The 227,615-nt window shown below is 47.6% G+C and overlaps 10 protein-coding genes across 35 annotated transcripts; 6 read left to right on the top strand and 4 right to left on the bottom strand.

The window, feature by feature from the left end:
- Positions 1–28,287: 28,287 nt before the first annotated feature.
- LOC118075939 (dual specificity protein phosphatase 10) lies at positions 28,288–47,224 on the top strand. 2 transcript variants are annotated; one of them, XM_035098357.3, is made up of 4 exons: positions 28,288–28,615; positions 39,808–41,039; positions 43,452–43,751; positions 44,177–47,224. In XM_035098357.3, exons 2-4 carry the CDS (start codon positions 39,821–39,823, stop codon positions 44,440–44,442), a joined length of 1,785 nt encoding a protein of 594 aa, XP_034954248.1. In that variant the 5' UTR covers positions 28,288–28,615; positions 39,808–39,820; the 3' UTR covers positions 44,443–47,224. The 2 variants fall into 2 exon arrangements, with proteins under 2 accessions (XP_034954248.1, XP_034954249.1); XM_035098358.3 differs by lacking the exon at positions 28,288–28,615 and adding an exon at positions 29,231–32,387.
- Positions 47,225–48,942: 1,718 nt separating this feature from the next.
- On the bottom strand, positions 48,943–62,874 carry SPINDOC (spindlin interactor and repressor of chromatin binding). 16 transcript variants are annotated; one of them, XM_035098362.3, is made up of 9 exons: positions 62,733–62,781; positions 59,771–59,867; positions 58,065–58,286; positions 56,703–56,987; positions 54,517–54,621; positions 53,623–53,709; positions 52,412–52,531; positions 51,585–51,635; positions 48,943–50,165 (listed from the first exon to the last, which is right to left on the bottom strand). In XM_035098362.3, the coding sequence occupies exons 3-9, from the start codon at positions 58,213–58,215 to the stop codon at positions 49,741–49,743; spliced, it is 1,224 nt and encodes a 407-aa protein (XP_034954253.2). In that variant the 5' UTR covers positions 58,216–58,286; positions 59,771–59,867; positions 62,733–62,781; the 3' UTR covers positions 48,943–49,740. The 16 variants fall into 16 exon arrangements, with proteins under 16 accessions (XP_034954253.2, XP_034954250.2, XP_034954251.2 ...); XM_035098359.3 differs by having other exon boundaries at positions 62,522–62,774; XM_035098360.3 differs by having other exon boundaries at positions 62,497–62,768.
- A 4,627-nt stretch (positions 62,875–67,501) lies between these two features.
- Positions 67,502–78,683, top strand: ZFTA (zinc finger translocation associated). Of its 3 annotated transcripts, none has more exons than XM_088660012.1 (5): positions 67,502–67,679; positions 68,714–69,205; positions 71,141–71,530; positions 72,778–73,200; positions 74,298–78,683. In XM_088660012.1, the coding sequence occupies exons 1-5, from the start codon at positions 67,631–67,633 to the stop codon at positions 74,822–74,824; spliced, it is 1,881 nt and encodes a 626-aa protein (XP_088516138.1). In that variant the 5' UTR covers positions 67,502–67,630; the 3' UTR covers positions 74,825–78,683. The 3 variants fall into 3 exon arrangements, with proteins under 3 accessions (XP_088516138.1, XP_088516137.1, XP_034954750.2); XM_088660011.1 differs by having other exon boundaries at positions 71,141–71,542; positions 72,775–73,200; XM_035098859.3 differs by having other exon boundaries at positions 67,503–67,679; positions 72,775–73,200.
- Positions 78,684–80,368: 1,685 nt separating this feature from the next.
- RTN3 (reticulon 3) lies at positions 80,369–121,914 on the bottom strand. Of its 3 annotated transcripts, XM_035097771.3 has the most exons (9): positions 121,698–121,914; positions 107,790–107,840; positions 96,691–98,664; positions 89,504–89,711; positions 87,298–87,436; positions 86,038–86,107; positions 84,657–84,703; positions 83,997–84,055; positions 80,369–82,898 (listed from the first exon to the last, which is right to left on the bottom strand). In XM_035097771.3, exons 1-9 carry the CDS (start codon positions 121,807–121,809, stop codon positions 82,853–82,855), a joined length of 2,706 nt encoding a protein of 901 aa, XP_034953662.3. In that variant the 5' UTR covers positions 121,810–121,914; the 3' UTR covers positions 80,369–82,852. The 3 variants fall into 3 exon arrangements, with proteins under 3 accessions (XP_034953662.3, XP_034953663.2, XP_034953664.2); XM_035097772.3 differs by lacking the exon at positions 96,691–98,664; XM_035097773.3 differs by lacking the exons at positions 96,691–98,664; positions 107,790–107,840.
- A 4,349-nt stretch (positions 121,915–126,263) lies between these two features.
- Positions 126,264–150,680, top strand: ATL3 (atlastin GTPase 3). Of its 2 annotated transcripts, XM_088660002.1 has the most exons (14): positions 126,264–126,296; positions 131,038–131,657; positions 133,252–133,469; positions 134,542–134,685; positions 135,588–135,692; positions 136,972–137,022; positions 137,915–137,971; positions 139,398–139,490; positions 140,483–140,621; positions 141,938–142,065; positions 143,720–143,776; positions 145,089–145,160; positions 145,831–146,262; positions 147,500–150,680. In XM_088660002.1, the coding sequence occupies exons 2-14, from the start codon at positions 131,408–131,410 to the stop codon at positions 147,593–147,595; spliced, it is 1,842 nt and encodes a 613-aa protein (XP_088516128.1). In that variant the 5' UTR covers positions 126,264–126,296; positions 131,038–131,407; the 3' UTR covers positions 147,596–150,680. The 2 variants fall into 2 exon arrangements, with proteins under 2 accessions (XP_088516128.1, XP_034953666.1); XM_035097775.3 differs by lacking the exon at positions 131,038–131,657.
- Positions 150,681–153,299: 2,619 nt separating this feature from the next.
- On the top strand, positions 153,300–174,962 carry LOC118075661 (phospholipase A and acyltransferase 3). Of its 2 annotated transcripts, XM_035097778.3 has the most exons (5): positions 153,300–153,352; positions 163,207–163,292; positions 170,110–170,212; positions 171,553–171,821; positions 173,102–174,962. In XM_035097778.3, exons 2-5 carry the CDS (start codon positions 163,236–163,238, stop codon positions 173,204–173,206), a joined length of 534 nt encoding a protein of 177 aa, XP_034953669.1. In that variant the 5' UTR covers positions 153,300–153,352; positions 163,207–163,235; the 3' UTR covers positions 173,207–174,962. The 2 variants fall into 2 exon arrangements, with proteins under 2 accessions (XP_034953669.1, XP_034953670.1); XM_035097779.3 differs by lacking the exons at positions 153,300–153,352; positions 163,207–163,292 and adding an exon at positions 163,600–163,943.
- A 1,559-nt stretch (positions 174,963–176,521) lies between these two features.
- LOC148683143 (phospholipase A and acyltransferase 3-like) lies at positions 176,522–183,052 on the top strand. Of its 4 annotated transcripts, none has more exons than XM_088660005.1 (5): positions 176,522–176,656; positions 177,675–177,777; positions 179,342–179,610; positions 181,095–181,213; positions 181,831–183,052. In XM_088660005.1, the coding sequence occupies exons 1-4, from the start codon at positions 176,645–176,647 to the stop codon at positions 181,206–181,208; spliced, it is 498 nt and encodes a 165-aa protein (XP_088516131.1). In that variant the 5' UTR covers positions 176,522–176,644; the 3' UTR covers positions 181,209–181,213; positions 181,831–183,052. The 4 variants fall into 4 exon arrangements, with proteins under 4 accessions (XP_088516131.1, XP_088516130.1, XP_088516133.1 ...); XM_088660004.1 differs by having other exon boundaries at positions 181,095–181,211; positions 181,835–181,972; XM_088660007.1 differs by having other exon boundaries at positions 176,549–176,963.
- Positions 183,053–190,576: 7,524 nt separating this feature from the next.
- LOC118075660 (uncharacterized) lies at positions 190,577–200,317 on the top strand. Its single transcript, XM_035097777.3, has 6 exons — positions 190,577–190,651; positions 192,721–192,826; positions 195,025–195,293; positions 196,175–196,277; positions 197,520–197,788; positions 200,024–200,317. The coding sequence occupies exons 1-6, from the start codon at positions 190,589–190,591 to the stop codon at positions 200,120–200,122; spliced, it is 909 nt and encodes a 302-aa protein (XP_034953668.2). The 5' UTR covers positions 190,577–190,588; the 3' UTR covers positions 200,123–200,317.
- A 4,071-nt stretch (positions 200,318–204,388) lies between these two features.
- LOC118076232 (olfactory receptor 6N1-like) lies at positions 204,389–213,202 on the bottom strand. The gene is made up of 2 exons (XM_035098858.2): positions 212,234–213,202; positions 204,389–204,457 (listed from the first exon to the last, which is right to left on the bottom strand). The coding sequence occupies exons 1-2, from the start codon at positions 213,200–213,202 to the stop codon at positions 204,389–204,391; spliced, it is 1,038 nt and encodes a 345-aa protein (XP_034954749.2).
- A 6,380-nt stretch (positions 213,203–219,582) lies between these two features.
- Positions 219,583–220,563, bottom strand: LOC118076230 (olfactory receptor 6N2-like). Its single transcript, XM_035098857.2, has one exon. The coding sequence runs from the start codon at positions 220,561–220,563 to the stop codon at positions 219,583–219,585; it is 981 nt and encodes a 326-aa protein (XP_034954748.2).
- Between the last annotated feature and the right edge of the window lie 7,052 nt (positions 220,564–227,615).

Genomic DNA, 227,615 nt, shown 5'->3' with positions numbered 1-227,615 from the left:
TTTCTCCTCCATCCTCTGGTCTAAAAGTGAGAAGCCAGATGGGCAGAAAAATAAATATATATTGTGTGTGTCTGTGTCTCTCTATTAATTTCAAAAAAATTATACACCGCTTGACTGTAAAAAACAACAACCAACAACCTCAATGTGGTTTACAAGAATTTGAAAATGAGAAAACGGAGAAAAGTCAACAACCCTGCTTTAAAACATACAGAAGTTAAAATACTAAAACAGATCAAAATTCATACCCTCCCAACATTTCTCCGATGAAAATAGAGACGTCCTAAGGAAAAATGGGACATTTCTGGGATCAAATAAGAAACCAGGGTGGCTTCCGTAAATCTGGAACTGTACCCGGAAAAATAGGGACACTTGGAGGGTCTGAAAATTATCTCAGATTTCTAAGCACCTGGGGAGGCTTCTCTAAACAGGGATGTTTTTAGCAGGTGCTGCAAAGAGTACAACGAAGTCTCCTGCTTGATCTCAATAGGCAAGGAGTTCCAAAGAGTAGGTTCTGCCAAACTAAACAACCAAGTTTTTACAAACACAGGATAGTACGTAGGTATTAAGTGGCACCTGTAAGGAGCACCAAATATTTTAACTAATTAAGCAGATGTCTAAAGTTGCTGCCTTATGAAACCCTAAACCCTTGACAGGCTGCCAAATCCCAGAAGGGGTGCCCCATTAGCCCAGGGTCCCCAAAGTAAGGCCCGGGGGCCGGATGCGGCCCAATCGCCTCCTAAATCCGGCCCTCGGACGGTTCGGGAATCAGCATGTTTTTACATGAGTAGAATGTGTCCTTTTATTTAAAATGCACCTCTGGGTTCTTTGTGGGGCATAGGAATTCGTTCATATTTCCCCCCCCCCCCAAAAAAAAATATAGTCCGCCCCCCCCCCAAGGTCTGAGGGACAGTGGACCGGCCCCCTGCTGAAAAAGTTTGCTGACCCCTGCATTAGCCTCTTGGATAATGACAGCAAAATTTATTTGGGACTAAACCAAGACTGTGGTAAAATAAAAAAAATCCTTCAGTAGCACCTTAAAGACCAACTAAGTTTTTATTTTGGTATGAGCTTTCGTGTGCATGCTAAACTGATGTTGCAAAGCTAAAGGCTAAAGCTAAATAAGTGACCTTGGGGTCAGTCACTACCTCTTAGCCTAACGGTCCTACCTCACAAAGTTGTTGTGGGGATTAAATGAGGAGCAAGAGAACCATATTGTAAAACTCTGAGCTCCCTGCGGCGGGGGGGGGGGGAGGCTGGATATGAATGCAATAAATAAATAAAGGGATAGAAGCAAACTCAGGCACTATTTATTAGTTAACAAATATATTTCCTCTTTCCCTTGCCTTTTTTTTTTAAATAATGAGAGGTGTTTAAAAGCTTCCCCAGCTGTTCACCCACCCCCCACCTCCACACCTTATCCTTTCGCTTCCTGAAGAAGGATCTCTCACATAAGAACTGCTAACAAGGTGGGTGGGAAATTATGCAGCGAAAATCTTGCATGTGGCTGATGCTGCTGTTGAAAGGATGAAGACTGTGCACACTTCTCTGTGGAGTCAGAGCGGAATGGAAAATGCGCCAGTTGTTAGCGTTTATGTGTGTGTTTAAAACCATGCCTGCCCTGCAGTGGTACTGTTCGGTTAATTTTAGGGCCCTTCCAGACAGTTGCTATTTTCAGGTGGGATTCAATCCCAAATTTAATTGGTGCAATTAGAGTTCATTTGAGGCTCTCTCACAACAAACCAGCTCCCTCACTGGCCCATTGGATGTCTGTGCAGTAAACAAAAGCAACAAGGAAACACGCTGGAATAACACCTGCATGACACAATGGGGTCTAACCTCCCTGTGAGCAAATCAAAATGAATGCTCATAGCCGGCGTTGTCTAAAAATGTAGGAATACAGGAAAATGCCTTCTGCTGAGTCTCTCTGGATTTCTGGTGGTACTTTCTGATGGGAAGAGCTGTTTGACAGTGAAATGGACTCACCTTCATTGGAGGTTTTTAATCAGAGGTTGGGTGACCACCCACCAGCGATTCCTTAGCTGATTTCTGCATGGGGGGGGGGGGTTGAACTAGTTGACCACTGGGAATCCCGTCCAACTCCAACATTCTGTGAATATATGAGTCAGGTCATTCGCTACACTGACTGGCAGTGGCTCTCTGCAAATTCAGACAGGGAGTTTCTTCCAGGTCTACCCGGAGATGCCGGGGATTGAACCTGGGACCTTCTGCATGCAAAGCAGATTCCCTGTCCACGGAGCTACGGCCCTTCCACTAACTTCCTTGCAAACAAGCCAGGATGAATGCTCAACAAACAAGACGGTCAGGAACAGATATGCATTTTCCTTCACTTTAAAATGTGTTGAGCCAGCCTGGAGCTCTTATTGAGGACCCTCCTGCTCACTCTGCTCAGCGGAATCCCAGGATTCTGACCCCCCTGCGCCTGCTTCCAACACTCATCCTAAACTGGCTGCACTGGGGCCCAAACATTGAATGGGGAAAATATGCAGTTGTGCTCTGCTCCCTGGTGGTATTAGTGAGGCATTGCAGCTAATTTAGCGCCGTTAGCCCCAGCGCATTCCTAGGCATAATTCATAGAATTCTAGAGTTGGAAGAGACCGCGAGGGTCATCTAAGTCCAGCCCCCTGCAATGCAGGAATCTTTTGCCTAATGCGGGACTCGAACCCATGACCCTAAGATTAAGAGTCTCATGCTATACCAGCTGAGCTATACCAGCTAAGTTCTGCTGAGTTGAACAGTTCTTACTCCCAAATGGATCTCACCCTGTAGGATGGTATCCTTGGCCCACTACCCAACTAAAGAAATCTTAGCTAATTGATTTAATAAATTTGTGTATGAACAAAACCGTGGTTCTGTAGGAACACAGGAATCTGCTGCATACCAGACTATGCCTATGTACGCATTGCTGGTTTAAAACACAGAACAGTAGTTTTCCCCATCCACCCCCACCGTCATGTTTCAAATTGCTTTTTAATGTTGCTGTACACACCAGGGACTGTGTGGGGTTGTCTTCACCCAATGCACATTACTGTACTTGATTTATTTTCCTGGGGCTGATATCTGATCTGGTGGTGCTTTCATCTGAGCATGTGCAGAAACACATCTCAAATGTACACACCTTGGCTTAACCGCGGCTTCTGCTTTCAAGTCAGATGGAAGCTGTTTTGACAGAAAGTGCATCAAACGGGAGCATTTCTCGAGAAACTATGGGATGCCTAAGGATTGGGCTAAAGACATGTGCACTCAGCTTCAGACGCCAGCGGTGGGAAGACGGAGAAGACAGTAATGTGTGCACAGCTTAGAGGACATAATCATCAAATAGTTGCTTAAGCTCTGACAGGTTAAATGCCTGACAGAGCGGCTGGTGTCTCTCTTGGGACTGGTGGGGTGGAAGGCAGGGAGGAAGCCAAGGAGAGTCCACAAGCTATAGTTTTGCCCTCTATCCTTCTCCTCCACCCGGCTGAATTTTCATAGAATCATCAGAAGGGACCCCGAGGGTCATCTAGCAATGCAGAAACCTCAACTAGACCATACATGGCAATATTGAGACTAAGGAGGAGGGAGAACCTGGCAGGCAGAACCTAGCATCTCAACAAGATGCTAGTAAGAAGTGGGGCAGGGAGGAAAGCAATGATTCTTCAACATCAACTGGTCATGTTGTGCTGATGCCTGATGATCGTCTTCCAAAGCAACTACTCTATTCCAAACTTAATGGAATGGAAAGCATAATGCTGGTGGTCAACAAAGAAGGTTTAAATACTGTCTCAAGGCAAATTTTTAAAAATGTAGTACAAACACCGGCAACTGGGAAGCACTGGCTTGCGAGCGCTCCAGTTGGAGAACAGCCTTTACCAAAGGTGTCATGGGCTTTGAAGGCACTCGAACTCAGGACACAAGGGAGAAATGTGCTAAGAGGAAGGCACGCTTGGCAAATCCACACCATGATCAACTCCTGCCTGGAAACCTATGTCCCCACTGTGGAAGGACATGTGGATCCAGAATTGGCCGCCACAGTCACTTATTGTCTGATTATGGAAGACACTCTTACTCAGCCATCAGGGCTGCTAGTTATTTGGAGGGCAGGCAAGGCAGAGTGGGGAGAGACGATCCCCAAATATCATTACCAACAGGAAACAGGGCAGTCAAATGTCAAAAAGATTGTTAATAGTTAAGTAGAAATGGCATTTCAGCAGGTATTGCTTGCCATGCATAGGAAAGTAAGATGAGACTGCTGGATCAGGCCAATGGCTCTTCTAATTCAGCATCCTGTTCTCGCAGTGGCCACCCAGATGCCTCTGGGAAACCCGCAAGCAGGACCTCTGAGCACAAACAGCCGTTTCCCGGTTTCCAGAAACTGGTATTCAGAAGCGTTACTATAACTGTCTACTGTAGCCGGTAGCCATCAATAGCCTGTTCCTCCACCAGTTTGCCCAGTCACTGCCATCACTGCATCCTATGGGAGCATATTCCATAGTTTAGCTATGTGCTCCTGAAATCCTCTCTTATTTAGCAGCTATGGGAGGCCCGGAGCCCTGTCCTCTTTCAGCGCCTTTTCTTAGCAGCGGTGGGGAAATCTGCAGCTGTCCACATGTGGCCAGACCACAATGCCTGCCCACCTTGGCCATGCTTGCTGTGGCTGACGGGATTCGTCGCTCAGCAACACCTGGAAAGCCCACACCTGCCGTTAGGAAAAGGATCCCTCTCCCAACATGGCAAAGGTTAAGTACAAATCTGTGCCATCACCTGTCTCTAACTGTGGCAGGTGGCTGTATGACGAGCAAACAGACACAGATGGAAACAGCTTCCAGGTCATGTGCTCTACAAAATCAGAACTATGGCACATGTGTGTAACTCCTGCACATTGTAAATGGTGCCTTGCCTTGGCATCAATCTGATTTGCAAATCGAAGACTTTGGCAGAAGCTGTACTGGGAGTTCAAGTTCTTCATTCAACAGCGAGGGCCAAGGCAGCCCTTGCATGCCCTCCAACATTTCTCTGATGAAAATAGGGACATCCCATTCCATGATGATAATTTTGCTATTTATACCCCACGCATCTTACTGGGCTGCCCCAGCCACTCTGGGTGGCTTTCAACATATATGAAAACATAATAAAACATTAAACATTAGGGAAAAAACCCACTTCCCTATACAGGATTGCCTTCAGACGGCTTGGGAGTCAGAGAACTCCACACCCTCCAACATTTCTCCAATGGAAATAGGGACATCCTAAGCAGGACATTCCGAGATCAAATCAGAAACCGGGACAAATCAGAAATCAGGAACGTCCCTGAAAATTAGGGACACTTCAAAGGTCCGCCCTTGGGTCTTTTAAATCAAAGGTGGGGGACCTTTGGGGACCTCCAAGTGTAGGTGGACTCCAAATCCCATCAGAAGCAGACAGGATGGCCCATGGTCAGAGAGGATGGAAGTTGCAGTCTAGCAACAGTGAGAGACAGGGCCGGCCAATCCCATGAGGTAGACTGAGGCAGCTGCCTCAGGTGGCAGAATCCAAGGGGGCCATGCTCTTTCCACCACCACAGAAGCAAGGAAAGGCGGCTGTGGCAACTTCTGGGTTCTGGAGATTTCTGTCTCCAATCTACCCTTGTTTGGGATCCTGGCCATACTGCACAACCATTGCCAAGCGAATCCCAGAATCTGTCTCTTGTTGCATAACTTTTTTGCATCTAGAATTCAACAACTGGAGAAAACCACTTTTTAAGTTTAAAGGAAGGACCAAAAGCTAAAGTTTAAAGAGGACCAAGGACTGTTGTGATGGGTGAGGAAACTTTTCTTTTGTCTGGACTTGCAGTCCTAATCTGTAATCTTCCTATGTGTGTTTTGTTGTTGGTATTTGATAATGTGAGGGGTTTTTTTTGGGGGGGGTGCTTTATATTTTTTGTGTTGTTGTTTTTTCTTTTAATAAATTGCTTTGTATTTTATTATGTTGCTCATAAAAAGGCAAAGGGGACCCCTCACCATTAGGTCCAGTCATGACCAACTCTGGGGTTGCGGCGCTCATCTCGCGTTATTGGCCGAGGGAGCCAACGTACAGCTTCCAGCTCATGTGGCCAGCATGACTAAGCCGCTTCTGGCTAACCAGAGCAGCGCATGGAAATGCCGTTTACCTTCCCTCTGGAACGGTACCTATTTATCTACTTGCACTTTGACGTGCTTTCGAACTGCTACCGGTAGGTTGGCAGGAGATATCGCTCATACAAACTGGCTAATACAGTAATACTGTAGTAAGAAAGATTAAAGTGTGCAATGCCACATGCTGACCACCAGGTGGCAGCGCTTTTTCTGAATAGGTTATCCATCTCCAAAAAATAAACGAAAAATATTGCAATGTTTTCACGTGTTCCAAGAAAGATCTGTGTGTCCACACACAAACACACATCCTTATTGGAACACGTGAAATAATAATAATAATAATAATAATAATAATAATAATAATAATAATAATAATAATAATAATAATTTATACCCCGTCCATCTGGCTGGGTTTCCCCAGCCACGCTGGGCGGCTTCCAAAAGGATATTAAAATACAATAATCTATTAAACCTTAAAAGCCTCCCTAAACAGGGCTGCCTTCAGATGTCTTCTAAAAATCTGGTAGTTGTTTTTCTCTTTGACATTTGGTGGGAGGGCGTTCCACAGGGCGGATGCCACTACCGAGAAGGCCCTCTGTCTGGTTCCCTGTAGCTTTGCTTCTCACAGTGAGGGAACCGCCAGAAGGCCCTCAGCACTGGAACTCAGTGTCCGGGCAGAACGATGGAGGTGGAGACGCTCCTTCAGCGGAGGAGTCCCTAGATCTCTCAAAAGATGGCTTGCTCCTGTAATTCCCCTTACATTGTTCAGCTCCAGAGGAGTCCTTTGAAGTGTGTGTGTGTGTGTGTGTGTGTGTGTGTGTGTGTGTGTGTGTGTTTAAGCCAATGCAGGACCTGCAGGGCTGAGCACAGAGGCAGCCCATGTGCCCCAGGACAAGGGATGTGGAATCTGTGGCCCACACATGGCGTTGTTTTGTTGTGTGGGGTGTAATGCTTAGGCTGTCAGACTAGGGCCTGGGAGAAAAGGGTTCATATCCTCCCTTGGCCATTAAGCTCACTGGGTGACCTTGGGTCAGTCCCTGCCTCTCAGCCCACCCCAAGACGCAGGGTGGCTTTGAGCATAAAATGGGGAGGTGAAGTTCGTACACCGCCTTGAGCTTGCTGGAGGAAAGGTGGGATATAAATGGAATAAATAAACATGCCCAAGGAACCAAGGGAGATGGGAGCTGCAGTCCAGCTAACATCTGAAGAGCCCCACTGTAAGAATCATAAAGGTAAAGGGACCCCTGACCATTAGGTCCAGTCGTGACCGACTCTGGGGTTGCGCGCTCATCTCGTATTATTGGCCGAGGGAGGCGGCGTACAGCTTCTGGGTCATGTGGCCAGCATGACAAACCAGAGCAGCACACGGAAACGCCGTTTACCTTCCCGCCGGAGCCGTACCTATTTATCTATTTGCACTTTGACGTGCTTTTGAACTGCTAGGTTGGCAGGAGCTGGGACTGAGCAACGGGAGCTCACCCCGTTGCGGGGATTCGAACCGCCGGCCTTCTGATCGGCAAGCCCTAGGCTCTGTGGTTTAACCCACAGCACCACCCACGTCCCTTTGTAAGAATCATAGAATTTTAGAGCTGGAAGGGACCCCAAGGGTCATCAGGTCCTACCCTCTGTCAGGCAGGAATCTTTTGCCCAACATGGGGCTCAAACCCTTGACTCTTGAGATAAAGAGTCTCGTGCTCTATTGACTGAGCTATCCAAGGACTCCCCCCACATCCCCCAAAGCTTCACAGTGGACTGGGTTTGCGCAGGAGAGGCAGGAGATTCGTTTCCTAAAGGGAAATCGCTGAGAAGCTGCTGTCTTACTTGGGTGCGGCAGCAGCATAACAGAAATGCTAAAAGAGACAGAATCGAAACTCAGCAGCAGTGCAAAATTCATACCAAGGGATCCAATTTGGGTTTCAGGCAGGGGGTGCCAGGGGAGGAGCCTTCTGAGTGCCAGTAAGATGCTCTGGCAGAAAACAGGCCTTTCGCCATGATTTTTCGCTGCCCAATCTCCCCTCACCCACACACATTTTTGGGGTAGCAATGGAGGATATTCCAGATCACTTGACACCATTTGTACAAATGTGCCAAGACCTTTGCGGCTGAGCAGAGGTTTGAATCTGGGTTCCCTAGCCCACAGCTCTAACCAGTACGCTACACTGCCTCCCGAGGAAGCGCAGATCAACTGAAAGTGCCAGGTAGCTGCCCTGGCTTGCCTGCTCTGCATCTGTCTGTCTGTCTCTTTCTCCCTCTCCCTCTCCCTCCCTCAAACCAGCTTGCTTTTGCTAATGGACTGAGCAGGCAAGCAGCCTGAAAGGCCCCCCTGGGGGAAGGTCAGGTGTCCGCTCCCTGGCCTCCCCCTCCCTCGCCTTGTCGATACCCATTAGAGGATAGAGGGTGGCAGCAGCGGGGGGCAGCTGGGCACACGGCTTCTCCAGAGCAGTCCATGTTGGGCACCTGAAGCAAAGTCAGCCTGTGTGTGTTCAAAGGAGGCAGGACACTGGCTGCAGAAACGCAGAGGGGGCTCCCCAAACACTTTGGCTGGCTGGATTGGCGATTGGGACTTCTCTGCTGGGCAGCTGCACCCATTTTTATCCTTCACTTTCATGTGCCTCAGACGGAAGAATGCAAGGTAGGCAGCATTCAGCCTTTGCTATGATGCTGGTAAAGGTGTGTGTCTGTCTGCATGTGCGTCTAAAGTCGAGAAGCAAAGTCAGGAGCCAGGACGGTGCGCAGAGTCGCCTAGGCTTCGTTCACGACTGCTAGCACTCAGCGTTGCTCTCTGCAAAGTGCTTTGCTGCCTTTATTGCACAACAGTCCTAGAAGGCGGGTTGTTTTTTTACCAACCGGTGACATTGGGACTCGTAGGGCGGAAGGCAGGGAGCCCAACAGTAGGTGGCGCCAGAGAAAGATTTACAGTGGTACCTCGGTTTACGAACAGTCCTGTTTACAAACTATTCATTCTACGAACTCCGCAAAATCAGAAGTAGTGTTTCGGTTTGCGAACTTTACCTCCGTCTACGAACCGAAGCCGAACGGTGGAAGGGCACTGACGGCGGGAGGCCTCATTAGGGAAAGCGCACCTCGGTTTAAGAACAGATTTGATTTAAGAACGGACTTCAGGAATGGATTAAGTTCGTAAACCAAGGTATCACTGTGTCTATCTTTCTATCTATCTGTCTTAGGGTTGCCATATTTCAAAAAGTGAAATTCCGGACAGAAAAGTTGCTGAGCTTCTCTTTTTCTTTTTGCCAGTTTTGGAAAGCCCTGCCATCAGACGTCAAGGAGATAAAAAATCTATCTCTTCAGAAGACACCTGAAGTTTTTAATGCTTGATATTTCATTATGTTTTCCTATATGCTGGAAGCTGCCCAGAGCAGCTGAGTCAACCCAGTCAGATGGGTCAGATTATTGTGGTCTACAGTATAAGGGCAGGTTGTTGGGGTAGGGAGAGCGCTGCTAAAGTTATAGCATCACAGCTTTAAAAGGTAACGTTCTGTGGGTCATATCTGATGATAGTCCTACTCAGAAAAGACCCATCGGAACCAGTGGACTTAAGTTGGATGATTTCAGCGCCCTCCATTATCTGAGCTTTCCTTTTCTTCCTTTACGCAGTCGGCCATTGCATCAACACTTCTGGTTTGGCCTAGAAAGCTGGAATTGGTGCATATATATACACCAATCAGTGGAGATAACAGGGGAGGGGGGGGTGGAGAAAATAGGACATATCTACATTTCCAGCTCAGGTCTCAGGATAGAACGCCTACGTCATAAAAGCAATCAAAGCATTCAAAGAGAGAGGGGGGGGAGAGAGAGAGAGATCAAACCAAATCTGCCACAGGAGGCAAAGAGTCTTCAACTCAGCAACTTCAACCAGCTTCAGGTTGGTGGGTGGGAATTGCAGGAGCACCCAAAGAGCCAATTTTATTTCAAGCATTTCTAAGGTGCTTTTACAAAACAGGTATGGTATCACACACACAAAAGATACAGGAAACCTTTTTCAGCTGGAGGGCCGCATTTCCTTCCTGGCAACATTCTGAGGGCCACATATCAGCGATAAGAAGGGCCAGAGGTGAATTTTTTACCTTTGCACACTTGGCTGGTATATCTTCCTTTTCTCTCCCCCCGCCCCTTTTCTTACTGTCTTGTTTTTATTACTGTATATTCCGGCGTATAAGACGACTGGGTGTATAAGACGACCCCCAACTTTTCCAGTTAAAATATAGAGTTTGGGATATGCTCGCCGTATAAGAAATACGACCCAGTGTATAAGACGACCCCCGACTTTTGAGAAGATTTTCCTGGGTTAAAAAGTAGTCTTATACCGCAGGAATATACAGTAAATTTCCAGAATTTCACAAATTGACTTCAAATCAAATACTTACATGACAGCTTTGACTTCCCAGCCACACTTCCACAGTGTTTCTGTTTGAACCCTTTTCTACTGTGTTGTATATCAGACTCCCATCTATTACAAAAAAAATCCCCCCAATGCAATTATTCTTATCATTTTTCTTCCGCTGCTCATATCTCGAATCCTGCCAGCGATTTCATTTGACTCTGCTTTCCTCTTCTATAAAAAGTTTATCATTTGGGTCTCCTGGTTTTGCTGTCAGCTTTGCCATTTCCACATAGTGCGTTGCTTTTGAAAGCCGTTCCTCCTGCATTCGAACCACCTCTTCTTTCCCTTTCTGTGCAGTTGGCTGGTTTCTTCACACACTCAGACACTCATTCTATTCATAGAATCGTAGAGTTGGAAGAGACCACAAGGGCCATCCAGTCCAACTCCCTGCCGAGCAGGAAACACCATCAAAGCATTATTGACATATGCCTGTCAAGCCTCTGCTTAAAGACCTCCAAAGAAGGAGACTCCACCACACTCCTTGGTAGCAAATTCCACTGCCGAACAGCTCTTACTGTCAGGAAGTTCTTCCTAATGTTTAGGTGGAATCTTCTTTCTTGTAGCTTGAATCCATTGCTCCGTGTCCGCTTCTCTGGAGCAGCAGAAAACAACCTTTCTCCCTCCTCTATATGACATCCTTTTATATATTTGAACATGGCTATCATATCACCCCTTAACCTTCTCTTCTCCAGGCTAAACATACCCAGCTCCCTAAGCCGTTCCTCATAAGGCATCGTTTCCAGGCCTTCAAGCAAGCAAGTGGCAAGATCCGAGGTTTAAGGATGCATTCCAGCCAGGCAGACACATTCCAGGAAGGTGCAGATTATGTACAGTAAATATCCCATGCGTGCAAGTCTCCAGCACGTACTGGCTCTGTAAATCTGCTTGGAGAAGAGAGCAAGCTGTTGCACAGTGGTTCACAGGCTGAACTAGGACTTGGGGGATCAGGGTTCAAATCTCCACTCAGCCCTCAAGCTCCGTGAGTGACTCTCTTTGCGAGGAGGGGGAGAAGCACACACGCTTCCTGAGATATGAACGCAAACGTAAAAATGAATTGGGGGTCACAAAAGGGATGCGTTCAGAACTGAAGCTACGTCGGCAGGCAGAGCGATGTCAGAATATAATAGCGAGTGTTATAAGAAAAAACTGCTCCTTTATCCCTTATGGGTATCCAAGAGCTGCATAAAGTCCTTATGTAGGTTCTCTGTCGGTAGGAGAAAATAACAGAGGCCCACGCCACCAGAGAATATTGAGAAGCAAAGCAGCTACTAAGCATGATCTTTATTAAACTGTTGCAACAGGGTCCCCCACTCCCCCCAGGGAGGAGAGGAATACTGAACAATTGTGTGCAAGCTCTTCGTATCCGAAGAAGTGTGCATGCACACGAAAGCTTATACCCAGAACAAACTTAGTTGGTCTCTAAGGTGCTACTGGACAATTTTTTAACTTTTTATTTCTTTATTTCGACTGCATCAGACCAACATGACTACCTACCTGAATCTAAGCTCTTATACAGTATAGACATTTGAAAATTGCCTCCCCCGTAGCTCAAGACCCCCCCCCCAAAAAAAAACATCATACCGGTACATACATCACTGAAGGGGCTGTCTACAGAAGAAAATCTGTCTGCCAGGATACCTGATAATGGTCACGGATTGCTTTTACCTGGGCATCATGGCCATTATTTTGTGATGGTAAATACTCAGTTCCTGAATCCAGGTCACAGGCTCATCCCATTCATACACAGACACACCCTTAAGACAGGATTTGTGAGCAAAGAGACAATGGGAAGGCTTTAGGGTTGCCAGACCCAATAGAGGACAGGACTTCTGTGCCTTTAATTGCCCTGCTCTCTTTTGAGTCTGGAAACCTTAAAGAGAAACCAGCAAGACCCTGTGTTTAATTTCCAAGCAAAGGGTCTGCTGGTTTCTCTTTTAAGGTTTCCAGACTCAAAAGAGAGCAGGGCAATTAAAGGCACAGAAGTCCTGTCCTCTATTGAGTCTGGCAACCCTAAACTTATTAGGCCCAGATAGGGACTGTTCCCATCCCAGCTAGAGACAATGGGGACTAATCAAATTCTAGCAATAACCTAGGCCTGGCCTGAGGAAGAGAGGTACAGACCTCAGGCGAAGGAGTCTTGATTTAAGCCAAGATCTAAACCAGGAATCTGGTGGTTGTATTTTTAATGGCCTGAGGACAAGAAGGAAAGGACAGGCTGTCTCTGGGAGTAATGCAACATTACTTTCCCTCACCGACTAGGGTTGCCAGACTCAATAGAGGACAGGACTTCTGTGCCTTTAATTGCCCTGCTCTCTTTTGAGTCTGGAAACCTTAAAGAGAAACCAGCAAGACCCTGTGTTTAATTTCCAAGCAAAGGGTCTGCTGGTTTCTCTTTAAGGCTTCCAGACTCAAAAGAGAGCAGGGCAATTAAAGGCACAGAAGTCCTGGCCTCTACTGAGTCTGGAGGCTTTCCCATTTCCTTCCTCCTTGCAGAGAAACATTTGAGGTCAATTTGGGAGAGTCAAAATGGTTTCAGGATTGCTCTCCTGTACTATTTCAGACACGTAGTTTATAAACTTATGTATGTGTTTGCCTTGTAAATTTATGAACATATATATATATATATATATATATATATATATATATATATATATATATATGACCTTAGAATTCCTATAACACAAGCGTGACCAAAAGGTTGGTGGTGCCATAACTATAACCAGCCTCAACTTGGCTGAACAACCCAGGGCATAGTATAGATTTTCCTCTTAGGCCTAGTCAGCTGCAGGGCGATCGGTGGCGTCAGACATCGACCAAGCCTATTGAGCTCCTGCCTGATACAACAAACCTTCTGATTCCCCTCCCTGCAGTGGCCTGAGACACGGTAAATGTTATAGAGAGAAAGATGACTATGTCAGCATATTGCATTCCCTCCAACATTTATCCAGTGAGAATAGGGACGTATTATTATTATTATTATTATTATTATTTTGTGCCCCAGCCATCGGACTGGGTTGTCCCATCCACTCTGGGTGGCTTCCAACATATACAAAAACATAATAAAACATTGGACATTTAAAACACTTCCCTGCCTTCAGTTGTCTTCTAAAGATTGTACATATAAGTACATATAGGGAAGTACTTATCTCCTTAGCTCGGGGGTCATATAACTCCATACCCTCCAACATATTTCTCTGATGAAAATAGGGACAACCTAAGGAAAAGTGGGACATTCCGGGATCAAATCAGAAACCGGGACAGCTTCTGTAAGTCTGGGACTGTCCCTGCAAAATAGGGACACTTGCCAAGAGCCTGTGTGTGTGTGTGTGTGTGTGTGTGTGTGTGTGTGTGTGTGTCTTTCTTTTTACTTCCCACCCCGTTTCCCAATGTTTTTTTATTTCTGTCATTTCTTCTGTTGCTCATAATTCAAATCCTGCTTGCGAGTTCATCATATTGTAGCATTCCCTTAAGTAGTTCGAAAAGGGCTTCCATTCTACCTGAAGTATACCTGAAGGAGCATCTCCACCCCCATCGTTCTGCCCGGACACTGAGGTCCAGTGCCAAGGGCCTTCTGGCAGTTCCCTCACTGCGAGAAGCCAAGCTACAGGGAACCAGGCAGAGGGCCTTCTCGGTAGTGGCGCCCGTCCTGTGGTACGCCCTCCCACCAGATGTCAGAGAAAAACAACTACCAGACTTTTAGAAGACATCTGAAGGCAGCCCTGTTTAGGGAAGCTTTTAATGTTTAATAGAGTGGCTGGGGAAACCCAGCCAGATGGGCGGGGTATAAATAATAAATTATTCTTATTCTTATTCCACAAAACAGTCATCGTTAGGTTCTCTTATTTTAGCTGTTAACTTTGCCATTTCAGCATAGTCCATCACCTTATTTATCCATCCTTCTTTAAGTGGGAACATCTTCTTCCTTCCATTTTTGTGCATAAAGAATCCTAGCTGCTGTTGTTACATAGTTAGACAGCATGTGTATCTCTGTATATATCAGGACTTAGCAGTACAGACAACCACGATTTTAATTTTACTCTTCCGCCTTGGCGTAAGGAAGTGACAACATGGTTTTGTTTCTAGTTTGTTGTTTGTTGTTGTTGTTTTTAAAGCATGGGACTCAGTTACACAGCTGCAAATAGAGTGTTTTAAATGTGTTGTAAAGTGCAATATATAAATGTGAGCTATGCAACATTCAATGTATTTTTCAAAACTTTTTTTAAAGAATATCTGTGTAGATCTCACCATGGATTCCCCCACAACCTGAGCTGCACAAATGCAGGTATTAAAAACGCCAGAGTCAGCTTTCATTGAAGCTTTCAACATGAGGACTAGAATCTTACTTTAGTTTTAAATGAAGGACTGTAGCTCAGTAGCAAAGCACCTGTTCAGTGGCATCTACAGGTGGGACCAGGAAAGAACCCCCTGCCTGCCTGAAACTCTGGAGAGCTAATGCTAGTACATGTGCCCATTACTGAGCTGGATAGACTGAATCAGTATAAGGCAGCTTCCAATGTTCCTAAAACAAAAAGGGGGGGTTGGGTACCTGCCTGGTTTCCAGCCCCTTCCAGCCGCCTTCTTCCTACTGAGTTGGGTCATGTGTCTTACTTTACGGAAGACAGGCCTCCTCTATCTAAAGCAGGCATCCTCAAACTCAGCCCTCCATATGTTTCGGGACTACAACTCCCATCATCCCTAGCTAACAGGACCAGTGGTCAGGGATGATGGGAATTGTAGTCCCAAAACATCTGGAGGGCCGAGTTTGGGGATGCCTGATCTAAAGACATCATCTGCTTGAAAAGCTGGGGAGATGCCTCGTGATGCAGAGCTCAGTCAATGAAGCCTCAGACTCCATCTTAGGGTCATGGGTTCGAGCCCCATGTTGGGGAAAAGATTCCTGCATTTCAGGGCGTTGGGCTAGAGATGACCCGGGGGGGGGGTCCCTTCCAACTCTACAATTCTATGATTGTATGATTTATGTTTAGAAGGGGTGTTGGTGTTGAAATCATCCATCAGCAGTGAGTTTTTATTTCTAAACCTGCAGATCCATACGTTGAATTAGTAAATGCAAATTTTGCGCAGCTCTCTAATCTTTCTAGCTATCTATCTCTCGCCTCCCCGAGCACTGCTGAAATCTTAAGCTGACTGCCGGGGCTCGTGCTTCCCTTACTTCTGTACCGATTGCCTGTTTTGTTTATGCCCGTCAACATTACTCAGATGAAAAACTGGGTCGCTTCCCGGCTTGAGTGTTTTTAATATATACCCCTCTTGCAGGAAGCATTGCTGCCTTAGCGCCTTCCTGCCTCCCATCTGCAGACTGACATATGGCAGGGAAAGAGTTGGAGGGAGGCTGGTCCAGTAGGACAAATGGGGTGCTGCCCCACCAACCTCAGTTTACCCTCCGCCAGGCCCCTCTTTCCCACCTTCTTATTCAACACTGCTCCAATAGTGGCCCAGGCTGCCATCTTTCTGCCCCTTAGACTCTCTGTTGCACTGAGAACCCATTAAAATCAGTTGACTTGAAAGATAATCGTGGCTACAGATTTCAATGGGTCTTCTCTGAGTACGACTTATTTTATGCAAGCTCAGAGCCTCCAAGGGTCCCTCTTTTCCAGGGACTGTCCCAGATTTACAGAAGCCACCTCGGTTTCTCATTTGATCCCAGAATGCCACGCTTTTCCTTAGGACGTCCCTATTCTCATCGAAGAAATATTGGAAGGTATGGGGTTACGTGACCACCGAACCAAGGGGATATGCAGTGCTATTTTTCGGGGGGGGGGGTTGCATACCCCTAAACATTTTGTGAATCTTTGTACTTTTGTCCATTTACTGTATTTATAACTATAAAATGGTGATTTTCTTGAGTCAAAATGAGAGTACCCCTAAACATTTTTTAAAGAAAAAAAGCACTGGAGATAAGTAACTATACAACCTTTAGAAGACATGTGAAGTTTAGGGAAGTTTTTATTATTATTTTTTTATATATGTTGGAAGCCACCGAGAGTGGCTGGGGCAACCCAGTCAAATGAGCGGGGTATAAATAAAAAAATTACGATGATGATGGGGATGTTGCTGCTGCTGCTGAAATAGGATGTCCCTATTTTCATCTTAAAAAGCAGAGACATCACCTTGCCGACAAAGGTCCATATAGTTAAAGCTATGGTTTTCCCAGTAGTGATGTATGGAAGTAAGAGCTGGACCATCAAGAAGGCTGATCGCCAAAGAATTGATGCTTTTGAATTATGGTGCTGGAGGAGACTCTTGAGAGTCCCATGGACTGCAAGGAGATCAAACCTATCCATTCTGAAGGAAATCAGCCCTGAGTGCCCACTGGAAGGACAGATCGTGAAGCTGAGGCTCCAATACTTTGGCCAGCTCATGAGAAGAGAAGACTCCCTGGAAACGACCCTGATGTTGGGAAAGATGGAGGGCACAAGGAGGAGGGGACGACAGAGGACGAGATGGTTGGACAGTGTTCTCAAAGCTACCAACATGAGTCTGACCAAACTGCGGGAGGCAGTGGAAGACAGGAGTGCCTGGCGTGCTCTGGTCCATGGGGTCACGAAGAGTTGGACACGACTAAACGACTAAACAACAACAACAACAAATTTTCATTGGAGAAATTTTGTAGGGTATGCAAGCTAAAGGAATCGGACAAGGATGGGGCTACACATGTCTTCCTTAGCAGGAAATAAATCAGATTATTTCAGGTGTTTTGGACAATGAGAAAGGAGGCAATGGGGTGATTTGACTCCCCGTAGTAACTTGTAGTAACCCAGAGCAGGGCTTTTGGTGTGTCTGCCTCTGTTCTGTGGGAGACATCTCCTATGACAGGTGAGCTATAGCCTGCGCTTTCCAGAAACACCTGAAGACATTTGGGTTAAGACAAGCTTCCCCAGCTGAGTGAATGGGCCTCTACCCATTCTCCATTGTTGTGTTGTGCTTCTTTCAAAGGAATATCGTGTGTGTGTGTGTGTGTGTGTGTGTGTGTGTGTTCAGCTGCTTTTTGCTGTTTTTACATCGCCTTGAGATGTGTAAGGCGACTGAGGAAGCTTTAAAAAAAATCACAATAAAACAAATGCAACTAAGCAGCTCTATAATAGCACCCAATCACCCAATTGCCACCCGATTTTCAAAAGTAAAATGTAATTAATCATTATCATCCTAATAGTCATAAGGATGATGATTCCTAAGGATTCCCCAGCACTATTAAAAAAACCAAACTATAATCTATCTGCCGCTCCATTGTGGTTAACAATGAAACAAGCGGAGAGCTTTTATTTGCTACACACACACACACACACACACACACACACACACACACCGCCGTCCTTTTATCCTTCTGCCCAATTAAAATAAATAAATAGGAAGATTTACAATCTGGGGTAAGCGGGATGCGTTCTGATTGGCCAGCAGTGACATCATGCCTTGAGTCCCTAGGGAAAATAGGTGGGGCAGCAGAGGGGGTGTGGGTGTGCTCCTTATTGTATATGAGCACAAGCTGCCAGCTGGGGTTGGAAGTCTCAAGGGAATAAAAACACACAAACACACCACGGCTGCTTCTAACCCCCCCCCCCCCGATAAGGCTTTGTCATCAGACTTTGAGAGTGCCAGAATATGGGTTATACAAAATGCACGTGCGACTTTCGCCAGCAAGGCGGGATTTTATGATACGTGGGTAGAATGAAATATTACATTGCTTTGACTCCTTGCTTTATTTACCAAAAAAAGAATATTGTATATTGATTAAGTACAGTGGTTCCTCGGTTTACAAACACAATTGGTTCCGGAAGTCTGTACTTAACCTGAAGCGTACTTAACCTGAAGCAAACTTTCCCATTGAAAGTAATGGATTAATCAATTCCAGACAGGTCCGCGGAGTACTTAAACTGAAAATACTCAAACCGAGGCGTACTTAAACGGAGGTATGACTGTAAATGTGACGATGATGATGGTGATGATTCTAGCTGCACGATGGTGATCTACTCAATTGCCCACTTTAAAAGAATGATTTTTGCAAGGTGTAGTAGTATGTTGTATATATGGAAGAACTTACACAGAGTTAGTGAAATTTAGAGACAGAAGACAGGGGGGGGAAAGCAATTTGAAAACGCACGGGTCCCCACTGTCAGTAATGGGAAGCAAATGTTTACATTGGAACTATTTGGCACATGTTTTCGTTGCGGAGATAGTCGATTATTAATATAAATGATATTTATATAGATTCTATCAAAGCGTTTGAGTAGGAACATAATTATAGTTTTGTGTTTGAATTTGAATATTCAAAACCAAAATTATACACATACTTGGATGAGGTCCCTTTCAGATGACCTGCTGAAAGAGCATTCAGCTCAGTTTGTTTGCAGAAATATTAGATGATATTTAGTGAGCATTTGGCCTGATTGGCTTGCGGGGAGATTAGACTGAAAGTTGTGTCAAGCAAGTGCTATGGCACACTCTCTTCTAGCAGAATCTTCCCATCACTTTCCTTACTGCAAAAGTCTGATATTTTCGGGAAAGCGGGTTCGTAGTGCAAGAGCTCCAAATCAGCTGTAATTGTGCAGCCTAAATGTGCAGGGATGTGTCTGAGCCACACTTGCAAAATGGTGACAGTCTGGAAGTGACATTGGTGTACAAGTAACACACACACCATTTGCCACCTACTCTCATCCTGACCAACGAAAATTTGCGCATTCTCTGCAAACTGCACACCCAACAGCAAACTTGTCTGCCTCATTGCCATCTTTATGTCCAGCTTTTCTTTAGTGTAGTGGTTAAAGAGGTCGTTCCCAAATAAAATCTCACCTGTGCCACAACCGCAGTCAGTGGGCTAGGTGCCCTAGTCACTACAAGCCCTTCAGTTTAATGAGCTGGTTCACATATAATTCTAAGCCATGGTGAGCTTAGCCAAAGCATGGTTTGCTTGAACATGTGAACCCAGTGCAGCAAAAACTAACCATGGTCTGTTTTCCATCCACAAACCACAATGGAAAGACATGGTTTGTTGTTGGCTTATAAACCATGGCTTGCTTAACTGTGGTTTGTTATATCGTTTTTGTTTTATTTGATTGAATAATAAAACAGACAATACAAGCAACATTACAGACATTAACAATAAAAATTATAATATAAGTTAAGTTCCAATTCAAAGAAATTCAGCTTTAGTCTTCTCACAGTAATAATAATTTTATTATTTATATGTCACCCATCTGACTAGGTGACCCCCTCTGGGCGTCTCCCAACAAAATATTAAAAACACAATGAAACCTCAACCATTAAAAACTTCCCTGTACAGGGCTGCCTTCATATATCTTCTAAAAGGCACGTACTGTAGTTATTTATCTGTTTGACACATACTGGGAGCCAATGTAGATCCTTTAGGACCGGTGTTCTATGGTCTCAGAGCATAGCTGCCAAGTTTTCCCTTTTCTCGCGAGGAAGCCTATTCAGCATAAGGGAAAATCCCTTTAAAAAAGGGATAACTTGGCAGCTATGTCTCAGCGGCTGCTCCCAGTCACCATTCTGGCCGCTGCATTCTGGATTAGTTGTCATTTCCGAGTCACCTTCAAAGGGTGGCCCCACACAGAAGCGCATTGCAGTAGTCCAAGCAAGCGGACTTCCATGGCTAGGCAGTGACTTTGCTCCTGCCAGGACACAGTAAACTAGGCCTCCTTGGGAGGACTTTGGAGCAGGTGTTTGCTGTAATTGCACCGAGTCAGTGTGCTGGGTGCGTCATCACCAGCTAACGCCCTTGTGTTTGGTTCAACCGGCTCATCTGGAACGAGGAAAAATTAAGCCACAAAATCAACTGCTCCCATTTCCTTCGCCTTGAAGTGTGTGTGTGTGTGTGTGTGAGAGAGAGAGAGAGAGAGAGAGAGAACTGTGTTCACCTATCATAGTAACCCAGCTGTAGGGAACCTCAGGTCTACAAGCCAATTGTGGCCCTCCAGACTTCTCTAAATGGCCCTCATAGCTCTCCCCACCCACACCCCTCACTGGCCCTACTTTGTGTGCTTCTGGCTGGCTGGGATGAGTCGCTGAACTCCGAATAATGCCTCTCATTTGCCCGGATGGAAGACAAGGGAGGAGCAGGTCTGGCCCAAGGCATTTTGGCGCATGAGGCAGACCCCAAAATGGCGCACACACCCCGCCAGGGAAGAAGGCGTGAGGGAAGATCTACATCGGGGACAAGGGGTGTGGGGAGAGAAAGATCAACATTGGGGTTTGCTGCCACGGTGAATCCTGCCACCTGAGGCATTCTCCTCGCCTTGCCTCATGGAGCAAGCGGCAACAGCAAACCATGGTTTGGTGTTCCGTCTAAACCAAAAACGGGGGTTTGTTTCACTCAAAACAGGTAATTCTATGATAAGGTTCGTGGGTTGGCTTGAGTGAAACAGTCCATGATCCCTGGTTCAGTTTGTAGCACTTATCCAGAGAAGCGGAAGCTATTAACTATGGTTTGCCGCAGGGAGTGGGCTGAATGTGGCCCTCAAAGTGTCTCTGTCTGGCCCTCAGAACTCTTCCAAGGCGACACCCTTGCTTCACACCCTGGTTGGAATATGGAATACCGAGGACCTTCTCGGTAGTGGCGTCTGCCGTGTAGAACGCCCTCCCATCAGATGTCAAGAAAATAAACAACTATCTGACTTTTAGAAGACATCTGAAGGCAGCCCAGTTTAGGGAAGTTTTAATGTCTGATGTTTTATTGTGTTTTTAACATTCTATTGGGAGCCACCCGGAGTAGCTAGGGAAACTCAGCCAGATGGGCGGGGTTAATAATAATAATAATAATAATAATAATAATAATAATAATATATTTATACCCCACCCATCTGGCTGGGTTTCCCCAGCCAGCCACTCTGGGTGGTTTCCAGGCAAATATTAAAATACAATAATAATAAAATTATTATTGTTATTGTTATTGTTATTATGATTATTATTTGCTTAAACTCTGAAAATGCCTTCTGACTGTTTTGATGGTTGATAGAGGGTTGGTGGGTTGGTTGGTTTGGGTGTGTAGAATCCACTCCACTCTACTAAAAGGTAATTTTTAATTTTTTAATCCATTATTCTTGGTAGTAGTGGTAGTATTTACCCATCCTTCAACCTACGGTCCCAGAGCAGGTTACACCCATTTAGAATAATAGAATCATAGAGTTGGAAGAGACCACAAGGGCCATCCAGTCCAACCCCCTGCCAAGCAGGAAACACCATCAAAGCATTCTTGACATATGGCTGTCAAGCCTCTGCTTAAAGACCTCCAAAGAAGGAGACTCCACCACACTTCTTGGCAGCAAATTCCACTGTTGAACAGCTCTTACTGTCAGGAAGTTCTTCCTAATGTTCAGGTGGAATCTTCTTTCTTGTAGTTTGAATCCATTGCTCCGTGTCCGCTTCTCTGGAGCAGCAGAAAACAACCTTTCTCCCTCCTCTATATGATATCCTTTTATATATTTGAACATGGCTATCATATCACCCCTTAACCTTCTCTTCTCTAGGCTAAACATACCCAGCTCCCTAAGCCGTTCCTCATAAGGCATCGTTTCCAGGCCTTTGACCATTTTGGTTGCCCTCTTCTGGACACGTTCCAGCTTGTCAGCATCCCTCCCGAACTGTGGTGCCCAGAACTGGACACAGTACTCCAGGTGAGGTCTGACCAGAGCAGAATACAGTGGTACTATTACTTCCCTTGATCTAGACGCTATACTCCTATTGATGAAGCCCAGAATTGCATTGGCTTTTTTAGCTGCTGCATCACACTGTTGACTCATGTCAAGTTTGTGGTCTACCAGAAATTTAAACAGCGATTGACATGTTGCTCTGCCTACCACTGGCCTGCCGCCCTCAGAAAGTTGCCCAGGAGGGGGACTAGATTTACTCGACGACGTGCAAACTAGGGCAGATAGATGTGGACAGAGCCCTGAAATCTGGGACCATCCTAGTCCAACACAGCCTTTGCTGACTTGGTGCCCTTTTGAACTACAACTCCCATGAGCTCCAGCCAGCACATGGGAACTGTAGTCCAAAACACCAGGAGGGTGAATGTAGGCTGCTCCGGCGTATCTGACTCATGCCGAGGCTGGGCTGAGATTTGCCGGTGACTTGTCAGCGTGGGAAAAGGGATCCAGGCTGGATTTTCCCTTCGCCCACACAAGGAAGGTTGCCTGGCTGTTGATGATAATCCGGCAGCTGGGACAGCGGGGTAGCGATGCAGCAGTGAGCAAGAGGGGATTTTGCATGTGTCAAACAAAAGAAAATACACCCCTAGGTGACAGCGGGGAGAGTATGAGTAAGGAAGGGGGGGGGGAGAAAGGGTTGCAAAGGCAAATTTCCACACTAGAGATGATTAGGAAAGAGATTGAAGAGAAAGACTGAAGACATCGTCCAGCAAATATGAGCTGCGTCCCGGCTGAAATTGTGCCTGCAGTTCTGGTCCTTGCATCTCACAAGAGATAAAACAGGAAAGGGGGAAGAGGAGGGCAAGTAAAATGACCCAGGGGCTGGGGCCAGTCTGCATCCGAAGGTGGAAGAACGGTGCCTACAAAGTTCACTTGACAAAGTTCACTTGTCTTTTTTACAGGTAGAATCACAGTTGGAATGTACTCCAAGGTCATCTAGCCCAACCCACTGAGATGCAGGAATCACTGCTAAAGAATCCCTGACACTTGCCCCACCCCCCAAAAAACCCTCTATTTAAAAGCCTCCAGTGAAGGAGAGCCCCACCCACTTCTGAGGTGCTCTGAGCACCAGGAACTGCTTCCTGGTGTTTAGTCAGAATCTCCTTTCTTGTCATTTGAATCCGTTGAACCCAAACGGATGGTGATGATTAATCAATTGCCGCTACATTTATATCCAGCCCAGAAACTCGGGAACTGCTGTATGCGGTTCCGCACGGGCCAATTTCGTCAGGTGGGTGGGGCCACCCACCTGTCAATCACCTCAGTCGCAATGACATCCAGGGAGCAGTGTTCGGCCTGCACAGTCAGCTGATCCTCGGAGGCCTCCATGAACAGGGGATGCGCGCAGGAATTTGCAGGGAGCAGCAATCAGCTTATTGGGGGGTGGGGTGGTTGCAAACCCTCCTTCGCTCAGCCATATATTTACCTCCCCCACATCTGCAACGTCAGGCATAGGAACCAACTCCTAGGTGCTGAGCTCCCTTTGGCTCCCGCCAATAAAATATTTGAGGGGGCTGGGACCCCCACAAAGCTGATGGGCATTGCCTGGGACCCCTGGTGTCAAGTGCTGGGCAGGATGGGAAAGGTCTGATCAAAGCGGCCTTCCAGGATCCTTCCCCTCCATGGGAGGAGGAGGAGACGGAGCCACAGCCATTGAGGCTCAGCTACGTGCCTGGCCTCCTTGGGGGGGGGTATTATTATTATTATTATTATTATTATTAATAATATACCACTGTTCAAGATAAAAAATGCAAGATATAAATACTTTTATAAATCAAAACATATTCATTACATTAATTGATTACATTTTTGCCCACTTTTCTTTCAAGGAGCTCAGAGCAGCCTATGTCCTCCGCATTTTATGCACGCAAGAACCCTGTGAGATAAGTTAGGCTGAGTCTCATGACTTTGAACCCTGGTCTCCCAGGCCCCAGCCCAACTCTCTAACCATTACACCACCGCTGTCTCATGCGCATGGCGTGCGGAGAGGTCAGGGGGAGGAGATTTCCTTCCTCTCTTCCATAATACTAGGCCTCAAGTTCACAAACGGACTGGCAGTAAGTTCAGGACAGACCAGAGGAACAACTTCTTGACACAACACATAATTAACTTATTTGTCACCACAGGATGAGGTGATGAGAGCTACACAACTGACCTCAGGTGTGGATCAGACACATTCGTGGAGGGCAGAGGGAAGTCAATGGCCACTAGCCATAGTGGTTATGTGGAGCAGCCACATCTAGAGGCAGTCTACCTTCAAATGCCAGTCACTGAGGGAGCAACAGCAGGTGGGGGCTGTTGTTTCATGACATGATGGTGGGCTTCCCAGAGGTATCTAGATGGCCAGAGGATACTTAAGATGGACCACTGAGCTGAACTAGCAGGGGGAATTTATAAGAAAGGGAGCTGACAGGACAGAAAGTTTATTTCCTGGCCTGGGATCCTCAACATGGCGGTTGTGGGCACCACAACCCCTCAGATGCCCCACTGCCCTTCACATTAGTTAACAGTTGTTTTTAGAAGGCTTCTATTGGGGGGCTTCCTGCTTTTGGGGGGGGGCAGCCCTACTTAAAGACACTGAGAATTGAACCAGGGGCCTTCTGCATGAGAAGCAGATACTCTCTCACTGACCTACAGTCCTGAGTGGTGGGGCCCTGGATATCTGCCCAAAGTCCTATCTTCATGGCATCATTGCCCAAGACCTTTTTCTGCTCAGGGGCCCCACTAGAGACCCACCTTGTGCAAGAAAATCAAATGATGCAGAGAATACACACTCCTAACAATAGACAAAACACCTCCACCTGGGAGGAGAGAGCCAGCAGTAAATCACACTGAGCGAGTCAGAGTTAACTCTTTATTAGCAAGAACAAGATCTGCACAGGAGTGTCAGGCCTAATGAGCACAGCAACTCATATCTGGCAGGTCTTGCCCCCCTTGAAGCAGTTGCAGAGACTGAAGGTTCCTGCCTCCCCACAGCTGCCTAAGTCCCCTCCTCTCCAGGGTTTTTTCCCTAAGCAATCAGAGACTGTTCCTGTGTGTGGCCAATCTATACTCTGTCCTTTTCATGCCTCTTTTGGTTCTGGAAGACCAGCGGGGAAGCGAGCTTGTCGCAGCAGGAGGGGGAGACTCCCTGGCTTCTGCACCAGCCAGATGTATCCCTGCCTCTTGGCCTCCCCGTCCCCTGCTTCAGCTTCTGCCTCTGATTCTGGACTTCTCTCTGCCACAGGCTCCCCCTGCTAACTAAACCCTGTGACCCTGTCAGCTTCCGACACCTCCTTTTCTCAATCTTCTCCCTCTGACCACTCATCATTGTCCTACCACCAACCCCGGGCTCTGAGCCTTCTTCCTAGCTGGTCCCTCCCACCATTCCTCTATGCCCAACCAGTCCGTGACAACACCCTTAAAAAACTACAGGTCTTAGGATTCTTGGTGTGTGTGTGTGTGTGTGTGTGTGAGAGAGAGAGAGAGAGAGAGAGAGAGAGAGAGAGAGTGTTTACCTTAAATCAGGCAATCCCAATCTCAGCCCTCCAGATGTTTTGGGACTACAGTCCCTATCATCCCTGACCACTGGTCCTGTTAGCTACGGATGATGGGAGTTGTAGTCCCAAAACATCTGGAGGGCCAAGTTTGGGGATGCCTGCCTTAAATGTATAATGTGGGTATGCCTCCCTAAATGAAGTTAGTGCATTTTACCCCTGAAAGGCAGGGGTGGGGGCATGGGGAGGGCAGGATAAGACCATTACGTACATCCATGAGCTCAAATGGCTTAACAAGGTATCAGCAAGGATCAGCTAGATACTCTCTGGAGGGAGTACACAGGCACCAGAACAATGGGCAGCTTGACAACTGAATGACACACGCCTTAGATGACACACGCAATCCCAATGACCAACACACATACTCATCCCTGATTGCGGGCGGCTGCAGAGGAGCCTGTTCCTTGACTCAGCCCTCAAGTGACGTCTGTTGCATCACCAGGCAAGAGGCACCCAAACAACCAGCAAAGGAAGTGTTCAGGAAAGGAGCAAAAAGCACTGTGGTTCATCCAACCCTCCCCCCCCCATCACGGTTTTCAACTTTGAAAAGTGTATATTTAAATTTCTTTGGGGAAGAAAACCAGTTCGGTCTCACCATTTTGCACATTTTGCACCATTTCTTCACATGGCAGCATAGCTAAACTATGGAATTTGATCCCACAAATGTAACTGGAACATAGCTGCCAAGTTATCCCTTTTTTATAGGGATTTTCCCTTATGCTGAATAGGCTTCCTCGCGAGAAAAGCGAAAACTTGGCAGCTATGAACTGGAGCTATCCAGCTTGGAGGGCTTCAAAAGAGAATTAAACAAATTCAAGGTAGTTGCCTTGGACATCCTGGGAGGTCAGGGTTCAGATCCCACCCCCACCCCAGCTCTGAAGCTCACTGGGGGACCTTGCACCAGTTACCATCTCTCAGCCTTACTACCTCACAGGGTTGTTGTGAGGATAAAGTGGCAAGCAGGAGAAGCATGTCACCAGCTGGAGCTCCTTGGAGGAAAGGTGGGTAATTAAAGTAATAATAAAAGAATCCGAATAGGTGTCTGTCTGGATTGTACCATTTCAGACTGCAGGGGAGCAGGGTGAACCATGCAACACTGCCCTGTGAAAATACCCATTGCCCCTAGAAAACAGCATTCCAAAGAGGCTACGCTGTACCCTTCTCCCTGACTTGCTAGCTTTCTACATGCAAGGGCATTTTCCCCACATGGACACATGCATTCAGACATGCAAAACTTTCCTTGAAGGGGCACAGTCCAGGTGCTAGACACAGCACGATATGTACTACTTCACTTACTTCAGAATGTGCTGTGCCCATCATGCAGCAACCCTGCTGGAAAAAGTAGGTATAATGCATATTGTATTGCTATTTTTATCATGGGAGGCTGCTGAAATAGGGGTGGGGAGATAGATGCTTTTCACACATCATCATTCCTCAGGATCTGTGAATTGAAGGAGAGCTCTGCAGGATGGACCAATGGGGGTCCACCTAGGCCAGGGTCCCATTTCCCACAGTGGCCAGTCAGATGCCCTCTGGAAGCCCACCAGGAGGGCACAAAAAGCCCTCCCTCCATGGGAAAGTTGTTAATAAAGATACACTCGCTCTGCATCTGGAGGTTCAACCAGAGCTGCTGTGGGGGTGTCACGACTCTCTCCTCTCTCTTCAATGTTTCTGCCTCATTCTCCAAAGAGGAACATTTCCTCACGCTGTTGGGTGGTTGCAATCGAGTTGCTGCAACCACAAGCTCTTATTTATTGAATTGCAATTTAACTCCGAACAGGCCTTATAAGACCTGCTTGGCTTCCTCTCTCCCTGACTTCTCTCTCCTTGGGTGAACTGTCCCTCTGCACAAGGTTGGTTTTCCTGGCATGGAAATAGAAGGAAAAGCTAGCAAGCTGCTTAAAAATCTGATGGAGAAGGTGCTCGGCTGTTTTCGCAGCAGAAAACAATGCAATGATCTCTTTCTCTTTCTCAACGATGGGCAAGTGAGGAAAATTAGTTGCTTACATCCCCCCTCCCCCCGCAAAACAGGCACATTTAATTCTGATTGCTATTAAATGATAATAATGCGTTCGGACATATGACATTTGCACTGTTTATACTAATGTTTTAAGTTTAAAACAAGATGGGCAATGCAAAGTAGTCTTATTGCTAGCTAGCAAGGGAATTCTTATTAGCATTATTTCATTTCCCTCTTTTTTGTGTGAACATTGCAAATAAATTAATACTGATGGTGATAATCAATTATAATTAATAATGTCAGGTGATGTTTAAAATGCATAGGAAGGCCCGCAGCCAAGCTTCCCTCCCCCCCCAACAAGCCTGTCCCTCCCCCCTCCCCATTTTCAACCCCTCCCCATCCCCCATCCCCTTTCTAGGGGGCCGAGGCTGCTGATGCTGATCAAGCCCGTTTCACAATGAATGCAAGCGCTTCCCTGAGTCACGTGCTGCCTTCCTGCGTCACCTTCGCTGGGAGAACCGGGCCGGCGTCTCATTGGCTGCCGATGATGTCACCATACAACCCTTCCTCCTCTCTTTCTCCCCCCCCCTCCCATCCCGCTTCCCTCTCCTGCTCCCATCAAAAGCGTCCCCAGCACCAGAGCCAAGGAGGGGGGGAAACATAACAACAGGAAGAAAAGCAAGACAAAGCGGGTTGAGGGCGAATGAGGGCTGGATGCGGGGTGATCAGCAGCAAGACAGACCTAGGATAACCCGGACGGTGTAAAGGTGTCAGAAGTCAAGGACCAACAAATCCAGATTCCTGCTGGGTTTCAAACGTCACCTTCTCTCCCCTATCCCAGCCTCACCAAAAAGGCATCTCCGCCCTCCCGCTCTTTTCACGACCTCCAAAAACATCCTCATGGATTTCAGGCTTAGACTGTAATGCAGGTGAGTGGATCTGCTTCTGAAACAGGAGGTTTTATTTTTATTTTTTGCAACAGGGGAATTACTGGGTGTCTTGCGATGGTTAAACACCTGGAAATCTCGATTTGCGTTAAGTTCATGGAGGGAGGGGGGATGGCTGTATTGGGGGGGGGGGTTGAGAGCAGAGGGACGATGTGGCAAACAAACCTCCCTTTCCCGTCCTTGAAGGCACTGTTTGCAGGGGGGGTGTGCATGCACCTTTGCAACAAAAGAGGGGCAGCGTTTGCTGAAGGGATCGGGCGCCCCAGATTTCGACAACATGAAAGGCGAGAGAGAGAGAGTTGTTTGTTTCTTGATTGGGGGGGGGGAGATCAAAAAGCCTGGAAAGATGAGAAAGAGAGGGTGATGAGTTCTTGTTTCCTCCGCCCTCCCAAGGTGGCAATAAAAGAGTGGGCGTTTGTTTGTGGTGGCTGTCGCCTCGGTTTGTTGTGACAGATCATCCTTTTGGGGGGGGGGTGCGTAGGAGGTGGGGAGAGGCTGGCAGGCTGATTCCAGGAGGGTGGAGGTGGCACTGGGAACTGGAAAGTGTGTTTGCTGTGCGGGGGGGGGGGGAGGTGGATGCCAAGGAGAGAAGACCAATGGTTTTTTCCTTGCAAGCATCAACACAAGAGGTTAAAGGAGGATCTGGTGTGTGTGTGTGTGCGCGCGCACACACACAGAGTTCTCCCCTTACAGGTACCCTTAACATCTCCTGACTGCTGGGATGACATTTGGGGATATTTTAAGCCAGTGATGCCATGGTGGTTATGGGGACACCGGCGGGCTTTATATAGAGACGGGTGAAAACTGTGGGTGGAAATGAGACACACGCCGACGCGTGTGCCCGGGCTCACATGCTGAGGCATACACGCAGACACAGACAGTGCTTTCCTTTGTCAAAACACAAGGCGGTTAGAACATCTGCTTTGCCTGCAGAAAATCCCAGGTTCAATTACCGGCGGCATTTCCAGGTCTGAAACCTGTCTGATACCTGTCTGAAGACGGACTTTCTGTGCTCCTGTTTAATGAGGTCTTTCCCTCAGAACCATGAGGACTAGAACCCTGCTTGGCTTTTAAGGAAGGGCCGCAGCTCAGTGGCGGAGCATTTGCTTTGCGTGCAGAAAGTCCCCAGTTCATTCCATGAAGGCATTTCCAAGTGTGGCTGGGAGAGACTCTCTAGATGGAGCAATGATTTTATATAAGTCAGTTTCCCGTGTTCCCAAGTATGTAGAAAGATATGCATCAATGGGAAGGCCCAGAGACACGCAGGATGTGTGCAAAGGTTTATTAAACACCCAATTCATATAGTATAAATTGCACACACAGAACTGAGGTGCATATCACATAGTGCTTAGGATCCACTGTGTGCAACACACCTGTGCAACACACCTGTGCAACCTGGTGAACAAACAGTATCGTACAGGAAATCCCCGTTTTTTCATAAAATCGTAGAATTGGAAGGAACCACAAGGTTCATCTAGTCCACCCCCCTGAAATGCAGGAAACTTCTGCCCGACTTGGGGCTCAAACCCACGACCCTGAGATTAAGAATCTCATCCTGTACCAACTGAGCCATACCTGGCCTCCCCCCCCCTTGTTTCAACTAAAATGTATGTCTTCTTTAAAAAAGAAATCTGAGCAGGCAAAGGTCATGGCTAAGTCCTCAGGCTGCCTTTGCCATGAGACAGCAAGCCCTTCTCTCTCAGACTCAGTCCTCCTGTCTGCAATATGGGGATAATAATACTGACCTGACTCACAAGGTTTTTGCAAAGGTTAGAATGGAATGTATGCAAATACTCAAAAAAATGACATAGAAATTTGCTCATTGTCATTATCTAATAACAAGCGGAAACATAGAAAAATGTTACCTGCATAATAATTCCATATTAACTCCCTTCTTGGCAACATGAATATGTACTTTGTGTTCAAAATTACCTCCTAGGAGGGGTAGATTTAGGGCCCTGGAACCACGGGGCACTTTGTAGGACAAGGGGGAGGGTTAGAGCAGCTGCCTTGCATGTAGAAGGTCTCGGTCCCAAATGGCATCTTCTTCGAAACTCCAGAGGAGCCACTGCAGGCCCATATATAGACCAGGGGCAGCCTAAATGGGCCCCATCAACTTCCACTGGCCCCACCAGCATAGCCAGTGGTCTGGGATCATGGGAATTTTAGTCCGGCAACACCTGGAGGGCACCAAGTTGGCTACCACCGGTGTTAAGGCAGTTCCCAGCCCCGCAGCCCTTGCACCTTCCGACTCCCTTGCATCCAAACTGTTGTAAAGAACCTCAACTTTCTTGGATAGGCATAGCCAAAATCTAGGTCACGCACTGCCAAATCTGCAGTTGCGGCTGCGAAGAAGGTTTTCTCGTCGCCCGCAGATTAGGTTTTGCTGTTACTTCTAGTGAGTTGACGCCGAAAGCCACTTCACACATGCCGGAGGAGGACAAGTGTCAGAGGATGCCTCTGCATGTGTGAATGAGCCACTGACAGAAGAAACTTGAGCACTGTGCTCTGTTGGACAGAAAGCCAGTTTAAGTGTTTTGCTGACAGTCTCCAACTCTCAGGAAGATTTGAGTGCTGTGAATGCATGCTGCCAACCAATATTGGAAGGTGTGCAGGTAACCCTCACCTTGGGTGAGGGGGGGCTGCCGTTCTGAATGGGTGCACGTGAAGGACTTTGCTCCCTTCGGGAAATAAACCTAGGAATACCAAGGCTGGATCCCAGTGGTAGCTGCGTTTGGCTTTTTGGATACAAGGCTGATGAAATGAAGCTAGAGGTAGAGGGTGTGAAGACAAATATCTACCAATGTGTTCCAGAAATCATAATGCAAGGGAAAAGGAGTTGTGTGCAGTTGGGGAGAGCTACCTGTTACTTTTTTGGGGGGGGGGAGTGGGCCGTGGAAGCAATCTCAGTGGCCCTCTGCATATTTGCTGGACTACAACTCCCATGAGTCTTCATCATGGACCGTGGTGGTGCTGACGAGAGTTGCTTTGCACGGCAGAGAGTTCAATCCCTGACTGCTCCACATAAAAAGAAGGCAAGGGGAAATATATTTCTCTGCCTTAGATCCTGGAGAGATGCTGCCAGTCAGAGCGGGCTGCACCGGGCTGCTAAATGGACAAATAGTCTGATACAGGATATACGGCGGCTTTCCGTGTTCTGTGGGAAAGTTTGCCCATAGCTGTACATACTGAGGCTGTTGAAAACAACAGCAACCACCGTCAAATCGATTGCAACACAGCCTTGTAAGGTAGACCGGGATTATTGCGCTCTTGCTGCTGATGGGAAGACTGCAAGAACCAGGGGGAAGTTCCCCAATGTGCCAAAATTGGAATCAAAGTCTTGGGTGAGTGAATCATACAAATTAATCCCGGCCAGCCTCGCATCCTTTCCTGTTGTTAACAGAATGAGACATTGCAAATGCAGATTGGAACTCTGTGTTCCGCCCATCCGCATGTTTTGGGATGTGGCAGGGAGCACCCGGAGGCCCAGGGACATGTGGAATCCCCTCGAGGCCTCTCCCCCCACCCCTGCACACGCCCCGCCCCGACACAGCATATCTAGGGCCAAGTGGTGAGCTCATGGTGTGGGGTGAAACCCGAGGAGACAGATGCCCTCATTGGGCACTGCCAGGCTATGAGCTCAGGAGGGTATTTTTAGAGGCAGCACACAACTTCATTTGGTGGAGGAAAGAGCTGAACAGCAGCCCAAAAGGAAGTGAACAGCGCTGCAGGGGGGACCGCCATCCGCGTCAGGGTGAGTGTTTGCAGGGGATGGACGGACCTCGTCTTTCTTCCTTTCTTTCAAGTGCATTTGGAGAGTGTACACCGACCCAAGCTGGAAAGGGAGATGCGTGCACTGCTGAGTGTGCAGGTGTGTGTGTACACACACACACACGGTGTGCACACAGCCGTTTTCTGCGTCCACAAAGTGTGCAAATCCAATTCAGGCAGGAGGGAAGCGAGCGATGTGTCGGAGGGCTTTGGAATTCCCTGAACGCAAAGCAAGTTGAGCTTCAGGGCTGAGCAGAGGGATGGAAATCCCTGCTGGTGTGTAGTAAGCAGGGGTGTTGGTTGTATAGAAAGCAATGCCAGGGGGAGGCGGTGTGCACAGACCAGACCAGACCAGATAGGGTGCATGCTTGAATGGCTAGATTGTGCAAGGGTGAGCCTGTGTGCAGCTAAATTGTCTTGTGTATGTGGGTGCATAAACTGCTTTGAGCACACGGTGTTGGCAGGAAATGTGGCATATTAATAAACTGACCATGACTCTGTGTGTGTGTGTGTGTGTGTGTGCGCGCATGCGTGCATGTAGGTCCCAGTGTTAGAGCATCTGCCTTTCATGCCAAAGGTCCCTAGTTTAATTCCTGGCACTTCCAGGTAGCTGAAATCCTGGACAGCTGCTGCCAGTCATTGTAGAAGTTACTGAGCTGGATGGGCCAATGTTCTGACTTTTTGTGAACCAGCTTCCTCTATGTATATGTGGGTGAGACACACACACACACACACACAGAGAGAGAGAGAGAGAGAGAGAGAGAGAGAGAGTACTGTATATGTGCCATGAAGCACAGAGGCACGTTGCCAAACACAGTACGTCGCACGAGGGAGTTTTTGCTCACGAGGAGCATTCTTTGGGGGATGCTTGCCTTACTTATTCTTATAATGATTAATTACTGTAACCCCATCAATGTTGAACACACTTTACATAGTTTCCCAGGGGAGAGAGAGGCAGAGGTCCCTGCCCTCAAGGAGACCACAGTACAAATGCTGTCGGGGGGGGGGGGAAGTCAGCATTCAGGCAATTTCTTAATAGGAGAGCATTACGTTATTGGGGTGGGCAAGCTATTTGTGGAGCAGAATTCCTCGCTACTTTGGTAGGGGGAGGATGAGAAGGGAGAGCTAGTTCCTAAGGCCCTCCCCGCTGCAAGATCTCATGGGAGGTGTTTGGGGGGGGGTTCTAGAATGACAGGCAGCTCCAGGCTAGAACGGGGAAGCAGTGAGAGAAAAAAGCGGTGAGTTTTAAAAAGGTGAGGCAGCAGTTGATGGGAAAGGTTTGTGCTCGTAATCCTGCCTGTCAGAGCAACTGGCCAGATCAGGTGTGGAGACTTGTGTATGTCGCTAAACTACAACTCCCACCATCCCTTGCCATCAGCCATGCTGGCAGGGGCTGATGGGAGTTGTGGTTCAGCAACATCTGGAAGGCCAAAGGTTCCCCACACTTGAGCTACATGGATAAACAGTCTGGCTGGTTATAAGGCAACCTGGTGCCCTTTCCAGATGTTTTGAGCTGTGATCCCCATCATCCCCAACTACTGGTTGCTCTGACTGGGGCTGACGGGGCGTTGGATTCCAACAACAACATCTGGAGGGTGCCAGATCGGTGGAGATTGTCTTAGAGATATCTGCCGGAGATAATCAGGGTATAAGGAGAAACAAGAACAAAGTAGTGGAACAGGGCAGGGCTAACCCTTAGCCAGGAATTTTTCAGGAAGGAGGAGTTGTGATAATCCTTGCAAACCAGCCAGACTGCAGGCACCCCCCAAACTTCGGCCCTCCGGATGTTTTGGACTACAATTCCCATCTTCCCCAACCACTGGTCCTGTTAGCTAGGGATCATGGGAGTTGTAGGCCAAAGCATCTGGAGGGCCACAGTTTGGGGGATGCCTGAGCCAGAGCATAAATGCAGATTGCTCTACTCCAGCCGAAAAAGTTTTCATTGTGTTGTTTCCTATGGACTAGAATGTTGCCTGCCCACTTTTGCTTATTATCTCTGCAACAGCTAGCTAGAGACGGAATGTTTGGCTTTTTGTAACAGCAGCTGAACAAGAGAGCCAGGGTGCTGTAAGGGTTAAGAGTGTCTGATCTGCACTCCGACATGATGCTCACTGAGTGGCTATGCACCCACTACACACTTAAAGGACCTGGTTTCCCCCCAAAAGAATCCTGGGAACTGTAGTTTACCTCTCGCAGAGCTACTATTTAGGGAATAGTTTAGGGAAGCTTTTAATGTTTAGACTACTGTATTTTAATATTTTGTTGGAAGCCTCCCAGAGTGGCTGGGGAAACCCAGCCAGATGGGTGGGGTATAAATAATAAATTATTATTATTATTACTACTACTATTCCCAGCATCGTTAAGAAACTACAGTTCCCAGGATCCTTTGCATGGAAGGCAGGCGCTTTAAATGTACACTGTGTGCGCAGTCACTGTCTCTCACCCTAACCCGCCTTGCAGGGTTGTTGGGAAGATAAGACTGGGAAGGGGGAGAATCACCTTCATCACCTTGAGCTCCTCTGAAGAAAGGTGGGGTTGAAATGCAATGAATAAATAAGTCAGGGAGAGGGGCTTAGAATATCTCGTTGGTGGACAGTCCTCCCCCCCAAATCATCCAAGGCAGTGTGGAAATGCAATTCCTTTTTCTGCAACCGAGGGAGGAGCTTCCCCCCCCCCTGCATCCCCAAGTGCTGCACTTGGCTGTCGCGCGCAATCGCCCCTCGCTTGCCGGGTACACGGTTGATGGGAATAACAGCGCTGTCGCCCCAGATTAGCGTCGCCGGGCTCTGTGTGGCTGTTCTGCAAAAGAACCTCCGGGAGAAGGGAGACTTTTGTGCTGGCTGAGTGTGTGGGCGGGGACGCAGGCAAGCCAAGATTATAATTCTTAGTTTTTTAAAATTTTATTTTAAAGGGGTGGCAGAAGATAGGAGCAGAACCTCGGGGCTTGGGCTGCAGATGGGTATATATGGGTCACTAGGAAATAGGGGATTTTGGGACTGCGGGATGTGGAAGAGGGAGAGGCGAGCAGCAGGCAGAGGAAATACGGGGTGTTTGCAAAGGGGGGATTTTGTTTTCTGCCTGCACGTGTTACACGAATCAAACACATGCACACACAATTTAGCTGTGAGTCCTGTATCGCAGGGGGTTGGACTATAGGACCTTTGGGGGTCCCTTTCAAGTGCGGGATGAAGGAGGGGGTGGAGATTTGGAGAGGGAGGGACCCATAGATTTGGGCGGAGCTCACTGCTTACCACGTAGAAGTGTGCAGGTTCAGTGTCTGCACCTACAGCTAAAACAGAGGTGGGAAAATTCATTCAGCCCGAGGGCCAGGAAGGCTTCTGGGGGGCTGCATGCCAGTGGTGGGAGGGGCCAGAGGCAAAAGTGGGTGGGGCAACAAATGCACCCGTAACTTTTGTACAGTAGGCAAATTTCTACACTCAGTCACACATCCTCCATCCAGGCAAGCAAAAGGCATGATCAGAATTCAAGGACCAATCCCAGCCAGGCAGAAACACTCCAGGAGGGTGTGGAGCAGGCATAGGCAAACTCGGCCCACCAGATGTTTCGGGACTACAGCTCCCATCATTCCTAACAGGGGCAGTTGTCAGGGATGATGGGAGTTGTAGTCTGGAGGGCCGAGTTTGCCTATGCCTGGTGTGGAGGGAGGGCCATTGAGGGGTGTGGCCTGGGGACTTTACAGTGACTTTACAGTGTCACTTTACAGTGTCACTTACAGTGACTTTACTCTGTGACTTTATAGTGTCAACCGCACAGTGTTTGTCAAACTTGGGTCGCCGGCTGTTGTTGGACTACAACTCCCATCATCCCTGACCATTTGTCCTGCTAGCCAAGGATAAGATGAGTCTGGCAGGAGAGCTTACTCTATGGTCTTAACCAGGCATCCCCAAACTTCGGCCCTCCAGATGTTTTGGACTACAATTCCCATCTTCCCCGACCACTGGTCCTGTTAGCTAGAGATCATGGGAATTGTAGGCCAAAACATCTGGAGGGCCGCAGTTCCTTTCATGCATTAATTAAACTTAAGCATGTTGGTTATATGAGGTTGGTTATCCCACAGGCTGGGGGTTGAGGTCTGCCAGGGAGAGCGGCACAGACAGGGTAGAGGCAGCCTTCCCTAAGTTGGTACCCTCCAGATGCCATTGGACTACAACTCCCAACAGCCCTGCCTGCATGGTCCGACAACATCTGGAGGGCTAAAGGTTGGAGAAGGCTGCTGTGCAGCAACCACACACAAGCCAAGAGAGAGAGAGAGAGAGAGAGAGAGAGAGAGTTAGTTCTTAATTTTTGTTTGTTTCTGTTTTAGTTTGTTCCTCCGCAGTCCCAGGCGCCCTGTTCCCCAGGCGGCATGCAGCGAAGGGTTTCTTAGCAAGCCTGGCGAACATCACAAGGCTGCTGTGGTCCTTGGTGTCTTGATCAAATGCTCACACACACAAGCCACACACACACAGAGCCCTTGAGCGGCTTCTGCCCTTCAGAACAGAGGCTGCCTCCTTCCATCCCAGAAGTGTGAAAAACGCTTGCAGAGGAAGGGTGTTGCTGGCCACGTGCTCACAACCTCAATGCCCCCATCCCCCAAAAAGCAGAGTGCTTTTCTTATTATTATTATTTGTGTGTGTGTGTGTGTGTGTTGGAAGATGCGATTTTGGAAGAGGATGGCTAATCTCTCCTTGGCACGGAACCCAGCGCCTTTGAATCTTTTTCCAAGTCCCTGCAGGGAAATGTGGCAGGGAGCTGTATTTTTCTTGATAACACGGCTTTAATGGGGATTGGGGGCGGGGGGGGGGGGGGGAATGCATCAAGGAAGCTGAAATGGGTTGGGGGGAGGAAAGAGAAAGGAGGCCGATCCAGGATCTCCTCCTCCTGTTCCAGCAGCACATGAAGTGCTGGAAAGATCTGAGGGTGGGGGAACATGTTTGTCTCCCATCAGAAAGCCATTTTGCTAAACCTGACCCAATTTATATCTCGAGAGAGAGGATGTTTTTAAAAGGAAGAGGGGGAATCAGGAATTTATTTAAGCGTTCCTTGGCTCTTAGTGGCATTCTCTCCCCTCCACCCACCCCAGTTTTTAACCACAAATGAAATTAGATGCTGCTTGATTGTAAAATCATCATCATCAAATTGTAGAATTGTTAGAAGGGGCCCCCACGGTCATCTAGCCCAACCCCGTGCCGTTCATTATTATCATCATCATGAATGATAATGTAATTCATGGCATCAAAAGCAGGGTGGGCATATAAAGTGAAAGGATTTAAACATAAACAGAGGGAGAAGAAGGTCATTAATTGATCGAAACCCACTTTCGACCAATTAATGACTACCTCTCAGTTTTCCCATGTGTAAAATTGGAATGGAATTGCGGGCAAGCTTCACTGCTTTGTGAGGGCAGATGCAGCAAGGATTTCGTCAGCACAAACAGCGTGGGTGTACCCCGTGGTGAAAAGAAAAGATGAAAGGAAGGAAGGAAGGAATATTAAGATATACCAGGGATGGTGGCTAGAGCTGGCCAAGCAAGTAGCATGTAGCAGAGCTAAGTCATAAGCCCACATTTCCAGACAAGTGCACAGCGCACATACACACACAGAGATGCAGAATTTAGCAATCTAAGAATTATCAGTTTCCGAGGGTTTCTTTTTTCTTAAGACTCTAGTCCTTAAGGCTGCGATAATCAGTCATAAAGAATTTATTTGTTTATTGCATTTATATCCCACCCAATAAGTTCAAGGCTGTGTGCATGGTTCTCCCCTTCTGATCCCCACAACAACCTTGCAAGGTAGGCTGAGAGCTGGTGACTGGCCCGAGGTCCTTCAGTGGGCTTCATGGCCAAGTAGGCATCTGAATCCTGGTCTCTCTCAAGTCCTAACCCGACACCCTAACCACTACACCACACTGTCTCTCAGTGTGAATAATGTCTGTTGGGACCTTTTAAATTAGAGGGGCACTCATTACGATTGCTAGCAATTCAGGGGAAACTATTCCCTACCCCATGATAAGCCGGCTCTAGATATGAATACGGTGAAAATAAATAAGTAAATCTGACAGAAAAGCATCACTAGAATCCCATTTCCCCCCTCCAAGGCAGAATTTGTCAAATATGATTTAAGTGCCAAATGTATATGCATGCGGCAAGCTATCACAACACTAAAATAAATGACCAAAAAGGCCAACAAACCATACCTGGGTTTAGTCCAGAGAATTGGCTACCTGCTTAAGTTGGGACAAAATGATGACACCTGTCTGGGGAGGGTGAGTGAAGGAGCAAAATGCCATAGGTGAGGGAAGCAGCTGTGAAGATTTCTGGCACAAAGCCTCTGCCAAAGGTGTGGGGAGCCTTTCGCCCTCTAGATGTTGTCAGACACATGATTGCTAGGACTGATGGGAGTTCATCAACATCACTAGACCATTAGCCAATCAGGAAACCTGGAGTACAGCCAATCAGAGCCTGAGGAAAAACTCCCAGGCCTGGTGGCCAGACTCTGGCTTCTCAGGGTGCTTCTAGTGATACCTTAATGTAATTTGAGCCTGTGGCTCTGCAGACCACCAGCTATGGCGACTGGGAGTTGTTGTAACCTCTGGAGGGCCACAATTTCCTCATCCATGGGCTTTGTCAGGTTTTGAATGTAAAGGAAAGCGTTCCCCTGAGCATGTGCAGAGAGCTTTACTTCTTGGTGCTGAGTAACCCAAAGCGTCATGGGACGTGGGTGGTGCTGTGGGTTAAACCACAGAGCCTAGGGCTTGCTGATCAGAAAGTCGGCGGTTTGAATCCCCGCGATGGGGTGAGCTCCCGTTGCTCGGTCCCAGCTCCTGCCAACCTAGCAGTTCGAAAGCACATCAAAGTGCAAGTAGATAAATAGGTACCGCTACAGAGGGAAGGTAAACGGCGTTTCCGTGCGCTGTTCTGGTTTGCCAGAAGCGGCTTAGTCATGCTGGCCACATGACCTGGAAGCTGTACGCCGGCTCCCTCGGCCAATAACGCGAGATGAGCGCGCAACCCCAGAGTCGGTCACAACTGGACCTAATGGTCAGGGGTCCCTTTACCTTTTAACCCTAAGCCAGTTGCCTCACCCATTATCTGGAGAAATACACAGAGAACGTCCAGTCGCCAGGGTCATGGGGTCAAGCCCCTCGTTGGGCAAAAGATTCCTGCATTGCAGGGGGGTTGGGCTTGTAGTTGGCTGAGGTGTAAACTAGAATGCTCAGGATACTTCAGGGAAAATAATGCGTTTGAATGTGCAATTCCCACATTGTAGTATCTGGATGGTGTGGGGTGGCGGAGCTGAAGGAAACCTTAGACACCCCTGACAAAAGCAATAAAACATGGACGCCATCTTGCCGCAGGCTCTTCTGATCTCTCCCTCCCTCGCTTTCTCTCTCTTCCCCTGCAGTTCACCTTTCCCAATGCCTCCCTCGCCTCTGGAAGAACGGATCGGCGTGCTGCAGCGACCCAAAACCTTGGCCTTGCGCCTCAACCACAGCTTTGCCAACGGGGGCACCCCAGGCGGTGGCGAGAAGCAGCCCCAGGCGGCCTCCAGAGGGCCTGGCCAGGCCGCCCCGGCTCCCGCAAAGGCGCTCTGCGACGAGGCCGCGCGCCGGGGGACGCCGAGCGTCCTGCAGCCCAACCACTCTCACACCATCGACATCAAGCTGACGGTCGGAGGCGTGCAGAGCCTGTCGCCCGAGAGGAACGTCTCCCTGCAGCTGGACCTCAAGCAGGCCGAGGCTAAGCCGAAAGGCCTCTCTGGGCCCCAGCTGAAGGTCTTCTTGCCCCAGGCCAAGCTCAAGAAGCGCTGCTTCAAGGAGAACTCCAAACCGGCGCTGCTGGACACATCCACCAGCTCCTCCTGCCTCTCCAGCCCCGCCATGCACCCCCTCAAGTGCGGTTGCCGCGGCTGCTGGCGCCTGATGCGCTGCGAGGATGCCGGCCCCAAGGGTGGCTTGCTGTCCCTGGGCTGCTTCTCCTGCCGCTCCAGCCTGCGCTCGCTCAGCTGCTCCAGCTGCAGCCCGCCGTCTGTCAAGAAGCTGGGGTGCTTGCCGTGCGCCCCCTCCTCGGCCCTGCGCTCCCTGGCCTGCCTGGCTTGCAACCCCTCGGTCAAGTCTGGCAGCTCCTCCTGCAGCTTCTGCAGCAGCGACCCCATCGTGGCCTACGACCCCCGGGCGGGCTCGTCCCCGGCCCACAGCTGCGGGGATGACGACGACTACAGCGTCCGCACCATCTGGCCCGACGAGCTGGCCAAGAAAATGACACGGTCCCGGGCGCAGCAGCAGCAGCAGCAGCAGCAGCACGTCTCCCCCCTCATCCTGGACTGCCGCAACCTGATGGAATACACCAAGAGCCAGCTTCAGGGCGCCATGCGTTTCGGGGCTGCCGACGCAGCGGGGCGGAGGCGGCTCCAGCAGGGGAAGATGGCCATGCTGGATTTCATCTCCTCGCGGGGAGGCTGCGACACAAGGGACTCCTCGCTGCAGCGCCTCTGGGCGAAGGAGCCCAGCGGCTGCACCAGTCCGGAGCCTCTCCCCGCCAGCCCCCCCAAGCCCCGCAAAACGCAGCCCTCCCAGAATCTCCATCTGGTGCTGGATCTGCTCAACAAAGACGGGCAGGAAGGCGTCGGCCGCAGAGGTGAGCTGGGGGTTCTAGGTGCTGACCGCTGCGGTGGCGGCAGAAATTGCGCTGGTGCATCAAATGTTCTTTCTCCTGGCGCTGCCACCTCCCCAGTTGCCCTGAGCCTTCTGCCAGTCCGAGGGGAATGCGTTCCGGGCTAACACAGCGTCTCCCTCTGCTCAGCGCATTTCTCTGCTTTAAAGAACCCCTGCCTCCAGACAAGGGGTTGGTTATTTCTGCAAGGGTGCTCTTTATCCATCAGCCTTGAGTTTCCCTGGGGTCCTTCTGAGGCTTCCTGAGGTTATATTTTTCCACGTTGAACTACCATACCTGCCTCCCAGTTGGCAATAATAATAATAATAATAATAATAATAATAATAATAATAATAATTAATTTATAGGCTGGGTTTCCCCAGTTACTCTGGGCGGCTCCCAACCGAATTAATGATAATAATAATATAAAAAGCAATAAAGCAATAAAACATCAGACATTATCATAGAATCATAGAGTTGGAAGAGACCACAAGGGCCATCCAGTCCAACCCCCTGCCAAGCAGGAAACACCATCAAAGCATTCTTGACATATGGCTGTCAAGCCTCTGCTTAAAGGCCTCCAAAGAAGGAGACTCCACCACACTCCTTGGTAGCAAATTCCACTTTAAAAACTTCCCTGAACAAGTCTGCCTTTAGGTGTCTTCTAAAAGTCAGATAGTTGTTTATTTCCTTGACATCTGATAGCCCTCTGCCTGGTTCCCTGCAACCTCACTTCTCACAGGGAGAGAACCTCCAGAAGGCCCTTGGCGCTGGACCTCAGTGTCCGGGCTGAATGATGGGGGTGGAGACACTCCTTCAGGTATACTGGGCCAAGACAGTTTAGGGCTTTAAAGGTCAGCACCAACACTTTGAATTGTGCTCGGAAACATACTGGGAGCCAATGTAGGATGGAGACGCCCCTTGAAAGGCACAGGGAGAAAGGAAGTTTGGAGGAGAACCATAGATGCTCCCTAGATTTCACTGGGGGAGAGATGGGAGATTAAACTACAAAACATTATGTTGATAGAATGAATACAGCAGGAGGACATCACAGGGCAGTTCTTTAAGATTTGCACCACTCCACCATCTCTTGGGTGACCTCATCCCAGCTGCATGAGCAGATGGCAAGATGCGAAGGGGGGCTTCGCACACACCCAGTTCACCCCCACCTCACTTTTAGCACCTGTTCTTCAAAACCCCATTGAACCCGAATGAACTCTACCCAGCTGGTAACATGACATCATTTCTTTGACCTTCTTTCACACTTGCCCCCTCCCTTTTCCCCAGCCCCTGACAGCCCCCACCATGGAGGGTGGGGTGTCATTTTACATAGCAGATGTTTTAGGTCAGGAAGGAGAACAAGTCCCCTCCCTTTTCTCCCCCACCTTCCTCCCACAGAAAACTGCAAAGGGGAAGGGGGGGGGAGAGAGAGAGCGCCTCTCCAAAGTGATTTGGTTGGCACCAATTTGGAGCATACGAAGTTCCCTTATATGGAATTGGACCGCTGACCTATCTAGCTCAGTACTACCTGCTCTGACTGGCAGCAGCTTTTGGGGTTTCAGGCAGGGAGTTTCCCCCATCCCTATCTAGAGATGTTGCTGGGGGCTTGAACCTGCATATCAGCAGAGGCTCTCACACAACCTTCTTCAGGGGTTGTTTCTGTGAGGTGGGCACAGGCGAGATTCAGAAACTCGGCAACTTAGTATATTACTCTGCCACCAAATTGGCCAGCTTTGGGTGTCACACAGAGCTCTTTTCCCATGTTGTGCCTTTAGGTAATTTTATACCTTAGACTTCACCATCTGGCAGCATGACTGGTAGGTCACTGGGAGGGCATCTGCTTTGCAGGGGGAAAGTCCCTGGTTTCATCCACAGCATCTCCAGGTAGGGTTAGGAAGACCACGGCGCCCCGAAATCCTGGAGTGGTGCTGCCTGTCAGCGCAGACAATACTGAGATAGGCAATTGTCTGCCGCTGCCATCTAGTGCAAGACTCCTTGGGGATCATTTGATGCAAATGCTCCAAATAAATAAGGAAATGAGAGCAAAATGTTTTGCCAGCACTCACGTCCCTGGTTTCTAACTGCTCAGCCAAACCTACTGATCAATTAAAACTTCGCAGCCCAGATTAAAATGGAATTATTGAAATTCATTCCTTTACTCACTTATGCAAAGCTTTTTTATCCTGCCAGAAAAGTCTCCCAGATCAGCTTACAAATGCCAGCGGTAAAATAGTCCCTGCCCTCAGGCTCAATTTAAAAAAGAGAGAGAGAGAGGTGCACACACAAAAGGAAAACAGACTGGGAGGGAGGAGGAAAAAAAATAAAACTCAAGCACTTTTTCTGCACAATGCTTCCACTCCAGGGACTCAACCCCTTTGCTTTGTGTTTTGACCACAGGCAGTCTGATTGGGCCAGATGTTGCGGACGGCCCAGATGACTTGGGCCCCCCACTCACGCCTGACCTGGAGAACGCCGAGCTGAGCCCCATTCTGCCCTTCCTGTTCCTGGGCAACGAGCGAGACGCACAGGACCTCGAACGGATGCTGAGCCTCAACGTGGGGCACGTTCTCAACGTCACCACCCACCTGCCCCTGTACCACGCCGACAGCGGGCGCCTTCGCTACAAGCGCCTCCCTGCCACTGACAACAACCGCCAGGACCTGCGCCAATACTTCGAGGAAGCTTTTGAGTTCATTGGTGAGGACCAGTCCTGCGGCGAAATAAAGGGGAGGGTGTAGCTCAGCGACAGAGTGTCCGTCTTGCATGCAGCAGATCCCAGGTTCAATCCCTGGCATCTCCCTCTGGAATGGTCTTTTATTTGAAACCCTTATGATTCAAAGCCAGCCAGGATAGACAATAGCTAGATGGATCAAGGGGTCTGACTCTGTACAGGGCAGCTTCCTATGTTCCTCATTTCTATTTTCCTCCCAATATGCTCCCCTTTTTTAAAAAATTTGCTGCCTATTCGCCTGGGGCCTATTCTTAACTCGCCGTAGGCGAACAGGCAAGGAGCTGTGAATGAAATGGAATTTACTCTCCAAGTCCAGGAAGCATTTGTGTGACCCCTTTTCTCAGGTTAGCATTGACGCTGTGTCTCTCCCTACCCCCTTCCCTTACTCCAGAGGAGGCACACCAGAGCGGCAAAGGAGTCCTCATCCACTGCCAGGCCGGTGTCTCCCGCTCGGCCACCATCGTCATCGCCTACCTGATGAAGCACACCCTCATGACCATGGGCGATGCCTACAAGTACGTCAAAGGCCGGAGGCCCATCATCTCGCCCAACCTCAACTTCATGGGGCAACTGCTGGAGTTCGAAGTGGACCTCAACGCCGGCGTCACGCCCCGGATCCTCACCCCCAAGCTGGCCGGAGTGGAGACCGAGGTGTGAACAAGATGGGGGGGGGGGGCGCAAGATGATCTCCATCAATCTCAGGGCTGGGAAGAAGGGGGGGCGGGAGTGCAATAAGGGGACTGGTGGACGGCATGTGAAGGCTGAAGCAGTGAGTACGAATTCGGGGGGGGGCCTTCTCAGCCACTTTATTACATCCCCCCCCCTTGAGGGAACTTTGTTTGGATACCTTTCTAAGTCCACTAACCTGAAAATGCTCAGCGTACAAGACGACAGACAACGCCAAAGACTGAATGACGGCGCTCCGTTCTGTAGGTACCGCTGCTGCTGCTGCTGCTGCCACCGGAATTTCGGGGAACACTTATTTCTACAATGACTTCTAAAAAAAACTTTCTTACCTTCGTGGGGTGGTGAATGCTGTGTGTGTATGTGTGTGAGTGAGTGAGTGATATCATGCTGGGTTTAATTTATTGGGGTGGGGACTGTGTGTATAAATTTTTTGGGGGGGAGTCCTCTTTGTCTCTTCCCCCGTTTTTTTGATCCAGATGCTGATATTGCCTTGCTTTTCACCACGACGGACTAATTTGGGGCTGGGGTATCCTAAGCAATTCACACGTACGTGTGTGTGTGCGTGTGTAGTTATGGAAGAGGGGGTGTCCATGGGGAACATTGCAGGTGTGAAACTTCTCCCCCCCACCACCACCAATTCCCACTAGATTTTAATGCTCAGGATCACAGAATCTCTTCTGGATAAGAGTGTGGGTGGAAAGGAGGAGGGGGAGGGCGATTCACAACTAATCTACCCCCCCTCCTTTGCTTGGGGTGTATGTGTGTTTGTGCGGGGGGTGGGGGTGTAGAAGAGCCCTCTATTCTGCCCTCACATCTATTTATTTGAACTGTAATTGCTGCTTAGACTCTTTTTTTTTTGACCACCAACCTGTTACGTGGCTCTTAACAAGGGTTAATACTGTGGAACTGATGATATTATGGGATGGGGGGGCGGGGATTGGACCCTCCTTTTCCTCCTGCCCCTTCCCTCAAACATATTGTTAAGCACTTCTCCTCCCTTTCCCCTCCCCTTCTCAGGGTAATATGATGTAACTGGAATTTGTCTTCCATTAATTAAGGGGTTCGGGTTTTTTGACAATGGGGAAGGGATGCTGAAACTTGGGGGGGGGGGTTGAAGGAATGGGGAACGACCCCCCCTAGGACTCTCTATCTCCCCTAAATTTTATTTTAGGTTTCTTGGGGGTGGTATGGAGTGGGTTTCATACCCCCCCCCCAGCTAATTTATCTTACGATGCAATATATAAACAAAAAATTTGGTTGTTAATGTTAGGTGCTTTAAAGTGTCCCCGCCCCCCACCTCCGGCTCCTCTTCCCGCACCGCACAAAGAGGAGACAGGGTGTGACATTGCGCCTCTTCATGTCAGTGGTCTTTCAGGTGTTCCCGGTCTTTTCACAAACGGAATTCGAACCCATCACCAGCAAGGAGCAAGTGGGGGGGATAAACATTATGGAGGCTCTGGGCCCCTTCTCTCCGCCAGTGAACTTGCCGATCATACAAAGCGCAAAAGCCCAACATCCCAGTCCATAAAGCTGTGGCACAATATTTGTTTGTTCGGGGATGGGTTAATTTCCCTTGTAATCATCAGCATCTCGTCATTTCCGTAGATGCAAAAATACATTGTGGGAGACGTTGCTCTCGCTCCCAGGTTCTCGCCAATGTAGCACTCTCTGAAAGTTGCTAGACTCCAGCTCCCATCATTCCTGACCATAGGGGCTGATGGGATTTGGAGTCCAGCAACATCCGGAGTCTCATCCCACCCACCCTCAAATACTCCCAGAATCCTTACCGGGAAGGCACGGCACCCACTTGGAACTCGTAATTTTCTGGGTGGCTGGAAAAACACCCAATACCCCCATAGGCTAGGAGATGCAATAAGGTAGCCTGTTGAACCCTCAGCTATATTATAAGAAATTACTGGTTCAATGACCTATCACAAGACACCACAGGTGTGCCCCCCCCTGTAGGGGCCAGACCAGCACTCCAAACTGCCATTGAAATGTTTTTTTAAAAAAATCAGTGCCCCCGGCCCCCCACACAAAAAAGATGCTTTAAAATCCTCCAGCCCCCCAAATTTCACTTCAGCTATTGAGGTTGGGGTGGTGGTGGTGATGGCACCTAAAAATGAAAGTGGGATCTGTGTCAGAATGATTGATGCTTGTGGCTGAGCTGCAGACACATCTTCGCTCTCGCCTCTCCTGGAATGCAGAGATGCAGAAGGGCTTCTGTCCTGTCTGGCTTTGGCGGCTAAGTGATGTTTGCCCAGCCGCGGAAGGGAGCAGCTCAGCTCAGTGGCCTTGAATGCAGAAGGTCCCAGGGTTCAATCCCTGGCATCTCCAGGCAGGACTGGGAATGTCCCTTACCTGAAACCCTGGAGGGCTGCTGCCAGCCAGTGTAGACAGTACTGAGCTGGATGGACTAGTGGGTCCAGTGCAGCATAAGGCTTGATGTTCCTAAGAGGCAGCAAAGCACCCTCTGTTCCCTCCGCCCCCGCTTGCGGTGCAGATCCAGAGTGGCTGGTGAATGCAACAGTTCCTCCCCCTTTTTTCCATTCGAAGAGTTTTGTAGTGGAAATAAAATGCCCCACCCCATCCACCCGCTGGACAGGAAGCTGATGTGGTCAAGACTGTAAGATTCCCCCCTCCCTTTCCTGCTGTGTCTTTTTGGATCTCGTCCTTGTTATTTATTGGGCCCAAGTGCGAGGCCCCAGCATCATAATTTATTAAACGTGGTCTTTCTCTTTTTTTGTAACAAGACTCTGTCTCTCTTGGGGTTGGGAGAAGTGGGGAGATCAAGCCAAAGGTTGAACTGAGCCCTGGTATCCCTGTCAAAGCTGAAAGAAAACCCACCGAGTTTTGACCCCCTCGGAAGTCAACAGTGGCGGAGTAATCCATACTTCTCTTGTGTCACCCATTCCTAATCTAAAAGGGAAGTTCTGCCTCATCCCCCCCCCTTCAGTCTTCCCCATGTGGTCGGCTGTTGCTGAACCAACTCGCCCCAGGCGAGCATCTGTTTGCAAGCTGCCACTGGACATCCGCAGTGCACAAAGTGGATCCAGCAGGAATTCGACAGATTGATCCCCAGCGCTGGGTACATTTTGCAGGATTTATCTCAGGGTTAACTGAGCTGGTTACTGTTCATTCCTACTTCACTGGAACGAAGGGCAGGGTGGTAGATTCTGCGCTAGTCACATCTACCCACAGCAGGCTGAGGCTCCTGAATCGCAAGTTAGAATATTGTGGTTAGTCTGTCTGAGATCTAGCCTCCTCTCCTGCAGTGAAGGGCACCTCCTAATGGCAGCTAGCAAGAACTGTATCAATGCAAAAGTGATATGCATTGTGCCCAAAGAATTCTAATTTCACATACATGCTGATCACATTCTGAACCGGCAGTGATGGACCAGGAAAAGGGATATTGGGGTTGTGGTGGACAGCCCAGCACTTGCAGATGCTATGAAAGCTCCATGTTGGGAATTGCTAGGAAATGAATTGAACGGAAATCTGCCCTTGACCAATCTGTTGGCATTAAAAGACTAAGGAACTGTCTCCCACAGGAGCCAACTTAGATAGCTTTAAGAGAGGATTAGCCAAGGCTTTTCCATAGCTACTAGCCGCAACGGCTCTGGAGACAATGCTCATCGTGTAACCTACAGCCAGCTGATATTACTCAGCTTATCTTAACCTCGCAGGGTTGTTGGGAAGATAAAATTTTTCAGCCCGAGGGTCACATGCCCTTGTGAGGGACTGTCTTAAGGACCGTGTGCCAGTCGTGGAAAGGGACAAGAAAAATAGGTGGAGCAACACTGACATATATATATATATATATATATATATATATATATATATATATATATATATATATCTATCGAGCTACATATTGGTCACACGAAAGCCATCCTTCCACTTCCTTCCAGGCAAGCAGGGGGCATGACCCAGTTAAAGGACACTTTGCAGGCAAACAAAAGCCCTTAAGGTGCAGACCCTATGACAAACATGGCCTAGGGAGAGGAGGAGCCCCCACTCAGTGGGAGAAGCACATTGCAAGGGGATGGACTAGATCAGGCACCCCCAAACTCTGGCCCTCCAGATGTTTTGGCCTACAACCCCCATGTTTCCTAGCTAACGGCCAGTGGTCGGGGAAGATGGGAACTGTAGTCCAAAACATCTGGAGGGCCGAAGTTTGGGGATGCCTGGACTAGATGGTCTCTTCTAGCTCCACAGTTCTAGGTTTCTGCGTTTAACATGGAAGAGGCCCCTGGATTGGCTCCAATAAAAGGGCTCAGGTAGCACCAGGTGCGTCAAAGAATCTGACCTATTGGAAGGCGCTTGGTTGGCTTCTGTGAGGATGCTAGAGAAGATGGGACGCTTTTGGCCAGACCCAGCGCGGCTGCTCTTAGGTTCTTCATGCCAGCCAAACACAGAAAACAAAATTAAGACAGAAAGAGGGAGGGAGGGAGAGCGAGAGCAGGAGGGTATCATAAAAATAATTTATTGTTCCTTTGTATAATAACAACTCGGATTCCCTTTAGTGTAACTCGTCCCTGGGAAGGTGCTGGGCAATGGCGCTGCCCTCCCTCCCCGCTCAGGTGTGTGCCTATTAAAAGTCATATAACAGGGTGTGAAGCCTCATCCTGCCCTGCCATGGGTCCCAAGTATTGTGCCCTGTTAGCTGGAGTGTCAGTGGAGGGGCAGAGAGGGGGAAACATTCTTGCCAAGGAAGGAGCCAGAGGCATCCCTGGCCTGTTCTGCTGGTCTGTGGAAACTAGGCGGCAGGAGTCCCTGGTTAGGCAGAGCCCCCACCTCCTGATATGCTCCACCACCCCTGCTCTCTCTGGGGATACAGAGAGGCAAACTTTTGGGAACAAAGGGGGTGTGGGGAGGGGCAGTTGCCACATGAAGGGTCTCCCCCAAACCTTTGGAGGCGAGGCAGCAATGGCCATTTCCCTCTCCTGCCACAGAGACACACACAAAATTCACCTTCCTCCCATCATCCCCCGTGGTAGTGATCAGGCGGACTGGTGGGGAACAGAGGGCAGGCACAAAGACACAAGAGGCCGTGCCTGACCCCGGACATGCTTGAGTAACAAAACGTGACAAGAACGAGGTGCCCTCTGGGTAGGGAGCCCGAGAGGGGAAAGAATGAACCCCACTTAGTAACTGGGTGCCTAAACTTTCTTCCACCCCCCAGCTGCCATGGGTGGCCAGTCCAATGCCTTACGTCGCCACACTGGCATATTGGAGGGGTGGGATGGGTGACGGCCGAGCTCCCCTTCACTTCCTGGGGGCCGCAGAGGGGGACTGGCCCCTGCTCTCCCAGACTTCGCGGATGGTGCGGCGGACCTCCCGCGGGAGGTGGAGGGTCTCGGCGTGGCACTGGAGGATGTGCTGCTTGACAGTGGCCAGGCAGATGCGGCGCAGAGGGTACTCGCACACCATGCAGACCAGGTGGTTGGCCGCGGCGTCAAAGTCCACGAGGAAGCGGGCGCGCCAGGTGGGGTTGAAGCTCTTGGCCAGGAGAGGGGCGTCCTCGCTGCCCGCTGCCGCCCGCTGCCGGCGGGGCTTGGCTTTGCAATCTTTGGCGTTGCTGCCGGGGGAGTTGGCCAGGGCCCGAGGGGCAGGGTCCCGTGGTGGGCAGAGCTGGCGGGGAGGAGGATCCGTGGAGTGAAGCCGAAGTAGAGACACAGAGCAGTTGCGATCTGGGGAGGAAGAGGCGGTGAATTGAAATGCAGAACAGGCTGTTCGCTCGGTCCCCACCTAGCCCAGAATTGTAGAGTTGGAAGGGGGCAACAGGGGTCAACTGGCCCAACTCTCTGCAATGCAGGAATGTTCTGCCCAATGTGGGGCTCGAACCCACAACCCTGATATTCAAGAGTCTCCTGCTCTATCAACTGAGCTGCTCTCACAACTAAAAGTGAGCATTTAGACAGCAAAGAAAGAGCTCAGCTGGATCAAGCCAAAGGCTGCCCATCTAGCCCAGCCTCCCATTCTCATGGTGGCCAACCAGATGCCCATTATGGGAAGCTGATCATAGAATCAGAGTTGGAAGGGACCGTGGGGATCATCTGTGGGGATCATCTAGTCCAACCCCCTGAAATGCAGGAATATGCAGCTGTTCCATACGGGTATCGAACCTGCAACCTTGGAATTATCAGCAGCATGCTCTAACCAACTGAGCTATCCAGGCTGCTAAGCAGGACTTGAGGGCAAAAGTGCTCTCTCCACCCACTCAGATAGCTCAGTTGGCAAAGCATGAGACTCTTAATCTCAAGGCTGTGGGTTCCAGCCTCACGATGGGCAGAAAGATTCCTGCATTGCAGGGGGTTGGACTAGATGACCCTCATGATCCCTTCCAACTTCGTGATTCTGTGAATCCCCAGCAGCTGGTCCCTGGAGACATGTACTGCCTTCATTTACTGCTTCTACCAGTGGAGGTAAAGCAGAGCAGCCGTGGCTTGTAGCCATGAATAGCCTTAAGCATCATGAATTCGTGTAATCCTCTTTTATAGCCATCCAAGTTGGCGGGCAGTACCTACACCTCAGAGATGCCCCTGGGAAGTCCCCAAGCATAGCAGAAAGCTCAGGGGGCGGGCAGGGCTGAGAATGGGGGTATATAAAGAGAAGAGATGTTGGTGTGCAAATCTTGCCTTGGGAGAGGGAAGGAGTTCCAATCCAGTTTTCAGCTGGGCTTCAGCCTTGGCTGAGCTTGGAGGGAATGAGCCAGTGAGGTGACGTTACTCTTGTTTTGGTGACTTTTGATACACAGCTGGCAAGTTTGGAGATAATATCCAGCCTCCCAATTAGCAGGGGGGAAACCATAACACAGCAAGGACAGGAAACATCGCTTGTTTGTGCTAAAACAGGGGTGGTGAGTTTCCAGCCTGCAGGCCAATCCTGGCCAGGCAGATGGTCAAGTTTGGTCAGCTCTACCTACCTGCCCATCAGCTGCCATTCAGGGAAATGGGTTCAATTCTGCCTGTGGAAACAGGCACTTGCAGCCAGACCGGGATTTAGCATCCCTGGCAGTCAGCTGAAGAGTGGGTAGTGGGTGGGCTTAAATCCGACCCAGTTTGGCCCCTTGTGCCTGTTCCTTACTGGAAACAAGCGGCAAGACTTACCCACTGCTCTCTTCCTTGGGCCTGGCTTTGCTTCAGAGTCCTGGGGTGGTTCTGTAACAACAACATTGGCAATACGTTGTGGCCATCTGAATAACAGAATTATGGAGTGGGAAGCAGCAGTCATCTGCAGCATCCCAGACAGAGGGCCGTCCCACCTCTCCTTAAGCCAATGGCAAGACCACCAACAGCTCCCAAGGAAGCCTGGTTCCCTGCCATTCCCACCCCTTGCCTCTAGTCCTGCAGGTGGAGATGGAGACTCCGATGTTGCTGGACTCAATCACCCCTAGCCGTTGGCCGTGCCTGCAGGGGCTGATGGGAGTTGGAGTCTTCCAGACCTGCTTTAACAGGTTAGAACAGTTTTAAGGGCAGGGTGGGCAGCCTGCAGCCCTCCGGACATTGCTGGGTGCCCAACTTGCAGCAGTCAAGGAGGTGGCTTTTTTCACCAGCTGGCGTACAGCTGAGCTGTGGGCTGACTTCCTGACCCTGCCCTGCTCCTTCCGCCACCGCCAGTTGCCAGGGTGGGAAAAGAGAAGCCGACGGGATGGGAGGCAGAGGGTGGGGAGAGGTCAGTGCAAGTCCGAGCCTCCAGGACACTGACCCTCGAGCCTAACTGCAGCTCTGCCTCCACCTCCTTCTCAGGGAGGCCATATGATGGCCTGGCTGTGTGCATGTTGCATTTGACAGGGAATGTGCCTCTGGTTTAGGCTCAGGTGGCAGTGGCAGCAATGCGCACGTTTGTGCAAGCACTGTTTTACCTGATCTCCCCTTCCTTCCCCTTTCCCTCACGGAGGGAGATTTACAAGTATGACCGCCAAAGCACTACTCACCCGGTTGAGTCCGGCAGTACAGTTTCAAAGCAAAGCCAGCTGGGAAAGTGCCGTCCGTGAAGATACGGATTTCGGCAGGTGCCGAGCCTGGGACCCCACATTCGGAGAGCCATTCCTTCCCTGGGAAGAAAAGAGGCGGTGAGGAATTAAGCCAATGATTGGGCAACTTTTTCCAGCCTGGGGGCCGCATTTCCTTCTGGGGGCCGTGTGGAAGTGGCACCCGTTGTGGAAGGGGCCAGAGGCGAAAGAGGGTAAAGCATATTGGACCTTTGTCAAGTAAGATGGTTTGTACACACGCTCACACTCCCCACACCCCTGCCCCACTTTCTCTCCTCCATCTACGCAGGCTAGAGGCATAATCAGAATTCAAGGACATATTCCGGCCAGACAAAAACACTCATGGAGGGTGCGGAAGCAAGGCCATGGAGGCAGGTGGCCTGGGAAGCGTCCAGAGTCTGCCACCACTGAAAGTGACTGCTATAAGTTAGACCCATTTAAAGTGACGGGCATGGCTCCACTAGGTTCATTATTTTAAATGGGTCTACTCTGAGGAGGAAACTTAAGTTGGATGTAACCCACACAATCCTATTCTGTCCCCTCCCAAAACAACTTCTAAAAACCCCTCTCCATCGTGAAAGTGTGTGCGTTCATACATTTCCATGTTTTCATCCGGAACCATGAGGACTAGCGACTTGGAGGCACATGTGAGGCAGAAAAACGTGGCCGACAGCACAAAAAAATATGTACTCTGTACCAAGCAGAGCCAAATTCTGCAATCTGTGTAAGTCACGCACGTCAAACTACTCTGCACCCCCCACCCACATTTTTACCCCATCTATTTTGCAAATTATTCTGACTGTGTTGGAGAAGGGGCACACAGTGACTTTTGCAAAGACGAAGGACGGTTTCGTTCAACCCACCAAATTCAGGCTTTCAGTATTACCAAAACCTTGACAGCATGCTTTCAAGCCCCTCTTTAAAGGTTAGAAACTTGACTTTAGAAGGAGCCAAGGAGGAAGGCAGATAAGATCCCGAGAATGCTTGGCGCCTCTGCGGAGCGCTAGCCTGTGGGTGAACACACAAGGAGGCAGCTAGGCACGCAAAGGGAAGGAACGGTGGCGGCGACTGAACAGAAGACGCTTCCATTGCGTTGGGGAGGGAAAAACCTGCCCCCCACTCTAAAAAGCAGCCTTACAGCTCTTGCTGCTAACCTGTGGTCTTGCAGGGCTGCTTGCTCGTGTCTTTGATGGCGCTCAAGCTGTGCCGCCTCTGTTGGCCTTGTGATCGCCGTTCAGGGTCTAAGCGTACATAAAGGAAAAACAGTTCCACGGGTTAGGTCCGTGGTCTTCAACTGGTGGCTGAAGTCAAGTCATATCCCACTCCCACGCTAAAGTGGAAGGCAGTGCCTGTGACCACCAGGTTTCGCTCATCCCGCACACGTTGCAAGAGAAGGGATTTCCGCTCGAGGCTCTTATTATCCCTACAAGACGAGCCTACAGCCGCAAAGACGACTCCTTCTACCCAAGAGCCAGACGTACAGAGACACCCTCTTTGGCACCTGGGCACCTTGGAAAAAGAAGGCTAAAGCCAGACATGTGTGATAAAAACAAACAAACATTGGAATGGGATAAAGGGCCATAGCTCGGTGCTTTGCACACAGTAGGTCCCAGGTTCAATCCCCGGCCTCTCCAAGTAGGGCTGAAAGAACTCCCCTCCATTCCCCCAAATTGAAACCCTGGAGAGCTGCTGCTAGTCAGTGTAGACAGCACTAGGCTAGATCCCTTGGAGTAAGGAAGCTTCCTATTTTCCAGTTTAAATTCAGAACCATGAGGACTAGAATCTCATTTCGTTTTTTAAGGGAGGGGCCACAGTTCACATGTTTCCTGCAGAAAGTCCCAGGTTCAGCTCTCTGGAGGCATCTTCAGGCAGGGCTGCAGAGCGCCCCCTGCCTGAAATCCCAGAGAGCCCCTGCCAGTCCGTGTTGGCAGTGTTAGGCTAGAGGGCAGCTCCCTATTTTTCTTACGAGTGGGTCCTGGGTCTGAGAACGATGAGGATGACCCGTCTAAGCGACGACCACCACCACCACCTCCGGCCCCAGCACTCACCGCAGCGCGCTCTCAGGTGCCCACGCTTCCGACTCGCCGCCTGCCGCTCCTCCGAATCGAGGAGCACCTCTATCTCAGCCGGCTGCTTGCTCTTGCCGGGGTCGCCTGGCAGGGGATAGTTTCAGAAAGGGGAATCAAAAGCGGCACACTGCACTGCGTGTTTGTTCCACGGCAAAGAGTGGAAATAGGCAGCAGCGGGCAGAGGACTTGGCCTCCCAAGGATCTCATCTTCCGTTTAGGGGGAGGGAGAAAGGAAAGAGACAAGTTTCTAGCCCTTATGGATGTGAATTGGTACTCCAAGGCAATGCCTGGAGGAATCTTGGTATCCAGGGTGGAGCTGAGAGAAAGAGAGAGAGAGAGGCTAAGTCAATAGGCAATCGTCTAGGGCAGCCTTTGCATACCCAGAGCCCGCTGGGTGTTCTCAACTACAACTCCCATCAGCCAACATGGCCAGGATGGCTGGGGCTGACGAGAGTTGTAGTTCCAAACACCCAGAGGATGCCTGGTTGGCCTTAGTGCAGGGGTCCCCAGACTTACCGGCGTTTGGGCCGGTTCCCACCGCACCGATCGCGCGGCGGGCCGGAGGACGGGGGAGCGCGCGCCTGTGCGGGCCGGTGGGCGGGGGAGTGCACGCCCGGGCGCATGCGCCCGGGTGCCTACTGGCGCGGCAGCGCGCTTCCAGGGTGGAAAAAGCGCCGAAAATCCGTTGTGCGCATGCGTATGGGCCTCCCCCGACCCGGAAGTGCACCAGAAATGACCTCTTCCGGGTTGGGAGAGGCCCATACGCATGCGCACAAAGGATTTTCGGCGCTTTTTTCCCGACCCGGAAGAGCGCTGCCGTGCTGCGCGCCGTAAGAGCGGGCGTCGGGCGTCGTCGCGGGCCGGATTGGCAGGCCAATTGGGCCGCATCCGGCCCCCGGGCCGTAGTCTGGGGACCCCTGCCTTAGTGCTTTCGCCAGCTGTTTGCTTCTCCCAGTGACTAACAGGCACAAACATAGGCAGAGTGATTGCATTTCCATATATTCTTCATGCATAAATACACAAAAATACACAACTTCATGGTTGCGTTGTCCAACCTAAATGCCAATATCTTCCAATGCCTGTAGTCTTTACATGCCTCTAAAACCCACAATTCATTTCACTGTCAATCCTCAACGCCATCAGGTCTCCTCTTGATCCCTACACCCAACTTTTGCCCGGGGACTGCAGAGATGGAGGGCAGCATGCCTGGACCTCTGCCACCATCCAGCCGTCTAAGGAAAGCAGCGCCCCCTGCCTTCTAGGAAGAACATCACAGCAAGGCGGAGAACAGCCTGGCCCCGCCCACTGGCCAGAGAAGGAGCAGCTGCAGGGAGCTGGCTTCCTCTCTCCGTGCCAGGAAGAACATTTAATAAACACTATGTAAGCGAGAAGAAGTCCACAAGTTTGCTTTTTCCCTCCTCCCTCCCTCCCAATGCTTTTTCCTTTTGCGCTGTGTCTTTTTTAAAGCCTGTAAACCTGTGGGCAGGCTCCGCCTTATCACTGGTTGTCTACAAACTACCCTGGCTTTTTCGGCTAAAGAGCAGAGAAAAATACTTCCACTGAAACGTTTGCCAACATCCTGTTAGTGTAGTCTAAACAATGACTTGAAATGATCCTTGAAAAGTTTTGCCCTAGCAACAAGTCTGCCCTTGGCAACAAGTTTTCCCCTTATCAACAGGTTTCTTTATAAGGCAAGGTCTGGATCGGAGAGAGAGGGGGGGGGAGAGAGAGAGAATGTTGGAGGCTGTTGCTCCGTCCAGATGGCTGAAGAGCAGAGCGAGACAGAATGATTATCTGATCATAGTTTACTTTACTAGACTAGTGGTTATACAAGATGTAGTGTGAATTCGACAATAAATGCATTAAGAAGAACCAGAACGGGAGGTGTGTTTATTCCCCACGTGAGCGCTCGCCAAGAGAAGAGCTGAATTGTGAAGAATATGGATTCTGGAAGACTTTCCGGGTGACTCTGCTGACCGGAAAAGAAACCCCAAAGGATGGCAAACTGCACTGACACCCCCAGCCCCTCCTCCAGGAGGCAAATGGAAGATGCAGACACGGAGGGCGACTTTGCTCAAGCTCTCTTCAAAACCCAAAACCTTTTCCAGACCCAACTGGAGATGGCACCATTTAATGCAACACTGATCTGCGTCCTTGTGCGTTACCTGCAGGGGAAGGTTGTGGCTCTGGCTCAGGAAGCACTTCCCCTTCGCTCCAGGCTTCCAGGATGTTGCGCTTCTCTTCCAAGCTGAAGTCCAAGGAGTGGGCGTGATGCTCCAGAATGTGTTTGCGGGCGGCCACAGGCCCCGAGGCGCTCAGGCTGCCGCCGCACACCATACACACTGGCTGGCCGCCCCCCGAGCTCTCCGCAATCAGGTACTCCTGACTCCAGGAGCTGCCTGCCTCTTCTGGGCCAACCTCGGCCACCGGGATTACAACCAGCCGCTCTCCTGGGGGTGAGAAAGGGGGCACGTTGGGATGGAGGAGGGGTCTGACGCCTGCCTTGGAGACAGTTCCCATATCCCTGACTCCTTGTGCACGCTCTGCCCCCTTCCTTTCTCTAACCATTAGGACAGAGATGCACTCCAGACGTTGCCGGGCTACGAGTCCCATCATCCCCCATGATCATGCTGGCTGAAATGGATGGGAGTTGGAGTCAGGGCAGGCAGAGGGAGCCCTTGGCTGCCCTATGGATGGCATTGGGAATGAAACTCCCATCAGCCACAGCCACTATGGCCTCCCATCAGGAATGGCGGTGGTTTTTGCCTAGAGAGCAGCCACATGACCTCCACTCCTCTCTTCTAGGCCAGCCTCATTGGCTCAAGCTTTTTCCAATGGCAACAAACAGCTCTGATTATTGTTTCATGGGCTACCTCAAGGCTGGGGGGGTCCTTTTCCACCCTAAGAACCCAAGAAAAGCCCTGCAGGTTCGCGTAGTGGCCAGCAACTGACAGTGGAGGGAGAACATGGCCATTGTGGCTGGTAGCCATTGATCGCCTTGTCCTCCGTGAATTTGCCTAACCCTCTTTTAAAGCCATCCAAGTTGGTGGCCACCACCGCATCTTGCTGGAGAGAATCCCACAGTTTAGCTATGTGCTACGGGAAGAAGTAGAGTGGTGCCTCGCAAGACGAATTCAATTCGTTCCGCAAGTCAATTCGTTTTGAGAAAAATTTGTCTTGCGAATCGCGGTTTCCCATAGGAATGCATTGAAATTTCTTTTTTTTTTTTGCCCACAGGAACGCATTAATTAAATTTCAACGCGTTCAATTAAATTTCAATGGTAAACCGTGATTCGCAAGACGAATTTTTCGCAAAACGAATTCGTCTTGTGAGTCACCATCAGATCGCAAGACGTGTTCGTCTTGCGAAAAATTCATCTTGCAGGGCATTCGTCTTGCGAGGTACCACTGTATCTCCTTTTGTTTGTCCTCAAGCATCAGCCTGGGATTGGGCATCCCCGAGTTCTAGGATGACTTGAGGGGAGGGACTTTCCCTGCCCTGCGCCCTGGAGGGGCACACTCCCCACCTCTGTCCACGGGATCTGTGTGGGGTCCATCCAGCCTGGCTGGGGGGCAACTGGGGAGCAGATGCCCTGCGGCCACTTTCTCCTTCTCCTTCTTGCACTTCAAAGAGACCTTGAGGTAGTCCAAGAGGGGAGCTTCTGCCTTCAGTGCCATGAGAGTTTCAAAGGCGGTGGGGCTGGCACAACAAAAGCCCACCTGGAGAAAAATAAGCAGCACTGTTCAGGCTGCGGGGGGGGGGGGTGGATGGAGAAGGGAAAGAAACATTTTCAAGTTGACAACCTCAGTTCCCACACCTCTTTTTCTCCTGGCCAACCACACCCACCCAAAGAATAGTGGTACCTTGGTTCTTGAACAGCTTGGCTCCTGAACAAATCGTCCAGCTCCCAAATGTCGCAAACCTGGAAGTAGGTGTTCCCATTTGTGAAGCTTTTCAGAAGCTTAACATCCAGCGCAGCTTCTGCTTGAGTGCAGGAAGCTCCTGCAGCCAATCGGAAGCTGTGCCTTGGTTTTCAAACAGTTTGGGGCATCAAACGGACTTCCGGAACGGATTAAGTTCGAGAAGCAAGGTACCACTGTATAGGAAGGCTCTGTCATTATTTACTGTATTTATTTAAGATATTTAAATAACACTTAATATTTAAATATTCCCGGTGGCTGCTCCCAGACATTGGGACTCCCTCCCTAGAGAAGCTAGACTGGCTCTCTCCTTGTTGTCCATCCTCTGGCAGGTGAAGACTTTCTTGTTCCAACAGGCGTTTGGGAACTGACTGCTTTTAAGGAAAGGGCTGGTGCTGTGCTGCTTTTATTGTAATTATTGGTATGGTTTCATACACCCTGTGTATGTATACGGTTTTGTTTTTATCGATGTTTAATTGTTTTTCAGTGATTGCTTTTTCTGTTTTTAGCAGCTCTTGTTTTTTACCTGTAAGCCGCCTTGCTTCCTATCAGGGGCAAAAGGCAGGGTATAAGCAAGCAAGCAAGCAAACAGAATCAGAATCAGAATTTCTAAGCAGCGTGAACAAATTGCTAACAACCATTCGAAAATAAGAACAAATAAAATTCATCACAGAAACAGAGCTTTACTAACTTCCTGCTGATGAAGCCAAGAAGGAAAAAGGGGGAGAGAAAATAAGCAGACTCGGACCACGACACGAAGCAATTCTGGGATACAAGCTGTGGGAAGCATAGCTATTTGGGGACCTGAAGGCCATTGCTATAGTCACTCCTCCTCTCAATTATATTTGTTTATCTCCACTCACAAAAGTCTTCTTTGTCTGCAGGCCACAGGAACCATGTGTGGGTGGGGATCCGAGGGCCATACAGGGGAGACATATAGAGCCAAACTGCACACTCTGCTGTACATTGTACATTTTAAAGTGTTATTTGGATGAATGCAAGGATAAAGTTTGCCGACCTGCTGGAATATAGGATATCCCCTTCCTCTTTGCTGAGTACATGCGCAAAACATCCTAAGAAACCTGCTCCCTGAGTTGTTGCTACCCCCAATCTTTTGTTTTCTTGTTCAGGATTTTTTTAAACAAACAAACAAACAAACAAACAGGCACCCTGTGTTCAAATTTACCTCCCACCACCTTGAGGACTAGAAACTTCATTACTTTTAAAGCAAGTACTTTGAGACCGCCACACTATGGGCAAAAGGAACTGCATAATGCACAGGGATGTGACATTAATTCCAAACCCTTCTTACCTATGGCAGGGCGTCAATCCTGATCGTAACCAGAGGAAGTGCTTGGGATCTAGAATCCACTCAGTGCTGCCTGGAGATAGCAAAGTCGCTCGCTCTTCTGGAAACGGAAGGGGGGGAATAGTGAATTCATTAGCCAAAAGAGTCTTTGTTTCCTAGAAAAGAGGAGAACCCAAGGGGAAACATACTACTTGTGTTTTCTTTAGGAAAAACTTCACATGTAGAAAGTGTCATCATCTCCGAAGAAGAGGGAGGCTGTGAACACACACTCCATGCATTTAAAGCACATGGCTTCCCCCCCCCCAAATTATGGGAATTGTAGTGTGGTGGGAACTGTAGTTCAGGGAGCAGTAAGCTACAATTCCCAGGATCCTGTGGGCAGCCTTACTGTGCTCAAAGTGCATTCAGCATAACAACATAACCTGGAGGATGTTTGTTTAATAAGCTTGTCATCCCCTCCTCTGCTCCTGCACATTCAGGGCCAATCTCTTTTTCCCCTGGTTTGAATATGTATTGTCTTTCCTGCTTTGACTGCTGGGTCTTTGCCCTGACACCAAATCCCCACCTCTTTAAATTATAAAGGTGTACTCCATGCATGTCCAAAAAAGAAACAGTCTCAACATCCCGTGGAAATCTAACTTCCCTCCCCAAAGCCACAAGGCCCTGTTCACATTTTTGCCATGTCCACAATTACTCCCACCAGGACCTCAAATCTCCTCCATCCTCTAAGGCAAACCCACAACTATTACTTTTGTTATGAAATTATTGAAATTGTCTATTCTGATCTCATTGTTATAAGCCACTTTGAGAATCATTTCGGGTGGGGTGGGGTGGGGAAAGGTGGCCTACAAATAAAGTGATAATAATTATGAAATAATATCACTTTCCTTCAAGTCTTTATTTCTCCAGAATCTCATTTCTCCCACCAAACAATTTGCATTGTTGCATCTCCCTGTTCTGAACCTTCTACCCCAAAGTGTATAATAACAATAAAAACAAACAACAACAACAACAACAACAATTCATTATTTGTACCCCACTCTGGGCGGCTTACAAAAAATATTAAAAATACAATAAAACAACTTTGCACCTCCTCCCCCCTCACCAGGCACCATTTAAATTATTTCCAGGATCTTAGCTAGCCAGCCAGCCTGCTTGGCTTCTCCTTCTAGACCTCCCACCCTTCTCTACCTTGCCTCTACCCACAGAAGTTTTCTCCTCTGTTCTCCCTCTACACCCTGCCCCACACCATCCCTCACAGGGTAATACTCTTTTCAGGGTCTTTGTGTGTCTCATCTGCATCTTAAAAGAGGCAAAATGTCCCGATCTTTTGCAGATGCGCCCTATACTTTGTTCTTCCTCTCCATAGCTGCCAAGTTATCCCTTTTTTACAGGGATTTTCCCTTATGCTGAATAGGCTTCCTCGCGAGAAAAGCGAAAACTTGGCAGCTATGTTCCTCTCCTCCTTGGATTAATCCATCATACCTTCTTCTGAATTACAATCTTCCCCATTATCTCCCAAAAGGAGGCAAAGGTCCATGTCCCTCCACCACCACCCAGATCTCCCCACTGTACCATTCTGATTCCTTCCTGAAACTCAGGCCTCCCCAATCCCAGGTATCACCCCCATCCACTCAGCACAAGGGGCTCCATTTTCACATCTCCTCTCTTAAGAGTCCATGGGTTGCCTCCAATGTTCAGAGTAGAGCCATGGAAATGAATGGACCTGGATGTTCATTTCAGCGAGTCTGCTTTGAGTAGGACTTAGCTGGATAAAACCCTAACACACCAAACCCCCTTCCCACTACTAGCCATGCCATAGGCTCCCTCTTCTTCTCTCCACCCCCCCCCATTAATATTCTTCTGACCTCCCCACATGCTCACCCTTCCTGAGCCAGGCAACCCCACTGAATATCCCTACCAGGCACTTGCCCTTGTGACTTGATCCTCCATCCTTACTTTCCCTCTTTCAGCCCCACCTCAAAAAAACAGCCCCCAACCCCCCCTCTTGGTTCCCACCTAGCTCTTTGCCAGTCCCTTCCCTTCAACCTAAGCAGCTGTGGGGGGGACGATGACGATGACAATAGTGACCTTGTAATACCATTAAACAGCAAGAAGAAAAATAAGTTCTCCCCCCACCCAAACACCACCCCAGGTGTTTTTCGGGGGGGGGGGAGAGAAAGACACCAGCCCTTCTCCCATCCCACCTGGTGGTGACCATCTCTCTGTGTGTGTGCATGCACGCAATGAGCACATCAACCCACCACAGGTGCATTTATGGCGGAGGGGAGTAGGGAGCACCATCCTCTCCCCTTTTCCAGATGTGCCAACCCCTCCAGCCCTTCCCCCACCCATTGTGCTGCTGGTGTGGGGAGACGCCAGCCCTCCCCCCCAACCCTGATGTGTTAATTGGAGGGGGGAGCAGCACCCCAGTTGTGGGAGGGGAAATACCACCATAACTGAGGGAGAAATACCATCACAGCTGAGGGGCAACCAACCCTTCCCACCCCCGTTGTGTTTTGGGGGGAACGCCAGTTCCATCCTAGCTATGTTTATTGGGGAAGAATAGCCCCCACCAGCAACATCTATGACGGGGGGGGTGAACAGCTCCCCAGCTGGGGGGGGGCATCAGACCCTCCTCCCACCCCAGGTGTGGGGGGACAGCAGCCCCCCTCCCATATTTGGGGGCCGGTAACACCTCCCCCTCGTGTCTTGACCCCCGCCCCTACCTACGCAACGGGCCTCTCTCCCCACCTGGCCGCTCAGCTGCTCGAGGCCTCCCGAGCTCTCCGGCTGGAGCCCCCGCCACGCAGCATAGAGCTCTCCAGCTCCCAGCGAGGCAGAGCGGCCTCTCCTCCCCGCTCCCACTCTATGGTTTCATTGTCCGAAGGACCTTTCCCTCCTCCGCTCTGTTGTCAGAGATAGCCATAACTTCCGGCGGGAAAGGGAACGCCGCCATAGATACCTCGCCCCGGCGGCTGTTTTCTTATCTCTACGTTCCGCATCGGAAGTTGCGTCCGGCAGCGAAAGGAACGGTCCGCTTTCAGGCCGGAAGTTCTCGCTCGGGAGCGCAACGATGGCGTATAGGTCTCCATTTTCTTAGATCTGCGTTGCCTTCGCTACCCAGCGGATCCAATGGCCAGCGCGGCGTTCTCTTCTCTTCCCCGCCCCTCCGCAGGTTATAGACCACTCGGCGCAGGGGGCAGACCAGGAGTGTAGAGGCGGGCGGCTAGCGATTCCGAGAAAGGTTGCCCCCTGGAGGAGAAGGGGTGGCGTTGCAGGAAATATAAGGGAGTGACAAAGGCGATTTAGAGCCTGCAGCGGGGACGGAGGGTTCCGCGTAGGGGGCGGAAGTAGCTGTGCCCATAGGGAAGCAAGTTCTCGGCATGCAGGATATCCCGGGTTCAACCTCCAGTTTAGAAAGAGATCAAAGAGCCTAAAGGAAGCGAAAAGTCCAACTCTTTCTGTTTCCAAATAAGTGCCAACCAGAGATGCCTGTAACAAAACCCCACAGGTCTTCCCCCGATGCCTCCATGCCAGCATCCCTGAGATAGACTGACTTGGCATTTGAAGGTAGACTGCCTCTGGATGTGGAGGCTCAGTGTAGCTGTCATTAATAATATAGCTCTTCCTCTAGCTCCCTTCCTCCATGGGTAGGAAGCCATCGGAGCTAGTGGCCAGCCCTCACAGCACATTGTAGCATTGAGTTTCATGTGTTTGTTTGAAGAAGTGCTTTTCTTGACTTCTTATCCCCTAGCTCCCAGTCAGTTTTGTGAGAGGATACCAACCCCCTTTCTAATCATTGTGGGAAAGGAAGAAATAGATGGACAATCCATTTTCATCTGTATAGTGCTACAAACGTCTGTCAAGTCATATCTTTGTTTACCATCACCACCACCACATTGTAAATCCCTCAAATGTTTTAGTTTAGCTTTCTTTGCAGGGGAAATTTTTCAATCACCCGATCATCTGGGAAACAACAAGAAGTCTTGTGGCATCTTTAAGGTGTTTCCAGGCTCTTTGTTCTTTTGGCAACGACAGTTTAGGAATCAGTAAACTTCAGGCCCCTTTCTCCATCTCCCGTTCTCTTCTCCTACTCATATTACAAACCAAATTATAATGAGGGAAAACAGCAAAACTTTGGAGTGCTACAGAGCTCTGAAACAAACAGAATACCCATATTGTATCGCTAAGCCTTACAAGAACCTTGTAAGGTAGGACAGTATTATAACCCTTACATAGCAGATTGTTCAGTCTGAGGCTGAAAGAATTGCCTGCTGCCCGATAGACCTCCCCACCCACTGTGGGAAGAAATAGATCTGACCCTTGTGTGTGTAATTAACAAAAGTATCAGCTGGGCGCCTAGATTCAAAACTCGGGGCTTTGCACACTTTCCAGCAGGAGAGAGCCCCCAGCAAAGTTAAAAAAAGTAAAGTGGGGAAATATGGGTTGTTAGACGACCCTTTGCATATCCCATATAGTCTGCTTTAAAGCTCTTTGCCCCTCTCTCTACCCTTCTTGCAATGAACAGACCACACACTATTAAGTAAGTTTAAAATGCTTTACTTACTAAATCTAAAGGTCTGATTCATGAGTTGTTCCATGCAGCAGCAAGAGAACACAAGTAACAAAATACAGAAGGTACAGTGGTGCCTCGCAAGACGAAAGTAATTCGTTCTGCGAGTCGCTTCGTCTGGCGATAATTTGGTCTTGCGAAGCGCGGTTTGCCGCAGGAAAAACAAAAACAACAAAAGCTGAAAAACTTCGTCTTGCGAAGCGCAGCCATAGAAAACTTTGTCTTGCGAGTCACCAAAAACATCGCAAAACACTTTCATCTTGCGAGTTTTTCGTTGCACGAGGCATTCGTCTTGCTAGCTTTTTGTTGCGCGAGGCATTCATCTTGCGAGGTACCACTGTACAGTGATACCTCGGTTTAAGAACAGTCCTGTTTACGAACTATTCGGTTTACGAACTCCGCAAAACCGGAAGTAGTGTTTCTACTTTCCTTCGGTCTAAGAAGGGTTACCGGCGGCGGGAGGCCTCATTAGGTAAAGCGCACCTCGGTTTAAGAACGGTTTCGGTTTAAGAACGGACTTCCGGAATGGATTAAATTTGTAAACCAAGGTACCACTGTAGTTTCAAACATGCATGTCCTGAGCTTGGAGAAAGTTCAGGCATGTCCATCCTGGTCGTTTACATGGTGCAAAGAGAATGGGAGAAAAGAAAAGAAGCAGCTTCACACTGTCCCTCACGGAGTCTGAGTCTGAGAAGAGAACCCTTTGGGTGCCAACTAGCACTCATGTGTAGTTATGTTTGAATGCAGTTTCCTCCAGCCCACCCCACAACTCCCCTGTGAGGAAAGGTTACAACATTGAGACTTTTTAGAGGAGACATGATCACAGTGTATAAAATCATGCATTGTGTGGAGAAAGTGACAGATGTTTTTCTCCCTCTCTCATGACACTAGGGTGGAATCTACACACATATAAAAACGATGTGAAAATGCTTTGTTAAAAAACATTTTCAAAATATATATTGAATTTGCCACTTGCTCACCATCGTCATCTAGTGTCACATTTGTACAATGCACTTAAAACGTTATATTTGCAGCTGTATTATAGCTGAGTCTTAGAACTCATGGACATCCAGTTAAGCCAAATGTTGGAAAATTAATGACTGGGAAAAGTAAGGACTTCTCCACCCAGCGCCAAGTTAAATTGTGGAATTTGATGCTGCAAAATGTAGTGATAGTCACCGCTTCCTAGATAAATTTATGGTGGGAAAGTCTATCAATGGCTGCAGGCCACAATGGCTATGCTTTCCCTCCACTGTTGGAGGCTGTATGGCTCTGAATACCAGTTGCAGGGAACAGCAAGTGTGGAGACGCCTGCTGTGCTCACGCCCTGCTTGCAGGCTACTGAAGGATCTGGCTGGCCACTGTGAAAATGCTGGACTAGATAGGCCTTTCGCCTGATCTGGCAGAGCTCGTATGTTTGGGCCCTTTGTGGTGAGCCTGGTCCAAATTTGGCCCTTCCTACAGCTTTGCAATCCACAATGTAAAGCTTGGTCCTTAGAACCCAGATGCCAACCTTATTTTAAACCTAAGGGGATATACTGGAGGAAATGCTATTCTTGAACTTTGTCGACTGTTGAGCACACCAATGGCACTATATTGGAAAATAATAACAACGATAACAACTTAATGTCACATTTGGCTCTGTTAACTGTGGTGCCCAAAACTGGACACAGTACTCCAGGTGAGGTCTGACCAGAGCAGAATACAGTGGTACTATTACTTCCCTTGATCTAGAATGCTATACTCCTATTGATGCAGCCCAGAGTGTGGCCCTCTGGATTTTGCTGGACTCCAGCTCCCATCATCCCCAGCCAGCATTACCAATGCTTAGGGATGAGAAGAATTGTAGTTCTACAGAATCTGTAGGGCCACAGGTTCATCACCCCTGCCCTACAACATACTGAAAATATGGGCCCCAAAGAGGGTTGATCTCTCCACATTTGTTGTCCCTAGCTAAGCTCTCATGTCTTCAAACCCTGTTGGATTTCTGCATATTTCACACCTGCCACAGAGTGATGTGTCAGAAGAGGGGAGAATGGTAACTCTCCAAAACTGCATCTAGGAATTGTATTGACCCAAGTATTGACCCATTTACCTGCATGTGCATTCTTCTAGATAGAATGTGTATTAGGGACATTGAGGATACATTTAAAGCACATACTTCCCCACGAACAAATCTGAGAACTGTAGTTTGCCCCTTATAGGCCCAAAAAATTCTCAGCACTTTTAAAAAGCTTCAGTTCACAGGATTTGTTGTTGGGGCGAAACGTGCTTTATTCCGGAGTCTTCGCTTTAAAGCCTATTCACATACACGAGCTGCGGTTTGTTAAGGGTGCTGGGAACTGTAGCTCCGTGGGGGAGGGGTAAACTACAGTTCCCAGGATTCTTTGGTGGGCGGAATAATGTGGTTCAAATGCATGATGTATACAGTACTCAGAGAACATGCAACAGCTAAAAAACAATCGGATTGAACGGAAGGCTTGCTTGAAGGGCCAGGGGCCACGGGGAAGCCCCTTCCTCTCATTCCCCCAATTTCCACCTCCCCCCACTTTCCGAAATCTCTCATCCCCTTGCCATAGCTGCCAAGTTTTCCCTTTTCTCGCGAGGAAGCCTATTCAGCATAAGGGAAAATCCCTTTAAAAAAGGGATAACTTGGCAGCTATGCCCCTTGCGCAAGCAGCAGGGGGCCGCGTTAGGGACCTGGTTATGTAGCCTTAAGAGAAACCCACCTTAAATACGGATATATAGATATATACAGTATAGCTTAGGGGACAAAACAATACAACGAGGAAGAACCGGGTTAGGGATGCTTTGAGACACATTTTTTTTTTTTGGGGGGGGGAGGGGTGTCCAGTGAATCACTGCCTCTCCTCCCCTCCCCTCTTTTTCTCTCTTCCCTCCCCCCCCCAGCTGCAAAAATAGAGCACGTCCCCTTTAAATTTACCCAGGAGCCCTTAAAGGAGCCCCAGGGGCCCCGGGGGGAAAGGCATCCCCACCCTGCTAACCGGAGCCTGCCTGGCTCTGCTCCTTCTTTTTCGGCCGTGGAAACGGAGCCTTGATGCAAGTCGATTAAAAGCGGTGGGGGGAGGAAAAAAAATTGCCATTTATCCATATATATTTATATTTTAAGAAATCGGGGGGGGGGGGTAGAGAAAGGGGGGAATATTGCAACGGATCCGAGAGAATCCATAGCTTAGCGAAGAGCAGCGAAGCCGGGAAGGTTATTTGTGTGCATCGAGGTGGGGGGGTGGAGATGAATCCCTAGGCAGGGAGGGAGGGAGCCAAGCATGGAGCGGCCCCCCAGCCTTTGCATCAAGCTCGAGCCCCAGGATCCAGGTGAGTACAAAAGGCCCCCTCTTTGGGGGGAATATATGCGGGCCCCCCACCTCTTTTCCACGCCACCTGCTGGTCGTGTGTGTGAGAGTTGGAAAGTGGCACCCCCCGAAAAAAAAATACCTGGTCGGTGTTGGTAGGGGTGTGTTTGTTGTGGGGGGTGTTGCAAGTTTGCCCAGCTGGGCAGGGAGAAGGAAGTCGGTGGGGGGTGCGGGTGGAGGAAGAGCGATGGCCCCTTTAAGACCCCCCCCTCCCCGCCTTCCTCCATCTTCCCGGGCACTTCAGTCCTGGACGGATTCCTGCCTCTCCCATTCAAAAAAATAGCGACGAGGGATTGAGCACAAAAGGAACCGGAGCTGCCAAGAATCAAATGACGTGGAAAGGGGGGAGCCGTCTCTCCCTGAAGGGGTGTGTGAGTGTTTCTTTGGACCTCACCCTTGAAGATCAGGAAGACTTGGGGGGGGGGAGTTTGGCTCCTCCTTTGGGGAAACCCCTCCCCCCACGCCCAGTTTGGACAAACCCCTCTCAGCCCCCAGGTGTGGTTTTGTGGGCCTGTCACTTTGAGGGGTCCTGCTGCCCATTTGAACCCCCCCCCACTTCCAATGTTGAATACAGCACCCCTCTCTTTTCCTCTGTACTCCTGTAAAGTCTGTTACTCCTGCATTTCAGGGGGTTGGACTAGATGACCCTGATACCCCTTCCAGCCCTAGGGTTCCACCACTTCAACCTTGCTTTCACAAAGTGACACAACATCTTCGCTTCCGGCCAGCAAGTCTCGCACCACCTCCCCACCCCCGCCCCCTCTGTTGTTTTGCCCCCTGTCAAAACATTTGCACTGTATCCTCCTTGCAGCCGGGGACCTATCCTTGTTGTTAATCCATTGTGCTAATCCTAACCACCACCACCTTACTCTCAGCAGCTCTTTAATTCTTTTTTTTCAAACGCCAAAGAGGAAGAGGTTTTGTTGCAGGCTCCACTCATTATTATTATTACTACCGTATTATTATTATTGAAGGTGAGTGTTTGTGTTTCCCCAGAAGAGTCGCTGTTCCCAGAAGAGGCGGCCGATTCGCAAAGCAGCGGCGAGCTGCGCTCTGGACACGCCCTGCGTCCCTCTGGGAATGGCCTCGTGCGAGGGACCGCCGTCAAGGACCCCTCTGCCCTCCTCTCCGGAGGCCGCAAGTACTCTGATCACTGCGAGGAGCGGGCGTCGAGGCCTGGCAAGAGCCGCATCCCCGGGCGTGACCACCGGCGCTACTACCATGAGCACTGGAGGGCAGAGTACCTGATGGACTTCAACGCCGCCCGGCATGGCATGATTTGCATGGTCTGCGGCAGCTCTCTGGCCACCCTCAAGCTCAGCACCATCAAAAGGCACATCCGCCAGAAGCACCCGTACTCCCTGGCCTGGAGCGCCCACGAGAAGGAGGTCATCATGAACAGCTGGGACGCCCACCTGGGCCTCGAGGCAGAGAGCGACGGAACCAGAGAGCACCCCGGTGCGCCCGAGGCTCAGGAGGAGGGCCATGGTAGGGGAGCCTAAGTTAGCGGGTTTGTGGATCATCTTCATCGTAGCCACGGATAGCCTTATCCTCTGTGTGTTCGTCTAACCCAGGCATCCCCGAAGTTGGCCCTCCAGATGTTTTGGGACTACAATTCCCATCATCCCTGCCCACTGGTCCTGTTAGCTACGGATGATGGGAGTTGTAGTCCCAAAACATCTGGAGGGCCGAGTTTGGGGATGTCTGGTCTAATCCCACCCCCTTTTTAAATTAATACTATCAGAAATGGTATATGTTTCTTCCATAGTGGTAATTTTTCTTCAATGACAATATTTATTTTTTGGGGCCATAAAAATTGTTCCTTGACCAGATGACAAAACCCTCAAAAAAAACCCTGACAACTAAATTTTTTTTATAGGTTTCATTAAAAGAGTGTCATGTTTCTAGTGTTTGTAGAACTTCAGATATGAGGCACATACCTCCAAAAATATTCCAAAACATTTATCATCATATCCTCCCCCCCAAAAAAAAATCAACATAGATTTCTTCTTGACTCCCCCCCCCTTTCCTGATGTTTGTTTTCCACTTCTTTTTCTTAGCTGTTTTACAGTACACGTGTTTTTATTATCTAAACTTCACTATCCTTAGTTCTTTTAGTAATCCACTGCTTATGTTTCAATTCCTGCCCGGAACTTCATGTATGGATGATACTATGATAGCGGTAGATAATCCTGACAACTAAATTTCTTAACACAGTGAGAGGTTGGATTTCCACTGTGGAGACTGAGGATATAAATGTTTCTGCCAAATGCTGTTTGACTCCCATCATTCCCAGCCACTTGGGAGTTGAAGTCCAACAGCAAAGGTTTTGTGCTAAGTCAGGCCATTGCCTCTTTCTAGCTCAGTATTGTTTACATCATGGGTAAGGAGCCTCCAGCCTGTGGGCCAATCCTGGCCTCCCGGGGGTGGGTTGGTTCTGATTTGGTCAGTGAGGTCATTTCCCCCCAAGCCACGCCCACTTTCTAATCGGCTGGTTGGAATCAGCTGATGGATGGGGTTCACTTGTGTGTTGGCTACACCTGCCAGTTTCCCATTCTGCACTGACTGGCAGCAGCTTTCTAGGCTTTCAGACAGGGAATCTTTGCCAGCCCTGCCTGAGGAAGCCATTGGGAATTGAACTTTGTGGATGAAAGACAAGATGATCTCTGTTTTCCCTCCCTGGGGACCCATGAACCTTTTTTTTACAGTTGGATTTTCCTTTTATCCTCCCTTTTTATAAAAAGAAGTGGCCACTCCAAGCAGATAGGGAGGTTTTATTTTTATCTTTTTGTGAAGATTTTTAATTTGATTTTATAGTGTATAATTTAATTTTTGTGAAGGTTTTTAATTTGATTTTATAGTGTATATAAAAGAGAACGGATGAAAATGAAAAGATAAAAAGCAGAACGATAAAAACAGGCATGTAGAATAAGTGCAGTGTACGTGGGTTAAAAAAACACAAAGCCCAGGTAAATATTGTTGTGATCTGATTATCATCATTCCAGATTTGCCAAGGTGGTGATGGGGGGTTGTCTTGAAAACGACGGTTCCCTTGTATATGTCATAAAGGAATGCCAAATCATATGTCTGGAGGTTTTAGGCTTTTCAAAATCTCAAATTATGTGTGATTCCCCCCCCCATTATAGCTATATTCCAGAGTGGGTGGTACCAAGTGTTCAGCATAATATTTTGGGCTGTTTCCCCCCTGAGTTTCAATTACTATTCAAGCTGCCACAATCCTATATATATAAGACCAATTCTTCTGATACTTTATCTACTATCATCATCAAACATACCAGTAACATTAATTTTGGATGGCAGAGAACAGTTTATTTAGTAATGTTCATCATCTCTGACAAAATTAGATTCCGAAAAGCAGACAAGAAGGTTCACCTGCTCTCCACCTGCCTTGCTTCTGTACAGGTGGAGAATTTCCGCTGAGTAGCGGCCGCAGGAGGCGCCGTGGGCCAGGACCCCTCTCCTCTCGTGGGGGGCGACGGCCGTCCGGCCTGGCCTTGAAAGCCTCCCCAGGAGGGGAAGAGCAGAACTTGGAGCGCTACCTCAAAGAATCTCTGCAGAGCTGGTTCCAGTCTGAGTTCCTGATGGACTACGACCCTCAGGGCAACCGCCTCTTCTGCATGATGTGCGGCTCTTCGCTGCCCAGCCTCAACTTGGACGACATCAAGAGGCACGTCATGGACGCCCACCCCAGCTCGCTTGGCTTCAGCCCTGCCGAGAAGGCCAGCATCCTGGAGACTTGGAACGCCCGGGCCGTGGTACCGCCTGCCGAGGGCACAGGGGAGGCACCAGTGGGTGAGGCAGGAAGTGAGCAGAGGGCGGGAGGGGAGGGCCGGAAGCAGAGCGCCGGAATTAGAACAATATTTCAGCTGGCCTGCAAATGACATGATGGTGCAGGTGGCGGGAAAGTAAATAAATACAGCCGTACCTTGGTTGACGAGCACCTTGCGACTTGAACATTTTGGCTCCCAAACGCCGCAAACCTGGAGGTGAGCGTTCCGGTTTGCGGACGTTCTTTGGAACCCAAATGTCCAACGCAGCTTCCGATGGGCTGCAGGAGCTTCCTGCAGCCAGCCGGAAGCCGTGCCTTGGTTTCCAAACATTTTGGAAGTCGAACGGACTTCCGGAACTGATTCCATTTGACTTCCGAGGTACCACTGTAAATGGAGAACGCGGAGGATGAAGAAACTGGCGGAAGAGGCTGTCTGAGACCTCACAAAGGCCACACGAGCAAGGCAGAAGCGGCTTTGTCATGCTGGCCACATGACCTGGAAGCTATATGCCGGCTCCCTCGGCCAGTAAAGCGAGATGAGCACTGCAACCCCAGAGTCGTCTGCGACTGGACCTAATGGTCAGGGGCCCCTTTACCTTTTTACAAATCTTAGCACCCTTAGCATGTCACTATTCCCAGAATTACAAACGGGTGGTCGTTACTGCGGATGAATTGGCTCAGAGCAGAGGCTGTGAAGTGAGGCACATATAGAGGGCAAGACAAGAACCTTGGTAGTACTACACACAGATTCTGCTTTACGAATAATAATAATAATAATAATTTATTATTTATACCCCGCCCATCTGGCTGGGCCTCCCCAGCTACTCTGGGCGGCTTCCAACAAATGAGAAACAGCGAACATTCACCTGTCCAAATTTGAGGAATGACTACCCAAACATCGCTAGAAACATCGCAAATTCAGATACTTGAACAGAGAGCATCTTCTACTTCCTTGCTTGCCATTTGCTGGTTGGCGGAGCAATGAAGTGAGTGAGGGGGAGCGATCAGACAAATCAGAGAGCATTTTTTTCTGTTTTTCGGTGGGAGGTCAAAATTCAAGATTAGAATTTTTCAAATATTAGGGGGGGGGAATCAAAATTAGAAATTTCCCCAAAGGACTCAATGGACATCATTGACTCCTTATGAAAACGCTGGGCTAACGATCGATTTGCAGGGGACACTGTGTGTTCGGTAAGCAGGACCGTTGTGTAATTAAATCTGTCCTCTTGTCCCCCCGCTTTCCCACTCCTTCCTGGATCCACCCCAGAAGCAGAGTCCGAGCCGTCCCCGCAGGACCTGACGAAGAAGGAGATGGACCCTCCCACGTCTCCAGACCAGCCTGCTGGCGAGGACGGCTCCGAGGAGGCCGGCGCTTGGGACTCGGAAGAGAGCGGCCTTCCCGCCCCGGCCCGGGGGAGGGACCACCGCCGCTACTTCCAGGAGCACTGGCGGGTGGAGTACTTGATGGACTACAACGGCTCGCGCCACGGCCTGGTGTGCATGGTGTGCGGGAGTTCCTTGGCCACGCTCAAGATGAGCACCATCAAGAGGCACATTCAGCAGAAGCACCCGGACTCCACCCAGCTGAGCCACCACGTCAAGGCCCTCATCGTGGAGGAGTGGAACCAGAAGGTGGCCCGCCTGGCAGACGCGGAAGACTCCTTGCCCGAAACAGACGGCGAGGCAGACAAAGGTAAGGGGGGGCAGGCGGTGTTTCAAATCCCCCAGGTGCATTTTGCTCCTGGTGCAGGCCTCATTGCGACTACGTGGAGATTTCAGGCTGGAGAATTGGAAGAGATCACAAGGGTCATCTAGTGCACCCCCTGCAATGCAGGATCCCCCCCCATTGTGGGGCTCAAACCCACAACCCTGGGATTAAGAGCTTTATTCTTAATATACGTTGCAGGGAACTAGGCAGAGGGCCTCCTCGGTAGTGGCACCCGCCCTGTGGAAAGCCCTCCCATCAGATGTCAAAGAGATAAATAACTACCTGACATTTAGAAAACATCTGAAGGCAGCCCTGTTTAGGGAAGTTTTTAATGTGTGACATTTTAATGTATTTTAATCTTTGTGGAAGCCGCCCCGAGTGGCTGGGGAAACCCAACCGGATAGACGGGGTACAAATAATAAATTATTACTATTATTACTATTCTCCGCCGTCTGAGCTATCCCAACTACTCCCTGACGTGCCAGGGAAAGCATTCAAAATGTGCTTGTGCTTGTGCGCCTGCAGGCTGGAGTTGTACAGTCCCTCCTCTGGATCCTACTCCCCGATTTCTGCCTTGTTTTTCTGCGTGAATATGTTTCCTCTGAGACGACGATAAAAAATGAGTTAGATCAGGCATAGGCAAACTCAGCCCTCCAGATGTTTTGGGACTACAACTCCCATGATCCCTAGCTAACAGGACCAATGGTCAGGGATGATGGGAATTGTAGTCCCAAAACATCTGGAGGGCCGAATTTGCCTATGCCTGGGTTAGATTATCATAACAAAATGGGTGGGGCTCTTTCACGGAGGGTAGTATAGCAGCAGGGCTATTAGCAGGAAAGCTAAAAGACATGGCACATAAGGAAAAGGGATTGAGGAGGGAGGAGGAAAAAGACCGCACTTGGACTCCCAGCTTGATGGTTTCCCAGATGCTTTATTTCACAGTTCAGCATGCGGTTTAATAATAGTAATAGTGATAATAATTAAATATAAATATATAAATACGACAGTCCTGTCTAAGTTGCAGAGATTACTCCTGGCTGGACTGTGATCTCCCCGCTGTTCTTCTTCTGTTCCTCCAGTGGAATCTCAGGCGGCTTGCAACCCCCCTTTGTCCCCTGAGGAATCTCAAGAGGGCGGGACAATGCCTGCAGGAGAGGAAGAAGAAGAGGAAGAGGCCCCCGCAGCAGGAAGACTAGCTCCCTCTCAGCAATCCTCGGAGGCTGCGTCTTCACTGGCCAGTGCCCCGTCCCGGCGGGGTCAGCGCCGGAACTACCAGCCGCGCTGGCGGGTAGAGTACCTGATGGATTACGACGAGCAGCGGCACGGGCTAGTGTGTATGGTGTGTGGGGGCACGTTGGCAACCCTTAAAGTGAGCACCATCAAGCGGCACATCCTTCAGGTCCACCGGTTCTCCCTGGAGTTCACGGCGCTGGAGAAACAGACCATCCTCGATGCCTACGCCGAAAACGGGCCGGCTCAGAATCCCAGGAACATGGGTACAAAGACCTCCCCCAGCCCGGACTCTGAGCCTGCCGATGTCAAGCCAAGTGTACAAGGTGCAGGGAAAATGGGGTTTGGTTACAATTTGCCGGTATGTACGGTGTAGCCCGTGGACGTGGACTGCCCTCGTGGGGGCAGGGTGGACTCCGTTTACCGACGAACTCGACTTGTTTGTTTTCCTCCCCACCCCTTCCTCCTATGGATGGCAGAATTCCCCTTTGGAATTCTCAGGTTTCGGAATTCTGCGACTGGAATCGGATAGTGCAGAATTCTGCAACTGGAAGCGAATAATGCAGACGCCGGGGAAGTCTTGGTTTTGCTTTGTCTTTGTTTCTCTCTGCACAGCATCCGTTTTGATTTGCATGTTCTGTTCTAGTGATAAAGGGTTTCTTAAAGGTGTTTTCACCCCCCCCCCCGCCCCCAAAGCCCCTTTTCTCTGCACCTGGATTTTTTTTGTGCTCCCAACTATTTTGGTAAGGTTTCGGAAAGGTAGGTGGTGTGGCGGGGGGACGCTTCGGTATTTTCTGAAGTGAGGATGGTCTGAAAGAGCACTGTCGCGCGGGGGGGGGGGCAGGTGCACTTAATCGAGCCTCGCGGCCTGGAGGTTCCTGTGGGAAGCAAAGTTGCTGCTACTGTAAGGTGGGGCATCTCTTTTTCAGCCTGAGGGCCGCATTCCCTTCTAGGAATTTTGGCAGTGGTGGGCGGAGCCAGAGCCAAAAATGGGAGGAGCAACACACACAGGTAAATGCTCCCTGTGGTTTTCGCACCCTGCTCCAAGGCATCAAGGGCCGGGTGGTTTGATAGCTAGGCCTCTCCTTCTGGTCTGTTTGGGCCAGGCCTCAACTGAGCCACACCCAGCTGCCCTATGTGCGAAATAGATGACATGAGATGTGGAGGAGATAAAGATGTCATTCGGCCGGAGGAGGGTTTGCAGTTGCCAGAAGCCTGCTGTGCCCTGGGGTTTTTGTTTTTTTGCAAGCCGCCCACCCCAAGCAGGTAATCATTGGCCCTTTGTGGCCTGTTCCTTTACCCACACGGTGACCTGACGCCATTGCGACACCAAGCAGTTGACGAGTAGCTGCCCAATGTGGTGGGTGGTAAGATCCAGTACCTCCCTCGCAAGCTGTGCCACGAAGAATTCCCATGTCCTCCACAAGTGCCTAGGCCTCGATTTGAGGCTGTGTATCATATAGCCAAAGGGTGAACAAATTACGGCCCTTGTCCCCCATCCCATACCTAGAATATTGCAGAACTTGTAAGAGGCCCTCCTGCTTGATGCAGCATAGGCCGTGCTTAATACACATTGTTAAAATATTTGAAAAGAGGAGTTGGGCTTGTTGTGAGCATTTCCCCTGTGATTGCACTTAAGTTGGCCATTTTGGACTCTCAGATGAATTGAGCAATTCGGCACTTCCTGGACTGTACTATGCCAGGTTCTGGGGCGGGGACGACGACCCTACAACTAGGTTGAATCTGTCATGTGCTAACTTTCTACATGCAGGGAGGCCTCCCCCCCCCCAATTCTACCTACAATGGAACAGTCCAGAAAAATGTCACCTTGAGTCGCTGAGAGCGTCCCTATATCCTGATTTGCATTTATAGCATTCTGTCATTGGATTTTAATTTCGATCCATGTCTTTCCAAGTCCCTACCCCTAAAACCTTTTACTCTGGTGTAAGTGAATTAGGAGGACGTGGACTACTTTATTTGCTGTTGCTCTTCCTCGTAAAAAGATGTGAATTGACATAGGACACTTAACTTTTCCTGGTCTGTTTGCTCCTGGTGAACATCTGCTGAGCAAGTTTCAGTTCAACCCCCCAGCACCTGCAGGTAGGGCTGGGAGAGAACCCAGAACCCCGGAGAGCTGCTGCCAATCAGTGTAGACAGCACTGAGCTAGATGGACCCAAAGGTCTAACTCTGTATAAGGCAGATTCTTGTGATCAAGGCGTAGTCCCCCCTTTCCAGATCCAATCCCACTTCAAAACAAACAGCCACACCTGTGGGTCTCAATAGGACGATGTATACTGCACCCAAATTTATCTGTCTAAAAAGCTTAGAATTATGCAAGGGGGGGGGGTTTTGCAATGCTTGCCCTACTCAGAAGTGACCCATTGAAGTTTACAGACATGACTAATTTACACAGAGCAGACCCACCAAAATTGACAAACGTAAGGATTTTCTCAAAATGGATTTTTTTTAAAAAAAGAACAACAGCACTATTTGTAGCAGAAATGCCAGAACAGGGTTAAATCAGGGTTTCTCCAGCTGTTTCGGGACTACAATTCCCATCATCCCTGACCACTGGTCCTGCTAGCTAGGGATGATGGGAGCTACAGTCCAAAAAGAGCTGGTAACCCAAGTTTGGGAAACCCTTGGTTAGATGAAATTAGGAGACTAAGGAAATGGGGTTGGTAAACTTTTTGCACAGGGGTCCCCAAAACTAAGGCCCGGGGGCCGGATGTGGCCCAATCGCCTTCTAAATCCGGCCCGCGGACGGTTCGGGAATCAGCATGTTTTCACATGAGTAGAATGTGTTCTTTTATTTAAAATGCATCTCTGGGTTATTTGTGGGGCCTGACTGGTGTTTTTACATGAGTAGAATGTGTGCTTTTATTTAAAATGCATCTCTGGGTTATTTGTGGGGCATAGGAATTCGTTCATATTTTTTTTTTTCAAAATATAGTCTGTCCCCCAACAAGGTCCGAGGGACAGTGGACCGGCCCCCTACTGAAAAAGTTTGCTGACCCCTGCAAGTTTTGCACTTTGCCTTCCGGCAGCATAGCTGCCAAGTTCTCCCTTTTTTAAAGGGAAATTCCATTATGCTGAATAGGCTTCCTCGCGAGAAAAGGGAAAACTTGGCAGCTATGTCCGGCAGCGGGGACCCTAGTTCAGTGGCAGAGAATCTGCTTGTCATGCAGAAAATGCCAGATTTAATCTCTGCCGTTTCCAGGCAGGGCTGAGACATCTTGCTTGAAAAACTTAAACTGTTGCGTCCAGTCAATGTTGGCAGTTCTGAGCAAGATATACCAATGGTTTGATTTGGAGCTTCCTGTTTATAAATAGACCCTTTAACTCGAGAGGCAGGAGGACTGGAATCCTCACTGAAATGTGGTTGCTCAGTGATGGAACATCTGCTTTCCATTTGGAATATTGCAGGTTCACTCTCCACCATAAAGGGGCTGGGAAAGATCTGTGCTTCAGACTGAAGAGGGTCTGTGGCTGAGATGGGCAGCTCTAGGCCAAAGGAACAGAAGGATTTCAGCTGTGTTATGCTGGTTGAGTTGCTGAGCCTCTGCCCCTGCACAGGCCATGTGTCCAGTGTTACGGTAGTGGTGACCAGATGCGTTAGAAATAAATGAGGGCTACTGAAACTGAATTTAAAAAGTAGCTGAGCCCACAGCCATATATATATATATAAAGCAGGGACAATAAAAGCTGCACTTACAATCCAATTTGCTGATCCTTGCTGGAAATCAGAACGAGAGAATTGGAAGGGACCACGAGGATCATCTAGTCCAACCCCCTGCAATGCAGGAATCTTGCCCAACGTGGGGCTCGAACCCATGACCCTGAGATGAAGTGTCTCATGCTCTACTTTAATTCCATTTAAAGGAATGCCCCCCTTGCAGAGTTCCTCCCCCCTCCCCAGGTGAAAGTAGCAGTCACATTTTTTGCACAGCTGTTCTCCTTCAATCCCATCTTTCTAAATCAATAGCTTGGTCCTTTTCGTAGCTATCCTTGTGAAACGTGAACTCAGAGGTAAAATTTCAATAATGCCCGTTATGACCTTGTGACTGTGTTGGAGCCTCATCCGTGTCTCTTGTGAAAAGGTGTTTTGCATTAATATGGAGGGTTTTTAAAAGAATATTATATAAATATATATATATATATATATATAAGCACTAAGTTTTGTAAAACAGGTTATGTCAATAAATCCTAAAAATGATGCTATTTTAAAATGCAACCTAAGGCTCTGGGCTGTCTGTTTTTAATTGAAAGCAGGGTCGCCTTTTAGATTTCAATATTCTCCTCGATTAAGAACAGGGGTTCCTAAACTGTGGTCTTTGTGCCTTCAGTGGTCTGCAAGGTTTGTTGGGGTGGCTTGCATCGTGTCTGTAAAACACAATTACAAATTGCACAGCACATTACAATGGCTGCAACAGATAGAAAAAACATCTTTCAAGACCATCAGACGTTTTCAAGTGGTCTATGGGGAAAATAATGGGAACCATTGTAAAGCTTTTTGGGGGGTGGGGTGGGGACCTGTGTACTTCTGCTTGTTGCCATCTCCTACTCCCATCAACCTCTGGCAGCACAGCCTATGTTCAAGGATGATGGGAGTTGTTGGCAGGGAACAACTGGCAGGCCCCAGGATCCCCCCCTCACCTTGGTTCAGGTAATTGTTCACCTACTGGTAATACATTGAAATTAAAACACTGGGTTGGGAGATGGGAGTCCCTACCAGGGTGGGGGGAGGCTGGGCTATGCAGTACAATAAAACCTCGGTTGTCGAACGTAATCCGTTCCAGAAGACCGTTCGACTTCTAGGGTTGCCAGACTCAACAGAGGACAGGACTTCTGTGCCTTTAATTGCCCTGCTCTCTTTTGAGCCTGGAAACCTTAAAGAGAAACCAGCAGACCCTTTGTTTAATTTCCAAGGAAAGGGTCTGCTGGTTTCTCTTTTAAGGTTTCCAGACTCAAAAGAGAGCAGGGCAATTAAAGGCACAGAAGTCCTGTCCCCTATTGAGTCTGGCAACCCTATCGACTTCCAAAACGTTCGGCAACTAAGGCGCAAAGGGCTGCCAGCCATTTCCACTGAGAAAATTGAAAAACACGCAGTGGAAGCCGTTCGACTTCCGAGGCGTGTTGGAAAACGGAAGCAATTCCTTCTGGGTTTTCGGTGTTAAGCTTCCAAGGTTCCACTGTACTGGCTGAGATGCAGCAGTGCAGCAAAGTCCTTATGAGGCCACTTCATGCGGTTCAAGCCTTCACAAGCCATCCTGTGACGTTTCACTCATCGAATTGTAGAGTTGGAAGGGACCCTAAGGGTCCTCTAGTCCAACCCCCTGCAAATGCAGGGATCTCAATCATTGGATGCCAAAAGGCAGGTGGGGTGCCTTTCGTCAGACCCTTCGTTTGTGCATGTGGCTCACCATTGCCTGCTGAACATCCCAGGCCCATTAGCCGTGCTTCCGAGGGCTGATAGGAGCTGCAGCTCAGGAACATCTCTAGAGGACCAAGAGTTCCCCAACAAACCATCTAAAGCAGGCATAGGGCAAACTCGGCCCTCCAGATGTTTTGGGACTACAACTCCCATCATCCCTGACCCCTGGTCCTGTTAGCTAGGGATGATGGGAGTTGTAGTCCCAAAACATCTGGAGGGCCAAGTTTGCCCTATGCCTGATCTAAAGCAAGTACAGTATCCTTATTACTAATCAGAGCAGACCCGCTGCAATGAATGAACTTGCATTAGTCATGGCCATCAATTTCAACGGATCGACTCTCAGCAAGACTTGGCTGTTGTTATGCTTACCCTGTAAATATAATGGGTGGCAACCGACTGAATGTTACTCAGAGTAGAGCCATTGAAAATTAATGGGACCCCGGTCACGTCCATTAATTTCCCAGGAAGAACTTAAGCCGACAAGGTTTCTTGGAGTTTGTACATGTTGTGCTCTTTTTATTAACACCACATCAAATTGCATTTTTCCAGTCCTCTTCCGAACCTCACGCCAGGTTTCCTCCTGTACCCAAACTGGCACTACCATTCTTTTAGAATGCTGCACACACTGTACACAACAAACGCACACAAACGCAAAAGAGCTTCATTAGTAGTTTTTGTCGTTTTCTCCACCTACGTACAACTTACTTTCTTTTCTTCTTTTTTTAAAAAAAGCCTGCCGGGCACAAAGAGGTCGGTTCACGGTATTCAAACACAGCAGTTAACAGAACAGATGGAAGAGCCGAGCCAAAGGCTTCCAGTGCAGAGAAGAGGTCTTCAAAGGGGGTGGGAGTGGAGAGAAGAGTCATCAGGACAAGACAGTGCAAGATGCCTACTCAGGCTGGGCTGGGGGTGGGGTGGGGAGTGCAGAAGAACACCAGACATTCATGCACCTCTCACTAAGGTCTGCTGCTCCTATTCCACCTTAAAGAGACACACACACACAGCTCAAATTGCTTGGGTCTTAAAAAAAAAAAAGCCAATGGAACTATTTGTTGGATTGATTTATGGTCCTATTGTCTCTTTGCCAAACTTGCATGGGTGCATGCCCTCCAGGAGCTTTGCATCAAGGTCTGCAAAGCAAGGAAAGAGTGGGAACAGGCAATACGGGGCTGGGCTGGGCGGTAGCAGCCATTTTTGCGTGTGCAAAAAAACAGCAGCCTGGTGCTCTGCTCACGCCCATTTTCAGCACCACCTTCTAGCTGTTCCGTTTACAACAGGAAAGGTAGCAGCTGATGAAACGCAGCTGGACAAGGCGGAGGGATGACCAATCCTGGGAAGTTCCCTGGGGCCGAGGGCAGCACAGGCTCGCCTTCTTTGGATTTGTTAAGAAATATGTTGCCCTTCCCCAACTACTTTCCACTTGAGATCCATCAGCCTAGGGGGAGAAAAGGTGGTCCCTTCCATTTTAGCTGCCAACTTGACTCTCCCCCCCCCTTCCTCAGCCTTGGGCAGGAGGTGGGCTCCCTTTGGCCAAGCTGAATTTCAAATTTATTCCCCACCCCTCCAGCTGTCCATGGTCCCCTCTTTCATCTGAAAGCAGCAGCAGCACCACCACCAATTTTGCAGTGCCTGCTGGGGGGAATGGGCTTAACTTGGTGCAGACTGCCAGAAGAGGGAGTTTGACCGCAGATGGCACCTGTGGGTGATAAACCATCACAGAATCATGGAAGATTTGCTTCTCAGCAGGGAAGTCTTTTAAACCCCCCCCCCAAAAAAAAGCCTTTTAAATATCTGTAAGACTCTTCAAAGACAATCCTCCAGTCCCAAACATCTTTCTAAAACTGTAAACACACATGACATAGCTTGTGAAAGAGGGATCCCAAACTCTCGCCCTGAAACTGCTGTCCTTGAAGACTGCAGCTCGCCAGCCCAAAGGTGAGGGGCGGGGCGGGGGGAGGACAAAGATCAGGGTCAAGGTGTGTCAGTGCTCTGCAACTCAGCCCCTGCCCCCTGTCCTAGACTGGAAGTAAAGTGACTGGGGCATCACATGCAGAACTCTTGGTTTTTCGCCAGCTTGAGTTTTGCTTTTTACAGCAAAGTGTACAGCAGTTACAGACATTTTCATTTAAGAATAAGGGGTGGGGGAAGTAATCTGGATCAGGGTGGGGTAAGGAACTGATTTCTGTGGCTGGGGGTGGTGGTAAGGAAGGCAGAAGATGAACCAGACTAAAAGAGAACTGATGTCATTAAGGGAGACGGGGTGTGTGGAGAATTCCCCTTTCCATCAGTGAGGGTACATTTCGCTGGGGGTGGGAGATAAGTACTGGCTGGGTACTTTTTGAAGCTTTCATAAGCTTGCCCTCTTCGTTCAGGCCAGTTAGTCCATGGCAGAAAGATGGATGAGCCTGGTAAGAGACACTGCCTTAGTGGAACTAGGGAACATTGCACTTGAAGCAAATCTTGTCATTTTAAGGAGGCCAGGCCGGGGGGGGGGGGGGAGAACAAGGAAGGAGAGAGGAACAGACTACCTTCACCTTGCATCTATTTCAGCCTACCAAAGCTGGTTTTAGAAATGCTAATGTCCCATTGAGCAGAGAGCACATCTCTTAACATAAAAAGGAACACCCATTTTTGATGGCTTACTATAATGTTCCATCCAAGACAGGACACCAGAGCTGCTTTAGAGCCAAAGGGTGCCCCCTCCCCTCTTTTAAACTTCTGACACCAGTTCATGTTTAGTCCAGTGCATTCTGAACCCAGTGTTTAGGCTTTGGGGAGGGGGTGGATTTTTTAAAAACCTTTTTATATATATATACCGGTAAAAACATAATCAGTAAGCTTGGAATGCAGACGTCAAGCTGATTCGGCATGTTCCTTCATAGGTACAAGTAACAATGGTTATAACTATGACACAAGGGGTATTTTTTGTTTCGTTTTAGTTAACAGCTGAGTCCTGGCTCCTTGCAAGGTTATTCTGCCTTTTTCTTCACAACTCCAGGAAGCTTTGCTTGAATCCTGTGGGGGGGGGGGGAGAGAGAGAATAGGTGGGATTAGGTGCTGGGGGCACAGGAAACACGATGATGTTTGTGTCATTTTAGGTCCTGGTGTTAGATAAAGTGAACCGCGTCACACTTCTCAATATGGTATGAAATGACATGATGCTAACAGAAAGCAGATCTGGATCTGGTCAGTGCCTGGGTGGGGGACAAATGCAAGGCACACTATTCCTGAGTTTTACTGAATAAAGGTGGGGTATAAATAACAAAACACACTCAAACTCACACATCTCTCAAAAATGGACAGAAGATAGACCTTGCCAGTTGCATCTATTTGATGATGAAACAAGTGTTCTGGATTAGCTCCCATCCAGTCTTTGTGCCATTGTTAGAGTGGCATCATGAGCACTAGAAGTATCCTCACTGCCCCAAAATGGAATTCCTTGCTAGGTTAAACATGACTACCACATGGAGGCAGCATTAAACTGACCTCGTTGATGGCTGTCTAAATAATGCAAGCTGCTTGTGTGTACAGGGGCTTGACCCTCTGGACTGGCAAAAGCCCTTTTATGCCTTGAAAGCTGAACTGTTCCGACTGCAAGGCAGCCAAAAGAGGCTCAAAGATGACAGCTGTTGAGTGTAACACCACACCTGTAAGGAATTTCATACTTAAGGCTGACCGGAACCAGATGCCTTCAATTTCTGACAGCTTTGCTCTCCAAACTAATATTCTCCTGCCATTAATTTGATTGGTTTTTAAAAGTGACAAATACAATAATAATTAAACAAACAATAACATAAGCAAAGAACAAATAACACTGTCCGACGCTGTCAAGGACCAAGCTAAGCCACCCTACAGTCTGATGGCTCCAGCTGATGGGCTCAGTGTGTCACTGCTAAGCAGCAGCCGGGAAAGGGTGGGTGATTTGCTGCTTTGGCCCCAATTATTAATTATTCTTAATTACCCACCCTAAGGTCCCAGGGCAGGTTACAACAAAGATGCCCCCCCAGCCTTGCCCTCCTATCTGAAGGCTGGCTGCTCACCACACTTCCCAGAGGGCTGCACACGGAAAGTGTCAAAATACTGAAGCCTGCCAATAACTTTGATGGGACTTACTTTGTTACAACTGACTTGATCTGCTCCCGGGCAATCCCAACGTAATGGTCAATCTGAGTCTAGGAACAAAAAAACAAAAGTTATTAGAAGAGGCGTATGGGAACCAACTTGCACAAGACCACTGTGAATTTCTAACGAGGGCTGCCATGTGCAACTGTGCTCTTACACAAAGGGCATCACACACCCACACCCACCAGCATAACTTCTCTCTCTCTCTCTCTTCCTTTGGATAGGTAAGCTGCACCTGCCCAGATGCTGCTAGAACAGCCTTTGCCAACCTGGTGTCCTCCAGATGTTGGAACTACAACTCCCATCAGCCAGCTCCCAGTATGGCCTGTTGTGCAAAACATATTAAAGGCACCAGGTTGGCAGAGGCTCTGCTAGATTATACTGGATATAGTGCATAATTGTAATTGTGTGCGCTGAAAGGACGTTTTCTCTTATGGAAAACACTCGGGTCTTTTTATATAAATAGTACAGTATACAGAATAAATTATGTTCATGCCTGCTCTGTGGAAAGTCCCTGACCAAAGAAACATGGCACCAAAATAGATATCATCCCGCATCCTGTTCCACACTGCCTACCCCCCCACCCCCTGCCACAAGTCCAGCAGCCCGCTGTGGTCCAGACAACACAAGCTAACATTCCAGGTTACCCACCTTGTATTTCTCATAAACGACAGGGACGCTGAAAACCAGCAACTCCGCTGAAATGACACAAAGGCAAGCCACAGGTCACCAAGGAAGCCAAGGTAGGTCACAAAACTGGGGCAGGCTGATCAGATGGGCTGCATAGTGCAAGGGCAGCCATGATGGAATCTGGAGGTTTCACTCTCTGAGTTTTGCTGTGCCTGTGACCCTGGCTGACCTGGGCCTTAAAAATGGGACAGCGCATGAGTGACCAAGAACAATTGCAGCTCAGTGGTGGAGGAGCATCTGTTCTGTTTGCAGAAGTTGCCAGGTTCCATCTCTGGCATCTCCAGGTAGGGCTGGGAAAGAAAGACCCTGCCTGAGACCCTGGAGAGCCACTGCCAGCCAGACAATATTGAGCTAGTTGGGCCAAGGGTCTGACTCAGTTCACAGCACCTTCTTATGTTATTCCTATGAGACATGCCTGTTCCTCAAGACACAGGCAGCCTTTGAGATATGTATTAATTAGGTGGAATTATGGAACGCTCTGCCACAAGATACCACATTTTTCGCTCCATAAGACGCACTTTTTCCCTCCTAAAAAGTAAGGGGAAATGTCTGTGCGTCTTATGGAGCAATTTTATTTATTATTTTTAAATTTTCTGTTGCATGAGATTTTTCAACTGTTCTTATATGTTCTTTCAATGCTGAAGTCGGTTTTGTTCTGTAAGCTCCAGTTTTTTTTGCAATTCATGTTTTTCTCTTTTCACCATAATCTTCATTTTTTGCAATGCAAGAATTCAATATTATTAAACACCTAGCCAAAGTAGTACAATATGATTATAAATGTAAGTGACTTATATAGCATTGAAAATGACATGTATATCTATGTAGTACAGTTGAAGGTATGCAAAAAAAAAAAAGTATTCCCTTGGGATACAGTATATACAAGCTGCTGTTATTCAGGTAAGAATTTGCACTTGTATTTGAGGAGGGTGTGATTCAGAATCCCCCCCCCCCTGTTTTCCTGCTGTAAAAACTAGGTGTGTCTTATGGAGCGAAAAATATGGTATGTCGATAGCCAGTGACAGACCTCTCCTCCCCTCTGTGAATTTGTCCAATCCTCTTTTAGAGCCAAGTTAAGACTCTTTATCAGTCACAACCAGAGGGAATCTGCCAAGAAGACCAGTTGCTGGTGGGCAAATGGGAGGATATTGGCCTTCACACCCTGCCCCTGGGCTCCCTGGAAGGACCTTGCTGTTTGCTGTATGAAACAAGATCCTGGATTAGCTGGACCTTGAGTATGACTCCACAGGGGAAATGCTTTAAGATTTCCCTGGTCAAATGTAACTGCAGATTGGTGAGGGGCCAGGCTGCCGATGCCACGGCATCTATCATTACTGCGTCTTACCAAGGATAAGGAGGGTGATCCCGTTGAAGATGGCACCAACGTACGTCATCAGCCACATGACAACTGCCAGCTGCAGGCAAAAACAGGATGGCACACTGTTAGCAAAAACCCTAGGCTGATGCATTGCATCAGTAAGCCCACGCTGGAGCAGAGGATCCTGTGAAGTTGTCCAAAACTCTTTGACCTCTTTGACCTCCCTGGACCAGCCTGCTTGCTGCAGTGCCCCATTTATCAGGACAGTTGCAGAAACTTGATTTAGATGGCTGTGCCAACCTGGATTTCAGTGGTCATTCCCACAATGACCCCCCCTCGCTGCCCCTTAGCCTTTATCCCCATTCAAAGTGAAGCATTTGCTTATGCCAATACCTTGTTACCCACCCCTCTCTCATTTCACCCTACTCGTTCACTGGCAGGGGGAGTTTCTACCATTTCCTGAGCCTAGAAAAGGACAGGAACTCTTCCAAATTTGACACTGACCTCAGATTAACTACAAAAGCGGAATTCAGTCTCGCTGCGTCCCAGTGTGTCCTGACTCAGCGTGGCATTGCTACCCATCTCTGGGCTCATGGTGAGACATTCCTGCTTTAAGTCTCAGGGAAAACAAGCACACGCCCTTCCTCTTCAGCTCAAAGCAACAGGCGCACCCAATGACACAGTGGTAGGAGCTGTCCTCTGCTTGAGGCCCCTGCTCTGTAGCCAGTGTTAGAAACTCAAATATATAAGCTAAGTGCCCAATAGTTCCTTAAACCAAGGTTAGTTACCAAAACAGAATGTCTAGTTGCCATTTTTGAGCAAGATAGCTCTAAAGTCTTATTTTTCAAATGATGGACCGACTGTGATTGATTCTCAGTAAAACACCTGGCTAGTTCAGATGACAGCCTTGGTTAAGAACTATGAGAAGTTAAAAGAAGAAAAGTCACTTGATCCAGGGACAGTCCACATATCTATTGGCCTGTTCCAACCTTTTTTTCTTAATGGTGACTGCTCCTGTTCTGGCTGCACAGAAAAAGCATTTGGATTCCCGAAGTTCATTCAGATTGTGCAGATAAAATATAACTGATAGAATTCCACAGGATGGGGTATTAGTGTGTGGAAACACTCCAGATCCTAAAGATCCGCAGGCATGCGCTTCCAGATGGTGGGTGCCCAGGAATCTTCACTTGGTCACGAGTGGTTGAAAGCCAGGTGCAAAATGTACCTGGCTAATTTCAAGCACTGTCTATAACATACTTAGTATACTCCACTTGCCCCTCCACTGACCTTCAGCGAATCCACCAAGTCTTCTACCAGGAAGAGGCGCATGATGAGTTTCAGGGCGTGGTTGATGTGTCCCATAGCATCGCTGACGTATTTGTTGAAAGCCTCAGAGGAGAGCGCAACGTCGACATCCAGGTAGGCTCTGGGAGGGGGAAAAGGGCAGAAAGCCACATTGTGGGTAAAACTGAAGCACCAGATACCAACAAACACTTCTGCACTGCCTGCCAGTCATGTTATGTAGAGTAGGCGGATTTTTTTATTAAACTCCATCATGGCTGTTGGGCTGATGCTGTTTCTCCAGGAGGCCAAATAGGGAACACGGCAGGGTCCTCTCTACCCTCCGGCAGCAAATGAAGGTCTGCCCTCCCAGCAGCAGCAAAGGACTGAGCCTGCCCTTTGATGACTGATGACTGAAGGAGGGAAATGGTTCACCAACAACTAGACTTCTCCAGTGGGCACTCCATACTTATGCGGCACCATCAACGATGAGCCAATTTTAAATTAACAAGAGTGAGTCCTTAAGAAGAGCCCTGATGGACCTACTCTGCCAATTTGAAAGCAGCTCATCACTGCTGGCACTTCATCAGTATACTAGAGGACAAACAAAGGATTCATTTTCAACTACGTGGCAAAAGTGTATTTCTATGGAGACGATATTGCTCAAATGCTTCCTGTGAAACACACGACTATTTGGACTTTTCAGCATCAAGTGAGAATATCGTATGACAACACCTTGATATTTATAAACAATATCTTTTTTTTTAATGGACATGCTATTTATCCCCTCAGTACCAATAATAATCATTTCCCCCCGGGATTCTGAATGCAACAACTGGAATGTGTATTTCATTTTAATGCAATTGTATAGTTTCCTCTTCATTTTTCATTTTAATATATTGTTGAATTATAAGTCTTTGATTAAGCAAAGGGAAAAATAATCTATTTTTAAAAAGGAACCCAGCTAGATCAGAGGATCGTCAAAGTCCTGCAAACTGCTCCCAACAGTGGCTAGAGCCAGGTGCAGAGGGACTGCAGCTCAGTGACAAGAGCATACACAGGAAAGGTCAGAGCGCGGGAGAATATCCCTAGCATCACAGGACAGGGCTAACTGGGCAGGGAAAGACTCCTGTCTAGAACTGTGGAGAGTGACTAACTGTGGAGAGTGGTTTAAGGCAGCTTCCCCTGTTCCGTTGGGTAGTTTCCCGCCTTGCAAGCAGACTCGCCCAGTTAGGGCTGGGGGAGACCCACATCTGAAAGCCTGGGGAGCCCTTGCCAGTCAGCAGAGGCAATGCTGAGCTTTCGATGTACCTTCCTAAGGTCCAAGGTTCGATTCCCAGCATTTCTGGTTAAAACGATTGGGGACTTTGCAAAGCTGCTGCCGGCTGGAGTAGATGACACTACAGGTGAAATTCGGAAAATTAGAATATCGTTGAAAAGTGCATTTATTTCAGTAATGCAACTTAAAAGGTCAAACCAATAAATGAGATAGATGCATGACATGCAAAGCAAGATATGTCAAGCCTTTATTTGTTGTAATTTTAATTATTTGTCATTAGGCGGGTCAATTATAAATGGAATGTAAATAGGAACCGCTACAGCGGGAAGGTAAACGGCGTTTCCATGTGCTGCTCTGGTTTGCCAGAAGCGGCTTTGTCATGCTGGCCACATGACCTGGAAGCTATACGCCAGCTCCCTCGGCCAATAATGCGAGATGAGCGCGCAACCCCAGAGTCGGTCACGACTGGACCTAATGGTCAGGGGTCCCTTTACCTTTACCTTTTAATAGCAATTTTATTTTTATATTATTGTAATTGTATTATTGTTTTATTACTGTGGAATTTCCAAAAGAAAGCATTTGTAAAAATTAAAAAATAATAAGTTGCATTACTGAAATAAATGCACTTTTTGACGATATTCTAATTTTCTGAGTTTCACCTGTATATAGTCACTGCTTCTGAACCTGGAGGCTCCATTTAGCTCTCACAATTGATGGCTACCCACAGAATTCTCCCCCTCCATGCAATTGCCTATGCTTCTTTGCATCCAATCCATTTACTACCCAATATCATGGTCCTGTGTTCACGCAGGCCTTCAAAAGAGAAAGCCCATTTTTCAGAAAGGATAAGGGAGAATTGAAATCTACTTGGCCTAAAGGGAACCTGGTGAGAACAGCAATGAACTCTTCTGGTCCCGAGCCAAGCCCACTCACTTGAATGGATGCCCATCTTCAGACTTCTGCACAGCCTGAATGACGGACTTGTAGACCCGGAAGCTGATGGTGATGGAGAGGAGTGCCAGGATGAGGTACGAGATGACGCTGATAACGCTGAAAGCAGCCAGGGAGAGCAGCAAGATCAGCGTAGTGCTGAAGACAACGCCCGTCTTCTTCACATCCCGCCAGAAGACCAGATCGCGCACTGCCAAAGAGAGAAATGAGCACAAGAGGTCAATGGAGAGGGTCGGAAACTGCTGCAAGAAGAGCATCCAGGCCATGCAATTCTAAAGGCAATAACCAAGGACCTTCTCTGCATCCTCCCAGCAGCCAAGGCATCCATGAAGCCTCTCGGGCCCCTGCTCCCCTCACTCCCCCTGGGTCATGAGATGGTGAGGATGGTTATCTTTTTCTCCCTTAGAGCATAGAGCTGGAGGAGAAAGTTGGAAGAGTGACACTCTCTCACTTCCTGTTTCAGCTCTACGGTTTTTCAAGGCTCAGATTTATTCTACTGGGTACAACTTCTACCCAGATAATAAATAATAATAAATAATAATAATAATAATAATATTTATACCCCGTCCATCTGGCTGGGTTCCCCAGCCACTATGGGCGGCTTCCAACAGAATATTAAAATACAATAATCTATTAAACATTAAAAGCTTCCCTAAACAGGGCTGCCTTCAGATGTCTTCTAAAAGTCTGGTAGTTGTTTTTCTCTTTGACATTTGGTGGGAGGGCATTCCACAGGGCGGGTGCCCCTACCGATAAGGCCCTCTGCCTGGTTCCCTGTAACTTGGCTTCTCGCAGTGAGGGAACCACCAGAAGGCCCTCGGCACTGGACCTCAGGCAGAACGATGGGGGTGGAGATGCTCCTACAGGTATACTGGACCGAGGCCATTTAGGGCTTTAAGGGTCAGCACCAACACTTTAAATTGTGCTCGGAAACGTGCTCTCACACACATGTGTTTTCTCTCCCAGGGCTGATCTAAAAGATGGGGAAAGAATTGTCCGGAGGGGTGGTACCCGTGGCACTTGCTAAAAAATCCAAATATGCCCACAGGGCCTAAAAAGGCTGGCAACCCCTGAACAAAGAGATGGCAAGTGGCTAACATGAGAGGGCTTGGGTGATCATGGCACCACTGCTGTGGAATGCAGTTCTGAAAAAGGCCTGTTTGGCCCCATTCCTGCTACCCTTGGGCTGCTTTGCATCTTCTGTAAAAGGATACTGTGGGCCAAATGAACAGTTATTTATAACCTGGCTGTTTCTGAAAGGTTCTCATATACTTTAATTTATTGCAGCAAAACAAAACCAGATTTAGTAGGCACCTTGAGGATCTTTTCAAAAAGACAAAAGTGGGATATAAATTTGTTTTGTAAATATAAATGCAATCTGCAGACACATGAAGCTCTTGCAATCCTGTATGTCTACTCGGAGGCAAGCACCATCACCATCAAATTCAATGGGATGTACTCCCGCGTAGCTTTGTATGTAGGCTTGCAACCTGTGCACAGTCTTACCTGGAGGCAAGTCCCTTTGAACTCGGTGGGGATGGTGCTTACTCCTAAGTAGACACACCTAGGACTGCAATCTTAAACCATCTCAATTGCTTGCTTAAAAAGGGCCAACATGGTGGATTTTTTGAACTAAGCCTAAGGGCCATCACCGAAAAATATGGTTCAGTGGTGGCCTCCATAGTGTGGGGGACTGCCAATAGATTTTCTTCCCTAGACCTTTAAGGAATGGAGCAGAGCCACTGACAATGGTTTTTAAAATGGTAACTTGGTTTCAGCTAGTTGGACCGGGGGTGGGGGTGGGGGTGGGGGGGAGACAATACTGAATGTAAGAAACCACCCACTACATTATTTGTGTTAGCATTTGTTGGCCTGCATGGCAGACCTGCAGTACTATTTTATATGCTAAGTGAGGCTTAATGCATTGAAGCAGTCATCTATAACTGATAAAAATAGGTGTACCATATATTCCGGTGTATAAGACAACTGGGCGCATAAGACGGCTCCCAACTTTTCCAGTTAAAATATAGAGTTTGGGATATACTCACCGTATAAGAAATACGACCCGGTGTGTAAGACGGCCCCCAACTTTTGAGAAGATTTTCCTGGGTTAAAAAGTAGTCTTATACGCAGGAATATACAGTACATATATTTTAAACCCCCTCCCCCAAAAATTCTACAAGCGTACACCACTTTTCTGCATGGCTTCAAAATTCCTGAGTATTTTCTGTTTCTACCAAAGCTCTTTTAAATACAAATCTTCTTTCTGTATACACCAGAAGGGGCCAAACATTCAGCCCTTCCCCTGCTCTAGATCATGGAACCACAGCTTTGCAGAGTTGGAAGGGACCACGAGGGTCATCTAGTCCAGCCCCCTGCAATGCAGGAATTTTTCACCCAAAAGGGGCTCAAAACTACAACCCCGAGATTAAGAGTCTCATGTTCTACTGACCGAGCTCAGTCTTGTCCAAAGCTCAGCCAAAACGATATATTTATTTTATTTACAAATTTATAATCTGCACTTTCATTAAAAAAAAATACAGCAAGGCACAGTACTTATATATAAGGCTAAAATCAAAAAATGTAAAAGAGAAGTTTTCATATAAGGCTAAAATCAAAAATGTAAAAGAGAAGTTTTCAAAAGATGTCTGAGGGAATGATGCTCCCTGCTGAACTTCTACTGGCAGGGAGTTCCATAGGGCAGCCTGGCCTGACACACTAAGATTCAGCCCCTAGGGAAGGCCAACCAACCCTCAGTGGTGTGGGAAAATCACCAGAAGTGCCCCCATCAGAGGAGCTCAGCAACTGTGATGGAGCATTAGGAATCAAGCCATCCTTAAGGAACTTTGGGCACAAATCATTTAGGGCTTGGTGCATTAACACAAAAGTACCTTGCAGGTAGTCTGGCAAGGCGAAGTCACAGACTGGCTCCCTGCCACAACTTATCTGGGATTAACCCCCTCCTTGTTCCTACAGGATGTTTCCCAAAAGGAAGTGCTGTTGAGAGCTTAGTTTCCAAAGAATGACAGCCTGGCTGGGGAGCCTCCAGATGTCGCTGAACTCCAATTCCCATCAGCCCCCAGCCAGTCAAGGATGACGGGAGCTGTAGTCCAACACAGCCTCCCCACCTAGGCTCTACAGTATTTTGACGCCCTGCCTTTCGAATCAGTTGGATGTTGCAGCGAAACCAAACCATCTTTTGGAAACGGATGCTCAGGTTCGATTGCTGCTGGTAGGATGAAGGAATCCAGTTCAGGAATTAGGCACAACAATCTTGTGGGACGTGCCAGGTGTGAAAATAAGACGCTCACCCACCCAGGCAGACAGACGCCTGCATCAAAGGTGGTGGAGATGGTTCCCCCACTGTGCGGTTCTGGCCTGTGACACCCAGCCACCTCTAGGAAAGGGGCACTGTTGCCCCACACTGTGAGGACAAGCCCCTAGTCTTTGGATCTGCAGCAAATGGCTTTAGGCCAGCCCCCTGCTGTTTATTCTACAAGAGAGAGGAGGGAGGGTGATGGGGGCTGAGGGAAAGAGAGGCCGGGGCTGCAAGCCAGCGTTCCCCTCCTGATAGGCTGGCTGCAGGCCACACCGCTGAGCTCAAGATGAAAGCCTGGCTCCCAGTCCCAGTCCAGGAGAGGATAAAGGAAGGTGGCTTTGCCTCAGACAAGACATTGCGCTCAGCTGCTATCAGAATCTGTAATCAATAAGCACCCCCCCAAAAAAAAATATATACTTGCATGTCAGGTTTGTGGGTGGATTAGTAACTTTGGGAGAGAAGCCAGCACATCCAGTTCCTGCCCTGGACCTTCCCATTGCAGCCTCAGGAAGACCAAAAGAGAGAGCAGGTAACTGGTTCAGGGCAGGACCCCAATGCTTCTGAGGGGGCAGGAGCAGAGGAGGGAGACTGGCTGCCCGCCTCCCAGCAAAAGCTCTTTCTGCTGCAACAGCTTGGCCAAGTTCCTTGCCCATCTCCCGCACTCTTCCCCCCCCCCCCGCCTCCACTGCATTAGCTGTCAAAACAGGCAGAAGTAGGAGGAGGTTGCAGGACAGAAAGAGGACAAAGGAATAGATCACGGGTCGCTTGCCCACAGCAAGGGCATGAAGGCAAAACAACAACAGCAGCCCGCACATACACACAGCACAAGAGAGATGCTGGAAGTGTGGGTTGCTACAGCATCAACGCAGACATCTTGGGGATGTATTCTGCAAATGCATCAAGAAGGGGAGGTGCATGGGGTGGGTGGGGTGGGGGTGGTGCTGGGGAGATGATGGATGAACAATCACAGCATCAAATGAGGCAGGAATGGAAGAGCGAAAAAGAAAAATGCCTGTCAGCGTCTCTCCCATTTCGCGGCTCTCTTGCTCGTGTTTACTAGTCTGCTGCAAGGGGCTGCTGGGAAGTCTTAAAGCTCTGCTCTCCACCCTCTGGGGCATTTAGCGTGCATTTTTCATGAGCCCGTGAAGAGCCAAGCAGGCAGCCAAACAGGGCTGTTTTGTACTGCAGCACTCTCAGAACCTTAGCACTCTTTAAAAAGAGAGAGAGAGAGAGATATGTTGCTAGCTCTCATGACTCTGAGGCAAAGTCAAGATTGGGAGCAGGGGGTGCCTAGTCAAATCTTGGGCTGGGGAGGCACAGCTCGAGGAAGGATTGCAGAAGGGCTGCAGTGCCCCAATTCTCAGAGGGGTTTTTTTTGTACTTCATGTCATGACTTCCAGAAAACAGAATTAGGCAGCCAGATCCTGCCCCCTGCATGGTAAGTGAAGTAGGCTAAAGAAGTAGCTCTCCAGCTCATCCCTGTTGTTAGGCAGGCTGCTGGCTAATCATAATAGTCCAGGAAGGCCAGTTGAGATTTTGCTAGTGGGAACCAGACAGTGGCAAGAAATGCTCTCTTCATAACAGAACTTCTGTGCTTTTTGAAATGAAGTTATCCATCAGGATTGGGGGAATGCAATAAACACTCTTTGAGCGGAAGAGGCAAGCAGAGGCGGCGTCTGCCTTGTAGATGTGCCTCTTTGCCTCTACTTGTATTATCTATTTCTTATTTAAACATGTCTATATTACTCTTGATCTAAAAAATTAACTGGGTGGTGTAAATATATGCAAAAACGAAATAAAAAGTAATGAAGTATGATATAAAAATACATAAATATCTGCCATTAAAAGCAAGGGGAAAACAACAGTCTTTAAAAGCTCGCTTAAAACCCTGAATTGACCAGTTGTGCCTTTGGAAGGGAATCCTATGGGGCAGGCGACAACTCTGAGAAGGCCCCCCACCCTGTCTTATTCATATTTGGAAATAAAGCAAATATTATGAGTCTCCAGCATTCTCTATCGTTTAAAATACATTAATCTCTGTACACCTGGAAATTGTGGTGTGGTTTGAGGTTCAATAAATTTGTATATGGCATCCTAACTCAGAAGTCCTGTACTGGTTTACAAGCAAGGGAGAAAACACAATAAAATTACAAGAACATGTTAAAAGCAGAGTTAACAATATAGTATTTCTTGGTGCTGCCATAATGCCCAAGCAAGTTAAGACACACATGGTATGACAACATGAAGCTGCCTTGTATCAAGTCAGACTGGATTGGCTAGCCTAACTCAGTACTGCTTGCTCTGACTGGCAGCAGCTCCCAAGGATTCCAGCCCCGCAACCAGGGATTCTTTCCAATGGAGACTGTCAAACCAGGACGTTATGCAGCCAAAGCGTCTTGCTATCCCCTGAACTACCCCAGGGATTGAGCCTGGGACTTTACACATGCAAAGCATGTGGCCCACCATGGGGCAAGGGCCCCTCCTAGGAGCAGCAGCACAGAGGAGGCATTTAAAACCCAGCACAACACACTCTCTGTTCAGACATGGGAGAGACACTCCCTCTTTATGGGAGATGGGCGACTGGCAACTCGCCAAAGATGAAAGTTTATAAAAAAACCCTTTTCAGGCTGCTTGCTCCTTGACCCACAGAGGAGGGGAAAATAAAAATAATGATGAGTTTTGCCTCTCATTAAACCCCCACCCCTCTGCTTGCAGTTCAGCTTGAAAATAAAAACAAAGAAAGGGAGAGAGGAAAAGCATCTGCAAAAATTGAAGCCTGCAGCCCAAACAGAGCAGAAGCCAAGAACCCCTCTGTTGTGCTTGTCTGGTATCAAGCCCATAAAAGCCATGCTGGTGAACAATGGAGAGCAGGGGAAATACAACATGCACTCCCCAGGGTTGTGATGGGCTGAGATTTCCCTCACTGGGAGGAAGTCTTCCTATCAACAACTTCTCCCCACCCACACCCATCTCCAAATGCAGAAAGATATACTCTTACAGCATCTTTTCAAACAGGCATAGAGGAAGGCCAATGCCCACCTTCCCTCCTTACTCTACCAAAAGGTGATCTAAAAGTCTTGGGGGTGTGCAAATGAATACACACATGTGAGTTCAGACACACACCTTGTAACATGAGAGTGATTCATACTGCAGAGCTATACATCCATCAGCTGCAGTGGAACACAATCTGGAATTTACCCTGCAATCCCATACAGAATCTATTCAGAAGTAAGTCCCAGCTGCCCCACTGAGGGCAACAGGGATTATTCCTAGGTAAGTGAGCATAAGATGGCAGACTCCTGCACATACAAATTTGGTTCAAGTTAGCTCACAAATTTTTCTCTCTGATTTTCAGCAAAAATTTTTTTGGGGGGGCAACATAATTTATGAACTACTTCATCCCCTCCACCAAAGTTCTTGTTCTCTCTCATATGCAGATTAATGCAGATTTAAAGCAATTGCTTCATTCCCATTACTGCTCAGCATTTTGTGGTTCTGTTTTAGGTAAGGTACCATGGTGTGGTTGTTACTGTTTTGGGTGTGGTGGGGGGTAATATTTTTTTCTACTACAATTTTGGGGAGTTAAGCAAGTCATAGAAGCACAAGGTAGCACACCTCCCCTCCCCTGAAGAAATATAGAGTTCTAACAGGGCCAATAGCACCAGGAGGGACTGGGCATCTTTTAAGTTTGCAGACCCCTCAGGTACTCCTGGAATCACATCCTTGATGAACACAGAGCAAGTTGATGACCCTACATTGCAGGGGCATGGCTGCTGTAAAACTAGGGTACCTATGGAGGGGCCCCACTGCCACACCTGTAGAGGTAAACTAATATAAAGAGTGTGTTTACCTGAAAATTCAGCCAGTAATTTTGCAATAGCGTGTGGCATAGGAGGCTCGGGAAGAGGGGCCTGGGAAGATTTGTTGGGAATGCCAAGGGCAGCAGGGGCAGAAGCCAGCTTCACGTCCACAGCTTGCTCAAGGCAGAGGGGTCTCTTCTCCAAGGCAGACTTCTGAACAGGACCTCGGGGGTCTGGGGGTACCTCACAGTACTGCCCAGGACGCCTCCCTCCGGGAAGGGAGACCTTGCTTGGTGGAAGCGGCTGCCTCTCCGTCTCAACCTTCCTGCCAACTTCTTTGAGGGCCTTGATGGTGAGGTGCTCTTGCTCAAAGTCTTGAGTCACCTTTGGCGGCTGCTGTGAATGGGGGGCTGCCACCTCGGATCTTGCTGCTTTTAGCTCTGCTTCTGAGAAGGTCTCAACAGCGTCATCCGGAGATTCACTCCCTTTGGATTTCGAGCACTCCTTCATGAAGCCCATAAAGCTCTCCCCGTTGAGGGAGTCTGGGCACACAGCCTCTTTTACATTGTCCAAGGGGAGGCGGTCCATCCGGGGCCTTGTCCCAAGTAGATCCTGCTCATAAGTGCACAATTCCTGCCCCGCTTTAGGAGGTATGCCAGGAGAGGGCTGTTTAGCAGGCAGAGGAGCAGCGACTGGGCTTCCCCCATGAACATTTGTCTTGGTCTGGATAGCTTCAAAGTCATCAATGGATCCCCAATTGCATTCTAGGGCCTTGGATGGAATTGCACCTTCTGGGCTGGGTTTACGTGGCTTGCTCCCTTTGTCGTCTATATGTACACGTGCCTTGGGAAGCGGCTTGCTGCTCTCTGCAGCAGTCTTCTTTTGGGAGGATGGAATCACAGTAGCATCTTCTATGACGGTGTCGTCGGACTCCCCAGAGCTGTCAGCGTCAGCCATTTCAGGTAGGCTGGAATTTGGCCAGCGGACATCTGCCTTGGGCTCTGCTGCAGCGGTGGAAATGACTTTCACAACAGATACCTCACGACCGACTATGGCCTGCTTCTCATCCTTCTCCACTGGAGATGGGCTGTCTTTTTGGTGAATGCTGATTTTGAGGGGCTGGTGAGGGCTGGAAGTTTTGCTCGCTTCCACCTTGCCGCCCACCGACCGGGCAGCAACACCACCTGAATCTCGGGTGGGTGACGGCAAGAAGCCCGAGCTGCCAAAGTCATCAGGCTTGTCCTCCAGATCCTTAGGAATCAAATCCCAGTTGAGCAGCTCGCTCGTGAAACTGTGCAAGTCGCGGACACATTTGGACACTTCTTCCAGTGCTGCCGTCGTGCCTGAAGACTGGCGTGAGAGGCCAGGCCCCGATGGAATTCGGCTCCCGCCCCGCGGCTTCACTCGAAACTCGCACACGCTGTCTTCTGGGATGTCCGTGAGGAGCTCCCTTTCGCTGTGCATTACCCAGTTGCTACTGATATCATTGGAGTTGCTCGTAAGGACATCTTTGAATTCCTTATCAAATTCCAGTCTGTCAGCAATGACCTCAAATGGAGACTCGGGGGAATCTTTTTCCACAACAGCCTCGCCAGCTACCACTGGGGATGTTGGGGAATGAGAGGAGGCAACTATGGGTGGAGAGTGTTCGGGTTCGTCTTTTGGGTTGGTTAGCAAAGCCAATTTGGACTCTCCATTTGAAGCCGGTTTTTTGTGCTGGTCACATTTACTCAGATCAACTTTTCCATCTAGGGCAACACCTCCCTTAAAGTCATTATGAGTCAAGGAAGAAGCTTGTACCACCGGGTCACAGATGTGAACTTTGGATTCAACAGAGAGAGACGACTCCTCTAGGCCAGTGGATCCTACAGAGACTGGCCCTGCTCCCAAACCTTCACTGGTCCCATAGATGTGGTCCTGACTTTGGCCATCTACGAATTCTTTTCCTACATCTGAGGGTGCAGATTTGCCATTTCTTTCCCTCTGGTTTCCTGAATATGCTAAAAAAGCAGCTTGAGCTCCAGCTGATCAAGAGAACACAGGGGAGGAAGGAAATTGCAACCTTGGAAGCCCAAGTTGTTGGGACACATGGAAGAAGAGACAAGGACCCATCCTGGGGCCCCCATTTTACAAACGGGATAAAAGGGAATGAGCAGCAGTCACAGATTTCACAGTCAAGCAGGCAACATGCTCTTAGAACTAGGGAGACAAGACTCCGAAACATCTGCCTTGGCAAACATGCAAGAGACTGTCACCCATAGGACTTCACAAGGGAGCTACTTCACAGGGGAATTATGATCCACAGGAACATAAAAGCCACCAACAGTTAAGTTCATAGCAGATGAAGAGCTCAGGTCTTAATAAAATAAAATAAAATAAAATAAAATAAAATAAAATAAAATAAAATAATAAAATAAAATATCTAAGTGTGCAATGGTGAGCATGCCGGGTGGATGAATAGAAGTAACCCAAATTAGTGCATGTAAACAGAATGATGCTGGTCGCTTACAGGGTGGCATGGCTGCAGGGAAACGCACCCCAGTTCTGATAAGCTGTCAATGTTTGGAGGGGCTTCTTGAGCAAAGTGTCTAGGAACTCTGAAGCTCTACAATAATGGCATGTTTTACTAGTTTGCAACAGCCTGTGCTGCTTGCACAGGATGGAGCAAAAATGCCCTTCCAACTTCTGTCACACCAAGTAATAGATAGAGCAAACTGGAGAGAGACTGTAGCTCGGCAGGAGACCACATGCTTTGCATGCAGAAAGTCTCACGATCAACCCCAGGCCTCACGTCCTGAGGGACAGCTCAGCCTGTAGAGCATGAGACTCTTAATCTCAGGGTTGTTGGGTGAAAGATTCCTGCATTACAGGGGTTTGGACTAAATGATCCTCATGGCCCCTTCCCACTCTACAAATGTATAGCTGTGATAAATGAGGCTGTACTGGGAAAGACCCCTCCATGAAACTCAGGAGTGTATTAACACCACGAGGCTAGGTGCACATAAGATCTGACTATATCCTTCCTATGGATGTTGTGTGCTCTCTCTGCCTTGACTGAGCTATCCTGTCCTTTCTAGGTGTGAGAGAGCCCTAAGATGGGTAATTCTACCAATGCTTCTGGACTGGGTTGACCCGACAGAGCAATACTGGGATCCACTCCCTAGGCTTGGGGCAATGGTTGAGAAAGGCACTGGAGGGGTGTGCCAAAAGCCTAAGGGCACCAGCCCACATATTGCAATAGAACGGAGTTTCAGTTACTCAGTGGATTTTTCTTCTAAGTCACCCGACACTTAGAATGCCATGGGAAAATAAAGCTGGAACCGTGACAGGCTGTTTCTTGGACAAGTGCAATATTACAGCCAGAAGGCATCATCCACAAGTGAGCTTCTGAAGAACTGCATTCTGGACTAATGTTTGGAAGTCCACAACAGAAATCTCCCCTTTGTGTACACAATCTAGATGGGAAGGGTGTTCATTTCTCCTGCTCATTATCCTCATGGAGCCACCTCAAGTGCACTTACGACAAAAGGCAGGGAAGAAATCCTTGTTAACAAACATGAACACGTCCCCTTCTTGCTTCACGAAACTTGTCACGGTTCTGACTTCATCCATCCAGTCTCAAACCATGAAAGGTCAGATGACAGTTGAAACTGCCAGGGTGCCTTTTGGAGTGCTACTGTATTGTATTCTGAATTTAGCCAGAGATGACATGCTCTAGAAAGGAAGTCCTGATGACAGCTTGCTTTCTTGAAAGAGGAGCATTTGAGCACAGTTTAGCCACTGCCTTGATTGCATCAAAGAAACACGCTACTGAAACATGGAACGGCTATTCTCACATCTTCACCCCGTCTCACTGATTTCAGAACAACTCGCTTCCTTGCTAGACTACCCTGGGTCACAGGTATGCCGAGGAGTCCTTGTGATGATGCAACTCACTATCTAGTGCAGGGGCAATCAACCTGAAGTTGATGAGTCCAGTGTTCAAAATTAGCCAGGTGCCAGGCGCATTTTGTGACTGGGGATTGTCAGAATGCGAGCACTTTGAGAAGTCTTGTCACGGGGACTCAAGAATAAAATTGCTGCCACTGGTGCTGAGGACATAGGAGGAGAAATTCCTCCCCAACTGACTCCAAAGTAGGCTCGCTGCTATGTAGCGCGAGTCACCCTTGCAAAGGAGACAAAATGGTGACTAACCTTTGTTTTTGCACCCATAACGTAGCTTCCAGAAGCCATGTGGTGAATAGCTTTTCTATCCTAGTTTCTAACACTGGAAGAGTCATATGTGGCTGTAGGTGGCAAGAAGGCAGGGGGAAATGGGGTGGTAGAAGGACAGAGAAAGAAAAGGAATAGTTCCATTCATCTTTAGCTCTGAGAATGAATGAGGCCATGCCTATACCAGGGTTTCCCAAACTTGGGAACTCCCATCATTCCTAGCTACCAGAACCCACGGGATGATGGGTGTTGGAGTCCCACAGCAGCTGATGGCCCAAGTTTGGGAAACCTTGGCCTACACTACTAGTTCTATACAGCTGGTTAATCTATCAAAATTTCTTACCTGCCACCTCCACTGATGGGAACTGTAGGGTGCTAAAGAGTGTTACAGACTCCCCACCCCACCAAGTTGCAATTCCCAGGATTTTCTAGGGAGGCAGAATGGCAAACCAGTATGTCTGATATGCAAGTACTGTATGCCAAGGGGCGATGGAGATATAAATTAAAGCTGGGGCCATGTTATAGCTAAAGGCTTAACTTGGGTCCCAGATTTGAAAAGGTTGAAGGTCATGAGCATACAACCAATACTCCCCTGCTGGGGAAGGTCAGTAGTATTGGGCAAGCTGTCCTTCAAGGAAAGCCCATTAGCCAGTTCTGGTCTTGTTGAGGAACTGTCTGAAGATCATGCCATGGAGGAATAGAACAAGGTTCCAATACAGCAGATGTGACGTAAAACTTTAATGTCACTTGCCTGAGACAGCTCAGCCTTAAAAACAACTGAGGTGATCCTCTTCACCTCTAACTACAAGTCTGGCAGGCACACCAGTTACAGGCAAGGAGAGCCTGAATAAGGTCTTAATGCTCAAGAGAAGCAAACAGATTAGCCAGGTGAAATTTTGGTTTTAAGGTACTGGAACTACACTGAGCAGAAGTGGGGAATTTACTCAAAAACTTGATGGAGCTCAAAACTCTTATTACCATCTACTTTTGAATAGTGTAGGTCTCAGTACCCTCAGAATCGTCCGCTGCTTGATGGCATTTAAATGCCCATCTCAGTGGTAATTTGCATTCTGCACTCAGAAGAGCCTATATTAAATCCCAAGCATTTCTAGTTCCAAGGATTCTGGTAGCAAGGCCAGGAAGACCACTTCCTGAGGATCTTGGAGAGCCACTGCCCATCCGAGTAGACAACACAGAATTAGGTAGACCAAAAGACTGATTTGGTATAAGACAACTTCATCGACAGTGCCTACAGCTCAGTAGCAGAATGCTCACTGTAGATCAAAGATCTATCTCTGGCATTCTCCATGGAGAGAAGTAGGAACCTTGCTTGGACAGACGTCACAGCAGAGTGTACCAGGGTAGATGCACCCAGGGCTCTGCTTCAGTAAAGGCAACTGTCCCCAACCTGGTGCCCTCCATTAGTTTTTGGCTGTCCAACTTCTGTAATCCCCGACCATCCACTATATTCACTGGTGGTGATGGGAGTTGGGAGTCCAGCAACAGGAGTACATGAGGCTGGGGAAGGCTGCAATAAGGCAGTTTTCTAAATCTTTGTGGGGGTTACCCCGTTAGTCAGTAGCCTTACGAAGAGTGGAATTATTCTCAGAGCTCTCCCTCAGGCCATTCTGAAAAGACAGACACCAGGAGTGTGGCATATATGTTACAATAGGATATGATCTCTCTCCATTGCCCTGCTGGACCCAGCAAGACACACAATGAAAGAGACATGGATTGGCAAGACCAGGTAGCACAACGTATTTGCACCTCAAATTTTCAGCATCAGCTTTGAAGTCAGGCCCGGAGGGCAGCAGCCTGCCTAACTTGGAAGCAAAACAAAAACCACCTGCAAATCATTTCAATCTATTTCAATCTGCATTAATTAAGTCACGCAGCACCTGGACATCATCTCTGGCTAGAATTCAACTAACTTTTACTCAAAATAGACATATTGCAACAGACCTTGGCTTAACAACAGGAGGGCTTCTTACATAAGGGTACGGTGCAGTAGTTTTTGCCTTGCATTAAAACAGAAATTCTCTACCTTTTCAGTTTTCAAACACACATTTCTAGCTCTTTTTTCCCTAGCTTTTAAATAAAAGCAGATCTTGTGATTGTGGGCACACTATCAAATTAAAGCAGTGGCTTTCCAACAGTGTTCCGGAGAGCTGTGATACCCTCATTAGGGTAACCTTAATTAGGGGGTCCTTAGTTAGGAACAAGCTTTTCCCACTGCAATACTCAGAGGGACACATTCTAATCTAGGCTTAGTAGGTGCCATGAGTATATTGAGTGCGCTTTAGAATCTTTTGGAATATACAATGGTTCCTCAGTTGACAGATCAGGGCGGAGAGCCTTTGTGGAGGGTAGGGAGCTTGAAAACCAGTGGGTTATAGGTTCCAAAGCAGGAACAGATTTGAAAGGGGCTCTAAGCTGTCCAATCTCTTTACAATAGCCATGGCTATATCACAATTTAGTTGCCAGAGCTGTGACCTGGGCTCACAAATCCCTTCTGCAGCCCTGATTCCCCCTGACTGTTCAATTTACAATAACCATGGTTTGTTATGTCCAAAATGGGTAAGCTATGGTCACCACCAAACCATAGCTTACCTGAAGGCCAAGGTTTCCAATTCTAGTTTGGAGGCAAATTTCCCATAGCTTGTGCAAGTCAGATGTCATGGCAAATTAGTTGTTGTGAATTACAAAGCGAGAGTGCGAGGAATCTGGGCATGTGGGAGGAGAGGGAGAGGGAAAAAGAGTGGGTGAACATGAGGCATAGTCTGACTGTAACATCAGAATTTGCCATAATATCTGGTTATGTCACTGCAACCCTAACCACCTTACCAATCTTCCACATCAGCCCTTGGAAAAACCAAACCAAACCTAAATACTACCTTTATTCTGCTAACCAAGAATAAGCCTCAGATTTTTTTAAAAGTTTAATCAAATTTACATGATTTGTTTTCATTGCAGAATAAAGGAGAATTTTTGGATCAGAGTCAGGATTTTTTTTTTTTTACCAGCACATGCCTTAGAGCCCCTCCTGACTAAGCATCTTGCCCAGAAATTTTAGTCGCCTGCATGCTTTACTGCCATTGCCACCCCACACCTCCATTTTTTGCCTGCCAAATCAAACTGGCGAGTGCTCGGTTTCTTCAAAAAGCAAGTTTACACAGACAAAGGTGAATCTCTTCAAGAGAGAGAGAGAGAAAGAATAACACAGCGTGCAGAAGCAGCCATAGAAATAGCACGTGATAAGCCACAGCACCAAGATAAGGAAATCAGTCAGGACTTTGCAGCCAAGCTAGGTCTCGAGGGAACTGTAAGTATTTGGGGGGGGGGTGAGAAGAAAAATGTTTTTGTTGTTGTTTACAAAAAAGGCTGTAACTGGTTTGCTGCTGTTTGCCCCATATCTTTCATTGTAGCAGCTTCCTATTCCGGGGCCGAAAGCATTTCAGGTGCCTAAATGGTTTCAGTCTACCCCCTGAATGCAAGGTGCTAAGGACAAACAAAAGGCCCCCACAGGGTTGGGGAACCCTCTGGCCCTCCAGATGTTGCAGGACTCCACTGCTGGCCATGGCAGCTGTGGGAGACCAAGAACACCTGGAAGGCCATAGATTCCCTATTCCTGTTCTAGACTAGGCCAACATGGTGTCCACTGGATTTTGTTGGGACTCCTAACTTCTGGCAAGCCCAGCCACAGTGACCAATGGTCAGGGATGATGGAAGGTGTGGTCCAACATCTGGAGAGCCACAGGTTGGCTACCCTTGTGGTAGTGACATCTAGCAGGACACTGTTTGGAAACAAGATGCTGATTGGCTAGGACAATTCCGAGGCCTGCTCTGGTCTCAACTGGGGTGGTTAGGATATATATCGACAGCCAACACTCCCTTTCAGCTGCATGACGCAGTGGACAATAATCCACAGTATCGGGTGTAGCTGTAATTTAGGACAGTTGTGTTCGTCCTCCAAGAGAGGAACCAAAGGGTTCCCTGGAACACCAACAGTGATGAAATGGGTGCCAATGGGGTGATGCAAGGCAAAATGCTGGACTGACAACAATAATACCAGCAGTGTTGCTGATGTGGAATGAATTGCAACCTGATTCTTAAGATCACGCCTGGCTTGCACCATGGTGTGTCAGCGTGCTCATAAGCTGCTTATAGCAAGTCAGAACTGTGGGTGTTTAAGCAAAACAAAAAAGCAGCCAACATTTCAAACCTGAACCCTCCATCAGCAAATAGCTAGCTCTGGGGGCAGAAACGGCTACCACTTTTCACTGGGCCAACCTGTGTTGGCAGTGGGAGCAAACCTAAGCCAGCGTGAACTTCCAAGGCCTTGCCTGAAATGCTGTGTTGCTTGGGGTGGGGAACCTGTGGTCCCTACAGATGTTTCTACGCTCCAACACCCTTCAGCCCTCCACAGCGTGGCAAAGAACCAAGAAAGACAGGAAGTGCAATTCAACAACTGCTGGAGGGCTATAGGTTCCACACTCCTGGATGCAGGTCCTAAGCTTCTACCTCTACTAATGGCCATGGGGAGTGGTTTGATCCAAATTGTGTTCTGGGGAGCCCTGGGGCTCCTCAGTGAGAAGATCAGGACTGGCAGACAAACTTTGTCAGATCAGATCATATGCTACTACCGTAGTAGTCTCCTCATGTAATGTGAAGTCACAGGTGAATGTGGTGTGTGTGTGTGCTTTTTTTCTTTTCTTTTCTAGCACAGGCTTGTAAATAAGCTCACTAAAATTATTAGCCCGCCATGAGGCCTGCATTTTCATGCTGGTAGTGGAAGAGGGGTGGGCCCATCCTGCATGGACTGCATAGAAGCATGGCCTTCTGCTTCTTTGTAGACTGAAGAAAGAGGTAACCTTCTACCACACTGACTGGCTACCTAGTGAACTGTTCTTCTTTGCCACTCCCCTCTGCATTTCTAGACTGGTCATGAAGAAAGGAGCTTTTCTTCCTCTGCACTTAGCACAGAAACTGAACCGCCCAAATGGAATTCTTAGTTGCCTGCTAGGCAAGTTATTCTAGGACACAAGTCTGTTTATGAGGGCCAACTTTCCTCCATCTGGAGCCCTCTTAAGAGCCAGCATGGCCAATTAGTTGCAGCTTGGGAGTCCTAAATATTTGGAGGGCACCAGGTTGGGGAAGGCTGACTAAGTCGGCCAATGGTCAGGGGTCCAGTAAGTCTGGCCAACACCCTGCATCCTCTGCGAGGTAACTTGGCATATAAAGAGTTCCACGGAGGTGAAAATTCACCTAATGGAAGGTAAGATGTGAGATTCTGAATCCTGTTGAAGACAGACATCAGCACCATTATTCCCTTGACTTCTCTGAGAAACATTAAGGGTGGGAAACACAGAAATTTTGTTTCATTGCAATTGAAGCCTACTACTTGGGTTTGTCATGGAATAAGGTATGGGGAACTGGTGGCTTTCCAGACGTTGCTGGACTACAACTGCCATCATCCCGATCATTGGCCATGATGGTTTGGGCTGATGGGAAATGTAGTCCACCAATATCTGGAGAGCTACTGGCTTCCCGTCTCTGGATCAAGTTATCTTCAAATTCTTTCTTACCTGGTCTTGTTATTTAAAGCTGCCATAGGAAATCTGACCATATGGTCCATCTAATCCGGTAATGTATACAGTACTCAAATTGGCAACAGCTCTCCCAGATCCTTTCAACTGGAGATGTCATGGATCAAATGTGAGATCTCTGGTATGCAAAGCATGAGCTTCACCATGAAATTCCCTTATTATGTAACATACATAATATGGAAGCCTATCCATATCCTCATCACCAGCTGTATTAAAGAGCCAAGAGAATTATCGACTCTTCAGCACCTTCCCTACCAGCATCTTCCTGGTACATCACACAAATCCTTCCCAACAAAGGCAGGTCCCGTCATTCCTTCTAATTGACTTTGTATGACTGCGAAACCCACATCAACACCAAACTATCTGCTGCCAAAGGCATGCAAGCTGGAAATAGTTTCCATTCATTCACTTTAGCAAAGAGTCCAGGACAGCAATTTTCCAAACTTTGTACCACTACAGGCCACCAACCTGACTGCAAAGTACACACTGGAGCATCTTCTACGGGAGCCATCGTGCACTGTAAAGATTCTGGGGCATGATCTGTCAAGCGTACCACACTTACAGGGCACCGGGCAGGTCCGTTGGACCTCACTGCCCCCCCATGTGACATATGTAACCAAGTGCATGCTCAACTCTCCCTTACAGCCACACATCACATGGGAAGATTGCTAAGCACAGCCAAGCTGGACTTCAGGAAGTTGCTTACTACTATTGCTGATCACTCAGGGGTACCTCTTGAGTATCCTAAAGCAGAGTCTGAAAACCAGTAGCCTAGGATGCAATGCTATCCAAACAGACAACTACATAAGGGTATGGCTGTTCTGTTTATTAACATTAACTTGAGCAAAGGAGATTTATTTTGTGAAACATGTCACAACGCCTTGGAGAGGCCTACTGGAGCCATGTTGAGATTGTAGTTCCTTTCTAACCTTGAACTCCTGAAACTTCGCGATCTGGAGAAGTTTTTGATCTAAAATTTTGCCCCTCTTCACAGATGGGGCAACCAAGCCCCCACTCTCCCTGAAAGATATACTGTTTCACTGAACAATAATCCATGTACTTTTAGCAAATATGGTGGTTTCAAGACTGCACCTTTAACACAGACAAGAGTTTAACGCTACAGCTTGCTAGAAATAGTAATGGGAAGGTAGACACTAACTATACTAGGCCATGAACGAGCCACTGTTGACTATAACCCAACTAGCTGTTACGGAGCCAGTTAGAGCATATGTGGGATAATTGAAAATGATGAACCTTATCCTGCTCCCAGTTACAGCCTCTTTTGCAACATTTTTCTTTTAGCAGGGGTACAAGAAAAATGACAGACTTGCCTTGTGAGGTCGAAAAGAGAGAGACAGGCTGAGAGGAAGAAACAAAGGAATCTGAAAGGAAAATACATAGGATGAGACTTGATGACCTTGGAAAGGAGGAAAAAACAAACATTACTGCAGCTTTGTAGTTCCAGATGTCTCAGCTGTACCTGGGCCACAGGAGAGGGGCTGAGGAAAGATCAGCAGCTACTCACTCACCTGGCTGCAAAGTTTTATGAAGTTTCTACGACAGCAAAGCCAAACTGAAGGATATTATCCATCTGCTTAAGAAGGGAAAAGGATAACCTTGTGACATGACAATACCTACAACACACTTTTTTTCCTTCTGATTTTTTCTTTTCTTGCTTGAAATGCCAGGAAAAGAACAGGTATGTAACAAGGAACTAACTACGCTTCAGGGTAATTGGAAGGCTTTTGGCAACTGCTTAAATGAGACTTTAGAGAGAGAAAACTGGTCAGCCCCATTTTACACAGAGGCCACAGCCTCAGATGTGCAAAGTTTAGGGCAGCCAATGTGGCCCCTGTCCGAGTCTGGTTACTAGATCATTTCCTGCAGCTCCCAAAGTTGAGTACCTGGATGCAGCAGGAATGACAAAATTAGCTTCGCCTTGCCAGCTTTCATGCATTGGCTTTCAATGCAAAGATAGTAAGAAATGAATTCAACTTCCTTATAAAAATAGGTGGAAGAATTTTGCCAAGCCACTGAAACCCATCTGAATCCTTACTCAAACTCTTTCTGAAACACACAATACATATCAATAATAATAATAATAATAATAATAATAATAATAATAAAAATAATTTATTATTTATTATTTATACCCCGCCCATCTGGCTGGGTTTCCCCAACCACTCTGGGCGGCTTCCAACAGAAAAATAAAACACAGTGATCTGTTAAACATTAAAAGCTTCCCTAAACAGGGCTGCCTTCAGGTGTTTCCTAAAAATCTGGTAGTTGTTTTTCTCTTTGACATCTGATGGGAGGGCGTTCCACAGGGCGGGCGCCACTACCGAGAAGGCCCTCTGCCTAGTTCCCTGCAACTTGGCTGCTCGCAATGAGGGAACCGCCAGAAGGCCCTCGGTGCTGGACCTCAGTGTCCGGGCAGAACAATGGAGGTGGAGACGCTCCTTCAGGTATACTGGACCGAGGCCATTTAGGGCTTTAAAGGTCAGCACCAACACTTTGAACTGTGCTCGGAAACGTACTGGGAGCCAATGTAGATCTTTCAAGACCGGTGTTATGTGGTCTCGGCGGCCGCTCCCAGTCACCAGTCTAGCTGCCGCATTCTGGATCAAATGGTATCAAAACGTACCATCAGTTATGCTACCAGAATCTGCACAGTCAAGAGCGTCAAAACACATCCCTCACTTACTGCTGATTATTCTCTCTCCAATCACGTCACACCCTTTGCTGTCATATTGCTTTCTGTGTTCCTCACACCTCCATTCTCAGCCAGCATCTAACCAGAAAACAGCTCCGTTGCCCAAGCCCAACATCCCCTTCTTGCTGGGAAAGACAGAAATGTTTACATATTAAGAGTTCTTTATGTCAAGCCATGATTCACACCTGCCTTTCCCAACCTAGTGCCCTCCAGATGTTCTGAACTCCCAACTCTTATTAACCGTAGCCATTGGCCATGTTGGCTGGACTGATGGGAGCTGGTGAATTCAGAACATCTGTGGGGCACCAGGTTGGGGAAGGCTGGTTTGTACTAACCGTAGCTTAGCATGCAAATCATGGTTGAACTCCACAAATTTACTGGCCAAGTCATGCATTCAGATAGCCCTTGGGCAAGTGTGATGAGCCCCAGACTTCCTCGCAACTTCACTGCCAGTGGGGCAGATGATTCCCACCTGCTCCCCCACCCCAAAGTTCAGAGGGAGCAAGGGATTCAATTTGGCAATATGAGCTTCCCTTTGTCCTTGAGCTCAGAGCTGGAACAGGGAGAGAGAGGTACACATGCATGCATGGGACAGCTGACAAATGCAGCCAGTCAAAGCAAGCCTCCGTCTTCCCTACTCCACCTCCAAGCTGGCTTGGGACATGGCATAGACACACACAAACACACCTGTTTCTGCATTGTGTGGCACTTCCCGCCCTTCTAACTGCAAACTGGGAGCTATAGAGAGGGGGCAGGGGCCTTGAGCCTTCTTTAATGCTTTCCAAGTGCCTGGGAATGGCTACTCCCCCCCTCAATGGCTTTCTCCTACCAAAACTGTTTCAATTTGTAGTTTTAGCATGCACTATAATTAGCTGCTGCAACAAGTTTTTACAGGACATATGGTATTTTTGTTTTTATTTTTTTACTAATTACATTAGCCTTTGTAAGATTTTTCTCGAAAGGCAGGCTACGTACATTTTAATACATATAATCTACTGGACAATGAGGATATGTGTTACACGGGTTGTATCCAAAGAAGCTGTTGAAATCAATGATCATCAATAACAAGTTCATTGATTTCAACTGGTTTACACTGAGTAGGGCTTAATCAGATGCATCCCAAAGTATCTGAAAGTGCGGTTTCTAACACACATCTTTGAGAAGTGATTGTCTCTCACTGACTACAGTACACGTAACGAGGTTCAGTGTGGAATTGCCAGAAAGGATCGTGTCCAAGGCATACCTAAGGAATCTCACATTCTGCAGTCTGCTTAAGGATAGAACTATGGCCAGGAAAGTGTACATGACGGAACCAGTTTATCCACTATCACAGACCTTGGTAGATGACTCATATTTTCCAGAGTAACTGTACAGAAAAGAGAGAGAACAAGCTTGAAAACCTGACATGCCAGGCTGGGAACTGGTATTGGCAATAATTCCTTAAGGGAAAAAAGAAAGGGAGGAGGCTCTCGCTAGTTGCTTCTCATTTTTATCCCTGCCCAAACACCCCTCCGCAAGGGGAAAATTTCAACACCGGAGCTTATTTAGCAATGATAAACAGCAGCTCTATGCAGAGCATAGATGACAAGTTACAATTTGCACCAGAGGTCTCCCTCTTTTACAAGAGGTGCATTGTGAAGCCATTGGCAAATACATTCCCTAGCTACAGCCCCATGTTGTGCAGGAGAGAACAAGGCTCGGGGTGGGGGAAGAGATGCACTGGTAGAATAAATGAATGAAAAGCCCCTGGCCCCCCTTATCAATCATTCCTCCGTTCCCAGCTGTTCTGCCAATAGGGCTATTTAGTGTCATTTGCCCACAGGATTAAGCTTTCAAAGGAATCTTTATTTTGATTTATCAGACCTTGCAAGAGGCTTGCGTGCACAGCCAGAGTGTAATTGCAGAGTTCTAGATGGTTCTTTGTGGAGGCCTTTCTGAGGCAGCCTGAGCGGATCCCAAGCTGGGATTTGCATTGAGAAAAAGCAACTGTGCTGAAAAACCATGGAAACAATATAGTGCTCTTTTGTTTTTTTTCTTAAACCCCAAGCAATGAACAACAAAGCATTTTGCTACCTATGACAAGACAGACCTTGACAGAGGACAGCACAAGGCAAAACAGGTCAAGTTACAGACACATTCCTTATCATTCTTTCATATTTGTACCACACCTTTCTACCCAGCGGGGCCAACAAGGGGCCCCCCAAAAGAACTACAAAGATCTAAAGCATCTAACAAAACATTTAAATAATCAAAGCACAGACCAATGCAGTGAGCTTAAAAAGCCCAAGCTACTCCAAGCTTTAATGCCATCCCCAAAGCATATGGTCAGTTTTCTGAATGTGCAGGGCTGTGTTTAAAGACCACAAAATGGTCTGAAAACCATTTTAAGATTTCTTGACTGTCATCAAGTGCCAAGATATTAACCTACTAAAAAAAAAACTTGAATCTTCATTAAAAGTGCAAATTACTACTAGTGGGCAGTAGTTAACCTTTGTACAGCTATCAAGTCCAGCATTTATCTCATTAGTGTTCAAATTGCTTCTTATGACGTCTCAGTAGTCTTTACAACCTCTACCAAATAGACCAGGATTAAATCCTCACTGTAAACGGAGCCAGTGAGGAGGCTGAAATAATAGCTTGTCAAGGAACATCTAGGATATTTGTGGCTGGGGCATCAGAACTCACACTCTTGGCCACTAACTCTCCCCTCGCCAATTTACACCCCCCCCCACTTACTTCTGTTTCATTTTCACATATTTATTTTCCTCCGGAATCTCATAACTATTTTTTTCTGGTTTAAGAAACATTTGCTACTTGCAGAGTACAAGTTAACAAACAAGACAGTCACAGGACAATCTTAGGACCACAATGCAATTGATTCTCTCCCACAATTTTTTTTTTTGAGGCAGAAAAAATATAACCCTTAGATGTAGTAATAATAATAATAACAACAACAATAACGTAACACCACTTAATTGAAAGTAAAACAAAATTAAGGAAAATAAGCACTGTAGCAGAACACATCTCAACAGACACAGCTCTCCAAAGGCATGGCAAAAGAGAAATGCCTTCACTTTCCACGGGGTGTGTGTGTGTGTGTGTGACAGGACAGGACAACCATGACAAATGACCATGACACACCGGAGCCAGCTTCTTGTGGAAGCTGATCTGCCATCCATATGAATCTGTACTTTTACCACAGCATCACTCAGAACTGGAGGAGATTCACATGGAAGAAGACACACTCCAAGGCCCAGCTGTAGGCGCTATCTAAACAACAAAGCTGAGTTATAAACAAGAATCCTTACACCTTAAACCTTCAAATGAATGGTGGCTCTGGATCTGCTGGCAAGTCATGCAAGGCCTCTCATGATCCTCACAAGTGGGCAGCAAATTCCTGTATATTCCTGCGTATAAGACTACTTTTTAAACCAGGAAAATCTTCTCAAAAGTTGGGGGACGTCATATATGCCGGGTCGTATTTCTTATACGGCGAGTACAGTGGTACCTCTACTTACGAATAACTCTACTTACTTTCTACTTATGAATAGAGCTCCGTCCGCCATCTTGGATGCAGTTTAGATAGGATTTTTTCTACTTACGAATTTTTAGATAGGGTTGCTTCTACTTATGAATTTTTTCTCCCAATGTATTCCTATGGGATTCGACTTACATTTTTTTCCGACTTACGAATGTGCGTTCGGAACGCATTAAATTCGTAAGTAGAGGTACCACTGTATATCCCCAACTCTATATTTTAACTGGAAAAGTTGGAGGTCGTCTTATATGCCCAGTCGTCTTATACGCCGGAATATGCGGTAGTCACAGCAGGCCTCTGAGGGTGTCAGCAAAGCCTGCACAACTCAGAATAGTTCAGCTGGACAGCTACTTGAGGATGCGATGGAGGCAGTAAATAGATTGCATATAAATATGTAAATAAGGCAAATCAATCACATGTTGGTGGTAGGATTCATGTGATCTTATAAGAAGGCTGCCACCAAAATAATAATGTCAGAGAAATCTACACCTAATTATTTCAGGGGCCATCAATGTGGTAGAAGTCTTCTCCGCTACCCACAGAATCTTCTCTGATGAAATTAGGGGGGGGGGGGGAATTACGTCTCCTCCCTGAACATTCAACTTTAATTTTAAAGCAGTCTCTAGTTCTTTTGTTTGTGGGGGAAAGGGGAGGGGGAGAGGCTGCAGGCAGAATTCTACCCAAATGCTCAGTAAGAAGTCGCCCTGTTCCCACCCACCAGTGTTCTGGCCAATGGGTGTCGAGTTCTTGGGGTAACTGAGAAGCACCTGGAATTTACTGTTTCTACAAATGCACAGCTATAAGCATAACAGGCTACCTATATTTAGTTTCCAGCTGTGCTGCACTGATACTTCCCCACCCCATTTCATTGCAACATTCCTGGCTAGAGGCCTGGCTGTAGGAAGTTTGTGGTTGGTACAGATTCATATCATGGAACGTATACCATACCACCTCCCACCCTTCATTTCACATCAATTGAAGACTTAGTATCGATGACCTTTAGAAGTACCACTCCCAGGTATATCACTGGTGATCACTTCATTAATGTGATTGTAGCTTTTCTTTTTTAAAAAGAGAAGCAGCTCAGATTCTGATCTGAGCACTGACTCTCACTTTTTAAAAAACAAACAAACAAACCCCTTTCTTTTACTCTCCTAAAAATTACGCTGGACATGCTTTGGGCGGGGAGGAAGAGGGAGAAAGACAGGTAAGTAGTCTTAGACCTGCCTTCTTCCACCTCACAGCTGACACAACAGCAGCTCATGTGTGCTGGAAAAGAGTACAAGAGCACCCCATCTCCCCAATGTGGCTTCTCCTATCAAAATCTATATGTCCACCCCCCTTCCAAGCTGCTTTAATGTGGTGGGGAAAGATGCTGCGAGATGGGATCGCACCATGTCCGTTTCATGAGCACCGGAGACCTGTTCTGTAAAAAAGAAGAAGGATTAAGGCCATCCCAGCTGAAGCAACAGTGGCCTGCACATAAGGGGTGGATCACAGGAAAGAGCTGCATGTTATGATGGCTGGTGTGGGTGCGTGTTGCTGGGACAAAGCTGGAAGGCTGCCTAGAGCTGCCTTTGTGCAGAAGCACAGTGTATTTCCAATGCAGAGGGAGAGAGATGGGAAAAGCAGGTTGTCAACTTTGCTTCTGTTTAGTGGAAAACACAATTAAGCTGCCTTGCGTAAGAGGAAACGCATCCAAACAAGGGACATTTCCTAATTGCTTGAGGGACAGTACCCAGACTTCTGGCTAGGAGTGTCAGGCATCTAACGGAGCTGCTTGGAGTCCAGTATTTCTAACCAGTCTTGAATTTAGTTACAACGGCACCATCAAGGCTCTTGGCTGACTGTACAAGCAGATGATATGCAATCAAGCCTTTAAAACCTGGGGGTCCCACACTGCGGCCATTTCCCTAAGAGTCCATATAAACACAACATCAAGCCAAGGTTTTTCACATGGTGGGTTGATTCCAAGCTGTGGGTTGATTCCATGCAGCAAAGTCCGGGGCATTGTGTCATCAAGTTTAAGAGCTTCATGATTGCATCAACTCCAAACCAGAGATGGTCCATATCAACCCCCAATTAAAATATGACTGGGACCAACACTTCCAGTTTCACTGACCTGCTTTTCCAAGAAGCGGCACCTCTTAGCCCAGAATCACACCATGAATCATTGCCTCACCCTAAAACATTTAAAATTTTATAAACTGACTCATGAGCTACCTGGAGCTTTCAAAAAATGATGATTTAGTCCCATAATTTCAGCCAGGCAAGTGCTTTTTAAATTAAGGTTCTCAACAAAATGCATCTCAGGACCGCTCTACAAATGGAGCAGAATAAGGATGAATGGACAAAAGCACTTCAGGCTGCAGGCAGGGATCATTCCTGCCCCCCCCCCAATGTTCTCCTCTGTTGATTATTTTAAAAAGCAAAAGTGGCATGTCTCCATTAGGGATTAACTTGGAGCAGGAAACCAACTGGTGGTTGTTGGACTCCAACTCCCATCAGCCCCAGCAAGCGTTGCCAATGGTCAAGGATGATATGAGTTGCGGTGCACCAACACCAGAAGGGCATCACTTGGCTATCTCTGTGAAACAGCATATGTTAGTCCCTCATTCTACTGCCATGGACAGACCCAACCTCCAAGTCACCAAATTCTGTTTGAGGCAGGTTAGCGTCCCAATGAAAGACTCAAGACAGGCCAGTTTAAATATCACAGCCAAGCCATGGTTTTGTCATCATGTACAGACTTTGGATTTTCATTCTCCCTCTTCCACTCACCTGCCGAAATCCCCTCCCTCCCTTGCTTTGAGCAACCAAAATCTGGAACACGAGTTCAAACTGTGATCTCTTTCTAATTCCAGTTCTGGAAGCAAACTTTGGCTGACTCGAAGCAAGAAGGAAAGAAGGCAAGTGGAGCATGCGAGGGAAGAAGACAGAGCCAAGGGGGTCCACCGTTTGCTCACAAGGGCCTATCCATGGCTTGGCTACATTGGACCCAGACCTCTGAAACCATAATCTCTCTCCTAATGAGGTCCACTAAGTTTGCAATCCAAGGCTGGGGAAAAAAAGATTCAAGTACAACAGTGTCCCAGGACCAAATTGCCTTGAAATGGGTAACTATCCAAGTACTGTATTCTAATTGTTCACCAGCACACACACAGAGAGATCAATATCTTATTCATAACTATCTCAAATGCAAAGCAAGTGTGCTGCATAATTTAGTATTATTATTAGTTATAAAGGAGAATGGATGCAGCTCTCTGATTGCATCTCAGAGAGTAAATGGATTCACTTCTTTTTCTCTTGCAACATCCTTTGGGGCTCTGGCTCCACAAAAGCAAAAGGATCCCAGGCTTTTAAAGCAATTGATTCTGCAATGCAGCACCTGCAGGACTACTGTACTTCTTTTAATGCATTAGTGCACAATTCCCCAACCTGATGCCCTCCAGTTGCTGTTGCACTCCAACCCCCAACAGTCATAGCCAGCATGGCTTCCAGTCGGGTATGATGGGAGCTGGAATGTGTACAATGAAATGCATCATTGCAGGAAGGCAAAAAAGAAGTACTGATCCAACAGGGAAGGGGTGCCCTGATCCACATTAGGGTTTTAACCCAACATTCTAAATACAATTTTCTTGCAGGGCAGACGGGCATCAGATTGGGACCTGAGAGACCAAGATTCAAATCCCCACTCAGCCTTGAAATCACTGGGCAACCTTAGGCCAGGCACTCACCTTGAGCCCATGGAAGAAAGGTGAGATATGAATTAAACAAACAAACAAACAATGGGCAAGAGTAAATGCTGCACAAGACAAGTACAACAGCAGAACCATACACAGCCATGACCCTGGATGCCAAGCGGTCACCTCAATATTTTGGAAAGCAAATCCAAGGTTTCAAGAACAAGTTCTGTTAACTCAGCACATCACCCTCACAATTCTGAGATAGTGAGAATTAAGGAAATGACATCACCATGATCTGGCCATTTTTTACCTTCTAGTCACAACTAAGGCAAGCATGTTAAAGTAGGGCTGCCATACGTCCGGATTTCAAAGGCAGAATTAATGTCTGAAAGGAATTAATGTCTGAAAGGAGGGAATTTCTGAAAGGCAGCGCTTTGTCCTGGATCTCAGGCAAGTCAATCGAAAAAGTTCAACATTCAGGGTGTCCTGGTTTTCACTTTTTGAAATATGGCAACCCAATTTAATGAGAGGAGCTCTCAACCCTCCTGCAAGGTAGGACCATGCTATCCCCTTCTGAGGGAGAGGGTCCCTGTCATAGTGACCCAGCAGATGAATGTCTGAAGAGCCCAGTTCTTTTAGTCTATTAAATTCCTTAAGATGCCTTTTTCTAAAAAATAATAATTCAAGACCATAATACAACCAATTTGGATCTGCAATTCTCTTGCTAGTGATTATAAATTAGCCATCCTCTTCAATATTGAAGGGCAGAAAACGGCTTTAGGAAGAGGTACAGGAAATTGTGTTTCCTTTTCTTCACTGCATCAAAACTATTCCATTATGGTTTGCAATGTTGTAAAATAAAGCCCACAAAGTTATTACAGTAGCCTGCTTAAAAATGTTTTACACAAAAAAAATCCTAGCCTGCTGATGCCTGGCAAAGGAGAAACAAAGTGTCACAATTCTATGCTGGGCCCAGAAGAGGGACAAAGTGCTTTATCCCTCTTCCACTAGCCCATTCACTCACCTGGGTGCAATTTCTGGTTCTGCTTAAATACAAGGCTGATGTATTGCCAAGCTAAAAGATGTGCCCAGTTCTTGTGTCCACATGACAGTGAAAGAACCATAAGCCACAGGCCAAAATGGAGGCCTGGTGGCTAATTTGTGCGTCGTAAACAGATGCAAGCAGATTCTTCTTTAGAATACAGTACGTTGCCCTACTTCTGCTAGTCACAAAGAAGCACTGCTTAGGGTACGGAGGCATGTTCCTGGTCACTGAGAGTCCTCCCCATGTGTACATGCACCCTTGCACACATAACTTGGCGAAAGCATTGATGACACACCCATCAACTCCATATTTACAGTTTTAGAAACTAGCTCTCTTAAACAGTTCACAAGTTGTCAGTTTCTATGCCCAGTTCAAAATGAGGAACATAGGCCTTATATCATTGGTCAGTATTGCGTACACTGACCTGGCAGCAGCTCTCCCAGGTTTCGGAGACTGCTCTTTTCCACCTCTCCCTGGAGATGCCAGGGATTGAATCTGGTGCCCTCTGCATGCAAAGCAGGTGCTCTGACACCGAGCTATGGCCTTTCCTCAGTCAGGTCTTGCACAACATTTCTGTGGAACACATGCTGGGGCACCGTTAACACAGTCAAAATTGAAAAGTTTTGATGGTTGAATTTTAAAGTGACAATTTTAAAGTGACAATTAACTGGGTAAAATGGTTCTGCAGAGAGGTTTAAGAAGCTGACCTCTGGTTCAAGTACATTGGAACTTGCAAGTCCTCAGCAATAATACCACCTACCATTTATAGGGCTTTGTGTGTGTTCAAAGTGCTGCCCATCCATTGTGGTACAACAGCATCTGCTGCCTGTCCTGCTGATAAGGCATAAAGACCACACAAAGAGATACACATTCACGTGTATGTATAGTTAACATTCTTCTTCCTTGACACGTTAAGCCTGAATCATGTAAGATGATGCAGATAGCACTACTTGGCATCTGTGGGGGAGCTGGCCATGTGTATGACAGCAGATGAAGTCCACACCTTGCTCTGCATTAAGTGAGCTGACCTTGAAGCTCATACATGTCCTGAGCACCTTACAGCCATATGCCTGGAGCCTCATCTCTACTAATAAAAGGCTCAGCTTCCATGATGGGAGACTGATGCTCGCTGATCTGGAGAAGGACTGGTGGTGAAAGGGCCTGATTCTCGAGACAGCTGGATTGGGTTTGCAGGAGCGGCCTCCGAGGAACTGTTAAACTCGAGGGGCACAAAGATCAGACCACAGACAAGGAAACAGTTATACGGTTGGCAAGGATCAACAACATCCCTTCCCCATCTGGCATTAAGTCAAACATCATACGTGTTTGCCTACTGGTCAGTCACAAGACAATGGACTACTGCATGCAATATAGCTGCCATTTGACCTTGACTCTACAAGGAAGACTATGCATGAAAGAAACTGCTCTTTCCTGAGCAAGCAGCCACAATTCAGACATCTCAAGACAAGACTGACATATTGGAGACGTAAAAATATACAGAGAATATATACAGAGAAAGACGGCATCTTGACTGAAACGTTGGCACTACAAGAACTGCCGCATACCAGACGCTACTAATATGCCCATGCAAGGGAAGGAGCGTGGTCAGGAATTTCAAAACAAAATCCACAAAGGGGTGGTTTTTTTTTAAAATAAAAAAGTCAGCTAACCTCCAGCTGGGCCACTTGATGAGGCAGAGCTATTGTTAGATGGGGTGCATTGCAAGACTCAGCCCTTTTAAAGCATTGTCACTTGGGCCTGTGTTTTCCACCCTCAGTGAAGCATCTGCAGTGCAGTTTGTTGTGGTGTTGTTGTTTTTTAAAATGAGCATTCCCACCTCTATCTGAAAGCTGCCTTAGAAGATAAGAACCATTTACACCCCAGCCCCTTGGAGCTTATTAGGAGAGGGGGGAGAGGAGCTGTACATATTGCAAAATGTTTTCTGGGGTGCCTCCCTGCCCCCTCTCCAGTTGCCTAAAAGCATCATGAAAGGGAAGATCTGTCATCAAAGCTGCCTTCTCAAAGACAAATAATTAAATGTACACCTCCAAATGTCCCCCACCCACAAAAAACCTCAAGGTTACAGGATTTTTTTACCCTCAGGTAAGGTTTTAAAATAATTAAGACTACATTCCTGCTTCAAGTGGGAGCCAGCAATACAACAAGAGACCTTAGTAAAGATGATGACAGAGCAACTGTAATGGAAAAAGGCAATGCGCCCCCCCTTCAGTTCCATCACCTGCTTGAGGAAAGGGGAGGGGGCAGATGAAGGAAGCAACTACCCTAGATGCAGAAAAAACTCAGCAAGCCCTCCCCAACGCAGATAAAAAAGGTTGCTCAATTCTTGGAGCTATGAGACACATTTTGGAGTCTAATCTGACAAACATACAGCAGACAGAAGCTTTCCTCTCCCCACCTTCCAGTTGAGACACCACTCCCTTCTCAGCCTCTAGCCCAGCTGGTGTTTTTCAAGTGCTTAGCAAGCGACCACATTTGGAAATGCACTGAAAAGGTACAAAAGCAACATTCAGCCAACCGTAAGTGTATCTGTTCCCCAGTCAGTTTGCTACGGAAGAGTGCCCTTAAAACCCAAGCTTTCCTTATCCCATTCAGAATCACCGCCAGTATCAGGGAATGGCCTCCCCAGAGTCTGAAATCCAAACCTTGCCATTGCATCATGCCTGATAAGGCTGCAAGGCGTATGAAATGGTGGATTAGGAAGCAGCAGGTTGCTGAATGGTGGGAGGAATACCACCATTATGTACAAAAGACTATTACATTCAGTTCTCCTTCAGGAACACCCCTATACGCAATTACATACCACAAAGGACATACAATTATTACACCACTCCCAACACCCCATTACCAACCAGCATAACACACTGGCTACTTCAGTCTCCTAAGGATTGTCCATAGCACCAACACCACACCCACAAGTCTTGCTTGCCTTCTGCCCCATCCTACCATATTTCCCACACAGTCCTGTTTGCATAGCAATCTTCATTCACCCCACACATTAGCCACAACACATTTTTTTATTTGGTGCACCTCTCTGCGTTACACGTTTCCAATGGACATCATCCAAAATGGCATTTTCTTCCAGAACAGTTCCTCTTAAACCTTTCAGACACACCCTTTCTCTCCTTAAGTGTAGCCCACTTTGGAGTTCTATATCAGCTCCATGCTTCTTCTTCTACTCACTGATTCTTCTGCAGGGACCATCAAATATCTTTAGTAGGAGCGCCATATGTTCACAATACAATATGCAATCTGCTCTGTCACACAGTACTCTCACTCTCTCAGGCTAAATTTTAAAGGGAGATAAATATTTTTTTAAAGAGGGAATATAAGTGTTTCCTATGCGGTTATAGTCAGTCAGCAGTAGGATCCCCCCCCCCAAACCCCAACCATTTCCCACCTTTATAATTATACTTTAATCAGGCCCGATGGAGGGATCAGTGTAACCCACAAATCTGTATGCCACAATGTGAACTCTTGGCTTGACAAATATGTTACTTGGTTCTAGTGAAATGTGTTTTTCTAACACTGCTCTTCCATCCCAAAGCCCCACCTCCTGTCATATAGCCTGGTCATCTTTGTATCCCTCCTTTTAACACACACAAACACACACACACACACACATACTGAATGAAAATGAGTTAACCTTTGGAAGCCTTCTATGCAAAACACTCACATATTATCAATGGAAATATGTATTAGACCTAACAGCAGCTGCAAAAAAATTAAATGCAAATTTTGATGTCAATAAAGGGACATTATCCTTATTGAATGCTCTCCTAATAGTTACTTTATATATATATATAAATATGCATATGTTTATATATCTAAACACACACACCCTGGTTCAATGCTAAATCTTGTCTACCGTATTTCAGACTTACAGTACTAAAAAAAAAAGGCATTCATAAAAGGCAGTACTCTTTAGCCCTGCCTGCATGTTTTATGACAATAAAGGCTATTTTGCTTTCTTTTCTTTTTTCATTCCAGACAAAGTACTCCCTGTAAGAGCCGATTTACCTGGGTTGGTCTTAATAATAATAAAACAGGATTCGGAAATGCAATGATTTAAGCGTCTCAGGGAATCCTGGTGCCTTTCAGGGTTTTAAGTTTTTGCTACACCGCCTCCGCCCACCCCTTCCTCCTTCCTCGTGCCCACAAACCACCCGGCACTTCCCTACGCCAAGCCCCCTCCCCCCACCAGCTGTCCTTTCCCCCTGCCCACCTCCCCTCCCTTACCAGCGCAAGGCTGGGGGGAACCTGCCCCCTTGAGGTCTCGGCCTCCGGGCTCCGAGGAGCCACCCCCAGCAGATGAAGAAATAAACGGGGACTGGGTGGCGGGTTCAGCCATTTCGTCGGTGGCGGCAGCGGCGAAAGCGACGGGGGAAAAAAAAGAAATCAGCGGTGAGGACCTCACTTATAAGCGACCGCCCCTCTCAACAGACAGGCGCTGACTGACAAGAACGAGGCGATCAGGGCAGACTGCGCAGGCGCAGCAACTGGGCGGCGGGCCGGATCGCCGCGCAGGCGTACTCCGGAGGGGCGGGTCTGGGAGGTTGCTCTCGTGCGCAGGCGCAGTGAGAAGTCTGGAAGGAAGAATAGGGGTATACGATACAGTATACTACAGTATTGTGCCTCCTGCGTCCTCCCGCAGAGTATTTCTGCTCCTCCCTTACGTTGGTGTTAGAAGCGGCGGGGAGGGGGCGGCGGATTTTTTTTTAGTTTTAGGGAGAATAGGCGGGTTGTGAGGCTGTTCACTGAACATGCGCATCACGCCCCCTCCCCATTCTCGCGAGCTTTCCAAGTCCGTTTATTACGTTTGTGTGAGCGCGCGCGTGGATAAGACTGGCACTTACGTGTGCGCAGTAGCCATAGGAGCCTGAATAAACGGCCAAGAAACGCGGGCGGGCGCTTTTGTGTTTTAAGAATCTGCTTTTTTGAATCGTGTTTCGAACCTTTAGGAAAATGGGGAAAACAGCTCAGAAGGGACTCTTTCTCCTCCTCCTCCTCCTGAAAAATCTCTTTCCAAATGGCAATAGGGATGCATTAAGTACCGGTATTCCTGAAATTCGGAATTGGGAAAGGGTAGTAGCTCAGTCACACCTTGTGACGTGGCTCAATATAAGATGGCTTACCTATAAGGAAGGGTCATAGCTCAGTGGCAGAGCACCTGCCTTGCTTGCAGAAGGCCCCCGGTATCTTCCATGCTGGGCTGGGAACATTCCCTGCACAAAACCTTGGAGAGCTGCTGCCAATCAGTGTAGACCAGAGTTTCTCAAACTTGGGTTCCAAACTTGTCTGGCTACAATTCTCATCATCCCTGATCACTAGTCCTGCTAGCTAGGGACGATAGGAATTGTAGTCTGACAACAGCTGGGGAACCAAGTTTGAGAAACACTGGTGTGGATCAGAACCAGGGCCGGCTCTAGGGGTAGGCTGGGTGGCGCAGGCCGGTAGGGGGGCACCGCGCGGCAGGGGGGTGCGGAAGCCCACCAGCCGTGGCAAGAAATGGGGCGGGGGTGCCGGAGCGATCTCCGCACCACGGCGTCAGGGCGCCCAACATGCTTGAGACTGCCCTGATCAGAACTTTCCAAACTGTCCTGACACATTAGCTTGTTGGCTGCAGTGTGTAGGTGTGTCCCACGAACACTCCCCATTCTCCTCCAGGGGCTGGAAAGGGGTTGGTTTAACCTCTGGTTTGCTAGTAAAACTGAATTACTGTGTTGCAAAATAATGCACGTCTAAAAAGTGTGTCACCAACATGGAAAGTTTGGAAAGCTCTGGTATAGATGATAGTGAGCCAATGACCTGACTCAGTGTAAGACAGCTTCCTATGTTCCTATGCTCCTCAAGGGAAAAGGCCATAGTTCACTGGTAGTGCTGCTGCTTTCATGTTTACTCAGAAACGGAGTTCACTGAGACTTATTTGCAAGTAGATCATTGTAGGGCAGCCCCACACTGGAGAGATTACTGAAAATCACCACTGCATGAATGGCAGTACTGTATTCAAATATTGTAATAGAATGATAGTTTGGAAGGGTGAAGTTCATGTAGTCCAACCCCCTGCAACAACTGTCCCTTACAGGGATTGAACCAGCAAACCTGGTGTTATCAAGGTGATGGGAGTTTGTGTGAAGTATCGGTTCCAGTAATAAACAAAAGCTTCTACTTGCTGTTAGTTTGAGAAAACAGTGTGAACATTTTCCTTTCCATTCCTGATTATGGTTCCACATCAGAATCAAAAGAGCACTAAATATATAAATAAATGTGCCTTTAACTTAAGAAGAGTTCTAAATATACTTCTAATCCATAAAACAAACACCTTTGTAATCTTAAGGCCGATAAGCAGGAATGGTAGGTAAGATAACAATTGTTCCTTTATCTCTGTGAGCTTTTCCGCTTTCATTATTGAATGGGGTGTACTACACACATAGAAACTCAATTGCTAGTGTTTAATTTTTTTTAATAAATCCTGCTCCTGTGCTTTTAGCAGCCTAAAATGAAACAGGGAAAGATTTCAGCGTTGGTTTATCTTCATGTTTGAACACATGCTGCAGATCAGGAGAGGTACAAGGACAAAAGAAGTTAATGAACAGAGCAGCCAACAGAATACATTGCAGTATGTCTGTGGTGCCCATAAGAGCTCCAATTTGCAAATGTGCCCACAGGCCCCCAAAGGCTGGCAACTCCTGTCATAATGGACATGTTCTACCTCCACTGTAGGCCTTAGAAAACCACTTGCTGGGAATCGCAATTGGAGAGGGTTCAGTTGTCCCTGATTTGAAGGGCTCAGGCATTGGCTCGGGGGGGGGGGGGAGAGGCAACAACAGTGAGGTTCAGGGAGATCTGGGTTGGTGGCAGAGGCCTGCAGGTGTGTACTGCTGCCAAAACAGAGCTCCCCAGTCTGGTTTAAAGATACAGAACTGTGAGAGGGGTGAGCAGAAACAGCCTTGGAAGTTGATAAACAACTGCTATGTTGTTTTATGTACTGTTTAGCTGATTTCAATGCTTACCACTTCTTTCCATTCATATAAAGTCAAACCTCGGAACTCAAACATAATCTGTTCCGGAAGGACATTCGAATTCCGAAACGTTCAAGTTCTGAGATGCAGCTTCCGATTGGCCAACAGCTAGGTTTTTGCACAGCGGAAGCTGCGTCGGATGTTCGCCTTCCGAGGAATGTTTGAAAATCGGAGCATTTACTTCTGGGTTTTTGACGTTCAGGAGCCGAAACATTCGGCAATGGAGCGGTTCGAGAACCGAGGTTTGACTGTACAGTACTGTGATAATGACACATGATAAACCTGTAACTCGTGTTTTATTATTGCTGTTATTTATTGTACTGTAGTTTACCTATCTCCTGGACACCAGAAACACAAATCCTCAGATCCCCTGACCACTGCAATGTCTCTAAGCCTAACTTATCTCACAGGGTTGTTGTGGGGATAAAATGGGAAGAGGGGAGAAGCATGTATTCCACCTTCAGCTATTTGGAGGAAAGTGGAGATGTACATGTTAATAATAAAAATAAAAATGTGGAATATATTGTACAGTTCTGGTCACCTCATCTCAAAAAGGATAGAGTTGGAATAGTCAGAAATGGTGAACCAAAATGATCAAGGTGATGGACAAAGGTTGCAACGTTTGGGACTTTTTAGTTTAGAGAAAAAGTGAGCAAGAGGTTGCAATATAGTTTACAGTATTACATTACGCATAGAGTGGAGCACGGGCATAGCCAGAATTTTTTGGGGGGAGGGGGGGCAGAACCGAGCTATCTGTGAAGCGATTAGTCAGTTAAGTTTTTATTTATTTACGTGATGGTGGGCACCTGCCCCCCTGCCTATGCCCATGGAGTGGAGAAAGTGGACAGGAAAATGTTTTTTCTCCCTCTTTCATAACACTAGAACTTGGGGATATCCAACGAAGCTGACATTTGGAAGATTCAGGACAGATAAAAGGACTTCTTCAAGCATTGTACTATATAGTTAAAAACTATGGAACTCACTTCCACAGGAGGCATTGATGGCCATGAACCTAGATGGCTTCAAGAGGTTTAGACAAATTCATGGGGGATAAGATTATCGATACCCACTAGCCTGGATGGCCATGTTCTGCCTCTGCAAGTTGCTGTTGCAGTGCTCTTGTGCTGGAATCCTGCTTGCAGGCTTCCCACAGGTTGGCCACTATGACAACAGGATGCTGTCGGGCCATTGGCCTGACCCAGCAGGTTATTCCTATGTCCTGATGATTTCTATTTACAAATCATTATTTATAAAGTAAACATTTGTGATTATTTATAAAGTTGCATATAAATGATCATCTTTTCCTGCAAATCTGCGAAGAAGCGGCCTGCTGTTTTTTTTAAAATGTTTTAAATTAAAAATTTAAAGGTATAAGGAGCCGCTGTGATCCTCAAAAACAGGATGCCTTCCCCAGCAAGCGCTTCCAAAGCTCCTCCCTGGCGACTCTGAAAGAAGCCCGACCTCTTCCGTCTAACTGCTTCTCCCAAGATACTCCCTTGGAGGGAGGGAAAGAGAGAGCGAGAGAGCGCGTCCTTTCCGTGATTCTCCACCCCTTGGTCTCTTGGGAGTTGTAGTTCCCTTGGGTTCTCCTTTCCCAGTTCCTTGGGCGAGAGACGGCGGCTGCAGGGACTCCAATTCCCAGCATGCACCCTTCCCCAAGGCTCCTTGCCCTCCTCCTCTCCCCGCTTCATGCCTGGCGGCGACCCCGCCTCTTGCCTACTCCGAGATGGGGCGGGAAGGAGGGCGGGAAGGAGGTGGCTTCGTGTCATTCCTTCGGCGGCGGTAGCTGCGAACAGAGTCAAGCTGGCGGCGGGCGGTAAGGGCCCTCTTTTCTTATTCGGATTTGAATCAACCGACTTTTTTGCGTGTGTGTGTGTGTGTGTGTGTTAATATCCCCCCTCCCTATGGAAAATAAGGCCTCTGTGGAGAAACTGCATGAACACCGCCCCCAAGATGGGGAGGGGGAGCCTGGGTCCCCTATAGGGATGAGGTGCCTCTGGAGCAGAATGCAAAGAGCCCCATATAGTGGCAGGGACCATTTGTGGGGGAAATGCATGGAGTCCCCCTCCCTTTCCAAGGACAGTGGAAACTTACTTTCCTTCCCCAACCTGATGCTCTCAAGATCGGACTACAACTCTCAAGATCGGACTACACCTTCCATCCGCCACAGCAAGTGTGATAAATACTCATGGATAATGGGAGTTGTAGTACTAGACGCAAACTCTGTGGCAGAGCCAGAATGCCTCTGGAGGCCAAGTTGGGGGACTGGGGCATGGAAGCTTGTTTGGTAGAGCATGTGACTCTTCATCTCAGGGTCGTGGGTTCGAGATTCCTGCATTGCAGGGGGTTGGGCTAGATGAGCCTTGCGGTCCCTTCCAACTCTACAATTCTATGATTCCTGTTGCTGTTGGACTCCTGTCAGCCCCAGGCAGCATGGTCACCAAGGATGATGGGTGTTGAAGTACAACAAAATCTAGAGAGCCACACTGCCCCATGGATTGAAGTTTATATGGGGAGAATGCAAACACCCCATTGGAATGGGGTAGTCTGGGTTGCCCCTGTAGGGATGGTATAAAACGTATAGAAGCACCTTCATAAGAATGCAGCGTCTAGACACAATTCTTCCTCTCTTCTCCCTCCATGCACAACCTGAAGGTAGTGAGCCTTGCACAATTCTTTATTTTGAACTTTTAACCACACATGTTTCTGAAGTTAGGCACCACTGTTTTCAGTCGGACTCACTTCTAAGAAAAGTGTGAGCAGGATTTCTGCTGTGGGAGCTCAACTGAGATGGAGTATGGAAAGGAGGATCTTATTTTCAAGGCTATTTCCTTGTCTTCCTTCATTAAATCACCCGTGTTTAGCATCCGCCTCAAACACGCATGCAATGTACGGAAGTTGCGCTTGGACAAGCCCCTCTTCCAGGTTCAACAGTATTTGGCAGGCAAATTCCCCGACCAGTACCGGTATTTCAGCATATTTCTCAATTGTTCGCTGCTTCACGCTGCTGCCATGTTGGGCGAGATCACTGATCTAGGTGGTGTGGCAATTTTACCTTTCAGCGGACTCCTGAAGAAGGTTGCTGCAATGGCAACTTCTTCATGCACAAAGCACACGAGTCTTAAACTGCTTCAGATACTGGAAGGGTTACATTATCTTGCTTAAGCCTTTCCATTCAAGCAGGCCCACATGGGGAGGATCTTCTCTGCTTCCCACTGCCAGGGACGGAAGTTTGGTTGGTGGGTAAGTGGGAGAGTGCTTTCCCCACAGCGATGCCCCAAAAGCTGGAACTGGGTATTTGCTGAGCTCCTTCCCTGATGGCGTTTCAGCCCCAGTTTAAAACTTTTGTTTCAACAAGCCTCAGTGGAAGGGCTGCAGCTCAGTGGTAGAACACACACTTTCCATGCAGAATGCCTTAGGATCAATCCCCAGTGGCATCTCTAGGTAGGGCTGGGGGAGACCCCTGCCTGAAACCCAGGAGAGCTGCTGCTGGTCAGTGCAGACAGTCCTGAGCTAGATGGACCAATGGTCTAACTTGGCGTAAGATAGCTTCCTATGCGCCTTTTTAAACATTTGGTTATGCTCACTCACATACAATGTTTATTATGCGGTTGTATTGGCTTACTATATTTTTATGTGTTGTAAGGACATAAGAAGAGGCTGCTGGATCAGGCCAATGGCCTATTAAACCCACAGTAGCTGACCAGATGGACGTGGGATGCTCACAAGCAGGACATGAGCACAGCCACTCTCTGCCCGCCTGTGATTCCCAGCAACAGGCATTCAGAGGCATAGAACATAGCCTTTGTGGGTAGTAGCCATCGATACTGCTGGGATAGCTTAGTTGGAAAAGCATGAGACTTTTAATCATGGGTTCAAGCCCCATGTTGGGCAAAAAGATTCCTGCATTCAAAGGGGCGGGAGCGGATGACACATGTGGTCCTCCTCTCCATGAATTTGTCTAATCCCCTTTTAAAGCCCTCCAAGCTGGTGACCATCTCTACCTCCTGTTGTTTTAAGCATAAGACCAATTATGGATGCACACTGCTACCAGAATCAGAAGCACAGTGCCATTGAATACCGGTTGCTCAGATTGGGGAGAGTTGCTTTCTCACTTGTGGGTTCCTGAGAAGCATCTGCTTGCCACATAGGACTTTGTTTTGCTGCAGCCTGAACGCTTCTGAAGCTCTTTCACCAGTTCCAAGTTGCCTCAGGTGCTGTTACGCCACTGAAAGGCACAATATCTTTTAACGAGCAGTGACAGTAATTGAATAAAGGCGTTTGCTGCCACGAGGCGTAGCTAGCTGGCGGTTCTGCGAGCTCCGATGATATCAAAATAGGGGTTTGCACAACGACGTGGAACATGGGAAGCTGCCATATCCTGAGCCCAGGATATTTGTCCCTGTAGCTCAGTATTGTCTACACTGACTGGCAACAACTCCCCAGGGTTTCAGGTAGGGCGAGGACATTACCTCAGCTACCTGGGTTTGAACCTGGCACTTTCTGCATGCAAGGGAGATGCTGTACCACTGAGCTGTGGTCCTTCCATAGAGGAGGAGAGGTTTGTTGAGGGCTATTACCTGTGATGGCTAAATGGAACCTCCCTGTTTAGAGGCAGCATATCTGTAAATGCCAGTTGTGGGAGTGGAGAGGCGAGCGAAATGGTTGTTGCCTTAATGCTTTGCTTATGAGTTGAGTTTGCAGAAACGGGGGTTCTGCTTTATTGAGGTGCTGGGAGGCCACAGAAGATGTGATGGGTTGTGGAGAGGTAGCACTTGTGTAGGCCTCTGCTTCATGGAGCAGAGGAGATGGTGGAGAGGCTTCCCTTCCAGACAAGTGGCAACTTCTTCTGCTAAATGCAAAACAGGCCGAGATTTCGAGGGAGCGGTTGAGGTTTCTGACTCACTGCAGGCAGCGGCTAGCTGGCAGAGCTCATGGTATGTGAGTGAATTGTATTCCCCCCCCCCACTGGGTGTGTTCAGTGTTGCCTTTTTCCTTTCACGGAAGTTTTAAGTTTCAGAGGAGTGTGGAAAACCCTCTTCCGAACTGTAGCTTAGGGCACCTCTGACGAAGGTATTTTAGCAGCAGCAATCTTTCCAGGAGACATTTTAACTGGATTCTTCTTCCCCCTACTCTCTAGCTGCCCTGAAAATTGTCAAGCAGACATAGCCAATATGTTTGGACCCATAACCTTGAAATGTTGCAGTGAATGAAGTCTAATGGTGCAGATTTGAACTTGGGTTCCCCCAGTTCTTGTCTGATGTTCTGGTAACTACTACACAATACACTCCGGAACAAATTAAGTTCGTAACTAGAGGTACCACTGTATTAGCTTTATCTCTGCTGTTCTTGAGCAACCTTTCTTACCTGCTAGCAGCTGCAACAGTGCCCAGTCCTTCCACACAGCTGCTCTAGGCAGCAGCACCTACGGGGAAGGCCTAACAACAATTTCTGCATTATGCTGCTTCTGATTATCTGGGGTTGGCAGCTTAGATCTGGAAATAAGCTTAATAAGCGGGTGGGTGGGTGTGGAACAATAGTTGTATTATTGTTGTTATTATTATTAATTACATATATTCATCCATTTTCAAAAGATGCCAAAAGTGTTTTACAAAAACAAACATTAAAACTCGCATAAGCGTTATAACAAATTAACCTCAGAAGATGGAATCAGGATGGCTTTAACAGTTTGGGGAACTAAGCCAGAATTAACCAAATGAATTTCAAAAGGGACAAATGTAAAGCTCTGCATTTAAGCAGGGATGATCAGATGCACAAATATAGGATGGGGGACACTTGGCTTGCCAGCAATACGTGTGAAAATCATGTAGGGTAGACCACAAGCTTAGCATGAGTCAACAGTGTGATGCAGCAGCAAAGTAAGCTAATGCAATTCTAGGCTGCATCAAGAAAGGTGCAGGATCCAGATCTAGGGAACTTACAGTACCACTCCATGCTGCGTGAGAAGACTGAGAGGTGATATGATACCTGAAGAGCTGCCACATGGATGATGGAGCAAGCATGTTTTCTGCTGCTTCGGGGTGTAGGACCCAAAGCAATAGATTCAAATTGCAAGAAAGGAGATTCTAACTAAACATTAGCAAGAAGGTTCTGACAACAAGAGCTGTTTGACAGTGGAACCAAGTCTCTTGGAAGGTAGTGGACTCTCCTTCATTGGAGGTTTTTAAAGAGAGGTTGGATGGCCACCTGTCACGGATTCTTGAGCTGTAATTCCTGCACAGCTGGGGGTGGAATAGAAGCCCCTTGGGACCCCTTCCAGCTCTATAATTCTATGATTCTCTAAGCCAAAATACTGACTGGTGGTGTATTTTTAATTTGCTTTATGAATGCCATTTTATTTACCTTAATGCCGTTTGCTGCCGTAATATTTTCCTCCTTGATGTTGGCTGGGTAGAAAATAAAAATTTCCTTGTGTTTAATTTCCTCCTAGCCTGTGCTGTTGCAGTGCTAAGAGCAGGTGGCCCATTGAATTACTTGGGCAGGAAAACAGAGGTTTCAAAGGTGATGTTAATTTAATTGGCCTATTTTCCAACCAGGCAGATAAGAAGATCAGAGAGGAGGCTGGTGTGGTCCTAACTCGACAGCTTGCAAACTGCTGAGTTCAGGGGAGAAAGAAAAAGGGTTCTTTTTGCGTAGCAAAAGTGTTTCATTGTGGGGAACCTCAGGTTCAGTTGCCCATGTGGCCCTCCAGACCCCTCCTGAGGAGGGGGAAAGGAGGGTTAGAAAGGAGAGAAACCTGAGTGAAATAATGGTCCCTCCTTGGAACTCGGCCTAGTGAGCCCTTTGGCTGCTGTTGCCGTGGAGACCGGATTGTTATGTTCTCCTTGGGCCAGAGAGGATGGATTTTGTCCTCTAGAAGCCCTGCTTCCTTTTAGCCTCCTCCTGCCCTCACTGGTTTGAAAGCTCATGAAAGCCCGGAAGAAGAAGAAGCCAGGCTTGCAACGGAAGCTGCGGCCCTCGAGGAGCTGCCCCAGTTGGCTGGATGCCACCCCCAGGCGGCCCATAATACCTCGCACAGTCTGCCTGCACAGGTGGGCTCCTCTGACCCGGCCTCGCGGGGCAGTGAGTGGTCCCGGCCGGCGAGAGCCATGGAGGTGTGAACCCTCGCCTCAGGAAGTGCCTCTCCTGGATCGGTTTGGATCCGTGCACATGGATGGTGAGAAGCCAACGAGTGGGGCTCCTGTTTGCTGCGATAATAAGGCAGGTCGATCTGTGGGGCATCCGGTGTGTGGGGTTTCTAGCGTGCCAGAATTTCAGTAGCCCTGGCAAGAGTATTCCATCTGTGCCACTTAATACCAAGGCAGAAATTACACATACATATATACACACGGGCTAATCTCTCTCTGTATCTGTGCATATATTATTTTATTTATTTTGACGTTTAAATCCCACCTTTCCTGTGAGGAGCTCAAGGTGGCCTAGATGGCTCTCCCCCCCCCTTTTATCTTCACAACAACTCTGTGAGGTGGTCTCTCTCTCTCTCTCTCTCTCTCTGTGTGTGTGTGTGTGTGTGTGTGTGTTTGAATCTTAATCGATCCAGGACTGGAGTGAGAAACTTATGTGTCTCCTCCCACTTGTTGATGGACTACAGCTCCCATCATCCCTGACCATTGGCCATGCTGGCTGGGGCTCATGGGAGTTGGAGTCTAGGGCTGGGCGATATCAGGTTTTCGTGATCTATCACCAGCTAAACATCTCAATAAGGTGATACACCATAGTCAGGATGGAGCACCAGCCCCGGCCCTGTGAGGCACCAGGAGGAAGCTACCACCACCACTCCCTCCGCTGCCAGCACCCAGCGAAGGGAGAAAGGAGGCGGCCTGCTTGCTTGGCCAGAGAAGGAAGTTAAGATGCCAGCTGACTGACAAGCCCCACCTGTGATATACGTCCAAACGCCATTGTGATCTGGCCCTCAAACTGGTCCTGGACGATGTGTTGATACATCGCCCAGGCCCATTGGAGTCCATCAACATCTGGAGGGCCACATGTTTTTCACCCCTGCCCTAGACTGATTGAGGTCTTAGAATCAAAGAATTGTAGAACTGGAAGGGACCCAAGGGTCATCTAGTAGTCCAACCCCCTGGAACCCAGGAATCTCAACTAAAGCATCCGGTACAGAGGGCCATCCAACCTCAGCCAAATATGTTAGGTCTGATCTTCAGCTTAACAAAACTAAAAAGAGTATGCTTGGTTTAATTTTACTCCTGCGTGATTCTCATTATCCCAGGGACAAAAATTACTTGAGCTCAAATAACTAGATTTTTGTGGGTGGGGGAATCAATGTGCACTTCATGTGGTTTAAATGCTATATCCATTCAAAGCTTTCCTTGGAAGCTGTTACTGCTGAAATACGTACCTGTTAATGTCCTAAGACGTGACAATTCAACAGCACAAATCATTTTACCTTATTTACATGCAAAGGTAAAAAAAGCACTAGAAACTGCTGACATGCTAATCTTGGCATATCCAAAGAGTTGTGTGTTTATATACGTTTAATATGTTTGAAATGTATTTAATATACATTTAAAGCGCATGGAATCTTGGGAACTGTGGTTTGTTATGGGTGCTGGGAATTGTAGCTTGATGAGGGATAAACTACAGTTCCTAGGATTCTTTGGGGGAAGCCATGACTGTTGAAAGTACTATAAACATGCTTTAAATGTATGGGGTGGGCAGGCCTTGCTAGCCTGGTTGTTGTTGTTGTTGTTGTTGTGTATTGATACCCAGCCCCCTTTCTCTCCTTTGTGCAGCTGGGGATGCCATGGGGGGAGTGAAGCCTGGCCCAGTGCAGATTGTGCTGGTGCATAAAGACAAACACTCCTTTGAGCTGGATGAGAAGGCGCTGAGCCGTGTTCTCTTGACTGATGCTATCCGGGACCTTGATGTGGTGGTGGTGTCTGTGGCCGGTGCCTTCCGCAAAGGCAAATCCTTCCTCTTGGACTTTCTGCTGCGTTATATGTACACACAGGTGAGCCCATCCCCCTGTTCGCTGGTTCGTTGTCTGTTGCTATTGTTAAAGATCCTTTATTAATTTACAAAGCCCAGAACGACCTAGGGCCAGGGAACCTCAGGGAACACCTGAATGAACCCTTAACAGCCCATCTCAGTCCTTGAGATCATTTACAGGAGTGTTGCTGACTGTTCTCCAAATTGACAAGGGTCATTTAACAAGGAATCAAGTCTTTAGTGTCAGCGGCTCAACCCTGTGGAATACTCTGCCAGTAGAGATTCAGCAGGTGCCTTCTGTGCCAACTTTTAAATGCCTGCTGAAAACTTTCCTATTCCCTCAGGCTTATGCAGGCAATTAAGAATGCATCTTTCTGCAATAATTAGCTGATTTCTGATTTTAACTTTCGATATGATTTTTATTGCGTGATTTTATGTACAATTGTTGTACACTTGATTTTTTTCTTTAAAAAATGAATAGTGGTATATAATTTTTTAAATAAATAAACAAATAAGCATTATTTTTTAAAACAATGTACCTCATGCTTAAGAGAGAATTTTCACAAGTAAAACAAAATAGACACAGAGCTCCTACAGTGGTACCTTGGTTTAAGTACACGATTGGTTCTGGAAGTCTGTACTTAACCTGAAGCGTACTTAACCTGAAGCAAACTTTCCCATTGAAAGTAATGGAAAGTGGATTAATCTGTTCCAAACGGGTCCGCGGAGTACTTAAACTGAAAGTACTCAAACCGAAGCGTACTTAAACCGAGGTTTGACTGTGCAGTATTTGCAAAGAGCCTACATTCTGTTCATCTTCAGTCCCCCAACTTTTGGTGGATCCCTGCAATCAGGTTTTGTTTGGGCTTTTTTGCATCATGAGATCAGACCATGTTTTGATTCCAGTTTGTTTTATTTAGCTAGAGATAGAATCAGCCACAGTTTTGCAGGTTTGTAATAGGACTGGAAGCCTTTGTCAAAACTGGAAGCAGGAGCTGCTATTCTCTTACAGGGGGGCACGTGGGAGCCTGATGGCTCATTCTTGTTGTACTAGGCAGTTTCCTTATTTGTGCTGTTTCCCTGTTGTTCTGTAGAAAGAAGGGGGCAGCATCAATTGGCTGGGCGACACGGATGAACCCCTGACAGGCTTTTCCTGGCGTGGTGGATCTGACCCGGACACCACAGGCATCCAAATCTGGAGCGAAGTTTTCATTGTGGAGAAACCAAGTGGAAAGAAGGTATGGGGGCCGTTGTGAAGGAGTTGGAATTTGATTAAAATGGAAAGCGAAAACATTTCTTCACCCCTCCATGGCCACAGTAGGAAACCTCAGGACTGAGGGTCAAATGTGGTCCTCTGCTGTGTTCTGGTCTGTTGCCAGAACCCATGGTGAAAGGCACGGCGGGTCAAAGGTTTCTGGACCATGGACAGCTCCAAGGGAGCAACTTTCTGGCCCTCCTGCAGACTGCTTCCTCCAAGCTCCACCCCCTTGGGAGACCGTCAGAACCTTAAAGGGCCAACCCTGTGGTCCTCCTTCATGCCATCTCCTCTCTCCTGGTACACTTCTGACACTGCAGGACTGTTGGGAAACGTCTGGCTTTTTTTCTGGCTCAGGAGAAGGTGTTGATGAGAGGGTCCAGGCTCTTAGCAGTTGTAGAAATTAGCCAGACTGTTTTCACACAATAATACCCCATCCTGTAGAATTCTATCAGTTATATTTTATCTCCACCATCAGAATTTCAGGACCAAAAAGGTTTTTTTCTGTGCAGCATGAGCAGTGCCTTAAAGGCCCTAATGGTCTGGGAAGTTTCTCTGCAAGCTCTTGCCCCATCACTTGAGACCCCATGCTCTCCCTAACTTCCACAGCCAGCTCTGAGCCCAGACCCAGCTCCCCATCTAGTACCCCTGCAGCCTCTGACTCTGTGCCTATTTCATGACACCCTCCATTCCTTGCTATCATGTCCTCTGGACTCTTCCCCAGGCCACACTGCTTCCCCAGCCACCCCAACCCTTAAAAAATTAATAATAATCCAGCAAGGACTGAGTATGTTCAGAGACCACAGAATGCCAGGGGGTGGGGAGAGTGGGAAACTGGGGGGTGGAAGGAGCACTGGAGCCTAATGCTCTCACCTGTGCTTCCAGGTGGCGGTCGTGCTGATGGACACCCAGGGAGCTTTTGACAGCCAGTCAACAGTCAAGGACTGTGCCACCATCTTTGCTCTCAGCACCATGACGAGTTCTGTTCAGGTGAGTGTCCCCTGTTTTTTGGTTGTCGTTTGAATAAGGTGTGGCATGGGCTTTTGCCATGGGCGTGTGATGGGACTCACGCCTCCTCATCGATTGGAGGGGAAGGCGGCTACAATCAAGACACGAAAGCCGGGTTGTTTCTGGGAAGGCAGTCTGTGTCGCTAGGCCTCTCCTGGCCTTGGAAGTGTGTGTGTGTGTATGCATGTGAGTGTGTAAGTAAATAAATAAATAAATAAATATATATATTCACCCATCCAATCAGGAGCCTGAGCTTGGGGAGCCTATTGGAGACCCGAGAGGGTTATATTTAATTATGTATATGTGAGGGACAGGGGATATCGCGAAGTCCCTCCCCTCCTAAGTTCAAGCCAATCCCCGAGCACAGGGGGAAGCAGAGAGAGTTCCGATTCCAGTGGGGAAGCAGGAAGTCGTGTCCGAGGCTCAGGCAAGGTAGAGGAGCCAGGGTCCCAGGTGGGACAGGAAGGGGCGAATAAGGGCGGGAGACCCATCCCCCCAACTCCGGAATTACGCAGAAAGAGGAGGGGAAAGAGGATGGGTCTGCCAAAGCTTTTGTGTTGGAGAAAGACGCGCCAAAAGCCATTAGGAGGTTCTGAAACCGACTGACAACATCACTCCGTGTAAATAGCAATGACTTGAGCACTGTAAATACGCAGCACCAATAAAAGAATAAAATGCAGAGCTGCGTAGCGTCGTTACTCTGCAGTAGTCCACTCCGGCCACTGTGACAGTATATTTAAATCCCGTCCCAGAAAGTGAAAGCTGGCAAAACAGAACAAGATCTAAAAATTCGGTGGAATTTTCTCCTGTTGTTTCCCTATTCATCCCTGGGCCCTGAAGAAAGGCTAGTCCAAGGTTTCCCAAACTTGGGTCTTCAGCTGTTTTTAGACTACAACACCCATCATCTCTAGGTACCAGGACCAGCGGTCAGAGATGATAGGAGTTGTAGTTTGGGAAGCCCTGGACTAATCTAAGTGAAAGCATCTAGGAATGTCGGGAGCTGCCTTATGCTGAGTGAGGCCATTGGTCCACCTTATATTGAGCGAGGCCATTGGCTGAGTGTTGCCTCCACTGACTGGGAAGCGGCTGTCTCTTCCAGCCCCACCTGGAGATGCCAGGGAGTGAGGCTGGGACCTTCTGCCAGATTAAATCAGTTAAGGCAATCTTTAATGAGCCGTAAGAGTCTTTGTTGCAGCAGGCTAAGGCGGCTGCCCTTCTGGATTTTTTTCACCATTGCAGCTGTCCCTTTCCCCCTTTTTAGATCTACAACTTGTCTCAGAACATCCAGGAAGATGATCTGCAGCAGCTACAGGTAGGTGATAAGTAAAATAAGAAAAACATTTCCCCTTGCAATGCTCATGGTGCTGTGCAGAACACAAAAGGGGATGCAGTTGTTGTGCTGGTGGTGGTTGCTATAATTCCTGTTTATTTATACTTACTACGTGATGCCAGGATAGAATCACAGAATCATAGAGTTGGAAGAGACCACAAGGGCCATCCAGTCCAACCCCCTGCCAAGCAGGAAATACCATCAAAGCATTCTTGACATATGCCTGTCAAGCCTCTGCTTAAAGACCTCCAAAGAAGGAGACTCCACCACACTCCTTGGCAGCAAATTCCACTGCCGAACAGCTCTAGGCTTCTAAGTGGTTTACAAGTAGAACAAGCTCTAGTCCGGCTTGCAGGTTACTGTGATGATAATCTGGTAGGCCACTGTAGGACCAGGATGCTGGTCTGATCCAGCAGATCTCTTTCTGTGTTCTTTATACTTTCTGAGCTCAAGCCATGAGAGACCTGGAGTTGGGGGCACACCTGTTACTGCCATTCCCTTATCAGGGGTTCTCAAAGTGTGGCAGGAGAGAATGGCAAGCGTGGCAGGAAGGTTCAAGGACCATCAAAGAAACACTTAACATTTCAGTGTAGTGTAGTATGGTATAGTCCCAGTGTAGGATAGGATAGTACTGTATCAAAATAATTCTTATTTATTTGCAGAATGTGGATATATTTGCAAAATGAGAGCAAGAGCATCAAGTGATATTGCATTGTTTCTCTTTGTTTTCCAATGCATTTCTTAACAGTAGAAAATTTGGTGTGGTGCAAGCAATTTCTTTTTCTGAGAGTGTGTCCCAGGTAATTTTTTTTTTGAGAACCGCTGCTTTAGATCTTTAAACAAAATTCAGCATATTTTTAATTTCCTTTTGTAGCTCTTTACAGAGTATGGACGCCTGGCCATGGATGAGAGCTTCCTCAAGCCATTCCAGGTATGTATGTGAACAGATGGGGCTAGGCCAGGAGGTGGGAGACACACATACAGTATTGGCCGGTGGACCCTCACTTCCCGCAGTCCATGCACACCCCAGATTTGCACAGTCTGCAGATTTGTTACTCCACTGTACGGAAGCTTGATGCAGATTTCAGTGGGGTCAGTGGGGAGAAATGGGCAGAGGGGTGGTTTTTTCAAATCCCTGCTCAACGACAAAGCTTATTGGGCGACCTTGGAGCACTCAGTCCTTCAGCCTAACCTACCTCACAGGTTCTTCTGAGGATTTTTTTCCAGGGCTTGGGTCGGTGAAAGGGCGATGCTCTGAGCTGCTTGCAAGGATCAGTGGAGTGCAATAAGAGGTGGATCAGTTTTGTAGAACTGAACTGAGTGGTGAAATTGGATTTTCTGTTTGTATACATTGAGTTACTCTCACTTGCCTGACATATTTCCGGTCCCCTCCAAATATCCTTTTTATGGCGCAATCATGATCACTTTGGTTCATGATGGTATTGGGGCAGTTAGATGCGGTCCCGCTTTCAATCCTTTGTATTTGCAAAAAAATCTAGGTGGACGTATTGCTTCCTTTCCCATTGGTGCCTGCCCTACTACTTTCCTGTAACTTTTAATACCACAAATGTCCCAGGGTGGGTGGTGGTTGTTCTTTTACCCACCTTCATTGCACTGCAAGGCATGTAGACAGCCAAACCAGGATGAATGCTCCTTGTTAAACTGCCAACCCCCCTAAACAAATCAGAAGGAATGCTCAATAAAGATAATGTCACTTGGCCTCTCCAGGCATCCTTTCTGTTGCACATTCATGATGATTTGGGCTTCTGATGGTGTCGAGGAGTTCATAGCTGCCAAGTTATCCCTTTTTTAAAGGGAAATTCCCTTATGCTGAATAGGCTTCCTCGTGAGAAAAGGGAAAACTTGGCAGCTATGGGTGGTTACGTGCAAAGAGTGCCTCCCTCCAGACAGCGGTAACACTGGGGAAGCCTCGCTGAACATCTATTAAAATGGAACAATGCGTGGACGGCCCAGTATAACACCCATCATGAAAGCACTATCATTGCGTCAATGATATGTTGCAGAATATACCCCCCCCCAAATAAAACCCCTGCCAGTCGGGGGGGGGGCTTCCCATTTCATGCAGGGGAAGCAGAGCTTGTTCTCATGGAGGGAGATCTGTTTCTCTCGTGTCCTCCATGAGCTTCTCATTGGGGCATCTGGCTGTTCATTGCATGAAGCAGGATGCTGGACTATAGGATGGACAGTGTCCCCACCCCTGGTTTACTGGGTTGGGTTCTCAAGGGGCTCTTCCAGCCACACCTGCCTCCCTGTCTGCTAGAACTGAGCCAAACTTTCTCAGAAGATCTATTTTTGAGGACCCTTCTCAGGCCTGCCGCTTCTCTCACCCCATCCAGACCCTGATCTTCCTGGTCCGTGACTGGAGCTTCCCATATGAGTACCACTACGGCCTGGAAGGCGGTATGCGTTTCTTAGACAAGCGTTTGGAGGTAAACAAGCAAACAAACCCAAAAGCAACTGAACCCCTTTGAGGAGACCTGGCGGAGAGGAGGTCGTCATGGCATGGATTTATTAGGAAAAATAACTACAGGACTAGAACCTTTGTTGGGTTTTTATTTTAAACTAGCTGGCCCTGCCACGCGTTGTCGTGGCTAATCCTGTGACTGCCACCACCCTGTGTTGATCCATGACGTATCACGCCCCCTCCTCCCCCCACCCCAGCTTTTCCTTCTGATTTCCCCCAACCTGTCCCGACCCATGATGTATCCCGCCCCCTCCTCCCCCCACCCCGGCTTTTCCCTGTGATTCCCCCCAATCTGTCCCATCCCATGACGTATCACACCCCCTCTTCCCCCCACCCCCAGGTCATCCCTGTGACTGGCCTCACCGTGTCCTGACCTATCCCGTCCCCTCCTCCCCCAACCCCCACCCAGGCGAGTCAGTACCTCCATTCGGCCTAGTCTGTAAAGGCTTCGGCCTAGTACGTAAACAGCAGCTGAGGTGCTGTTGAGAGGGAAGGTTTTATAGGTGTAGTACCAGTGTAGCCGCTGCTAGAGGGCGCTGGTTTTCAACCTGGTTCTTTCCCCAGCATGCACTTTTGGGTGAGATGTGTGTTCTGTAACACGGGGTTTTTACATGGCGTAGGTGTGACATCTGTCTTAGCAAACTTTATGAGATTTATCTCACGGCAGCATGGGACGTTGTGTGCAAATTTGAACGCTATCGGTCAAGCGGTTTCGGTGAAAAGTGGAAACACACCCACATGCCGTTTTTACATTTTTATATACATAGATGAAAGTTGACAAACTCAAGGCTACTACCACGTTGCAACATGCAAGCATCCTTCTTAAATTTGTCCATTTATATTTCCTCCAATTTGGAAATTAACATTGTTCTTAACTTGAAATTCTTTTTGTGTATTCTCTCATCATTTTTTTAAAAAGAAAAGAGTGAGATGACTTATGGTCCTTCCCTCCACCAGGTGAAATCTCACCAGCACGAGGAGATCCAGCATGTCCGGAAACACATCCACTCCTGCTTCACCAAGGTCAACTGTTTCCTCCTGCCGCATCCAGGCCTCAAAGTGGCCACCAGTCCGAATTTTGATGGGCGTCTGAAAGGTATGGGCCCCGTGTTTGTCCAATGGCAAACTCAGCAAGCCAGGATTAGAAACTCTGCTTTGTTCCTGGTTTGCAGGGCATGGAAGCAGCAGGTGAAAAGGCAAAACTGTGATCTGGTGGGCGGGCATTGTTGTGCACGAGCCCGAGGGATATGAAGGATCTGTTCATGTACCACCAAACCATGGTTTGATGTGACTAGCCCTTATGTTGTCCCACAAACCAATGGCTAAGCTTCCTTAACCATGGTTTGGTGTGATGCAATGTTTCAGAGGTACCCAAGGGAGTGCTTGTATGTGCTTTTGTGGAGGGGAATATTATATATAACTTTCCAACAAGGCTGTTGAAATTCTGTGGCCTGTATGCCAATTGACTTGCTCTCTCAAATTTGCATAACTGATTTTGCACACTTCCTTACTTTGCATAATTGATTTGACTTCCACTAGTTTGCTTTGGGGCTCAGTTCAAGACACTCGCTTTGACCTTTAAAAGCCCTAAAGCGTTTAGGGCCGGAATATCTCCAGAATTGTTTTTGCCCATATGAACATCTCGGAGGTCCTGCTTTCAAGGTTCAGGTCCTTCCACTATCTGAGATAAGGCACAGGGGTACCTGGGAGGAAAAAGTCTCCTGGTCTGTATTTAGACAACCTCCTGAGAGAAATGTGCTTGATTTTGTTTAACTGTTTTTTTTTTGGAGGATTCTGATTTGATTATCTATTCTGCTTTCATTTTTAAAGAACTTCATTTTTCTTGCAATTGGTTGTCATTTTAGGTTTTTATCTTGTTGATCTTTTTGCCTCATGTACTTGATTTTGTTTTGTTTTAAAAACCCAGTATATTTATCTGAAATAATTGTGAATGGGAAGGTCAAAGTCAAGTATTGCTTTCCAATTCAGCTGCTTCCCTGGCTTTGAACACAAATTTTCAAGAATAGCTTTGCTATCAGAATCTCTGTGGAGAGGACTCTTGAACTGATAATGCATTAATAAATGTATTGATTGTGTACTGTGTGCTGTATATGAAACTTAATAAGAGTGTGCTACTCTGGACAGGTTACTGTAGTTGTTCTGGTATTTACATGAAAACCAATAAAAATTATTGGGGAGTCGAGAGAAAAAGAATAGCTTTGCCGTCATGAGGACTAGAATTGTCACTTTTTTTTTTTTAAAAAAAGAAAGTTTATGTGCTCAGCTGCCTTTTGTGTACCTAGTGTTGTATTTGGTGTGTTTTTATGTGGAATCACAGAATTCCAGCCATCCACCAATGAGAGCAGTTTCCTTCGATTCTCTCCTACCCCCTGTCTATATTTTCCCCCGCAGACATTGCAGATGAGTTTAAAGAACAGCTGCAGAAACTCATTCCATTTGTGCTGGATTCCAGCCAGCTCTTGGAGAAGGAGATCAACGGTTCCAAAGTGACCTGTCGGGGCTTGCTGGAGTACTTCAAGGTATGCTTTGTTTCTTTCTCTCTCCCCCCCCCCTTTAAGGCAGGGGATGCGGAACCCGTGTGCCTTTGGATGTTGCGGGACTCCAATTCCCATCAGCTCCAGCCAACTCTGTGGTGCAGCCACATTTGGAATTCTGTGTATGGTTCTGGTCGCCTCACCTCAAAAAGGAGTTGGAAAAGGTTCAGAAAAGGGCAGCCAGAATGGAACAACTCCCCTATGAGGAAAGGTTCCAGCGTTTGGGACTTTTTAGTTTAGAGCAAAGGCAGGTGTGAGGTAACATGTCAGAAGTTTGCAAAATGATGCCCGGCACATTTAAATGCTAGAATTTGTGAGCATCCAATGGAGCTGAATGTTAATGTTAATTCAGGACAGGTAAATGAAAGGACTTCTTCGCACAGTGCGTAGTTAAACGGTGGAACTCCCTGCCACAGGAGGCAGTGATGGCCACCAACTTGGACGGCTTTAGAAGAGGATGAGACAAATTCAGGAAGAGAAAGGACTAGCGATGGCTACTAGCCACGATGGCTATGCTCTGCCTCCGCAGTTGGATGTGAGGACTGAGCATGCTCCTTGGGCATAGAATGTTGACTGCCTGTTGATGGAAAGAAATAGAAAGCCACCAGAGGGGAAAATGGAATTGAGTATCCTGGGAGAGGGCACGACTGGCTAGTTCACTGAGCAGGATCACTCCACAATGCGACATTTTGTTGTAGGTGTCGCTTGTTTCTGGCAGCTAGTACTTTTACCATCTAAGACTCTCTTGTTTTATTCTTAAGTTACTGTGTTGAATTGTTACTAGACCAGGGTCCCCAAACTAAGGCCCGGGGGCTGGATGCGGCCCAATCACCTTTTAAATCCAACCCGTGGACGGTCCAGGAATCAGACTCTCTTGTTTTATTCTTAAGTTACTGTGTTGAATTGTTACTAGACCAGGGTCCCCAAACTAAGGCCCGGGGCTGGATGTGGCCCAATCACCTTTTAAATCCGGCCCGTGGACGGCCCAGGAATCAGCATGTTTTTAAACAAGTAGAATGTGTCCTTTTATTTAAAATGCATCTCTGGGTTATTTGTGGGGCGTAGGAATTCGTTCATTTTTTTTTCAAAATCTAGCCCCCCCCCCCAAAGGTCTAAGGGACAGTGGACTGGTCCCCTGCTAAAAAAGTTTGTTGACCCCTGCTAGACATTCTAATGGAAGAACAAAATAAATTTGCCAGTCCCTGCTATAATAACTTTTCAGAGGATGTATCGCAAATGTAACTGCTAAGGCTGATAGGTTTCTTTTTCTCAGTGCCTTTGGTCAGAAGACTGTCTACCCATTCCCAACCATCCAAACAGGATCCGGCCATTTGAAGGAGGATGATTCGAGGGAAATATAGTCCCAGCAACAAAGCTATTAACTGCTCCATTTAGAAATATCCTCTGTTTAAGTGACTCAGACAGATTAAACGCCATTCCTTCTCTGTTGGATAGCAGTTTCACTGGCACCGGGTATTCCAACACCCTCCTGTGACTCCTTAGTAGCCTCCTGTAATTCCAGCTTCAAGATTCAGTCTGTTCTTTTGGATCTCAGTTTGTTTGTTAACTAATTAGTGTTGGTATTCTTGTTACTGGCAAATGACTGTAGCTGAACACTGTTGACCTTACCTCCCTCCAGGCTTATATCAAGATCTACCAGGGGGAGGACCTGCCTCATCCCAAGTCCATGTTGCTGGTGAGCTTTGCCTGGGGTAGCAAGATACAGTAGGTTCCTATTTGGGGAGTTGCCATCGCTTGGTAGAAGGTCCCACCCAGTGGCATTTCCAGGTAGGACTGGGAGAGACTCTCTGCCTGAAACCCTGGAGAGCTGCTGCCAGTAAGTGTAGACATTGCTGAGCTAGGTGGACCATTGCATCTGCAGGAAGAAGGGCACATTGCTTCCTTTTTAAGAGGAAGGCCCTTGCTCACTGGGAGAGCACATGCTCAGCATGCAGAAGGTCCCGGGTTCAATTCCCAGCGTCCCCAGGTAGAGGTGGGAGTAATGCTTCCTCTTTAAAACCCTGGAGAGCCACTGCTAGACATTAGCAATCTAAATGGACCCAGTGAGTCTCACTCAGCAGAAGGCAGTCTCCCATGTTATTTCAGGGCTAGATAGATCCAGAGGGGCAAGCTGGGTAGAAGGCAGCTACACGAAGCATGCCGAGGGGAGAAACTTGCTCAAAGGTTTTGCGTGGAGCTCAGGTGCCATGCTCTCCACTGCCTCCCTCCACATCGCATGCCCCCTGCGGTCTTAAGCACCTCCCTGTTTGTGATGGGTGCTAAATTGACTGTCCCACAGCACTCGCTGGCTCCAGTGTTTGAAATTCGTCAGACGCGTTTTGCACCTGGCTATTGGTCACTTACAACCAAGTTAAAGATGCCCAGGCGCTAGGAGGCATGCCTGGGGATCCTTGGATCTTGCCTGTTTTCACACACTGACAACACATCCTGTAGAATTCTGTCCATGGTATTTTTTTCTGCACCATCGGAATGAATTTCAGGAACCAAAATTTGTATTGAAAAATACGACTTTTGAGCTGTTTGGCCCCCAAATGGTGACTAAACATTCTGTTTTGGCGACTGCAACCTTGCTTTAAGGAGCCATTTGGCACTCAGCTTATATATCTGAGTTTTTAACACTGGCTGACGCTGGTGCCAGGGCACATGGTCAAGTGGGTAGTTTGCAGTCTGGAACGTAGAACTCACTTACCTGCAACAACTCAGCTTTTCTTCACCCCTCTTTTTTACAAATATATTTAAGCAATGGAGTTTCTGGTCCTTATGATTGCAAAGACATGCTTGTCTCAAAGTAGTCTTATTGATGAAGTTGAGCAAGCCAATCCTGGTTCTCTCAAAGTGACTCTGGCAGCTGGATGGAAAGGACCCCAGTTTGTGGGGAGGGCATAAGATTGCAGAAGTGGGCAATGTGCCTTGTTGGGGGGGCGGGGGGGGCACAGACGGTGGAACTGATTACATCCCTGTGCTCATCTTACGATCTTTGCTCTCAGGCTACTGCTGAAGCCAACAACCTGGCTGCTGTTGCTTCGGCCAAGGACATGTATTACACCAATATGGAGAAGGTGAGAAGGGAGTTGGTGTTGGGGCAATAAAACAGCAAGAAATTCACATTTTAAAGTGATGGCACAGAACAGTTAGAGAAGCTCTTCTTTAAACATTGCTCTGAACTGAAACAATTGAAACAGTTGAGACCAACAGGCCCAAAGAACAGAAGTACAACCAAGACAGCCCATCAAGTGCACCAGCATGTGTTTATAAGGTAGTGGCATTCACGTCTTGATATTCCTCCCCAAGTTGAGCTCGCCCTAAACGGTAGGGCACAATGACACACTCTCCACCCATTGAACCTTTATCTCACCAGTTCTGAGCTGTAGTCTGACCTCTGATGGGGCAGCTTCTTAGGACTGAGCTAAAGAGGATGCTTATAGCCAGTGGAGGTTGGGCCCCACCCACCTACTCTGCCTGCCTTCCTTCCTACTTGCAACCAGTACAGGATGTGGCAGTTCCCATTCAGTTTTCTCCTCCTTAGTTCAGCGATGCCCTTGTAGAATTCAGCAGCAAACAGGATGGCGAGATGGTAGAGTGAGTTGATGCCGGCCGCCGTTGGTTCTGGCGCCACCTACTGTCAGGCTCCTTGCCTTCCGCCCAGTGTGAGCACTAGCCAGCGTTGTTCTTAGCCTGCTTTGGAAGGTTGGCCGTCTTAACACCTGTATCCCCTGTCCTGCCCCCCAGCTGTGTGGCGGGGACAAGCCGTACGTCGCGCCGGACCTCCTGGAGGAGAAGCACCGCGTGCAGAGCGCCATGGCCTTGAAGCACTTCCAGACCATCAAAAAGATGGGGGGCAAGGAGTTCAGCCAGCGCTACGAGGAGGAGCTGGTGAAGGAGATGAACACCATCTACGAGGACCTCTGCAAGCACAACCAGAGCAAGAACATCTTCAACACGTTCCGGACGCCTGCCGCCATCATAAGCTTCATCATCTCCCTCTACATGGGCTCCAACTTCTCAAACTATATCGGCCTCAGCTTTGTTGCCCAGCTCTGCACCTTTCTCGTGGGGATCCTCCTCCTCTGCCTCCTGGCCTGGGGCTACATCCGCTATTCAGGCCAGTACCGCGAGCTGGGCGTCATCATTGACACTACGGCCGAGTTCCTGCTGGAAAGGGTGAGTGGCGGCCTACAAAGCACCAGGTAGATTAACTGTGGATTAACTGCGCTTCCATTTGTCGTATTCTGTATTGCGTGGCATGCAGGGACCACCAGAAACACCCACCGTAATGAAACAGTGTGATAGCAGAGGCAATATGCCTCTGGATCAGACGCGTAGCATGGGGATGTCCAGGGGGGTCATGGCCCCGGGCGCAGATTTTGGAAAGGGTGTGAGGGGGCGCAACCAGGCTCCCTCACTCACCAAGCCACGTCGGGGCCAGGCCTTCAGGGCTGGGGCAGTGGCATCTCCTCCTTGTGCCTGGTAAAGGGAGGCCCTTGTGTGCCCCGTCCCTAGGCTGGCTAAGGGGGAGGGTGCTGCCGCTTCTATCTACCGAGGCAAGAAGCTCTGGCAGCTGCCTCCTCCTTTGCAAACAGGATGCCACAGCCCTCAGGTCTGCCCTCCTCATGAGGTGACTTCAGGCCTCTTTTCTCCCTCCCATCGCTCTGCCTCACTCATCGCAGGCTCAGACCGCTGCAGCTCGATGGGCGATGAGGTCTTGGGCTTGTACGACCACCTTTCGGTCCCTGGGCGCTGACAATCCACCTTACGCCACTGCTCTGGATCCCAGCTGCTGGGAAACAACAGGCAGGGAGAGTCATGTTAGGCCTGTCTCCTGCTTGTGAACTTCCCAGAGGTATCTGTGCGAACAGGATGATGGACTGGATAAGCCAGTGGCTTGATGCAGCAGGACTGTTCTTACGGTCCTAACATAATAACATTATTTATATGTCGCCCATCGGACTGGGTTGCCACAGCCACTCTGGGCGGTTCCCAACAAAATATTGAAAACACAATAAAGCATCAAATATTAAAAACTTCCCCACATGGGGCTGCCTTCAGGTGTCTTCTAAAAGTCGAATAGTTGTTAATTTCTTTGACGTCTGATGGGAGGTGGGGAAGAAAAGACCTGTTCAAAAGTGGGATCTTGCTCTCGGTTCTGTTTTTTGCAGCACCTGCTTCATGTGTAGACCCTGGCCTCGAATAAATGTGAAAAGAACAAAAATGGGGGAGGGAGGAGCAGGAATCTCAATTCCTCAGAAGGCGCTTGTGTGACTGAATGCCACCTGTTACGTCTTTTAACGATTCAGTGTTTTGAATGTTACTCCTGCATTGAATGGGGCAGGACCAACCCCGTGATCCAACCCCGTGATCGTATGACCTAACCATTCTCCGCCTCTTCCCCTCTCCCCAGGCCACCAACCGCACAGGCAGCTCCACTCAGGTCGCGGAAGCAAGCAGCTCGCCAACGTCTTCTAGGCCGAGACCCGAGAATAAGAAAAACAAGTGAGGTCTTAGCAGGGAAGAGAAAGCTACAAACTCGTGGCCGAAGCGACCCGTCTCGCTGCAGCCTGCAAACCCAGGAATCGCTTGCAGGGCTTCTAGAGAGCAACTCAGCCTCTGGTTCCGGATATTATTTGCTCCCTTCACATTTAATATTTCTTTCTTTTTTTTAAAAAAAGGAACTGCTACCCTTGCTCCCTTTCCTTTTAATTTTTGTGCACTTTAAAAGAAAAATCAGCTTTAACGTTCTGTACCAGTTCGTGCCTTGCCTGGGAGCTTTTGGGGGGCACCCCCCCCAGACGTCAGGTGCTGATCTTGTTCCTTCCACTACCCCCTTCTTATCTCTTTCTGCATATTCTTCTTGGGGATGGGAGGCAGCTGTTATCTCCCTCCCCAAAAGAACCAGCTCCACCACTACCGGCAGCGAAACCTCCAGTGCTTCAGCTCTTTGCAGCCATCTTGCTGGCGGGGCTCCTCCTTTGGGGGGATCCTTTGCCCCAAAGTGGAAGATGCGGATTTTGTGGCCTGTGCCAGGGCCCAATCCGAAGCAGCAACTTGTGCCTTTGCGACGCTGAGCAAGCACCCTAGTGCCTGTGGCAGCGAAGGGACCCCTCACTTCGTCCTGCCCGTTGCCTTAGAAAACAGTATCACTAGGCTTCTTTCAGGGAAGAACTGATTTATTTAGCATCCTGCAGGCGCTGAAACTGCGGTCCCTGTCCTTTTGCCCCCATCCTGCTTTCACCTGCAGCTTTTGCTCTCGCGCAGCCGTGATGCATTGTGAGGGCTGAGTGTGTCCCTATGCCAGGCTCCAGGCAGGCGTCTCTGCGGGAACGAATCAGCTGTGTGCGCAGCCGAATATCCGTGGCAATGCTGAATCCTCTGTTCAGAGGGATGCATCCAATGCTAGTCCTACTCAGGATAGACCCGCAAGATATGACTAACTCGTTTATTTCAGCAGGTCTACTCTTGAGTGGGAGTAGTAGGCTGCAACTCTCTGTGTACCGTAGAAGCCGGGGATGGCCCCCAATGGTGCCTGCCAGATGTTGATGGACTACAACTCCCATAATCCCTGTCCATTTTTCTTGCTGCCTTGGGCTGATGCTGGTCGTACTTCTGTGATATCTGCACCCTGTTGGCTGCCCTTGCTCTCAGCAGCGATCTGGGAATGTGCCTAGATCAGCAACCTGCGACCCATCAAGCCAAACAGCCATGTGTGACAGCCTCTTATTGGGTGGGGGGGGCAGGTTGCCTGTTTGGCACTTCAAAAAATAAGTGTGTGTGTGTGTGTGTGTGTCAAGATGCAGTCTCCAGTTTGTGGGCTGGGTCAGGCTTGGTTGGACACAGATTGTGCAAGTCTGCTCTGGATATTGACCTGTGAGTCAGGTGAAATTTATTCCAAGAAGGCTGGGAGCAGGCCTAGGAGATCCATCGCCTGGACTGGGGAAAGGAGTATTGGCCAAGCGGGCTCACAGTCTTAAAGTCTTATTTGGGGGGTTGGGGGGTGGGAGAGGAAGCAGACTCCCATTCTTCACAAGTGCTCAAAACAAAGCCCTTAACCCCACTAACCTTCTCTCCCCACAAAACAACGGCTGCCCCACTGTGTGACCGTTAGAAAGTTCAAGACTGCTGGGATGCCAAAAATGTCAGGTCAGAGGGGGTCCGGTTCTTGTTTCGGTTCCAACGTCTCTCTCCCTGATTCCTGTGCCGCACCCTAAAAAATAATTATTATTCTGCTCAAGGCTCTTAGTTACTCCTGCCTCTTCTCACATTCCTGGTTTCTTCCTTTCCGCACAGGTTTTTAATAGCTTTATAAGGCCAGGGATGGGGGCTCCCTTCTCGGCCTTGCCTTTTGCTGCTTTGCTGTTCCCTTTCCTCTTTGCAGCTGGAATAGTATTCTGATCAAAAAGCACAAGACACTGACAGCTTCCAGGCCCACTGAATTGCGGAGGGGGAAACCGGCACCACACGGTTTAATATTCATTTCTGCTCTGCTTGTTGGGGTGGTCCCGCTGACCTCTCCATTCCACAGCTCGCTTGTGTTTTTGGTAAACCAGGAAACTTTGGTGCTCCCATCATCCCTGGCTATTGACCGTGCTTGCAGGGGCTGATGGGAGCTGTAGTTCAGCAACATCTGACAAGCCAAAGGGTTCCCCCCACACCCGTGGGACAGCTTTTCACGGTGCCCCTTTCCCAACGGCACGTTTCGTGTTAACGGTTTACAGCGTGTGTATGCGCGCACAGACAGGGCGGGAGATTAAACATTTTTCCAAGGCTGTGATGGCAGTGAAGTCATCTGGGCGACTTTAGCTAGAGCTCCAGCTGGCTGTAACATTCCACTTGTTCTATTGCTCATCGACAGGTAACTTAACTCTTTCTCACTTGCATATAGGGGCACATTTGCACGATAACCTGGTTGTGGGGAAGGAATGCGCGAGTCGTTCTTGGCCTCATTGCTGTAACCTTTTGAAGAAATGGGGTGTGGGCTACCTGTTTGTGCCTGTGTCTTTTCGAAGGGTTATGCAGGAGCACAGAACAAGACGGTGTGACTCTTGTTTTCTGCTTTCTGCAACCAGGCAATGAGTAGTGTCACCCTGAATTTAAATCTCCCTCCTCGCATACTCTTTCCCCCTCTGTATTGGATGTATCGTATAGAAGGGGATGCCCCTCTCTGTGTTGCTGCGTACCAGTTGAAATTGGCTTGCAGCTCAGATTGGTTAGGAAAGGAAGAAGCTCTTTTCGGCTCCCTTTGGAACACACAGGTTCTACAAAGAAGGGAGGGGAGTGTTAAGTTCAAATCGGGGACCTGCTACTCCCCTGCCCCAAGAAATAATTTTGTTGATAACTGCCCATGTTACGTGCTCGTACAGCCAGGTTGCGTGATCATTCCTTTCTCTCGTTGAGAGCACTTCCTTGCCTCCTCGTCTTAAGAACTGCCTCTGTGAGCTTGTTAGTCATTATATTAGAAATTTCAGCCGGGGACCAATGCTGTGGGGGAGGGAGTGTAGATGCCAAATCATATTTATAAAGCGCAAAAAAAGAATTGCATTCCACTTTGCAACTGCAAAAATAAAGACCAAGATACTGAAACTGTATTGAATTGATGTGTGTTTGTTCCTCCCTCCCCATGTGTACACACACACACACACACACACACACGTTAATGTGAGTTGAATGGATGATGTGCATAACAACTGGCCATTATGCACATTCACCAGGCCTCATGGACAGTGTACAGTACATATGGTAATCTGTCCATGGGAAGGGAATTGTGCATAATCTGCACCAAACCTTAGAGAATGTGCACATTTTGAGTGTATTTTGAACATTCTCTGGGCAATATGCACATTCTCTGGTCAGTCTTCATAGTCACCCAGGAAACATGCCCATGATTTCTATCTCCAGGAGCATGCAATCTACCTACTCTTGGATGGGCCACAATATACCCTCCCACTGATCATCCATGGTTCGAACCAGATTCACACTTGCTAAGCTACAGCAACTCTACAACATCAATTGCTCTTTTTTTCTACACCCAGTTTGCAGCGTGTGTCCTTCCAGGGGCCCTCTTTAAATATACATATACGTACATTGGCAGCTGCCTTGTGTCGTGTGAGGCCGTTTACCCAGCCTCCCCAGGATTGTCTAACTCTGACTTCAGCAGAGAATGGCCTCTTCTATCACTTGTGGCCTCATCCTCTTAGGAACTGAACCTGGGACCTTCTACATGCAAATCAGGTACTCTGCGCTGGGCTCCAGGAGTAACACAACATTTTGCATTTTAATTCCTGTTGAGTTCTTTCTGTGCCACAACTTATGTAGCCAAAACAGCAGCATCTTTCACATAAGTGGGGGCTTTATTATTCTTTGGTTGCTTGCTTGCTGATGGGAGTTGTAGTTCAAGAACATAGTTCAAGCATATGAAGCTAAGGCAGCTGCCAAGATCCAAGTGCTACGCAGAAGAAAGGCAAATAGTGCCCCGGGTGAGAACATCATTGCCCTTGCGCAATGAAGCAACGAGGCATTGCTTCATCAAGAGCTGGATTTCGGGGAGAGTGACTGGTTTGGTTTCATTGGGTGCAGAGCCTCGGATGCATTGCTGGGGATGCTGCAACTATCATTTAGAATGGGGCGCAAGAGGCAGAGGGGTGCCAAATTTGGGTGTTGCACAGGGTGCCACTGGAATTTGAGACCCCAAGGTCCTCCAATGCTTCATCGCTGCTCCAGTACACCACTGTTCACACCCAATGGGGAGCACTTACTTTCTAGAGTGGCAAAGAGCCTTAGGACCTTCGCCAGCCTTTGTCCTGATTTGCACGTGCAAAATGTCTCGTGGTAGTTCGACAAAGGACCCTTCCAGGCTGATGGTTTATTCTGCTGGTGTGTCCTGCAACATTTCATTGGGGCAATAATAGCGTGTCACTGGCAGGGTTTACGCCGTATTGTCCATGCATCGTTCTGCTTTATTAGTTGTTTGTGATGTCTCCGCAGTGTTACTGCATTACTGCCATCTGGAAGTGCCCTGATACCACCATGAACATAAACCATAGTGAATGCACATTAACAAGGAGGTATGCAGGGCGCTGTGGATGATCTTCCTTGGGCAATCATTCTGATTTCTTTATGGGGATGTTATACTACAACGTGCATTCATCCTGATTTGCTTGAGGTTGTTTACATGTCTCCCATTATCTCCCATTATCTCATTCATACAATACTTCTCAGTTCATTTCCTTGTCACTTTCCAAACCACAAAAGTCTCTCTCTTTTTTAAAATGGATTCTTTGTGGTAGGGCGACACAACTTTTCTTATTCCACCAGGCCTAAGCAGGCAATTAAGATCACATCCGTCTGCAATGGTTACTTGATGACATTAAAAAAACAACAACACTTTTTATGGTTTTATTGTGCAGTTTTGTGGTTTTATTGCTGTGAATGGTACAGCAGTATGCATATATCACAAATAACTAATAAATAGTAAATAAATGTGCAAACCTATATTTGCAGTATGCACACACAAATCCCCCCCGCAAAATACTGACAGCCTAGAGCAGCCTTCTTCTCAGTTGGTTAGAGTGTAGTGCTGATAACGTCAAGGTTTCAAGTTTGTTCCCTGTATGGGACAGCTGCATATTCCTGCATTGCAGGGGGTTGGATTAGATGATCCTCGGGGTCCCTTCCAACTTTATGATTCTATGATTCCTCAACCTTAGGGTTGTCATACACCCGGAATTTCCTGGACATACCTAGAACACTGCAGCCAGAAGCAGTGACCGGGGAAATCAGGACGTATGGCAAGCCATGTCAGCACTGTCGCTTTTGCCGATTTTCTTTAAGAATAGCTCAACAACCAACCAACTTTCGTGTCCGGATTTTCACTCCTTGAAATACGGCAACCCTGCTTGGGTTCCCATGTGCCATTGGACAACAACTCCCATCATCCATAGCCGGCAGAGGCAGCAGTCAGGGATGATGGGAGTGGTAGTCCAACACCTGGGAACCCAAGGTTGAGAGAGGCTCCTTTAAACTTGAATTAAAACCACGAAATTAACATGATGCAGATAAACATTCCTCCAGCAGGGGGCAGCAACCCCAGGCCTTAATCCCCCCTTCCCCCTCCCCTTTTGCTCTTCCCTAGATGACAGGAGGAGGAGGAGGAGGCAGAGCTAGCATGACGTCACTGTTTGGTATTTTCAGCCTTCCTGGTTCTGCTCTTCTCTCGGCCCAGGACATAATCAGCTGTTGCAGGGCGGCCGGCCGGCTAAAGGTTTGTTTTGCGCCTATCTTTCTAGAATTTGACTTGTGCTGAATCAAACCACCGATCCTCTCTAGCTGAGGATTGGAGAACTCTGTAGCCTTCGAGGGGCTGTTGGACTTCCATCAGCCCCAGCCAGCATGACCAATGGTCAGAGAGGATGCGAATTGTAGTCCAGCACCGCCTGGTGGGCCGTATCTCCTCTATCTCTGATTTAGCTCAGGTTAGCTAATTTAGACTGGTAGTACCGTAGTAGCTACCCAGGGACTTCCTACCGACTAGCCTTTCCCATCTCTCGAGATGTCGGGGATCGGTGCTGCGTGCAAAGGCCCCTGACCACCAGGTCCAGTCGTGTCCGTGCATGTGCTTATTTTTTGAGGACCTGCCTTTCTACTTATTGGGGAAGTCACACAATTAAGATCTCCACTGTCTTCTGGATTATGCATTTCATATATAAGGAAGGGCTGTCAATTTGGATGCTTTGTGCTGCAAAAAAACCCTGGACTGTTGTGTTAGTCTGCCTCAAGACAGCAGCACTCTTGACATGCTCCTAGCAGGACTGCATGAAGTTACTTCCTCCTTTATTTGCTGTTTCAGCACCATTTTTTTTAAAGTGAGGTTGTAGAGGACAGAAATGAGAAAGCACATTTTTGCAGGGTGGTAGTAGGATAAGTGTTTTTGGTGTGTCCTCCTAGACCAGGCATCCCCAAACCGGCCCTCCAGATGTTTTGGACTACAATCCCCATCATCCCTGACCACTGGTCCTGTTAGCTAGGGATCATGGGAGTTGTAGGCCAAAACATCTGGAGGGCCGCAGTTTGGGGATGCCTGTCCTAGACATTATTTATAAAAGTGAAATAACCATATATGTTACAGGAAGGCTTGCAAAGTGTGGATTGCATCCCTCTTTTAATTTAGGAACATAGGAAATCTGCCTTATGTAGAGTCAGGCCATTGGTCTATCTGGCTCAGTAAGGTCACTGCTACCCTGTCTGCATGCAGGGCTCTGCCACTGAACCAGGGCCCTTCCCTATTTCTGCTCCATTTTCACGTAATAGAATAATAGAATATTAGAGTCGAAAGGGACCACAGGGTTCATCTAGTCCAACCCCCTTGCAAAGGAAGGATTATGGCTCTGATGCATGATTTTATGTGAAAAACACTTTCAAGTAACGCGATGGGCTGGGGAGTGAGCTAGGTAGCTATGTGAGATGCATGTGAGCATTGGGCACATCTTTGACAAGGAGAGTGGTGTGATTGGCTCAGCTGATGTACACACACACACACACACCTGAGAAGCTGTTGGATAGGACAGGGCACGTTTCCCTCGAACTCTGATTATGCCCCTTGCTTGCCTGGATGGCAGATAGAGAGGGTGTGTAGAAATTAGGTTACTGCGCAAAGGTAGCATTTACATTCACTGCTCTGTTCACTTTTGCCTCTGGCTTGTAAGGATGGGTGCTAGTCTGAACTTTATACATGTCTTATTTCTATGGCTCATGGAGTGAGTTTTGTATGAAATGTACTCCTCATCAACCACCTCCGATCCTGGTGCAACAACTTATCTCAAATGTGACCTGGAAAGAACACTTAGCATCCTGACCCTGATAGCTGCATAAAAGATCGGAGCGCTAATCCTTTGCCAGAAATATATCTTGTGCAAGCAGGAGTGAGGTTTCACACAGACAAATGGAGATATCCTCAAGGTAAATTTGTGGTTCAGGAACTGCAAAGATAAATATGTGGCCCTCTCAAAATCAATGCTGTGTTCTCTTCACTTCAAACATATATTACAGAACACAATACGAAATGCACTAGATCAGGGGTTCCCAACAAAATTTTCTCGAGGACCCCTCATCGAGCCGCTATTGTGACAAGGACCCCCATTAATTCCTAATCCTAAAATTAAAAAGTGAGAGCCAAATTAAGAGTCTTTTTATAAGAGTCCAGGGAGGAGGGAGGGGAATGGAGAAGACAGGGTACCTGCGCAGTAGCGCACAAATGAAGCTGACGCGCGCAAAGCATCTTGGGGAGGTGAGCGTTAGTAGAATGCGCGCACTGCCTCTTTGCAAAACAGTAGTGTTTGTAAAGCGCCACCTAACGGCATACAGCAGAACTACTGCCTCTATCTAATTCTAGTTTTGCGCTAGACTCTGCTCATGCAGGAAGCGGCCAAAACAAAAAATCTGTTATCATACGAAATATATTTAATATATTTTTTATTCTAATAGCAGCTCGCGGACCCCTCTGGCATAGCTCGCGGACCACCTGTTGGGAACCACTGCACTAGATTATGAATGAACAAGAAGTTATGGGGTGTTATGGAAGGGGTAGTACCTCGGGGGGGGGGGGAGTACCTCTGGCCTGTCCTTCTAGGGTAGTTTGGTTTGTCCACCTTTGGTCCTCATCTTGAACTCAGCTCTCACCTGTGGCTCCCTGAAGCTGTCACCATGTGACAGCGGCCACGCCCTCAGGAAATGGTTTCGACTGGATGGCTAAACCAGGTGAGGGTAGCTGATGGGACTCAAACCCTCTGTGAGTTAGGGGCTTCCCCTGCCTGCGAAGAAAGGCTCTGCAGGATTGAGTGAACAGGACCAGTAGTGGGTCCAACGTTAACATCGCTTGTAGGGTTACAATAAGTTTTGTAAGGAAGACTTTAAAAATTATTGAGAGAAGGATTAAGAATAGTTGGTGTAAGATTTGATTCATAGCAATAAGAATAGTAAAAAAAATGCAAAATCAGAAAGGAATTTAGAAAACCAATAGAAGAGGTTGAAGGAAGTCTAAGGCTGTGAAAGCCAAATATTTATTATGTGGTTTTGGTGTTGTAATGTTGGAAAATATGTGCAAAAACTAATTATATATATATATATATATATATATATATATATATATGTGTGTGTGTGTGTGTGTGTGTGTGTGTGTGTGTGTGTGTGTGTGTGTGTGTAGTGGGTCCAATAGTCAGGAAGGTGGTTTCTGCGCATTCTTTAGAGCAGTGGTTCCCAACCTTTTTTTGGGCCTAAGCATCTCTAAAATCCTGATGCCTCCCCCTCCCCATGACATATAATTCTTATTATTCAAAAAGTGAACACCTATTCACGTGGAGGAAGCCTAAAAGGCCATTCACTGTTAATAACTCATTCTCGAATTGCCACCCTTAAAAATCAAATCGCCCCCCTGTGGGGTGTGTGCCCCATGTTGGGAACCACGGCTTTAGAGGGAAGTGAGGAGCAGATGGGCTCATCAAGGAGCAGGGTGGATAAAAATAAATGTTTTTTTTAAAAAAATCAAAAAAATCAGATTTTTTTGATTTAAATCGATTTTTTTGATTTAAATTGGATTTTTTTTTAATAAAATGCTTTTTGAGGAAAACATATTACCATCCAAAGGTTATTCCATCATGAAATAAAAATTAGTTTTTTAATTATGTAGTATAAGGTTGTATATGTTTAATTTTGGGGGTAAATAAATTCCATTAATCCATTCACAATGTCATGCTCTTCCAGAGGTTTTTGTAAGATTATTGGGTAGTTTCTCTGCCTACAAGATATTATCACAGGTGCTTGGTTTACTTTTGCAGTTCTCAAAACTGAATTTGACTCAGCAGAGATCACATGCCTCTTCTTCACAGCAAAAATGTTATAACATGAACAGAGTTGAGAAAAAGACCTTAATCCTATTGTTCTACAAACCTATGAATACAGAAGCAACCCCTTCAGTGCTAAGTTTCAAGAAGTTCAGTGAATAGAATAGAAACAATATTTTTCTGATTGTTTGGAGTGGACAGTATTTAAGTTTTTCATGTGTAGGCTGGGCTGACAGTCTAAGTTTCTTAAAATATATATATTTTGTTTTTGTTTAGCCAAATTAGTTAACAAACATGGATGTTTGTTTAAGCAAATAACATTTGCTGAAATGTTATTGTTTCAGTTGAATAAATCTATTTAAATTGTTATTATTAAGGTAATGATTATTTTTCTCCTTCCTAAGTACAACAGTAAAGTTGTCCAAATATGAATGATTAACCTATTAAACTGGGGATAAAAAAACTAATATGAAAAGTTGTTATTCTAAAAATCTTCATCTACTTGCATATTAAAGTTATACCAGCAAGAATTAGTCTTTATGATTTAAATCAACTATGATTTAAATCAAGCCTTACTGACTAGTGATTTAAATCGTGATTTAAATCGTGATTTAAATCAGTTTGATTTAAATCAAATCCACCCTGTCAAGGAGAAGGAAGTCTCTGATCCCAAACTTCCTCTGCCTTGCGGGGTATATTTGGGAAGAGAAAGGGCTAAGGAGTAAACCCTACACAAATCTGGAGTGGAGTTTCTAAGCATAGCTGTCAACCCTCCCTTTTTTTGCGGGAAACTCCCTTATTCCGTTTCCCGCTGCTATCCTGGATTGTTAGATATACCGTAGACTGTCCCCGGGACAGGTGAGGCTGCTGCTGATCCCTTATTTTCAAATCCGAAAGTTGACAGCTATGTTTCCAAGATGGTTGGATAACGCCTTGGATGCCTCCTTCCGACAACTCCTGCAGCCCAGCTGGTGCCAGATGTATTGCTCTGCTTTCCTTTGGACCACATCAGTGAAGCCAAGGGGTCTCTGTGTGTCATCATCTGCACAGCCCAGGACCCCCCTACACACCGCCCAGGTTTGCTCCCCAGGGAGGTCACTTCAGCACTGCTCACACAGCAGTTTGACTTCACCCCCGGAGGCGCACTCCATTGTCTCTAGAGACAGACGGGTGCCAACAACAGTCCAATCAGGAGACCCCGGCAAAATGGAGTCACTATTGCTACTACTAGGCCCGTTGCCGGTGGTTACCAGGCTGGTGTCATAATTCTTCAGGGCCTCAATGGGCACCTCCAGCTGTGCTGGAAAAAAAACCAATCAGGCCAGTGACATGTCTGAAATTTTTTTGAGGATCTGTGACAGGGGCCCTTGCCATAAGGCCACCCAGAAGCCAAAGACCCTGATGGCCCGAGAAGGGGGCACCTCCGAAGCCATGACCTCAGCCCCACTCCAGCCCCTGCTCCCTGAGAACAGCGTGCTTCTGCCACGACCTCCATCCCAAAATGCAGCAAAAGCGGAACCTGAGAGAATGACTAAAGGCCCGAAGGGACCTTCGGCGCTGAGTCAGAAAGAATGCCCACTGAATAAGGAAACTGCTCCCCACTCTCGGAGGGGTCTGAACCTAGTATGGAAGAGAGTGTGCTGTGGGGATGAATCAGAGAGGGGCCGAGTGAGACGTCCGGAAAATAATGCGACGGGGAAAGCCAACCGTCCCTGGGGGACCATCCCCAAAGGCTTTGGGGGTTGTGTCCCCCAACCTCCTTGTTCTTACGATAAGCAACTGGCAAGAATGTCTAAAAGCCTGGTGGCGAAGCCAGGGGGCCTACTCCACGCACCCCATGTGCAAGCCAAAGGAGACCAAGCGGGGGTGCCCACCAGGGCCCCCCCTGGCACATTCAGGGCAGGAGTTGTAGGGTTGAGAAGAAGCAAAAAGCCGCCTCGCCAGACCTCCTTCTTCAAAGGTAGGGCGGCCCAACACCAACCTGTCTGGATCATAGTTAGCAATGACACATGAAACAGGTAGCTCTAGCAATCAAGCCCAGCTGCGAAGCAGGCTTTAAAAATGCTAAAAGTCGGAAGAAAGGTAAACGAAACCTTTCTAGAGCAGTCATCTTCAGTCCGTCCAGACCCACGTTGGACTCCCAACCCAGGAACCTGGGACTTTTACGTTTTCGCTGCTCACTGCATATCACACACACTGTGTTGGCATACTGTCCCCCCACCCCCATACAAGTGAACCAATATTGTTGGTTAAATATTTGAACCCTTTTCGTAGTTGTGACCTCACTTTGATTTCCAGTGGTTTTCTCCTCAGTGAAGCTTGTGGTTCTGCAAGACAGCAAGTCCTCATTCCTATTTATGAATGCATTTTGTTACCCCCAAAAGTCCTATCGTTTCCTTTCTTTCTCTGTCATCTGCTGCCGCCGCCTTTTTCTTTCCCTGCCTTCCTGCCTGCACTTTTTGTCCCCTACGCTCTATTTTGCCTTTGTGTTTCTCTCTCGTCTTCTGCCTTCTTTTTGCCACTTCAGCCCTTCTATCTGCTGTCACTTCCATGTGTGTCGCAATCCTTTCTGTCACCAGCTGCCTGTCTACCTGTTGCCTCTTCCCTGCCGCCCCTTCTTCTGGCACATTCTCTTTACCTTCTCAAACCTTTCTGCTCTTTTTTCTAACCTCCTGCTTCCTTTCACCTGCTGCCATTGCCTTTCCGTCTCGCTTTCATTTTCCCTTTTTGACTCTGCTTGCTTTCTTCCACCTTCCCTCACACTTTAATTCACACCCCTGTGCTCCTGCGCTCTCCTGATGTCAACTTGTCTGAAATAAAAAGAAAATCCCAAACAGGATTTCTGGGAAAGATTCATCGCTCTCAGAACCTAACATAGGCAGCGACTGATCCTTGTCGCAGCTTTGAAGTTTGAAGAAACTACTCAGATTCTCCCGCACTGAAGTAACGTATAGCTGTAGGTTTTTTTTTTTAATTAAAAAGTCCCCTTCTTTTAGTTTGCCGTTTTACAATTCTTTTTTTAAAAAGCAATTAAATAGTTTGCCATTTTACAATTCTTTTTTTTAAAAAGCAACTAAATAAAGTTGTTTTCATTCTAAATCAACGCTGAAATATTAAAGCTGGAATTCTATGCATACTGACATGAGAGTAAAGTTGTAGGAAAAACTGGTGGAATTTATGAACCTAGCCAAAATGACCACAGCAATTAGGAATATCCCTAAGGAGAAAAGTAAAATCGAGTGGAAAATATGTTGAGTGGCGCTAGGGAGGGAGTTGTCGCCGCGGCACCCCTTGGTGTGTGGAGTCCCGCAAGGCGCAATCCTTTCCCCAATGCTTTTTAATATCTTTATGCGCCCCCTTGCCCAGATTGTCCGGAGTTTTGGGCTGGGTTGTCATCAATATGCTGATGACACCCAGATCTATCTGTTGATGGACGGCTGCCCTGCCTCGGCCCCGGACACACTCACCAGGTGCTTGGAAGCTGTGGCTGGATGGCTACGTGGGAGCCGACTGAAGTTAAATCCTTCGAAGACAGAGGTCCTCTGGCTAGGTCGGGGCGACATGGGGTTGGGGGGCCAACTCCCATCTTTTGCAGGGGCTCAATTGGTACCAGCGCCTTCTGTCAAGAGTTTGGGTGTAACCTTTGACGCCTCCCTTTCCATGGAGGCGCAGGTTGCATCCACAGCAAAGGTGGCATTTTTCCATCTCCGCCGCATCAAGCAGTTGGTCCCTTACCTCTCTCGCCCCGATCTGGCCACAGTGATCCATGCGACGATCACCTCCAGGCTTGACTATTGTAACTCGCTCTACGCAGGGTTGCCCTTAAAGCTGACCCAGAAACTCCAGCGGGTGCAGAATGCCGCGGCGAGGCTCCTTACAGGGTCCTGGCCGCGGGATCACATTCATCCAGTGCTTTACCAGCTGCACTGGCTCCCGGTGGAGTACAGGATCAGGTTTAAGGTGCTGGTTTTGACCTTTAAAGCCCTATGCGACTTGGGACCCTCGTACCTACGGGACCGCCTCTCCTGGTATGCCCCGCGGAGGACCTTAAGGTCCACAAACAATAATATTCTGGAGATCCCGAGTCATAAGATGGCTAGATTGGCCTCTACTAGAGCCAGGGCCTTTTCAGTACTGGCCCCAACCTGGTGGAACGCTCTTTCCCAGGAGACCAGGGCCCTGCGGGATTTGTCATCTTTCCGCAGGGCCTGCAAGACAGAGCTGTTCCGCCTGGCCTTTGGGTTAGACTCAGCCTGACCCCTGTGTTTTTCTCCCTCATGGCTTGGATTTATGGCCTACTTGAAATGAGGCTGCACTTTAAATTTTAATACTGTATTTTAATCTGTATTTTAACTAATTGTTTTTATGTTTTATTGTGGTTCTGTTGGTGTCAGCCACTTATGGCCTACTTGAAATGAGGCTGCACTTTAAATTTTAATACTGTATTTTAATCTGTATTTTAATTAATTGTTTTTATGTTTTATTGTGGTTCTGTTGGTGTCAGCCGCCCTGAGCCCGGTTTTTGACTGGGGAGGGCGGGGTATAAATAAAAAATTATTATTATTATTATTATTATGAGGACTATTTGATTAAAGAAAATATTAATACTGAACTGGTGATCTGTTTGAACTGAAATATATGCAAGAGAGTTAAAGAATGCATGTATGTATATAACAACTACATGTATATAACAATACAGATAATGCAAGATATATGACAACTCAGATAATGCAAGATAAGTGAAAGTTCATCAAAAGGGAAGCAGTGTATAAGCAGCAGGGAGTCAATTTTTATTTTTATTTTTTTGTTTGTTCTCTTTTTTTCCTTTCTTTTTTTGTAAATTCTGATTCTGATTTTTTGTTTGTTTATAATATTGGCTCAAGTTATTTGATAAGATTTTACATGTTTTGTTATTGCTTTTAAGAAATTGAAATAAAGATTTTTAAACTATAAAGAAAAAAATAATGACATGAGAGTAAAGCCCCACCCATAGTTCAGCCTTGGGAAACTTGCTCCCCAAAAAGAATGCAAAAGATCAGGCTGCAGAATTACTACAATCCTACCAGGGCATACGTTTAACGAGAAGTAAATGAAAAAAAGAGAATCCCTCCCATGGTTGAACCTAAAAATCCTCTCTCCTCATTAAACCTCAGGGAATCCAGTCCTGCGACTGCAGCAATGGAAACCCTTAGGTAGGTTTGAGGGCCTACCTAAGAAATCAAAGGAAATCTATCTTCTGTTGAAGCCAACCTCCCCTGGTGTAACAGGGGCCCAAAGGGCCTCAATTAAGGTGATAATGTAAGGTAAAGGTAAAGGGACCCCTGAGCATTAGGTCCAGTCGTGACCGACTCTGGGGTTGCAAGCTTATCTCGCATTATTGGCCGAGGGAGCCGGCGTATAGCTTCCAGGTCATGTGGCCAGCATGACAAAGCCGCTTCTGGCAAACCAGAGCAGCACATGGAAACACCGTTTACCTTCCCGCTGTAGCGGTTCCTATTTATCCACTTGCATTTTGACATGCTTTCGAACTGCTAGGTTGGCAGGAGCTGGGACCAAGCAACGGGAGCTCACCCCGTCACGGGGATTCGAACTGCCGACCTTCTGATCGGCAAGCCCTAGGCTCAGTGGTTTAACCACAGCGCCACCTGGTAAATCCCTATAAATCGTAGAATATGCTTATAATAGTGAATTATGGGAACTTGTTGCTTTAAGAAACTGATGATCTAGCAAGATGTCGTTCTTTTACCAGAACAGAAGGTCAGCTAACACGCAAATCACAAAGATATAATTCATAAGCTGGAACACAAATTGTTACATGGTACACGTAACACAGGTTCCCAACACGCATATTATCTCACAATGTAACATATTATTGAGAATCAAAGGCCTAGTTAGCAATCCTTGGCCTAGTTAGCAATGCTTATTGCACATGCGTTTTAGATTAGGTAATGACATACGTATTAAATATGAAATGAGATAATGATGAATATTAAAATATTAAATGATGTAATGCTTTATGTGATTGGTTAAATAAAAATCCTTTGTCTGAAATGTTATAAATTCCTGCCTGACCTTGGGGGGGGGGGGGTTGCAGTATTCCGAAAAGATTCGACTGTAACCTTATTGCTTTGCAATAAACATAATGGACTCCTAACTCCTCTTGTCTCTGAGTTTTATTGGCTAACTCAGAAGATAAGCCATTTTTTTGGCTTACAACACTGGGGCTCCAAAAAGCAGATCACGAGCATTAAAAAGTAACTTGTCGAATTTGATTTCACAGGGACTGCCTTAGCTGCTGCACATGGAAACATGGATGTCAAAAGGAAGAGCAACCATAGATTGGCCAGGCCGCCATCTCCCAATCTGGTAAGGAACACTGAGTTTATTTATTTCCCAGCACCCTGAGCTCCTCTTTGTACCCATTCAGTGACATTACGCTGAACATTGTGGGAAATAAAGACGGGTTAGCGCTGCCGCCGCCATTATTGCCAGGCAAACCTGAAGAGGCCTGTCAATGTAATACTGTCTTAAGTTTCAGCGGATGAAAGTTTTCAGCAGGTGTGTAAAGGTTAACAGGAAAGACGCCTGCCTAATCTCCGCTCGAGGCTCCTCCTGCTCTTTCTGTTGAGTGGGTCCTGCTTGTTGTCTACTTCTCAGCCCTGCCCTGCCTGGCACAGCTGACTTTCCCTTTTCCTTTTAAACAAAGGATCCTGTCATCATCATGGGTAATATCTGCCGTGAGCAATTAGGAATTTGGAGATAGTCCCTTACTGGACCGGACTGTACAGTACAGTTATTTTGACGTGGCAGAGTCTGCTTTTTTTTCCGCTAGTTTCCTGTCCCTGCTTGTTCCCAGCTGTTTGTTAAGTCCTGGGCAGCAGTCAGGATCTTTCCTGCTTTAGCTGTAGTCAACTTTCCAGCCTGTGGTTTTTGCAAAGCTCCTACCCTGGTGACAAGGAGGAAGCGGCAGTCTTGGTGATCATGGCAATGCGCAGCAGGGTGCCAGAATTTGATGTGGTAAGAGAGCTGTGCTTGGGGGGGGGCAGGCGGGCTGGATTATTATTTTAAGGTAACAGAGTGTGGCACAGAAGTGATCTGTTGCTTTGGCTGATTGCGAAGAGAACAGTGGTGTAGTTAGGCAATTTTGGGTTCTGGACTTAATGGTGTTTAGAGCAACCCCTTCCTCCCATCTTTTTCCAATGATAAAGTGTGTGACCTTTGAAATGTGGGAAGCCACCCCTGTATTATACAAAATAAAAAATAATGTCTTTATTGCATTTTTGAAATTTACAAAAACAAATAAAGAAATGAATGATCATACATATGGAGAGCCAGTGTGGTGTAGTGGTTAAGAGCGGTAGACTCGTAATCTGGGGAACCAGGTTCGCGTCTCCGCTCCTCCACATGCAGCTGCTGGGTGACCTTGGGCTAGTCACACTTCTCTGAAGTCTCTCAGCCCCACTCACCTCACAGTGTTTGTTGTGGGGGAGGAGGGGAAAGGAGATTGTTAGCCGCTTTGATACTCCTTCGGGTAGTGATAAAGCGGGATATCAAATCCAAACTCTTCTTCTTCTTCTACATACTAAACTAAAACATAGGTAATACAAAATACAAAGCACAAAACTTTAAAGGATAAAAAATGGAAAGAAAATTATTTCTCGTAGGCAAAGAAAAAGAAAAAAAGGACAAAAGACAAAAAAATCCAAAAAAGAAAAAAACAGACAAAAAGAAAAAGAAAAAAATGTATTTATCAAATACCTCAATTTAAGGAGTACAAACAATATCTTGTATATCTTATACAATCACTTTCTTTCTTTTCCCATAAATTGGTTAGAGTCCCTTATAAGTTTGTTGACTTTCCTCTTTGCGGTTCAATTCAGCAATTACATTTAAATAATCTATATTCAATGGTTCATCAAAACAATAGAAAAAATAATTCCCTTTCTGTGAAATTAGTCAAGGCACAACCAAGTGTTATTCTTGGAACCATATTTTAAAGCAATCCTATTCTTTTTTGACTTTATCTACTGAAGGCTTGACTTTTACAGCCCAACTCCCCATCCAGAGATCCGGTATCCCTTAAGCCCGAGAAAAAATGAGTGGAGGCAGGAAGCAGTTGAGGAAAGCAATGAAAATCTTTACAGTATTTTCTGTTGTAACAGAGTCCCCCATCCACCTTACAAGGGGGTGAGGGGACCCAGAACAAAGGTGTGTGACAACTTTTACAAACTTTAGAAATTGCCCAGCCCCTTAGCCAAAGGCCACTCAAGCATCACAAACATAAATTTGAGAGCATGACCTGTCTCCTGTGAGTCAAGGTACCTGACAACAATACCTGTTAGCTGCCTCTCCTGGCCCTGAATCCATTGTCATGGATCTTCCCTGATTTATACACAGAAGATGCCCTTTTTGACAGGTCTGCTCTGCTTTTAATAGACATTGCCAGACCGGTTCTGCCTGTGCTCTGGCTCTGGTTGCGGATTCTGGTGTGTCCACTGAACACCTGCCCTCCTTCCCTCCCTGTGGGCCCAGCACATCATAGCATCATGGAGTTGGAAGGGGAACCCAGGGGTCATCTAGTCCAACCCCCTGCAATGCATTGTGCAGTTGCACAAGGGGGAGCCGGCCTAACTTTGCCTCCCCCCCAGCTCAGGAAGGCGGCAGGAGCTCAGCCACGTGGCATCGATGAGAGAGCTTGTCATGGGGGGGGGGCCGGTTGCACCCCTTCAGAATTTTGCACCTGTGGTCCTCTCCCATGCTACACCACTTGGGAGTAAAAGACTTTGGCCCTTTCCTAATGTTTGCGTCGGTGTGCTTGTCTCTGTGGCCTCTGACTAACCTGTAAAAGGTTAGTTTCTCTTTCCTTTTTGGGACCTTGCAGCCGAAGCTGTGCAGTGTAGCTCTTCAGGACTTAGTAGCCAATGATAGTCCTAGCAGAGTAGACCTAAGTTAGTAATGTACATTAATTTCAGTGGCTCTGCTCTTATTTATTTATTTATTGCATTTATATCCCACTTTTTTTCTGAGGAGCTCAAGGTGACGTCCTCATTTAATCCCCGCAGCAACCCCTGTGAGGTAGGTTAGCCTAAGAGAGGCATTGACTGGCCCAGGGTCACCCAGTGAGCGTCATGGCCAAGTGTGGATTTGAACCCTGGTCTCCCAGTGTCCTAGTCGGACACTCTAACCACTGCTCCACTCTGGCTCTCAGTAGGACTCCTGAGTAAGGCTAGAACTGGACACAAATGATGATGGGAGTTGTAGTCAAAAACATCTGGAAGGCATCAGGTTAGCAGAGTGGACTACGGTCACTACGCAGGAGATTAGCTTTGTAGATTGGATCTTTTAATAGTGCAGGTAACATCCTTTGCGGACAAAAATAAATTTGTTGACGTTCCCTTACCGAGTTGTACGAAGAGCCTCTTAGGGGAAAAGCACTTTCAGTTTTACTTTTCTACTCTGACTGTTAGCAATTGTGACTTGGGAGAAGCCCTGCCTGGGTTCTAATAAAGTTTTCAGCCCTTTGTTTACTGAGTATTTGTGGAATTAGGACAAGAGCTGGGACTGTGTGTGGTTTCAAAGTGCTGTACCAAAGGAACCCAAATTCTAAATTTCATGCAGCGCAGAATGGGGTTGTATCCAACATACCCTCCAACATTTCTCTGATTAAAATACAGTAGGGACGTCCTTATTCCATCACGATAGTTTTACTATTTATACCCCATACATCTTACTGGGTTGCCCCAGCACTCTGGGCAGCTTCCAACATATATAAAAACATAACAAAACATTAAACAAACTTCCCTATACAAGATTGCCTTCAGACAGCTCGGGGGTTGGATAACTCCATAACCTCCAACATTTCTCCAATGAAAATAGGGACATTCTAAGGAAAAGAGGGACATTCTGCGGTCAAATCAGAAATTGGGATGGCTTCTCTAAAAGAGGGGTGCCTCTGGAAAATAGGGACACTTGGAGGGTCTGTATCCATTATTAGTTCTACTCAGAATTGGAATTAATGGGCACAATTTACTTAGCTCCATTTATTTCAATGGGTCTGTTCTGAGTAGTTGGAAAGAGACCATGCTTTTTTAAAAAATATGCATGTACCTTTGCTTATTTACCACAGTTATACTCTTCTTAGTTATGGAACAAGCAGCTATGCAGAGGCCCCCATTGAATTTCTGATAAGAGCTGCTTGATGGCAGAACAGACTCCCTCAGAAGGTTGTGGACTCTCCTTCCTTGGAGGTTTTCAAGCAGAGGTTGGATAGCCATCTGTCATGAATGCTTTAGTTGAGATTCCTGCATTGCAGGGGGTTGGACTAGATGACTGTTGGGGTCCCTTCCAGCTCTACAATTCTATGAATTAATGAAAGTCTTATTAAGCCAACCTTGTGGCGTCTGATATTTCACGGACTTTCAAGTATTTATTGAAACCATAAGGGCTAGAAAGTTGCTCTTATAAGAACATAGTGTGTGTGTGTGTGTGTGTGCATAACTTGTACCAAGGTGTTACTGTTAGAAAGATAGATAGATAGATAGATAGATAGATAGATAGAGAGAGAGAGAGAGAGAGAGAGAGAGAGAGATAATTTGTTCCATACAAACTGTAGACCAGGCATCCCCAGACTTCAGCCCTCCAGATGTTTTGGACTACAATCCCCATCGTCCCTGACCACTGGTCCTCTTAGCTAGGGATCATGGGAGTTGTAGGCCAAAACATCTGGAGGGCCGCAGTTTGGGGATGCCTGCTGTAGACTGTCGCAAACAAAGCTGTACAAATTTTCAAATCAAAGAAAGCAGTTGTGCAGAAAGTAAAAAAAACCACACACACCCAAAAACCTTTTAAAAACCATCAGCAGGAAATGAATGACCTTGTATCCAATCTACAATCTACAATTGATTGCAGAAGCATGTAAAAAATGTTGCCTGTATCTAAGATAAATCCAGTGCGTTCCAATAATGCCCTCCTATGGATAGGCTAGGAAATAATCAATGATTTGAAAGGTTGAAAAATAGCCTCCAGAAACTGATGGAGCAACTTAACTGTGCTACATTTATTGAGCTTCCTCCAAAATAAATGGAACGTACTTTCCACTGCGCGCTTCCCAAGCAGAATTGGGAACTGAAATAAATATTCTATATTTCTGTGCTCGGCCATCAATGCTTGCGTTTTTGTTTTTTTAAAAGAAAAGTACATACCTTGCCAAAAGCCCCCAAAAGAGTGCTCAGGGGTGTGCACAATGCAAAGACGTTAGAACAATGCAGGCATAAACACAATACAGATAAAAGCAGTTTTTTTAAAAAAAAAACACACACACCAAAGAATTGCTTACAATGGGATGATAGAATTAGAACGGCAGCAGAAACAATGGGATTCCAGCTGGCCTCCATCAGACCCAGAAACAGTCTGTGCCCTCTTTCATAGGGCTGCATTTGTGACTGCTCTGGAATGCCCCTGCGATGCTCTGAGCTTTCCCATGACTCGCTGGCTCTGACTTTTGCTTTGTTTGTGGGCTCTGTATGCCTTTTCTTTCAAACCTCCCTATTTAGGGGCATTGCTAGGCATTTGAACGATTTGGAGCATGGGAGCCCATAGGAACAAGTTTGCCTAAGGTGTGCATTTGCAGGTAATATCTAGAGCAGGGGTAGGCAACCTAAGGCCCATGTGCCGGATGAGGCCCAATCGCCTTCTCAATCCGGCCCGTGGACGGTCCAGGAAGCAGCGTGTTTTTACATGAGTAGAATGTGTGCTTTTCTTTAAAATTCATCTCTGGGTTATTTGTGGGGCATAAGAATTTGTCCCCCCCCCCCCAAAAAAATAGTCCGGCCCTTCACATGGTCTGAGGGATGGTAGACCCACCCACGGCTGAAAAAGGTTGCTGACCCCTGATCTAGAGCAGCAGTGGCTGGTGTCCGTGGAGAGCAGTAGGGGAGTAGGCAAAGAGGCCAGCAGGAGACGTGGCTGGGGACAGGTGGAGCCAGAACCAGGGCTGGGCGATATCTGGTTTTCAGCATTGTGATATATCACCCGCTAAACATCACCATAGGACGCGGGTGGTGCTGTGGGTTAAACCACAGAGCCTAGGGCTTGGCGATCAAAAGGTCGGCGGTTCGAATCCCTGCAACAGAGTGAGCTCCCGTTGCTTGGTCCCAGCTCCTGCCAACCTAGCAGTTCGAAAGCACATCAAAGTGCAAGTAGATAAATAGGTACCGCTCCAAGCGGGAAGGTAAACGGCATTTCCGTGCACTGCTCTGGTTCGCCAGAAGCGGCTTTGTCATGCTGGCCACATGACCTAGGAAGCTGTATGCCGCCGGCTCCCTCGGCCAATAACGCAATATGAACGCCGCAACCCCAGGGTCGGTCACGACTGGACCTAATGGTCAGGGGTCCCTTTACCTTTTACCTTTACCTAAACATCACCAATACACCAATGTGTCACAATGTCTGAAATAAGGATGGAGCCGTGTGGAAGCATTGGATGGTTTCATGGTTTTTCCCGCGCCGTAGTTTTTGCTTAGCACACACACATAGTGATTTGTGATATATTGCATAGTTGCCAAGTTTTCCCTTTTCTCGCGAGGAAGCCTATTCAGCATAAGGGAAAATCCCTTAAAAAAAGGGATAACTTGGCAGCTATGGATATATTGCCATGTCAAAAATTACAAAACCAGTATCACAATATGGACTTCGAACTGGTTTTGTGTGATATCTTGATATATCGCCCAGCCCTAGCCAGAACCAATAGCAGGCAGAGACCCAGCTAATTCTAATGTTGCTCCCGTCCTCATCCTCCCAGGTGAGTTCTGCAAGGGCAGCACTGAAATGAAATGGGGGAAACTGGTGGGCAGTGGTGGTGGTGGGATGAGTGGTGGTGATCCTGGCCAAGGGCAGACTAAGGTTGGTGGAACTCTGTGCAGTTCACCCTAATGGACCCACCCCACATGGTATAAGTACAAATTTAGGATTTACATGTCACAGAAAGCAAGCCAACTAATTTCCAACCCAAATCACTCCTGATACACCCTTCTCTTTCATTTTCACTCCAGCTCAGATCGTCCAGACTTCAATTAAGGCTGCCTCCGGCAGTGCCCCTGTTTCCCAGTTCTTTCTTCCTGTTTCCATACATGTCGCTGCTGAGTGTGGCTGACTAACACTTTCCCCTTGTCTCCTCCTGGTACAGGATGACCTGGAGCTTGGGGACTTGATTGAAATTTTCCGCTTTGGATACCAGCACTGGGCCATCTACGTGGGGAACGGCTTTGTGATTCACCTGGCTCCACCATGTAAGGAATCGTAAGATTAAGATGGCCAAGTGACTGGGCGATGCGGTACGGTGGGTGGAGGATGTGGTCTTCCCCTGTGCATCTTAAATGCAGCTTGATTCCTGCGTTGCAGGGGATTTTGGAATAGATGACCCATGATAGCCATGTTCAAATATATAAAAGGATGTCATATGGAAGAGGGTGAAAGGTTGTTTTCTGCTGCTCCAGAGAAGCGGACAAGGAGTGATGGATTCAAGCTACAAGAAAGAAGATTCCACCTAAACATTGGGAAGAACTTCCTGACAGTAAGAGCTGTTCGGCAGTGGAATTTGCTGCCAAGGAGTGTGGTGGAGTCTCCTTCTTTGGAGGTCTTTAAGCAGAGGCTTGACAGCCATCTGTCAGGAATGCTTTGATGGTGTTTCCTGCTTGGCCCTTGTGGTCTCTTCCAACTCTATGATTCTATGACCCTTGGGGTTCCCTTCCAACTCTACAGTTCTGTGAAAATGCTACAGGTATGAAGCTTTTCACAGCGTGGAGCCCACCTTGCTCATCTTTGCTAGTCAAGCTGCAGTTAAAGGCATAAAATCGGGGGCCAGCAAGAACAATGGCAACCCTAGCCTCCATAGGCCTAGGGGAAGGTTTTCAGTATTTTATTTTATCACAGTGTATGTTAATAATAATAATAATAATAATAATAATAATAATAATAATAATAATAATAATAATTTTATTATTTATACCCTGCCATCTGGCTGGGTTTTCCCAGCCACGCTGGGCAGCTCCCAACAGAATATAAAAAATGCGCTAAAACATCAAACATTAAAAACTTCCCTGAACAGGGCTGCCTTTGGATGTCTTCTAAAACTCAGGTAGTTGTTTATTTCCTTGACATACGATGGGAGGGCGTTCCACAGGGCGGGCGCCTCTACTGAGAAGGCCCTGTGCCTGGTTGAAATTGGTGCTGCACCAGAAACTTATTCTGTGTCCCCACTGCCACCTGAACATCCTCCATCAACGAATGACATACTCCATTTGAAAATGATCAAAGGGGAGAGAAAATGCCAGTGAAACCCTAATGTGTGTGGTATGGGGCTCCATTTGCAGGCATCTCAATGTTGAGGTGGCCCAAAGGGTACATTCACACCGTATGTTTTAAAGTACACTGAATGCCCTTTGGAAGCACATGACTTGCCCTTCAGAAATCATTTGTTAAGGGCTCTGTGAAGCGTTAACTACAGTTCCCAGGATTCTTTGGGGGGAAGGAATCTGTGTGCTTTAAATGTATGAGCACTGAAGGGACAGGGGTAAACGGTTTTTGTAGCCAGCTTCCCCCCATCACTGCCTCTCTCCCCCCCCCCCAGCTGAATATGCAGGAGCAGGCTGTGCTAGCATCATGTCCACCCTAACTGACAAGGCGCTGGTGAAGAAGGAGCTGCTACAGGAGGTGGCAGGGAAGCACCGCTACCGGGTGAATAACAAGCACGACACAAAGTTCCCGCCACTGCCCAAGACCAAGATCATCCAGCGGGCTGAGGAGATGGTGGGCCAAATGCTGCAGTACAAAGTCACCAGCGAAAACTGCGAACACTTCGTCACCGAGCTGCGCTATGGTGTGCCCAGGAGTGATCAGGTACTATTCTTATTGTTTTATTTACTCAATGGCATTTGCGCCCTGCTCTCAAAGTGGCTTGCAAAAAGAAAAAGAAAAAGCAGATCTAAGATGGCCCCTCCCTGCTCACAGACTTCAAAAAAAGACACGGCACACAAGGAAATAGGAAGGGGAGGGAGGAGGAGAAAGCAAGCTCATAATTCTAGAACTCGGGGCCACCCAATAGAATTTTTGGATATTTGGGGCAGACATAAGGAAGTTATTCTTTACACAGCCCATAATTAAACTATGGAATTGGCTCCCATGAGATGGGAGTGATGGTCACCAACTTGGATAGCTTCCAAAGGATAGCACCCTGCGTGAAACAGGATGCTGGGCCTTTGGCCTGATCCTATAGTAGCAGGGCTCTTATACTGTGCAGCATAAAGCCATTGGATGCATAAAAACCAGATCGTTTTGGAATAAAAATTGTCCAGACCCGTAAGTATTATTCAAAGCTTTACTAACCAGAACTTACTCAAAACAGGTACAAAAACACCAATGATACATGCAGATAATTCCATAAAGCACATGCATATCCAAGCATTGGTTCTTCTTCTTAAATATATATAACACAGTTACGATCAGAGCAAAAATCAATGCTCTGTCTCTCCCATAGCCAGAATCCCATAGCCTGCACCCAGCCTAAAGCTATGCAGCTCCTTGAGAGGCCCATTTACATACTGTTTTGTTCTCTGGCATCCAGAGAAGGACTACAGCAGGGGTCCCCAAACTAAGGCCCGGGGGCCAGATGCGGCCCAATCGCCTTCTAAATCCGGCCTGCGGGTGGCCTGGGAATCAGCATGTTTTTACATGAGTAGAATGTGTCCTTTTAGTTAAAATGCATCTCTGGGTTATTTGTGGGGCATAGGAATTCATTCAATTCCCCCCCCCCAAATATAGTCCGGCCCCCCACAAGGTCTGAGGGACAGTGGACTGGCCCCCTGCTGAAAAAGTTTGCTGGCCCCTGGACTACAGGCAACTCCCTTCAAGATGGAGAATTGCAATTGAATAAATTAATCACATGCTCTAAGATTAAACACTTGTGTTTAAGCTAGCAGAGAACAACAACACTTATTATAAACTCAGTCAGAGCTCAGAGAGAGCTTCAGTATGCTTCAATGGAAATTTCCAATGTTAAACCCTTTTCCGCCATATACGTACAGGCATTCTCCATTTCCATTTCAGTGTGCAATTGAACATTCATACTTAACATTCTTCTGGTGGTCTTTGCTGACTTGGCTCCCCCTTTGATCCTGCAGGTCCGAGATGCCTTGGTGGGAGTTAGCATCGCAGGGCTGGGTTTGGCAGCCCTGGGACTCTTTGGAGCTGCCGTGGTCAAGAGGAAGAAACAACAGAACCAATAACAGAACCAATAACAGAGACTCTGAGATTTCCGTGCTCCCTTGGTTTTTTCTTTTTCAGGTTTTGTGTTCTTTGAACAATTACCTCTTTGGGGAAACAAACAAAAAAGCAAGCAAAATAGTTGCTCCCATTTTGGGCCACAGCCTTGAACGCCCTCTCCTTGTTGAGAGTGGCTTCCATCTCTCTGAGTCCCAAGTCTAAAGCAATTCTTCACAGCCTCCCTGGAGTGGAAAATTGGAATGCTGCATGCTGCCTTTAGACTATTGGTCCATCTAGCTCAGCACTACCCATGCAGATGGGCTGCACCTCTCCAGGGTTTCGGACTGGAGAATAGGGATGTAGGAGGGCATCCCTTCCTGTATTCGTCAACTGCAGCGCTGTCTCTGTTCTACCGCAGTTTGCCCTCTGCCCCAAACAAACGTCATTCATGCCGCCTGCTGTGGCAAAATTACATAATTTGCATCATTTACGTAATTAATTGTGTAAGTTACGTTGTCATTGCATTATTCCATTCCATTCATTTCAGTGCAAAGGAAACACAATCCAAAAGGAGGGGAACAGTGTGATCCATTGGGTATTGATTGCAGACTGAATGCAACAGCAAATGCCAATCATACTGATTTCTGTTCTGGGCACGGGACGAATAAGCAAACACTGGCAATTTCTGCTCCCGCCTTCCGTTTTTGTTGGAATTTCCTGACATCCCTACTGGATACATTTCCAGGCCTACCTGGAGATGCCTGGGATTGAACCTGAGACTTCCTACATGCCAAGCAGTTGCTCTACCACTGAGCTTTGACGGCCCTTCCCCAAAAGATGGGTGGGGACTCTTCCTCCTTTGGGGCATGAGCCTCCACAGGCTGTGTCCTGATCCTGCTGTTCAGTGGACAGTGCCAGGGATTTGTGCCAGTTTGGGAAGGGCAGAGGTGTTTGTAGATGAAGAGAGCTGAGACAAATTCGAGGCAGAGCCAAGATCCGAACAGGAGTTCTTAGTTGGTAGCTTAGGCCTGTAGCAGAAGTGTAGCTAAACATGAACCACTTAAACTGGTGGTGGTAGAGGTGATTTTCAGCACTCATTTCTTTTGTTTAACACTCCCTTTTTGGCTGAATTTCTGTATACCGCTGCACGATAAAGCGCTCTGGATTTAAATGGGGTGTGTGGTAAGGTGTAGGTTCTAAACAGCACATGTGGATTGTATCCAAATTTTACTTAGACTCATGGAAATGAATGGACCTAAGTCAGTCATGTCCATTAGACTTGATTTTGTTCTGACTAATATTGGACGCAACCCTGCATATACAGAGCATAGCATGTATTTGCATATTTTGTTCTTATTCTGCATTTTATTTAATTTATCTATTTTGAAAGATACAGAAGTCGGATAAGGCAAGAGCTCTCTTAAGAGGTATATGTAATAAAATTCTAGATAAAACACAGCTAAAATCCACAAAGCTATCTTTAAAAAAATATATGTATATACATAAGGAGTGTTTTGGCATTTGTACTGTTGCAACCTGTAAAGCCACCTTGGGCACCTGTTGATTACAGGCGAGAGTCTAAAGCTTCAAAATGAATAACAACCAAAAGTGATTTTTAAAATGCATGTTGCAATCTGTAACAGGGGAGCAAGCTTTCCCATTGCTACATGAAGAACAGCGATGTTGTGACTCTGTTCCTTTTTAACGCTACGTTTTGTACCATCTGTTCTTCTAATGTTTTATAAGTGAGATCAGTAAAATAAGTCCATGAATAAAAAAGGGCTGGACTGATGGATTGTTTATTTGGAAAATCTATTAACCGCTTGCTCAGAACACAACACAACACACACAGATATCTCCAAGCTATGCACATTTTCAGTTATATAGAGAACAAATTGTGTGTGTGTGTGTGTGTGTGTGTGTGTGTGTGTGTGTGTTTAATAACCCCTCGGTTATTAAAACATTTAAAATAAATGTACCTAAATCATATGTCTATGGATACGCTTGATGAAACAAACAAGTTTTCAGCAGGCGTCTAAAACAGTACTGTATAGTCAAGGTGCCTGCCTTTTGTGGGAGTTGGAGAGGGGGTCTTCAAGGCTTTATGCCAGCATTCACAGATGCAGGCTGTATACACATCACCATTTATTTCGACTCCCCTGCGCTGCCCACCCCACCACTGGTGTTTAGTCCAGTACAGTGGTACCTCAGTTTACAAACACAATTGGTTCCGGAAGTCTGTACTGAACCTGAAGCGTACTTAACCTGAAGCGAACTTTCCCATTGAAAGTAAAGGAAAGTGGATTAATCCATTCCAGACGGTCCGTGGAGTACTTAAACTGAAGCGTACTTAACCTGAAGCAAACTTTCCCATTGAAAGCAATGGAAAGTGGATTAATCCGTTCCAGATGATCCGTGGAGTACTTAAACTGAAGCATACTTAACCTGAAGTGAACTTCCCCATTGAAAGTAATGGAAAGTGGATTAATCCGTTCCAGACGGTCCGTGGAGTACTCGAAGCGTACTTAACCCGAAGCATGGGTGTAATTGGTTCTGGAAGTCTGTACTTAACCTGAAGCGTACTTAACCTGAAGCAAACTTTCCCATTGAAAGTAATGGAAAGTGGATTAATTCGTTCCAGACAGGTCCGCGGAGTACTTAAACTGAAAATACTCAAACCGAGGCGTACTTAAACTGAGGTATGACTGTACACATGACATTGGTCAGCAGTGTGTGTGTGTGTGTGTGTGTGTGTGTGTGTGTGTGTGTGTGTGTGCTTTATGCAGCCAGCCAGTATTTCACAAGTATTTTCTCCGAAAAATATAAGTTACTTTACTTTGTGACTATGCCAGGGTCTACATACGTAAGTTTTTTTTATTGTTTTTGAAACAGCAGCACAACTTGTGATACATTGATGTACACGCACACACCAAATCTCGGGAACTGTAGTTTCCCACAGAGAGATCTGCAACCCCAGCACCCTTAAAACTTCAGCTCCCATGATTCTTTGCAGCGGGTGAGAGGGAGCGACGGCCTTTTCAATGTACGGCATGAAGTAGGCAGCCAGAGATCGCAACCAATGCCCTATTTGCAAGCATCTCTGTGTATGTTATTGTACCTTTCCTCTGCATGGGAAATCCAGGGGAAAGTTTTGCCCTTTTGGTGGCGGCGCCCACGTTTTGGCGAAACACAACTATCGCACCTTTTGAAAAAAGAAAAGAAACGAGAGGCTTCCTCCAGTTTCCTTGGCTTTGGCTTTTGGCAAGTCAGCCGGTCCCTCTGGGATGCCTGCTTCTGCCCATTTCAACACCCTCAGCCCAGGCCCTTTCCAGCGCCAAGGCTATTTAGAGCCTTCACCCCGCCCTGCCTGCAGCTGCCCACAATCGCTAAACTAAGCCACTGTCTGCTGGCGAGGGTGGAGGATCCGTTCGGGCCGGCCGGCCTGCCTGCAGCTCCTCAAGATGTTTGGCTGTGTAAGTACCAACTGCGACTGCGGTTGACAGGGAAGCCGAGTCTCGGCTCCAAGCTCTGCCCCTCTGGGCTGTGTTGTGGAATTGCCTCTGCTGTTGCTCCGGCCATTTCTGTTGGTGTGCATTGTGGTGTGTCAGAGAGCATGGCCCCTTCTGAAGCGTCTCTCTGCCATCTCTCAGCCGAGTTAAATATAGCCATCTCTGGGTGCCCTCAGGGATTATGCTGCTCAAGGTTGGATTTTGACTCCTAGCAAAGCGTCCAGACAGGCCTCTGGACATTCAAATCGATTGCTGTTTTTGCTGTTAAATGGTAAGTTTCTAGTTCATAGGACTGTAGCAAAACACACACACACACAAAGGCGCTGCTGTGTCTTAAATGACAGGGCTTTTCGATTTGACGCATAGAATCAAAGTGGGTTATTTTATTTTATTTTGGATTGTTGCGTTATGTTGTGAAATGGGTTAGTATGCAAGTGTTACTGTAATGATGCATCGTTCTGAATTTTAGCGGTTCTGCCGTGAGCTGGTTTGAGCACGTATTTATACGGAAAAGCAGCATAAAAATGTTAATCATGGCATCAGGTTGTGGTGCGTGGCATTGGACTCCCATGACGACACCTGTAATTCTGAGCCCCAGCTCAGATTCCATATTTAACCTAGACTTAGTATGTTTTAGCAACTCAGTTAGCATTTTGAAGCCCGCCTTAACCTAGCTGCTATCTCTGGTATTCTTCAAGACATATACTGAGTGAGAAAACATTATTTTTACATTTTACAAGACTGTGTGTGATTGTTATTTTAAGGGGGGGGGGGCAAGGAAGTAATACCAGGAAAAACCAGCCTGCCTTAAAGCGACCTGGATTACTAACACTAAAAGGCTAAAATTAGCCTATCTGTAGTGGTGCTGGGGTCTTGCTGGTTTCCTGCTACAGTCCTACCTGCATTGTCACCTTGCTGATTTACACTCCTTTACCACATCAGCTCCCTCCTGGCACTTGCTTCTCTGATTCTCTCTCAACAGGTAGATCCAAAGCCTGGAGACCTGATAGAGATTTCCCGTGTGGGCTACCAGCACTGGGCCATCTACGTGGGTTCCGGTTACGTGATCCACCTGGCTCCCTCAGGTAAGGTCCTCAGGCTTGTATCGGGTGCATGGCCAAGTCAGGCAGGACTTACGGTTGCCGGCATTGCCAACCGGTCCTGTGCCTCTCTGCTGGGCATTGCCAAGATGGATATCATTGCCCACCTTTTCACAACGCAGAAAGCTGTGGGGCTTTTCACGAGTGCTGGATTAGGGCCCTGGGTCCGCAGGATGCTTTTTCTAGAGAGGTGTGCATCTTGGCAGTTATCCCTGGATCACACCTTGCCACGCAATCTGGCCCAGACTCGTACACACATCCCTCTCTCTCTCCTCCATCCAGGCAAACAGGGGGCATGAACAGAGCTGTAGCTAGGTGATCTTGCGCCCCTGTCAGAACCATCCAGATTTGCCCCCTAGCTACGGACAAATTAGCTCTTCTTTCCGCTTTTCCTCCACCCCCCCCATTCAATTCACCCTCTATTTAAAACAATTTCTTATGAGGCAATAATCAATATTTATATTTATAGACATATTTTTAGCTGCTTTTGTGCCCCCCACCACATTCGCCCCTGGCGGGGGCCCACCTTGCCACCCCCTAGCTACAGCCCTGGGCATAAACAGAGTTCAATGACACTTTTAAGCCCAGAGGAAACACTCAAGGAGTGGGTGAAGCTAGAGCCAGTGAGGGATGTGGCCCAGAGAGGGCAACGTTTACATTTGTTACTCCACCTTCTTTTTTTTCTGCACTCTGTTTTTGCCTCTGGCTCCACCCACCTCTGCCATGTGGCCCCTGGAAAGTTGCCTAGAAGGGAATGTGGCCCTTGGGGTGGAAAAACCATCTCCACTCTAGTCCTACCTTAAAAGGGCTGCATCCTCCAGACTTTCTTGTTTGGGATGATGAGGGGGACGGCTATTGGTCTTTTTATTCTTATTTGCTGAGAAACCAGACCTATAGGAGCACATTTGGCACAGCTAGTCTTCGAGTTCTGGTTTTGTGTATTAAGGCTCTAGCAGCAGAGAGGGAGGCAGCTGGGGAGGAAATGATGGGGGAGCAGTCAGAGAAACGGCCCTTCCCCCCGATGCCTGAATTGAGACGCACAGCACCCTGTAGGACAAGGGGGAGGCGCTTTGGGGTTCCCAAGCTGTTATGTTGGGCGCGAAACAGAAAGAAGCCATTGCGAGGTTCTGACTCAGACTAAGCAGACATGTTTTCCAAACACTTTGCACTGTAAATAGAATGCACAATAAAAAACACCTTAAAGACAAGCAGGTGTGGAGTGTCGTTACTCAAGAGTAGCCGCAAGAACCTCTGACAGGCAGGATCCTTTCTTTAAATGATTCCTATTGTAAAAGATATTGGATATCACAATGGATTATGTTATTACAGGCTGGTGAAACTCAGATTCGGGGGGAGCAGGGCAAATGTGGCCCCCCCCAGTCCTCTTTACCTGGCCCTAAGCACCCCTCACCAGCCTTGCTCCACACCCTCCTGCCTGGAATGTGTCCTTGAACTCTGATCATGCCCCGTGCTTGTCTGAATGGAGGCTGGAGAGGAGTACAAAAAACAGGCCTCCTGTATTACTGATGTTCCCTTTGTGTCTTCCAAGATGACTTATACCAGGCCAGCACCTCCAGCCTGATGTCTGCCCTGTCCGAAAAAGCCGTGGTGAAGAAGGAACTCCTGTGGAGCATCGTCGGGGACGATACCTGCTGCATCAACAACAAATACGATCATACATACGAGCCGCTCCCAGCGAACAAAATAGTTCAGGAGGCGGAGGCACTCCTGGGCAAAGAAATCCGCTACAACTTGGCCAGCGAGAACTGCGAACACTTTGTCACCAGGCTGCGCTACGGCAGGGCTAGGAGCGACCAGGTGCGTATCGATGGGCCACAGCCATGTCTGCAGTGTGCCAGAGAAGCACACGTCTCACTGCTTCGAAAGTGCAGAGCAATTTTGTGGAAAAAGCTACTCTTATCAACCCCTTTCTCCCAATGTATTGCTGTAAAAACTCTTCCTGGAGCAGCTGTAATGAGAATGTTGTTGCATGTGCCCCAATTGCCGAGCAGCTTAGGGACTCTAGAGCTTCCTGTGCATATGCAGAGTTCAGTTCTCTTGGAATGAAGGTCACTGCAGATTCTGGTGCATCTACGACAGGCATAGGCAAACTCGGCCCTCCAGATGGTTTTAGGACTACAACTCCCATCATCCCTGACCACTGGTCCTGTTAGCTAGGGATGATGGGAGTTGTAGTCCCAAAACATCTGGAGGGCCGAGTTTGCCCATGCCTGAACGAGGATCTAGGATTTTATTTACATTCATATATATATAACGACTGACGCAAGTGGCGCTGTGGGTTAAAGTACCACAGAGCCTAGGGCTTGCTGATCAGAAGGTTGGCAGTTTGAATCCCCGCGATGGGGTGAGCTCCCGTTGCTCTGAACCATATAGAACAGGGATCCCCAAACTTCGGCCCTCCAGATGTTTTGGACTACAATTCCCACCTTCCCCGACCACTGGTCTTGTTAGCTAGGGATCATGGGAGTTGTAGGCCAAAACATCTGGAGGGCCGCAGTTTGGGGATGCCTGATATAGAATATCTTGTTGAACTGTATTTTAACACGCCCATCAACCCTAGCAGGACTGTAATTCCAGGACATGGAGAGTGTCCCTATTTTCCAGTAAAAGTCCTGGAATTACAGAAGCCACCCTGGTTTCCTTTTTTTATCCTGGAATGTCCCGCTTTTCCTTAGGACATACCTATTTTCATTGGAGGGTATGGAGTTATGCAGCCCCTGAGCCAAGGAGATAAGTAACTATTCAACCTTTAGCAGACATCTGAAGGCAGCCCTGTATAGGGAAGTTTTTTTATGTTTCATTTTTATTCTTCTTCAACACCTTTATCTATATATATAAAAATGTAAAAATCGTGAAAGTGCGTGTTCCACTTTTCTCCGTAAAAGTGTAGGAGGAGGAGCTGAGGGAATAACGCTACTTGAGGGCGCTGTTTGACTTGGTGGAAAACCAGGTTTATACCTGCCCAGGTGTGAGATTTGAGGGATTTTCTTTTCCAACAACGCTTGGGGAGTGGCCTGGATCGTTGTGTCAAAATTTCAGGACGATCGTTCAAGCGGTTATGGAGAAAAGTGGAACATGCACTTTCACAATTTTTACATTTTTATATATAGAGAGAGAAGCTGTCCAGAGTGGCTGGGGTGGGCGCAGTATAAATAAAATTATTATTATTATCATTATTATTGACGACATCCCTATTTTCACAGGAGAATTGTTGGCAGGTAGGCCAGCAACATCTTAGAGACCTTACAGCTTAACAGTTTCCCCTTCTGTGTCGTTTGCAGGTGAGAGACACCTTGGTTGCTGGCACAGTAGGGCTCTTTGGCGTAGGCCTCGTGGCTATTGCGGCGACAGTGGTCAGCAGCTTATTCGTGCCCAGAAGGCACAGAGAGGAATAAATACCGTCTTTCCCCTTTTTTAAGACACCGTCTTATAACTTTTTTTCCTCAAAAAAACACAGGGTGGCTTACTTTCGGTGGGATGTCTTATTTTTTTTATTACCGGTACAGTTTTTACAGCTCAGGGCGCTGGCTCAGGACGCTGCTCGGTTCTCTTGAGTGCTCGGCGCTGCAGCAGCCACTGGTTCCGGGTGGCGGGGCAGCAGGCATCCTAGGCCGGGCCAGGCAGAGGCCGCTGGCTCAGGCGCTCAGCCTGCTGCTGCAGGGCGCTCCAAGCTCCTTGGCCAGGCCAGGCAAGGAAGAAGCAATGAGCCCAGCGGTGGCGACAAGCACAGAAGCGGCAGGGCGGCGATGGACGAGAAGGCGGAGCGCGGGGATGCAGCCAGCAAGGCGGGAGCGTGATCAGCTGTTAAGCGGAGCTCTTGGAGCGCCACTTCAGAGCTGAACGCGCTCTTGCAGTGCCAGCTGCATGGAGTGACTCTGTGAGTGGAGGTGCCTGTGGGGGTTGGTTTCCGCGGAGTGGAAGTATGGCTTATTTTGGGGGTATGTCTTATATTTCTCAAATGCTTAAAAACCCTGCCATGGCTTACTTTCTGACTACGTATTAAAAAAGGGGAAACAGGGTAGCTGCACACTCCTTCATCGAACCCCGTGGCGGGAAATCCTTTCCTGTTAGAAACTTACCCTCTTTCCTAGTCTGTTTCAAATTCTGAAATCAGCGCAGTTCAGGACATGACGCTTTCATTTTTAAAAGCAAGGTGCTGCTCAGTGAAGATTAAACACGTTGACTTTGTGCTGTTATACTGGGAATGTTTTCAAGGGCATCTTATAGAAACCTCACAGGGTTTTTTGGGGGGTGGGGTGAGAGGTTGGGGGTGTCCTGGGGCCACATGCCAGCGTCTTCCTCACTGCTGTCACCCACTCTTGCCATGGGCCCAATCCGCATGGATGCCCAGGGGAAGAGCGCATGTCATGTGGGGAGTGTGGGAAGTGTTCCTTGAAGGAGTAGAGATGCTTAACTCTGTACGTAATATTATCCCAGAAATCAAGTATGAACACTGACAAGGACCTGAACCACAGGGTTGTAGCCAGTGGTAGCCATACTCAGAGCTGGCCCATTTAAGTTAAGCAAGGTTAACTTAAGCAAGGCATGCCTAAGCAAGGTTAAGGAACGCGGGTGGCGCTGTGGTCTAAACCACCGAGCCTCTTGGGCTTGCCGATCAGAAGGTCAGCAGTTCGAATCCCTGCGACGGGGTGAGCTCCCGTTGCTCAGCCTGTAAAGCGAGATGAGCGCCGCAACCCAAGAGTCGCCTGCGACTGGACTTAACTGTCAGGGGTCCTTTACCTTTTTTTAAAGCAAGGTTAATCAGTTTTAATGGGTTTACTCTGAGCAGAACTTAGCTGCGTACAAGCCACAGAAACCAGCCTGCGCATTCTGTTCCTCAAAGGAGGCTGGTGTGCCACATTCGCACTCCTTGTTTCCTCACCACCTGAAGTGTGCTTGGCAGGCACGACTGACACGGCCTTCTCAGTGGTGGCACTTGAGCTGTGGGAATCCCCTGCTGCAGGAGATTTAGCTAGCTCTCCTTTCGATGTCTTTTTGGACACCAGATAAAACGTCTTTTTTCTTTTAAAGGATACCGCTTTTCTAGATAGCCCCATTGAGAGACAAGCTGTTTTATGACCTCTGCTTGCTGTTTCTCTCCTTCTAGAATTTTGTCTTAGGTACCTTTTGTCAGTTGCCTTTTGTAAAAAACAAAAACAAAAACAAAACCCTCTGCTTCTGTTTTTAGAATAGAAAGGTCGATTTTTTTTTTAAAGTCTTAATAAATATGTAATTATTAAAAACAGGTCTCCCTCTCTGGTCTTTAAGCAATTGTAAATGTGGAATAGAATTCCTCCTTAATGTCTCCAGAGGAATGGGGGGCTAACTTATTTCTCTGTAACACCTCAATTAGGAGAGGTGATGCGGTCCCTGGACACAGTGGTGAGCTGTCCTGGTCAACTCTGTCTCATGGGCATCTATCTACCATCTCCATCTGGAATGTGGTCTGAGACCCTGCCTGCCTGCGCACTGTCTTGCCAAAGTGGTACATGCTCTGGTTATCTCCTGCTTGGACTACTGCAATGCGCTCTACGTGGGGCTACCTTTGAAGATGACTCGGAAACTACAACTAATCCAGAATGCGGCAGCTAGACTGATGACTGGGAGCAGATGAATAACAGCAGATCTATTTGAAAACAGTATAATGTAGACACCTGTGGCAGAGACCTGTTTATCCAGCTAGGATAGCTTGTTGATGCAACATATTGTTTCGAGAAAGTGCAGGGGTGCCAACTTGAATAAAATATTGGGTGGGGGCAGGTAAGGGAGTTGGCTCCTATGGCTGTTGTATCTCAACAGAAAGGCTGTTCCACAGAACAGGGGCAGCCACACTGAAGGCCCTGCTCTGTGAAGTGGGCTTGTCATATCTTTGGAACTTGCAGGGGAAATTCTACAGGAACCCCCGGGCCTCCAGAAGTTGCTGAACCTCCACTGCCAGCAGCCCCATGGCTGGGATGGGAACTGCAGTTCAGCGACACCAGGAGGGCCAAAGGTTCCCTAGCCCCAATGTAAGGGCTAAGGCAGTCTCTCGAGTGACTTTGTCCCTATGGATGAAGGAGCTGAGAGAAAGTGAGTAAATACTTCCCCGAGTTGGTGGGGCAAATGGTATCATACTCCCCCACTTCACATGTTCCCCCCCCTCCCAGCAGTATTTAATGGTTACTTGGTAACAGATGAGGTAGCACTTTCCCTGTGATGTCACTCCAAGCATCAGGTAGAAAATGGGTGGTTAAATTCATTTGCCACAGGGAAAAATTGACAGCCCACTGCAGGTACACAAGGGTTTGTACGTGGTTGGAAGGGGGGGTTTCTGCCTCTAGTTTTCTCTACTTTATCTGCGGTGGTTGCTGGGGTGTATTGAATTTGTACCTACCTCAAGCCCAACACTCGCAGAAGGAGGCCCTGACGTGTAAGTAAGAAAAGAGATCTTCCATCAGGGAAGTTAAGGGTAAGGGCTTGGTCCGCAGACACCGAACTCGGAATTCCAGAGAATGAGAGAAGATGTTCAGGACTGAGTGAAGAAGTCCCAATGGTTTCTGTGCCCCTGGCCTCATTTCTAAGACGAGGCGTGATGGTTGAGGCCCACCAGGGAGACCCCCCCCATCAATTAGCTCCTTCCCCTGGTTTCCTCCTGCTCTGGACACTACCAACACAAAAGGTTTATGATGCTATCGGGAGAGCAGAGTCTCTCTCTCTCTCTCTCTCTCTCTCTCTCTCTCTCTCTCTCTCTCTCTCTCTCTCTCTCTCTCTCTCGTATTCATTTAGCTGTCAGAATATTGGTTTTCTTGCTTTGGGATCTGACGATCTGCCTATCATAAGCCAAGCTGCCAACCTGCTACAGTATTATCTATAGAGCAGCCTTTGCCAGCCTGCTGCCCTCCAGGTGGATAGCTCAGTTGGTTAGAACATGGTGCTGAAGAAACAAGGTTGCAGGTTCGATCCCCGTATGGGACAGCTGCATATTTCTGCATTGCCGGGGGGCTGGACTAAGATGATCCCTTCCAATTCTACAATTCTAGGATTCTATGTTTCTATTTGGACAGTGTTCTCGAAGCTACCAACATGAGTCTGACCAAACTGCGGGAGGCAGTGGAAGACGGGAGTGCTTGGCGTGCTCTGGTCCATGGGGTCACGAAGGGTCGGACACGACTTAATGACTAAACAACAAAAAATGTTTCTGTTTTGGACTACAACTCCCATTAGCCTCACCAGCAGAGGGAAAATGGGAGTTGCAGTCAAAAAAACATCTGGAGGGCACTGGGTTGGTGAGGGCTGATATAGTCATCAATATACAGGACATTTGTTGATTTAGACAGGACCCTGCTCCCAAGGGGTTTACAATCTAAATTTCAGCTGAAGTTAAATAGCAGAAGTGGTAGGGATGGGGAGGGAGGCAAAGACAGGCAAAGGGAGGGGGGCAATTAATGCATATTAATTTTGGTTGATTAATCATCTGTCTTTTAAAGTGATTAAATGGAAATGAATTTGCAAATGAGAAAATGCACCTTGGGGTGCTGGAGAAATCTTGTTGAATAAACAAGCCATATCACTCATTGTCAGAAGGAAAGGCCACCAGTATTTATTCCTTTATTGTCCTATTTTAGCAACAGGCTGGACCCAAAATAGCTTTTCTGAAACAGACACGGCTGCCCTTGACTTTCAGCTGCACTGATTAAAACTGGTATTAGTCATAGTTGGCATGGCATTTAGACAGCACTGTTTGAACATTACAAGCCATCCTGACGATGGTCTTGCAAAGTAGGCCACGATTGTTACCCACTGCTCCCTCATGTTGCAGCTGAGGCTGAGAGAATAATGGCTTAACTAAGGCCTCTTAGTGATTTCATGGATGAGGTAAGAGGATGGTCTTAGTCACTGCATGCACCAGCTGGTGTGTGTGTATACACAGAAACCAAAATATATTGGTATTTTCAGCCTTTTTGTCCTATTTGGTGTGACCATGAGTCCTGTGGGGAAGGCAGAGAGCTGTGTGTGTGTAGAAAGGAACTGACAGCTATTTTGCTGTACTATTGTAGATTCCCACCTAGAGTTTTTTGAGTTAATAAAAATAAAAATAAAACTTACTACTTATACCTCGCCCATCTGGCTGGGCCTCCCCAGCCACTCTGGGCAGCTTCCAACAGAATATTGGAAACACAACAAAACATCAAACATTAAAAACTTCCCTAAACAGGGCTGCCTTCAGATGTCTTCTAAAATTCAGACAATTATTTATCTCCTTGACATCTGATGGGAGGGCGCCACTACCAAGAAGGCCCTCTGCATGGTTCCCTGTAACCTGTAAGGGAAGACTTTATGCTGGACTTTATGCCCCCGATTCAAGAAACCACAATAATCATAGATATTATTATTATTATTATTATTATTATTATTATTATTATTATTATTATTATTAATATACTGCCCTTCATCGAAAGATCTTAGTTAGGGTGGTTCGCTAGATAAAAACACAAGATAAATGCACAAAACAATAACTTTACTTTCCCCTCCCACAAACACATTTAAAAGGTTGCAGAATATTAATCAGCCAAAGGCCTGGTTAAAGAGGAACATATTTGCCCGGCGTCTAAAGATATGTAATGACAGTGCCAGCCAAACCTCCCTGGGGAGAACATTCTAGAAACAGGGAGCTGCAGCAGAAAAGGCCCGTTCTTGTGTTGCCACCCTCCGGACCTCTCGCAAAGGGTGCACACAAAGAAGGGCTTCAGAGGATGATCACAGAGTCTGGGGCGGTTCATATGAAGAGAGGCGGTTCTTGAGGTATCGCGGTCCAGAGCAGTTTAAAAGCTTGAGAGAATAAAGAGGTTTCCACCTGGTGCCAAAAGGGTAACTAAAATGATTTAAGGGGCAGGAGCAACTCCCCTATGAGGAGAGGTTACAGCCTTGGGGGCTTTTCGGGTTGGTTTAGTGGGGAAAAGTGATGTCATCAGCTCCCAGTGTGTTTCCGAGCACAATTCAAAGTGTTGGTGCTGACCTTTAAAGTCCTAAACGGCCTCGGTCCAGTATACCTGAAGGAGCGTCTCCACCCCCATTGTTCTGCCCGGACACTGAGGTCCAGTGCCGAGGGCCTTCTGGCGGTTCCCTCACTACGAGAAGCCAAGTTACAGGGAACCAGGCAGAGGGCCTTCTCTGCAGTGGCACCCGCCCTGTGGAACGCCCTCTCACCAGATGTCAAAGATAAAAACAACTACCAGACATTTAGAAGACATCTGAAGGCAGCCCTGTTTAGGGAAGCTTTTAAGGTTTAATGGATTATTGCATTTTAATGTTCTGTTCTGTTGGAAGCCGCCCAGAGTGGCTGGAGAGGCTCAGCCAGATAGGCGGGGTATAAATAATAAATATTATTATTATCATCATCATCATCATCATCATCATCATCATCATCATCATTTTATTTGTATGCCGCCTTTCCACAGTTAAAAACAATGCTCAAGGCACCTTACAACATGACAATATTTACATAATTAAAGGTAAAGGGACCCCTGACCATTAGGTCCAGTTGCGAACAACTCTGGGGTTGTGGCACTCATCTCGCTTTATTGGCCAAGGGAGCCGGCGTACAGCTTCCGGGTCATGTGGCCAGCATGACTAAGCTGCTTCTTGCAAACCAGAGCAGCGCATGAAAACGCCATTTACCTTCCCACCGGAGCAGTACCTATTTATTTACTTGCACTTTGACGTGCTTTCGAACTGCTAGGTTGGCAGGAGCAGGGACCGAGCAACAGGAACTCACCCCATCGCGGGGGTTCGAACTGCCGACCTTCTGATCGGCAAGCCCTTGGCTCTGTGGTTTAACCCACAGCGCCACCCGCGTCCCTATTTACATAATTACAAAAGTCATAAACAATAAATAAACCACATCAAAAAAACCACAACCAAATGTAAAACAATTTCCACATAAATCAAAATCTAAACTAAGAGTACAGCATGAATATCACAGTTTAAATGTCATAGGTAAAAAAAACCAGCATTTTTAAAACAACACAACACAACACACAACCACCAGCAGCAGCAGTTCTTATACGCCTGTCAGGCCCTGCCCTAGGCCAGGTGGTGAGTGGCAAGACTGGGGCCCTCCTCTAATGTGAAGCTTTTCTCACAGTTCCCCACCTGCTGTGTTTGCCTATGAGAAATTTCCCCCTTTTTTTTGTAAAGGGAAAATATTTGGGGGAAACTAGTAGGGTTGCTGGAAACCACCGGAGGGGACAGAGCGCTTCTGTGCTCGGCTCTTGCTTGTGAGCGTCCCAGAGACACCTGGGTGGGCATTGTGAAAAGTGTAAGCTGGGCTGGATGGGCCTCTGGCCTGATCTAGCAGCATCTTCTTGTGCTTAAGGGATTATGGGAGCTGGAGTCCAGCTTTATCTGGAGGAACACAAGTTCCGCACACATCCTCTAATAAGACGTAGATAGTGAGAGCGCTTGGGCAATTCTCCCTTCCCCACTCTAGGCAATGGATCTCCTAGGTCTGTTCCCAGCTGCCAAGGCCTTCTTGGAATAAATTTTGCCTGACTGATGTGTCAATATCCAGAGCAGCCTCATGCAATCTGTGGCCGGCTCACACCCAGCCCAACAACTGGATGTTGTGTCTTGATGCTCCTTTTCTTTGCAGTGCCAGACAGGCAGCCGCCCCTCTGAAAAATACAGGCCGTTACACAGGCCTGATGGGCTTCGTGGGTTACCCAGAATTGATCTAGGCACACTCCCAGGATCAATGTTTAGAACAGGTGTTGGGAATTTTGACCCTCCAGAAATTGCTGAACTACAACTCCCATCATCCTTGGCCATGCTGCTTGGGGCTGACAGGAGCTGTAGTTCAGCAACATCTGGAGGACCAATGATTCCCCACATCCCTTTAGAGTAGGGTTTCCCAAACTTGGGTCTCCAGCTGTTGTTGGACTACAACTCCCATCATCCCCAGCTAGGAGGATCAGTGGTCAGGGATGATGGGAATTGTAGTCCAAAAAACAGCTGAAGACCCAAGTTTAGGAAACTCTGCTTTAGGGCAATGTTTCTCAACCTTTTTTGGGCCAAGGCACACTTGTTCCATGAAAAAAATCACGAGGCACACCACCATTAAAAAAGTTAAAAAATTTAACTCTGTGCCGCCCTATATTGACTATATAATTATGACTGTAAGAAACACTTGCCAATTGCTGTGTTGGTTGCAATCTCCTGTAATAAGGCTTCACAAGCCGCTGATTTCTCTGCCAGCACAATCCTTTGCTCAGCAAGTTTCAGGTTGAGCTCATCCAGCCAGCTTCTTTAAGTTTGTCTAAAACCACCCTCCCGTGGTGGTGGCTGTTGAGAGCTGCGCTCGCCCCGCGTCGTGACCCGGCCGGCTTCCTTTCCGGCGGGTCAGTGTTGTTTATTGGCGGCCGCCAGGCACGTGACAACGCAAATCGCCCTTCTCGTCGCCACACGTCGTGGCACACCAGCCAGCGTCTGGTTGAACAGTGGTTGAGAAACGCTGCTTTAGGGGATGTTATGCTTGTGCTCTGAGCCTCTCTCTCCCCCCCTTCTCTCCCCCCCCTCCTTTCAGACAATCCATGGCTGCTTCTTGTTTTTATAAGTACTTGTATGCCAAGTGGGCTGGGGTAGAGGGAGAGTACTGTATAGGCAGAGTTCAGCCAGGATGAGATTCTTTCAGGAACTTGAGCCAGGTATTTCAGGACCCTGGACAGCAGAGCCCAGGGAGCAAATTATTTGATCCAACTTGAGTGGGATTTGTGGGAGAACTTTAACTCCCCAGATATTCATCAGTCTCAGTCAGGATTGACCAATGGTCCCAGGGATCATAGAATCATAGATGTGTAGAGTTGAAGGGACCACTAGGGTCACCTAGTCCAACCCCCAGCAATGCAGGAATCTTTTTCCCAACATGGGTCTCAAAACCCACAACCCTGAGACTAAGAGTCTCATGTTCTACCAACTAAGCTATATCAGTTACCATCCAGCAGCCTCTGCAAGGCCCTAGCTTTCCCATCCCTGAACTAAAGTTTGTGTTCTCCAAGCCCTTCTCTGCAGGCTGGGTGGGGCCTCTCCTCCTCAGGCTCCGCCCCCTTGTTGAGGTAAGTAGAGCCTTAAAGGGGCATCTCTCTATCCTGGAAACTGGCGTTCCATTATGCTCTCTGCTGCCTCACACTGGGCATGTTGCCTCTGAGTGAGCAGGTTTTGATGCAATGCAAGACCCTCACAGAAGAGAAGTGAGAGCCCTTTTTCTAGCATAGGTCCTGAGGGATGCAGTCTCTGAGGATCCAGGCTGAACAGCAGGGCATCAGAAGTAGGGGTCCCTGGTTTTGGACTACAGTTCCCATCGTCTCTGACCACTGGCCCTGCTAGATAAGGATGATGGGAGTTGTAGTCCAAAAACAGCTGGAGATCCAAGAATGTGCTGGATTATGGCCATTTAGTCCAGCATCCTGCCCTCATGGTGACAACCCAGAGGCTTCTGGAAAACCAGAATCTGAGCACAACAGCATTCCCTGCTGCCTGTGAGTCCCAGAAACTGGCATACTGCCTTGTACAAGAGGAGGTAAAACATAACCACTGTGGCTATTAACCACCAATAGCTTTATGCCAGGGTTCAAACCTGGGACACTCTGTATGCATCGATACGACGTTCATTGGCTGGTCCTTGATTTAGTAGATATGAGAGAAGGAGGAATACCAGCTATCTGCTTTACCCAAATGCTTTCCTTCCTAGCTATGCCCATTGGAAGCCGACACTGAGAATAACACACCAAGCCTAGTGAAGATGAACGACGAGGAGCAAAACCACTCAGCCTTCTTTATCAGGGTGAAGAACCCAGCTGAGCTGGTAAGTTGCCACCCGTGCACCACTTGAATCACAGAGCAGGAAGGGACACCCAGGGTCATCTAGCTCAACCCCTGCAATGGAGGAGAGTTGCTTGCGGCCATGGAAATTTGCGGTGATAGAGCAGGGTTCTTCTCTGTTGCTCCAGATGTTGGGATGAACCGATGCAGTGGAGGCTAGTGATTGGCAAGGAGGCCAACACTAGGTGGAGCCAGAGACAATGATAGATGGAGCTGCACTGGTGGAGGAAGGGGTGTGTGGTGGGTGTGGTCCGCCCTGGGTGTTATCCCCGAGGGGTGTGTGACATCGCCACAACGCCCCCCTGGGACGCTCGCCACGAGCTGATTCCTCTTCCTCCTCGCTGAATTCTATAAAGGCAACACTGAGACTTAGGAGAAGGAGGCCGACATCTGGGGTCGCCCACTGGGCTGGTCGTAAGGAAAGAGGCATGCAGGTGGAGACGGGCTGAAGGCAGCCTGAACTTGGCAGAGCAAAGGTTGGAGTTAAAGGAGATAGGGGTCCACATCCCCACTAAAACCAGGAAGTGCCATTGGGCGACACTGAACCAGGAGCTCATTTCTCAGTGTAGCCTAGCTCACAGATTTGTTGTGAGGTTAAAGCAGGTTGGGAGGGGGAGATAGAGCCTTGTAGGCTACCTTGAGTTGTTTGGTAAAAGGGCAGACTATTAAAAGGAAGGGGAGATGAGGAAGAATAAATCTGCAATACATATCCACCTTCCTATTTCCCTTCTTTTCCTGCTGAGCACAAAACTGCCAGCAGAGGGAGCTTCGCCACAACTGGGGAGTGGGTGGGAACCACCACCTCCGAAATATTACCGCTATGGTATTTGTTGACTTTTGAGAGGTCTTAGTTTTCATTGAAGATGTTCTTGTGTAACAAAATAGTACATATAGCGTCTCCACCTTCATTTCATAGAGTCTTTATCACAGTTTGTTTACATGCGGTAAGAGACACTGTTGTCATAGACATTATGCGGGAAAAGAGAGGAGACAGAGGTGGGGAGAGATAATGTTCTTTCGTTCTAGTGCAGGGTTTTTGTAGGTCGTGTGTGTGTGTGTGTGTGTGTGTGTGTGTGTGGTTTGTCATATTTCAAACAGTGAAAATCCGGGCAAAAATGTTTATTCGGGGGGGGGGGGAATTGTTTAGCTTTTTATTTTTTATTTTTTACAAAAGTGCAACTTTTCCCTGATGTTTTGGAGCTTCCTTAAAGTAAAAGTAAAGTAAAATTGCCGGAAATGGCACTGCCGACAAGGGATGCCATACATCCGGATTTTCAAGGAATTTATTGTAGGTGGGTTGGCTGGTTTGTATGGGTCAGATTAGGCATATGCGGTGCATTTTTTCTGGGGGTATGCATACCCCTAAACATTTTGTGAATCTAAGTTTGCCCTCATTGAGGGGCAGTATTTCAATATGAGTAGGAAAATGAGAGTACCCCTAAACTTTTTTTTAAAAAAAGAAAAAAGCACTGGGCATATTAATTCATATGCTGTGGGGTGGTGGAATAGCTCATTCTATTGCTGTGCTGTATATGTGATAAAGGGGAGTCACACCGGGGTGAAGGCGCCCCCCTCTGCTTGTCCCCGTGCTAGTTTAAGTTTGCTGGTTAACTTTTCTAATAATAGGACATGGCGGCATATACAGTCCGAAACACCTGCCACACTAGCGTACCTATTCCTCCAAAACAAACTAAGGAAAACTCCTGTCTCTTTAAGAGCACAGCAGGGAGCAGTTTTGCCAGTGGCAGCTTCTCTGCTGAAGCCGTGCAGTTAGCTGCGATAAGAAGGAATTGGTGAAATCCACCCCCCCCTACAGCACAGCTGTTTAAAAAGGCACAGGAGGTCTGAATCCAGCAACCCAGAAAAAGGATTTGCAAAGGGTTTCAATTCCGAAATGAATGGCCCTCTGGGCAGGGAACTGAACATCCGGCAGCTCACGAGCAGAATTTGGCAGGCTAGGGGTGGGGTGGGGGCACAGAGCCAGATCAGAACATGGCAATGGCCAGCTGCCATAGAGCGGCAACTAAATTTTGTCTCCTGTTTTCCTTCTAGGATGAATTAAAACCTGGAGACCTCATTGAGATCTTCCGTTCTTCTTGTCAGCACTGGGCCCTCTATGTTGGGGATCGGAAGGTTGTCCACTTGGCAACCGAATGTGGTGAGCTCAGCAATACTTGTGGCCGCTTATGTTGGTTCTGATGATCTATCTCTAGAGTTGTGTTGGGGAGACTTTGGCACTCGATATGTCATTGTACTTCAGTTCCCAACCACCTCCGGCTAGCATGGGCAACTGTTAGGGGTGGTGGGAGTAGGAGAGTCCAAAGTTTCCCTTGTTTGAAGCCTGGGGGAGTTTCTCTTCTCAAACCATTGCAACAAATCCCCCTCTTACAATTGCATCGATGCTCTTGCCTTTTAAGCAGAGGATAAGCAGAGCAACAGCACCACCTACTGGCAGGCGTAGAAGTACCCAAACAATGCACTTCAGCAGACTGCGGTACTCTTCAGTTAGCTCCAAGGGATTTAACACCAAGCTAGGAAGATGGGGATGGGTTGTTTACGGGTCAATAAGAGATGCAAAGTTTACTGGTATCAACATGTGGTTGACAAGCAGGTGCCCTGCCCCAGTGGCGGAGCAAGCTGATCGGGCGCCTGGGGCGGGGCAAGCTGGGGCAGGATGCTCTGCGGGGCCTCCGAGGAGTCTGCCTGCCTCCTCCCACTCAGCCACCCTACAACTGAGGGGCAGGCGGCAAGCGGACCGTTTGGGGCAGTGCGGAGCCTGCGGGTGCCCAACCCACTTTGTCACTCCGAGGAGAGATGCGTGGCTCGGATGCGCTGCAGGCCCTGCGATGAGTGCCGCCCAGCATTTTGTCACCCCTTTCAGTGGAGACACCCGGGGCAGCCCACCCCCACTATCCACCCTTTCCCCCTGCCCTGGCTGCCAGTCGAAGTTGGGCCATGGGCCCATGTGGCCAGAGAGGGGGTGGGGAGCGAGAGGAGGAGAGAAAGAATGGGAGAGGGAGGGAGGGAGAAAGAGGTGAAGTAAATACTGCAAATTCATAGAGCCCCACAGGGCAGGTGTGGGCAGATTCTGCCCAGGTGTGGGCAGATTCAGATTCAGGATACTAGCCATGAGGTATGCTAACTGGAAAAGTCAAGGAAAAGATGGAGCTGGGGAGCAAGACAGAACACACGGGGACAAATATGCAATCACCACAAAGGGACTTAATGGAATATTGGATCCACTTCAAAATGGAATAGCTCTTATATTAGCTCCTCTCTTTTCCAGTCAGGGCTATAAGACTTCTGATGCACCTGTCAACTTTGCATCTCCATGGCTGCCTCCAAAGGCTGCCTGGGCCTTGCGAAGCCTCTCTGCATCAATCCAGTTTTAACATATACTTGCAGCCTAGTAACTGGTGTTGCTTGGAAATTCTAAGAAACCCCAAAATAAATGCAGCTCCGAAAAGGTTCAGTGCTCCATTTGCATCCAAAATGGCACCCAAATTTTATCCAAACACAGATGAAAAATGAGTCCTTGATCTTAACAACCACCACGCCAAATTTGGGTGGATTTTAGACACATATTTAAAAAACAGGACACAGGTGGTGCTGTGGGTTAAACCACAGAGCCTAGGGCTTGCTGATCAGAAGGTCAGCAGTTCGAATCCCTGCGATGGAGTGAGCTACCGTTGCTCGGTCCCAGCTCCTGCCAACCTAGCAGTTCGAAAGCATGTCAGAGTGCAAGTAGATAAATAGGTACCACTACAGCGGGAAGGTAAACAGCGTTTCCATGTGCTGCTCTGGTGCGCCAGAAGCGGCTTTGTCATGCTGGCCACATGACCTGGAAGCTGTACGCCAGCTCCCTCGGCCAATAAAGCGAGATGAGCGCACAACCCCAAAGTCGGTCACAACTGGACCTAATGGTCAGGGGTCCCTTTACCTTTACCTTTAAAAAACACTGTGAAAATGCTTCTTTAAAAAGTTTTTTGGAAAATATTGAATTTCCCATAAGCTCACCATCACCACCTAGTGTCGTATTTGTATAATGCACTTAAAAACACACTTGAAACATTTCATTTGCAGCTGTATAGCTGATTCCTTGGTTAAAACCACTGCAGTTTTGAAAAGCGCAGTTTGCCATCTTGATTAAAAATGGCATCCAAATGCTACTGAGCGTAGATAAGAAACCTGCTCCTTGATCTCAGGAACCATAATGGACAACTTGGTTACAGGATCTTAAGAGGTGTCTGAATGCCTAGAGAACAGATGGGGAGACAGGCAAGCTTTCCGAGAGATAGAGAGATGTGCTGTTTTCATCCCGTTCTCACTCTCCCCGCTTTTCCTTCTCCACCCCAGGTGACCATCTTCCAGATGGAACTCCGAATGCCTTGGCGGTCTTGCCCGACAGAGCTTACGTAAGGAAGGATTGGCTGGAAGATGTTGTGCGGAAGGACCGGTACCGGGTGAACAATAAACATGACGAGACGCAGCCGCCGCTCCCCCTGGCCAAGATACTCTGGCAGGCCGAGGAGCTGGTGGGCAAGGAGATGCCCTACACCTTCAACAGCCCCAACTGCGAGCATTTTGTTATGGAGCTACGATACGGAGCGGAAATGAATGAGCAGGTGCAGTGGGCAGGGCTGCCGTGTGCTTAGCGTTCAAGGGAAGAAGGCCTGTCAGCATACATGGGAGTTGTAGACCAGCCACATCCATTGAAAATTGGCATTGGCTATCCCTGGGGTAAGGGACAGGGGTGGTGCTGTGGTCTAAACCACAGAGCCTAGGGCTTGCCGATCAGAAGGTTGGTGGTTCAAATCCCCGCGACGGCGTGAGCTCCCGTTGCTCGGTCCCAGCTCCTGCCAACCTAGCAGTTCGAAAGCACGTCAAAGTGCAAGTAGATACGGTAAATAGGTACTGCTCCAGCGGGAAGGTAAACAGCGTTTCCGTGCACTGCTCTGGTGCGCCAGAAGCAGCTTAGTCATGCTGGCCACATAGGGTTGCCAGACTCAATAGAGGACAGGACTTCTGTGCCTTTAATTGCCCTGCTCTCTTTTGAGTCTGGAAACCTTAAAGAGAAACCAGCAGACCCTTTGTTTAATTTCCAAGCAAAGGGTCTGCTGGTGGCTCTTTAAGGTTTCCAGACTCAAAAGAGAGCAGGGCAATTAAAGGCACAGAAGTCCTGTCCTCTATTGAGTCTGGCAACCCTATGGCCACATGACCCAGAAAGCTGTCTGTGGATGAACGCTGGCTCCCTCGGCCTATAGAGCGAGATGAGCACACAACCCCAGAGTTGTCTGCGACTGGACCTAACGGTCAGGGGTACCTTTACCTTTACCCCTGGGGTAAAGCACTGGGCATGGAACCAGAACCAGAAATCTTGGCCACAAAAGGAAAATGACACCTTTCTGTCTCATCTCTGGGAGATGGGCAAGCAGCAGCCTCTTAGCACCGCCAAAAAAACCCACTTCAGTCTTTCTTGAATTTTCTTTTTTCTTTTTACCTGTAGGATGAAATTAAACCTGGCGACCTTATTGAGATCTTCCGCTCTTGTTATCAGCACTGGGCCATCTACGTTGGGGAAGGCAAAGTTGTTCACTTAGCTCCTGAATGTAAGTTTCCACGGAAACCCATCAGCCCAGGGCAAAGCCCATGAAATATCTTGCTCCTACAAAGTCTTGGAGTGGAATGAAGCCTGTTATACCTTCAGGGACAGACCACACCCCCTCAGGCCCCTCCCCTTCCTTGGGTTGCAGAAGGCCTTAAAGGGGCAGCTCTGTGGCTTGGATCCTAGCACTCCTCCTTAAGAATTATTTCATGGCAAGAACTCCTAGGATGGCTTATGGGCAGGGGCGAAACTAGGCTTTCTTTCACCAGGTTTGTCACACCCCCACCCCCACGCACATTTGCATACACACACACACACAGGCTGGGAGCCTCAATGGCACCCCTCTGGGGTCTTCACCTGGGGCAAAAAAAACCTGGCTAGCCCCCCCCTCCAGCCACGGTTCTGCTTGTGGGAGAGGTCTGAGCTGTTCAGGCTTTGTAACAGAATGACACCAGGAACCATTTATAACACACACACACATGCGCGCACACACTTTAGAGCCTTTCCCGATACTCTGTGCAGAACTCCAAGGATTGTTGAGCTGAACCTTGTACATGGCTTGTAGAAGGCACAAGTGTGGCCTGCAACAAAGTGTTGCAGCATGGAATTGCTTCTGTTCAGGGTTCCAGACAGCCAGGCTCTTTCAAACACTCTATTCAATTTGAAAGGCCTTTGGTCTGATCCAGCAGAACTCTTCTGAGGTTCTTGAAGGGCTGCTGCAGGAAACTTTCATGCCACCAGATGTTGCCGAACTCCCGTCAACTCCCTTGGCCATGCTTGAGGGGGCCTCTGGGAGTTGTAGTTCAGCAACAACTGGAAGGCCAAAGGTTCCCCATACCTGTTGCAGCAATGAGGAACCTGTGGTCCTCCAGATATTGCTGGACTACAGTTCCCATCATCCTTGGGTATGCTGACTTAAGGGCCTGATGGAAGCTGGAGTCCAGCAACACCTGGAGAGACTTCACATTTCCCTGTAGGAAGGCATTGTGGGAGCCAGAAGATGAAAACAAGTTTCCTTTACATAGAGTGTTCCACAGATGGTCTAGTAATAAATAATAGTGGAAACAGCAGCAGCAGCAGCAACAACAACAACCATCTTAATGGCAGGAGGGTGATCAATGTGCTCCAAATTTTTGCTTCCCCAGATCTCCCTATTTTAATTTGTCCTTTCAGTTCTTCCTGCCCTGTTTGTAGATCCTGAGCCCCTGAGAGTCTCCCCACCTATTTCCCCCTTCCCTCCCACAAGGTGACCGCCTTGCAAACGGTGCTGCCAGCGTACTGGCGGTCTTGTCCGACAGAGCTTACGTGAAGAAGGACTGGCTTGATGTCGTGGTGCGGAAAGACCAGTTCCGAGTGAACAACAAGCACGACCTCACGATTCCCGTGCTGCCACTTGCCAAGATCCTCCAGCGGGCAGAGGAGCTGGTTGGGAGGGAGATGCCCTACAACCTGACGAGCCACAACTGCGAACACTTTGTGATGGACCTGCGATATGGAGTTGCAATGAGTGACCAGGTAGAACTGCAGAACTGTAGAGCTGGGGGGGGTCCAGTCTAGTTCAGCCCCCCTGCATTTCAGAAACCACAGCAAAAGGAATAACTGGAGAGAGTCCAGCACCTTCTGAGGATTTCTGTTCCACTGTAGAACAGCTCAGAAAGTGATCTCCTTTTTTGAAGTGAGACAGCAATTAGTTCAGCCTCAGTTCAACACGGAAACAAGGCTGGAGACTGAACTTTTTTTTTAAAGAAAGAGAGGGAGGAAAGTAAAGGTGGTGCGAGGGAGGTTTCTTTCTTTCTGCTTTACATTTCTTTTGTTATGTTGTCATGTCTGGCTCAGACAGGTCTCGCAGGTTCCTGAAGCAAGGCCAAAAACCCGCAACACCTCCTTGACCAGAAAAGAGAGCAGAATGAGCATGTTCGCTATGGCAGCAGCGATGTCCCTTTTTTCTAGCGCTTTCAACTCTCTGGAGCGAAAATCCCAATACACCTGCTGCTTCCCTCTTGCCCCAAAGGCTACCCTATTAGAGCTAATGCATTGCAGCGAGTAAACTGTAAACCAGGAAGTCTCTGGTTCAAGCGTGGCCTCAAATTCACTTGAAGTGAAATAAAAAAAATTCCTTCAGTAGCACCTTAAAGACCAACTAAGTTTTTATTTTGGTATGAGCTTTCGTGTGCATGCACACTTCGTCAGATACATGAAGATATGACGAAGTGTGCATCAGATATGACGAAGTGTGCATGCACACGAAAGCTCATACCAAAATAAAAACTTAGTTGGTCTTTAAGGTGCTACTGAAGGAATTTTTTTATTTTGCTTCGACTCAGACCAACACGGCTACCTACCTGTCACTTGAAATGAGGCAGTGTTCGTTCACCCTCAGTGTTTTCCCCTTCTGCAGAGTAGGGATCATGATCCTGCCCTACTTTACAAGTATGGATGGGGGATAAAGTTGCATTTACAGTCATACCTCAGTTTAAGTATGCCTCGGTTTGAGTATTTTCAGTTTAAAAGTACTCCACGGACCTGTCTGGAACGGATTAATCCACTTTCCATTACTTTCAATGGGGAAGTTCGCTTCAGGTTAAGTACGCTTCAGGTTAAGTACTCCGCAGACCCATCTGGAACGGATTAATCCACTTTCCATTACTTTCAATGGGAAAGTTTGCTTCAGGTTAAGTATGCTTCAGGTTAAGTACGGACTTCCGGAACCAATTACACTCATACCTCGGGTTAAGTACGCTTCAGGTTGAGTACTCCGCAGACCCGTCTGGAACAGATTAATCCACTTTCCATTACTTACAATGGGAAAGTTCGCTTCAGGTTAAGTACGCTTCAGTTTAAGCACTCCACGGACCGTGTGGAACGGATTAATCCACTTTCCATTACTTTCAATGGGAAAGTTCGCTTCAGGTTAAGTACGCTTCAGGTTAAGTACAGACTTCCGGAACCAATTGTGTTTGTAAACCGAGGTACTACTGTAAAGGCAAACACACTGAGTCTGGGCTTTCCAAAACAATACACAAACCGAGACACAACTATCTTTCGAAATTCACAGTTATCTGAATTTTGCAATGTTGTTCTCCAGGCAAGAAATGTGTAGGAAAAAAATTTGCGACAAAGTGTGCATAAAACAGCATAATTAGTAAAAAATAACTTTTTTTTGGGGGGGGGAGAGCATTACATTGGGGAAAACTGCATGGCTAAAATGCATATTTTGCAAAATTGCATACGAAAACGTGGGTATATACAGGAGACATTCATACTGAAATGCCGATGAATTTGCAAACTGAGATGGAAATGTGGAGGAAAAATGAGAAACAGAGAGAAAGTGAAACAGACAGATGCACCAATCTCCGTCACAGTTTGCAGCAATCCCTGCAAAGAGGAATTGATGGTTAAACTACTCTGTGGAATTGTAGCTTTGTGATGGAATGGGGGACTCCTAACACTCTCAGCACAAGTCTGTTTGTAACCATTTATTAGAAGAATGGATAGGATGTGAAGACGGGGCTTCTCCACACTTCTGTTTGCCCATCCACTCCCTGCCAAGAAAACCAGGGGTTTGGCATTTGTGACGATTTAGCACTAAAGAGCGGTTTATCCGGAAGAAAACGGTGGGGGAAAGGTAAAGCCGCTCAGACACACATGACAAGCGGAAGTGTGTGTCAGGCGTGTGACAGCAGCGTGTGACTTCTGTGAATCTCTCTCTGACTCATAGCCCACCCACCATTCTCTCCCCTTTTCTTACAGGTCACCGAGGCCATTGCTGTGGGGACAATTGGCATGATGGGTGTGGCAGCCGCCATGATCCGATCTGCGGCGAAGAGGCGCAAGCACCGCTACGAATAGCTCGTGGGGAGGGGCCAGGGGCCTCCATGGCGGGATCATTACCAGCTCTGGGGGTGTTTTTTCGACTGCCCAGCGTCTTTTATTTGACAGATTGTTTTCAGACCACCAGACCAAAGATTAAATCAGATTTCGTGACAGAAGAAAACCATCCACCCACCCACACCGTGCTTGGAGCCAATAAAACTCTCTTCAGGATATACGCTTGTGGCAGGATCTGTTCTGTTGGCGACTCCGCTGAGCCCTACTTTGTCCGGTGGACGTTGCTAAGGCGACAAAGTGGTGATGGCACTGCCGGTTTCTAATGTGAATAGCTAAGCAACAGAAATGGTGGTACCAAGCCTCTTGTCATGGTTGCTTGGCAACAAAGAGGTGGGGGCAAGGTTGGCCTTTTGCTGTGGTTGCCAGGCAACAGAGAGGGGGTGATGCTGCCCTGTGTGGTTGTTATTGGTCGGCACAAAGATGGCGGCAACAGATGTCTCTCACGGTCTAGCTATGCAACAGTCGGGGTGCTTTGCTAGGCCTCTTGCAATTGTTGCTAAGCAACATAGACCACTGGGACTACTGGATTCATTATGTTGGCTAGACCTTCTCCCGGAGCTACCTCCTACCATGCTGTAGCTGTAGCTTACTGGTAGAGCAACCTCTTGGCAGGCAGGAGGCCCCACGTTCTGTCTCCAACATCTCCATGTAGAGATAGGAAAGCCCACTGCCTAAAATCCTGGAGAGTCACTGCCAGCCAGTGCATCCAGTACTGAGTTGGCTGGACCACTGGTCTGACTCAGTGCACAGCAGCTCATACCCTCCAACACCTTGAAGCCCAAATTGAGGATGCCACTTCCAGGACACCATCTTGCTATTTTTTGTCGTGAGAGCACGGCAGCCATTTTGGTTGCTGTGATCTTGCATGATTTTGCGCTGCAGTCCCCCCAACAAAAGTGGTCTTTTTTTCAGGCACAGCACCAGAAAACACGCATTTTGGGGCACTGCGCAAGGTTGTGGCCCCCCCAAGCACTTTTCAGGGGGAAATTGCAATCGGAAATTGTGTCTGGAAATTGAGTGAGATCACAGCAACCAAAATGGCTGCCATTCCTAGCAATAAAAAATGGGATGTTCTGTTTCCCCCCCGGGATACTTGTGGGGTATGGCAGCTTCCTATGTGGGTTGTGGTGGTGATGGGCAGAAGCATGACTCTTAATGAGCACAGGGCAGCAGGAAGGTGCCATTTTAATTTCCCACAATGCTCCTGAGTGATGCAGGCAGCAGCAGTGGGCCCTAGTGGTGCCATGCCCACTAGGGACCTGAAGGATTGATGGCCTTTCTTTTTGTCTCAACATGCTCCCCATTTCCCACTCCTCTTTCTTATTCTCTTCTGGCAACAGCCCATGGGTTGCCCCAAGGAGAGTAGGCCTCCTATCCGAAGCCTGCTCTCTTCTCCTGGCATTGCCACATTCTTTCTCTGGCCCTGCTCCTGAGTTTTTAATAGCAGCTACCCACGCAGAAACATGGTAGCTGACGTGCAAAAGCAACACATGCTGAATTTTTGTCTGCCCAGCTTCTGCTCAAGTCATAAGAACAGAGTCTGCCCCCAAAGATAGCAACATTTCCTCTCTTCATTTTTGGTTCAGTTGGCAGCATGTCCCACATGAGTCTCTGGTTAAACACACACACACACTTAGAAAGGCCCATTTTATTTTTTGCAACGACAAAAAGAAGTCACCCATAGTTTGCAACAGGGATGGGGAATTAGTTTTCAACTCAAGGGCCATGACATTCTGAGGGCTACATAGTGGTGGTGGGTGGAGCAAGAGGCAAAAGAAATGCAAATTTTGCCTTGGTGTGTAGGATAGTTTACACCCACCCACACCATCCTTTGTCCTCCATCCAGGCAACCAAGTCCATTTATCTGGGTGCTAACTGTGGACACCATTGAACCTGGTACGAACACTTGGGTGTGAAGCAGGCCCAGTGACGGGTTGTGGTCTGAGGAGAGTTTCGAGGGCCACTCAGAAAGGCCTAGATGGCCAGGTTTAGCCCTTTGAGCCAGGTGAGTTTCTTGACCACCAGTTTACAAAACACCACAATATTCCCCCTTCATCGCCAACAGCGATGTTTAGGGAAGTTTTTAATGTGTGATGTTTTCAAATTGATGTAGAACAATGTTTGTATAAGGTACGTTTACATTGCAATGTAGCTAAAGCAAAATTCCAAGTATGTTGGTACTTGGCCAATTATTATTATTATTATTATTATTATTATTATTATTATTATTATGTTTTTAATATTTTATTGAGAGTCGCCCAGAGTTATTATGATTAAGCTCAGCCCCCCTCCTCTTCTGAAACAGCCTGTGAAGTCCAACCCCCTGCCCCCTGGATGGCCCTTGTGGTCTCTTCCAACTCTATGATTCTATGATTCTATGAAGTCACTGGAGGATTCCCGAGGCCGACTCTGATAGGGATCCATTTCCCTGGATGTAAACGTAAAGTGAAGGAGCTATTCCTAGGCAGCTGGCAAAACAGGAAGTCCTGAAAGATAAGCCCTTCCTGGGGCAAAGAGCTCTCTCTCTCTCTCCATAGATAGGTAGATAGATTCTCTCTCTCTCTCTCTCTCTTTTAATGGCCAGGGATAATGGGATTGTACAGGTGGCAGGGTAGAAAGACTAGGAAGATTACTGAAGGGTGCTTTTAGAGTTTGGGAGCATGCTCCAGCCGGAGAGAGAGAGAGAAGTCAGAGTGGGTGGTTGCAGAGCACAGAAATCCTCTCAGAAAGGGGTTGTGTCATCTAAGGCAGCCAACAAAGCATTGCTAAAAGAGAAAGAGTAAAAACAGAAGGGAATGTTGATTCGCACACTATTTGCATATTGCCATGTATTGGTACAACTTTAAAAAAAAACACCCTATTTAACTCAACGAATCTCTTCCCGTAAAAATATCCCAAAGCGATTTCACAATGAAAACACCAGCCGTAAAAACAATTGCACCATTTCATATGGAAAAACAATTATAACCATTTAAAAAAACACACACACAAATAATAAAAAAATGCTCTCACATGTAAAAGCAATTAAAAAAACACCTCCATGTGTAAAAACAATTTATGTTACTGCAAGATGAGCACTTCTAGTCAATTAGTGTTCTAGATGGAGAGAGGCCCATCTGAGAGGAGCGAGCCAGCAGTAAATTACCCTGAGCAAGTGGAGTTAACTCTTTATTAGCAAGAACAGCATCTGCAGAGGAGTGTCAGGCCTAATGAGCACAGCAACACATCTCTGGCAGGTCTTGCCCCCATGAAGCAGTTGCAGAGACTGCCTCCCCACAGCTGCGTAAGTCTCCTCCTCTCCAGGGTTTTCCCCAAGCAACCTGAGACTGCGCCTGCGTGACGCTATCTTTCCCCCTGCCCTCTTCAAGCCTCTCCTGGTTCTGGGAGACCAGGCAGGAGGGAAGGGGAGACACCCGTGCCTCTTCACCAGACCCATCTCTGTCTCTTGGCCTCCCTCCTCCTACTCTCCTGCTTCTGCTTCTGCCTTTGCCTCTGATGCTGGACTTCTCTCTGCCACAGACTCCCCCTGCTCACTAAGCCCTGTTACTCCTTCAGCTTCTGACACCTCCTCTTCCCAGTCTTCTCCCTATTCTCCCTCTGACCACTCATTGCCGTCCCACCACCACTCCCCTGGCTCTGAGCCTTCTGCCCTTGGGGGGTTCCCCAGCTGGTTCCTCCCACCATTCCTCTGTGCCCAACCTGTCCGTAAAACCATCTGACTTGTGAGTGTGGCTGGACAAAGATAAGAGTTGAATCCTTTGCCCCACCCAGCATGTGGCCTTTAGAAGGTTGCTGACTAAGGAATGTAACCCTTGGATTGAAAGGGCTGTTTGGGTGGGTGGGTGCGGCAAAGTGGCTTCTTCTTTGGTGATCACTCATAACCAAGTAAGATTGTCTTCCATAAACACGGTTTTCACAGTGAGTCCGTAAGAGACTGTGGAGGCCAATTTTGGATCCACACGTCCTTCCACAGTGGGGACTGAGTTCCACTCCAGGCAGGAGTTGATCATGGTGAGGGTTTGCCAAATGTGTCTTCCTCTTAGCATGTTTCTCTCTTTCGTCCTGAGTTCGAGCGTCTTCAAAACCCATGACATCTTTGGTAAAGGCTGTTCTCCAATTGGAGCGCTTGCAGACCAGTGTTTCCCAGGTGTGTGGCCTTGGTAGAATAAAGACACATGACTCAAATATTTAAGGTTAATGGGCTAAAAAAGGCTACAACTTTATTGGTTAGAGAGAGATCTCCCTGCTGCGTCCTGCCTTTATGGGGCAGGCCACACCTCCAGACCAACCAGATTGGTCGGCCTGGTCGGTGACGCATCCGGGAATCCCCCAGTCGCGCAGGGCTGGCCACCCACCCCCCTGCGCATGTGAGAGCCCGCAACACCACCTCCTCCTTAAGGCGGAAGTAGCCTTGTCGGTGTTTATACTACATTTTTAAAGATTTGCCTTGAGACAAGTCTTTAAACCTCTTTTGCTGACCACCAGCATTACGCTTTCCATTTTTAAGTTCGGAATAGAGTAGTTGCTTTGGAAGATGATCCTCAGGCATCTGCACAACATGACTAGCCCAACGAAGCTGATGTTGAAGAATCATTGCTTCAACACTGGTGATCTTTGCTTCTTCCAGTACACTGGCATTAGTTCGCCTGTCTTCCCAAGTGATGTGTAAAAATTTTCGGAGACACCGTTGATGGAATCTTTCGAGGAGTTTGAGATGACGTTTATAAGTGGTCCGTGTTTCACAAGCATATAGTAAGGTTGGTAGTACAATAGCAAACAAGCATTTTGGTTTTCCTGCGAATGTCCCAGTCCTAAAAAAAAAATTGTCCCAGCCCCACTGCCCTAAGAAGACCACTTTTCTAATTTTGCACAGATGGTGAAGGAATCATTGGTTTACCTGTCCCACTCACTTCCAGGTGCTCTGCTCTTGCTTTGCTTGAGATCTCCCCAGATCCCGGAGCATTCTGGGGAGCTAGAGGATCTGAGCAATTCTCCAAGGGGAAAGAGTCGATGGTTCTTTGCTTTCATTCCTCCCTAACTGGAGTTGAGGTTCAGGCCGCGGATTGTTGGGAGAGCAGGCAGGCAGGCAGTAAAGCCTCCGAATGTTCAGCTGGATTTAGCTTGCCTTAATCCCTTTCCTCAATCCTTTGCATCTGCTTCCGTGTCGCTGTCTGGGAAAACTCAGGGACCCTCATGTTGATGAGCTGATCGATCAAGCATCCCTCCTGAGGCCTGACAGTGCGGAGGGAGTCAAGGCCCTTCTTTACACAGACCCAGTTGCTTAGGTTGAGCATCTTAAGCAGGAAAGCTGGACGGATTTTTCTCTTTCAACTCTTACTTCAGGCCTTCCTGCAGCCCAGCTGGTGAGTGAGCAGCTTTTCCTGAGGGGCAAGACCTGAGGTGTGTTGGGAGTGGGCGGGTGTGTTGGGAGTGGGCGGGTGGGTGGGTGGGCAGGAGTAGCCCATGATGTGATGCCTTCTGCTTTACAGCCATAAACGTCCCCTCTCCTTGGTAGATATCAATGTAGGGATGGAGGAGAATTATAATTTTGTTTGCATTTGAATGAGAAACGACCCGATTTGCACTTCTCAAATCAATATGTGAACCCAAACAAAGCTAATTCTCTCTGAATTTTACAGTGCAGTTCTCTAACCAACTATGTCTGCCTGTCATACATGCATACATACAGACATTACAGGTCATACATACATACATACTTACATACATTCATTCGTGGAAATAGCATACAGAAATGCATTTAGTTAGAGAGAATTCTTTTGCAAATGTAGCAGGCAAAGCTACATAGAAAAAAGTGCCCGTGAGGAGAAATCCTCACTATAATACTGACAAATTTCTACTACGTTGCTTTTATTCAAAGAAAGAACCGCACACCACTGCAGAAACATGAACAGATGTTTTCCTGAGAAACCGAGAGTATGATAATTGACAGGTTCATTATTTTTTAATTATTGGTGCGAGTCTCTTTGAGTTACTTTTGTAAAAAAGGGAACTAATATGCTTATTAATAATGATTATTATTATAATGTCACTCTAATTAAATCTGCTTTATGTGGGACTGCCTTTCAGCATCAATTGGGAAATTCAACAGTTGCACAATATGGCATCTCAGTAGTTTACTGGACCACTTTTAAAGAGCCTTCTATGTCTTTTGGTTTCTTTCAAAGAACTGACACCGTTTTATAAAAACAGAAACTGCCTTGGGCCTGAGGGAAGGGCTGGTGAGCTCAGTGGCAGGACACCTGCAAAAGGTTCTGGGTTCAATCCCTGGCATCTCACGTTACAAAGACCTGAGAGCAAATTATGGGTACGACCCTGGTCAGATCCTGGAGAGCTTCTTAGTTGGGAAGAGACCAAAGCACAGTGGAAGGGAGTACACTTTGTATGTAGAAATAACAACAACAACAACAACAACAACAACAACAATTTATTATTTATACCCTGCCCATCTGGCTGGGCTTCCCCTGCCACTCTGGGCAGCTTCCAACAAACATTAAAATACATCAAATACCACAGATTAAAAACTTCCCTAAACAGGGCTGCCTTTAGGTATTTTCTAAATGTCAGGTAATTGGTTATCTCTTTGACCTCTGATGGGAGGGCGTTCCACAGGGCAGGTGCCACTACTGAGAAGGCCCTCTGCCTGGTTCCCTGTAACTTGGCTTCTCGCAATGAGGGAACCACCAGAAGGCCCTCGGTGCTGGACCTCAGTGTCCGGGCAGAACGATGGGGGTGGAGATGCTCCTTCAGGTATACTGGACCGAGGCCGTTTAGGGCTTTAAAGGTCAGCACCAACACTTTGAATTGTGCTCGGAAACGTACTGGGAGCCAATGTAGGTCTTTCAAGACTGGTGTTAAGTGGTCTCGGCAGCCGCTCCCAGTCACCAGTCTAGCTGCCGCATTCTGGATTAGTTGTAGTTTCTGGGTCACCTTCAAAGGTAGCCCCACATAGAGCACATTGCAGTAGTCCAAGCAGGAGATAACTAGAGCATGCACCACTCTGGAGAGACAGTCTGCAGGCAGGTAGGGTCTCAGCCTGCATACCAGATGGAGCGGATAGACAGCTGCCCGGGACACAGAATTAACCTGCGCCTCCATGGACAGCTGTGAGTCCAAAATGACTCCCAGGCTGTGCACCTGGTCTTTCAGGGGCACAGGTACCCCGTTTAGGACCAGAGAGTCCTCCACACCTGCCCACCTCCTGTCCCCCACAAACAGTACTTCCGTTTTGTCAGGATTCAATCTCAATCTGTTAGCCGCCATCCATCCTCCAACCGCCTCCAGGCACTCACACAGGAACTTCACCGTCTTCACTGGTTCTGATTTGAAAGAGAGGTAGAGCTGGGTAACATCTGCATACTGATGAACACCCAGCCCAAACCCCCTGATGATCTCTCCCAGCGGCCGCATGTAGATGTTAAAAAGCATGGGGGGTCTTAAGAAAGTCTTAAGTTCAGTCTCCAGAATTTCTAGTTGAAAAGGTCAGGGAGCAGGATGATGGGAGATCTGCTTGAGATGCTGGGGAGTGGTTGCTGGTCAGAGTAGACAATACTGAACCTGTACTGTTGTAGTATCAGTTCCAGGACAGGGACCATAGCTCAATCTGCTTTGAATACAGAAGATCCCAGCTTCAGTCCCAGCTGGCATCTCCTTTTAAAAGGATCAAGCAGCAGGAAGCTTCTCTCTGTTTAAGATCTTGGAGATCCGCTGCCAGTTCTGGACTAGTGGATTGCTTGCACTGATCTGCAGTGGAGTCTGGCCCATTAGGACAAGTGGGGCACTGCCCCACCCATACCAGCCTGTCCTCAGTAAACCCCCAACTGCTTGCCTTCTTTCTTATAACCAAACCAAGCGATGGCCCTGCCTACCAGATTCTTTCTCCTTCTTAGTCTCAGTGTTGCCCCTTGTAGAACTTGGCAGAGAGGAGCAGGATGGGGACAAAACTATAATTAGTCGTTCGGCTTGTCATTGGCACTTGCTGAGAGTTGTTTACCAACCAACCCTTCTTCCCAGGGAACTCTGGGAATTGTAGTTTTTTTCTTGGGGGGAATAGAGGCCTCTTAACAACTCTCAGCACTCTTAACAGACCACAGCTCCCATAATTCTTTGGGGGAAGCCATGCCTCTTTAAAGTGGAAGCTTTCAATGTATGGTGTGTGAATGTATTCTAAGGAGGAAGGAGCTGACAGCTAGCACCATCTGCAACGACTGGTTGTTAGTACAAAGGCAGGAATATAATAATAATAATAATAATAATAATAATAATAATAATTATTATTATTATAATAATTTTTATTTATACCCCGCCCTCCCCAGCCAGGACCGGGCTCAGGGCGGCTAACACAAAATATAAAACAGTTAATTAAAATACAGCTTAAAAACAAGATTAAATACAACATTTAAAATGCAGCCTCATCAGAAAAGGAAAAGGGGGGTTGGATCAAGTTGATTCCAGGCCAAAAGCCAGGCAGAACAACTCTGTCTTACAGGCCCTGTGGAAAGAAATCAAATCCCGCAGGTCCCTGGTCTCATGAGACAGAGCGTTCCACCAGGCCAGAGCTAATGTTGAAAAGGCCCTGGCTCTGGTTGAGGCTAATCTGACTTTCTTAGGGCCTGGAATCTCTAAGGTGTTGCTATTTATGGACCTTAAGGTCCTCCGTGGGGCATACTGGGAGAGGCGGTCCCGTAGGTACAAGGGTCCTACGGATCTGGCTGAGCTTTGGTAGGGCATTTGCTCTAATGGACCAGCCCAAACCAACTAGGTGGCTCCTTGATCTGACCCAAGAGCTCCTCTTTCTAAAAGAATGAAGTGAAATATTCATGTTCCCCTTTTGCAGCCATGTCCAGGGAGCAAATCGAGTCCATGATCAAGACGGTGGAGACCTTGCTTGCTGAAGCAGAGCAGCTCAAGAACCACTGCAGGCGGCAGAACCAGGACGTCGCCTTGATCCTCGAGGAGCTGCAGCAGGAGAACCGGGAGCTGGCCCAGAACTACGAGCAGGCTGAGCAGGAGATGGAGGCAATACGCAAGGCTCTGGCCGAGCTGATGGATGCCAAGATAGCTTTCGAGGCCCGTGAGAGACAAGCACGCAAACTCAGCAAGCAGCTCTGAGATACTGGAGTGGGTGGGATTTTGTGCTTTCATCTTGACCCTTGTCAAGGAGATTTCCTTTCCCTCTTCCATCGATGGGATTTCCGTTGCAATGGCTTTTCTCGCATGAATTGCCACCCATTACAATGATATGTGGAAACATCTCCAGCCCCTTAGGAATATAGGAATCTGCATCAGACCGTTGGTCTATCCAGCTCACTATTGTCCACACTGATTGGCAGTGGCTGTCTGGGATTTCGGGCAGGAGTATCTCTCAACCCTGCCTGAAGATGCCATGGATGAGGGCCTTCTGGCGCTTCCCTCACTGCAAGATGTGAAGCTACAGGGAACCAGGCAGAGGGTCTTCCCAGTAGTGGCAGCCGCCCTATGGAACGCCCTCCCGTCAGATGTCAACCAGATAAACAACTGTTTGACTTTTAGAAGATGTCTGAAGGCTGCCCTGTTCAGGGAAGTTTTTAATGGTTGATGTTTTTAATATTTTGTTGGGAGCCCCCCCAGTGTGGCTGGTGGCAACCCAGTCAGATGAGCAGCATATAAATAAAATGATGATGATGATGACGACAAGAACAACCACAGAGCTTTTGTTTTTACCTGCCTGTTTGTGGCACTCATTTCTTCTTGCAAACAAACCCCTATTCATCACTGTAGAAGACCAGTAAGTTCATTCCAACCTCCATGTGTTAGTTATAGAGGCCTTATATGGTGACACCCAGAGGAAGCCACCTTGCAGCTTATCTCATTTCGCTTATGTGGTCTTGGAAGCTTTGGCCAACACCCAGGGCTGGTGTGTCTGGTTTTCCCGCTTGAGGCAAAATGGAAAATGCTGCCCTGCCCTGCCCTGCCGCTGCTTCCGCCATGCCCTACTTGCTCCTTCCGCTGCCGCCTGCTCTGTTGCCACTGTGTGCCCCGTGGTATCTGCCACCGGTGGAGAAGCACTACCACCGTTGGTGCAGATTCCAAGCAAGGTGGCGCTGATTTGGGGGTGAGATCTCACCCCAAATGGACACGATCTTGCTCAAAATCAAAGCCGGCAGTGATTCTGCTTCTTTGCTGCTGGAGGAGGCAGCCAGGCAGCCAGGCCACCTGTGGGCATGCCAACTGGGGGGATTCTGCCACCTTAGGAAGTGGCCTCACCCTGCCTAATGACTGGGATAGCTTGGCCAACATCCCGTGAAACTCATCTGCAGCCGGTCAGTCGTATTAAAAACCCTCACCAATTTCACTGCTGCCTGTTTAGCAATCATTGGAGCTGAGCTCTGACTTGTCCTCCTTCTCCAGGGAATTTATTTATTGCCTGTTCTTGTGGTCACAGAGAGCTCTGCCCAGAAAGTTTTGCTGTCATTACAGGGTCCTCACAGCCATCATCATTGCTGTTGATTTGGACGTAAAGGGCTGGCCTCTGAGCAACTCTCACCCTTAGTGGTTTCATTATCAGCATCTGCTTGCAGTATTCAATTTGACCTGTTATGTGGACATAGAGGACTGTCCTCTGGCCATTTCCTGATTATTCTGTTTCCTTAGCGGCACAAGGCCTCTTGAAGAGATGTGGGGATTTTTGTGTGGTTGTGGAGGCCTGGTTCCGGGGGTCGTACTCAGCCGATCCTTTTTCTGGGCAGCAGCTGTGTGGCTTAGATCCTTCCAACACAACCCTGCATTACTGACTGCTAGATTGTGGAAACCTAGGCTCTGTTCGCCATACCCAAATTCATTCGCATTTGCTCTGCCATCTTTGAAATGCTCCTGTTGACATAAACTGCTCCCCAGTGATATTTAGCTGCTCCAAGTATGGGAACTGAAGTACACGTAAACTGCTCATTTGTTTGTGAATGTCCTGCTCAGGCTGAGACCACCAGAAAAGCCATTGACCAGAGGTGGAGAAGAGCTTCAGTTCTTGAAAAGGGTTGACTGAAGTAATTTTAGAGAGGAAGCAGAGATGGGCAGGCAGTTCAAGTGAGGAGTAGCATCAGAACCATGGACAGAGCTCCGGGGAGTCATTGTAGGGTGTGTGTGTGTGTCGGGGAGAGGTAGTAAAGATGGAGGATAATCTTGTTTGGTCCACATTTTTAAGTGAACTGAACTAACTTGTGAATGCATAGATAAGAATGTAATTATTATTTGGATTCTGTGCTTAGATTATTATTAATTACCTGCCAGTCACACCGCAACCCCATCATCACTCCCAAGGAGAGTCAGGGACTAGCTTATAATCATGGACCCCATGTTTTATTTCCTCAGGTAAGTACCCCACAATAAGGCTCCCACAGCCTTCCCTTTGCAAAGGTTCCTTGCCTTATTGGATACCCTGCTCCCTCAAGTCCACCAGTGGAGGATTTCTGCCCCCTCAACTTTCCTAATCACCCCTGATACCTCAATTCCTCCCCCTCTGGGTTGAAGCTTCTCACCAGCTTCCCCTGTTGCCCTTTCCTCACACCGGTTGCTCTCTCTCTTGTCTTTCTTTCACCCCACTTCTACCCCAAAGCCCCCATATCCCTCCCACTGAGAGGGGAGCCACCTAGGGGCTTGACTCACCCCAGAATTCCATCTGTTCCTCCACTTCCACAGGCACGGGTGAAAGGTGGGACCTGCTGGCCATAAGTGGGGCTTGTGATTGGCTGAGCTGTGCATAGCTGTGATTGCCCTGCAGAAAATCCAGGGAATCCTTGGGTAATAGGAAACTGCAGATGTCGCATAGGACTGCTGGGCCAGAGCTTTGGCTTTTGGGGTGCAGAAAGAAGATATATGGGCAGAGCTCTGCCCCACTTTGCTCTCCTGACTAGCCTCCTCGGCCTACGCCGACTAGTTGATTCTAGATTTTCAGCGGGGCAATCATGGAACTGTTAAAGGCACACAACCCTAGGACAAAGCCTTGCTGTTCTCCCAACTTATTCCAGCCTTACTTCCAGCCCTACTCCCTCAAGCCTGCTCCATTTCTCTAGTCATTATTTTCTGGCAGTGGAACGTTCTCTTTAAGGCAGCCTTGATTTCTTTGTTCCGCAGGCTGTAGATAATCGGATTAAGGAAAGGGGTCAGGACAGCGTATACAACAGACAGCGCCCTGTCATAATCCAAGGAGTAACTTTTCGTCAGTCGGACATACATGAACAAGATGCTCCCGAAGAAGATCATGACCACGGTGAGGTGTGCGGCACATGTGGAAAAGGCTTTCTTCCGGCCGGTGGACGAGTGGATCCTAAGGATGGCCCTGATGATCTGCAGATAAGACGTCATGATCAGGAGGAAGGTTGCCAGGATCTTACAAGCGTTCACCGTGAAATCGACCAGGACGTTGACCGAGGTGTCAGTGCAGGCTAAGCTGAGGAGAGGCGGGAAGTCACAGAAGATGTGCTCGATCTTGTTGGGGCCGCAGAAAGGGAGCTTAGAAACCAAGGCGATTTCGGCGATGGGGCCTAGCAAGCCACAGACCCAGCAGGTGGCAGCTAATCTGACGCACAGCTTGGACGTCATGACGGCTGGGTAGCGCAGCGGGCTGCAGATGGCCAGGTACCTGTCGTAAGCCATGACGGTGAGCAGGTAGCATTCTGTGGCCCCCAACGAATGGAAGAAATAGATCTGTAGGAGGCAGCCGGAGAATGAGATGCGCTTCTTCTCGCTGAGCAAGTTGGAGAGCATCTTTGGGATGGTGGCGGCTGTATAGCAGATCTCCAAAAAGGACAAGATGCTGACGAAGAAGTACATGGGCGTGTGGAGCTTGGGGTCGGTGCGGATGACGGTGAAAACGAGCAGGTTGCCGAAGATGGTGAAGAGGTAGACGAGGAGGAGCAAAAGGAAGAGGGGCTTGTGGAAGGGCTGGAGGCTCGGGAAGCCCAGCATGATGAACTCTGTGACCTCGGTCTGGTTGAGGATTCCCATCTCCTCTAGAACCTGATCTGGAGAAATGTGAGTTGTGGGCATATAGCTGTACAAAAGAGAAAGTGGCAACAGAATACCTGCACATCAGATGGAGGCACTGAATATGGATTTATGCCCCAAGGCTGGAAAGATAGACTCCAAGGACTCCAGGATCGGAAGGCTTTACTGCCCTTTCTACACTGATGAAGACAAGACTAGGAACTTTATAAGCCCTTTATTTTTATATTTTATATTTAATCACATTTTTAAAAACTTCTATATAGTTGGGCAGGGGGCAGGAAGAAGGAGAAAAATGTGTTTCTTTCCAGCTGTTATTGCTTTGCCAGCATGTTCCCTGCGGAGAATACAAAGGTGAAGCAGATTCCCGGAGCCTGCAGGATTGCACCCACTGTGGGCAATTCCTGTTCTTCTACAACACATACTCACCTGCCGCACCAGGTCTGCTTGTTCTCACCTTTCTGCCTTCCCTGCCCCTGCACTGCTGTGCCTAAACATGTCCCAACTTGGTGTGATTCAGGCACCAGCCACCCCTGCCACCACCACCAATGGTGATGCCACCTCTATTGCTACCACTTGCACAGCTGCACCCACCTGAGCCATGACCCTCTCACTTTCTACACACACCCCAACTCCTGCATCAGCTGTCACCATGACCACAGGGGCCACAACTGACTGTGATAAACTGACAGATCCCCAATGCTGGTCCAACATGACAAGCATAAACCACAAAAAACGCAACCTGCTGAGAAAATTACATACAATGTCTAATTTATCTCCACATAGGGGTAAAAAATGTAGTAAATAGCAGTGGCACTCAACCGCTCTGTCATGTAAGTCCAAATAAAATATTGCAACAAATGTTCAAACAGGACCCAATATATGTGGATCCTATGAAGTGTGAAGTCCATAAGTAGATGCAAGCAGAACAAGGTTTTCCGGAATAAAAACAACCTGTTTTGCCTTTTGGCTTCTTCAGCCACTTGCATTTACTCTCCATCTCTTAGTCTATAGTGTTATACTTTGACAGGAAGACCCAGTATCGAATTCATGTTTGGCCACTGGGTAATCTTGGGCCTCATCTTCCTTGCAGGGTTGTTGTGAGGATAAAATGTGTGTGCGCTCTAGGGATGGGGGAGTAATTCCATTCTATTCACATTTAAAGGCAAGCTTGCCCAATTTGCACTTTCTGAAACAATACATGCAACTCCCAATTTACAGGGGGGTTACGTTCCAAGGCACTGCGCATTTAAGTGAAATTGTGTATATTTGAAACACAGTCGAAAAAGCCAGCAAAACCCTGTTCTGGGAGGGAGAGGCTGCAGAATTCCAGGTGTTGTTATCCCCCCTCAGTTAGCAAGCTTAGAGATGATGGGAGCTGTGATCCAGTGGAACAGAGGTTCCCCATACCTGCTGCAAGTGAACCTTTAGTCCTGACCCAACAGGGCTCTGTTTTCATAGCATACTCCACTGCAGAAGCCCACCCCCAATTAGAAACCCACAATAAATGCAAAATATGTTCCCCCCCCTTAGGAAAGCACACTCAGCACCAGAGAACTGACGTTTCCAAAGTAGGCACTTACCTGCCTTCTCATTTCATACAAGGATTCCTGCAGCATTTAAAGGTTCAAGGGAATAGCAAATCAGGAAGGCATCAAATGAGTCTCCAACCTGTGGCTTAAATGTGGACTTGGTTGGCTGCCTAATTCCAGGAGTTACCTGTGGATTACGTATGTATTTTGCATCTGGCCTTCGGGAGCTCATTGGTACAAACCTAATGGGCTGGATTGATACTGAGTATTTCTGGGAATCAGTCCCTATGCCAGGCTTAACCCCCTTGGCACCAGTTTGTGAAAATGTTTTCCCTCCTCTCTTACCAGGTCAGAAAGTGGCATCTTACAAAATAAAGTGATCAAGTGTGTGTGTGGGGTTATTGTAAAGCAATCACTTTGATATTTTTCATGTTTACAAATGGAAGTGGGTGGGTAGGCGTTTGAGGGTTATTTGTGTTACCAGACGGGTTGCTTAAATTATGCCTTTACGTCCCATGGAAGTAGCCATACCTCATGTTCTCTATTTTGAGAGAGACAGCCAAATATTTTCATGGAAATAGTAATTGCAGTACCAGATAGGCAAATCGTATCGGGCTTCCGGTTCAGCGCCAGCGCCGTCCGGCGGGGTTCGTCTCGCGTTCCGAGGCGACCCGTCTCTGCAAGGGAGGGGGAAGCAGCAGGAGCGCCGCTGCACCCCAAAGAACCCCAGGTCGTGCGTTCTGGGGGCGGAAATCGCCAAGCAGCGCCCCAATCCCGACTCCCCAACTCTCCGGTAAGCTCTAATAAGAGCTCCGGAGCGAGAAGGGTTGTAGTCGCGGGGCCATTTTGGTGTGCCATCGCTACCCTTGCAGGGAGAAGCTCCGTGCCGGAGGCGGGGAGCGCTGGATTTTCCTAAAGATGAAGTTAAGAAATTGAAAGACCGTGAGTAATAAGGACTTAAAGACTTAAAATTGGACTTGAGATTTGGAATGGGGGTGAGATTTAAAAAACGGAAGCCGATCTCCCCCCTACTGATTTAAAGAGGAAGCAGCTTAAGGAGGAATCCCAGTGCCGGGGACTAAAAACTTTATTCCTTGAATATCTCCGAGGACTGACTAAAGACTCTCCTCCTGAGGCAGGGTTAGGGGGGAGAATTGTTTTAGATATTAAGAATCCCTGCAAACTTATTTAATTGAAGAAGAGACCCCCTCTGTGCCCTGAAATTCGGCACCCTGAACAGAACAGCGAGTGGAATATAATGGGGGGAGCGAAAGGAAGGAATGGACACTTTAAAACTTTTGGTTTGATATTTGAGAATATACTGCATCCAGTTTGGGCTATGTGGAAGAACTGCAACTTGTAACCACTTCCTGTTTCCCAAGTTTTGCTCTGCCCTTGGAAAGCTAGAAAAATGTCAACAGAAGATTACACACCTGGCTTCCAGGAGAAAGTTTTGAGACTCTTGTGGGAAATGAGAATTAATATGTGTAAGACGCAACAACAATTGGAAGGAATGAATCAAGATTTACAGAAAAATGAAACACTTCAAGAAATGATGCATGAGGATAAACAGACAGACGAACTGATACACAACACAGTTGAAGTAAATGAGGATGAAATACAGGACTTGCCAATGAATAAAGACTTAGCTGAGAGTGGAATTAATCCTCCTCAGCAGGGGAAAAAGCAAGAATTTTTGAAGAGACAGAAAACCCACAAGAAAAGCATCATGCAAAGAAGAAATGACTTATGGGGGGGGGAGAATAGAGAAGACTGGATTGAAAAATTTGTCAGGAAGGGGGTGGGATGAAGGAGGTATATTTGTTGTTTAATAGGATGGATAAAAAAGGACTGAAAACTGGATCATGGACTTTGGTACTTGCTGGACTGGAAGGGGAGGGCCAGGATCAGGGTATAGAGAGGGAAGAATTGAGGATAAAGATAAGATTTGGAATTGGGAATGTAAAAAGGTTTTAAAAATTTATGGGAGTTTTTGGGGAAAAAATTGAGGCATGGGGGAAAAAAAGGAAAAATTGATAAGTTAGAAATAAGATTTAGAATTTATTTAGAAGTATCAAAAAAGTGAATTTGATAAGATGAATGATGGAAGGGACGGTTGGGGGTTCTGGACCTCTTGCCGGCCCTCTGCATGCGGGGAGCTCCTGGTGGCAGGGGGGGCTCCTGGGCGGGGAGGGCCGGGGGGGGGAGGGAAGTCCCAATTGGAAAAAGAACCATTGCCTCTCTCTTTCTTTCCTCTGGGACTCTCGGTGGCAGAGGGAGTGCTGGGGGGGAGGGGAGGGAGGGAACGGGAAAAGTTGTTAGAAAATAAATCTATCAGAAATAAGGATACTATTGAAGTAAGATTGGAGAGTGTGGAAAATAGAAAGGGGAATATGAGAAGAAAACTGCTAAAGAGGAGGTAAAAATGAAAATCAGAAAAGGGGGGAGGTAGGGGAAGCCCATAATAATACAATGATTTTAAAGGAAAGAAAGGAACAATTATTAATTGTTCCTCTTTATTTTTTTTTTATTTTTGCAGTTGCTCTTTTTTTCTTATTCCTGGGTTTTTGTTTTTGTTTTTGTTATTCTTTTTGGGTGAGCTTTGATAAAGTTAAGATAAATAGTTGGGGGGACACCCGCTCTCTTCTTGTTTCCCTAGGATCCCTCGGTGGCAGGGGGGTTCTGGGGGGGATGAGGGGGGGGGTGGGGACAAGCCCAGCTATGAAGATGCACCACCTTCGACTGCGCACTGTCCATGGGGATACCTGGTGGCAGGAGGGATCTCGGGGGGGGGGGTTGGGAGAAGGAGGAAAATATGTTATTTTATGTTTATGGGTCTAATTTTCTTTTTGTTCAGTTTATATGCAAAACCAATAAAAATTACTTTAAAAAAAAAGATAGGCAAATCGTATCAAGACATTTCAAGGCTTTGTTGTTTAGTTGTTTAGTCGTGTCCGACTCTTCGTGACCCCATGGACCAGAGCACACCAGGCCCTCCTGTCTTCCACTGCCTCCTGCAGTTTGGTCAGACTCCTGTTCATAGCTTCGAGAACACTGTCCAACCATCTCGTCCTCTGTTTGTGCCCTCAATCTTTCCCAACATCAGGGTCTTTTCAAGGCTACTGTGCCTTTAATTAGAAGCTTCCTCCTCCGGAAGGAGAACCACCCTGTATCTCCGATTGCTTCCTCTTCATTCCAGCTAGCATTGCTGATGAATGATGGATATTTATTTTATTACATTTGTTAGTTGCTTTATCTTGCTCAGGGCAACACATTACAACCCAGCCTTTAACTGCTCTGTAATAAATTACAGAAAGCAAAACTGTTTTTACAGCAACCAGGATATATTGGAAGACATGGGTACCAAATTTTCCGTGGGTCCTAAATTTTACATGAGGCATTAATGATTATTACAAAAGCACACAAGAGGAGCTCTGTTGGGTCAGGACAATGACCCATCTAGTCCACCATCCTGTTCCCACAGTGGCCAACCAGGTGCTTATAAGGAGCCTGCAAGCAGGACCCAACCACAAGAATACTATCCCCTTTGGTGGTTCCAACACATATAAAAACATAGAGGGCTGCCTTCATATGTCTTCTAAAAGTTGTACAGTTATTGATCTCCTTGACATCTGATGGGAGGGCATTCCACAGGGAGGGCACCCCCGGCTGAGAAGTGGAACCTATATTTATTTCTTGCCTTTCCACCCAGATGTTCAAGGCTGTGTAAATTTTTCTTCCCTCCCCCCTTTTATAGAATAATGGAATTGTAGAGTTGGAAATGACCCCAGGGTCATCTGGTACCCTGCAATGCAGGAATCACAGCTGAAGAATCCCCGAGAGATGGCCGTTCAACCTCCATTTAAAAACCTCCAATGAAGGACAGTCCACCACCTTCTGAGGGTGGCTGTTCCACTGTCCTCAGAAAGATCTTCCTAACGTTTCGTTGGAATCTCCTTTCTTATAATTTGAATCCTTTGGTTAAGGTCCTCCCCTCTGGGGCAGCAGCAGAAAACAGGATTGCTCCATCTTCCATGTGAAAAGCCATTCAGATACTTGAAGATGGCTCTCAGTCCCCTCTTCTCCAGGCTAAACATACCCAGTTGCCTCAACCATTCCTCACAAGGCTTGGTTTCCAGAGCCTTGATTTTCTTGGTCCCAACTGACATCAGTTATGTTAGTTTAGGCTCAGTTCTCCAATCTTTTAAGGTCATATTGGATCCTGATTCTATCTTCTGAAGTATAGGTCACTCCTCCCAGTTTGGTGCCATCTGCAAATTTGATGAACATCCCCTCTATATCTATATTTGTAATAGCCTTGTGAGGTAGACTAGGCTAAGTTAATACATATATGGAAACAAGCAGGAGTTCTTGTCAATAGATTGTGGGGGGCGGGATGCAGGGGCCCAAACTTACATATAGTGTATATAGCCCAGGAAATCCTGTTGGCATGCACAGTATTATCATTACTCTACTGAGAATTATTATTGTTGTTCTACTAAGTTCTACTGAGAGTAGACCCATTGAAATTAATGGAACTACCGTAAGTTAGTCATGTCCAATAATTTCAATGGGGCCACTCTGAGAGCATGACTAGCATTTGATACAGTGGATGTGGAACAGGCCTCAAACTCGGCCCTCCAGATATTTTTGGCCTACAACTCCCATGATCCCTAGCTAGCAGGACCAGTGGTCAGGGATGATGGGAATTGTAGTCTCAAAACATCTGGAGGGCTGAGTTTGAGGAAGCCTGATGTGGAAGTTGTGTGGCCTTGAGAAAGTCCTGAGGGCCAGAAAGAGAGGTGTGGAGGGCCGCATTTGGTCCTTGGGCCTGAGGTTTCCCCTATCTTTTGTAGAGAATTGGGTTGACTAATGGGTTGAGGATGGTGAAGTTCATGACGGAAGCTCTGTCATATTCATCCTGATCCTCCTCTTTATCGCTCTTAGGATTTCTTGGTTCCGCAAGCTATAGATGATTGGGTTGACCAATGGGGTGAGGACGGCATAGATCACGGCGAATGCTCTGTCATATTCCAAAGAATAGCTTTTCTTCAGCCTGACGTACATAAAAATGATGCTTCCGAAAAAGAGCAGGACGACTGTCAGGTGGGAGGCACAGGTGGAGAAAGCCTTCTCACGACTCTCGGCTGCCTGGATCTTCAGGACGGACTGGATGATCTTCACATAGGAGACCATGATGAGCAGGAAGGTCACCAGGATGATGAAGGCGTTGACCGCAAAGTCAACCAAGACATTGATGGAGGTGTCAGTGCAGGCCAAGCTGAGCAATGGTGGGAAGTCGCAGAAGATGTGCTCGATCTTGTTGGGGCCGCAGAAAGGGAGCTTGGAGACTAAGATGATTTCAGTGACAGGGCACATTAAGCCACAGATCCAGCACCCAGCAGCCATTTGAGCACACAGCTTGGTTGTCATGATGGATGGGTAGCGGAGAGGGTTGCATATGGCGATGTACCGATCGTACGCCATCGTTGTGAGCAGGTAGCACTCGGTGGCCCCCAGCGAGTGGAAGAAATAAGTTTGCAGGAGGCATCCAGCAAAGGAGATGCTCTTCCTTTCCCTGATCAGGTTGGAGAGCATCTTTGGGATGGTGGTGGCTGTATACCAGATCTCCAAGAAGGACAAGATGCTGATGAAGAAGTACATGGGCGTGTGGAGCTTGGGGTCTGTGCGGATGATGGTGAAAATGAGCAGGTTGCCGAAGATGGTGAAGAGGTAGACGAGGAGGAGCAAAAGGAAGAGGGGCTTGTGGAAGCGCTGGAGGTTTGGGAAGCCCACCATGATGAACTCTGTGACCTCGGTCTGGTTGAGGACTTCCATCCCCCCTAGATCAGGAGAAATATGAAATATGGGCATAGAGAAAGAGACAATGGCTGCAGAAGATCACATTAAAAGTAGCCCTTGCTTGTGAAGGATGTATGCTGTTTAATAATAATTAAATAAACATTAAAAAGTCAGTAAAACAAAAGTAGCTCTTGCATGCTGATCCCTAGGGTTGTAAAGGACCTGCACTCAAAAGCTGGAAGTATAAATACCAACCACTCCTTCCTCAATTACCTGTATATCTTAGTGGCCTTTCTACATTTAAGTACACATCTTATAATTGCTGATCACATTTGGTTATCTATTTGGACATGGAGACTGACTATATTAATATATATGTTTAAATCAGGGTTGATTGAACCTTCTTATTGTCAATGGGAGTTGCTTCTTTTCTCTTTCAGTTACATTTGCAGTAAAAAATTAGCTGAAGGTGGTAATAAATCGCTCTTGCATAAGCTGGATTCCGACTATCCGCCCTGAAGACTCCTCCAGAGACAGGCTGGAGGGCACCATGAGCAGCAGCATCCGACTCCCTTTTCTTGAAACTCTGCTGGTAACTCACTTTATCTTTCCTTCGCAGTGAATTGTCCCCAATCCTCCCTCTCAATCTTTGCCACTAAAAGAGAGTTAAGCAGAGATAAGTGTTGGAAAGAGAAAGGTTCCCAGGAACCGATTCCTCTTTAGTTTTCACTGCCTGTCTCCGGAAGACTTCAAATTCTCAGCTATCAAAGTAAGTTTCATACTTGACATGCAGTGCTATTTTTCTGAGAAGAAGAGGTGCCAGAACTCACCACGAACACCTCCCTTGTTCTCTTAGAATGCCAATGGCGCCCACCTGAGAGGTGCCAGAACTGAGTTCTGGTGAGTTCCAGCTGAAAAAAGCTCTGTTGACATGAAGAATTAAATGTGTTAACTACTAGCCAAGCTCTACAAATCCCAGGAGTTGGGAACCTCAGGCTTGAGAGTCAAATTTGGCCCTCCAGGCCTCTCTATTTGACTCTTGGAACTGTCCCCCTGACCCTACTCCTTTCCATGTTCCCATATTCTCAGTCTGTGAAGAGTAGCAAGCAGATCTCTGCAGCACCTGTGAGCCAGATATCCCTGACCCAGGAGCAGAGGCCACCACACCTGTTACCTGGGCTCTTGTCTGGCTCTCCAATTCTCCAAGGGCCGCTGATACAGATAAGGTGATGAACCACGCAGGAGTTTCAGAGCTGCATGTGAGGCTCATAGCTGCCAAGTTTTCCCTTTTCTCGCGAGGAAGCCTATTCAGCATAAGAGAAAATCCCTTAAAATAAGGGATAACTTGGCAGCTATGGTGAGGCTACTCAGGAGGACGGGGAAGTGTGTACAAGCCTGTGGTGGCTGGTCCATTAGGGCAAATGGGCCACTGTCCTGCCAGCCCCAGTCTGCCTTTACTTGCCTGCTTTCTCATGTGCAACTAGCCCAGGGAATGCCACCATCTGTCAGCTACCTGCTCCTCATTCTCAGTGTCTTGTAGAAGTCAGCATGGAGGAGGATGGGGGACATAAGTAGTATTAGCAGGCTCCACTGATCATTGGCTCTGCCCTGCCTGTCACTGGATCTGGCCCCATCTGTGGGTGGGCTTCCTGCCTTCTGCTCCACCAGTCCCAATGGGCACCAGGGTATGATGGAGAGCCAGGAAGGGATGGAACCTTCAGCTCCTATTTTAAGTTTTCGGTCCAAGCTATTTCATTGCGGAAGTAACAGCTCCCTTATAGCTTACAAGAGCACCAGGGGGAAAAAACCCCTGCTGGATCAGGCCGATGGCCCATCTACTTCAACAGCCTGTGGTCAGCCTGAAAGTACAACCTGAGTGCCACAGTGCTCTTTCCACTTGTGGTCCCCAGTAACTTGTATTCAGTGGGAGGAATCTGTTGAAAAAGGACTACCTGTCAAGCAAATTTCCTTCCATCTGTTGCATTGACCCTTTGCTGTGAAGGCTCTTTCCCTTAGTTCTCTACCATCAAAATTTTAACTCTCTCTCTCTCTCTCTCTCTCTCTCTCTCTCTCTCTCTCTCTCTCTCTCTCTCCAGATAACTAAATTGTTTAGCAATGTACATTATTTACATACGGTATTCATTGATGTATGCAACTTCCTCTTTGCTTTTCTTGTTTCTGAAGTGTTGTTCATTGCCAAGGGCAGCCTATGTGCACCAAGACTGCAGTCCTAACCATGTCTACTCAGATGTAAAACCCATTAAATCCAGTGATGATTACTCCCAGATAAGTGGGTTTAGCATTTCAACCTTAATCTGCTTCCTATTGTGATTTTCTTTTTTTAAAAAAGGAATGCACCACTCATTTTTGTTCTTTTCACATGGAAAGAAGTGGCATATTTGTTACCTGCAGCTTTTATCTGTGCTCCACAGTTGAAGTCCTAACATATTTGTCAAAATGGGGAGAATCAACTTGATTTGACTGCTGATTTTTGACCACGCATAACTCTTCTTTCTAGAAGTAAAATTAAATTAAAATTCATGTCCTCCCCCCCCACCCCATTTGAAAGTTCTCTTCACTTGTCACAAAAATGAGAAAAAGGACGACAAGGTTATACTGAATTGTGAAACCAAAGTTGCAGAAGTGGCTGGTATCCTAACCCCACATCTCTCACCAAATTCAATGGGATTTACTTCTGAAAAAACATTGTTAGGTTTGCAGCCATAGATGGCCACTAGCCACTTTGTTGTTATGGTGTTGTTTTTGCCACAAAACCCCCCAACCCTAACAGGGCTACCCTTCTGGAAAGTCATTAACTTTGAAAGGGAACATGCAATGAAGATTTGCAAATATTATGGTAGTTGATGGTTGAGATATGTGTGCTACATTAGAAAAGTTATCATTTCTGCAGCAAAAGACAGTGAAGTGGTAGATTTGTGCAAAATAAAGCAATTACACCAGATCCTAAAATACCAGATGAAAGCGCAAATGAATACCGGAAGGAAATGTTTGCACCTCCCTGATTCAGAAGCACAATGTTCTCAGCAGTGGAGGGAGAACATAGCCATCATGGTGAGTAGCCATTCCTTCCTACCTACCTTATCTTCCACAAACCTGTCTAATCTTCTCTTAAAGTTGTCCAAGTTGGTGGCCATCATTACATTTTGTGGGAACTAATTCCATAGTTTAACTATGTGCTGTGTGAAGGAGGTACTTTATGTCTGTCCTGAATCTTCGGCGTGACGGGATGTTGATGAATTCCAGTGTTGCTGAGCTGTGGAAAGAGATAATTTGGGTTGCACCATTCTTTAGACTATCCTTCTCCGTCCCAACGTATAGCTCATTAGCAATGGAATCCCCTGTCCCAAATAGTTTAAAAATAAATGAAACAATAAACATCTGGAGCAAATGAATGGGTGTAACTGCTTACCACCATGAAGGAAATCATATATTTCTCTGTCAAATAATTTTTTTGCAGGAGCTAGGGAAAGGAGAGAGTCTTATTTGCCTTTTCCAAATCTTGGTGGTTTCTGGCATGAAGCACCTTCATTTGTTGTTGTTTAGTCGTATGATCACTGCAGATGGTGACAGCACTCACGAAATTAAAAGCACCTTCATAGGGACATGCTATTCCTTCTGTTCATCCAGTGATCTGTCCTCTGTCTTGAGAACAGCATAGTAGGTGATGAAGATTGCTTCCCTGTCTGCCTCCGGCTGCTTTTGAAGCTGTCTGTTCCTAACAGGGACTAGCTGTGATGGTTTATATGCTACCTCCACAGGGTGAGGGGAATTTTGCCCCCAGTTGCTGAGAATTATGAGCAGGAGAGTGTTATCATCCTCATGCCCTGTTTTTGACTTCCCAGAGATATCTAATTGGCCGCTGCTTGAACTGAATGCTGGACCAGATAGGACTTTGCTCCAGAAGGGCTCTTCTGAAGTCCCCATTTACATGGAGGTCCCTTTTCCCTACTCATCTCATCTTTCAAGAGAGAAGGGCTCTGTTCTTTCTTAGTTTGGTCCTTTGGGGTTGGAAGAAAAAACATGCCCTCCCTTGGTTGAAGATGGAGCTGGACCCCCCAGTGGTTCTTCTATCCCAGTTGGGCAAATCAGCAAAACTGACTGGAAACCGCAGCTCCAGAACCCTGTGTGGACTCAATTCATAAGCATGCATGTACAAATGGAATATGTACCTACGAAAGTGCTTTAGACTGTCAGAATGTTTCTCCAAACGCACTAGTATTGTCTATTATGATTGCTCACTCGCTGGATCATCACCTTGTCATGGTGAATGGGCTTGCACGTTCCTATGAGCTTTGTGAGCGGAGCCATCGGGAGTCTCGTACTCCCAGCAGGGTCACCCAAGGCTGTAAGGTCAAAAGGGAGGAGCTAGACAAAGAATGATCTAAGAAGTTCTCAACGGCAGAACAGGCGGAAGATAGCAAGCAGTATGTTACAAGGGCTGTTAAGGAGGATGAAGGCTGCAGCAGATAAGAATCTACTTGTGATACTCATCCCATCGGAATAGAGCCTTGCTGCGAAGACTGTGCATTGGTCAGCATGCACTGATCTACACACATAAAACAGCCATCTTCCAAAAACCCATCCCAAACCCAAACTCTAAAAAAGTCCCATGGCAATCGGCAAATGGTAATGGGGGCAGTACTGTGAAATCGGGAAGTCCCTAGTCATGAACCAGCACATGAGCGGTGGATACAGATTCAGTCGCTGTGACTCAAGGAATGAGGCAGTTGAGCAGCTCGGCAGCTGCATCCATGACTGAGCAGCCCTACTTAGGATCCACTCTCCACACCCCTGCTATGGAAAATTCTGGGTGCGAGGCTGCTCAGCCACCCAGCTCGTCAGGCAAGAGCCCGCGGTCCACTGCAGAATAAAGGAAGGAGTCCAGCCACCAACCGGAGCAAAATAGCAAGGTTTATTGCGCAACAGGTTCAAGCCAAGACTGAACACCGAGAACAGGGTTACAAGAACTTTTAAAGCTTCCCACCAAAATCCCACAATGCATTTCAGAAGTGTCGTTCCTACATCATAGTTACGTAGCTAAACGTCAGGAAAGGGGAGGTACATACAATATTAACATACTGGTAAACAAGATTAACATAAGGGTAATGGTTCAGGGCAAAAGTAAATGTGTGATAAGTACCGGGAGGAACTTCTTGAGTATCCACAGAGAAAGATCAATAAGGTCCTGGGCTTTGCATCGTCTGCCACCTGGGTGGGTCTGGTGATGGGATTAGGCTTGGCCAACAAAGTGCCTCTGGGCACTTCCTGGAGTCCCCTTTCAAGGGCAAAATAGCGTTGGAATGGAGGAAACGAGTTGATTTTATATGATTTTTAAAACCAGATAACTTCCCTGAGCTGTCAAGTCGAAAGGATACGTTTAGGCATAATATTTATAGCAATTAACAACTTTAAAGATGCCTCCCCCCTGATTTCCATAACATCCCGAAAAGGGATTGGCAGAGAATCTCCAAGGTCACAAGTCTTATTCAAATCTATTACTTGAGGCTGTTTTAACTGGAGATGGCAGGAAGGTTCTCTCTCTCTCTCTCTCTCTCTCTCTCTCTCTCTCTCTCTCTCTCTCTCTCTCTCTCTCTCTCTCTCTCTCTCTCAATATTAGAACTTGAGGACCACGAAGCTGAGTGATGGGAGATTTAAGACAGACGTAGGGCAGCGCATCTTCACATAACACCTAGTTAAACTATGGAATTACCACTCACATGGTGCAAGGAAGCACACCAACATGGACAGCTTCAAAACGGGATTAGACCAATTCATGGAGATAAGGCTACTGATTGCAACTATGTTTACCTCCATTGTGTTTTTAATATTGATTGTGATTTTAATATTTTATTGGGAGCCACCCATAGTGTTTGAGGGCAACTCAGTCAGCTGGGTGGCATATAAATAATAATAATAATAGTTGTTGTTGTTGGAGTCAGTATGGCTCTTAATACCACTTTATGGGAATTTCAGGAGAGGAGTGTGCTCTTGCAATCGGGTCCTCCTTGTGGGCTTCTCCCCAGGGCATCTGGTTGACCTCTATGAGAAGGGGATGCTGGAATAGATGGGTCTGATGCAGGGCTGATATTCCAGAGCTGCTCCGCCATTGACTCCCAATTGCATTATATAAGTCAGAGAGCCAGATCATCAACCCACCTTGCCTTCCCCAACCTGGTGTCCTCCAGATGTTGTTGGACTACAGCTCCCATCATTCCCGACTATTGGCCGTGCCGGCTGGGTCTGACGTTGAGATGTGTAGATGCCATGGGTTGTATCCAATGCTAGCCCTACTTAGACCCATCATGTATTTATTTATAGAAAAATATTTATAGACCACTATTTCATAAAAAAATAGAAAAGCTGATTAAACAAAAATATATACAACTGTTTATTGAAAACTATATACAACCATATAGTGAAAACCATTAAAAATGGTTTAAAACAGACATCAGATAACCATTGTGGAAAGGTGTGTTTTGAATTGCTTGCATAGACCTGGCAGAACAGAAATGTATTCAGCAGGTGTTTAAAAGTTGGCACGGAAGGTGCTTGCTAAATCTCCATTGGCAGGGTATTCCACAGGACTGGGCTTTATTTCTTGTTGTTATCAAGTGAGCCTTGCCAACTCAGGGAAGTAAACTGAAGTAAACTCAGGGAAACATTGAAGTATATAGACATGGGTAGCTTAGATTTGCTAATTCCGATGGGTTTTGTGCGAGTAGGACTTAGTTGTCTACAACCCCATGTCAATACCTGCTTTGTTTTTTTAAAAAATGGATCTGTTTGACTGAACTCCGTTCTCTTCCCTCCCCCCCATGGAATATTTGGCTGTATCCCTAAAGTGTTACTTAACAAACAGTTCTGGGATTTCCTCCCTGAATGTGTTTGTTTTTGCTGCTTCCTCTTCTTTCCTGGGGGATGTGGGGCTCTCATCATCAACACTTGGGAGTTGTGTGTTAAGTGGCTTGTTTGTGGGGAACAGGGGGATATGAAGTTAGTTCTTGACAGGCTGGTATGAGGGATGTGTCCCATCACAGTTCCATTCCTTCCCTCTGGGGTAATTAACTAAAGGCAATTAATGAGGCATAAGAAGATAAAGGGAT

This window comes from Zootoca vivipara, chromosome 16 (genome assembly GCF_965207765.1).
Source record: "Zootoca vivipara chromosome 16, rZooViv2.hap1.1, whole genome shotgun sequence".
Lineage (NCBI taxonomy): Eukaryota > Metazoa > Chordata > Lepidosauria > Squamata > Lacertidae > Zootoca > Zootoca vivipara.
The sequence above is the reverse complement of the archived record's forward strand: the minus strand, read 5'-3'. Positions and strand labels throughout refer to the sequence as shown.

Bases quoted from the DNA above. Each gene is read 5' to 3' on its own strand.
- LOC118075939 (XM_035098357.3), top strand. From the start codon at position 39,821: ATGCCTCCCTCGCCTCTGGAAGAACGGATCGGCGTGCTGCAGCGACCC. The intron at 41,040-43,451 runs GTGAGCTGGGGG...TTTTGACCACAG, and splicing joins GGAAGGCGTCGGCCGCAGAG to GCAGTCTGATTGGGCCAGAT. The intron at 43,752-44,176 runs GTGAGGACCAGT...CCCTTACTCCAG, and splicing joins GGAAGCTTTTGAGTTCATTG to AGGAGGCACACCAGAGCGGC.
- SPINDOC (XM_035098362.3), bottom strand. From the start codon at position 58,215: ATGGCACTGAAGGCAGAAGCTCCCCTCTTGGACTACCTCAAGGTCTCT. The intron at 52,532-53,622 runs GTTAGCAGCAAG...TTTTCTTCCCAG, and splicing joins GCAGCCCTGCAAGACCACAG to GGAAGGAATGGCTCTCCGAA. The intron at 50,166-51,584 runs GTAAGTCTTGCC...CTTCCTCCCCAG, and splicing joins CCCAAGGAAGAGAGCAGTGG to ATCGCAACTGCTCTGTGTCT.
- ZFTA (XM_088660011.1), top strand. From the start codon at position 67,631: ATGGAGCGGCCCCCCAGCCTTTGCATCAAGCTCGAGCCCCAGGATCCA. The intron at 67,680-68,713 runs GTGAGTACAAAA...GTGTTTCCCCAG, and splicing joins GCTCGAGCCCCAGGATCCAG to AAGAGTCGCTGTTCCCAGAA. The intron at 73,201-74,297 runs GTAAGGGGGGGC...CTGTTCCTCCAG, and splicing joins AGACGGCGAGGCAGACAAAG to TGGAATCTCAGGCGGCTTGC.
- RTN3 (XM_035097771.3), bottom strand. From the start codon at position 121,809: ATGGCTGAACCCGCCACCCAGTCCCCGTTTATTTCTTCATCTGCTGGG. The intron at 98,665-107,789 runs GCAAGTCTGTCA...TCTCTTGATCAG, and splicing joins TCTCTTTTCGACCTCACAAG to CTGGAGCTCAAGCTGCTTTT. The intron at 89,712-96,690 runs GTAAACACACTC...TCTCTTTGGCAG, and splicing joins ATTACTGGCTGAATTTTCAG to TGCGCGATCTGGTCTTCTGG.
- ATL3 (XM_088660002.1), top strand. From the start codon at position 131,408: ATGAAAGCCCGGAAGAAGAAGAAGCCAGGCTTGCAACGGAAGCTGCGG. The intron at 140,622-141,937 runs GTATGGGCCCCG...TTTCCCCCGCAG, and splicing joins TTTTGATGGGCGTCTGAAAG to ACATTGCAGATGAGTTTAAA. The intron at 142,066-143,719 runs GTATGCTTTGTT...ACCTCCCTCCAG, and splicing joins GCTTGCTGGAGTACTTCAAG to GCTTATATCAAGATCTACCA.
- LOC118075661 (XM_035097778.3), top strand. From the start codon at position 163,236: ATGGATGTCAAAAGGAAGAGCAACCATAGATTGGCCAGGCCGCCATCT. The intron at 170,213-171,552 runs GTAAGGAATCGT...CCCCCCCCCCAG, and splicing joins GATTCACCTGGCTCCACCAT to CTGAATATGCAGGAGCAGGC. The intron at 171,822-173,101 runs GTACTATTCTTA...TTGATCCTGCAG, and splicing joins GTGTGCCCAGGAGTGATCAG to GTCCGAGATGCCTTGGTGGG.
- LOC148683143 (XM_088660005.1), top strand. The intron at 177,778-179,341 runs GTAAGGTCCTCA...GTGTCTTCCAAG, and splicing joins GATCCACCTGGCTCCCTCAG to ATGACTTATACCAGGCCAGC. The intron at 179,611-181,094 runs GTGCGTATCGAT...TGTCGTTTGCAG, and splicing joins GCAGGGCTAGGAGCGACCAG to GTGAGAGACACCTTGGTTGC.
- LOC118075660 (XM_035097777.3), top strand. From the start codon at position 190,589: ATGAACGACGAGGAGCAAAACCACTCAGCCTTCTTTATCAGGGTGAAG. The intron at 190,652-192,720 runs GTAAGTTGCCAC...TTTTCCTTCTAG, and splicing joins TGAAGAACCCAGCTGAGCTG to GATGAATTAAAACCTGGAGA. The intron at 192,827-195,024 runs GTGAGCTCAGCA...TCTCCACCCCAG, and splicing joins CCACTTGGCAACCGAATGTG to GTGACCATCTTCCAGATGGA.
- LOC118076232 (XM_035098858.2), bottom strand. From the start codon at position 213,202: ATGCCCACAACTCACATTTCTCCAGATCAGGTTCTAGAGGAGATGGGA. The intron at 204,458-212,233 runs ATAATGACTAGA...GACCAGGCCGAC, and splicing joins GAACGTTCCACTGCCAGAAA to CAATCTGGTTGGTCTGGAGG.
- LOC118076230 (XM_035098857.2), bottom strand. From the start codon at position 220,563: ATGCCCATATTTCATATTTCTCCTGATCTAGGGGGGATGGAAGTCCTC.